General features: G+C 43.7%; 14 protein-coding genes across 25 annotated transcripts in view; 6 read left to right on the top strand and 8 right to left on the bottom strand.

Moving 5' to 3' along the window:
• The window catches only part of szt2 (SZT2 subunit of KICSTOR complex), a 93,186-nt gene extending 3,176 nt beyond the window's left edge, over positions 1-90,010 (bottom strand). The window contains exons 1-71 of one of the 6 annotated variants that reach the window (XM_015962238.3): positions 89,833-90,010; positions 85,962-86,087; positions 84,653-84,826; positions 83,562-83,732; positions 83,142-83,279; positions 82,736-82,886; positions 81,738-81,844; positions 76,420-76,630; positions 75,545-75,715; positions 75,241-75,472; positions 75,016-75,145; positions 73,400-73,545; positions 72,935-73,087; positions 72,475-72,589; positions 72,141-72,346; positions 71,780-72,016; positions 69,935-70,013; positions 69,761-69,849; positions 69,510-69,678; positions 69,273-69,390; positions 69,022-69,132; positions 68,018-68,221; positions 67,839-67,936; positions 65,906-66,044; positions 65,519-65,821; positions 65,213-65,417; positions 64,649-64,776; positions 59,555-59,822; positions 58,880-59,048; positions 58,528-58,620; positions 58,362-58,440; positions 56,873-57,163; positions 53,426-53,561; positions 51,254-51,358; positions 51,095-51,164; positions 50,559-50,744; positions 50,107-50,310; positions 48,035-48,254; positions 47,443-47,517; positions 46,897-47,038; positions 45,402-45,537; positions 44,643-44,763; positions 44,414-44,566; positions 43,748-43,850; positions 40,113-40,227; positions 39,667-39,754; positions 38,535-38,653; positions 38,252-38,416; positions 37,314-37,398; positions 35,594-35,764; positions 35,177-35,362; positions 34,681-34,880; positions 32,958-33,118; positions 31,505-31,602; positions 31,252-31,384; positions 29,765-29,895; positions 28,676-28,723; positions 28,035-28,156; positions 27,712-27,897; positions 12,995-13,250; positions 12,831-12,910; positions 11,903-12,028; positions 9,998-10,200; positions 9,227-9,323; positions 8,287-8,367; positions 7,858-7,932; positions 5,063-5,128; positions 1,412-1,625; positions 934-1,111; positions 718-840; positions 1-359 (exon numbers count right to left, since the gene is read on the bottom strand). The exon at positions 1-359 is cut by the window's left edge and continues 158 nt beyond it. In XM_015962238.3, coding sequence (XP_015817724.1) covers positions 1-359; positions 718-840; positions 934-1,111; positions 1,412-1,625; positions 5,063-5,128; positions 7,858-7,932; positions 8,287-8,367; positions 9,227-9,323; positions 9,998-10,200; positions 11,903-12,028; positions 12,831-12,910; positions 12,995-13,250; positions 27,712-27,897; positions 28,035-28,156; positions 28,676-28,723; positions 29,765-29,895; positions 31,252-31,384; positions 31,505-31,602; positions 32,958-33,118; positions 34,681-34,880; positions 35,177-35,362; positions 35,594-35,764; positions 37,314-37,398; positions 38,252-38,416; positions 38,535-38,653; positions 39,667-39,754; positions 40,113-40,227; positions 43,748-43,850; positions 44,414-44,566; positions 44,643-44,763; positions 45,402-45,537; positions 46,897-47,038; positions 47,443-47,517; positions 48,035-48,254; positions 50,107-50,310; positions 50,559-50,744; positions 51,095-51,164; positions 51,254-51,358; positions 53,426-53,561; positions 56,873-57,163; positions 58,362-58,440; positions 58,528-58,620; positions 58,880-59,048; positions 59,555-59,822; positions 64,649-64,776; positions 65,213-65,417; positions 65,519-65,821; positions 65,906-66,044; positions 67,839-67,936; positions 68,018-68,221; positions 69,022-69,132; positions 69,273-69,390; positions 69,510-69,678; positions 69,761-69,849; positions 69,935-70,013; positions 71,780-72,016; positions 72,141-72,346; positions 72,475-72,589; positions 72,935-73,087; positions 73,400-73,545; positions 75,016-75,145; positions 75,241-75,472; positions 75,545-75,715; positions 76,420-76,630; positions 81,738-81,844; positions 82,736-82,886; positions 83,142-83,279; positions 83,562-83,732; positions 84,653-84,826; positions 85,962-86,087; positions 89,833-89,856 — 10,552 coding nt within the window. In that variant the 5' untranslated portion in view covers positions 89,857-90,010. The remainder of the gene's footprint in view (positions 360-717; positions 841-933; positions 1,112-1,411; positions 1,626-5,062; positions 5,129-7,857; positions 7,933-8,286; positions 8,368-9,226; positions 9,324-9,997; positions 10,201-11,902; positions 12,029-12,830; positions 12,911-12,994; positions 13,251-27,711; positions 27,898-28,034; positions 28,157-28,675; positions 28,724-29,764; positions 29,896-31,251; positions 31,385-31,504; positions 31,603-32,957; positions 33,119-34,680; positions 34,881-35,176; positions 35,363-35,593; positions 35,765-37,313; positions 37,399-38,251; positions 38,417-38,534; positions 38,654-39,666; positions 39,755-40,112; positions 40,228-43,747; positions 43,851-44,413; positions 44,567-44,642; positions 44,764-45,401; positions 45,538-46,896; positions 47,039-47,442; positions 47,518-48,034; positions 48,255-50,106; positions 50,311-50,558; positions 50,745-51,094; positions 51,165-51,253; positions 51,359-53,425; positions 53,562-56,872; positions 57,164-58,361; positions 58,441-58,527; positions 58,621-58,879; positions 59,049-59,554; positions 59,823-64,648; positions 64,777-65,212; positions 65,418-65,518; positions 65,822-65,905; positions 66,045-67,838; positions 67,937-68,017; positions 68,222-69,021; positions 69,133-69,272; positions 69,391-69,509; positions 69,679-69,760; positions 69,850-69,934; positions 70,014-71,779; positions 72,017-72,140; positions 72,347-72,474; positions 72,590-72,934; positions 73,088-73,399; positions 73,546-75,015; positions 75,146-75,240; positions 75,473-75,544; positions 75,716-76,419; positions 76,631-81,737; positions 81,845-82,735; positions 82,887-83,141; positions 83,280-83,561; positions 83,733-84,652; positions 84,827-85,961; positions 86,088-89,832) is intronic. The other 5 variants (XM_015962240.3, XM_015962239.3, XM_070545844.1 and 2 more) reach the window with 5 other exon arrangements.
• Positions 90,011-92,381: 2,371 nt separating this feature from the next.
• Positions 92,382-95,669, top strand: ddx10 (DEAD (Asp-Glu-Ala-Asp) box polypeptide 10). Its single transcript, XM_015962237.3, has 2 exons — positions 92,382-93,811; positions 94,424-95,669. The coding sequence occupies exons 1-2, from the start codon at positions 92,477-92,479 to the stop codon at positions 95,567-95,569; spliced, it is 2,481 nt and encodes an 826-aa protein (XP_015817723.3). The 5' UTR covers positions 92,382-92,476; the 3' UTR covers positions 95,570-95,669.
• Positions 95,670-99,564: 3,895 nt separating this feature from the next.
• On the top strand, positions 99,565-131,849 carry taf4b (TAF4B RNA polymerase II, TATA box binding protein (TBP)-associated factor). Of its 4 annotated transcripts, none has more exons than XM_054749563.2 (17): positions 99,565-99,667; positions 100,104-100,529; positions 101,630-101,751; positions 101,871-101,972; positions 104,852-104,869; positions 105,910-106,038; positions 106,435-106,557; positions 107,114-107,203; positions 108,415-108,564; positions 115,060-115,177; positions 117,727-117,811; positions 117,913-118,073; positions 118,598-118,728; positions 119,424-119,549; positions 122,730-122,786; positions 124,984-125,091; positions 131,432-131,849. In XM_054749563.2, the coding sequence occupies exons 2-17, from the start codon at positions 100,112-100,114 to the stop codon at positions 131,555-131,557; spliced, it is 2,064 nt and encodes a 687-aa protein (XP_054605538.1). In that variant the 5' UTR covers positions 99,565-99,667; positions 100,104-100,111; the 3' UTR covers positions 131,558-131,849. The 4 variants fall into 4 exon arrangements, 3 of the variants coding, with proteins under 3 accessions (XP_054605538.1, XP_054605537.1, XP_054605540.1); XM_054749562.2 differs by having other exon boundaries at positions 115,057-115,177; XM_054749565.2 differs by lacking the exon at positions 104,852-104,869 and having other exon boundaries at positions 115,057-115,177.
• Positions 131,850-137,637: 5,788 nt separating this feature from the next.
• On the bottom strand, positions 137,638-144,036 carry LOC107387327 (uncharacterized). Of its 2 annotated transcripts, none has more exons than XM_015962235.3 (5): positions 142,431-144,036; positions 142,010-142,182; positions 140,514-140,658; positions 140,126-140,416; positions 137,638-137,934 (listed from the first exon to the last, which is right to left on the bottom strand). In XM_015962235.3, the coding sequence occupies exons 1-5, from the start codon at positions 143,844-143,846 to the stop codon at positions 137,785-137,787; spliced, it is 2,175 nt and encodes a 724-aa protein (XP_015817721.1). In that variant the 5' UTR covers positions 143,847-144,036; the 3' UTR covers positions 137,638-137,784. The 2 variants fall into 2 exon arrangements, with proteins under 2 accessions (XP_015817721.1, XP_070401944.1); XM_070545843.1 differs by lacking the exon at positions 137,638-137,934 and adding an exon at positions 139,013-139,093.
• A 1,263-nt stretch (positions 144,037-145,299) lies between these two features.
• lrrc40 (leucine rich repeat containing 40) lies at positions 145,300-157,813 on the bottom strand. The gene is made up of 15 exons (XM_015962231.3): positions 157,551-157,813; positions 156,399-156,577; positions 156,004-156,077; positions 155,775-155,904; positions 154,934-155,057; positions 153,815-153,954; positions 153,554-153,726; positions 153,245-153,335; positions 151,566-151,611; positions 149,453-149,555; positions 148,718-148,825; positions 148,536-148,643; positions 148,297-148,374; positions 146,675-146,860; positions 145,300-145,611 (listed from the first exon to the last, which is right to left on the bottom strand). Exons 1-15 carry the CDS (start codon positions 157,693-157,695, stop codon positions 145,506-145,508), a joined length of 1,791 nt encoding a protein of 596 aa, XP_015817717.1. The 5' UTR covers positions 157,696-157,813; the 3' UTR covers positions 145,300-145,505.
• Positions 157,814-158,920: 1,107 nt separating this feature from the next.
• pde6d (phosphodiesterase 6D, cGMP-specific, rod, delta) lies at positions 158,921-165,675 on the bottom strand. The gene is made up of 5 exons (XM_015962232.3): positions 165,420-165,675; positions 163,819-163,907; positions 162,941-163,066; positions 161,146-161,251; positions 158,921-159,867 (listed from the first exon to the last, which is right to left on the bottom strand). The coding sequence occupies exons 1-5, from the start codon at positions 165,467-165,469 to the stop codon at positions 159,786-159,788; spliced, it is 453 nt and encodes a 150-aa protein (XP_015817718.1). The 5' UTR covers positions 165,470-165,675; the 3' UTR covers positions 158,921-159,785.
• Positions 165,676-167,714: 2,039 nt separating this feature from the next.
• On the bottom strand, positions 167,715-171,963 carry rpl36 (ribosomal protein L36). Of its 2 annotated transcripts, none has more exons than XM_015962233.2 (4): positions 171,880-171,963; positions 170,860-170,954; positions 170,588-170,722; positions 167,715-167,835 (listed from the first exon to the last, which is right to left on the bottom strand). In XM_015962233.2, the coding sequence occupies exons 2-4, from the start codon at positions 170,950-170,952 to the stop codon at positions 167,746-167,748; spliced, it is 318 nt and encodes a 105-aa protein (XP_015817719.2). In that variant the 5' UTR covers positions 170,953-170,954; positions 171,880-171,963; the 3' UTR covers positions 167,715-167,745. The 2 variants fall into 2 exon arrangements, with proteins under 2 accessions (XP_015817719.2, XP_054605542.1); XM_054749567.2 differs by having other exon boundaries at positions 171,876-171,957.
• Positions 171,964-181,278: 9,315 nt separating this feature from the next.
• lmnb2 (lamin B2) lies at positions 181,279-198,674 on the top strand. The gene is made up of 13 exons (XM_015962229.3): positions 181,279-181,658; positions 185,981-186,117; positions 189,454-189,610; positions 189,843-189,968; positions 190,272-190,370; positions 192,757-192,828; positions 192,905-193,030; positions 193,436-193,656; positions 195,534-195,783; positions 197,342-197,449; positions 197,925-198,044; positions 198,124-198,204; positions 198,309-198,674. Exons 1-13 carry the CDS (start codon positions 181,440-181,442, stop codon positions 198,342-198,344), a joined length of 1,752 nt encoding a protein of 583 aa, XP_015817715.1. The 5' UTR covers positions 181,279-181,439; the 3' UTR covers positions 198,345-198,674.
• A 1,329-nt stretch (positions 198,675-200,003) lies between these two features.
• commd2 (COMM domain containing 2) lies at positions 200,004-204,669 on the top strand. The gene is made up of 6 exons (XM_015962230.3): positions 200,004-200,161; positions 203,280-203,357; positions 203,591-203,673; positions 203,790-203,864; positions 203,935-204,033; positions 204,238-204,669. The coding sequence occupies exons 1-6, from the start codon at positions 200,092-200,094 to the stop codon at positions 204,433-204,435; spliced, it is 603 nt and encodes a 200-aa protein (XP_015817716.1). The 5' UTR covers positions 200,004-200,091; the 3' UTR covers positions 204,436-204,669.
• Positions 204,670-205,301: 632 nt separating this feature from the next.
• On the bottom strand, positions 205,302-206,484 carry ndufa11 (NADH:ubiquinone oxidoreductase subunit A11). The gene is made up of 4 exons (XM_015962228.2): positions 206,352-206,484; positions 205,975-206,067; positions 205,706-205,828; positions 205,302-205,490 (listed from the first exon to the last, which is right to left on the bottom strand). The coding sequence occupies exons 1-4, from the start codon at positions 206,428-206,430 to the stop codon at positions 205,378-205,380; spliced, it is 408 nt and encodes a 135-aa protein (XP_015817714.1). The 5' UTR covers positions 206,431-206,484; the 3' UTR covers positions 205,302-205,377.
• Positions 206,485-208,597: 2,113 nt separating this feature from the next.
• mrpl55 (mitochondrial ribosomal protein L55) lies at positions 208,598-210,288 on the bottom strand. Its single transcript, XM_015962226.3, has 3 exons — positions 210,131-210,288; positions 209,827-210,031; positions 208,598-209,263 (listed from the first exon to the last, which is right to left on the bottom strand). The coding sequence occupies exons 1-3, from the start codon at positions 210,181-210,183 to the stop codon at positions 209,114-209,116; spliced, it is 408 nt and encodes a 135-aa protein (XP_015817712.1). The 5' UTR covers positions 210,184-210,288; the 3' UTR covers positions 208,598-209,113.
• Positions 210,289-222,756: 12,468 nt separating this feature from the next.
• ctns (cystinosin, lysosomal cystine transporter) lies at positions 222,757-237,442 on the top strand. The gene is made up of 11 exons (XM_015962223.3): positions 222,757-222,841; positions 224,187-224,276; positions 224,594-224,672; positions 227,832-227,922; positions 228,486-228,589; positions 230,409-230,540; positions 232,849-232,948; positions 233,422-233,541; positions 233,662-233,832; positions 236,416-236,533; positions 236,728-237,442. Exons 2-11 carry the CDS (start codon positions 224,201-224,203, stop codon positions 236,874-236,876), a joined length of 1,140 nt encoding a protein of 379 aa, XP_015817709.1. The 5' UTR covers positions 222,757-222,841; positions 224,187-224,200; the 3' UTR covers positions 236,877-237,442.
• Positions 237,443-237,698: 256 nt separating this feature from the next.
• On the top strand, positions 237,699-245,279 carry pacrg (PARK2 co-regulated). Of its 2 annotated transcripts, XM_015962225.3 has the most exons (6): positions 237,699-237,836; positions 237,931-238,137; positions 239,958-240,095; positions 240,881-241,052; positions 242,002-242,151; positions 245,028-245,279. In XM_015962225.3, the coding sequence occupies exons 2-6, from the start codon at positions 238,069-238,071 to the stop codon at positions 245,174-245,176; spliced, it is 678 nt and encodes a 225-aa protein (XP_015817711.1). In that variant the 5' UTR covers positions 237,699-237,836; positions 237,931-238,068; the 3' UTR covers positions 245,177-245,279. The 2 variants fall into 2 exon arrangements, with proteins under 2 accessions (XP_015817711.1, XP_054605536.1); XM_054749561.2 differs by lacking the exon at positions 237,699-237,836 and having other exon boundaries at positions 237,924-238,137.
• Positions 245,280-247,550: 2,271 nt separating this feature from the next.
• trappc8 (trafficking protein particle complex subunit 8) lies at positions 247,551-281,408 on the bottom strand. The gene is made up of 29 exons (XM_015962220.3): positions 281,117-281,408; positions 279,346-279,555; positions 279,159-279,248; positions 278,759-278,933; positions 278,405-278,558; positions 277,565-277,652; positions 277,183-277,442; positions 276,991-277,100; positions 276,751-276,901; positions 274,355-274,455; positions 273,250-273,355; positions 272,928-273,059; positions 272,598-272,822; positions 272,131-272,236; positions 266,691-266,885; positions 265,802-265,977; positions 265,633-265,707; positions 265,236-265,341; positions 259,367-259,524; positions 258,781-259,214; positions 256,070-256,226; positions 255,908-256,004; positions 254,947-255,015; positions 253,444-253,502; positions 252,601-252,804; positions 252,050-252,151; positions 250,478-250,617; positions 248,099-248,188; positions 247,551-247,915 (listed from the first exon to the last, which is right to left on the bottom strand). Exons 1-29 carry the CDS (start codon positions 281,271-281,273, stop codon positions 247,636-247,638), a joined length of 4,407 nt encoding a protein of 1,468 aa, XP_015817706.1. The 5' UTR covers positions 281,274-281,408; the 3' UTR covers positions 247,551-247,635.
• Between the last annotated feature and the right edge of the window lie 1,355 nt (positions 281,409-282,763).

Here is a 282,763-nt window from a genome sequence, read left to right as displayed (position 1 = left end):
TGGCCTGCTCCACGCTGGTCTGGATCTGCCTACGAGCTGATGCCACTTCGTTGTTGAGAAGAGGGAACAAAGGTGACGCGTACATCAGTCCCTGAGCCCCCGGTCGACCTCCTGCCAGAGGGTAAAACTCATTGCCGTCACTTGGGGCTGAGGCAGCAGGAGCTTCAGAGGAGGTTTCCTCCCAGAGGTCCTGGTCATTCCCACCAGAACCAGCATCCTCTGCTTGATCTGAAGGCAGCCTCTCGCCAGGCTCACAGAGATCGCGGTAGATTGGAGGAAGCTTTTTGAAGCGCCGCATGTCAGCGGTGAGGCGGGGAAACAACTCCCTCTGACTGGTCATGATAACGTAGAACCTCAGCCTAAACAGAAACAGAGAAGCTGTTTACTCCAAAAGCCGGTCACCATCCCTGTGATGTGATCTGGAAAGACACTGAAGACATCTGCACTCAACCAACCACAGTAGAGTTACTGAAACATGCAGGGGGTCTGGTAACAGCTCAGAGTCCCAGGTGTTCAGCTGGTCTCCAGACTCCCCACATTCCAGTCTGCTGGTACCAGTAACTAGAACCCAGAGCCCGCAGACTCCCAGTCTGTGCAATGACCCCAGGCCATCAGAGAATTTTATTGAATCTGAGCAAATTGAACTGAATCCGGTTTCGTGTTACTGGGCTTCAGTGTGAATCCGGACCAGATTCAGTTACAGCTGTCTGAGCTCACCTCAGCAGATGCCTCTCTCCGTCCGACTGCTCCTCGAAGGGGGCGGCATTATGACACACCACCAGGGACACGTCAAAGTCATCATGGTGATGAAGACCCTCCAGGTCCTTGTAGGAGCCAGAACTGCATGTGAAGCAGGAAAAGGAAAGAGAAGGTTGGGGAGAAGCCACTTAAGTGGAGACCAGAAATGTTTTAAGGGCTGAGGTGGCATTTCACCTGTTCCACAGTGCCACCAGGGCATACTCGTGCAGGTCTGGCGTCCCTTTCTTAGTGTCAGTGGGGACTGCACCCTTGGACATCCGTAGAGGCTTCATTCCGTAGGTGCCTGCATGGTCCGTGATGTAGTTGTAGAGCTGGTGAGCCGTTATCATCCCCGTGGAAATGGAAAAGCTCCCTGAAGGAAAAACAATCCCAGATGTTCACCGTAACCACTCGAAAGCATACTTGACCCAAATAATCTACCAATCAGTGTCTTTTAGTAAGAGACCTTTCTAAGACAGCAAGAACTACATTTCCGTTCGCACCTTTAAATCCACCTTTGCCTGACATTGTGATCAGTGACTCACCTTGTTTACAAAAAACTCATTTTACTCCCAGTGAGTTTGTGACAAGCATCAGAACAGCTACGTAGGTTTATATGAGCTTGGAGGAATCTACCCTTCACTGCTGATTTCAAAGTCATTTCCAGTGTCACCTTGAAAGACGTGATTATGTCCAAACTTGGGAATGTCTGGGTGATGGGAGATGAAGTCGTCCAGGAATTCAGTGAGCTGGTAGCCCTGCCGCAGTGTCATGTGACAGCCCACCAGGTACTGATGAACCACTCGTAGGTGGAAGTCGTAGCTGAAGGAGTGGACGTGCATCAGGTCTCGTACCTTATCACACTCCTCGGTGAAAAGCATGGAGAGCTACAACAGAGGGTGGACAAGGCCGTTAGCAGCTGCCAATGTGGGATTCTGTTTGTTACTCAGATCTCTCGGTCAAACAGAAGGTGGCGTTCTGTGGTGGTGCATAAAAAAAAACGGATTTTCATCAGATGTTATTTTCTGTTTTATTGTTAACCCTGTTGTTCTGCTGAGAGAGATCTTTATTAGACTTCACCTACGAAACAATCCAGACATATAACACCTCGTTTTTTGAAAACAACTTTAGTGTCTGACCAACAGGTTTCAGCTTCTGGCCTTCATCAGGGCAGCAGCAGCAGCAGACGAGTCAGAAACACACCAAACAATCACAGATCTTCACACACCAGATCTCCAGGAAATAAACATTTAAGATAAAATTATTTTCTGACAAAACCAACAGTTTTTGGGCTTGATTTGTTTTTAATTTGAACATATTTCGTATGTTTTTAGGTTTTGCTCTTTTCTTCCAACATTTTGACAATCTTTGAGGTCCGATGTTTAAAACTTATCAAAGCTCTTCAGGTGTACCAACATTCCCTCTGATTCTAGATGTGTTTCATATTTGTTGTATTTAAAGGTGTGGAGCACTCGTTTAATCAATACATTTGCGGTGGTCTCTAGTTGGAATGAATACCTCGTAAGTCGTACTTACAACAGGGAGAAGTCAGCTGGAGGAGAAAGTAGCTTCAGACGACAGGTTTTGGTTTTGGTGTCTTATTTCCTGATGTTTGGACATCTCACCTCAGATCGGATAACAGCAATGAGACTCTTCAACTGGTTTGCAATGTGGATGTTTTATCTCCACAAATAACACAAGTCGGGAGGAGCTCCTGCCATGTGGTGAAGTTGCTAAGGCTAACAGTTAGCTTCTACTAGCAGAGACTTCTCTACCGTCCACTGGATGCTAAAACGACAACAGCCTTCCGAGTCATGTCAAGCTTGACGTAGATCTGTCAGGATTTTCTAATCCTAGAGTTTTACGTCTGTTTTCTATCAGAAGCTAATGCAGGAGATTGGTGTAGGAGACTATTTTTATGTTCAGCTTGCATTAAAAACTCAAAGTGACTCATTACAATCAGAAATAATCATTTTAAAAATGGGTTTTCAGTGAACCACACCTTTAAACTCTGGCTGTCTGATGCTTCATGATGACTGATGAAAGCCAGAGACTAAACCACATTGATCATCTACTCATGTTCTTCTGAACAACAGTTTCTGGATGTCTGTTTGGATATGTCACCAAATCCAAAGTTTGGCCCAGATGCCATTTGCAGCCCCCAGCAGACTGCTGATGTAGCTAGACATTTTTATGATTACTTTTTATGCTTATTCTATTCTACACTAGAACGTTTTGCTATAGATAGTCTGTATGTTTAAATGCAACAGGACTGTGACTCACTATTGTAGAGATAAACTAGTGAAGGCTACCAAAGGAACATCGGTTTTGACCAACATATGTTTACGTAAGTTCTGAAATTCCTCTCTTTGCTGCTGCTGGTGGTGATGATCTGGTTCTGGTGGAGTCCACTGCTGGGACTCATCCCCACAGTGAGTGGTGTTAGTAATTAGTTTGAACTCAGTCCATCAGAACACTGGCTTAACAAGCAGGAGAGTTCAGCAGAACCAAGTGAGTTGAACCAAAGATCTCCAATAACAGAATGAGGAAAAGATCCAGTCTTGCTGGAACCAGGGGAGGGTTTTGGTTTGATGGAACAAACCTTGAAATGTGCATTAGTGACTAAATAACACAGAAACCTGCTGGGTTGGACATAAATAGCTTCTTTCCACACATCTGATCCATCAGAATCAGTAAACGTTTTTTCCAAATTTATTGAAAAACAATAGTAGAAGAAAACAGCTGGAATAAAAGGGCTGCAGCAAAATGTTGCTTTGTGATGCTCCTCAAAACTCGGTGAAAGCAAACTTTTACTCCTATAACTGAAATACCAGCTTAAAGGAGCTCCACCAGCAGAGCTCATGTTCTCTGAGCTGTGGGACTGTCCTGGAAGCTGTGCTCTGTGGAAGTCGCATTATTCTAATCGAAGACAAAACTGATTAAAACAAACCAGGAAGAGTTTCCATATATACAAGGAGATGGCTGAAGTTCTAAACGCCACGGCGGTCTGGATCACCATCAATCCTAATAAGGTTTCTGTGCGATTCCCAGAACTGATTCCAGCTCATAAGCAATCTTTATAATAGGGCTGCACAATATTAGGAAAACCTACGATATTCGATAACAGTGATTAATATTGCGATGACGATATTACTCAAGATAAATAAAAACTTAACTCAGGAACAAAAATAATCAAAAACAAAGAAATAAAAAAAAAATCATAAACATGAGAAAAGCTAAATATGTGAGGAAAGGGAAAAGAAAATGAACAAGAAAAGGCCATCAGTGGATCCCGGGAAAAGCAGAATCAGCAGAACTAAGCTAACTCAGGTCTTTGCTAACCATCAAAATTAGGTGCCATCCGCCTCGGGGGCGGGACTCTGACCTATGAGAACCCACCCACTTGGCCAAATGGGTGAAGAGCTCTGTTTGATGTGTTAAAAAAACATCATGCTTCCGTTTAACTGACAGCATGCATCATGTGTAGCAAACATTTGAGCTGACCATTCATTACGATATTTATCTGATCTTTACAATATGCATATTGTGCATGCTGATATCGCGATAACGATATATTTACGATATATTGTGCAGCCCTACTTTATAACCATGTTAAAAAATATTATTTCAAGTGTCAGCAGCATAGTTTTGTTTTTAGATGATTAAATGACCTTAGGATGCTTCATAGTGTTCGGTTTATCTTATAACAGGTTCACCCACATGACTTCATGTAAAACCCGATCAAGCTTCATCTTCATAAAAAGAAAAAAAAAACTGAAGAGAAAACCAACAACAATCCACATAAAAACCTTTTAGAGAAGACAGAGCAACATTACATAAAATACACTGAAATGAAGTAAACAGGAGTCATTTCTGATTGGTGGAGAAGTTGCAGGAGGATCTGAAACCTAAAGGATTACTGGGACTGATCGAAAAGGTCGGCCTGGTCCCAAAAACACCTGCTGCTCTTCAGAATAACAGACGCCAAACAAAACAAGTATCAGCAGATTTTGAGACAATCAGCAGACAGAACAGCAAAGCTGGAAGACCCACAGCAGCCACACCAACAAGCACAGAAAAAGAGGAAGCACAGAAGAGTTCAAAGGTCAACATATCACTAACTGCTCCGCAGAAAAGAGATCCCACCCCCCCACCCCGACAGTCCTGCAGCTCACACACGCTTCAATTAAAGATTTCCACTCATTTCCAGACAGATGAGACAGAAGGACAGATCAGGACTGGCGGCAGCAAGCAAACTGATGGCAAGGAGGGGCGGAGCCTGATTGGAGTGAGACGCCCCTCCTATAGGGTGGCAGGGACATACCGCACAATCAGATACTGCTGTGGCATCTGGAAACGGCTTGCAACGAAGTTTGGTGATGAGGCTGCCCTGATGGAGAGAGGACATAAAGTGGGACTAGGCACACACACAGAGAAAACACACAGATGGACAGAGAGGAGGACACAATGTCCAGAGGAACCTGATCCAGACGGTGATCCAGACGGGTCAGAAGCCCGTCAGCTGGACGCTGAATGACTTCATCATCTGTTAAGTTTAAAACTGAATTCAAGCTCTAATCACGATATGACAACATCTACCACTCTTATGGCTAGTTAATTCTAAAACATAAGCCACAACATTAAGGCCACCCATCAACGTCACAGTGGGTTACTGAAGGTGTCTTCTGATGTTTCAAGGTTGTCCGATACGTCTTACAGACCAATAACTGGAGCTAAACTCTGGTCCTGAGAACCCTGAAGTATTTCTTGAACCAGCTCTAAGCGATATTTGTAGGCCTTGTTAGACCCGAGGCTCGAGGCACGCGTGTCTTCTGAAGTTGGTGTGTCCGGAGTTTCACCAAACTACAGGTACAGCTCCAGCTCCAGGTGAATCAGAGACCTGAACCGGTAAAGAAACAAGGTCTCAACGAGCAGCAGTGATGAAAAGCAGAAGATGGCAGCCTTCATCAGCAAAAATATATCCACCATCCTCATACCTGAGAAGAAGAGCACCACCTGGTAGAGATGATCATCAAACCAACAGCACCAGGTCAGAAACAGTTTGTGTTTAAAGCCAGCCTCAGATACAGGGGATAGGTGGAACATAGCGAGATCTAAACTAGGTCTATGTCTTCAGTTTTCCGAGTGGCTGCTTACTTTAATCCATCATCCTCAATAGGACTAGTTGTTACTATCTTGAATATTTCTGTACCATGACTGTTAGTTTGAAGCAGCTACCAGGATGTGATGACCATCATTAGGACATTGACAGGTTATCTTCAGTACTTGGTGGCTCTCCCTGGTCCATTAATGAAGTGAGCTCAAAATTCCACAATCAGCTTCATTCCTCAGCATCATGTACTTCAGCCATTTAACAGCCTCTGCTGAGACAGGCCTGCCCCGGGTCAATTGATCCTGGGTAAATGCTGGACGTCTTAGCAGCCCAGGTAGTGTTTTTCCTTTTCCGCCACAGAGTGGCTGTTCCTTTCAGATGACTCAAATTTCCTCAAGTAGCTTTGTTATTGAGCTAACTACACAACTCCTGACTACATAAATGCTACCTCAACTGAGCCCAACTTCCCAGTCCAGCCTTAGTTCTTTGCTTCAGCTGCTAAGTTGGTGTATCGCAGCCTCTTGCACGCCTCATCGACTACATCCTCCCAAAGGACTTTCAGCTTGATGACAAATGTGTGATATCCAGATTTGAACCAGAGGACCAGATCTGGTCACAGGGTGGAAAATTAGCTTTTGTCCTAGGACCACTTGCATCTCCCAATATTTGGTGCCCTTTATTAGGCCTGAATCGGGAGATGATCTTGGTTTTTCTCCTGCTCGTGTGAAGGAAGGGGGTATTGATAGATAGATACCCTCTTTCCCTCCAGATCAGCTGGTAGGCATTTCAGCAGCTGACTGTGTCACCAGGTGTACCTCCCTTAAGTTAAGTTGATCTTCCAGTTGGCCAAGATATGTTCGAGGCTTCATTAAGTAGGCTGTCTCAGAGCATCAGCAGATACAGATGTTTCTGTAAAATCACCTGGCCCAGATTGTTAATCAGAACTACAGAACTACAGAACTACAGAGCTACAGAGCTAGAGTGTCCAGATTTACAATTCTCCCTCTCAGTTTACCAAACCTTAAAGATGATCCGCTAATAGATTCAATCACAATCTTCCCTTTTCGCAAAGGTCACACAAATTCTGTTTCGATTCAACTTCAATCTAAAGACGGCAGAACATAAAAGTCAAGCACATGTTGTTCAAAAGGGTTTCCAATGGAGTGATGACATCACCAAGACACGCTAACGTCTGATACGTAATGACTGATCCAGGTAAAACTACAGTTTTATCAATGGTGTTAGTGGACATGTAACATGCAGCATCTTCATGTTTCTACATGAAACACTCATAACAGTTGAATCTTTCTCAAATCAAAGCAAAAAGTATAAAGTACCAAGGTTTTAAACAGTAGTGAGAGCATTGTTGAGTGAGCTAACACAGAAAGTACCCCTTTCAGACCTTTCTGAAGGTCTTTGCTGGCCAGAACCACTTGGCCTGGAGATGTTTTGGTCACATCCATGAATACATTCCAACTCTTCCAGACCAGGTGGTAAATGGCCTGTATTTAGACAACACCTTCAAGGGTTCTACAACCCCCCCTAAGGTGCTTTAAAACACACCAATCATTCACACACCTATTCACATCCAGTGGTCCACATCTGAAGGACAAGGAACATTCTGTGAAGACAAGCTTGTCCCGGTTTGTGAGAAAGAAGACACATAGTAGGTACAATGGAGTAGTCACAAACAGAATGGCTTCAGTCTACCTGCACCAGCACTCTGTGGTATTTCCAGAGTGTGCACTGTGAGAACTCAGAATACTGCTGAACGGATAGATAACTCTGTCGCTGCAGAGTTTCACCGTGCCTGCTGTTCGGTTTGGTCTATCAGCTTCTGTCTTCCTCCAGTAGAGGAACTTAGGGATGTTACTCACTTGGTTTAGGTTACACCTCATAAAGAATACACTCTACACGTGACCTTTGACACATGCCTATCTGAGGCCAGAGCAATGGTAACCCAGAGAGAGCGCAGCTCCAGTCTACAGACACAGTTGGACTTTTACCTGCGAGTTAACGCTCTGGCCCATTGGAATGCGGGAGCACTCCAGTGCATACTGCTTCACACAGAAGTAACAGCCCTGACAAGAGTAGAGAAAGCAAAGAGTTCAGAAAACCTGGACTGGACTAGACTGGGTTCAGCCATAAACACACAGAAAAACACCGGTTGCAAGTTTAGCTAATATTAGCAAGTTGCCACGAATTTACAGCAATACAATAAGAGTTCAACGTTGGTTTAAATTTGCAATTAATCAGATGTTAATCACAGTTGTTTTTGCCTTGGTGGTTTTGTGGTGAACCTCCAGCAGAAATAAATGGTTGCCTTGGTTCTTGAAGCTACTGAGGCCAGCATAGAAATTGCCCATTACACATTTTAAATCTAAAACCCGATGATGACACACAGGAAGTTATACAGGAAGTCAAGGTAATGTTACCTGAAAGGCCAGTTCCATCAGCACGATCCCCCCTGGCAGCGCCCTCTGGAGGTGATAGGCGCTGGTGCCAGGTGACATAGCCTGCAAAAACACAACATAGTTACATTCCACAGCAGGATTCATTATTCTGTTGGATAGTTGTGGGCAAAAAAATTAGAATGAAAACAACATTTACTATCAGAACAGTTATTAAAAATTCACTGAGGTGGAAAACTGTTGGGTAATTTTTACTTCTCCACAACCCTGGAACCTGAAATGAACACACATCACGAAAGGGAGACATTTTACACTGAATTAGCCAAATGAGGGGGAGACCACCAATGACACTAACCCTCTCCAGAGCTAGATGCCATGCGACTCCCACTTTCTTCAGAGTTTCCAGTGGCTTTAATCAGCAAAGGATGGAGAAGGCGGGGCCTTCTCGGGTTACAGAGGTACAGAGACCCATCACCCCCCCACACAAAGGAAGATTCACAGACCAAGCAAAATGAACATTTAATAAAAATACCTAACAAAAACTTTGCGAGGTTATTTGGTCATTCTCCAAACTTTTGGCCAAATGTGTGGATTTCAACATTCTAAAATAAAACAGCTGGTCTTAATATTAAAATTAAAACATAAAAGTAATAAGTTAAAGTGTATTTATTAGAAATAACAAGGTGGAAAATATTTTTATTAGGGGCACCAAAATCACTCGGCCCAAAATTAAAAAGGTGGTCCTTGCCCAGGGCTGCCTATTATCTGACCAAAGACCACAAAAATTTGCCAATTTTTTAAGTCACATGTAAAAATATTCACAGAGGAAAACACATTTTCCCCAAATATCTTGTATAAGAATCAGCATACGAGCCTGTCTGAGTTTTCTAGTGTGTGTGTGTGTGTGTGTGTGTGTGCGCGTGAGAAGAACACAGAGTTTGGAGTTCCTCAGATGAGAACCGACCTTAGGGCTGTCCTCACTCTTCTGCTTCACATAAGAAAATGACATCCTTCCTTCCAGGGACATAGAGTTCAGCATGGCCGCACGGGCCCGAGCAATGCTGCATGGAGAAGGGGGGAGGGGTCAGGGGGGTTGGACTATGAACCAGTAAAGATCTAATTAAATGAAATATGGCTGAGCTTTCATTGAGAGTGAGTTACAGACTGGAGAGGAATTCATCACAATAAACAGCAAATTATGTTATCAAAATGACAAATTAGTGTTTCTGTAGAGCTGAGAAATGTTTCCTGTAAAACATGAAGCTTGCTTTCATGCTGATGGCTGATGGTGATAAAAATCTGATGTGGAGATCTGGAGGTTTCTAGGTGTATTTTGACCTATGATGGAGCTACCAAGACTTAGCAGGTCATACTGTTCCAGGCAAGATTAAAAGGTGTCCACATGCCAAATTATTTTATAATTGGATGTATTTGAGGCTTGCTGTGCTGGCTGTTAAACAGAGTCTATAAAAGCATAGCAATCAATACCCCAAATTGGATTTTCTTTAGAAAACCTGTTCAGATCTGCGTCCAAAAAGAATCCTGGAGGGCTGACATTTCTAAGACCTTTTTTTTAGATGCAAGACATTGCACAGATATATTGAGTGATGTTTCTTTTCCTTTTTCCTAGTTATCTACCATTATAGGACATATCCTACTTTGTCGTGGTGCAGGGAGAAAGAACATTATAACCTTGGTGTCTGACTACAGTCAAAGATGTAATGTGACAACAAACCTGCGAGCTGGAGATGGAGGCCGGACCTGGACCAGAATGAAGCCCATGCTCTGCAGGTACTGGACATACTGCTGGAGGAAGTTGCTGGAAATCTCAAGCAGCCAGGGTTCTTCTTTGAGCCGGCTGGGAAGCATCTCACTGGAATCGGTGCTGTAGCTTCGGTCTCGGCCCGATGCTGTGGAGTCACTGGAGCGGTGCCTTTTCTACCAACAATATATCACAGCTTCAGAAACATTTTATCCAACAAAACCATAAAACTTTTACACTAAAACAGACTCTAGATACATTTACTGGTGCTGGTAAGTTACAGATTTAATGATATTTGTTTGTTATGTTACCATCAGTTGGGACATGGATTTCACACGACAAGACAACAACAACACGGATAGATCATAACTAACCCTGACCTTGATCTGACAAATGAAAACACAAGTAAACTCCAGAGAGTTTTAGATGAGGTGTATTATTTAGCATATTCATGTTTAGGTGCTGTTGTTTATCAATTCCTGCTAAAATACATAATTTTATCTTTATGGTTCAGATGAATCTATGATAGAATGGCTTACTTGTATAAACAATAAAACTAAATCATAAGATAAGCATGAACTGAAACAATTGGACCAAAGCACAGCAAGACGCCTGCTGACTGGCACCAGGAAACAGGAATACATAACCTCAGTCCTGGCCTCTTTGCGTTGGATTCCTGTTTATTTCAGGATCCATTTGAAAAATGTACTGTTTGTTTTTAAATCCTTTGACAGTATGGCTCCCTCCTAAATCTCCAAGCTTCTGACTGCCCATGTTCCCATCAGAACCATGTGTTCTAGCTGCCAGACCTTCTCTAACCGTGCCTAGATCTCGACCCGTGGTGACAGGGCCTTCTCTGTGGTCAGAACTAAATTACGAAATAGCCTTCCCTTGCATATACGCACTGCTCATAACCTTGAGCTTTTTAAAGCTCTGCTGATGATACATCTTTTTTATTTGGCTTTTAATGTGAGTTGACTCAGACATATAAGTTTTCCTTTAGACAGGTTTTAGTTTATTAGTTTTTACTATTTTTCTCTGTCTCTTGATTATATTTTAATGATTGTTTTAATTCAATTCAATTCAGGTTTATTCATATAGCACCAAATCACACCAAAAGTCGTCTCAAGGCACTTCACACAGTAAACATTCCAATACAGGTCAGTTCATTAAGCCAATCAGTAAAAGGTTTCCTATATAAGGAACCCAACAACTTGCATCGTCACTGACTAGTGTCAGTGACTTTACAGCAATCGTCATACTGAGCAAGCATGTAGCGACAGTGGAGCGGAAAACTTCCGTTTAACAGGAAGAAACCTCCAGAGGATCCTGGCTCAGTATAAGCAGCCTTCCTCCACGACTCACTGGAGAAGACAGAGCAGACACACACATCCACACATGCAACATGTATACCAAATAGTGTTTCTATGGTTACATTGTGATTTCTTAGTAAATATTCTATTTAGTGAGAGATAAACTTTATTGTATTTATCCTAGTGAATCTATAATTTATTCAACAGGTAAACTAGTAATAGCACATTCAGTGTCAAAGAAAGTAAAGTGTTATTATCAGGAGAGTAAGCTTCTAATGCTTCTAATCTTATCAGTATTCCGAAGGTGGAAGAAGGAAATCCTACAAACCTGTTTAATGTGGGATTTGAATGACATGTTCTGGTCAAAGATAACACCAAGGTTCCTTACTTTTATTGGTTGTTTGTGTTTTGTTCTACAGCACTTTGGGGCAGTGTTAAATGTAAAAATGTGCTATAGAAATAAACTTAACATGAAGAATGAAAGTTTCTAAGTATCAGGATACAAAAAACATTGTTGCAATAATATTTAATTAGAGTTTATCATGCAGTCGAGATGGAAACATACCTTTAGCTGAGGTAGAGCTGTGGCTTCTTCTTGGATCTGCTTTCGGAAGGTGGGGTCAAATAGAAGAGGGGTGGCACAGTAGTGGACAAGTCTTGAAGACTGCTTCAGAATCCCCAAATCTGTCCCCTGTAGAAATGTTCAATGATTACTATAACAAAACATCACATGGACTTTACAGACAGGAATCTGGACTAAAAGCTTCACATGTATCAAGGTCAAAGCAAGGTCTAATACCAAGGATCTGACATGGAGACAATGGGCCAAACTACGCCTTTAGAACGAGCCCCTTTAAAACAGACCCCTTAGAAACTAAACCCCTTTATAAGTGGCCTGTGTTAGCGTCTTTCTTCAGATTTGAATCAGGAACAAACCAAACGCAGAGATAAGAGTTGAGGCTTCATCATGTCCGATGGAAATGTGAACTTGTGCAAATTTACTTTATTTTGGGCAATGGTGGCAGAGGAGTTAATGCCCGCCTATTAACTGGAGGGTTGCAGGCTCAAGCCCCACTCAGACTGTTGCAGTCGTGTCCTTGGGCAAGAAACTTGCACCCTCTTGCCTGCTGGTGGTGGTCGGAGGGACCGGTGGCAGCAGTGCTCAGCAGCCTCGCCTCTGTCATTTCGCCCCAGGACAGCTCACCACCACCAGTGTGTGTAAGTGTGTGTGAATGGATGAATGACTGTATAAATACAGGCAACTAACCATTTAATTTGAAACTAAATAGAAAAACAAGTCATTTTTTTATTTTTTTACAGATTAGTGATCTGATGTTTGGAAAAAAGACACGAAGAAAGATTTGAGAGGAAACACATGAACATACTGTGTGAAGGGCAACATGAACTGGGACCTCCATGAACTAAGCTGTAATCCCCTTCAAAAGATGCCCTCCCATCCAAGAATCTTTCTGAACAGGATCTGGGATACTTACTGAAATGGGCATGTTGGACTGTGCTGACCTCTGCTGCCAAGTCACAAACAAATTTTCAATTTTCATCTGTTTTTCCATTTCTGTCAGAACAAACAAAAAGGTGTTATTGTACCTTCAATAGGATCTAGTTGGGTTCACTGAACAGAAATCAGGGCTAGAGTTACCTCTACGCTCAGCAGCTTTGATCTCCAGGAGCTGCCCACCATGACGGGCCACCACATCTCCTTCCATCAAGGGTCGTATGGTGCAAACGTCCCTAAGGGCCTCATCAAAAGGGAGCAGCTCAGAAGGGAAGTGGAGTGGAGCAAGAGTTCTAGCAGAGCTTCCCAGCCTTCCCTGCTCCTTACTGGGCAAAGGAGGAACAGCACTACGCAGCAACGCATCAGGCTCCATGGAAGGACTGAGAAACGGGTTGGGATCCTGGAATGGACAATTCAGGAAGCATGCATGAACTGACTGACAACCAACCACTCACTTAGACTCACTAATAACCTGACTATATAAGACAGACATCATTAAGACTTTGTAAATAAACCTGGCCCAGAATCAGGATAAACATGAATGTGACACTGAAAAGTGAAGCCTTCGATAAACATTCTAAAGGGTTTCAAACGCAAGTATTGTACACCGTCTGTTCATCATTATGACATGAAGTCACAAATTTATTTACATCTTCCACCAGGTAAAAATCAACCCGTTTGGTCATAAAAGTCACCCTCCTACCAGCCTTACTCCACCCACAATTCCTGTTGCACCAAAAGGAGGCGATGCCCAGCTGACCGAGAAGGCAGCGCTGCGGCAGTGGCTGGTTGGAAAATAAATCTTCCTCTAAAACAAAATGGTAGCTCATTGAGTTTGGTCCAGATTCATCTGAACAAACCACAAGACATCTGGATCAAACTAGAGATGTTAAGCCAAAAATTTGCCATAATCCCCTGCAGTGTTCTCCTGTTTGTGTTTAACATGTTTTAATGTGTGTTCCAGTTACAGGTGTACAACTGGCACCTGTCTGATTCACAGCTTGGACATGTTGCATGACCTACTATATTGCCAACACCATCCTGCTGGTTGGTCTTAAACAACTCCTGGTTGGGAAAATGTGACCAAACTAATGACCGGCATTAGAAGGAGGAGCCAAGATGTTGTGACTGCATATGGATCCAAAATGTAAAATAAAACAGGTGTAAATATATTTTTTTCTCAATATTTGTGAAAATTGAATCAACACGTCCACCAAGAAACTTGGAACAAGAGTAGGAAGGAGGTGGGGTATGTTGTTAATTTCACAGATTGAATGTATTACAAAGTATAGTAACCACAGTTGCTAAAAAAAGATAATATTCGAGGAAAATCTTTATGCTGATGACACTGTGCTATATTGCACTGTGCTCACCCCTGAGGTTGCAGTGGCAGTTAGCTTTAAACACTGATGAAAATGTTTATGTGCTTTGGTGGGTGCTTTATCCTAAAAGACTTCCAAATGTCCCAAGAATACCCCAGTACTGGTAGTACTTGGTAAGTTATTCCACCGTAATGAAACGACACAGGAAAAAGAGTTTGGATTGTCCTGAGCGTGGTGTAGGCACTGCTAGCTGACAATCTTAAATGACTGGAGAAACTGAATAATGACATAAGCCTTTGCAAGAGCAGTTGGGAGCAGTTCCCTTCAGAACATTGTAGACTAACAAGGTGACTTGAAAATTATGCAGGCAGCTAATGGAGCTCAATGAACAGAGGGAAGACGTGTGCTCTGTTAGGCTGATTGAAGACCAGACGCACTGCTGCCTTCAGGAACATCTGCTCAAGTTTCAAAGTCAAGACTGTAGTCAAGTCGGGAAATGACCATAGACTGCACCAGGTGCAGAGTATACTCCATAAAGTATTAAAAAAAAAACAGATGTAACTTTACTTTTATAAACACTCTATGAAGAGTATTTTTCTTCGGGGCAGCTACAGCTCAAGAGGGAACATCGTTTGTCCACTGATCGGAACGTCCCAGGCCCTGCTAGGCCACTTGTAGAATTATCCATGGGCAAGATACTGAACCCTGAAAATGCCTTCTGTTGGTGTCATCAAATGGAAACCCACTGTTCCTCATGGATGGGTCAAATCGGAGTCCTGGTCTTCTCCAAGTCTTGGTCTTCCTGATCCCTGGTTATGCTGGGACACTAACCATGATGGTTTAGTGTTGGGGTGTTTCTAGAACTGAACTTACAGACTGATAACATCATTCTCTGTATTCTCTGTTTGTTGATTTAAACTCAAGGGTTAGTCAAACTGTTGTTTATCTATATTTCTGAACAGTTCACGACTAGCATGTCAACACCCCCTTGATCCAACACAACTGACCTTAAACAAATGGTTAAACCAAACCAATATATTATTCAACATTAGTGTTGGTGTCTGCTGTTGAGAGGCATGTTTGGACCCATTTGTTCAGTGGAGCAGCTCAGGACCCAGATGACCCAGTGTGACAAAGCTGACTACACAATGCCCACAGGCTACAGGGTCAAACTGTGCACTGGTGCCCCCTCTGCTTCACATCAGGACCGTGACAGATGAAGTTCTGTTCAGGCAAATTTTCTGCTACTCTGATTCTGCCTTCTGTCAGAACTCATTAGAAATAAAGGGATGAAGAGTGGGGCCATTGGAGAGAAAACTTTACTTTTCGTCTTTTCTTGTCTTAGAACTTGTAACTATTGTCTCCAAAGGGGGAAGCTAAAAGGGTGTTGGCTGTCTATTTATTTATTAGGAAATGCTCTAATAAACTCTGTCAGTTAGCTGCAGTGCATGCTGGGAGTTCCTGTGGTCAGAAGGGGTTGGCTAGCAGGCAAGATCTACCACTCTCACTGAATTATTTAATAATTAGCTTCAGACACTGCTCACCAACATAAATTTCACAGAAAGTTCACTCTTTCAGCTCCAGAAGCTCATTTAGCGACAGACTGATTCCACCATGACGCTCCACACAGGATGCCTTTCTGCCTGTAACCATCAGACAAACATCTCCACCCTGCAGAGCTCGTGTGAAACTATTTCACTAGAATTTTTAATCACTTGTGTCTTACTGTATATTTTAGGCCCTTTTGATGTGTACTTTCAAATCAAAGCACAGAAAGTAAACCATTTACCCAATGGGGATTAATATAGTATATCTGAATCTTCACTTTTAGTCACTATGAGCTGATTATAGTAAGTGACTATAGTGTCTATAGTGAGATTATTTCATATATTTAAAAAAAATGTTCTCGTCTCGTCTTCCTCCGCTTATCCGGGTCCGGGTCGCGGGGGCAGCATCCCAACTAGGGAGCTCCAGGCCGTCCTCTCCCCGGCCTTGTCCACCAGCTCCTCCGGCAGGACCCCAAGGCGTTCCCGGACCAGATTGGAGATGTAACCTCTCCAACGTGTCCTGGGTCGACCCGGGGGCCTTCTGCCAGCAGGACATGCCCGAAACACCTCCCCGGGGAGGCGTCCAGGAGGCATCCTGACCAGATGCCCAAACCACCTCAACTGGCTCCTTTCGATCCGGAGGAGCAGCGGTTCTACTCCGAGTCCCTCCCGAATGTCCGAGCTCCTCACCCTATCTCTAAGGCTGAGCCCGGCCACCCTACGGAGGAAACTCATTTCGGCCGCTTGTATCCGCGATCTCGTTCTTTCGGTCATTACCCAAAGCTCATGACCATAGGTGAGGATTGGGACGTAGATCGACCGGTAAATCGAGAGCCTGGCTTTCTGGCTCAGCTCCCTCTTCCCCACGACAGATCGGCTCAGCGTCCGCATCACTGCAGACGCCGAACCAATCCGCCTGTTGATCTCCCGATCCCTCCTACCCTCACTCGTGAACAAGACCCCGAGATACTTAAACTCCTCCACTTGAGGTAGGACCTCTCCCCCGACCCGGAGGTGGCAAGCCACCCTTTTCCGGTCGAGAATCATGGTCTCAGATTTGGAGGTGCTGATCCTCATCCCAGCCGCTTCACATTCGGCCGCGAACCTACCCAGCAAGAGCTGAAGGTCAGAGCTGGATGAAGCTAGGAGGACCACATCATCCGCAAAAAGCAGAGACGAGATTCTCCTGCCACCAAACTCGACACACTCCACACCACGGCTGCGTCTAGAAATTCTGTCCATAAAAGTGATGAACAGAACCGGTGACAAAGGGCAGCCCTGGCGGAGACCAACCCTCACTGGGAACAGGTCCGACTTACTACCGGCTATGCGGACCAAACTCACGCTCCTCTGGTAAAGGGACTGAATGGCCCTTAACAGAAAGCCACCCACCCCATACTCCTGGAGCGTCCCCCACAGGGTGCCCCTGGGGACACGGTCATAAGCCTTCTCCAAATCCACAAAGCACATGTGGATTGGTTGGGCAAACTCCCATGCCCCCTCCATCACCCTTGCAAGGGTATAGAGGTGGTATAGAGCTGGTTTTCAAATTAATTATCATCTTTATGTTAGGTGTTTCTCTGTTCATAACCTTTATGGACAGGATTTCTGGAGCAGCCAAGGTGTTGAGGGCATCCGTTTTGGTGGCCTGAGGATCGGGTCTCTGCTTTTAGCAGACGATGTGGTCCTGTTGGCTTTATCAGAACGTGATCATCAGCTTTTGCTGAAGTGGTTCGCAGCTGAGAGTGAAGTAGCTGGGATGAGAATCAGCTCCTCTAAATCTGAGACCATGGCCTTGATTCGGAAAAGGGTAGAATGCCTTCTCCGGGTAAAGGATGTGGTACTGCCCCAAGTGCAGGAGTTTAAGTATCTCAGGGTCTTGTTCACGAGTGAGGAAAGACTGGAGCGTGAGATCGATAGGCGGATTGGTGCTGCATCTGCAGTGATGTGGGTATTGTACTGCTCTGTCATGGTGAAGAGAGAGCTGAGTCAGAAGGCAGAGCTCTCAATTTAACGGTCGGTCTACGTTCCTACCCTCACCTATGGTCAAGAGCTTTGGGTAGTGACCGAAAGAACGAGACCGTGGAAACAAGCGGCCAAAATTAGTTTTCTCCGCAGAGTGGCTGGGCTCTCCTTTAGAGATAGGGTGAGAAGCTCAGTCATCTGGGAGGGGCTCGGAGTAGATTCGCTGCTCCTCCACATCGAGAGGAGCCCGTTGAGATGGTTCTGGCATCTGGTCAGGATGCCTCCTGGACACCTCCCTTGTGAGGTTTTCCGGGCATGCCCAACTGGGAGGAGGCCTAAAGGTAGACCCAGGAGACGTTGGAGGGACTATGTCTCTCACCTGGCCAGGGAACGCCTTGGGATTCCCCCATAAGAGCTGGCCCAAGTGGCTGAGGAGAGGGATGTCTGGGCCTCTCTACTTAGGCTACTGCCCCCGCGACCTGACTCCGGATAAGCAGGGGGGGGGGGGGGGGGGGGGGATGGATATCATCTTTAAGCCATATTGTGGTAACCAAAATAGTGGCATGTAAAATAAACAAGACCAACTCGGATTCTGGACTGCACAGCTGTGTTGGTGATGATGCTACTTGTACAAAATACAGAAGTGCAACCTAACCCATTTCTGTTTTAAGGCACACTTATTTGTTTTAGGGGCTTGATCCCTTATTTGTGTAGAAATACAGCTTTTAATTTATTCTACTTTGAGATCCAGAGTTCCTTACAGCTGTCTGTTGGTTTGGCGCACCACCACCCTAAATGAAACTAGTAACTACGGTCTGCAGAGGCAACATTATTAGCAAGTGTCCCTACATTAATGAATGTAGAGATATTATTTCAATTATCAGAACCAACAACTCAGAAACAGTCCAACCAGCCTGAGTCCTCAGGAGACAACAGCTGTATGGAGTCTGCCTCAGGAACAACTAGTATCTGTGACAGGGACAGTCCAGATGTTGTCCTTCTAGGCTGGTTCTCCCTGAACGAACAACCCATTCTCTCTCAGCTCCCCCACACGGACAGATCCAAACCAAAAACATTAATTAATAAATAAATGAAAGGCTTTTGGAGTACAGGTGAGCTTTTAAAAAGTGACTCAAAACACATAAATGTTGCTACCATGTTAACTTCAGATGTTCCGTTTGAATCTTTTGAATTCTTTTATTTTCTGTACACATGAAATGATTTGAACAGTCTTACTAGAGATCCCTCTTCAAGCAGTTCTCAAAGAGTGTATTTATGAGGTGGCTTGCATTATCTGGTACCTTGAGCATGTTCACACTGCCTTGGTCATCATCACACTTATATAAGGTTCTAGGGTTGGTAAACATTCGTAAAATGTTTTCAGTTGTGGCTTTCCTAACTAATTCAACTCTTTGAGGCAGAAACTTCAAATGGTTTCTTCTATCAGCTCTCTAGGTGAGACAGATACTTGCATATATACAGGTCCTTCTCAAAAAATTAGCATATTGTGATGAAGTTCATTATTTTCTGTAATGTACTGATAAACATTAGACTTTCATATATATTAGATTCATTACACACAACTGAAGTAGTTCAAGCCTTTTATTGTTTCTAATATTGATGATTTTGGCATACGGCTCATGAAAACCCAAAATTCCTATCTCAAAAAATTAGCATATCACGAAAAGGTTCTCTAAACGAGCTATTAACATAATCATCTGAATCAACTAATTAACTCTAAACACCTGCAAAAGATTCCTGAGGCTTTTATAAACTCCCAGCCTGGTTCATTACTCAAAACCGCAATCATGGGTAAGACTGCCGACCTGTCTGCTGTCCAGAAGCCCATCATTGACACCCTCAAGCAAGAGGGTAAGACACAGAAAGAAATTTCTTAACAAATAGGCTGTTCCCAGAGTGCTGTATCAAGGCACCTCAGTGGGAAGTCTGTGGGAAGGAAAAAGTGTGGCAGAAAACGCTGCACAATGAGAAGAGGTGACCGGACACTGAGGAAGATTGTGGAGAAGGACCGATTCCAGACCTTGGGGGACCTGCGGAAGCAGTGGACTGAATCTGGAGTAGAAACATCCAGAGCCAACGTGTACAGGCGTGTGCAGGAAATGGGTTGCAGGTGCCGCATTCCCCAGGTCAACCCACTTTTGAACCAGCGCCTGACCTGGGCTACAGAGAAGCAGCACTGGACTGTTGCTCAGTGGTCCAAAGCACTTTTTTCGGATGAAAGCAAATTTTGCATGTCATTCGGAAATCAAGGTGCCAGAGTCTGGAGGAAGACTGGGCAGAGAGAAATGCCAAAATGCCTGAAGTCCAGTGTCAAGTACCCACAGTCAGTGATGGTCTGGGGTGCCATGTCAGCTGCTGGTGTTGGTCCACTGGGTTTTATCAAGGGCAGGGTCAATGCAGTTAGCCATCAGGAGATTTTGGAGCACATCATGCTTCCTTCTGCTGAAAAGCTTTATGGAGATGAAGATTTCATTTTTCAGCACAACCTGGTGCCTGCTCACAGTGCCAACACCACTGGTAAATGGTTTACTGACCATGGTATTACTGTGCTCAGTTGGCCTGCCAACTCTCCTGACCTGAACCCCGTAGAGAATCTGTGGGATATTGTGAAGAGAAAGTTGAGAACCGCAAGACCCAACACTCTGGATGAGCTTAAGGCCACTATCGAAGCATCCTGGGCCTCCATAACACCTCAGCAGTGCCACAGGCTGATTGCCTCCATGCCACGCCGCATTGAAGCAGTCATTTCTGCAAAAAGATTCCCGACCAAGTGTTGAGTGCATAACTGAACATAATTATTTGAAGGTTGACTTTTTTTGTATTAAAAACACTTTTCTTTCATTGGTCGGATGAAATATGCTAATTTTTCAAGATAGGAATTTTGGATTTTCATGAGCTGTACGCCAAAATCATCAATATTAGAAACAATTAAAGGCTTGAACTACTTCAGTTGTGTGTAATGAACCTAATATATATGAAAGTCTAATGTTTATCAGTACATTACAGACAATAATGAACTTCATCATAATATGCACATTTTTTGAGAAGGACCTGAATTTACCACCAGAAAGACATTCAGGTATACGGTAACCTAAAAGTACAATAAATAAAAACACATTAAATAAGGCAAAAGTCTAAATAAACAGGAGGTACTTCATGAAAAACTTTGTTGCTGTGCTATGAGAATCATATAGCAGTCCAGTTCATGAGCTTCTTCCCTTGGCCAAGGTGTTAGCCTGCTGGCAGTGGGAACAAAAGATCTACTAGGGGCAACGGTGATACAGGAGTAAAGTGTTCACCCTGTAATTGTAAGGTTACAGGTTCGAGCCCCGCTCAGTCTGTCGCTGTCGTCGTGTCCTTGGACAAGACACTTAACCCCCTTGCCTGCTGGTGGTGTTCGGAGGGACAGAGCTTTTGTCCCCAGTGCTCGGCAGACTCGCCTCCGTCAGTGCGCCCCAGGGCAGCTGTAGCTACATCGTAGCTCATCCCCACCAGGGTGTGAATGTGCATGTGAATGGGTGAATGACTGGTTGTATTGTAAAGTGCCTTGGGGGGTTCCAGGACTCTAGAAGGCTCTATATCAAATACAGGCCATTTACCATTTATTTTTACCATCTCCTGAACCTCTCAGTCCTGCAACACAGTGAGATAAGCATCTCATTATAGCAGCTTCTCTGTCCCGTCAAGATGTTGTGAAGGGAGTGAATCCTATTATTCATAATGGCCAGCACTGTATGCTCATCTTTCACTCCACTGTGGTCCCCAGGGAATCCAAACTCCTGCCAAGCACAGAGCCAGCCTTCTTCACCAGCCTTGTCCAGCTGCCTCATGTTCCTATCAGTCATAATGCCCCCCCCCCCCCCCCACCCCCCCCCCACCCCCCCAGCAGACCATAGTGTAAAACAGAACACTGACTGACAGAACACATGCAGTATTCTGCAACATTCCTCGAGCTCTGCAGGACAGATCCAGTGCAAGTTTCATTTTAAAATAACCTCTGGCTCAATCACAATTACAGCTTGTGGAACCATGACAGCTAGTAGATAAAGACTTGGATTCTTAAACACAAGAAAAAATAAAAATTAAGTTTATTTAAGTCATAAAGAGCTTGACTGTGCTGTTTGCATGTTACAGTTACAAAACTAAACTATTACAAAGATACACTGTTATGATAATACAATGGTAGACAGGGTATCTGCAGGTTTAAGGGAGTCAAATTTAAGACTTTTTAAGACCTTTTTTAAGGCCACTTTGACCAAATTTAAGCTATTTTTAAAATTAAATTTAAGCTATAATTTCCAGCTATTGCCTGGAACCGGTGCTAACCACTTCGCGAACGTGGGATTAACCATCCAGTTACCATTAAACTTGCATTTCCCCATGGCGCAAGCTCCCACTAGCTTAACCAGCTAATGTGCTCATCTAAAGATAGCCCCCTTTCACAACCAACTGAATGTGTACGGTTTCGCTTACGCCAACATCATACACAAAAAATGCTGAACACTAACTAGAAATTCACGAAAAATTTGACAGAAATAATAGAATCTTGTTTTTTGGGTCTTTGGTAATTTAAGACCTTTGGAAACTGTATTTAAGGATTATTTGTCATTTTTAAGGATTTTTAAGGCCTTAAATTTGGAAAAGCTAATTTAAGACTTTTTAAGGACCCGCGGATACCCTGGGTAGAGGTCCTTTACTGAGAAATAATTTTATTTACTTTTTGAAAATGATCAGTCACTCAGAGTTCAACATGAAGGCTTAACGTGAAAATAGTCTCCTACACCTATCTCCTGCATTAGCTTCTGATAGAAAAAAGAACTCTAGGATTTGAAAACCCTGACAGATCTATGTCAAGCTGTAGCATCAACTCACCAATCTTGACTCGTGTTGGGGAAAGCTGTTAGTTTAGCGTCCAGGAAACAGCAGAGAATGTCATGACTAGTAGAAGCTAACTGTTAGCGTTAGCAACACCATCACACAATAGAAATAATTTGTTTCTAACTTATTTATTTAACTCCTCCAGGCTATTACTTGTGGAGATAAAACAATGACGTTGCAAAGCAAACAGAGTCAGCGGTAGAGTCACATTGCTGTTATCCAATCAGAGGAGAGATGTCGACATATCAGGAAATAAGACTTCAAAAGTCATTTGAAGCTCTATTCTGATCTGGAAATCTCCTACTTCCTGTCACAGGCGTGCGAGAACTTTTGTCCCCTGAATACGACTTACAAGGCATTCATTCCTACTAGAGATCAATGCAATTTTATTAAAAATATAAGTGAGTGAACTCACTGATGCGCCTGCAGCCTCTCAAGAGTTCCTGCTGCTCTAAACATTAAAATAATTATTTCATTTTCTGTTCCTCACTTCTGATTACCTTCAATGGTGTCTGTTTGTTGCAACCACCAGGTACAAAAACTAACTTTTGTTGTTTTGTTTTGTAACACCAGCCCAGAGATTGGTGTTGGGGTAACCCCTGCTATGAACCATATTTCCAGTAGTACAGAATTGAAAATGTTTGCTGAAAATTTTGTGCAATAATCAGATTTTTATTTTACTTCCACAAAATTCAAATTCTAAATTAGATATTACAGAAAACAGGGGTTGCCTGCCATCAAATTTAAAAGCCATCTCTCATCGTTCAGGCCATAATTTTTGAAGTCAGGCTGTCCAAATGATGGTGTGACGACACTGGCTAGTACTGTGCAGGGAAGTGTGGAAGTGCAGCGAGATCGATAATCGAATGGTCCAATAGTTTCTTTTAGTCTGAACCTAGACACATGCAAGGGAACCACTTTATTAAAGGTTTTCATTTTACTTTTTAATCTCCACAATATATTTATAGCTATACTATGTTAGAACATTGTTAAGAGGCATGAAAAATGTTTTAGGCTCATTTGTTTTCCAAATTTGCCATTTTAGCTTTAAAGAAAGGAAGTAGTTAGTACCTGATTATTGCACAAAATTTTCAGCAAACATGTTCATTTCTGTACTACTGGAAATATGGTTCATAGCAGGGGTTACCCCAACACCAATCTCTGGGCTGGTGTTCCAAAAAACAATCATAACAATTACTTAAAAGGTTTTACTTTTTTTTTTTTAAATAAGTTTCGAACGTGAAATGCACGGACGAGGATTTGGGCCACTGAAAAGAATAAAAAGAAAAGAAAGAGAATTCAGGTTTTTTTTCTTCAAAATTCTAACTTTATTAATCTTGAGATAAAAAAGTCAGAATTCTGAGATTAAAGTCAGAATTCTGAGATTAAAGTCAGAATTTTGAGAAAAAAAGGTCTAAATTCTCTTTCTTTACTTTTTTTTCTTTTCAGTGGCTCAAATCCTCTCTGTAGGACAGTTCCCTAAAAATGGCTTCTATACTTTTTTGAAGTATTATGACAAACACTCGTCTCTCTCGTCTTCCTCCGCTTATCCGGGTCCGGGTCGCGGGGGCAGCATCCCAACTAGGGAGCTCCAGGCCGTCCTCTCCCCGGCCTTGTCCACCAGCTCCTCCGGCAGGACCCCAAGGCGTTCCCGGACCAGATTGGAGATGTAACCTCTCCAACGTGTCCTGGGTCGACCCGGGGGCCTTCTGCCGGCAGGACATGCCCGAAACACCTCCCCGGGGAGGCGTCCAGGAGGCATCCTGACCAGATGCCCAAACCACCTCAACTGGCTCCTTTCGATCCGGAGGAGCAGCGGTTCTACTCCGAGTCCCTCCCGAATGTCCGAGCTCCTCACCCTATCTCTAAGGCTGAGCCCGGCCACCCTACGGAGGAAACTCATTTCGGCCGCTTGTATCCGCGATCTCGTTCTTTCGGTCATTACCCAAAGCTCATGACCATAGGTGAGGATTGGGACGTAGATCGACCGGTAAATCGAGAGCCTGGCTTTCTGGCTCAGCTCCCTCTTCCCCACGACAGATCGGCTCAGCGTCCGCATCACTGCAGACGCCGAACCAATCCGCCTGTCGATCTCCCGATCCCTCCTACCCTCACTCGTGAACAAGACCCCGAGATACTTAAACTCCTCCACTTGAGGTAGGACCTCTCCCCCGACCCGGAGGTGGCAAGCCACCCTTTTCCGGTCGAGAACCATGGTCTCAGATTTGGAGGTGCTGATCCTCATCCCAGCCGCTTCACATTCGGCCGCGAACCTACCCAGCAAGAGCTGAAGGTCAGAGCTGGATGAAGCTAGGAGGACCACATCATCCGCAAAAAGCAGAGACGAGATTCTCCTGCCACCAAACTCGACACACTCCACACCACGGCTGCGTCTAGAAATTCTGTCCATAAAAGTGATGAACAGAACCGGTGACAAAGGGCAGCCCTGGCGGAGTCCAACCCTCACTGGGAACAGGTCCGACTTACTACCGGCTATGCGGACCAAACTCACGCTCCTCTGGTAAAGGGACTGAATGGCCCTTAACAGAAAGCCACCCACCCCATACTCCTGGAGCGTCCCCCACAGGGTGCCCCTGGGGACACGGTCATAAGCCTTCTCCAAATCCACAAAGCACATGTGGATTGGTTGGGCAAACTCCCATGCCCCCTCCATCACCCTTGCAAGGGTATAGAGCTGGTCCACAGTTCCACGGCCAAGACGAAAACCACATTGCTCCTCCTCTATCTGAGATTCAACTATCGATCGGACCCTCCTCTCCAGTACCCTGGAGTAGACCTTTCCAGGGAGGCTGAGGAGTGTGATCCCCCTATAGTTGGAACACACCCTCAGGTCACCCTTCTTAAAGATGGGGACCACCACCCCAGTCTGCCACTCCCTAGGAACTGCCCCCGATGACCACGCAATGTTGCAGAGACGTGTCAACCATGACAGCCCTACAACATCCATAGCCTTGAGATACCCAGGACGAACCTCATCCGCCCCCGGGGCTCCACCGCTGTGTAGTTGTTTGACTACCTCAGCAACTTCTGCCCCCGAGATCGGACAGTCCATCCCCAGGCCTCCCAGCTCTGGTTCCTCCTCGGAATGCGCATTGGTGGGATTGAGGAGCTCCTCAAAGTATTCCTTCCACCGTCCGACTATAGCCTCAGTTGACGTCAGCAGCTCCCCATCCCCACTGTAAACAGTGTGAGCGAGTTGCTGCCTTCCTCTCCTGAGGCGCCGGACAGTTTGCCAGAACCTCTTTGGAGCCGATCGATAGTCTTTCTCCATGGCCTCACCAAACTCCTCCCACGCCCGAGATTTTGCCTTGGCAACTGCCACTGCTGCACCCCGCTTGGCTATCCGGTACCTGTCTGCTGCCTCCGGAGACCCACAGACCAGCCACGCCCTGTAGGCCTCCTTCTTCAGCCTGACGGCTCCCCGAACCTCTGGTGTCCACCAGCGGGTACGGGGGTTGCCACCACGACTGGCACCGGCCACCTTACGACCACAGCTAGCAACAGCCGCCTCGACAATCGCAGAGTGGAACAAGGCCCACTCGGACTCAATGTCCCCCACTGCTCTCGGGACGTGGTCAAAGCTCTGCCGGAGGTGGGAGTTGAAGACCGTCTTGACAGGTTCTTCTGCCAGGCGTTCCCAGCAGACCCTCACTATGCGTTTGGGTCTGCCAGGTCTACGCGGCATGTTCCCTTGCCATCTGATCCAACTCACCACCAGGTGGTGATCAGTTGACAGCTCCGCCCCTCTCTTCACTCGGGTGTCCAAAACATACGGCCGCAGGTCAGATGATACGACTACAAAATCTATCATCGACCTGTGACCTAGGCTGCCCTGGTACCAAGTGTACCGGTGGGCATCCTTATGTTCGAACATGGTGTTCGTTATGGCCAAACTGCGGCTTGCACAGAAGTCCAATAACAAAACACCGCTCGAGTTCTGATCAGGTGGGCCGTTCCTCCCAATCACACCCCTCCAGGTCAAGCTGTCATTGCCCACGTGAGCATTGAAGTCCCCCAGCAGGACAATGGAGTCCCCTGATGGAGCACTATCTAGCACTCGTCCCAGGGACTCCAAAAAGGGTGGGTACTCTGAACTGATATTTGGCCCATAAGCACAAACAACAGTCAGGACCCGTTCCCCGACCCGAAGGCGCAAGGAAGCTACCCTCTTGTCCCCCGGGGTAAACCCCAACACACAGGCAGAGAGTCTCGGGGCTAACAAAAAGCCAACCCCAGCCCTCCGCCTCTCACCCGGAGCAACTCCAGCAAAGTAGAGTGTCCAACCCCTCTCCAGGTCTCGGGTTCCAGAGCCAATGCTATGTGTCGAGGTGAGTCCGACTATATCTAGCCGGTACCGCTCAACCTCTGCCACAAGCTCCGGCTCCTTCCCCGCCAGCGAGGTGACGTTCCATGTCCCAAAAACTAGTTTTCTTGTCCGGGGATTGGACCGCCAAGGCTCCCGCCTTGGTCTGCCACCCGATTCACATTGCACCGGACCCTTCATGTTCCTCCTGCGGGTGGTGGGTCCACAGTTGGACGAGCCCATGTATCCGGTTCGGGCTGGGCCCGGCCGGGCCCCATGGGCGAAAGCCCGGCCACCAGGCGCTCGCTCACGGGCCCCAACCCCAGGCCTGGCTCCAGGGTGGGACCCCGGTAACCCTCCGGGCCGGGTACTCCGACTCTTCGTTTTAACCGCCATGAAAGATCCTTCGAACCGTTCTTTGTCTCACCCTTCACCTAAGACCAATTTGTCATGGGAGACCCTACCAGGGGCACTAAGTGCCCCAGACAACATAGCTCCTAGGATCATTAGGGCACTCAAACTCCTCCACCACGATAAGGTGACGGTTCAAGGACAAACACCCCCCAGAATTCAGTACAAATGGGGCAAGGTGGAGAAACGAGGGCCCGGGCGGGATTTTTTTATTTATTTATTTTTTGGGAGTAAAATTGTGAGACTCTTCCTGACAGTTCTGTGTGAGATGCCACGGCAGACCTTCTCACCTCTGATGAACTTCATACTGCTGACCATGTCAACACTAGGTTCTAATTATTTTAAACAGACTACTGCTGTCGATGTGATCTGCAGCTGCATTGGTTTCTTTACCTGCTTGGAGTCTATGTCATGAAGAGGAGCATCAGAGAAGCAGTGGTGGTGGAAGAGGCCCATCTTCTGGTTGAACAGGCAGAATACAACATGAGCCCGTGCATTCTGCCACTTAATGAGCCGAACCAGGTCGCGGTTCAGAGCAGCGCCCAGGTCCACAGACCAATTATAACTGTACAGGGTCACCTAAAGGAAGGATGAGCATTGTAGCACATTTGTAAATCCACATCTAGATTGTTAATGATTACTCTCAAAAGGCACATAAATAAAAACATCTGAATTCTGACCTGAACGCTATTTAGAGGAAAGGGGAACCCTCTCACCTTTTTGTCCAGGATGCTGAGGAAGAGGAACCTCTGGCGGGGAGCTAGTCCAGTCGCAGCTTGACACGGACTTGCAGGATCACTCTGCTCCAGAGCTTCGAAGCGCTGGAATCCTTTATGAGCTGCGGTCAGGAGAGAGTCAGCTGTGATCTGATTTAACACCGACTCAAAACCAAACTTTAGGACTACAGTCAGAATCACTTCATTTTTGATTTTCACTGCTCCTTTTAAGATCAAAACCTTGTCTGAGAGGTTTAACCAAATACACACAGACAGATACAAAGATGTCAAACAGATCAGCTTTATTCTTTGAACAAGAATACCTAAATTAGAACAAGGCAACAAAAAATACAGCTCATTAAGGAACACGGGCATCAAAGACTGGTTCAACGCCATTTTTGAATGAATGAACATCTGGGTTTGCATCATTTAAATTAAACTCGGTCCTTTATGTCTTTTTTATTAATGTGTGGACTCCATGTTGGGCGACAGATGCAGTCTGACAAAATAGCCTTTTCATTTAAGAACTATCCGAACCTTCCGGAAAAAGCTCTTCATGCAAGCATTTCACTGAAAGTAATCATAAAAATTCTGCATAGGAAAAAACATTTGAAACATGTTGAGCTCAGAGGGAAACTTACGTGTGAACCTATTTAGCACTGGGGAGTTTTCTTCATCTGAACTGTCTTCTGTAGGCAAACAGAGATGGGACAAACAGCAAGGCAGCATGGACAGTGAGACACAGCAAGACATGATGAGACATGATTCGATACGGTGAGACACAGTTTGGCACAAATGTAATAGGATGAGATGTGGTGAGACAGCCAGACATGGTTAGACACAGTAAGGTACAGTGAGACACACATAAGACATGGTGAGACAAGATCAGATACAGTGAGGCAAGGTGAGAAACAGTGAGACAGGAAATCATAGAAGCAAAACAGCAGGTTTTAGCCAGCATGCACATAGAAACAGCATCAGAAAGCAGACCTTCTTCTCTCCCCCTCAACTTCACGTTAGGATGATAACATTTGGCAGGCTGTTCTGTTAGCTCTTTTGACTAAAGTTAAAGTCCCATTAGTTGTCACACACACACACTAGTGTGTGACAAAATGTGTTCTCTGCTTTTGACCCATCCCCTAGGGGAGCAGAGAGCGTGCTTGAGAACCATTTGGTGGTTTAACAACACCCACCCCCCCGGATTCCATTTTTAAAGTCTTTGGTAGGACCCGACCATAGATTTGAACCCACATTCTCCAATAGGCCACTGAGCTTGACCAAATTACAAAAATAATTAAATATTTATTATTCTGTTGTTATTGTTGCATCAAATCTGAGGCTATTTTCCTGAGTTAGGAGTTGAAGTCAGCCACTGCTGCAGATAATGGAGAACCAACTATAACACCAAATAGGACTAAAAACCAGAAGGATCAACCTCAGCCCATTTTGTACATGAATATCCAGCAGAATGTTCGTGGGGTGGGGGATGACTGATCACTGCATTTCTGTGTATATAAGGAGATGATGGTTCCACTAGGAAATCATTGAGAACAGAACCAGTAAATGGGTCAAGCATTTTAAACACAAACTGTGACCTCATCTACTGTTCTTCTGCTACCACGGTGATCTAGCTGTCCTCAGAAAGGAACTGCTTTAATATATAGAAAACACTCCAGTGCACTTGGTGAAGGTGGAAGTAACCTGGCAGAACAAGCCTGTTCAGGAGTTACCTTGCTCTGTGCAGTAGTGCCACTGATGGAAGTTTCGGCCAATGAGAATGAAGCTCTGTGTAGTATCTGGAGGCTGGCTGAAGCTCTGGACCAGAGGAAACGGAACAAAAACATCTCCAGAAGGGGGGCAGCTGTGAAACCCAGAGATTAATTATTGAGGTATGCACCAGAGGTCATGCTAGCCATTTTTGTTGTCCGTCATTTTGACTGACAGGGTTTAAAACAAGACGGTCATGATCTATTTTTTTCCCAGTCACTTTCATTTCTGAAATAATAAACATTCAATACCATTTTATTTTCATTCATTCCTTATTTATATTTTATCCAAAGAAGCAGAGCAGAGTGCCCCAGTGAGATATTGACATTACAAATAATCAACTTCACTTAAAGTAGGAACATTTCACCTGCTGCGGCCCAAACGTACACCTTCCTTCTGCTCTGCGTAAACTGTCCACCTGTTTGTGCGTAATCAAGTGTCTAAGAGGGCTTGCTCAAGCAGCGCTAGTTTTGTGGTTCTCGACTTTTGCCTCAGACAGACTTATGGCTGTTTAAAGGTTCTGGATGATGAATCCACGCTCTGCTGCCACGCAAAAAATAACATGAGCCACTGTCAGCCAAAGTTTAAAATCAGGGAAAATTTCTCTAAATACCCAGAAGTTGGCAAGATTCTTTAAAAGAAGGGTTTCCAGAGCTGGAAAACGTGTTAGCAGTTGTTTTTATAACAGGTGTTCCAACTAATCTCGTAGATCACAACATGCCCTATAGGTTAAAAAATAAATAAAAAAATAAAATTGTAAGTTGCTTTGGGTAAAAGCGTCTGCTAAGCACATAAACATAAACATAACATATGTGCTACTTTGGGGAAATGTGCAGACCGACTACTACGTCACAGGCTGTTTACCTGGACAGATGCGCTACCTCTGGAAGTTGCTATATTACTGCTTGTTATATGTTTACCTGACAGTTAGCTTGTGAGTGGCTTGTAGAATATCGTTTTTATACTGTAAATAATTTCTCACATTGTTTCATGACAAAAACTGGCTTTTTCATGAATAAATCACAACAAACACTGTACATTTTCGCTAATAATTATACTACAGTTCTGTATTTTTGAGTAATATCACCCTAATAAGCATGTTTCTATACTGTAAACAAGAGCAAAACTGTCGTAACATGCTGCGGTAGGAATATTCGATGAGGAAGCACGGATAGTCAGAATACCGGCCTTTGGGAAGGAGCTGTTCTTTTATCTTGACGTCCCCTTATGGAAAATAAACCCAATTAATTAACCTTCATTTCTTGTGTTGTCTTCCCTCCTTCCAACAAACTCACAATATCTGGGGAGTGAAACTGTGCACATGGTCTCTTCTAATGCAGCATCAGTAGTTACTCTTAGGCTAATTTTCCTTTAACCTAGGACAGTCTGTGATTCTCAGTAGAAAGTGTCAGCTCAGACAAAAACTCAACCAGAACCTGCACAAACTCACCTAGTTTTCTCAAAGACCTTGACTGTTGTATCTCCAGCCAGAGAACTGACCAAAGTGACAATCTCTGTCAAGATAGAAGGCAGCAGGAAATGGGATGTGATCTCTGTTGTGCACTTCTGAATGGAGGGGCAGTCTGCTCCCAGGAAGTCCGGTCGCATGGTTCCAGAATGGGGAACAAAGAGGGAAGTCAGCTTGGAAAACATGATGGTCCACGATGCCTCGCAACATGTTAATATCTCGGGAAGGAACTGACCCAGTTTAGCCATGAAGGTGATCCACAGCTCACAGGTCTTCTGATAGACGGGGTGCAACGTTCCTGCATCACCCTCCTCCAGCTGAGACACCCGCCTCCTGGACCCCCCACACACATACATATGAGTATTTACACAGGAATCACACATACTACCCATCAATAAAGTATCAGCATCACACACTCGATATTCTCAGTTCCACACCAGCTTCTTGTCTGTTGTACACGTGTTTACAGTTACCAGTCTGTTGGATATGCTTAGTGGGCATGCTGGGAAGACCCAAATTTGTTTAGATTTTAAATGATGATAATTTTTTTAATCAAAATCTACATAAGGTGTCTCTAAATAATAAAAAAGCGAGTCTAAGTAGAAGAGAATATGATATCCCCTATGTGGATAAAGGGTCTCCGGAGGTTAATGTGAAAATGTTTTTGTTCAAAACCAAAGACATGATCGGCATCCAGATGTTGGTTTAGATGAGTAAATAAAACATGAGCACAGTGAAGCAGGAAATGCCTTTAACAGCACAAATGTTGCTTAAATAGAAGATTAGTTACAACTAAAAACAGGAGAAACAGATGGAGCAATGAGAAGAAAGCCTGGGTTTACATAAGCTGCTTTAGACCATCTCAGCTCTGAGCTGCAGCCGGTCTAAACAACATAATGAGAAACCATGTACTGCTCCTATGGCTGAATAATGCACAGTAGTTTACAACAGGAACTTTACAAAGGGAGCTTCAGATCAATCCATCTGTCCCAGTTGACCCTGAGCTGAGTAATTCCTGCTGTGTGGAAAGGAATCATTTGTATTTCAGTAGGTTGATCCTTAATCCATAAATTAGCTGGTTTTCCTGATTTAATTCGAACTACCAACTGCCGTTAAAGCTCCATTATATCACAGGTGTTTATGTTGACAAGATCAATTTTATTCAGGTGATGTATAAGTTATATGTGATGATGAAACCAGCATTGTAAAACGATTACCAAGAGTAATTCATTCTAATGAACAGCAGGTTGGGAACTGATAAGGTGGTATGGTATGGGATGCTAATTAATTTAACTGCCTGCCCCAATGTTAACTCATCCAGTGGCTCCAAACATCATCCAGTCTTCAGAGGGTGGGTCATTACGAGTCACATTCACAGACTTCCTGAGCTTGACTTGTGATGCAAAGCCCTTTGAGTGGTTTTAAGAAAACAAAAACGCTCCATTTTTTCTTCATGGCAGGCTAGTGTTAAGAACACAAACTTTAGGCATTTTAGACCAAAACAATGATGAATGAATCCCCGCAATGCAAAAGGGGCTGATTTACTGACTAACCTTTGACTTATTTGTTTGTTATTAGCTGGAAAAAAAATACCTAGCGCTTCATACTGTTCGACGTCGAAGGACAGGATAGCTACATGCTGGTGTGGTGGCTAATGGGTAAAGTAGGGTGTTGGTTTGATCCCCCACCTTTGAATCTGGTCCAGATCCACAGCCTTGTCTTGGCTCCACTGCTGCTTTACGTTCTCAGTCTTGTGCCTTCGTCGTGTAGCTTGCCCCTCCTCTCCCTTCTCCTGAACAATGTCATCAGTGGTCTTGGGGCTACTAAGGTCCCCTGAATCAGGCTTACTCTGGAGGAAACATAACCATTCATGTACTGCAACAAATACCTAAGTTGGTTTACCTATAAAATAAATAATATTAATAAACAACAAAGGACAACTCAATCTTAAGAGTATCCAGCTTAGATAATTACTGGAGACCCTGTGGCCAGGTTTTGACCCATGGAGCTCAGCCCAAATGAGATAGGTAGGCTCATCCACCTATGCACCACCTAACTTCAGGAGGAGCACAAAGGACTGTGGATTTTGTAGAAGAACAAGGTGGGAGCTTTGGGGGTCTGATCCATGGAAACAAAAACTGGCAATCCAGACATGCAACCTCACTTAACTGGCAGAGAATGAGGTTGAGCAGAAGTGACTAGTTGTAACAAAAATGAAAAGGGGACAGTATGTTATCTGCCCCTTTTAACTAAAATAACATTTATACAACTGTATAATTGTTTGAAAGCATTCAAACTGTAGTGATCCTGTTTCTCTTTATAGTTAGTTAGTTAGTTAGTTAGTTAGTTAGTTATTCTGCTTCCGTACATTGTTTGGCATTTAACTATTTCCACAGTTCTTCAGCTATTTACACAATTTTGGTATCAAAACATTCAGCTCGTTCAGCTTATGCCGACAAAGACTTCTGGTATTAAAATATTTTATACTTTTTGAGATATTTAGCTTTTTCAGCGATTTTTGGTCCCATTGAAATGAATGGGATAGCTCAATTTTCAGCTAAATCCTATCACCTTTTTGAACTCTTACTCTTATAGGTTAACTTTAACCTAGAGACTTCAATCAAGTTTCAACAATCTCACAAGACTATCAGCTATTACTGGTTAAAAAATCTTTTTGATATCTATTACAGTTTTTCTAAAATCACAGGTAGAATTTGAGGTACGGCTTGAGATTTTCAGAAAAAAAATCACAAAAATTATAATGGGGAAAGATAGGAGCGGTGACCCTCCCTTGTTCCATTTCTGGCACTGTCCCGAGAGAACCGTAGGACAGATTGAAATGAGACGCACGCTGGTTTACAGCTTACGAATATACCTTTGTTTTGAGCTATAATTCATGAATGTACTCCAAACATTGTGGTCGTACGGTTTATTTCTTTGAGAATATTCAAATTTTAAAAAATGCTTCCCACCACTCTATACTGAAAATTTCGCGCACCAACTTTTGACCTTCACATTTTCTGGAAACAACTCTTTCCAACACCCAGACCGTTTGGACTACCGAAACAAATCATATCTCAAAAAGTAGGAATTTTTGTCAGCTTTTCAGAATGGGTTTCATTTTGTCCTTAAGTGTTACATTTCTTTCTCTTCCTGAAGAGACCCCATGGTCAGCCTAGGTCTATGGAGGGATTATATCCCTAGGCTGACCTGGGAATGCCTTGGGATCCCACTAGAAGAGCAAACGAAAGTGGTCTTAAGTCTGAGCTTCCATGCTAGGGTCCTTGTCCCAATGACCAGGATAAGCAGATGAAGACGAGTATAAGGAGTATCACAAGTAACTAGACATTATTATTCTTGGCAATTTTATTCTAAGAAAAACGGCAGCTCTACTGAAAGTTTTGAACTGACCAGTATATCCCAGAAGCTCCGGCGTGTGCTCTTGTTGGTGGGTGTGGTGGATTCGGGGGTGATTGTCCCCGTCACAGGGGTAGCACCTACAGTCTGGATTGGGATGATCGGAGACGGGCTGCTTTTGAAGACACGGGAACCACTGCGCTGCCTCTGACTGTCTTTACCTTCCTTCCCCTCAGAGAAGAAAATCCCCTGTCCTAAACACATGGGTCAGAATTAGATCAAGTCAACGGGAAGTTTCAGCACTGTAAGTGTCTTATCATCAAGCAGCTAAAAAGAGGTCAAACAGTTTTCACTGTTTATGAAATTAATGAGAAACTAATACAGAATTATCTAGCTGAAGCAGCACAAGCATTCTTCAGTTCTTTAATTTACATCAACATTGTCTTTCTGTATTTTTGATCAGTTTTTATTTAAAGTTGGTGATTAGAGTGAAAACAAAGACCTGTCAGTGTGTCAGATCTTTTGGGGGGGTGAACTTATCCGATCTAACCTTTGGACTCTTCCATCTGAGTTTTACTTGCTGAGACCCCAACACACAGAGGATGCGGAAGGACTCTGGTCTCCATGACAACATCACAGATTGCATGGCGCAGTGCCCCCTGTAGTTTATGACTGAGCTGTAAGGGGCTGATGTTGCCTTGTTCCCAGATGTCGAAGCGTACGTACAGCTGTGGCGCTGTTAGGATGAGAACAACAGAGTCAAAACTCGGTGGCTTCTAGAAAAATACACTTTAAGATTTTCAGAGCTGAGCAAAAAAAAAAACCACTTCAAATTTTTACAGGAGGAAAAATACACTTTTTTGGATTTCAGGGCTTCCGTTGCATCATGCTGTGATCTGTGTTCTCATGTTGTTTTTGATTGTTCTCATAAATACATTTGACTTTGACTGTGCAGTATAAGTTGTACCTGAACCTTGGCTCATACTCATGGTCTCCATTTTAACCACGCGTGTCAGCTCCTCAAAGTGTTCTGGGTGGAGTGGGGGGCTGCAGTTCTCTAGGCCAGAACACTCCTGAGCTGCAACCTGAACAGGCCGACCTTGAACATCCACAAAGGAAAGGGCAATGCAGGCGATCCCTGTAAGAGAGCAGGAAAAACATCAGCAGGTATCAGGGATCAGGTTTCAACAGAGTTCAGCCTCAAAAAGAAAAAGGTCCTTCAGACATCAGATTTCATTTCTTCAGACTTCCTAAGTAGACCGATTATGAACCGATACTGCAGACTTCGGTTCCTCTGAGCAGGTTAGTGAGATAGGATTGCCTCAGTGATCACTGAAATTGGTAAGAGTTTGTTCACTTCAGGTCAGTGCTTGGACTCCCCTTGAGCCTCTTCTGGGAGACCTCCACTAAGTTGCGTGCACATCTTTAAGGAGTTTAAGGTCATGGCAACAGGGGTTGAATGAACTAGTCGACTAGTCGACTTCACTGCTCTGTAGAGACTTTTAATGCCTGTCATCGACTAGTCGCTGTCACGTGATAATGACAAGATGCGGTCCTCGGAAAAGACGGCAGGTGACGAGCCCCTGCGCGTCTGGATCGAGGCGGAGGCGACGCGCTGTGCCAGAGCGTCGGTACTGACACCCGCCGTAAAACGGACATTTAACCAAATTGTGACCTTTTCCCTCTCGCAATTTAACCTTCCCCTCACCCCCATCCTAATCTTAACCAGCTTGCGCATGCAAAGCTCTGATTGTTGACGCGCTCCAGACATCTGCGTCCTGAGCACGGCCACAGTAACATTATCAAATCAGGTGTCACCACTCAAAAACAAATGTAACGCGATTGTTCATGTCGGCTTATTTACTTTTATGTTTTCTGTCTTTAATTTTTGCCTGATGCGCCCCGCTGCTGTGGAGCGGGGCGCATCATCTCTTTTGTCCTCCGGTGACGCACTGCGGCCGGCAAGCAGCGAGCACTCCGCTGTTTTTGCGGTCGGTAGATCTTTTAGAACTGCAGTTCAAAGGTAACTCATAAGGTGAATATATATGAACCCAGGTAGCAGTTTTTCTTTAGGACTGAGAGGAGATGCAGGGAGATAATAAACAGGCAGGACAGAAAAATAGTCAAATAAAAACAATTTAGTTTTTGTACCTGGTGGTTGCAACAAACAGACACCATTGAAGGTAATCAGAAGTGAGGAACAGAAAATGAAATAATTGTTTTAATGTTTAGAGCAGCAGGAACTCCGAGAGGCTGCAGGCGCATCAGTGAGTTTGTGGCCGCTGCGCAGGGGGAGGGGGGAGAGGGCTGAAGCAGAAACTACCGTTGTTAAAAGAAATGTGTTTAACTTTGAAAATGTGGGCACAATTTTAATTGTCAAAAACTCCAGTGAACCAACCAGTCCTTTTACCTCATCACTTCACATAAGGACAGTTCCAGAAAAATCTAGAGCTGGTTATTATAGAAGGATTAGACATAGTTGAGCTCCAACTCAACAGGTTACTCTAGGGTGAAACCATGTTCCAATCTGGGTCATTCACCCTTTAGTTCTGCTAGGCTGTGGGTCAACTGATCCCTTATTTTAATGTTTCATTAGCCACCTTCTTCACTCTGAAGGTATTCCATTAGCCTAAATAACAATTTTTTCATCATCTTTCCCACATCCAGTATTCCAGTCCTGCTGTTACCTTTGCCTCCTGTACCCTGGCCTCCAGGTTTATTGTAGAGGTAGATATCCCCATCAGCCAGCTCATAGTCTAGATGAAAGTAGTGCTGCAGACAGAAAGAACAAAGTGAGTTCCTAAAACACTAACCACCATGTTTCAGCATTAATGATATTACATTTCTTTGATCCAGGTCAAAGAAAGTTCCTGTGATGTTGGAATTTACACCTATCAATGAACAAAGCATCTGTAGATTACAAGGAATGAAGGGAATGATAAATGAGTTGCCTCATGACTGGAGGATTGTGGGATCGATTCCAGCTCCTACCAGGGGTATTCTGTTATTGTGTCCTTGGAGAAGACACTTACCTGTGTTAGTCAGATGGGCTGATGGCGCAAATGTACTATAGCTGCAGGGCAGCTGCAGCCACATAGTAGCTTACCATCACTAGTAGTGTGTGAATGTGAGTGCCTGAATAATGGAAATCGCATTGACTGCCTAGAAAAGCATCATATATATTCAATCCTTAATATTATGAATGGATACAGAGGTGCACCTGAAAGGTTGAGACACAAGTTTATTTAAAGGAGTGGACTGGTGAATCCCACTACAGCTGGTGTGCTCTAGAGGTCGTGGGTGTACTTAGGGCCGGTGTCAGCAACACCCCCCCCCACCCACACACACACACACAACATCAAAAGACAGAGCAGGCTGCAGTAACGTCTTTCTTGCCCCCCGCTCGCAGAACTGACTTCATGAGAGATTTCCACCAGTGGCAGAACACACGGATCAGCTGATCTAAAGCTCCACCAGTCGGAAAATAATAAAAAAAACCTTGTTTCTTGTGATAATTTATTACAATGTATAATTTATTTTGCTCGGGGGGAATTAATTGGTTGCAAATACTCCGAATAAACGGATCAGGTTTAGAGGCATGATGTGAAATAAGACGTAACTGTACCTTGAAGTGATGTGCTGTGTTGCTGTCTGTGTACTTGGGAATGTGTAGGAAGATGAGAAGGTTCTGTCTGAGGTAGTGGGCCACTGCAGGCAGCCAAGACACACAGTAAGGTGGGAGGCTGTAAATCATCAACTCTGTAGCTGGAGATCCTGATGGCTGGATGAACTAACGAGACATTTACCCAGAGAGAACACAGCGTATTTAGGAGTCCCAAAGCGAGTTAGCACAAGAACATGTAGCAGGAGAAAATGACCGTCTGCAGAAGAATGAAAGAGCAGTTTACCTCCACATCGGCTGGCGTCAGCTTGCAGTTCCTCACGAGCATCACTGTGATGATGTCCAACGTAGTCTCATCCAGGCGTTTCCGTAGCAACTTCACCAGCTCATCTGTGATCTCTGGACCTGGAAAAATGAATGGAAGTGAGCTTCATCTCTACAAATGCTCCTAAATCTGAAGGAAAACCGAGAGCCTCAAGCTGAACTGCAGGAGTCTCTGTAAGAGCAGGATGAAACTTGTGGGGCAAGAGTTCTTTCAATTCAATTCAAGTTTATTTATATAGCGCCAAATCGCGACAAGAGTCGTCTCAAGGCACTTCACATAATAAACATTCCAATTCAGGTCAGTTCATTAAGCCAATCAGAAATAATGTTTCCTATATAAGGAACCCAGCAAATTGCATCAAGTCACTGACTAGTGTCAGTAACTTTACAGCAATCCTCATACTAAGCAAGCATAAAGCGACAGTGGAGAGGAAAACTCCCTTTTAACAGGAAGAAACCTCCAGAGAATCCTGGCTCAGTATAAGCAGCCATCCTCCACGACTCACTGGGGATCGAGAAGACAGAGCAGGCGCACACACACACACACACACACACACACACACACACACACACACACACACACACACACACACACACACACACACACACACACACACACACACACACACACACACAGGACAAAGTAATGTGTCTATAGTTATATTGAGATTTCTTAGTAAATATTCTATTTGGCGAGAGATAAACTTTATTGTATTTATCCTAGTGGATCTATAATTAAACGGATAAACTAGTAGTAGCACATCCAACGTCAAGGAAAGCAAAAAGTTATCAGCTGTACAGAAATAATTTAAGGCATTTGTCAAAAGAACCATCATGCACTGCATCCTAAGCTGACTGTGCATGCTATGTAAAGTGACTGATCAGTTTGGCTAACATGAACATTTCCATCCATATGTGTGTTGAGTTACACCAGCAGCTCAGATCCAGACATCCTGTTCTCCACCAGGGACTATTAGTCTGACACAACCAATATGACTGAATGACACGCAGAAAATAAAGATTTAAGAATAATTGTTAAAACTGTTGCATCCATCTCTGTTTGTAACATTAGTTTTATTGTTCCCAGCTCCTACCTGCATTGCCCACTCCATGCACCAACAGCAGGATGTGCTTGTCTACTTGTCCAATCGGTCGAGAGCCCTCCAAAGAACACCTGGAGCCCTGAAAAACGATTCAACAAAACAATATGGTGAAAACATTCCAACTGAGAAACAAACAAACAAATTTAAAAAATGAGTGCTTCTATTGTCTCAGTCTGAGAACTTATGTTAAATTAACATGAAATAATCTTTTTCTGGCAGAAGAACCAGTCTACTCCAGAACCATTTGGAGTTTTTGACGTGGGTCAAAACCAGCGGTTCCAAACCTTTCATGGCCCTCAAGGTGGAATGGACGGGATGGTTATCATTTATTATCTAAAATCCAAATGTTATAATCTATAAAGCTGGATGTGTCTACAAGCAGGATGGTAATGTGATCGGTATTAAATCAAAAGAACATTATGCGTATGTTTGCTTACCGTAAGGTCTTCAGAATATGAAGGCTCCTGACTCCTGATGAGCCCAATGGAACGGGTCGTGTGGTTGTTTCCTTCCACATCTGAATACTTCCCTGTCAGGGAGGTCTCACACAGTCTATAAAACCCAATCAGAAGGTAGGAGGATTAGCACCTACAGCCAAAGAGTAATCAGGTTAATAATGCCGATTAGGGGTTTATGGCATTTTTACATCTGGCCCAGCCCGGTCTGGTCTTGCTTGGGTCGGCAATCACAAACAGTTTTCGTTTACTCCATGATGTCTGTGGGTCACACCATTTTCTCTTTGATCCACGATAAAACAATAACGTACTGATTTCCCACATAATTCTACATACTTAAAGGTTGAATATGGAATACTGACAATGGCGAATACTCTGGTGAACTCTGGTGGTCAGAGGTGGTATTGCAACAACAGGACTAATTTTCCAGCCGCTGGGATGTTGGTTCACTGCTGAAGCGTTCCAGGCCCATGTTCAGAGACAAATCATACAGGATAAGGACTCATTTCTAGTAATATTTACCGTTAGAACATCTTCTGGGCTCAGAATCAGCTGCTTGACTTGTCAAGACTGCCATTTTACACAGTCTCAACCTTGCCTTGCTGAGAGGACTTTTTAGCGCAACTAGTGGCTGGTAGGTATAAACTTAAACACAGTGTTGTGCTCGACAGAATAAAAATGTGAATATTTATCTTTTTAAATGTAGTTTTAAAAGGAGAAACTGTACATTCATTCTGCTCACCTCTGAACGCTCCGTGGAGGTATTATTTTTTTAATATAGCTTTTTATTAAAATGTTCTATATTCTAACTTTAATTATAATGTTGAATGTTATTGAAAAGCTAATGTGTGTCACCAACATTTTAATATTAAATATGTCAATTTAACCCTTAAACATCAATTGTTTCATATCTATACAGGGATTTATTGGTTTATAAGAGCTCTTGCTTTTTAATAATTTTAACAAGATTTGGATTTTCCTCAAAAAGCTGCTTTATTGAATCGTGAACATGTTTTCTGCCCTCTGGTGGAAGCTTAAGTTGTATTAAGTCTTATTGTTGTAAAAGTAAATTCAAATTCAATTCAAAGATACTTTATTAATCCCAGGGGGAAATTAGAGTTTTCCTGTATTAATAAGATTATTGCTGTATTAATATTTGTCAAAAAAAACTTCACATTTTAAAAATAAATAAATATCATTTTTCTGATTATTTCATGTGTCAGGCTTTAAAGAACTAACTGTCTCTTTAGGCTGATAATATCATTGCACAAGGCTGCAGATTTCTCTCTCAGGGTCTGAATGGAAGTTAGACTAGGAGAGAAAGAGAACCATGATTAACATGGTTAGTTCTCTTTCATATAACGGTGAATTATCAGGTAAATCTGTAGCTGCTGTGCGCTGAGCGCTAAAGCCTAGCACTGCCAATAATGTTATTATAATGAACTCATTTCATTAGCAAACTTATCTAAGTGACTAACGCCGGGGACACACCGGCCGCGGAAGCACCGAGAAGCGAATCGCTCACGAAATTCGGCCGCTGATCGCCGCTCCTCAGTTCAGATCAGACGCGCCCCAGTCGAGGCGCGCCTCGGCTCAGCTGTAGTTTTTCTTTTAAACACTTGGTGTCCTCCATTTCCTCTCTGCCTTTTCTCAGCTCTTTTCCTCTACGTTTGAGTGTTTGTACGTGTGTGTGTGTGTGTGTGTGTGTGTGTGTGTGTGTGTGTGTGTGTGTGTGTGTGTGTGTGTGTGTGTGTGTGAGAACCTAGGGTATGAACCAGTTGTTTCTGCCAGTTGAATCTCTTGGACCCCGCTCCAATTCTGCAGCTGTATCCTAGCAGTTTCTTCCAAAATGGGTACGTAAATAATCGTGTTTTTCAGGGGTCGTACAGCTCCTTGTGTTTCTCAGCTTCCATAATTAATTTAAAGTCATCCATCTTAACTGCTTGCCTCAGACTTTCTGCCTCTCTGTCCTGTTTGCTCCGGTGAAAAGACACCCAAAACCACACACCCCTTCACGTGGTCACACACGCACACAAGTTCGATGTGTGTGTGTGTTCGTGTGGTTTTTCTGCAGTGTCTGATTACGAACACATTTGACTATTGCGGAATTTTATTTTGAAATGCTTTATTTTGTTAAATTTACCGGCCTGCCTCCTATGTCTAGGTTTGACTTCCTGCCAGAATTGACGCGATTCACTCGCGAAAAAATAGAGCAGACGCCGAAATGATGGCTGCACGGCGCGGGCTGGAGCGCCAGCGTGCGCCGGCGCAAGGTGATTCGCGGCGCTTCGGCGGCCCATGTGGTCTATAGAATAGCTTAACAAGGACGCCGAATGAAGGCGGTCCCATTTTCGCAGCGCTTCCGTGGCCGGTGTGTCCCCGGCGTTACACGTTTCTTTGGAAAATAGGTCCTTATGTCCTGAACCGTCTTCTTTTTAGCCTCCATCCTCATGTAAACCACTTTTGTGAGACTCATTTTGATTCATACAGTCAGAGAGGATGTGGTGTACAGCGCTTTCATTGTGACGACCGGAAGTGTGTGGGTTGGTTGTGGGGGAACTTGACTGATGAAATGTGAAGTGACGGTGGCGTTAATAAAAGAGCCTCTCGAGTTCATGGCTGTTGTCCTCTCTTCCTGTGCAGCTTTTATACAGCTAGCGTCATCCTCTCAGGACCCTCGATTGCCCCAAACACAGGAGTCTTGCATATGACTGGAACGTTTTCCTTCAACCTTTGACGCTGCTAACAACTGGCGTAATTTAGTCTCATGTGAGTCTCACCTGACAGCATGCACAGCCAGTCACACTAGCCATATGCGTTATGGGGGAAGGACTCAAGGAGAGAACGTCATTTAACCCTTTCTGCACCTCTAGGGTAACAAGACATTGAATGGTTTGTTGTTTTTTAGCGGAGGCGGTCAAATTATTAGTGAGGACTATTTGTTCATTGCTCGATATTGGTGGGGACTCGTCACCTCCGTCCATGCCAACGCTACACCCTTGGTTCACACAGCCTTCTCAGGAACATGGATGTCTCCGAGCATATGGGCGGGGAAAAAGACACGTGGAGAAGTCCATGGAGTTAGTAAACTAAAGGGGTTGTGAGCAGTGTTGCTTTTGGATATTCTGACATAAAGCATGCAGCTTCCTACGCTCTCACTGAGCGGCGGTGCTACACAGCAGTCGGTCCTCGTGCTTCTGCAGCTGGAGCAGTGGTTCCAAGCTGCAGTCAGAGAAGATGTTCACTCCACTGCATCTAGAATAATGATGAATAGCGCACGTGGGAAGCTGCTGCTGGCCAGTTCTACCAACCAGAGACTCCCACTAGTAGGTAGGCGTGAACTTCAGCTGACCAATCAGTTGGTGGTGGATGTGTTGGGTTGACTGAGCACAAAGCTGACCGTTGAAAAAAACGATCAGCTGAACACAGATTCCTCAGATGTGAACCCAATTACCAAAGCAGAGCTAGACCAGGCTGACCCAGGTGTGAAAGCGCCATTCGAGAAGGACTTGGGTCGGTTATCTCTGCTTCATGTTGAAAGGGTGGGATGCTGATGCAGGATGGAATATAAATTTATGGTTTCTGAAGGTAAATGAATGGCATGAAACCAAGTTCACCTGAGGTAGAAGACCGATTTGGTCGTCCGTTCTTGGTAAACAAACATGTTCTTCCTGTTGACCACGGAGAAAGAATTCAGCACGGATCGAAGAGCCTGGATAGCTGAAGGGAAGGAGGACACGGAAGTTATTCAATCCAACGTGTTTGGGAAACACGGAGCAAGTCCGTAAACAAATTTAAAAACATACAAAAGAAGTTTAAAATGAAAACAGGCAGTAAGTGCGGTGAGGTTAAAACAGGAGTGACGTGTTCCCTCCTGCGTGTGCCTGTTAAAAGCCGACACTCGGTGGGCTAAAACTTGACAAGACAAAGTGATTAAATACATAACAGATGGACCTAATTAGCTTCAGAAATGACCAAGATATGAAAACTTAACACAATTACACAATGAGCTGCTCAGTGAGAGACCCGCTAACCAGGCCCGCAGCAGGAAGCACCAGCTCTGAGGCGGAGCTCAGCTCGCAAACTTACATTTTAGTTTGCATGAACGTTTTCAACAGGAAGGTCAGGTCACTCAGTCCTATAAGAAAAGTTCTAGTTCTGTTTAGAAGCTGCTGCATCAAACAGCTCAGACTCACATGTATGAATACCGACCTAATAATATAAAAGGGAGACAAGGTTAGGTGAAACTTTGTTACGACGACATGACAAACTCTGAAACTCACCCCGGGACACGCCCATGTTGGGTCCCATTTTGAGGCGTGGATGAATGTGGATGATGGTGCTCCACACTACATCGCATGCAAAATGTCCTGGAATGAACTGCATGGTGGCTGCCAGGTAGTCTCTGGCCTGGTAGCTCTCCTCTGTGTTGTAATCTAAGTGGTGAATGAAGACAGATGATGTCAGCTGTTGCCGTTGACGCTGAGAAGACGTTGTGATGTGTTCACTTACCTTCAGTGGTGCTCAGCTTCTGCTTATACAGTGACTCGTTTTTCCAGATGTCCTCCTCACTCTCAGCCACCAGCAGCTTGTTACACATGTGTCTGTCGTGCAGGTCCTGCAGCAGCATGCGCTAAAACACACACATCCCACAATAAACAGCCAACAGGAGCCTTCTGACAAGAAGGATCTCAAGTACCGTATGTTACGTTTATGGGTTCTTCTGTGTAAAAATCCTTATCGTGATCGGTGGGGTCATCTGAACTGTCAACTCTATAATAAACTGGTGAAGGTTCTCGGTCATCCAGGTCATGGTAATGCTAAAGGGGTCAAATGAAGGCAACTGGACTTCTTCGGTTACTTGGAGATGTTTCTCTTCTCATCCGGGGAGTTTTGTCAACTCTGACTAGAATATGGGAGGGTCAGCTATAAGCTTGACAGCTCCACAGACAAATGTAGCTTTGGATCAGGTGTTTCTACCCGACTCAGGGAAATCTGATGTCCCGTTTATCTACAAGTCTGCTCAATTTACTACTCAAAAAGTTAGCTTAGTTTCAGTCACAGCACTCTATCTGAACCTCTGTGAGACGTCGAAAGAATCCTCACAAAAGCAGCAAAAGCAAAGTAAAACCTATAAGATTAATTTAAAACATATTAAACTCAAGTGGAAAGTTTTATGGTAGTTTTCCTGCTTGTCCTGATAGAATGATACGTTCTAAAATGAAGCAGAGAGAGAGCTAAAGCCCACACTGACCCCATCACGAACAGTACCTGGTTGACGATTCTGCAGATCTCTCCGATCTTCCTGACCATCCACTTGTGCAGCTGGAGAGATTCGGGAAGCTCCTGCTCTTCCTCTTTCTTCTCTAACTCATCTCCTGTAACTTCTCTTCCTTCTGTAAAGCATCTGCAAACAAAGGTGGTCCAAGGAAACCCGCTCCGATTAGGAGAGAACCGACTACACAGGAGCATCTAAATCAGACCATTTCCACGTCTACTGCCTCACTGATGATGGATTTGAGGAGGAAACCTTTAATCTGTTATTTTCTGTTTTGCTCCTCAGCTGACTTGTTGTGAGCTGGAACTTTGTAAAAATGAATGAATGAATGAATGAATGAATGAAGGAAGGAGGGAGGGAGGGAGGGAGGGAGGGAGGGAGGGAGGGAGGGAGGGAGGGAGGAAGGAAGGAAGGAAGGAAGGAAGGAAGGAAGGAAGGAGGGAGGGAGGGAGGGAAGGAAGGAAGGAAGGAAGGAAGGAAGGAAGGAAGGAAGGAAGGAAGGAGGGAGGGAGGGAAGGAAGGAAGGAAGGAGGGAAGGAGGGAGGAAGGAAGGAAGGAAGGAGGGAGGGAAGGAGGGAGGAAGGAAGGAAGGAGGGAGGGAGGGAGGGAGGGAGGGAGGGAGGGAGGGATGGGAGGGAGGGAGGGAGGGAGGGAAGGAAGGAAGGAAGGAAGGAAGGAAGGAAGGAAGGAAGGAAGGAAGGAAGGAGGGAGGGAGGGAAGGAAGGAAGGAAGGAAGGAAGGAAGGAGGGAGGGAGGGAAGGAAGGAAGTAAGGAGGGAGGGAGGGAGGGAGGGAGGGAGGGAGGGAGGGAGGGAGGGAGGAAGGAAGGAAGGAAGGAGGGAAGGAGGGAAGGAGGGAGGAAGGAAGGAAGGAAGGAAGGAAGGAAGGAGGGAAGGAAGGAAGGAAGGAAGGAAGGAAGGAAGGAGGGAGGGAAGGAAGGAAGTAAGGAGGGAGGGAGGGAGGGAGGGAGGGAGGGAGGAAGGAAGGAAGGAAGGAAGGAAGGAAGGAGGGAAGGAGGGGAGGAAGGAAGGAAGGAAGGAAGGAAGGAGGGAGGGAGGGAAGGAAGGAAGGAAGGAAGGAAGGAAGGAAGGAAGGAGGGAGGGAGGGAGGGAGGGAGGGAGGGAAGGAAGGAAGGAAGGAAGGAAGGAGGGAGGGAGGGAAGGAAGGAAGTAAGGAGGGAGGGAGGGAGGGAGGGAGGGAGGGAAGGAAGGAAGGAAGGAGGGAGGGAGGGAAGGAAGGAAGTAAGGAAGTAAGGAGGGAGGGAGGGAGGGAGGGAGGGAGGGAGGGAGGGAGGGAGGAGGGAGGGAGGGAAGGAAGGAAAGAAGGAAGGAAGGAAGGAAGGAAGGAAGGAAGGAAGAAACTGGCCTAGACAAAATCACAAAGACGTACTATAAATGAAAGTACTCATCAGCTGTTTCTGATTATCTGCAGAAGGTAAGTGGAAGAGAAGAGAAACATTTTAGAGACAAAGACAAAACCAAGTTCTGACCTGGAATGGGAGTAGACCTTCACTTTGTCCTGGTAGATCCTCACAATCAGCCAGAAGTCTGGCATCAGAGAAGGCTGACCCTCCTGCTCGTCCAGGATGGGGCTCTCACACTCCGAGTCGCTGCTGCTGCCGCCGTCGTAGCCTTCAGAGATAGAGCATTTTGGGACATGGATGACTGGGATAAATCTGCAGAAGGTTCTGAAGCTCGGATCTGTAAGGAAAACCCGTTTCCTGAGGCAACATTAAATAACTATTAGTTAATTGATGTCGAGAAAGGGGTGGGATTAAAGAAGCTGATGCTTCATCCTACTCCCATTTTGAACATGTGTATAAAAAATTAAAATAAACCAGAAGGAGAAGTTACTTTTGTGTGTATTACTATACATATGTACGCATGTTCAAAATAAAAGACAAAGACAATGCTGTTCATCACCTGATAACCTTCTCAGCCATCGTGGAGGCATTAAAACATGAAGCTATCACAGCAGCTGGTGTTGGTCAGCATGTGGACCTCAGCAGAAGGTTCTGTTAGGCAGCAGAACTTACCTTGCATGTCTGAGTCCATGCTGCCCTGGCTGGAAACCACACTCTGGACGCGGCTGGGTCTGAGCCTGCTGCTGCCTGAGGAAAAGAGAAAGTTTCTTTGTGATTTTAGTCATGATTTAACTTTAGAATAGACTTCATTGATCCCACAGTGGGGAAATTCACTTGCTACAGCAGCACAGACACTTGGAGAAAAGGAGGATGAAAAATAATTTGAAATAATCCAAGAAGGATAGAGAAAACTCTGACTCCAACAGTGGCCCCGTGGCCCATCCTGGGTCATGTGAGGAGAAGAACACAGCTTTGTGTTTGAGCTGGTCCAGGTTCTCCCAGCAGGTCTGAAACCATGTTCCATGTTTACTTAGATATTATCTAGAGTTTTGTATTCTAATTATAAACTCCTAGAGTTTTGTATTCTAATTATAAACTCAAGACATGACTTTTAATGTTTCTCCAGCTGGTAAGAATTAATTCTTTACTTTGTAAAAGATACATTGTTAACTAGAATAATCTTTGTTTTTAATGTTCTCCTCTCAGATCTTCAGCCACGGGTCATCTTCAGCAGCGGGTGCTCCAGACTGTGTGCAGGACTCACTGTGAGAGGTGGACTGCACCGACTCAGCCAGGCTGACGCTAGAAGCCATGTGGGGGGGTGAGCTGGGTTCTGCGCAGCTTTGCGTCTGAAGCTGGAGGGGGCTGGGGTGACATCTGTCCCCGCCGGTGCTGACAGCGTCATCTGCTTCAGGCCTCTGGACCTCCACCGGCTTGTCACCAGAAACATCAGCAGTGAGACGAATGGACTTCCTGTCATCACTCTGCAGACGGAGTGAGCTCGAGTCAAAACCTCTCGTCTCATCTAAAACGTTTCTGTGACTAAATAAGTGCACAACATCCAACATGTAAACCAAATAAATGATAAAAATATATATATATAGAAATTAGAAAATAAATGAAAACAAGTAAATCTGGGAGGAGTTTGTTTGATTTTCTAATTCCTAAATTGTTTTTGGTTTTAAAATTTGTTTTTATTCAAATAAAGACTTTGTTCCTTGAAGTATGTGAAAATTTACTCAGATTTTCTTTGCCTTCTGTGTTCCAGACTAGTTTCTGTCTGTCAGCGTGGTCCCTCAGGCTGAACTGCATCTAAAGGAGAACTCTTGGTTTATTCACCAGAAACAATCGGAGGTTTACTGCCTGGCCTTCCTCTTCCAGTGTTGAGATCAGAACCTTGTTAGTTTGCATCGTGATCAAGAACTGAGAGGATGATATGAACCTGATCGCACCCTGAAGATGATGAAGAAGAAGAAGAAGAAGAAGATATAATTTCTATAGCGCCACTCAAGATAAAATTCACGAGGCGCTTCACAAAAACAAAAAATGTAAAACATTATTCAGAAAATGATTAAAAATATTTTTAAAATGAGTAAAAAATAGACAATTGTGATTATAAAATGTTAAGAAAGAGAGAGAGTGAACAGGAAAGAGGGAAATCAGTGAATCCTGAGGAAGGTGGAATAGGTGGGGAGAGCAGAACAAGGAGAGGGTGATGAAGGTCACACCAAAGCCAGCTTGAACAAGTGAGTCTTCAGCTGCTTTTTAAAGGAGACCACTGAGTCCACTGATATCAGGCTCAGGGGGAGAGAGTTCCAGAGTCTGGGGGCCACAGCAGCAAATGATATGTCACCTTTGACCTTTAGCCTGGTGCGTTGCACAACCAGTAGGCTTTGATCACTGGACCTCAGGGACCTGCTGGGGGTGTAGGGACTAAGAAGATCACCAATGTAAGATGGTGCTTGTCCATGTAAGGCCCTATAGACCAGAACCAGGATCTTGAAATGAGCCCTGAAGTTGACTGGCAGCCAGTGAAGCTGGAGGAGAAGCGGGGTGATGTGGGTGTGTTTGGAGGACTTGGTTAGAAGCCGAGCACAGGCATTCTGAACCACCTGTAGACGGTCCAGGGAGGTTCTGCTCAGACACGTGAAAAAAGATTTACAGTTGTCTAAGAGTGAGGAGATGAAGGTGTGGAGAACTGTCTCAAGTTCAGAGCGGGACAGAATGGGACTCAGCTTAGCAATGTTCCTGAGATGGAAGAAGGAAGATCGAACAAGAGAACTGACATGAGAATCCAGGGTGAGAGCTGGGTCAAAGGTCACGCCAAGATTCCTGACGGAAGGTTTGGTGTGAGAAGTAAGCTGACCAAGAGAGTCTCTGACTTTGGGAACCAGCTTGTCTGGGGCACAGATGAGGATCTCAGTCTTATCTTCATTCAGCTGTAGAAAGCTCCCAGCCATCCAGGTTTTGATAGAGTCTAAGCAGGTGTGTAACAGCTGCAGCTTAGACATCTCATGGGGCTTAAAGGAGATGTACAGTTGGATGTCATCTGCATAAAGATGGTAGGAGATTCACCCTGCAGGTGCAGTATTGTGTAATAAAGTCTTCCACAAGTTAGAACTCATTCATAACCTAGGTCTTGTCAATATAAAATATTACTTGCTGGTGAACACGGGCCTGAATACTTCAGGTAGTTTTAATGTCCACCATGAAACCACTTCTAAAGAAGTCAAGTAAAGAAAGTAGTAGTAAGGTGATTAGAGCAGCTGAGTTCTTTAACTTTAGACTTTATGTTAATATCCTCCATGACGACGCCTCCCATTGGTCTGCCCGTACCTCTACTTGGCTCTCCAGCACCATGACCTCCCTGGGATCCCTAGCACTGTAAGGGTGGGGGAGCTGTTGGGGGTCTGCAGGGCTCTCTGACAGCCTCTGGGCAGCCTGGATCCTCCGAGGGTGAAGCCTGCTCAGGGACATGTAGTAGAAGTTGTCCTGCTCCGCATTTAAACTGTAGCCAGAAAACGATATCCTGCGAAACTCCTGAAAATAAATAAATAAATACTATGATGAAACACATTTGTTCATGTATTTTTATGCATCTGAGCTCTAATATCATCTACATGCTCTGTGATATATATCAGCCAACATGAACTGGAACTCTACAGGCAGACCTCTCCAGGTGTTCTCACCAGGATCTGACTTAACCAGGGCACTGACCGTCGGTGAGCTCAGAACATCTGGTTGAAATTCAAATACAACACGCTTTATTACCGACTGTGTGTTCTTGCCTCTTTGAATTTCTCCAGAGACAGTTCAGGCCCGAAGACAAACTGAAGAGGGACGTCTTCACAGTGACAGTGCGGCCGACTGTTAGAGCAGAAGACATGTTCTGCTACTTTGTGCAGCGTGGCTGAGCTGATGACCCGAGAGTGACGCAGAGCAGAAACAATCTCGTCCTCCAGCAGCCAGCGGATCTGGATCGCAACAAGAAAAGCTCAGCACTGCGTCAAAGCAAGTCAAAAAGTTGGTGCTGCTGAAACCTTCACCCCCAACTTAAGTCTGCAAGCAACTTCCTAAGAGCCTAATGCTACTGGGGGACTCTAGAGAAAAAACAACAAAAACAAGGCTAAAAATATTGTCTGTGCACAATAAACTAAGGATAAAACATGTAAAATTACAAAACTACTATTTTTAAATACACTCTTTATAAACTTCCATTAGCTGATGATCACACCCACACTCACTTCTAGAGACAATCTGCTTCTAGCACTATTTAATGGCCAATGTGTTCCTCTCCAGACTCTGTATACGTGGTTTGGCTCACCTCATCTATGGTGGCTAAAATGGCGAATTTGTGGGGAAGTGGCAGTTTGGATAACGGATCACCAGCAACACTGAGGAAGAACGGAGACCATCTCAAATACAGGTGTGCACAGCAATGGTCCTTTGTTACACAGCAAAGCTGAGCGGTGAACAAACCCACCCAATGGAGCCTGCTGCTTTCAGACTATCCAGCTCCTCGTCAGAGTGGTAGGAGGAGGGCTGTGCCGGTGAGCGATTCAGAGACACGCTGCTCTCTGAGGTGTACCTTCACACAAACACATCACAGGTACTGTTAACTTGGAAACATGCCCTGAACCCACATTTAAGAGGCAGTGGTTCCGGGTCAAATACAGACTGTGTCATGGTCTGTGTCTGCATCTCCCCTCATGTGTCTCCTTGTGTCCTCCATTCGTTCTCTAGGTGCTCCTTGTGTCCTAGCGCCCTCGTGTGTCATGTCTGCGTCTTCCTCATGTGTCTTCTGGTTTTCCCCATTTGCCCCTAGATCTCCAGCCCTCTCGGTTTCTCAAGCCATTTCCTTTAGTTACAGCCTTTCATGATTTAGTATGTTTTTTCCATCAGTGTTTATTATTTTTCTCCCCCCTCCCTTTGAATTGTAGTTATGTTTCCTGCTCTTTTGTATTAGGTTTTATTCTTAGGTTAAGTTAGTTTCTCCTCTGATTAGTCACTGCCTTCACCTGGTCCTCCTCCCACACCCCACACACCTGCAGCTCATCTCCCTCTCATCCTCCCTGTGTATTTAAGCCCTGTCTTGTCTCAGTATCTTGTCGGTCCATTGTTTGTATTCTGTCTGCGTTTGTTCGTGCTCTTTATTCCATTCCATTCCATTTATTTGATAAAGCACATTTAAAAACAGCATGTGAGCTGACCAAAGTGCTGTACAGGGGTAAAAACATATAGGGTTAAAAGAATATGAGCTTTTTGTCTCGTCCCCAGACTTTGTGCTCTAGGTGAGCTTCTGTTTCAAAGTCTTTGGTCTTCGTGCTCTTTGAGAGCTTTGGGTGTCCTGTGCTCCAGGACTTTGGACTTTAGGCTCGTTGCCTTGGATTTATTTTTGTTCATTCTCTAATAAAAGGATTTTTTCCTTATATCTACTCCTGCCTCGTGTCCTCCTTGGTATCTGCATATATGGGTCCTAAACCTCCCCGAAACGTGACAGACTGGCCTACTGCAGCTAGTATATGAGGAATGGTTTATTTATTGACATCAGACTAGGCTTAAACACCTGATGAAATTCCCATTTTTCCATATAGGATGAGAAGTGGCATCAGCCAGTGTTACACATAGCATGCTGATCCAAAGGCAGAAGGCCAAGCGTAGGGTATTAAAGATGATGTATACAGACGCTACAGCTACTCTGTGAATGGCCATACTTGTGGATTTTTTTAAGGGGTCAGGCCTGTGTTTTTTTATTGGTAAATAAATAATAAATAAATAATAGCATGTGAATATTACAGTGGAGAAGTGCTGGATCCCAGGATAAAAGGTTTTTCATTAATCCACTGCAACTGTCGGGAGTCTTTATGGTAATTTTCTAAAGTCAAAGAGTTCCAGAATACGTTTGCACTTGTGGCAACTTCAGAAATATGGTTGAATGATGATAAAGAACTGCAGGATGAACTAGCGGGTTATGAAACGTGTTGGCATGTGTTGCCATGTTTGTCATTTTGGGTCTTAAATGTAAAGTTGTTAACAATTTGACTGATTGATCATTTGATGTAATGTTTAACCATTAAAATCCATGTGGCAAGATCTAAAAACATATCAGTTGCACTGATCATACACCTGAATCCTGTTTAGACCAGTTTAACAAATACATTTCTGTAATATTAGAAAAACACAAAGAGAAGGTGACCTTTTATGTGGTGATTTTAACATTGATCTATTGAAGGCAGATGACCATAAGACTGCAGAATTTATTGATATTATGTTTAGTTTGGGTTCTGCCGGTTGATTGTGAAGCCCAGCAGAATAATGAAGGATAGAGCCACTTTGGTCAACAATATCTTTGTCAGTAGGATAGAGGGGAAGATATAGTGGACTATATGCTGGTCATCCAGGTCATGGTAATCGAAAGGGTTCAAATGAAGGCAACTGGACTTCTTTGGTTTCTTGAAGACGTTTCGCTTCTCATCCGACGAGCTTTGTCAGTTTTGACTGGAATATGGGAGAGTCGCGTTTATAAGCTGTAGATGTCGGTTGTTATTTAACGAGCAAATAATGGGCAGTTTCTCTAAAAGACAGCAGGCTGAAGTAGATACGTCTATTTTGGTGGTAAAACTGCAGAGTTGTGGTCTTTTATACGTTCACTCACCTGTTGTGATGAAAATCGGTCATGACTTCGATGTCCAATGGTAGAGTCAGAACAAAAACATCCAGGGTGACTGAGAGCTCACTCAGATCGACAGACGATAGGACATTAGAATTCTCCAGGCAGGAAATAATCTCCCCTGCAAGCACAGCAATGGAATGAGGGCAGCAACAAACGACACCTATGTGTCTCACTAAGAGAGCGCCCTAAACCTTTTCAGAAGGTCCTTTCTCACACCCACCAGGCAGGATTGGTTAGAAACAAGCCTGTGAGTGCCAAGGAGGCTGGGGGAGGGGGGGGGGGGTGTCCCAGTTTTTATGGGGAAAAGTCCAGCCCTGCACAGACAGTCTATTCAATCATTTTTCCTGTTATGAGCATACGTTTTCATTCCTTTCCCCAGCTAGCTGTAGCTTAGCTCAACTGTCCAGAGATAGGGTGCAGACTTTGTAGCCTCGCCCTTTGATCTAGGCTTCCAGTTTCTTCCACGGGACATCTCTCATACTAGTTTGTCTCCAAAGTGTGAGCTCCCAACTGTAAAGAGAAGCTTCACAGCTTGGTTCAGGCTGGACCCCTCTTCTCCCCATTTTATGAGACCTCTCTATGTGAATCCCCAATTAAGGGTTTTCTTTATAAATCTCTTGTACGTCTGGTGATTATTGGAACATTTTGACTTTGAAGGAAAGATTTTCTGCATGTGCGACCAACAAAAGCTGTTGTGTTACTTTACTAGACACAGGCAGGAATACTTGACAACCCTAACAGCCCTCTGTATGTTACCTCAGTAGCAATATTCCCACTGTGCCAGCTACTGAGGGACAAACTAAAACACATCCTTACCCTCCTAATTACATAGGTTCAAGCGGGAATAAAGATTCGAGTTGAGATACTCGCCAACTGTTTGTGATACATCTCTGTCTCAAACACAGTCTGACACCCTACACCTTAAAGCTTCTATAGCAAATTTGGGATAATAATAACACGGTTCGGACCAAAAGCAACTACTGGACCTAGGGACATCCCGTTACGATATTGATATCGGTCCAAAAACACTATCTGATTATATCGGACTGCATCAAAAATCTCCGATATTAGCAGTACGTTCCGCTTTAAATTCCATTCCATCAGCGCCCAGATCCAGCATGCAAAATCCACATGATCAGAGCATTGTGTGCTAGCAAAGTAGCAAGGAACAACGTCGGCAATGTGGCTGTTCAGCGGCATTGAAGTCACGGACAACAAAAGATGTTTAGACCTACAAAACAGTGACTGGTGTTAAGAACTATCTCATTTCTTCTGGCAATGCAAGTGTCTGGTTCCGGCAGAAGCATTTCCGGGAAGATTCCCAAGGGGAGGGGTTAGTGTTCCATGACTGTGTTTGGGTTCAAAGCCTAGCTTGTTCTGTAGATTCGCTATAGCAGCTTTAATGGAACACCGGCCAATCCACATCCACGGTGTCATGGTCGAAAGGGTCAGCAGCTTCAAGTTCCTTGGAGTCAACATCACTGAGGACTTCTCCTGGACCCTCCATACAGACGCTGTTATCAAGAAAGCTTGCCAGCGGCTTTACTTCCTCAGGAGGCTAAGGAAGTTTGGCATGAACACGAGTATCATCTCAAAGTTCTACAGGTGTGCTTTTGAGAGCTTGCTGTCGAGCTGCATCACAGTTTGGTATGGAAGCTGCTCTGCCAGCAGCCGTAAATCACTACAGAGGGTGGTGAAAGCAGCAGAGCACATCACTGGCACAAGGCTTCCTGCCATTCGGGACATTTATCTCCAGCGATGACTCCGGAAAGCACACAGCATCATCAAGGACCACAGCCACCCAGCGCATCAGCTGTTCTCCTCGTTACCATCTGGCAGGCGTTACAGGAGTCTGCCTGCTCGGACTACGAGACTTAAAAACAGTTTCTACCACCAAGCCATACGACACCTCAACCATTACACTTAAACACACACTTAAACACACACAACACAGGATACAGATGTTACCCTGCAGCTCCACAAGTAAAATTTAACCTGCACTGGTTACTTCATTTTAATGTTACTACTCACTTTTTTTTATATATATTTATATTTAGTCATCTATACTTACGTATCTATTTAGTAAGCTTTTAGCATGACTCTCTAATATTTTGCTTTTACTGTATTATACCTTGTTCTTTTTTCTATTGTATTATGCTGCTGAGAGGCCGCTGCTCATCAAACACATTTCATTGCAATGTTGACCCTGTGCTAACTTGCATATGACAAATAAACTAAACTAAACTAAACTAATGGTTTCTGTGGCAACCGACAAATAGACAGGGGACCGATGCTTGTCATGAGATGGAACCTGGACAAAGCTGGGACACAACACTCAATGTTATTGACTCTTTGCTGTTGGGAGAAAACAGACTACAGGCTTACGGTCAGTTCACCGGGTTATCACAGGACAGAAAAGATTTAGATGCGTGGGCGGTGCCAGCTTGAGATCACTAAAGCAAGACAGGCTCCTGCCCCAATCTTTTCAGCCAAGCAAAACCGTAACAACCCCAACTCCTGAACACACTCCCAACCTCCACCCCAAAAGACAGAGTGGCCGCAGCTCAGCGCTCAGGTCCATCAGGACTGTCAGAAACTTTAAAGCAGCTAATAAATAATTTACATCTTAGTCCCCAGTCTCACATCTGTAATATCCTCTAATAAGGCCAAAGCTGTTGTTATTTAAAGGGATGTTCTGATCCACTTTGCTCATGCTTTAATATCTACTGTATTTAAGCTACTATGGAGAATCTGCAAACAAGCTAGGTTTTTAATGCAAACATGGTCGTGAAACACTCACCCCTCCCCTCGGGTATCTTCCTTGAAACACTTCTGCCAGAACCAGAAACCCTCGATGCCGGAGGAAAGAAGTCCAAAATATATTTATAGCTATTTTATGTTAGGACGTTGTTAAGAGCCATGAAAAAATGTTTTAAGCTAATTTGATTTTCAAATTTGCTCTTGCAGCTTTAAAGTTAAAGTCCCATTAGTTGTCACACACACAGGTGTGTGTGCGCAATTTGTTCTCCGCATTTGACCCATCCCCTGGGGGAGCGGTGAGCTGCAGACAAGCCGCGCTCGGGAAATATTTGGTGGTTTAACCCCCCAATCCAACGCCTTAATGCTGAGTGTCAAGTAGGGAGGCATTGGGTCCCATTTTTTCAAAGTCTTTGGTATGACCCGACCAGGAATCGAACCCCTGATCTCCCAGTCTCAGGGCGGACACGCTACCACTAGGCCACTGAGACTGTAATGGTTTAATGGTTCTTCGTGTGATTCAGTGTGAAAATGAACACATATTTACCTTAATAATGACCTGGTGAATATTCCGTGTCCGGACTTCTAAAATCCTTTACTAGCCAACACGCCATAACCACAGACTTAAACAATAAGTTTCTCTTTAGAGATCTAGTTAAATGCTCTCCTCACCGAGACAGGTAGGCAGTGTCTGGATGGGCATGGAGCCGTGGCTGCTCTTCATGTTAACGGAACATGTGACATGAACAAACAGTGGGGGCATGTCCAGCTGGGGCGCCTCAGGCTCCAGCAGCGAGTCCCCATCCAAGATGCTGAAGGAATCCTGGTCCTGGTTTACCGTGTTGGAGTCTGACAGGGAGCGGTCTTCACCCTCCCCATGAGAGTTGATGTCTTGATGCTCCACGTACTCCACCACAAGGTCTGTGTCGCTCTCCGACATGATGCAGCAGCCGGACATGTGCTCTGGACAAAAGGGAGACATACCATCCTATCAGCTTCTAAAAGCACCACAGCTTAATCAGACAAGTTTTCATATTCTTCTCTCAGGTTTTACCAGAGCTCCAGCACGGTTTCCAAATCATTGATCACGTGCCACTTCTGCTAGATCTCATCACATTTGTAAAAGAAACAACTCGTGGTAGGCGTTAACTGACTACTACTTTCTTCTACAATCTGCTCTTTAACTGTACTATTTTCTGCAATTTCAGCTGTTAACTTTATTTTCTCTCTAAGTGTTTTTCTCCCCAGAAGAAGCTACAACGATGTTCTGCTGAGCTGTGGTGGCCTCATGGAGGGGGCCATCGTCTAGCACACTGCTGCTAACCACTTAAACTTTCTCCCTCTCCTGATAATAACTTTTTGCTTTCCTTGACGTTGGATGTGCTACTGCTAGTTTATCCATTTAATTATAGATTCACTAGGATAAATACAATAAAGTTTATCTCTCGCCAAATAGAATATTTACTAAGAAATCACAATATAACTATAGACACATTACTTGTCTTTGTGTGTGTGCGTGCGTGTGTGCGTGCGTGCGTGCGTGTGTGTGTGTGTGTGTGTGTGTGTGTCTGCTCTGTCTTCTCGATCCCCAGTGAGTCGTGGAGGATGGCTGCTTATACTGAGCCAGGTTTCTCTGGAGGTTTCTTCCTGTTAAAAGGGAGTTTTCCTCTCCACTGTCGCTATATGCTTGCTTAGTATGAGGACTGCTGTATAGTCACTGACACTAGTCAGTGACTTGATGCTATTTGCTGGGTTCCTTATATAGCAAACATTATTTCTGATTGGCTTAATGAACTGACCTGAATTGGAATGTTTATTATGTGAGGTGCCTTGAGACGACTCTTGTTGTGATTTGGCGCTATATAAATAAACTTGAATTGAATTGAACTGAATGTTGTAGCTGCAAAGGATTGTGGAGCAGTGTTTTCTTTATTTTTGCTCGATGTGCATCAGTAAAACAAAGCATTTGATTTAACTTTGTGAAATTTTACGTTAAATTAGATAAAAAATCCTGAGGGACCACCATAGATGGGTCTTTTCGTCTCCTTCTCTCTTTGGTTTTAGACCGAAACCTCTGGCCTCCTCCCAGTTAAAAAACGCAAACTATCCTCAGAATAAAAACTTGGACCCAGTCTAACTGGTTAGGACTGATCTTCCTCACCATCTTCAGTCGCAGGCTCAGCCTCTGACAGCAGCTCTTCACTGGGTCTTCTCTCCGTTTCTTCATCCTCTGAGTCCACCTAAGTCCAAAATCACAACACAAAGGGCATAGACAAAGCAGTCGCAAACAAAAACACAAAAATATGGGATCCATCAAAATGACTCGCCTCTTTCTTGGATGATGCGGGACAATAGAAGAAGTAGTGAGGATTGGAAGGGACACATTTGAAGTACTGGGACAGGATGTCCATGAACTTTTCCTGTTTGAATAAAAGATGAAAATATACTTTAGCTGTCAGAGAAACTGATGGTAAACAATGAGACAAACACTGAAGAATACACCGACAACAGTTCAAGTTTCAGGACACGACAGGATAACGTCAGAACAGACTCGGCAATCTGACCAGAGCAGTGGACAACACCAGAGACAGAACTCACAGGACAAGTCCTACATCTATGAAAGTGCTTCTTGTGGTCCCAGATCAACACAGATGGATCATGTATAAGGAGAGTCAGTACCTGAATGATAGTGTGCACATCTGGATGCACTGCACACCTGGGCTGCGTCTGCAGTAGGCTCAGAGGGAACTCTGGTGTTCTGGACTCATTCACGTCCGGTGGAGACGTGGGAGCAGAGACCATCCCTCTAGATTCTGCTTCACAGGCATCTTCCACTTCCACACTACTGCTAAAACAACACAAACATTAATAATAATAACAATAACAACAATGGTGTCTCAATAATACGTCACTCAGAGGAACAGATCTAATGTCAGAGGCAGCAGAACCACTCAGACTGGACCTAAAGGACAGCAGGATCAGTGAAGTACAGTTAGATCATCAGGACCAGGCTAAGCTGGACCACAGCACCATCTAGAGAACACTTCCTGTTACTACTGAGCTAAAGACTACACTCCTCACACCCTCCAGACTGAGTCCTCCTTCCAGATTCTACGACCCTGAATAGAAAAAAAGTAAACCAGCCAGACCCAAAAACCCACAGACTTGATGTACAGACCAGAAAACAGCAGGAACAGCCTAACTGAAGCCATAAAATCTATTCTGTTGATCAAAGCTCTAAGAGAAATCCGAACCTGTCCCAGAAGGTCAGTGCGGTACTAGAATCTGTACGTGCCTCACACCATCAATGCTTCTGCGTTTGCATCTCTGGTCTTTATTTTTGATGGACCTCACCTGGATGAGGAGGCTACTGCTGCCCTGCCTTCTGCCTGATCCTGATCAGCTTCTCCAATAACAAAGGTAGCAGGGCTTCTTAAAGGTTTGAGACTTGGCCTTGGCCCAGGAGTCATCCTACTCGTCCTGAAGGTCCTTATGTGTCCACAGAGGGCCTGAAGGAAGGCAGTGATGTCAATCTCCTGCAGCGACTCTTCACAGTAGTCCATTGCCATCAGGACATCCTGAGAGCTGATGCAGTAGGACTGCTGCAGGCTTCGGTACACACCTGAAGAGCACAGAGTCCAGCATCAACACATGTCCAACCACTGCGTTCAGTTTAACTGGAACATAACTCCTTTCGAGCTTGGATTTGTCTTCATCATGTGTGTTAAAGCGGCAATAACAAATCTACAGGGCAAGCTAGCTTTTAAACACAAACATGGTCCCAGAACACTCAGCCCTCCTGTCAGCTATCATTCCCAGGCCACATTCGCCTGATAGTGGAAACGAGGTAGAAAAAGGCGACTGGTTTTTAACACTACGTCCAAGCATCTTCTGTCGTCCGTGACTTTGATGTTTTTCTTTTTGAGAATCTGGTAGTTTGTCCTAAAGTTAAAGAGTCAGCAGCCGGCTGTTTCTCCTTTTCTGATATTGAGCAGAGAACCTCTCACACACCAGTGGTGTTCTGTTGCTAAATATGCAATGTGTGGAGGACCTAGAGAAGTGTGGAAGTGTGATAAGCCGTGTTCGAGATGAGCCAGTTCTGCGCAGATTCGATCACCGGTGATCGGCGAACAGTGCATGCCGGTTAGATTTGTGTCCGACTTGACGCCGACTTGCTCGGACGTCATGCATACGTAGGCAACGATAACCTCGTGAGATCAAGGCGGCCGCAGACTTTGGAGCAAGGCGCTGCAGTTGCCCTCCACCGGCTGTAAAACCTAGAGGATGACGGGAAACGCCTGGCTCTCACCTGATCTAAGATCTGATTGGTTCATATTTTGATCCAAACATCCGGTGGTAGAACATGAAATGTTAGTTGGTCGCATGGTTTTTATATATTGTCTGGTTTCATTTAAAAAGCACTGAAAGGAAGGTTTTGCATTAGAAAATTTCGACTTATGTATATGAAATTTAGCTAATAATATCAATAAATTAATCAAATAAAATTCAAACCAAACAACATTCTCAAAATTTGAAAGCTGTCAAAACCATAAACTTATGTTCCATGTTCAATATCATGTGATTCTCTGTTAAACTGTTGTTTTCCCACAGAACCCCGCTGACATTGTGCTTGCTATTTCTTTGTAGTTGTATTATGTGCTTTGTCAATAAAGCGTATTCAAGGAGAAAAAAAATGATAGTTGGTCACATGTATTCTGTAAATCATGTAACGTTGATGATGACAACTATATAGGCCATAAAGAGAAATGTGTTTTGTGTTCTTTTGTCACGTTTCCTATGAACACACTAAACCTACAGCTGATAACCTTTACTTATTATTACAGCCAGGTCTCCATATACAATATATGATATCCACAAACACGTGAGGATGTGTTTCAGCTGCTAACAGGCACCAGAATTAAAATAAATAATTAAACAAGTATGAACTCTAACGGGGTATCTTCAGCCATCGTGACCCCCGAGCTACACATGTAGGGAAATCTGTCCGACTTAAACGCCGGCTTTCAGCCACTCCCCCTGCTGCTTCCGTCTGCTCTCGTCTGTTTTCCAGGCGAGGCGCAGCTCAACTCGAACACGGCCATAGTTTGACGGGACCGAAAACCGGATGGTCGAATAGTTGCTTTCGGTCCGAGCCGCGTTATAGGGCAGTGTTTCCCAGCCCTGGTCCTCGAGGCACAGTGTCCTGCATGTTTTCCATGTTGCCTTTGTAAACACCAGTGTTTCCCTGCTGCCACACCCCTGACTTAAATGAATGAGTAATTAACAGGCATATGCAGCACTTTATGTCCTCCTGAGGAGCCAATGCAATTCAGGTGTGTACTGAAGCAGAGACATGGACAACATGCAGGTCAGTGTGCCCTGAGGACCAGGGTTGGGAAACACTGTTATAGGGAGCCTACGTCTCCTCCCTTTCTGGTCGGCTCATGGGCCCCCGGATGAAAGAAAAAATGAGTATAAGTCAATGGAGCTAAAAGAGCTATTTTCAAATACGCTTTGCCTTAAGCCCTGGATAGCACATATATTATACTTCTATTTAGATGAAAAGTAATGAAGTGTGTTTCGACCATGCCTGTCATGTACTTTGAGGTCTATCAGCTTGTAAAAGTCTGTAATTAGCAAGACTACAAATCAGACATCAGCACGTTGCATGTATGATGTCACCACATAATCTCCTCTCCACTAGCGTAGCTGCTACTTGCCAAATGACCATATTTATGGTGGTTCTTTCCTCCTTAACGGGACTTTACGGAGTTTTGAATTTTATGCTTGCGATTGCCCCTTCAAGCCAAAAGCGTAACGGCAGCTTCAATAGTAGGCTCGTGCACGAGGCGCGCATGCTGTACGTGCACACTCCTTAACGAAAATAACAGCTGAGACAGTCCCGTGTGTGTGTGTGTATGTGTATGTGTATGTGTGTGTGTGTGTGTGTGTGTGTGTGTGTGTGTGTGTGTGTGTGTGTGTGTGTGTGTGTGTGTGTGTGTGTGTGTGTGTGTGTGTGTGTGTGTGTGTGTGTGTGGTGTGTGTGTGTGTGTGTGTGTGTCCCGGAGGACAGAGGACAGGAGAACGTGCAGCTAATTAATTAAATAACTTGGTTCTGTATCTTTCTCTTCAGCACAGCCGACAAAGGTTTAAGATGGGTCAGTCCTCCTGCATGCTCAGATCATTCCCTTCCCCTGCTTGAAAAATTGTTCCAAAATGAAAGTTGAACCCACATCTTTTTTATCTGTGAATTCAAAGCCGTTCGGCGAGTCTCAAATAAAAATTTGGGCATCTTACCCCCAAATTCCACTACCTCCGCTCCGCTCCGCTCCGACACGAACGCCGGAGCAAAATCGATCGGCAGTGCGGCGCAGTGCGCCGCTCTCTGTTCCGGCGTCCGGCAAAAATAGAATCGATCCTATTTTTGCAGGATGCCGGAGCACCTCCGCAGTAAATGGACAGAAATCACAACCGCCCAACAGGAAAAGGAGCAAGCACAACTTCCGTTTTTCACAACAAATCGATAAACAAAAGGCGTTTTTTGTTTCATATGCACAGGTTTAACAACTTTTAACAACTATCAATGGCGGCTGAAGTTTAAATGCACAAAAATAAGCCATAAATACAGTTTCCACTATCAAAGTAGTCACACTTTGTTGATCCAAACACTGCTGATCTCTCAACACAAATGATGGGCAGATTAAACAGCTCATTTCGATGCTTCTCCCACACAACGGGTGTTTGGATCTAACTTCCGCGTTTATTGCTCGGACTGTATCGCAAGATCTCGAAAATCCTGCGCATGCTTGTTTGCCCACCTCAGGTTTCCGCACCGGAGCGGAGCCGTTGTAGAGCGGGTAGCAGTAAAAATTGAGTTCGGAAGCAAGCGGCTGCGGAAGGCGGGGGCGGAGCGGAGCGGAGGTAGTGGAATTTGGGGGTTACTGTAAAAATATACCATTAATGTAAAAATGAAACTAATTCCCATCCAGAATCGAACCCGGGTTCTCTGCATGAAAATCCATTGTCTTACTAGGCGAGCTAAAGCAACAATGACGTCCCTTGTAGTTGTAACATTTATACCATTGATGATAACTGAAACAACGTTCAAAGAACGGTTCGGAGGGCTATGCCTGAGCGTGAACGCGCATGAAGCAGCCTGCTCGACCCGAGCATCTCTCTTTTTCTGTGATTTTACAGAAAAACAGGCAATCACAGTAAAAATGCCAGGGCTCATTCTACAGGACCAGGGCATTGCAGGAGAATGTCTGAAGAAGAAATTTATTATTTCTACATGTTTTTGCTGTCAAACTTCCATAATGCCCCTTTAAGGAAGGATTTGAAGTTTGTTAACAGCCATTTTCCCTCTGTTTTTCTCCGTGTCTGGTTCGATGATGTCACTTTGGTGAAGCGCATTCGTAGTCCTGGACGTATTTTCACACAAAACATAAAATAATGTTTCCCCCATTTGAAAATAGCATTTTCTTGGTATCAAAAAGCTTCTTTAAAATTCACAGACATCATATGTGAAATCCATGGCACAAACAAGCGGAATTAGAAAATAGCGTTTTTAGGCCCATTGGCTTGAATTCATTTTTTAGTTGTCCCCGGGACCCGTGGTCCAGAAGTAGATGGGCGTGACTTAGGCTCCCTATTAGCGTAGGTTTTTATACAAATGCAATTAGATACTAGATATTATATTAGATATATAATCCTCTGACCAAGGCCTGCTCGCTGTCCCTCGTTCTAGGTGTCGTACTCGTGGGGACTGGGCTTTCTCAGTCCTAGCACCGTCTCTCTGGAACCAGTTGCCACCCTCAGTTAGGCTGTCCCCATCTCTGCCAGCCTTTAAGAGTCACCTAAAAACACACCTTCTCCGCTTGGCGTTTCCTGAATATGTTTGATTCGGCCCTCTTTTACGTTGAATTTCTTTCACAGTTTTCATTGGTTCACTCTATCCCTTGTTTTACCCATCTGTCCTGTACTAGAGTGTTTCACCTTTTTTGTATTTAGTAATTTAATTTGCTTTTATTTTTGATTTATTCACTATATTTGTACTTCTACTGTACCATGTTCAGCGCCTTGGGCTTCCTGACAGGGTTGCGGAAGGCGCTTTATAAATAAAGCTTTGATTGATTGATTGATTGACTGATTGATATTAATTTTTTCTTTTTTTCTCACTTCCACAATACATGTATAGCTATACCACAGCTAGAATTTTGTTAAGAGGTATAAAAAAAAATAATGTTTTAAGCTAGCTTGTTTTGCAGATTTGTCATTGTAGCTTTAAACCTCTGGTGGAGAAGCCTTCGTCACATGTAGCTAGGCTGTTGAGACACCTCATTGTGATATCACACCGTGTGTTTACCTAAACTATGACCAGTTTAGGTTTCCTCAACTGAAACATGCTGCAGTCACAAGATTCCCATCTGAAACAACCTGAGGAGTTACCTTTAACAAAGCTTTGGTGATAGTGTTCCTGCAGCAGGCTGCAGTAGTTAGCCAGCTCTTTATGTTTGTGAGGCTGAGCCAGGAGCTCCGTCCAGGGAGATGGACTGCTGCGGTCCTGAGACAGAGATCTGATGAGGATAAACGCAAACAAGCATGGATTAAGATCAGATCAGCAGAAACATCCATGCTGATTTAAAGAAACTAAGTGTCTAAAGATAAAAAGTCCACAAGTCGTGTTATCCAGAAACAGCAAAGTCTTGCTGAAAACTTGTTTTGTTTTTGATGAACTTCAGAACAAACGCTTTGATTCAAAAGTTATTTTTTAATACCGAGAGAAACTGTTGAGAAACGGAGAGGGGGGAGATCCAGATTACGGGACATCAGATGAACCTGGAGCTGCTTGTTAAATAAAATCCTCCAGGTGTCATCTTTTCATTATGAAACAACACAAGACATCTTCAGAAGATGTACTGTGACTCAGTGAAACATGGAACTGGACCACAAGCAGAAGCAGCCATGATCTGGCTGGTCTGATGGTGTTCTGCATGAAGGTGAGCACCTTACCTGAAGAAGACGTCTTTGGGCTGGTGGATGGAGTTGGGCTGCACTAGCTTCTCCTTAAGTTGCTCCAGGGAGCAGTTGTAGATGTAAACTGGGCATTTTAAAGAGTTGCTGTTGGTGCTGTGCTGTGAAACCTGCCTGCTGAAGCTGATGTGCACATCCACCTTCTGTGGTTCTGAAAACTGGACTCCCTCTTTTCCTCCAAGACCTGGAAAAGTGAGAATAAGAGTTACATTCCCCAGACAATGCCTCAAGTTGGTGCTGCTCCTCTTTGATAGCAAACCACACTACTGTGGCTTTTAAACCCACCTGAGCTTGGTGTGCCAAATTCTTTGTCTGACAGTCTGCCAACCAAACTGTCAGGGTCTAAACTCAAAGACTCAACAGACTCGGTGTGGATCTCAGAAGCCTGTGAGGGGGGAGGTGACTTGATTGGGAAGAGTCCGCTGCTGGATGTCCTGTGGCCGGACTCAGACCTGTCTAGACCACTGGTGGAGCTCGACAAGGAGTCTGCCTGAGACTTGTTGCTGGGAGTCAGGGTATCATCCTCCTGTGCACTGAAGGTTCTCTGAGGCTCAGTCTCATCTACTGATCCCATCAACATCAGAACATCTGCAAAATCAGAATAAAACCCACATCTTATTCCTCAGAGCATCTGCTTCTGCCTGAGAGCAGAAGGACAAACTTCAGCTGTACCTGCAAAGGAAGCAGGAAGAAAGGTGAGGAGCAGCTGCTGGGAGCTGATGTACTTGGTGTAACACCTCCACTGTGGTGTAGAGAAGCTCCTCCCCAACAGCGAGGGCTCTTCATCTACAAGGTCCGCATTACTGAAGCTCTGTCAGACACCAGGAGGAAATTAGTTACAGGTCAGCATGAGGGGTTTAAAAGTCCCAAAGCACATTTGTTCTACAAGAAAACCCTCTGTTTATCAAAAAGGAGACATGAACAAGAGACAAAATAATCTTTTACCTCAGACGTTTGATTAATAGGACAAAACAAAGCCTGAACAGTGTCCAAGAATAAGGTTTAACAACTGGAAACCATTCTTTGAGCTTCTAGAAAGCATATGAAACTCTGTTGGGGCTCACAATGACCCAGGAGCCCTGGAACCCGAGCAAACAAAACCCCATGAATTAGTCCTACAACGAAAAGGCACAAAAGTCGAGTGGGTGGGGAAAACCCACTAGACCAGGACAGGAATGTTAACTAACTATTTGTAGTGTGTGTGTGTAGTGTGTGTGCGTGTGTGTGTGCGTGTGTGTGTGTGTGTGCGTGTGTGCGTGCGTGTGTGTGTGTGTGTGTGTTTGTGTGTGTGTGTGTGTGTGTGTGTGTGTGTGTGTGTGTGCGTGCGTGTGTGCGTGCGTGTGTGCGTGTGTGTGTGTGTGTGTGTGTGTGTAACTCACTATGGGAACATTTTTTCATGTTTAACCTATAACATGGGGACACGTGAAATCGTGGGGACATATGGCTGATCCCCTAAATGAAATAAATAAATAAATAAAATAACTTGGTTTTACTGGTATTGACCCTTTGCACGTGACGTCATGCAACTCAAGTGACCACCCCCTTCGCCATGATGGACGGCAAAAAGGCCGTTTACACCCGTGGAAACTCAACTGAAGGTAGTCAAAACAAGCCAGTTTGTAGCCTTTTATCGCTTTTATTTAGTTGATTTAACAGTAAAATGGTTTTAGCTTGCTGCGTGGTCGGCTGCACTAACAGACAAGGACGTAAACTCAACTCGTTTTGTTTTTTTTAATAACTTTGATGGAGACTGAGGACGGAGATGAACTGCAGCGGACTAGCAGGCCTCAGATTTGCAGCGAACATGTTTTTACCGGGTAAGATTAACGTTTATTTATTTCACGAGGAAGACGGGGACAGGGATAAATGATGTGCTTATACTAGTTATTGATAATCTTGATGGACGGGTATTTCACCACGGAGGCTGCGTGCCGTCCACTGTAGTGTAAAGCGAGACATTTATTAACAATATTAAAGCTCCGATGTATGATTACGTGTGTTAAAATTCAGTTTTTTATTTATATGAGCGTTGGCGTTCAGAAATCTTCTCATTCCGGTGAGAGAGCAGCAGCTGAACCCGGGAACACCACCAGCTTTTTAAAAATCAGCTTTGGTGTAAAGTGAAACGCTGTTTACAACATAAACTTATAAATCCAGCGGGGTGAATTTAGGCAAAGTCAGCAACGTGTTTACATCGGTGAAGAGCTGCAGAGAGAACGTAAGCTAACGTTGGTAAGCTAGTTAACACACCGCTCTCTGTGAGCCCCCGCTAGCTGCGCTACTTCTTCTGATAACTGAACTGGGCATGAACTAGTGGAAGGAATGCTGGAGGAGTTTTGTTTTTCTTTTGATCGCAAAAACAATGTCAGGCTCTACTTTTCCCTTTGTTTAGTACTCGTGTCGCTCACTGTTTACATGCTTTTGCCGTCCAGCATGGTGGACCCACGTGATTAGGTGACGTCGGTGCAAAGGGTCAATAGTGTAAAATAACGTTTAGTTAGGATTGACGTTAGGAGTAGACCAGTATTGGTTAGGGTCAGCTCAGACAAGAAAAGGCCCTGTGACATGACATCCTGCTGAGTGGGTTGTTCTCAACTCGGATCACCTGTAAAGTGCTTGTAGATCCCATCACCTCCTTACTGCTGCTGGTGGTGTGAAATGATGTCACAGTATCCTGTCTGTCTGGAGCTTTAATACTTTCCTCTGAAATACGAACAAAAGAAAAAGAACTAGATTATGAGACATTAGAGGATGTGTGCCGCCGCTATAGATGACCCATCTGACCTTTAATAACAGATAAAGAGAACGGAGCCACGTGCCCATCTCGCTCTCGCTCCAAGATGTGATGCATGAAGGCAACATGGTCACTGGCTGCTAGTGGGACCTCTCTGTCGCTCAGCTCCTGCTCCAGGCTGCTGTGGAAGAGGCTGAGCAGGAGCTCGTTGGGCAGATTTGAGGAGCTAGGGGCCTCTTCCTCGCTCTCTACACCTAAAGAAAACAGGAAACCTCAGATTTGTCTAAAATTTCCTTCAGGTTTAGAACACATAGCACCTATTTGATGCTGGGTACAACAGACCTGAGTAAAAACAGGGATATTCTGGAAACTAAGTAAGTAAAAGTTTATTTATAGAGCGCCTTTCACAGATATAAATCACAAAGCGCTGTACAACATGATAAAGATCAGGGCAAATACCTCTAACCAATAAAAACTTCAGAAAAACAATAGCAGTGATAAAGTAGAAAATAAAATCATGAGTATAAACAAAGTGAAGGTGTGAACCCGAACAAAGCCATCTTTTAGAACATTTAGGGAGGGAACGCCTGGATGAAAAGGTGAGTTTTTAGATGATTTTTAAAGACCTCTACAGTGTTAGAGAGACGGAGATTTGAAGGCAGACTGTTCCAAAGTCTGGGTGCAATAGTCTGAAAGGCCCTGTCCCCTTTGGTTTTCAGTCTGGTTCGAGGAACAGCCAGGAGGTTTTCAGATGTGGATCTAAGGTTCCGAGAGGTGGTGTGTGGGGATAAAAGCTCAGATAGGTAGCTTGGAGCCTGGTTGTTGAGAGCTCTATAAGTCAGGACTAAAACTTTAAACTGAATTCTATATTCTACCGGGAGCCAGTGGAGGGACTGTAAAACCGGAGTGATGTGAGCTCGTCTGCTGGATTTGGTTAGGAGTCTGGCTGCTGCATTTTGGATGGCTTGAAGGCGTGAGAGGGAGGTTTTGCTGAGACCAGTAAAAAGAGCGTTACAGTAGTCTAAGCGTGATGACACAAAGGCATGAAAGGTACCTGCACTGAATGTGAAGAAGAAGAGTTCAACCTGCTGACAGTTAGGGAGGAGCTGGATGAGATCAAATTGGAAAGGAACCATCTGGATGTTGTCCTCAGAGGCCAGGACTTCTACCAACATAAACAGGAAGTCCAACCATCAATTCAGAAATCAAAAACTAAAAAAATCACTTCCTGAAATGTGGTGGCTTTTACGTTTATGCAGTAATTCACTTTGACGCCTTTTACTAATGTTAACTAACATTTATTACCCTGCAAATCCTTGAATCCAACAGGCAGCGCGCAAACCTGGTTCTTATTCTGACACAGCTGGCTCAAATACTCAAACGTCATCATGGTGGACATACACGCTAGATCTGTTGGGAAGATCTACAACAAGGCAGCAGGTCACATTTGGTTATTACAGTCCCAAAACAGACACAACAGCAAACAGCACTCTGTTTCATGCCGGGTGTGTTGTGTAGCTACAGGAGAGAACGTGTACACACCGCTTGTGGGACCTCCTGGTACTTGAGGCCCTGGAAGTGTCGCTGCTGATCCATGCAGTTCATCACGATGCCGCTCTGTGGCTCCACCCAGCACTCCGTCACCAGGTTCAGTTCTGTGTCCACATCCACAGCCTCCACCTCTGTGTCGTTGTCATCATCGGTGGAGAAGCTGCCATGACATTCTGTCAGACGCCTCTGCTCCATCACAACCCCTCGCACGTCATTAGACCAAGGTGTTGAGCCAGTCCTACCTGTCCTTGCTGGTGGTTGAGTGGGGTGGAAACAGGATGTACTGGACAAGGCAGGAGTGACTCTCTCGGCCAGTGTCTTCTGACATGCTCTGATCAGACAAAAGAGCCAAAATCATGTCAACTAAGGGCAGATGTTACAACTGTGGGAGTCAAAAGTGTCCAGTTGTTGTTCACCTTCATTGGCAGCTCAATCACCATGTTCATGATACCCTCTCCACTGGCAGCAAAATGAAAACCTTCTGAAACACGAATCCTACAAAGATATTAAAACACATCTACAAATGACTGTTTCCACTGCAACAGATCACACAGCTGGAACATCTGGAAGCATCCCAGAGCTGAATGGCACCAAAGCAGCTTTTCTTCATAAGTCTTATAAAAACTAGGGATGCACCGATGGATCTGCATTTGATCGTAATCGGCCGATAGCGCCCCTATCGGTTTTGATCGGAATTTTCAAAATAGATCAAAGCAGACCGATCAGGTAGGGTTGTCACGGTAACCGGTGTAGCGGTAAACCCCGGTAAAAAAAAAGTTGACAATAATGATAACCGTCTTGTTTTTTAAAAAAACTGTATTATCTTGGTGGGATTACTGTGGCTGCGGTGTAGGCGCGGTGACCCTTACCAGCCACCGTATCATCGGCTGAAGTTGCCGGCGGCACATGCGCGCTTTGTTGTTTACAACCAAAACTTTCTTGAAGATAAAGCTGAAATAATGGTCAAAGGAGGAGACGGCAGCGCTCAGGAGGACATTTTTTATCCCTCAAAGAAGACAAAGTGGGAAGTACGGGCATCTTTTAGATATTTGAAGAATGCCGAGGGAGTTTATAGAAGACGGTATCCTGTTTGCAGCACGTGCAGAAAAAGTGTCTGTGACAGGCAGCAACGCTTCAAATCTCAGGACACATCTGCGTGACCATCACCCACAACTCTACAGTCAACGCAAGGCAAGCTAACGTTAGCGTTTTAGCTAAAATGCGTGATCCGAGGATTTGGGTTGAGGGAGAACGCAACGAGTCGCTATATAAAGCAGCCACAGCGCCGCTACCTGCATATAAACCGTGTCGCGGAAACCCCCATGAAATGACGCTATGCATTACGGGGCTCCCAGGGGCAGATAAGAGTTGGTCTCTCTCCGAGAATAATTATGAATTTAACAATCATTACTGCCTGATGACATTTTCCCACATCTGCAAAGCTCACTGGAAGGACACAAACCGAGGACAATATTTTCCTGATATAGGGTTTATTACTCAAGTAAGGGTAAAAAAGTATCTGATTAGAAGGCTACTTAAGTACTGAGTATCATCTGAGCTAATATTTTTAAAATGATGACATCAAACAGACATAAAATAAGAAGTTATGGGCAAATATTGGTATTTTAAAGACTAAAGGGGAAAAATGTAAACAAACAAACAACATAATTACAAAATAACACATTTTAGGCAAAATTTAGACACAAACCGAGGACAATATTTCCTGACATACAGGGTTTAATTAATTGTGTGAAAATGTAGCACGTTTAAAAAAAATACCGCGATAATACCGAAAACCGTGGTAATTTTGGTCACAATAACCGTGAGATTAAATTTTCACACCGTGACAACCTTAATACAGACCATTTTAGATTAGGTTACATTTCCTTTATTCCCAGATTATGTAGTTTGTACCACTCATTATAATGTTGTAGAAAATTTCTGGCCAATCCACGTGATCGGTATCGGTGATCGGTATCAGCATTCTTTGATATCGGTATCGGTGATCGGCAGCAAAAAACCTGATCGGTGCATCCCTAATAAAAACATGCTAGTAATTTTCAACAAAGACATCTTTCTAGGCTCAAATTGTTAATTTCCAGCTATTTTTAGGGGTTTTGCCCCTATTACAAGTGGGCCTTCGTGTCAAGATTAGAACCGCCTAAATGCATGACTGCAGAGGTGTTAAAGAGAGACTGTAATGGTAAGATGTCCAGATTAAGGCATGTTTCTGTGTCAAATTTAAAACTCAGCAAACTCACTCAGACAGCATTGACAGGATGTGGGCGACCGCCTGCATGGTTACCGCCGGTCCGTGACCACTCTGCACGGCCCACACCCACCGCCGGTGGAGAAAGTAACGGGAGAGCGAAGCCAGGGTGGAGGAGGCTGTGCGGTTGGCTGCCATGCTGAGAGGCACGGCACTATTGGAAGGCACTGGAAAGTTCTCCATGTTGAAAATGAAGGGAGTCCTAAAGTCCAAAGGCAGCTTCTCATACCTGTAACACATATTGGGATCATTTAGCCTCTTTGTCAAGCTGACAGAAAATAGTGCAAGCTAAGATCTAACTGGTTAATAATCGGCTGTTTGATTAGATAATAATTAGGTGTTGGTGTTTTGACCTGATTAGCAGCTTTTCCAGAGGCTTGTTAAGCACCACAACACAGGGTCTGTCTGACAGGGCAGGCTTGGCAGCAGTGGTAGGGGGACACTTAGATGGAGATGCGTTACCAACAATCTTCCTCTTGGTTTTTGGTGTGGCTTCTTTGTTTTGAACACGATGAGGAAAGCGGAGCTTGAGGATCTGCTGTCGGAGTTCATCCACAATCTGATGGATAAAAATCTTTGGTGAGCTAAACTCGGAACTTGATTTGCCAACAAACCGTGAGGGAGACGCTTTCACCCCTCTCCAATGTGGTTTGGACAAGACCTGTTGCATGCACTGGTTTTCAGTACCTTGTTTCTGACATTGGCTGGTGTTCCGATAGGAAAGCCCAGACGCAGAACCATGCAGGGGGTCTTGGAGATGACACGAACCAGGTAGAAGGAGGTGGGAGTCTGGTCAGATGAACTGTGGAGTCGCATGAATTCAGTTTTAGATTCCTAAGCTGTTTGTTTCAGTAGATCAGGTGTAAGATCTTGTTTCACAGATTAGTTTTAACACTACTTGCATTGTCTTAATTCAACAAAAACTCATTAAACTACAGAAAATCTCCATGAAGGTGTGTCTGGGAGATCAACGATACAGACTGTTTTAACTAGAAATACTGGGGGGAAAAAAACCCAAAGAGCCATAGCCAGGACTCAAAGATCAGAAAAAATGACCTACTGGTTCAGAAACTCAGTACCAAAACCTTCAATCACATTTTGCATGTAAACAGGAAACAGAGAGAAATAAAGGTGAAAGTCGTCCCACCTGTAAATGAGTTTTACGTAGGAGTAACCCTCCACCAACACAAAGCTGCTGCAGTCCTTCAGCAGGGATGTCAGAGCGGAGTGGGAGATGCGACACTGAATGGTGCTGTAACGGCCATTATTTCCAGCTGTGTGCAGATGTTTGGGGATAGGTCTGCAGAGATGAGACCACATCATGAGTAAGTAGAGTAAACAAGTCTGCTTGATGGATACAAACAGAATTTTAAACACTATAACCAACAGAGAATAAAGTTGGTTTTAACATGCACTTTTTATCTTAGATTTGACCAAAACAACTGGAGCTCCATAATTTTTCAACACTAGAAGGGCTCCCTTTAAACTCTGGATAAAACAAGGTGGTTTGCATGCCTTCACGGAATGATGTGACTTTTTCATTTCCTCTGCCACCGTTGGACCTAATCACAGTATGGCTGATGCACACCTCAAACAAACATGAGGGACTCACAAATCATGCTCCAAGATGATAGTGATGCGATGCATGTGTAGCCATCGCTGCCAGAAGTTGGTATCCATGGAGAGGATGGGCTTCCAGTACAAAGCAAACTGGGACTGAGAGGAATCCTTGGACCCACTGTGCTGCAGAGACAGAACCTAAAACAGAACCAGATCATTCTGTTAGAGAGGAAAGGCTGAGTGGGTCCAGCTGAAACAGGTGAGGCAGAGTGGTATTGACCTGCCTCACACCAGGACCAGGTTTTAGAAAAGACTGGCTTTTAATAAACTCTAGCTCCACAGGTTCTACTAAATGCAACTGTGTGTGTGTGTGTGTGTGTGTGTGTGTGTGTGTGTGTGTGTGTGTGTGTGTGTGTGTGTGTGTGTGTGTGTGTGTGTGTGTGTGTGTGTGTGTGTGTGTGTGTGTGTGTGTGTGTGTGTGTACTTGTCTTTATGGGTTTGTGTGGACCAACCCCTGACGGGAGACCAACATTGTGTGGACATTCACCATTGTGTGGACATTTACCCGGTCCACACAACCAAAATCCTAGAGGAAGCTTCCTTTGTCCCACCTAGAGTTAAACATAATTTCTGCACCATTCTGGCTATAGTGGAAGTCAGGGTCCACACAAACAACTCAGAAAACGTAGTACACACAAACCCATAAAAACGTGTGTGTGTGTGTGTGTGTGTGTGTGTGTGTGTGTGTGTGTGTGTGTGTGTGTGTGTGTGTGTGTGTGTTTGTTGGGGGGGGGTCTATGTACACGTGTCTTAAATCCGTCATCCGTCATGCTACCATTTCATCGGCTGTTGCCAGCCTCCCCATCTTACACCAGGTCCAAAGTCTGCTGACAGTTGTGCACATTTTCCCATCAAGTTTTTCTTTATAAATCACAGAGACTGTGTAGAAGAAGACTTACGCAATTTACTGACCCCATTTTGTGAATAAGCAAGCTTTCAAAATGAGGCCCTTGCTGTGTATTGTAGCAAGGAAACAACTAAAACGTGCTGGATAGTGGTCCTCTTCCTGTAAACTATCTCACAGCATGTTTTCGGGTACAGTGATCCCTCGTTTATCGCGGTAGATGCGTTCCAGACCTGGCCGCGATAGGTGAAAATCCGCAAAGTAGGGACACCATATTTACAGTACAGCACATTCTCTTTTTGTGGGTAAAACTCAAGAAAGAAATGTTTTACTTGGTTTTTTTATAGTTTTATTACAAAAAGTGCATTTTATGATGAAACTGATGAAAAAAAATCAGGAATTTCTTGATATTTCGCATAGAAAAACGCCGCGAATCAGTGAAAAATACCGCGAATCTGCGGATTTCCCTTGAATAAGGCTCCAAAGAAAAAATCCGCGAAGTCATGAATCCGCGGTAAAAGAACCGCGAAGTAGCGAGGGATCACTATATTACCACATCCGTTTGCTCAGACCTTCATGTTTCTGATGTGTGATGTTTACAACTTGCATGTGAACATTCATAGAACCACGGGATGTGGTTATGATAAATGACCCGCAGTTGTGTAGCACCTTTCAGAGTCAGAGGACTCCAAAGCACTTTACCCTACAGTGTATCATTCATCCATTCATCCACACACTGGTTCTGATTGAAGACGCAACCGTACCGGGGTGGTTGAGCCTGGAGGTATGTAGAACAGGGGCACTCCATTTTTGGTGCTTTCTGGAATCATGTAGTTCTCAGGAATAGAGTTAAAGGACTGCAGATGTACCAACATCTGATCGGTCTGGTTGATGCTGGAAAACAACGTACAGCACATGTAAATGCGTTACAGCCCAGCAGGCATGGAAGATGAACTGTTGTCTCTGGAGAACCAGAGAAGACCCGGTACCTCTGAAGTGTGTTCCAGAAGCGGCGGATGACAGAGGTTCGGTATGGACTGGTGATGGGCTTCCTTTGGGTGCAGCTGATATCGTGCAGGATGTCGTAGCTGCCCTCCATCGTCACCTCTACCCTGGTGGTTCTGTTAGAGGCACCCAGAGGCCAGGAGGCGGCTGCTAGGTACTCTATATGCATGTTATGTTTCCACAACAGAACCAACTTTACCTCCAGCTGGGTCCCACCTAAGAAAAGCAATGGGCCAGTTACCACTCTGTTCCATTAGGTTTCACTCAGGTCCAGGTCAGTGGTTTTACCTTTGGTGAGGCTGATGTCCCTGATGGTGTAGCCCTCTCTGAGGCGAACTGACACCACGCTGATCAGATGAGCATGAACCTCTTTTTCTGTGTGCTTCTTCCTCCTCATGACCAGGGCGGGATTGCCGCTGGCCGACACCAGGTGCTCATTGAACAGTTTGTCCTGAGAAACTACAAAACTATCAAGTGTTTACTACGATTCACCAGAGCCGTTACAGACGTACATTTTTATTCCTCCAAATATTGTCAGAGTACTAGCTCAGAAAACCAAAACCATCAGTGCTGGTAAATCACTGGCAAGAACTTTTAAGTTTTAGTATGTTGTCCACTAGGGATGTGTATTCGTGAAATTCTGGTGATTCGATACGTATCATGATACGGGGAGACGATACGATATATCACGATATATTGCGATACATTCAGCTATATTAACAATTTTTTAGACTGAATTTATTGTACAAAAATTCAACACACAGTCGAAACTGATACTTAACATGTTTAACATGAGGATCTGAACCATGACAGAGGGATTTACATGTCAGTGGTGGAAACAAAACCCATTGCACACTGCTGCCAACTAATGTTCGGCTTTGAATTGCACCAAAAGAAAAGAAAATATACAAATGTTTGAATGCAAATTCTTCCAAAAATTCGATTCATAGCTTTTAAATATTGATATAATATTGCGTGAAAAAATATCACTATATATTGTCATATCGATATTTTCTTACATCCCTATTGTCCACCAGTCGGAAGATCTTGAGCAGGTTTAATGAGACTCAACTCTCCAGTAGCGCCACCACTTGCATCAGTACCATTCAGACAGAAACAATTGAATAGGAAGAATGAGATGAGAATATGAAAAGTTGACTCACCACAGAAGTACTCAGAGTTCAGAGACTCAGGGGTCTTCAGGAAGGAGTAGGTTAAAAATGCCTTGTGGTAAGAATTAATCTCCTGACTGTTCTGGTCCACGTCTGGACAACTGGACAAGTAGGAACCAAAGGTGGCTAATGATATGAACTTCATCAGCTCCACATTTGGGATGTAGCCAAAGCTGCAGTCGTACGAGTACGCCCCACCAACCTGGAATGAGACAGCAAGCGTTCTGAATCAGGAGGACTGAAGTCCAAGAAGATCTAGGACCAGATGTGGGGCAGAGCGTTTGGTTCTCGGTCCTGGTGGTTTAGCTGGTCCAGCTTCCTGTTTGAGTACAGGACTCTCACAAATGTGAAACTAACAAACCTGGGTTGATATTTTAATAGATTTCAACTGTTTTGTTTTATTTGTTGATATATTTATCATTAAACACACAGAGGGGCATAAAAAGTGTTTAGTCAAAATGATTAGAGTGGTGAGCAGAAATCCAAGAGCTACATGGGGGGCCTAGTGAATGACCTGCAGAGAGCTGGGACCAAAGTAACAAAGGGTACCATCAGTAACACATTCGCCACCAGAGACTCAAATCCTGCAGTGCCAGACGTGCCCCCCTGCTTAAGCCAGTGCATGTGCAGGCCCATCTGAAGTTTGCTACAGAGCATATGGATGATCCAGAAGAGGACTAGGACAATGTCATATGGTCAGATGAAACCAAAATAGAACTTTTTAGTAAAAACTCTACTCAAGTCTGAAGGATAAAGAATGCCGAGTTGCATATAAAGAACAACATACCAACTGTAAAGCACGGGGGAGGAAACATCATGACTTGGGGCTGTTTTTTCTGCTAAGGGACCAGGACGACTGATCCGTGTAAAGGGAAGAATGAATGGGGCCATGGATTCTCAGACTTAGAGTGAAAACCTCCTTCCACCAGCAAGGACATTGAGAATGAAACATGGCTGGGTCTTTCAGCATGACCATGATCCCAAACACACCGCCCAGGTAACCTTTTCAGTGGCCTAGTGGTATGAATGCCCACCCTGAGACTGGGAGATCATGGGCTCAAATCCACAGTCGGGTCATACCAAAGACTTTAAAAAAAGTAGCCAATGTCTCCTTGCTTGACACATTAAGGGACTGGATTGGGGGACAAATTACCAAATAGTTCCCGACCACGGACATGTCCGCGTGGGGATGGATTCAATGCAGAGATGTAATTTTACCAGTGTGTGATGACTAATGAGACTTTATAGCCTGGCAAGTCAGACTAAATAAATATGTTATTTAACTTTGCACTCCTCCTTGAACCGTCACCTTATCGTGGTGGAGGAGTTTGAGTGCCCTAATGATCCTAGGAGCTATGTTGTCTGGGGCACTTAGTGCCCCTGGTAGGGTCTCCCATGACAAATTGGTCTTAGGTGAAGGGTGAGACAAAGAACGGTTCGAAGGATCTTTCATGGCGGTGAAAACGAAGAGTCGGAGTACCCGGCCCGGAGGGTTACCGGGGTCCCACCCTGGAGCCAGGCCTGGGGTTGGGGCCCGTGAGCGAGCGCCTGGTGGCCGGGCTTTCGCCCATGGGGCCCGGCCGGGCCCAGCCCGAACCGGATACATGGGCTCGTCCAACTGTGGACCCACCACCCGCAGGAGGAACATGAAGGGTCCGGTGCAATGTGAATCGGGTGGCAGACCAAGGCGGGAGCCTTGGCGGTCCAATCCCCGGACAAGAAAACTAGTTTTTGGGACATGGAACGTCACCTCGCTGGCGGGGAAGGAGCCGGAGCTTGTGGCAGAGGTTGAGCGGTACCGGCTAGATATAGTCGGACTCACCTCGACACATTGCATTGGCTCTGGAACCCGAGACCTGGAGAGGGGTTGGACACTCTACTTTGCTGGAGTTGCTCCGGGTGAGAGGCGGAGGGCTGGGGTTGGCTTTTTGTTAGCCCCGAGACTCTCTGCCTGTGTGTTGGGGTTTACCCCGGGGGACAAGAGGGTAGCTTCCTTGTGCCTTCGGGTCGGGGAACGGGTCCTGACTGTTGTTTGTGCTTATGGGCCAAATATCAGTTCAGAGTACCCACCCTTTTTGGAGTCCCTGGGACGAGTGCTAGATAGTGCTCCATCAGGGGACTCCATTGTCCTGCTGGGGGACTTCAATGCTCACGTGGGCAATGACAGCTTGACCTGGAGGGGTGTGATTGGGAGGAACGGCCCACCTGATCAGAACTCGAGCGGTGTTTTGTTATTGGACTTCTGTGCAAGCCGCAGTTTGGCCATAACGAACACCATGTTCGAACATAAGGATGCCCACCGGTACACTTGGTACCAGGGCAGCCTAGGTCACAGGTCGATGATAGATTTTGTAGTCGTATCATCTGACCTGCGGCCGTATGTTTTGGACACCCGAGTGAAGAGAGGGGCGGAGCTGTCAACTGATCACCACCTGGTGGTGAGTTGGATCAGATGGCAAGGGAACATGCCGCGTAGACCTGGCAGACCCAAACGCATAGTGAGGGTCTGCTGGGAACGCCTGGCAGAAGAACCTGTCAAGACGGTCTTCAACTCCCACCTCCGGCAGAGCTTTGACCACGTCCCGAGAGCAGTGGGGGACATTGAGTCCGAGTGGGCCTTGTTCCACTCTGCGATTGTCGAGGCGGCTGTTGCTAGCTGTGGTCGTAAGGTGGCCGGTGCCAGTCGTGGTGGCAACCCCCGTACCCGCTGGTGGACACCAGAGGTTCGGGGAGCCGTCAGGCTGAAGAAGGAGGCCTACAGGGCGTGGCTGGTCTGTGGGTCTCCGGAGGCAGCAGACAGGTACCGGATAGCCAAGCGGGGTGCAGCAGTGGCAGTTGCCGAGGCAAAATCTCGGGCGTGGGAGGAGTTTGGTGAGGCCATGGAGAAAGACTAGCGATCGGCTCCAAAGAGGTTCTGGCAAACCGTCCGGCGCCTCAGGAGAGGAAGGCAGCAACTCGCTCACACTGTTTACAGTGGGGAGGGGGAGCTGCTGACGTCAACTGAGGCTATAGTCGGACGGTGGAAGGAATACTTTGAGGAGCTCCTCAATCCCACCAATGCGCATTCCGAGGAGGAACCAGAGCTGGGAGGCCTGGGGATGGACTGTCCGATCTCGGGGGCAGAAGTTGCTGAGGTAGTCAAACAACTACACAGCGGCGGAGCCCCGGGGGCGGATGAGGTTCGTCCTGGGTATCTCAAGGCTATGGATGTTGTAGGGCTGTCATGGTTGACACGTCTCTACAACATTGCGTGGTCATCGGGGGCAGTTCCTAGGGAGTGGCAGACCGGGGTGGTGGTCCCCATCTTTAAGAAGGGTGACCTGAGGGTGTGTTCCAACTATAGGGGGATCACACTCCTCAGCCTCCCTGGAAAGGTCTACGCCAAGGTACTGGAGAGGAGGGTCCGATCGATAGTTGAATCTCAGATAGAGGAGGAGCAATGTGGTTTTCGTCCTGGCCGTGGAACTGTGGACCAGCTCTATACCCTTGCAAGGGTGATGGAGGGGGCATGGGAGTTTGCCCAACCAATCCACATATGCTTTGTGGATTTGGAGAAGGCTTATGACCGTGTCCCCAGGGGCACCCTGTGGGGGACGCTCCAGGAGTATGGGGTGGGTGGCTTTCTGTTGAGGGCCATTCAGTCCCTTTACCAGAGGAGCGTGAGTTTGGTCCGCATAGCCGGTAGTAAGTCGGACCTGTTCCCAGTGAGGGTTGGACTCCGCCAGGGCTGCCCTTTGTCACCGGTTCTGTTCATCACTTTTATGGACAGAATTTCTAGACGCAGCCGTGGTGTGGAGTGTGTCGAGTTTGGTGGCAGGAGAATCTCGTCTCTGCTTTTTGCGGATGATGTGGTCCTCCTAGCTTCATCCAGCTCTGACCTTCAGCTCTTGCTGGGTAGGTTCGCGGCCGAATGTGAAGCGGCTGGGATGAGGATCAGCACCTCCAAATCTGAGACCATGGTTCTCGACCGGAAAAGGGTGGCTTGCCACCTCCGGGTCGGGGGAGAGGTCCTACCTCAAGTGGAGGAGTTTAAGTATCTCGGGGTCTTGTTCACGAGTGAGGGTAGGAGGGATCGGGAGATCGACAGGCGGATTGGTTCGGCGTCTGCAGTGATGCGGACGCTGAGCCGATCTGTCGTGGGGAAGAGGGAGCTGAGCCAGAAAGCCAGGCTCTCGATTTACCGGTCGATCTACGTCCCAATCCTCACCTATGGTCATGAGCTTTGGGTAATGACCGAAAGAACGAGATCGCGGATACAAGCGGCCGAAATGAGTTTCCTCCGTAGGGTGGCCGGGCTCAGCCTTAGAGATAGGGTGAGGAGCTCGGACATTCGGGAGGGACTCGGAGTAGAACCGCTGCTCCTCCGGATCGAAAGGAGCCAGTTGAGGTGGTTTGGGCATCTGGTCAGGATGCCTCCTGGACGCCTCCCCGGGGAGGTGTTTCGGGCATGTCCTGCCGGCAGAAGGCCCCCGGGTCGACCCAGGACACGTTGGAGAAGTTACATCTCCAATCTGGTCCGGGAACGCCTTGGGGTCCTGCCGGAGGAGCTGGTGGACAAGGCCGGGGAGAGGACGGCCTGGAGCTCCCTAGTTGGGATGCTGCCCCCGCGACCCGGACCCGGATAAGCGGAGGAAGACGACGACGACAACTTTGCAAAGCAAGAATTTGGTCTAGTTCACTAGGCTAGGGACTTTAACTTTACCAAAGGAGTGGCTTCATACGAAGCATTTCAATATCCTGGAGTGGCCTAGCCCGTCTCCAGTTCTCAACCCTATAAAAAAAATCTTTGAAGGGAGTTAAAAGTCTGCGTTGTCCAACGACAGCCCAAAAACATCACCGGTCTAGAGGAGAACTTCATGGAGGAATGGGCCAAAATATCAGCAGCAATGTGTGAAAGTCTTGTGAAGACTTACAGAAAATGTTTGACCTCTGTCATTGCCAACAAAGGGTATATAACAAAGTACTGAGATGGACTTTTGTTATTTGACCAAATACTTATTTTACCCCATAATATGCAAATGTGATTTTCTGGAGTTTTCCCCCCTAATTTGATCTCTAATAGTTGAGATGAACATTACAGGCCTCATCTCAAGTGGAAGAACTTGCACAGTTGGAGGCTGACTAAATACTTTTTTGCCCCGCTGTATTTATCCCTGCTATTATGTATTTATGTCATGTACATTTACACTATTAACAGAGGATCTGGGAAAACACTGAGTTTGGGTTTTATTTGTAAAAAAACTGAGCTGAGTTCTAACCCCTGACCTTACATAACATGAACACTGAACAGGAAATGTTACCATGGTTACCTGCACAAAGGAACATGCAATAGTTCCACTCCTGAGCTGGTTCAGCAGCGTTTCACACACGGCCACATCAGGAACACTCGTCACACCGTCTGTGATGATAATGATGCCTAAAACAAACACAGGTTCAGGGGTCAACTCTGTCCAACCAGGGACAGCCAGCCCAACGTCTTCATCAGAGGCTGGCTGTCGCCCTGCTTGCTGCAGGATCAGCCGGGGGACACCGGCCGCCAAAGCGCCGGGAAGCGAAGCGCTCACGAAATTCGGCGGCTGCTCGCTGCTCCTCAGTTCAGACCAGACGCTTGTTTCTCCGCTCTGGTCGAGGCGCGCCTCGTAGTTTTTCTTTTAACCACTTGGTGTCCTCCATTTCCTCTCTGCCTTTTCTCTGCTCTTTTCCTCTACACCCCCCTCCCCCTTGCTGTTTGTGTGCGTTTGTCCGCATGTGTGTGAACCTATGGTGTGAACCAGTTCTTAATAGCTGGCCTACGACTTTCTGCCTCTCTGTCCTGTTTGCTCCGGTTGAAAGACACCCAAAACCACACCCCCTTCACACACACACACACACACACACACACACACGTTCGCTGTGTGTGTGTGTGTGGTTTTTCTGCAGTGTCTGATTACGAACATATTTGACTATCGCGGAATTGTATTTTGAAATGCTTTATTTTGTTAAATTTACCGGCCTGCCTCTTATGTCTAGGTTTGACTTCCTGCTAGAACTGACGCAGTCCACCCGCGGCTCGCGAAAAAAATAGAGCAGACGCCGAAACGATCGCTGCACGGCGCGGGCTGGAGCGCCGAATGAAGGCGGCCCCAATTTCGCGGCGCTTCTGCGGCCGGTGTGTCCCCGGCGTTAAGAGTTTGTTAGACACTGAGAGTTCAAACAAGAATAGCTGGTTTTTGCAGCACAGGGGATGCTTGTTATGAAGATGTTTAGAAGAATTCTCATTTCCAAAGGAGACAAATAGCATTGGTTTGGAGACTTAAGGAGAGCTCACCTGCGCTGGAATTTGGGGGCAGCAGCTGTAAGGCCAGAATTCCCTGTCGTACCATGCTGACCAGACCCATATCTGGGGTCACCACGGACATGCTCTGCTTCCTTAGAGTCTGGCCTTCCAAGTTCTCTCTCTGCTGCGCTGGTTCTGGGGACTACGAACACAGAAATGCATCTCAGAGACATCCCAGTGCACAATACCTCAAAATAATCAGCAGTGTGTGGGGAATTCACACTCATTAGGTCTGCAATGAAAACCAGCTGTTGACTTGCATTGCTTGGCTCTTTTAGAACACAGAAATCCTGAGCTTTCATTGTGTTTTAAAAGAATAAAGCAATGCAAGTTGACAAAATACACAGAATGAACGTACAGACAATGTTGAACTATTAAGCTGCAGAGATGAACTCACCTCATGAGGACTGACCTGGTCCTGTTGCTGGTGAAGGACTTCTGCAGTGCTGCTCTCCAGCGCTCTGAGCTGCTGGTAGATCTGATTCAGGAACTCGTTGAGGTCGATTCTATCAAGCTGACATCCTTGCACTAAAACCTGCCCAGAATAATCATCAAACACTAAATCAGTATAAAAGAAACATTGTGCAGGTGTGCCGAAACGGGCTTCAGAAGAACGTCATCACCGCCTGAGTGAAAGGTGGACATGCTGTTAGCTCTATTTGCTGGAAGACCACTGGATAACTGAGTTCCATAGATGTTCTCTAAGGTTGGTTCCTTTGGGCTGCAGCAGTTCACATGTGAACACGCTCATGTTTAATCAGGAAGGACTTCTACACTCGGCTCGGGGTGAAGAACATAATGCAGAATGGCATGTGACCTGATGTGAGGTGAGGCCGATAATGGACGAATACACCAAGATGGTGATGAAGATCTTGGGTTTGAAGAGCTGATCTGTTCCAGGGACTCTGAAGGGTTGAGCCAGACCAGCCAGACATCGGGACAGCGCATGAAACACCTCATCAAAGATCATCTCTCCTGTGCTGTCGTCCTGCGGGACAGAAAACATCCAGCCATAGAAATCCCCACACAAACACCCTTTATCAGAGTTTATAATAAACTTATGACGACATGTGATCTGTTGGTTTGCACTGTGTGTGTGCACGGGGAGGGGGGGACTCTCAGCCCCAAATTCAGCGTGCTCCAACTGTGATTCTTATACCGCAACATGGCAGAACCTAACTTTTCTGTAAGAGTAGAAGCCAGAGCCACCTGGTCGGTCTTCATCTGGTCTATGGCAGTGGTTCCCAACCTTTTTCCCAAGGGACCCCGTTTTTTACCAGTAAAATTTTTGACGATCCCCTCCCATTCTCTCTTCCAGTACAAACATTATTAAGAAATGATAAAATTGTTCAAGCACATTTTAATATGCTTTGATTCAATAGATAACAGTAATAGTAGGCTCCAGTACAGAACAAAGTTATTAACAAAACCAAACAGAGCATAATGTGCTTGACAGTTTGTTTTACTTTTCTGAACACATTGTTTCTTGTAAACACTGATAATTCAATCATTCCTTTCAATAAACGTTTGACACATAAAAAATACACTGAGCAAAATGTACTTAAATGTGTATATTACTGTTTATACTAGATTATTTACTGTAAAGGCTGTGATTAATCAACCAGTCTTATCTTTAATGAACTTTTGACACTTGAAAATAAAACAGCGAGCTGAGCAAAATGTTCTTAAAAGTGTGTTACTCTTTCTGTACTAATTATTTCCTGTCTTAATATCAGTAAACTTTTCACTCATGAAAAAAATGTGAGCAAAATGTAGGCTATAAACAAGTAATAATTTAAGTTTTAACCCCTTAAAGTGGAGAGGTCCTGGCGACCCACTGAGAGGCTTTGGCGCCCCCTTGTGGGGGTCGGGACCCCCAGGTTAGGAACCGCTGGTCTATGGTCTTACCACAATTCCTGTGGAGGGGCTGAGGTCCAGCTCGATGATGAAGCGGTACCTGCGAGCCAGAAAGGTAGCCCGGGTAGATGGCATTAGAACACACGGGTGTGTGCTGGGGGGGCTCTCTGGCTGCCATCCTTTAGGTAAGGCACTCAGCAGATCCAGCTCGTTTCCCGAGCTCAGCTGGAGGAGAGGCGTAAAAGGCAGCATCGTGAAACATGGTCAGCATTTACCGAGTCTCAACTTGTTAATACCAGTTATTTATTGTTTTTATTCTGTTGAACAACATTGCAGAAAAGGACAATTTTACTGTGCTTCAAGCTCGTTCAATTGATTTATAAGAAATCACACATTTCCCACACTGCTGGTGACGGTAGCCAACATGAAACCATCTCAGTGGCCTAGTGGTAAGAGCGTCTGCCCTGGGACTGGGAGATCGAGGTTCAAATCCCTGTCGGGTCATATCAAAGACTTTAAAAGTGGGACCCAATGCCTCCCTGCTTGACACTCAGCTTTAAGGGCTTGGATTGAGGGTTTAACCACCAAATAGTCCCAGAGCGCACAGCTGCAGCTCACCTCTCCCCATGGAGTGGGTCAAATGAGGAGATGTCATATTTTAACAATGTACCGTTCGATATATTTTGTGATTATTTCTTTTATTTCTTGTGTAAACTTGTGTGTCTTGTATTGGAGTCATGATGGAACCTGTTTACGTATTTTTTAAGCGGATTCAGTGTAACTGGGCGGGTGGGGATGGGGCTGTGGTTTGGTTGTTTTGTCTGGTGAAAATTGTAAATGTTCAAAAAAAGTGTATGCCTTCAATCTGAAAAAAAAGAAAAAGAAAAACAAAGGAAGAACATTTCCCAAAACAAAAGTTGCTACTTAGCACTGCCACAGCCAAAGGCCCGCGTGGTGAGTGGTGTTTTCTAGAAGTATCATCAGTTAGGATGTTTTCAAGCAGAGTTTAAAACTTTAAGCGTTTCACAAAACAAAACAGACATTGCAGATGGGAGTTAAACCCAAATAACCATTTTAGCGGTACTGTTAACTCACTATGGATGTGTAATGGTGACACGAGGTATCTGAACCATAACAGAGGGATTTACAGTTCAGTGTTGAAAAAAAAAACCATCGAACACTGCTGCCAACTAGCAGCCGTGTTAAAATTGCACCAAAAGAAAAGAAAATCCACAAATGTTTGCATGTAAAATCTTCCAAAAATTAGATACACGACTTTTGATTATAGATGTAATATCACATGAAAAAATGTTCACGATATATTACCACATCGATATTTTCTTACATCCCTATAACTCACCACTTCAGGCATCGAGGCTGGCCAGATCACATGGTTGAGTTTACCGAGGAACCACGCCAGGCGCACATTTCTAGAGATCCGGTAGTCCTCCTTCATGAGCAGGTAGATCTGGTCCGCCTCCTCTACCTTAGAGTAAAAACAGAGCAGGAAATACTTCTGCTGTAAACAAATGTGATATTATATTACCCCACCCCTCTCCCTCTGGTGGTACACAGAGGAATTTCTAATGCTATACAAGCTAAAAGGATGAGATAACTCAAACAATCTGTGTCTTGTTTATTTTGACTCATGCTAATCCAAAGGGATTCGAATGAAGGCAACTGGACTTCTTTTGACCCCCTACGATGACCTGGATTACTGAGAGCCTTCACCAGCATTTGATCCATGATCATAATAAGACTTTACCACACTAGCATAGGGAGAACAGGCTAACCCCATGCAGACAGGATTCTAACCAGCAATGATCTTGCTGCAAGGCAGCGCTGCAATAAAACTGGATCTTTATGTGAAATCAGCCACACATGAGGAACAAGTAGGTTCTACGTTTAAGAACCCTTGATTTATTAGGTTTTGTTAAAGTTAAGTGAAATTAAACTGCCTTAGTAACATGTTAACTCTACACAGCGAGCTACACAAAAGATTAGGTTTGAGGATTCAGCGGCAGCTTTGCCTCTGTCAGTGTGCACACCCTGGACTGTTTATTTTCTAAAATTCTTATTGAAAGTTTGTTTAAGATAAGAAACACAAAACAAAATCAATAAGGTGTCTCATTTGAGCACTAAAAAAATCCAATAAAGATTTCACAATCACAAAACATTCCAACAATTTTGCTTTGAGACTCTAGAACAATCTAGTCCAGGTCTGAAAAGCCTAGAGATGATCCAGATGATTTAGAAATCCATGAAAACCTCAGAATTTAACTGCATTCTAGCTAACTACAGACCTATCTCTAAGAGTCCATTTATCTCAAATATACGTGAAAAGGTTGTGTATACACAGCTCCTTAATTTTACGACTGATAAAGATTTTATGGAAACATTTCAGTCGAGGTTTAGGCCACGGCAAAACACTGTAAGCACTCTTCTGATGGTTCTAAACAGCATCTTTTTACATCGTGATGCGGGCAATGCTGCCGTCCTACTTTTACTGAATCTGCCACAATCGATCACAAAATCTTATTGGATCAGTTGCAGCACTGGGTTGAGATTACAAGCTTGGCCATCCAGTGGATGCAATCACACCTTCATAATACAAGCTTGTGTTTGGACGGGGGAAACCCTGAATGCCTGGGAGAACCTTAAATGGGGGGCTCATCGTTGGCCTTGCTCACTTCTGGTGCCAGCCCCTAGCGGATGAGAGTGGAACTGCAACTTTTGTCACCTCAGTTGGATTCACAGCTTTCAAAAAAAAAATTACTACCCCTTAGATTAGAAAGCTCGTCATTCTTGACTTCTAATTTACAACACATGCAAACATATAAAACACATCCTTGTGTGTGTGTGTGTGTGTGTGTGTGTGTGTGTGTGTGTGTGTGTGTGTGTGTGTGTGTGTGTGTGTGTGTGTGTGTGTGTGTGTATATATATATATATATATACACACACACACACACACACACACACACACACACACACACACACACACACAAGGATATGTTGATGTACGCTCAACAAAAATATAAATGCAACACCTTTGTTTCTGCTCCGATTTTTCATGAGATGGACTCAAAGATCTAAAATTCATTCCAGATACACAATATTACAATTTCTCTCAAACATTGTTCACAAATCAGTCTAAATGTGTGATAATGAGCACCTGTGCTTTGCTGAGATAATCCATCCCACCTCACAGGTGTGCCACATCAAGATCCTGATCTGACATCATGAGTAGTGCACAGGTGTACCTTATACTGCCCACAATAAAAGGCCACCCTGAAATGTGCAGTTTTTTGCTTTATTGGGGGTCTGAGAACTCAGAACCGGTCAGAATCTGGTGTGACCACCATTTGCCTCATGCAGTGCAACACATCTTCTTCGCATAGAGTTTATCAGATTGTCAATTGTGGTCTGTGGAATGTTGGTCCACTCCTCTTCAATGGCTGCGTGAAGTTGTTGGATATTAGTGGGAACTGGTACACGCTGTCATATACGCCGGTCAAGCACATCCCAAACATGCTCAACAGGTGACATGTCCGGTGAGTATGCTGGCTATGCAAGAACTGGGACATTTTCAGCTACCAAGAATTGTGTACAGATCCTTGCAACATGGGGCCGTGCATTATCTTGCTGAAACATGAGGTGATGTTAATGGATGTACGGCACAACAATGGGCCTCAGGATCTCATCACGGTATCTCTGTGCATTCAAAATGCCATCAATAAAATGCACCTGTGTTCTTCATCCATAACAGATGCCTGCCCATACCATAACCCCACCACCACCATGGGCCACTCGATCCACAACATTGACATCAGCAAAGCGCTCACCCACACGACGTCACACACTCTGTCTGCCATCTGCCCTGAACAATGTAAACCGAGATTCATCCGTGAAGAGAACACCTCTCCAACGTGCCAGACGCCATCGAATGCGAGCATTTTCCCACTCAAGTCTGTTACGGCGACGAGCTGGAGTCAGGTCAAGACCCCGATGAGGATGACGAGCATGCAGTTGAGCTTCCTTGAGACAGTTCCTGACAGTTTGTGCAGAAATTGCTTGGTTATGCAAACCAATTGTTTCAGCAGCTGTCTGAGTGGCTGGTCTCAGACGATCTTGGAGGTGAACCTGCTGGATGTGGAGGTCCTGGGCTGGTGTGGTTACATGTCATCTGCGGTTGTGAGGCCGGTTGGATGTACTGCCGCCTTTGGAGACAGCTTATGGTGGAGAAATGAACATTCAATGCACGAACAACCGATCTGGTTGACATTCCTGCTGTCAGCATGCCAATTGCACGCTCCCTCAGTGCTTGTGGCATCTGTGACATTTTGCTGTGAGACAAAACTGCACATTCCAGGGTGGCCTTTTATTGTGGGCAGTATAAGGTACACCTGTGCACTACTCATGATGTGTGATTAGCATCTTGATGTGGCACACCGGTGAGGTGGGATGGATTATCTCAGCAAAGCAGAAGTGCTCATTATCACAAATTTAGACTGATTTGTGAACAATGTTTGAGAGAAATGGTAATATTGTGTATCTGGAATGAATTTTAGATCTTTAAGTCCATCTCATGAAAAATCGGAGCAGAAACAAAGGTGTTGAGTTTATATTTTTGTTGTGTGTGTGTGTGTGTGTGTGTGTGTTTACACAGATGTATGTACTGTATGTGTGCTTGTGTGTACAAATATAAAATTGGCATGTACCTAGGCATATGTTCACGTGTAAATGTATCTTCCTATTTAGAATATAGCACTACATTGTGGAACAGTACTGGAAAACTTTTATTTAAAACATTTTTCATAAGAAAAAGTGCTATACAGTTAAAGGAAGAACAATAAAGTCATGTATAGCTAAATTTATGATAAAAATGTGTATAAGAATATGTTTACAGAAAATTGCACTAAGGGCTAGATAACCACCACCATCTCTTGTTCAGCTAAGAGTTGGTGCTAGGTTCGGCACCGGTTCAGAACCACAAAACTGGTGCTTTGGCTGTTGAAAACCAAGGAACCGTTCAGGCGCTGGCACAGAACCAACTCTGGAACCAGCTTGGTTGAAAAACCTCACCAGTGTCCCACTGAGCTGCAGTTGGTGCTAAATGCTCCAGAAAGTATGTGACCCTCCAGCACGGGGTTCACATTAAACCGGAGTTGTTCATTTCTGCATAGAACATGGTGAAAAAGTAATTTCCTGTTTTATCTAGTCATGAATGTTACCTCATTTTCCAGTCTGTCTGCCATAGCCTCGGCATGGAGTCGGCGGGGGGTCAGCTGGTCTACGGACGGAGCTGATTATTTTCTTTAATTTGAGTTTTTTAAAAAAACACCCTTTTTAACACTTGTTTACAATCTGCTCGCACGGTGTATCACCATGATCCGCTCCTCTGAGTTTCCGGTAGAACGTTTCAAAATAAAACGACGCCGACTAGAACCGTCTTTTCCTCATTTTCAGAGTAGGACTGTGCATTTTCAAGATATTTCGAATTACTTCGTCAGCAAACTTTGTCAGACATTAACATTTTGAGAAATGTTTTGTAGGTTTACAACAAGGTGTACTGGTACGCTTTTTTCTCACAACCGGTGATTAAAAACTTTAGCTATTTTTGTAGTTATATATATTTTTCTTTTCTTTTTTCTTTTTTACAAAACTCTCAATGTAAGCGTATGAATTGGTGTATGAATGAATGGATGGATGGATGATACACTGTAGTGTAAAGCGCTTTGGCGTCCCCTGACTATGAAAGGCGCGGGTCATTTATCATTTTGGTTGATGTAAGGTTTTATTTGTACTTTATTTTGACACCAAAATTAAGACGTTTCCGGCAACCGTCCCCTTTCATTCCGGAAGTGGTGCCGCCTCCCAATTTAATCCGTTAGAAACGGTTTATAAAATATTGATAAATGTGGTGAAAAGCCCGATGAATGTTTGAGGAACTTCTAAACACAAACATTTTTGCAGTTTTTTCAAGACGGAGAAAGTCTTCAAGCCGCTAGTTTAAGAAACCATTGAAAGAAGAATGTGGAACTGAAACTAAATCAGGAGGGAACAAACAACAGAACCATTATAAATTTGAATTGAATTGAACTGAAGTCAAATCATTTGCTCATTTCAACCCGAAAAATACTAATTTAAGCCATCACCACCAACAACAATGCAACTACAAAATGGGAAATAAAAAGAGACATTTTCTAGATTTCAGCATCATTTTTTGCAGTTAGTTGAAAAGTATACCTTAAGCTCATTTAACATTGATGAATGTAGGCCTAACTGTTTAGTTGTTTCCCATTTTTGAAGATAGTATTTCCTCACTAAAGTGCAACAATATTCACTAAACACTGGTGTCAAAAGACTGAATATTTTCCACGTTGATGCTTATGAAAAACCCGCATTCACAATCTCAGTTAGGATTTTGTGAAAAGGTTCCATATGTGTCACACTCGTCGTCGTCTTCCTCCGCTTATCCGGTTCCGGGTTGAGGGGGCAGCATCCCAGTTAGGGAGCTCCAGACCGTCCTCTCCCCGGCCACCTCCACCAGCTCCTCCGGCAGGACCCCAAGGCGTTCCCGGACCAGATTGGAGATGTAACCTCTCCAACGTGTCCTGGGTCGACCCGGGGGCCTCCTGCCGGCAGGACATGCCCGAAACACCTCCCCAGGGAGGCGTCCAGGAGGCATCCTGACCAGATGCCCAAACCACCCCAACTGACTGCTTTCGATCCGGAGGAGCAGCGGTTCCACTCCGAGTCCCTCTCGAATGTCCAAGCTCCTCACCCTATCTCTAAGGCTGAGCCCGGCCACCCTACGGAGGAAACTCATTTTGGCCGCTTGTATCCGCGATCTCGTTCTTTCGGTCATTACCCAAAGCTCATGACCATAGGTGAGGATTGGAACGTAGATCGACTGGTAAATCGAGAGCCTGGCTTTCTGGCTCAGCTCCCTCTTCACCACGACAGATCGGCTCAGCGTCCGCATGACTGCAGACGCTGAACTAATCCGCCTGTCGATCCCCCGATCCCTTCTACCCTCACTCGTGAACAAGACCCCGAGATACTTAAACTCCTCTTCTTGAGGTAGTACCTCTCTCCCGACCCCGAGAGTTGGCAAGCCACCCTTTTCCGGTCGAGAACCATGGTCTCAGATTTGGAGGTGCTGATCCTCATCCCAGCCGCTTCACACTCGGCTGTGAACCTACCCAGCAAGAGCTGAAGGTCAGAGCTGGATGAAGCTGGAGCACATCATCCGCAAAAAGCAGAGACGAGATTCTCCTGCCACCAAACTCGACACACTCCACACCACGGCTGCGCCTAGAAATTCTGTCCATAAAGGTAATGAACAGAACCGGTGACAAGGGGCAGCCCTGGCGGAGTCCAACCCTCACTGGGAAAAGGTCCGACTTACTACCGGCTATGCGGACCAAACTCACGCTCCTCTGGTAAAGGGACTGAATGGTCCTTAACAGAAAGCCACCCACCCCATACTCCTGGAGCGTCCCCCACAGGGTGCCCCTGGGGACACGGTCATAAGCCTTCTCCAAATCCACAAAACACATGTGGATTGGTTGGGCAAACTCCCACTGTGTCACACTCTAATCAGCTAATGAATGAAGCCTTTAGATGGTCTCTCAGTCTAAATTGGATTATCAGGGCGTTTTCACATCTAGAGAACTGACTTTTTGAAATGATTGGTTTCACGTTGAACTTGTTGCGTTTCAAGATGATTTCAATTGGTTTTTAAATAAAGTTTGATTTAAAAAAATACGTCGCAGTGTGACGACGTCATGTAATGCGCGACGCACAGCTGCTTCCTAGCACACGCTGAAAACGCAGCCTGTATCGCAAATACGTCTTGTACTGTTTAAAGTAATGGAGGGGAAAGGATTGAGCTCTGGTGGGAGAAAGGCAGGAAGAAGCGTGGATCCTGTGAAAGGTTTCGCGAGGTGGAAGAAGAAGTACATGAAGACAAAAACCCGAGTGAAGCAGCACAAAGCGCAGACCAAGAAGCCGGCGTGGTGCGTGGAGCGGGACGACATTAACCGGCTGGTGGACAGGTATGAAAATATCAACATCAAAGACGTTCTCAAGTTCTCGGACTTCCCCATCTCGAAGAAAACCTTGCTGGGTCTGCAAGAGGCTCAGTTCCGACAGCCCACCGAGATTCAGAAGCAGACCATCGGCCTCGCTCTGAGGGGGAGAGACGTCCTCGGTGCGGCCAAGACGGGCTCTGGGAAGACGTTAGCCTTCCTCATCCCAGTGCTGGAGTGTCTGTACCGCAATCAATGGAGCTCCGTGGATGGCCTCGGGGCCCTCATTATATCGCCTACACGGGAGCTGGCCTATCAGACCTTTGAAGTCCTCCGAAAAGTGGGAAAGAACCACGAGTTCTCTGCTGGGCTCGTCATTGGTGGCAAAGACCTCCAGAGCGAATCAGAGAGGATCTCCCGCACCAACATCGTGATCTGCACCCCGGGACGCTTGCTCCAGCACCTGGACCAGACTGCCTCCTTCCATGCCAGTAACCTGCTCATGCTGGTTTTGGACGAGGCAGACCGCATCCTGGACATGGGCTTTGCAGACACACTCAACGCCATAGTGGAGAACCTCCCTAGGACCAGACAGACCCTGCTGTTCTCCGCCACGCAGACAAAGTCTGTGAAAGACTTGGCTCGGCTCAGCCTGAAGGATCCGGAGTACGTCTGGGTTCACGAGAGGTCAAAGTTCAGCACGCCAGCCACGCTGGAGCAGAGCTACATGGTGTGTGAGCTTCACCAGAAGGTCAACATGCTGTTCTCTTTCATCAGAAGCCACCTTAAAAAAAAGGTTATGGTGTTCTTTTCCTGTTGCAAAGAGGTCCAGTACCTGTTCCGGGTCTTCTGTCGCCTCAGACCCGGGACACCCATCTTAGCCCTGCATGGGAAACAGCCCCAGATGAAGCGGGTGGAGGTCTACAATGACTTCCTCAGGAAGCAGAGCGCCGTGCTCTTTGCCACAGACATAGCCGCTAGAGGCCTGGACTTCCCAGCAGTCCACTGGGTTCTGCAGTTTGACTGTCCTGAGGACTCGGACACCTACATCCACAGAGTGGGCCGGACCGCCCGATACAAGGAGGGGGGTCAGGCCCTGCTGCTGCTGCTGCCTTCTGAGGAGACGGCCATGCTGAAACAGCTTCAGAAGAAGAAGGTTCCCATCAGCAAGATCCAGGTCTCTCTCTCTCTCTCACACACACACACACACACACATAGTGTGGAAGCAGTTTACATCTAACAAAGCATCTTTATTTTCTACTGCTTGTATATTGCAGCATATTAATGTGCGGTAAACGCAGATGTATAATGGTGTGTAACATTGTACAGGTGATCCCTCGTTTATCGCGGTAGATGCGTTCCAGACCTGGCCGCGATAGGTGAAATTCCGCGAAGTAGGGACACCATATTTACAGTATTTATTTAACAGGTACGTATGCAGTATTCCGACGTTTAAAACCCTCCCTTTACATAGTACTGTATTTTTACTTGTGTTTTTTATAGTTTTGTTACAAAAAGTGCATTTTATGATGAAATTGATGGAAAAAAATAGGAATTTCTTGATATTTCGCATAGAAAAATACCGCGAATCTGTGAAAAATGCAGCAAATCGGCGAATTTCCCTTGAATAAGGCTCCAAAGAAAAAATCCGAAGTCGTGAATCCGCGATAAACGAACCGCGAAGTAGCGAGGGATCACTGTATTTTATTATATCAGCAGAAAATGCTCCATATTTTCTCGAGAACAACTGAAGAAAAACATTGAGCATGTTTGTTTTGATCTGTCTCAGGTGAACCCAGATAAAGTGCAGAACGTCCAGCAAAAGCTGGAAGCCTTTCTGGCCCAGGAGAAGGAGCAGAAGGAGCGGGCCCAGAGATGTTTCGTTTCCTACCTGCGCTCAGTCTACCTGATGAAGAACAAAGAGGTGTTTGATGTTTTTAAACTCCAGCTACAGGAGTACGCTGTGTCCTTGGGCCTCGCCGTGGCTCCCAGGGTGCGCTTCCTGCTTAAATCCCAGGCTCAAAAGGCAGAGAGAGAAGGCCAAGAAGAAGGGCCGCAGTCTGAGGAAGAAGAGGAGCTTAGGAGCTTTAAGAGTCAGCTGAAGGGGGACACGTCTCAGGAGGACAGTGACAGCTCAGAGGTCGGTGAAGATGAGGTTCAGAGCTCTACAGCACTCTTAGGTGCAAATGACAACAGTGATGATGATGATGATGAGCTGCGTGACTTGGACCTGCTGACAGTCAAAAGAAAGGATGTCTTTAATCTGACTGGAGACCAGCAGAGTGCAGAGGAAGCCTTTGAGGCCTCCAAGAAAAACACAGGGAAGGAAACAAAATACAGTGATGCCAAGAAGGCCCTCAAGAGAAACTTTAAAGTCAACACCAAAGTGACTTTTGGTGATGAAGGACAGGCTGTGCAGTTGTGGCCTCCGGTGCAGAGAGCAGTGACTGATGTAGGCCAGGAGGAAGAGGACGAGGATTCAGGGATTAATGTGGAAAAAGCAAAAGAGAGGCTGAAACGTGAGGACCAGGAGTTTGATAAGCAGGAGTACAGCCGCAAGGTGAAGGCCAAACACCGGGAGCAGAGACTGAAGGCCAGGGCCGCCCGCCAAGAGTCAAAGAAGCATCGAGATGAGTCTGATTCTGAAAACGAAGTCCTGGCTTACTTGGCCAATCACAGCGACGACGAGTTCGACCCCGCCACGCTACCAGACCCTGATAAGCTGCTGTCATCTGATCAGGAAGAGGAGGAGCAGATGAAGTCTGCCAAACGACGACACAATCCAGCAGACAGAGAAGATGGAGAGAAGGAGCTCACATTGAAGAAAAGGAAGAAAGAGAAGGAACTGGAGGAAGAGCATGCTGCTCTGGATACTGGACTCTCTCTGGCTGAGGATGAGGAGCTGGTGTTGCATTTGCTGGGAGGGCGAAGATGAAGAGTACTGTCCACTTCTGGAAAAAATGTGTTTGTGTTGTTCCTCAATGGAAAACTTAGACATGAAAAACAGAAGGGGGGGGGGGGGGGGCACTTCAACCGACCTGCTAACTCTGCAAAGCACATCGGGATTTGTAGTCTTTTTGGCAAATGCACTGGCAGGCCAGTTTAAACGTGTATTTGATCTCAAGGGCCAAATACAAGTTGACCGTAGGCCAGAATATCTCTCTCTCTCTCTCTCTCTCTCTCGCTCTCTCTCTCTCGCTCTCTCTCTCTCTCTCTCTCTCTCTCTCTCTCTCTCTCTCTCTCTCTCTCTCTCTCTCTCTCTCGCTCTCTCTCTCTCTCTCGCTCTCTCTCTCTCTCTCGCTCTCTCTCTCTCTCTCTCTCTCTCTCTCTCTCTCTCTCTCTCTCTCTCTCTCTCTCTCTCTCTCTCTCTCTCTCTCTCTCTCTCTCTCTCTCTCTCTCTCTCTCTCTCTCTCTCTCTCTCTCTCTCTCTCTCTCTCTCTCTCTCTCTCTCTCTCTCTCTCTCTCTCTCTCTCTCTCTCTCTCTCACACACACACACACACACACACACACACCTGTCAGCTATAAAGCAGCCCTTTTGCCTGTTTATGCTGGACAGTTCATGTTGACACAATGGGAGAGGTCAAATGTTTTTATAATAAAATGAAAAGACTGGATTTAAATGGCGCTTGTCGGGGTGACACAATCCTAAACTTGGCTTTGAATGAAAGGGAGGTTTTGGGGGTTTTCTGGAGCAAAAATCAGTTAATATTTCAGGGAATACAAAATTCTTTTGTCATATTGTCTTCATTCTTATGCTGGATTTTCCATCTGCTTCATCTCTGTGCTTCCTCTGAGCTACTAATGTGTAGATCTTTTACAGGCAGACTCTAAGCTGCTTTTTCCTCTGATTGTGGAACCAGATTAGAGTTAACTGATCCACCATAATCTGTGCTGGGATTAGACTTTCTAATGTCTTTCATTAACTCATAACTCAAGTGTTCTAATCCTTTATTAGTGTTGAACATTTCCTTTAGCCCACCCTATTTCCCCGGGGTGTTATCTGAAAGCGTCTCTGTTCTTTTCTTTGACGCTTGGGCGTCGCTTGTCTGCTTATACATTTGTTCCTCTAACGATTGAGTTTATTAATCAGATGGACTGAAAATGAAACATTATCTTTATGTGAATAAAATCATTTATGGTCAAAGACGTTATCAGTTTTCATTTAAAGACATGATCCCACTGGGGGCTCTATCCCGCTCACAGAAACACTGCAGTCCCAAGCAAGTCAAACGTCAGACTTTGTTTCATAACTTCCTGTTCTGAGTGATCAAGGGGGATGTAGTTTAGTTCTAAACTGCATTTGTGCACCAACTCTTCAAGTGGGTGACTGATTTGAAAAAGTATTCACAGAATCTAATTTTGTAAAGCAAATCTGCAAACATGTTAAACAGAATATGAGAAAGATGTAGCACATTTTTATTATTTAAAATTTAGTTGTCTGATTTAATAGCTGTTGTGTTGATCTTACACAAGAGCCTGCCTGAACTTTACCATCAACGTTCTGCCGAAGCCAAATGTAACAGCCCCCTGGTCGCTGCTGCAGAACCGATCCTGCACTGGAGTTTCTGGCTGATAAGTTTATCACTTTCATTCAGATCAATAAACCAGTGCTTTAGAAAATAACGTATCTGATTATGACATTTAGGACGTAAGTTCTGAGTAATGAACGAACATTTATTTCACTTTAATGAAGAGGTTCACCAGATAACCTAGGTATCTGATGTGCACATCACAGTGAGTTTGGGAGGATTCTGTTCATTTTCTCCTTCTAAAGGTATACTTAACAAAAAAATAACTAAAACATTTATTTTGAAAAACGCTGTAAAAGTGCAACGTAGCATTTTTGGTGTGGAAACATAGATATACAACTTAAATAAAACCAGGGTCACCAAGGCTCTGGAGCTGGAGGAAAAACAGCTGCAGGTCCCACCCAGGTCTTCTTTAGAATCTTCTTAGGTCAAGATGCTTCTTAAAGGAGGTGCAGTTAGTTTGTTTACATAGTTATAATTTATTTTCCTCTTTGAAATTTGAAACATAAATGTTTTTAGTTTTGTTCACTCTTGTCTTACATTGTGTATGTGCCGGTATTCTGACGTTTCTTGTGTATGTTGAGGCTGGTTGCATAATCCCATTGCTGCTCACATCTTGTGGAAAAACATTTTAGAATCTGAGTGCAGTTCCAGATTTGGGCTTCTGCCTGTCTGTGTGTGTGTCCTTGTGAGGGTTTATAGGGCAAAAACCTAATTGTTAAACAGAGTTCTATAGACAGTTTTTTTTAAACTGGTGATTATGTTCATAATTGTTCAATTTACCGGACTCAATTACACAGCAAAATGTATCAACAAATATTTTTTTCTATAAAGATCATTTCAGAAGTATATCAATCAATCAATCAAAGCTTTATTTATAAAGCGCCTTCTGTCAGGGAGCCCAAGGTGCTGTACACAGTACATAAGAAATGTAAATTTCAATGAAAAAGTAGATAATAAAAGCAATTAAAATAGTGCAAAGAGGGTTAGAACACTGAAGTAGAAACAAATAGATAAAACAAGGGATAAAGTGAGCAAAAAAAAAAACAGAAAATAAAATAAACATAAAAGAGGGCTGACCTCAAACATGGTCAGGGAATGCCAAGCGGAAGAAGTGGGTTTTCAGGCGACTCCTAAAAACCGGCAGAGATGGGGATAGCCTAACTGAGGGTGGCAACTGGTTCCAAAGTGACAGAGCCAGGACTGAGAAAGCCCGGTCCCCACGTGTCCAACACCTAGAACGGGGGACAGCGAGCAGGCCTTGGTCAGAAGAGCGTAGAGCGCGTGATGAAGAAGGTCTGTTCAGGTACGTGGCTAGATGGGGGGGGGGGGGGTGCACCGGGGGCACCCTAACCACCCTGGAAGACATTGAAAACAAAAACCAAGAGTTTAAAACAAGAATTATAAAAGACCGGAAGCCAGTGCAGCGAGGCCAGAACCGGACTGATGTGGTCCCATTTCCTGGTCCGAGTCAGAAACCTGGCAGCGGTGCACTACCTGTAGGCGACACAGTGATGACTGACACAGCCTTGCATGTAGAGAGTTGCAGTAATCAAGCCTAGGAATTACAAAAGCATGGAGTACCTGCTCCAGGTGGGCTCTCGACAGCATAGGCTTAATTTTTGAAAGGCGTATCAGATGAAACAAACAGGACAGGATCACAGAGTTGATATGAGCATCAAATTTAAGTCCAGAGTCAATTTTCACCCTCAAACTAGTGACAACTGGTTTTGAGTAGGGAGAAAGAGGGCCGAGGTCAACATAATGACCCACAGCCCTGCTGTTGGGGTGAAAAACAATTAGCTCTGTCTTTCCCTCATTCTAATGCAGATAGTTGGCCATCAGCCAAGACTTCACTTCATTGAGACAGAACACAAAGCACTGGATAGAGAGACCTTTCTCTTGACACAATGGAGAGTAAATCTGGCAATTGCCAGCATAAAGGTGGAACACTAAGCCATGTTTACAAAAGATTGACCCCAGAGGAAGCAGAAAAATGGCAAACAAAAGTGGACCAAGGATCGATCCCTGTGGGACCCCCCAGCGGAGCCCCTCCCTAGAAGATAAGACATCCCCCAATTTAACACAGAATGTCCTATTGTGGAGATATGATCTGTGATATAACATATGATCCATGGCTGATCTAATGGATCACAACTGCAAACCCCTAGAAAACATACATGACCAAACTTTCAGATCCAATTACCACAGGCAAAAAGCACCAGCACACGATCTGATAAACCATCCTTCAGAAAACATTTCAATTTATGTATTATAAAGCACCTTCCTGCCACTAATCAAGGTGCTGTACACAATGCAGAAATTTCTCCCGACCTCACTGCTCAGCGTTCATCCATTCCTTTTTGCCATATTTGGATTTAACCACTGGGAAAACTGTCTCTCTCATTCCCGTGCGCCTGAACGCCTCACGGTGCTAGTACGCTCTTTGAGTTAGCACTGAACTTCTCTGACGGTGTCGAAGGCGTATCCAGTTGAAATCCAGGTAAAAATACTACAGATTTGGTAAATAAACGGCGAAGTCCAAAAAACTAGCAAGAAATGTTCGGGCAATGTATATTTTTAATGTCTTGTTAATTAATAATATGTTTAAGCTGAAACCAACTCCGTGTTGCTAGCTAGTTAGCTATCTGTGTGAACATTTTTTTTTTTTTACTTTACTTTACCAAAGCTTGTAACACAATACATTTAAAATGTTTCGGTAAACTGTACGCAAATAAACCTCTTTAAGATGAAGTGAAAATTTGAAGCTTTGGGTTGGAATCGAAAACTAGCAAAGCTAATGGGTTTTTAACCAAACTGGACATCCGGGTTCAGGGGTTTCCATTAGTTTCTCATCTGAATACAATTATATTTGAGGACAAAAACTGCCAATTTTCACCAACCTGTTTTAACTTATATCAACATTTTGTTTGTCTCAGAAAATATTATGGCCACTAATAAAGTTGCCCCAGGTTCCGATGACTCTTGTGGGGCTGCTAAGAATCAAGACACTTCTATCCAAGTCCGGTTTCTACAGGTTCCACTCAAAGGTGGGCCCATCACCACCCAACACACTGCCCCAAAAGGCGAACGTGTCAGTCCTCCACAGGAAGTCATGTCCATGGGCCAGGGGTCCCAACCAGCATCTTGCCCTGGTAATGCCCTGGTCGCCACTCGCACCACCCCTTCTTCTGTGATGGTGGTGTCAAAACCCTCAACACAAGGAGGGGTGAGACTTTCCAATCCCACCCCAGGGAGGACAGTGACAATAACTGTACCCAGATCAGCCGCTTCACAACTAGTTGCCCCTGCACAACCTCGTGCCTCAGCACCACAGCTACCAACCAATGTTCAAATACCAGCAGGTGAGCTGATGACATGAAGTGTACTCTCATTATCTGTATGTTTGTCCTCTTTTGGAACTGCATGTGTAAATGGTAATGGTAAATGACCTGTATTTGATATAGTGCCTTCTAGAGTCCTAGAACCCCTCAAGGCGCTTTACAACACAATCAGTCATTCATCCATTCACACACACATTCACACACTGGTGGGGATGAGCTACAATGTAGCCACAGCTGCCCTGGGGCGCGCTGACAGAGGCGAGGCTGCCGAGCACAGGCGCCACCGGTCCCTCCGACCACCACCAGCAGGCAACGTGGGTTAAGTGTCTTGCCCAAGGACACAGCGACAGACTGAGCGGGGCTCAAACCTGCAACCTTCCGGTTATGGGGCGAGCACTTAACTCCTGTGCCACCGTCGCCCTGTGTCACAGTTTACATGTCTGCAGAGAGCTCCCACGGTGGACCTTTACCCGTTAACAGTTCAGAAAACCAAATGAAAATGAAGATGCATCTCTCTGTCTTCCATTCTCAAATTCATTGCTATTATCGAGTACAATCAGAGGAGTCTCAATTCAGACTTCATCAGGCCTATTAATAATGGGCTGTAAGTGTGTGAGTGACTTATCTCTGTAGTTAGGTGCACATCCTGTTTAAAGCACTACACAGATGTCTGTATCAAACACACTGAGCTATTTGAGGGTTGTTTGTATTTAGACAGTAGCTGTTTCAGTTAAATTAGTTTAGTTGAGTATTTCCCCTATGGCTGGTAAAAATCTAATATTTTCTGTCAACACATAAAAATTTTCTTTGTTTTGAAAACTATCTTAGATTTATTGATTCAGTTTCTTCTCTTGAAATTAAGAAGACATAACTGACTCACCTTGGTCATTCTTACATCACGTGCAGTCAGACTCACTGTGAGGCTGTAGCTGACAGAAAAGAGTGAAAACCAACATTATTTGGTCTTATTAGTTCTATAGCAAGTAGGTGTTTATTTCAGCAGTAATATTCTCCTGTAAGTTTCCACAACTCCCAATATACACAAGTTCTGTCTCTTGTAATGGAAAGTTACCCATCTTTCTAATAGTACTTATTGATGTTTGATCTCCTGCTTGTGTTAGGTATGATGCTGATCAGCAGTGACAGTGGTCAGCTAATGCTGGTTTCTCAGCAAGCAATAATGCAGGCTCAACAGGGGGCAAGAATTGTGAGCAGTCAAGCACCCAGAGTCACGACCCAACAGGTGTGTCCACTGCTTCTCTTTGCTTCTTAGATTTCTGTTTCTAAATGGAAAGAATAAATTCTAATGTTTTACTGATTTTTGTTGTTGTTGTTGCTCTGGCTGCCATGTTTATAATGCAGATATCTACAGCTGTGGGAAGCAAAAGTAATGAGAAAGTAACAATGATCAGGAGGGCAGCCCCATCCACCTTCCACACTGCACCACTTCAGGAGACAGCTTTGGTAAAGTTATCACTCACTCACTCACTCACTCACTCACTCACTCACTCACTCACTCACTCACTCACTCACTCCCTGGATTGCATCGTTTCCATTCTACCTGTGGGCATAAGCATGTCATACTGCTGTGGAAAATATACTTTAAAAAAAAAACTTTAATGTTGGTGTTGTGTTCAGATATCACACGTCTGCTTACAGTCACTGTATTATTTAAATACCAAGAAAGTTTTGTGTTTATTATTAAAAGCTCAAGCCGGTTGAATTGAATCCGACAGATATTCACAGAATAGAATAGACGTCATTGATCCCACAATGGGCAAATTCACTTGTTACAGCAGCACCAACACTTAAGGGAATAAATTGAAGAAAAATAATTACAAAGGAACATGTATATACACATAGACAGTAACATAGTATTCAATCACTAAAATCCATGAATATCAATGAAAAACATGGGTTCTAGAACTGTGTAGCCTACTGTAAGGGGCACAGACATACTAAGTAAATCTGGTACTGCTCAAGTTTTGAACACATAGGACTGCTCGATTGTGGCAAAAATGATAATCATGATTATTTTGACTGATATTGAGATCTTGATTATTTAAGATGATTTTTAAATTATTGTTGATTGTCAATCAATCAATCAAATTTTATTTGTAGAGCACCTTCCACAACGTTATCGGAAGCCCAAGGTGCTGAACAGCATCATCACAAGAAAAACATTCCCAGTACATGGGCATACAAGCAAGATAAAAACATAAAACCATAAAATATCAAGCAAACAATATTACAAAGAAAGAGAGATAACGGAATAACACTAATCGATCAAAAACAAATGGTGGACAAAATAAAATCAAGCATCTGGGTTAAAAAGAAGAAGAATTAAAACCATAATGTCAAGCCAATTCAAAGAACCCTAGCGCTAAAACGCAATCAAATAAAAATGAGTCTTTAAACGAGACTTAAAGACTTGAAGGGATGGTGCCTGCCTAATGCTCAGTGGCAATTCGTTCCACAGAGTTGGAGCCAAAACAGAAAAAGCACGACAACTCCTCGATCGATATTTCGACCAGGGGACCACCAGAAGTTCCTGCTTGGCTGAGCGAAGAGACCGAGATGGAGCATACCTCTGCAAAATTGCAGTAATGTACGAGGGGGCACTGCCCTGGAGGGCCTTATAAATGAGAGTTAAGATTTTAAACTTAGCTCGATATTGCACCGGGAGCCAGTGCAGAGCAGCCAGCACTGGGGTAATGTGCTCTCGACATCTAGTACCTGTCAGGAACCTAGCCACAAAGTTCTGCACAAACTGGAGCCGTGCAACTGTGCACTGGGCCAGACCAGCATACAGAGCGTTGCAGTAGTCCAGCCGGGACAGGACAAAAGCATGCAACACAGACTCCAGATGAGCTCTGGACAGCAGAGGCCTGATCCTGGATAATTCTTTCAGGTTAAAGAAACAGGACCTCACCACTGTATTTACATGAGTGTCAAGATTAAGGGATGAGTCGATTTTAATCCCCAAATTACTGACCATTTCCTTTTCATAGGGGTCAATGGGCCAAGGTCAATATCAGCACCAGAGCCATTTCTTCTGCCAGGACTAAGTATTATGACTTCCGTTTTGCTCTCATTTAGGTGCAAAAAATTAGAAGCCATCCAACATTTTATGTCTTTCAAACAATCCAGTAAAGAAGAAACAGATCTATCCTCCCCACGTCGAAGAGGGAGATAGATTGTGTTTATGTATTTATTCATTCAGTCATCAAATTGCACAGGGCACAATCAGGACTAAATAAATAAGAAAAAGAAACAAGATGGTCACAAAAACAATTCCTGATTTCTAGTGTTAAAAGGTCAATACACTTGCTCATAGTTTATGACCCAAGGGCTATAGGCTGAGGTTCAACTTATTTAATCCTACCCAATACAGACCCAAATATCCAACCAATATCTTGCAAATACTGACAGAAAGAAACACATATGGTGCTGCAGGGAAGTGTTCCAGCAACGTGTCGCTCAGAGAGATAAATTATTATTTATCAACATGAGAAACGTATTTCTAACTTATTTCTTAACTATTTATTTGCAGGTCCCATCAGTTAATGTAATAATTGTCTCAGGCAAAGCGATCAGAGGTGTGCTGCAACCCCCCCCCCCCTCCCAACCTGGTCTCACAGCAATCAAGGGAACGCTGCGTGTGTTTGGTGCACCGTGCACTTACATTTTGCTGTTTTATAGTGGCTCAGGAGCCTGCAAGTACATTTCGTGTCACTCACTTGGGCTAATACAGGAGGAAGCCGGCTCTGAGAGCCGTTTCTTTCGCGACCAACACATGATTCCCTTTCCTAATGTTCAGAGCGCAGACTGAGTGTTTTGCTAACCTGCAGGAAATGTCGACGACAGTTATCCAGAAAGTAGTTGAGGGTTACCAGAAACATTTCTAGGTTGTTTTCTATGTATCTTTAGGATTTAAAAGGTCAAGAAGGGGGGCCTGGATAGCTTTTAGAAATAGTGACAAAGTCGCTAAATTGACAACATTTTGGGAGGAGCGTTTCATTTGCAACTCGGAGCAGTGCAAGTGGGAGGAGCAAATAATCTGCTCGTTTTGTTTTTAAAGTTGTTCAAAACTCAAATCGTAGTTGTGATTAAAATTCAATTATTGAGCAGCTCTACGTACTGAGTATTGCATAGATGTTATTTTGTCTCCTTTGTGTCGAACAAATCGGGTTTTGTCCATCAGAGAGGAGTGTGTAGGGACCATCAATAAAGTGCAACACCTTTCTACTGAAACTTTATATGAGTTAATTCTGACTTATCCTCTAAATTTCCTGACCAGGATATTTGTGACTCATCAGCTTTTCCTTTTATTTTTGGTGCAGGTGCTAAAGACTGGGCAGGTATGTACAGCTGAGTGAGAGAACCACATGAAACTCTGGCCAGCCTGAGAGCATTTAGTCTTTAACAGTCTTAAACTTTCTGTGTTTCTGTGGACATTTTCCACTCAATCAGCCTGAAGGTAGGTGAGTTCTTCATACGCTGAGATGTTCTCAGTCCTTTTATACTGGGAATTAAACAACTCTTGACTCCTTTAAAGGTGTGGGACACTCATTTAATCGATACATTTGCAGCCGTCTTTAGTAGAATTTATTGCCTTGTAAGTTGCACTCTGAGGAAACAAAGCTCCGGTGCACCATTATCAGGAACTAGCAGAATGCAATATCACAGCTGAGCTTCAAAAGGCAGGATTTTGAGTCTTATTTCCTGATATTTGGACATCTCACCTCAGATTGGATAACAGCAAAGTGACTCTACCACTGACCGTTTGCTCTGCAACGTTGTTTTACCTCCTCAAATAACACAAGCATGAAGGAGTTCTGCTGTGTTGTGGAGTTGTTATGGTGTAACAGTTAGCTTTTATTAGCCCAGACGTTCTCTGCTGTTTTCTGGACACTAAAATGACAACAACCTTTCCCTTCGCGAGTCAAGATGGGTGAGTCCATGAATGTTAAGTGACAGTGTGACATACATCTGTCAGGATTTTCAATTACTAGAGTTTCACCATCTATTTTCTATCAGAAGCTAAAGCAGGATATAGGTGGAGACTATTTTTCATGTTCAGCCTGCATGAAAAACTCAGAGTGTCCCATTATAATCAGAAATAATCATTAATAATGTTTTTTTAATGTTCAACACCTTTAATAAGGTGTAAATGTTAAGTGACTTATTTCATCTGGCAGCAGAGCTGGTTCAGAAAGACATGAGATTACACATGTAAATCCGAGTGCACAGACCAATGCTGTTTATGATTTTTTGCCGTTATGTGGAATTTGGGTTCAGTCAGGAACACATCAGCCTTTTGTGCAAAGATCTGTTTCCACAAATGAACATGAATGATTGCTAAAGAATTCCTGTGACTCAAAGTTTACATTGTGTTTAGGTGATTGGTGTTGCTACTAAACCAGCTGTAGTCCTGGGTCACGGCACCATGTCTGAACGAGGAACGCGTCCTCACACTCAGTCAGCATCAACGGACACTAAAAAGGAGCCACAGATCACTTTCAATAAGGTGAGAGTCACCATTTCCAGTTCGAGCTGTTCTTGTAAAACCAGTCTCTTCTGCTTTTACAAGTAGAAATAATATATACTGTTTTTGGTTAAAAAAATGAATGACTCGATGACAAAAAGTAATCGTTTCTTTCAGTAGATGTGATGAAAACTTTTATCTGCTCCTGCATTTGCTTTTAGAGCTGTGGCATTACCCACTAGACTGATTTATTTTAATATTTCTACAGATAGAGGTTCTTCTTAGGCAATTGCATTAATACTCTGCCAGCTAACACAAATGTTACCAGGAAGCTAGAAAATTAGTAATTGGTTTTCTTTCTTTCTTTCTTTCTTTCTTTCTTTCTTTCTTTCTTTCTTTCTTTCTTTCTTTCTTTCTTTCTTTCTTTCTTATCAACAGGAGAGCATGGAAAGTGTGAAAAAGTGTAAGAATTTTTTGGTTACGCTGATCAAGCTAGCTTCTAGTGACTCAAGATCTCCCAACATGGCTGACAACGTGCGAGGACTGGTGAAGAATCTGCTGGTACTTCTATCCAACCATCACACACACACATCAGTTAAATGATCTTCAAATATCTAGGCTACACCCACAGTTATGAAGCAAAATCTGTTTAAAGCCTAGTAAGGATGACAATAACAGACATGTTTTGTTGTTTAAAATGTTGTAAAAAAGAATAACTACAGCCAAAACAGGGTTTCCCCCAGCGCTTTATAAGCCAGGCTGTCCTCACCCACCTGCCAAGCTAAGCATCATGCCCCGCCCCCCTCTCTGACCCTACCGTGTCCGCTGACACGAACGGTGCAACAAAACTAGAGCCCTCCATCAGCTGATGGTGGTGAGAAACAGCAGCGGAATGTGTGTTTACCCCCCCCCCCCCCCCCCAACACCACCTCCCCGGACGGCCGAAGCCGCCAGGCTTAACTCATTTTCTTGGGGAAACCCTGCAAAACTTATTTGAGATCATCAAGTGGAAATGGAGTCTGCTGCCAGTTTTCAAAATTGTATTTATATTTTTGGGATACTGTCAGTTTGCATTATTATATCACTCACGAGTTATTTATTTTGTCTTCACCTGCAGGATGGAAAGATTGAAGCTGAAGAGTTCACAGAACGGCTCTATGATGAACTGAAGTCAACTCCACAACCCTGTCTTGTACCTTTTCTGAAGGTAAAGTTAAAACAACACTGTTTTCCTTGTCCAACTCTGAGAAATGCACGGCCCACGTACATGTTAATGTGTCGTGTATGGGGGTCACTTTGATTGTCTCTTTGCTGGCTGGGAAGGAGCTGAACCATGTGTATGAGGTCAGTTGGTGTTAAATGGATATAATTGTGCTCACATTTATGAACTAGTGCTTGGGCTCTGGAGGTAAAATCCTGAAGAGGGTCTGTACAGTCTTCAACACCAAAGTGCCTCAGGAGGAGGAGTGTAGGGAATTTGTGAGGGTATTCACACGCCAGCGACATATTGGTTATAAAGCTCTCACTGGTGAACCAGAAACTTTCCTCACAGCATCTTCAAGCTGAAAGAAGCTGTTGCTTGGGCTCCAAATAGCAGTCCAGACCACCTGTTTTTATTGTGTGGGGGTGTCTGGATGGCGTCCTTGAAGTTGTGCCATCTCTGGTATTTTATTGTTTCTTTCAACAGGCAATATCTGACTCTGGGGCGTCTTTACTGCATACCAGGGGAGTTTGTGAACAAGGTGTCAGAATGGGCATCGTTCAGGTTGCAGGTAGATGCACATTGGCGTTAACAGAAGTCACTAGGCTGAAGGAGGAGGCCTTTAGGGATTGGCTGTCTCAAAGGACACATAAAGCAGCTAATGGGTACTACACCAGTACCCATTCAGGTTTGCAGCTTCTGTGATAGCAGGAACAAAATATTGAATGTGAGTGAAATTCAGAGTGGCCACAGGGAAGGACTATTGGTTGGCATGATGTGAATTTTGGCAAACTGTTCTTGGACTCAGAGGGAAAGCAGGAACCACTGTTGGGTTTGGGTGGGAAAGACCTAACCTGGTCAAGTGGCTGAAGAAGCACTTTTTAAGAATGTCATTAATCCAGTCATGCGATTGGTCACTGAGAAGGGTCTGGTCTGGAAACTACTTGGCATCATCAATCATCATCAATCAATCATCCGATAGAAGCTGGAGGATGTCTGTGTTCAGAGGGAGGTTTAGGTGTTCCTCCTGGACCTGTTCTTGTGGTTCTAAAATATGACATCAAAGTCATATTGTTTATCAAAGGCCATTGTTTATCTGTTGACTTGTTTTCTTTACATGCAGGATATTCTTTCCTTTTCAACTTTAGATTTTTCAAATACTTCTGTGATGAGCGATGGAAACGTTAAACTCATGATTTGTTTTTTATTGCCTACAGAAAAGTCTTCCAGCAGTGCGTTTGTTTACTGCAGACCCCCAGCTATTCATCCAGCAGGCTTCATCTTCAGTCTGCAAGTCAAGAACTGTCTCCTCCAATTCAAAGCTGCTGATGCCTAATGCAGGAGACACTATCAAGACCAGTCAACAGGTAAATTAGTTAACTAGACATACAACGAAGAGGGCTCTAGATCTGCAGCATGTCTGCAACTAAAAAGGAGGACATCTCATAACTCTGTGTGGCTGGAGCATTATCTATAGGTCAGTGTGACTGGAGCATAGAGACCATGAAAGCAGGCTGTGTGAAGACTTCACCTACAGCTCCTCCTCTACCTGGGTTTTGAGACACCCCTCCCCCATATGTGTTCTACTTACCCGATAAGGTGTTTCGTCATCAAATCATATGAATAAGTAATATACCATTTTTATTTGTATTTGTATTGTATGCAAGTTTAAAGATGAAGTGAGTTATTTCAAAAATTAAGCATACATCAAAACGTGTATCCAGGACCACCTTCTTGGTGTCAAATCTATTCAGACCAGAGCCGGATTAAATAAATGGACTACACTAGGCAGGCTGCATTTTAGCCCCCCCCCCCCCCCCCCCCCCAATCGATGTTATGTAATGAATTGAAATCTGAAACTTACAAAATTTACTTATAAAAGTTCATTCACATTTTACATAGCCTAGTTTTTGGTTACAAATTGGTTGTTTGTATGCCAAAATAAGTCATGTGTTGTAGGCTGTTGCCTCTGCTGAATCAGAAATTCTGTCAATTTTCTGAGTGTGAACTTATTGTTTTGCTATTTGAACATTAATAAAATTATTTGACAAATAATTAATAAAACCAGTAACACTTACCAAGGAAACCATTTAGCATTATCTACTCCGGGATAATCTTCAGCCTTCCAGCATCACATACCTCAATCACAGCAGAAACACGTCTAAAGAAATGTTCCTTGGTTAAGCTTCAGTCTCCAGATTTCCTCTGTGATGCCGAAGAATATCCAATATTTTGAGAGGGATAGTTTAGTGCAAAGTACTCATCAGTTTGGTACCACTTTGCAGGATCAGATGGGTAGCTAGTTGTTAATACCCTGTCTGGGTCTAGAGGCTCCTGTAAGACTATATTGGGCTCACTTCTGGCTGGCTGCTGTTCTTCCAGTTTGTCCTTCTGTGAAGGCGCTGATGTTGACGGCGTTGGCGCTACATCGTCTTCCGCCGCATCTTCCACTGCGTCTTCGGGTTGTGTCTCCTCCGGGTCTGACTTGGGCCCGGCCTCTGGCTCTGCTGACTCGAGCAGGTTCACAGCTGTCGGACGGCTGCCCAAGCAGCCCGACAGAAACTTCTGTAAAGCCCCCCCCCCCCCGGCGTCTCTTCTTTAGTTCCTCTTCATTTTTTTTACGTTTTGCCACACCCGAAAGCATCGTGAAAGTTAGCCTATTCAAAAACACCTGCTAGCTTTGTTGTGTCCCGCTCTGACTCTGACCGCTTCTCTGACGTCCTTAATTGGGTGGCGCCTTAACCCTCTGGGGTCCAGGGGAGTTTTCCTTTGTTTTTCCAAAATAAAAACCATAACCACTGCCTTATGCGGTATCAATCTTTTCAGCACAACCTGGACTTTATGAATTTATACTTATTTTTTATATTTGGACATAAAGGGGTTGCATATTAGACCTTAAATCACTCAAAAACATAAAATCTGAATAGGAAAAAAGTTGTTTATTTTACTGTGAAACCAACAAACATTTATGACGAATGTTTTTTATCATTTAGAATGGTAATCTAGACTGTACATTTATAAAAAATATGACTAAATATAGCAAATAACTAATTTAAAAAAATTATCAGCTCTCTGGGATCCAGAGTGTAAATCACCGTTTTTGACTCATTTTGGGTTTTCTTTTGTATTTTCTAATAAAAACAATAAATATTGCCTTATGGGGTATCATTTTTTCAGGACAACCTGGACTATCTGATCCATGCTTTCGTTCTTTTTTAAACACAGAAACAGTTTTGTTTACCTGTTTGTAGCTACGGTTTCGCCGACAGCTGCCGGCTTCTTCAGGCTGACGCTGATGGTGGCGCGTCAAAGACACAGCAAGAACACACCTAAGCTGGACTATCTGAATTTATACTTATTTTATTAATTTGGCAATAATATACATGGATTTTGGAGTGGGGAGTGGCTCTGTCTCACGCCGAGATCTGACAGCTGTGCGGCGCCGCCCACTCCTCTTGTTGGATCTCCGAGGAGCTGCATCTCTGCCTTCATCCTCTATCCCATCATGACCCAACTCTTCTATGAGGAAGGATGGATCTGCCACATCGTCATCAACATCCTCGCTGTTTGCCTCAGTCTCCGGCTGCGAGTCTCCGTCCACTTCCTCTGCTTCCAGTTCAAAAAACAGCCGTACTATCTGACCTGCCTGGTGGACATTTATCCTTCTCATCATCCTTTATATAAGCCTAATAAAAGCCTGCTAAACTGCAGAGACAATATATCTGTCCGGATCGCTTCAAAATACAAAGTTTACCGTCAATATCTGTCTAATTGTTTGTTGTTACTCCGTTCGCGCCACTTTCCCTGCGAAGCGGCTCCTTTTTGCGCACGTCTCGTTACCCGTGCAGCCTTCCTTTCTCTCTCTCAGTTACATAACGATGCTTTTTATCAGTTGAATATGTGAGACGTCCACCAACAGCAAAAGGATCTCGTGTTTTTGTGGGTTTTTTATGTTCACAAGCACATTCCCGCTCACAGATTACTAAACCGCTGTTTTGACAAGTTATCAGATTGTCTAAAAATAGGTCATTTTTTAGTTTAGTCTAACTCCGCTTTTACGTTGCCTGTTAACAAAATTTAAAAACTGGGGTGTAGTTTATAATCTCCTTTTTAAAGCTGAATTGAAACCGAAACTCAGGGAGGCGGAGTCTTGCTGCTACAACGTCCCAAATAAGACCTGTTCAAAAGACGCGGATACTTGTCCGTGGACCCCAGAGGTTTAATGTGACTTAGCCAATGAAACGGTCTATGGTTAAGATAAACATTGTCACTATTTTTAGTTAATTGATAAATTATTGAAACAAATTGTAGATAGGAGTCCTAGCTACAAATTCTATCATAGGACATTTGTACATTTAATTTTTAATTAATTTATTTATAATTTTGTTCCTCTGTCTGGGCCCCATCCAGCCAATCAGGCCCTAGGCACGTGCCTACTTTGCCTTAGCGTTAATCCGGCTCTGATTCAGACACTACTAGAGTCATCCCATTTAACCATGTTTGTAAGATCTACTCTAGCTTAATTATAACAAAACACAAAGTGAACAGCCTAAAAAATGTGAGGATAGAAAGGAGAAGAATCCACTGCAATTGTGGGTAAGATGATGAAAAAGAACCCTTTCACCAATGTAGCAATTAAAACATTAATTATGATCAAAAGATGTGATTATTCCATATAAATATGTCTGAGAGTTGAAGTAGCTCTGAAAAGAGCTGTTGTGTCTGTAATCACTTGCAGCGTCGCAGAAAGGTTTTGATTTATGGTCAAAGGAGTTTTTTTCATAAAAATGCTTCTTTCCCGATTTGGCTGAATCGGGGGTCAGCTGGAAACTGAGTTAATCGGGAAGTAAATCCTGTTTTAATAAACTCATTATTATTTCTGGCTTATTCTGGCAAATCGGAATGTGCCGTGTCTGGAAGGCTTAACCAAAACATTCATCAGAAAGCCATGCCCTCCTCAGATACGAAGATGTTTTTAACACTGTGAATGAGAACGTCTTAAAATCCTTATGTAATGTGTAAGAGTGTAAACAATGATTAACTTGCTAAAAATTTATTACTAAACAAATTAAACTAGACTAACTTTAAACACTAAATGTATGGTGTAACTAAGGTGAATGAGACGGAGAATGGTGTGACGTGGAATGTTGCTCAGAACCAGCAAATCCGAAGAAACGATTAGTTCTGATGGTAACTGAAGGTGATGTCTTCGCGTTAAGCTTTGGTTAGGAGGCTCATAAACACATTCAACGCCATTTGCCGTTCTACATACCCTGAGCGGAAGTCCCCGTCTAGATCAGGAGGTGTAAAGGTCCAGCTTGACCTTTATGGAGCCGGAGCCCGTAGTAACAGCCACGGCAGCCGACCACCCGTCTCGAGATACTTCCGGGTCACGACAATTTTGTTGGCGTCTGGTGAGACCCAAACCTGGGTCGTGATGGTTCAGCTTTTATTCTGAAAGGAACCGTTGCAGCAGTTGGAACGGCAACAGATTTTATCCAGCTTGTCGTTTGTTCTTTCGGCTGAAGAGGAAAGTTATGGATTGGCCACTCCCGACAACTTCTCTAGAACGCTTTGAACTGGCGTTAGAGATGATGTGGGCATAGTTTTATATAGGGCTGCACGATAATAGAAAAACCTGCGATATGCGATAACAGTGATTAATATTGCGATGACGATATTACTTGCGATAAATAAAAACTTAACTCAGGAACAAAAATAATCCAAAACAATTAATTAAAATAATCATAAAAATGAGAAAAGCTAAAGATGTGAGGAAAGGGAAAAAGAAAATGAACAACAAAAGGAAATCAGTGGATCGCGGGAAAAGCAGAATCAGCAGAAAGAGCAGAACAAAGCTAACTCAGGTGTTTGCTAACCAACAAAATTAAGTGCCGTCTGCCACAGGGGGCGGGCATCTGACCTATGAGAACCCACCCGATTGGCCAAATGGGTGAAGAGCTCCATTTGATTTGTTAAAAAAACATCATGCTTCTGTTTGATTGACAGAATGCCTTATGTGTAGCAAACATTTGAGCTCACCATTCATTACGATATTTATCTGTTCTTTGCGATATGCATATTGAGCATGCTGATATTGCGATAACAATATATTTACGATATATTGTGCAGCTCTAGTTTTATACTTTGGATGTTTTGGTTTATGGTCGAATGAAAAGTTGACAGATTTTACCAAACACCATCAAAACCACGTCTCCGTCAGATCTGGCAGATTCTGATTGGATCAGTGAAAGCAACGTGTTATGTCTTTTAACGCTACGTGAGATCAGTCCTAGTGGAAACATTTAAAGTCAGATTACTTTTATATTATGTAGGATTATAATAAAGTAATTAATATTTAGATTTCACAAATTGGTCACATCTTATTTATTGACTAACACTTGGTTGGATTAGCTTTATTAAAATAGAGTTCTTTGATTAATTAAAAGAAAATAGTTCATTCTTCATTCTTCTGTTGAGCTGAAAAGAAGCAGGTTAGAAGCAAATACATGAGACCTTGAGACCATATCTCATGCAGACTAGTTCTGTGCAGAGTAGAGGGGAAACAGTCATTTCATTCTGTTACAGCAAGAACAATATTCATTTCAAATTCATTGATTTAAGCACAGGTTATTCAAACATTTCATTTAAACATCTTGTTCATTCATCACATATGATTAATTAACTTATAACTATAACATTGTGGAGTCTTCACTTATTCAGAGTGAAGAATGTTGACGTCTGGCTTTCACAGTGAGTGCAGGAACCTTGGGGGAGAATGTTTATTTGAATGTTTTGTCTTCATGGAATGTCAACACACGCTGAGCAGAACCTTCTGGATTTAGAAGGCCACATAGAAAGTGGATTTATTTCTGTAGATGAAAGGTTATTATGTTGATTAATATATAGGTGAAAATTGACCCTTTTGGACGTTAAACCAAACTGTTGGATACAAGCCCATAGAACAAAGGAAACGACGACTTTCACTTGGCATTTTGTTTTTATACTTCTTATTATTGATAATTTTTCTCATGAGCATGACCTTGAGTTAAAAACATTGACTACAATCACATTAGGCACTGATAACAAAGGGTCTTAACAGATGTAGTTTGGAGCAATGATGGTTTGTAAATGGTTTCATTTGTGAGGAGTTTGTATAAGAGAAAGCACAAAGGATCAAGAGGAGAGAGTGAATCCCAGAGCATCCAACTGTCAGAACTGGCGTTTGATGCAGGAGATGATTGACATTTACAATAAAAATAAACCTCTGTGGTGCATGTTTTTTGTTCTGATGGACCACAGCCTCCTCCCAGAGACTCAAACAATAAATGTTCAGGATGGGAAGAGTCGGCCACAATTTATTTTGCTCGTTTCAAGTTTCTGAAAGTTTACAGGTTCTGTAGGAAGGGCAGGTTGCAGTTTATTGACAGCAGCATCTTTTTAGACAAGGGAGCCTCTGTTATACTCCTACTCAAGGTCATGAAAGATGATGGAAGATGATGGTTCTCAGGAAGACGGTTATCTACCGGAGTCCCGCTGAGAAAGATCGGAGCAGGTAGGCCTCAGTTCTCGCGGAGATCCAAAATCATCTCCACTGGTTTGACAGTTCTGGGTAGTTCATTCTGCACCAGGTCATCAGGTTGTGGATCTGTAGGCTGACTCATCCCCGCTTGATACAAGCCCGACCAGGGCGGTGTCCTCAGCAAACTTCAGCAGTGTAACAGATTTTTTTAAGACTCTCCCTAAGTCACATCTATGAGCCAATAGCTGTGAGAATACTCCTATCTAGTGTGCTGTTTCTCTGTTGTTTTAATTGCTGATCTTTTTTTAATCAGTGGTGTTTAATGATTACTGTCCAGCAGGCTAAAGGACTGGCTCTGAGACTTGGATTAATGGCTGCCCAGTCCAGAAATTGCATATCTACTAAAACTGGGCCCACCACGAAACCTGCAGTGGTTCAGTTGGGAAAACAAATGCCAGGTAACAGCTGCTAAAATTAGGCTTTAGAACTTACTTATTCTGTTTGAAAGTTTATTAACCCTTTGATGCATAATGGTCACTACAGTGGACAGGTACTCAAAATAGTTATTTATTTGTTTTTGCTATTAAGCACAGCTGTTGAAGACTTTATTGCATGTGAGCCCCTCCATTTGGACTTCAGTAAGCCAAGCCAACATATTTCATGCTCAGAATGCACGCTGTCCACTGAGGTGGACATGTAATAAATTATTTGTAAATTATAAAATTTTACGAAAAATATTAGTTGAAATTTGTTTCATTCACACCTAAAGACGAATGAAAAAAAATTGTAAAAAAAATCATGGTTGAAGATTTCATAATTCATGCATCAAAGGGTTAATATTTAAAGTTTCTGCATTCATATGAACATATTCTACATTCTGGAGTGACTTTTTGTTAAATGATTTTTGTAAATCGCATGTTGGGTTATTAGTCGGGGTGCAATGGATCATCACGGATATCTCTACGGTTCGGCATGCACATGGTCTGTGGATTGGTAATGTGAAGGCGCATGAAAGGAGCTTGCAAAACCATCTGTCGCATATATGGGAGCATTTTGGCTTCCATGTAAAATACAATGATGATACAAACTACTAAAATGGACACACGGACGCGCCTGTCTCCAGTCTGACGTGTGTAGCACCGCGCACACGTACCTCCGGTCGCTATTAAAGGAGGAAGGGAGGTAGTGCGCACAAAATGCCCGGGACAGTTATTACATTAATGTAATGGGACCTGAAATATTGGTGGGGACAAATCTGTGAAAGAGGAGAGTAGGGAAAAACAGAGCTTTAGAAAGTTGAAATGAGTGAAAGCAGGGCCATATTTTTGTCTTTGAGTAAGGCATGCAGTGGCTGGCCTCTGGCAAGCCGTTTTAACATTTAATCAGCAATTGGACATCTCTGTAATTCCTATTTTATGTAACACTTTCATTGATCCTAATACTAATTGTATTTTTATTAGTCAAAAATGCAAATGACATCAACAGCAATGTTACTTGTAGAAATTATAATTAAGAAGAAGAAGAAAATATCATTTCTATAGCGCCTCTCAAGATAAAAATCACGAGGCGCTTCACAAAAGCAAAAAATGTAAAAATAAAAAAAGCATTTAGAAAATGTTTAAAAATATATTTAAAATGAGCAAAAATAGGCAATTGTGATTTAAAAAAGAAATGTTAAGAGAGGGAGAGAGAGTGAATAGGAAAGAGGGAAATCAGTGGATCCTGTGGAAGGTGGAATAGGTGGGGAGAGCATAAGGATATAATAACTGCAGAAACGGAGAAATCTCAGAATCCCGAAAGACCCAAGGTGGCCTTTTTAACATTTATTAGGCAGACTGGACATGTATTCCAGATAACTATAATTCTGTTGTTCCTGGTAGTAATTAACATTCCAGATATCCATAACAGTGTTCTTACTGAATGAACACTTAATATATCTGAAATGTTCATTCTAGAATCATAACATCTTTGACGTCATGGATATTATAGAGCGTGACTGTGTTCTAGACAATCAATAGAGAGCAAAGTTATTTGTCTTTTTGTTTTCTTTCTGCTGATCCAAAAAAGGACAAGATCCACAACACAAAACTGTAATGTGATCTGAACCGTGAGTCCTTTGATCCGTTGCACTACAAGTTAATAGTAAAGTTTCTTCAATGTAGAACCCCCAACTTCTGTTGATCTACTTAAAGTGACAGTGTGTAGTTTCCTTGGCCATAGGGGGCAGTACATACCTAAACGATTGCAAGCAAGCATTACTTTTGTGTTGGAGTAAGACCTTAGCAATGGATGGCCATTAGGGTCAAAAATCCCTGGGAGCATAACCTCCAGTAAAATAACAAGAACATCAGATTCTCTTTCTTCAGTTGTAACGAGTGAAGAGATAACAATGATTATTTATGGTAAAAGTTTTGTTAACATTTTTCACAAATCAGTAAATGCATTTTGTCCTTATAGTCTTCCGTAGAAGGAAACATGGCATCCAATATGGCTTCGCCCAGAGACTTAAATCCGCTCCCATGTATTTTAGAACAGATTTCTATAGTTATGAAACTGCCAATATTTTTCTTGAACTGGGCATCTTTTAATTAATGTAAAACAACATTTTGATGGATATTTCCAGAGATTAATGGTAAAAAACTACACATTGTCACTTTAAATGAACACAGTCTAGGCTGCCCGACTTTATTTTGGTTACATTTTTTAATACAAAATAAGTTATGTTTGCTGTAGTTGGCCTATTTTTGTTTTGAGATAATGCCAGAGTGACCATGTAGTGAATATGTCACAACATTCTGTTAGTTCTGCCATAGGAGCACAAAATCAGAATGTTGTTTGCAGGTCAGGTATGGAAAAATCTCGTTACATCAAATAATGTTTTAAAAGAGTGATTTATTATTTTTGATTGAAATAATTAGAAGGTAAATCTATGAACTGAGTCACTCCATTTTCTGACCGGCTGTCATATCATTTCTTCCACTGATCTTTGTATGTTTGCGTTTTATAGGAACATTTTCAACGCCTCAGTCTGTCGTTCTGGATCCAACTCAGTCTACTAAACGTGCATTCAAAGAAACTCCAGGATGTTACAAGTGAGACATGTAGTCCACATATTTAACCTCAGATGTGATGCTGTTGCAGTCATTAACCATGTGGTTAGTGGTAAGGTAACATGGTATATTTTTTTTTCCAGAGAAGATGATGATATTAATGATGTAGCCTCCATGGCTGGAGTCAACCTCAGAGAGGAGAACGCTCAGATCTTGACCACAACAGTAGGGTCTGTGGTGCAGTCATGCCACGATCAGCTATTCCTTTCACCATCCTCACTACTCAGCCAAATTCTGCATACAGGTGCTTCAGTGACACACGGTTTCATTTAACATCATTTATATAGCCCGGGGGGGATCATTCCGCTGCCGTTGTCGCCAGCGACTGCAGAGAAGGGTCGTGGTGGATGCTTGGCCTGCCAGGCTTATAAGCACTGGGGGAAATCCTGCATTTAAACTGAATTTTTGTTGCGCATGATTTTTAAACATGGTACACTTCACCTGACTTGATAAAGCTCAGATGATCCAGCCTCCTACCTCATCGGTGCTCTTTAGTTGAAAGCAAAGACATGCAAACAATATTGTGGGTTCCTAATTTGAGCTGTTTAGCCTCAACTCATGTTGCACTTTTTTTATTGTCTACTGGCATGATAATCATGACCTCAGGGATTTTGAAAGCAAAAGAATGAAACCCTTGTGTGAGAATGCTGGTTTGCCTGTAAATCACTACAGCGGTAAAATGGGTCTGAAGATGTATAAACTTAAGTATTGCTGTCATTTTTTTTTTCATCTGCCACCATTTTTATTTCATTTTGTGTCTTCTGGTAGGACAGGCAGTGGGAGTGACCGATGTTGGTCCAGAGGTCGTTGCTTTGGTATCTCATGCTGCTCGGGAGTATCTGTGTGGGCTAGTAGAGAAGCTCACTGTTATAGCAGAACACCGCAAGGCAGGACTCAAGGTAAAGCCTTCAGACTACAACATAATACATGATTATAATGATTCTGTAAAATAATTTAAAGTCAAATTAGTTCTGTAAGTCTTTCCAAAATGTGTGTTGTCAGCAGTCTAAGAATAACCTAGTGCACAAACCTCATCATGTTACTTGAGTTTGTAGATCAGTGACATTTAAAGTCGCTTTCCGGAGTTTTCTATTTTCGGAAATAATGTATGGTTTTTCAGAAATCCGTAAAAGTGATTATCTTATCATGTACTGTGATATAAGTAATACGTCTTTTTTTGTTGTTGTTTTTTCTAAGCACGCCCCCGCCCCGCAAAGCTCCATGCAATAGGAAACTGAGCGCTGACCAATAGCGTTGGACTACCGCTTAGATGATTCAAAGTTAAGGAATAGCTCGGCTGATGCGGAGTTGATGAACTTTTCACGGACAAGAAAGTCTTTAAAATAAAACTTAATCCAAACAGACTTTTTGTGTGATATTCTTGTCAGCCACTAGATGGTGCCATTGGATAATACTCTGGAAAGAGACTTTAAGGAGCTCTTGCAGCATCAATTATTACACCTGACTCTGTTTCAGACTGTTTACCAGATGCTGATTTGACCAAAACAAATGTCATCAGTGATCATGAGTCTCATTAACTCCACAGGAACCTCAAGATACTTTAACCTGAAATGTTTGTTTTATTTGGCAACAGCAGGATGAGTGGCACACCAACCACAGTGATGTTCGCTCTCAGCTTCGCTTTCTGGAGGAAGTTGAGAGATTGAAGAAGAAAAGGAAAGATGAAGAGGAGAGAGAGAAATTGCTACGTATGGCCAGAGTGAGTATGAGCTGTGGTTTAGAGTAAAAAAAAATACACATAAAGTTTCCCAAAGAGATGATTCTACAACAGGTTTGAACTAGAAAACGTTAGTTGCATCTTGATCGTTATAATTTAGTTTTCAGAAAAATCATGGGTTAAATATTTTAACCCATGGCTCCTAATTGGGTGCTAGCAGAGGTGAAAAGTGTAATGAAAAGATCTTCCATGGTAAATGTACAGTATGACAACAATGAACACAATTGCAGTTATGATCATCGATACAAAAATGACGTATGTATGGATTCAATTCAATTCAAAAATACTTTACTAATCCCAGAGGGAAATTGATTGCTGTAGTAGCTCAGAATAATAATAATAACCAAGTCGTCAAAGAGTTATTGTATATTACAATGGCTGTTGGCAGGAAGGATCTCCAGTAGCGGTCAGTGTTGCAGCCAAACTGAAGAAGCCTCTGACTGAAGAAGAAGAAGAAGAAAATATCATTTCCATAGCACCTCTCCAGATAAAAATCACGAGGCACTTCACAAAAACAAAAAATGTAAAAATATAAAAAAGCATTTAGAAAATTCCATCGTCTGCGGCTGCAGAATTCCTCGGGCTGACGCCGGGGACACACTGGCCGCGGAAGTGCTGCGAAGCGCCGCGAAAATGGGACCGCCTTCATTCGACGCCCTTGTTAAGCTATTCTATAGACCACATGGGCCGCCGAAGCACCGCGAATCGTCTCGCACCGGCGCTCCAGCCCGCGCCGTGCAGCGATCGTTTCGGCGTCTGCTCTATTTTTCCGCGAGTGAATCGCGTCAACTCTGGCAGGAAGTCAAACCTAGACATAAGAGGCAGGCCGGTAAATTTAACAAAATAAAGCATTTCAAAGTAAAATTCCGCAATAGTCAAATGTGTTCGTAATCAGACACTGCAGAAAAACCACACAAACACACACACACACACACACACATACACATCGATCTTGTGTGCGTGTGTGACCACGTGAAGGGGTATGTGGTTTTGGGTGTCTTTTCACCGGAGCAAACAGGACAGAGAGGCAGAAAGTCTGAGGCAAGCAGTTAAGATGGATGACTTTAAATTAATTATGGAAGTTGAGAAACACAAGGAGCTGTACGACCCCCGAAAAACACGGTTATTTACGTACCCATGTCGGAAGAAACTGCTAGGATACAGCTGCAGAATTGGAGCGGGTTCCAAGAGATTCAACTGGCAGAAACAACGAGAGGGTGCTCGCTGCAGAACCACAAAGGCGGAGCTGCACCATAAGGTGGAGCTGCACCAGGGTCAGCCCCGCCCATTCACGCAAACTCAGCCTAGCCCACTGACTTCCGTTTTTGTTTTCCAACTTCATCGCAAACTAACCTGACCCACATGAATTATGGCTGTTACTACTTTACAAATGTTAATGCTATGTTCTATGCTCCAATTAAACAAGATAAATATAACTTGCTACATGACAAAGCCTGAATACATCTTGAAATGAAACGATTTCTCTTAGCAGATATCTGCCCACAGCCGCTCTAACAATGATGTGGTGCAACAGCATGGGTGATTGTCATATGTGCTCTGGTAGTCCAGTGGTAAGATCATCTGAAGCAAATTTTGCTTCCCCCTCAGCAGATGCTGGTTCGATTCTCGGTGGGGTCGGCATCAATCTATTTAGCCAGCTGAAACATTGAATTTGTTTATATTTTAGTTGTAATGTTTATTTTCAGCAAAATATTTATGTCTCTAAAAGTTCTTTGAATTTGGTCGTTCCTAAACAGCATTTTAGTTGAAACTCTGCTCACAAATGGACTCACAATGGCTAAATAAACGAATAAATAAATAAACACATTAGTCATTATATTGTAAACGGTATACCAGTAAATTGTTGTAAACAGTACTGGCAAGTGTAGCTAGAAATTAAGAAAAGGGGTTGTAATCTACCTAAGATTTCTGCCACTGGGAGTCGAACCTGCGCAAAACTACATGCAAACCTGCCTCCATAGCCTCTACCCCACCACATCTGATATGAAGTAAGTGGCGTTACATGTAATTGTCCTATCCAGTGTGTCTTTGGAGATGGGATGTATGGTTTATTGGCGGTGTCACAGTAGAAGTCATTTCAGAAATAATTTGTCAGAAAATTCACAGAATATCCAGATTTGAGAACCAAGACCAGACCCACTTCAGGGGAGGAGACCAAATTGAAGCTGAGATGGGAGGAAAATGCATGAATGAGGCCAAAAATGGCTTTGGCGTGTTTCTTATGAGGAAATGACAATATAACATGATAAAAAGTTCCAAAAGTTAGATTTTTAATTATATGGAACCTTTACAAAAACTGTTCAGTTAACTTCTCACCTCCGTCCTCAATCTTGTATTTTTTAGCTATAAAACCCTCTTTGGTTCCAGAATGCTATCAAGTCTGACAACTGGAAGGAATTGTACTGACTCTGATGGAATGGACGGGGCTGACTCTGGAATGGGCGGGGCTGACCCTGGAATGGGCGGGGCTGACCCTGGTGCAGCTCCACCTTCTGGTGCAGCTCCACCTTTGTGGTTCTGCAGCGAGCACCACTTGGAAACAACTGGTTCATACCATAGGTTCACACACACACACACACACACACACACACACACACACACACACGTACAAACACTCAAACGTAGAGGAAAAGAGCTGAGAAAAGGCAGAGAGGGAGGACACCACGTGGTTAAAAGAAAAACTACAGCTGAGCCGAGGCGCACCTCGACTGGAGCGCGTCTGATCTGAACTGCTTCCGCGGCAGTGTGTCCCCGGCGTGACGCTGATGGTGTTGCGTCACTTCCTTGTCCGTTTATCTGCGGGCAGCAGAGGACATTGTCACCCTCTGCTGCCCGCTCTCCCTTCTCCGACGATGCAGTCCCATGCGCGGTCCAACGTGTAAACTCCGTCGTCTCTGTTCATGGTCCCGCATCCACGTCTCCTTATCTCGATTGCTTCTTTAATCCATCTTTTGTATTTTTGTTGTTCGGTGTTTATGATCCTTGTGCTGTCCCAGTCCATTATATGATTTTCTTGTATAATCATTGTATATATATGTATATATATAAATTTCATGTGACAACAGTTCACAAGGTAGGCATACATTTTCCTTCATCCCCCAGAGTGCGAGGTTTTATTGCTTTGTGTGTTTCTGATCACAGAGTCGCTCACACTCTGAGGATCCACAGCTTCAACAACTCAAGCAAAGGGCCAAAGAGGTGTGTATGCATTCTACTGTGTTATTCTTCATACTGTTACAGGAGAAACAATTCTACTCTACCAACATCCTCATTCATTTAATCTGTTTTATCTGTTAAACATCATGTGAATTTTACTTTGGTCCTAAAATGTCCTCATCCATCCATCCATCCATCCATCCATTCATTCATTCATTCATTTCCAGTTTGTTTATTTATAGAGCCAATTTCCAGTTTATTTATAGAGCCAGTTTATTTACATAGCGCCAAATCACGACAAGAGTCGTCTCAAGGCACTTCACATAATAAAAATTCCAATTCAGGTCAGTTCATTAAGCCAGTCAGAAATAATGTTTCCTATATAAGGAACCCAGCAAATTGCATCAAGTCACTGACTAGTGTCAGTGACTATACAGCAATCCTCATACCAAGCAAGCATAAAGCGACAGTGGAGAGGAAAACTCCCTTTTAACAGGAAGAAACCTCCAGAGAATCCTGGCTCAGTATAAGCAGCCATCCTCCACGACTCACTGGAGATTGAGAAGACAGACTAGACACACACACGCACGCACGCACGCACGCACGCACACACACACACACACACACACACGGACAACTAATGTGTCTATAGTTATATTGTGATGTCTTAGTAAATATTCTATTTGGTGAGAGATAAACTTTATTGTATTTATCCTAGTGGATCTATAATTAAATGGATAAACTAGTAGTAGCACATCAAAAGTCAAGGAAACCAAAAAGTTATTATCAGGAGAGAGAGAATGTTTAAGTGGTTAGCAGCAGTGTGTTAGTCGGTGGCCCCCTCCATGAGGCCACCACAGCTCAGCAGAACGTCATTGTAGTTTCTTCTGGGGAGAAAAACACAGAGAAAATAAAGTTAACAGCTGAAATTGCACAAAATAATACAGTTAAAGAGCAGACTGTGGAAGAAAGCAGTAGAGTGTGGAAAGTGGTCAGTGTATCCTCCAGCAGTCTAAGCCTATAGCAGCATAACTACAGAGATAACTCTGGGTAATCTATCCTATTTAGATGTAGGCATGTTGGAGGCAGGGCAAGGGGGAGTCGTCTCTACCGACTGTACACTCCACCTCCCTCTACTCCCCCACTTGTCCAGATTTAGGCTAACATCAGATTTTAACCATAGGCCCTATCAAATAAAAATCCATCCATCCATCCATCCATCCATTCATTCATTCATTCATTCATTCATTCATTTTTAGCTGCTTATATTCATTTTTAGCTGCTTATTCAGGGTCGTGGTGGCAGTAGCCTAAGCTGGAAGGCCCAGGCTTCCGCTGCCCAGCCATTTGGGCCAGCACCTCTGGGGAAATCCTAAGGCATTCCCTGGCCAGCAGGGAGACATAGTCCCTCCAGCATGTCCTGGGTCTTCCTTTAGGTCTTCTCCCAGTTGCACGGGCCCAGAAAACCTCACCACGGAGGTGTCCAGGACGCATCCTAACTAGATGCCCGAGCCACCTCAACTAGCTCCTCTCGATGGAGGAGCAGCAAGTCTATTCCGAGCCCCTCACGGATGACTGACCTTCTCACCCTATCTCTAAGGGAGAGCCCAGCCACCCTGTGGAGAAAACTCATTTCGGCCGCTTGTATCCGCAATCTCGTTCTTTTGGTCACTACCCAAAGCTTGTGACCATAGGTGAGGGTTGGAACATAGATTGACCTGTAAATACATTTTGGCTTGACCCTTGAACCTGCAATCTAAAATATTTGTTTCTCCCTAAACTCCTTGGTTCTTTCCTGTTATTTGAAGAGCAGTAAATGTATTTCATTGCAAACATAAACACAAAATGTAAGTGTGAGTACAGATGTGTGAAATCTCAATGCTCCGATTAGAAGTCTATCTCGGCAGCAGTAGCTCAGGAGGTAGAGCTGGTTTCCTCATGATCGGAGGGTCATGGGCTCGATTCAAGCTCCCGCCAGGGGTATTCTGCTGTTGCGTCCTTGGACAAGACACTTCGCCTAACTTGCCTGTGTTGGTGGTGGTCAGAGGGGCCGACGGTGCCAAATGGCAGCCTCGCCTCTCTCAGGCCGCTCCAGGGCGGCTGTGGCTACAAAGTAGCTTACCATCACTGACAGTGTGTGAATATGAGAGTGTGTGAAAGCGTCTTTGAGTGTGCTAAACAAGCGCTATATAAGTTCGATGATGATGATGATGATGATTATTATCTGGTCATGTTTATAGCTTCAACAGATTGAGGAAGCTCAGCTGCAACAAAAAGAAGCAAATCTTACAGCTCTGGCTGCCATTGGGCCTCGCAAGAGGAGAGCCATGGATCAGGCAGAAAGTCAGGTAAGGCAGTGTTTGCAAAAACATGTCAGGCAGTTTGACGTTACCAACGTTTTTTAACATCATCCAACAAAAAACTTAAAATAATCAGACATATCGGCCAGTGTGCATCCTCTGTTAAGGGTGTGGGACACATTTAATCAATACATTTGCAGTGGTCTAGTATGAATGAATGCATTGCAAGTTGTGGTGTCTCAGATGCGCTTGTTTGAGGAATTAGCAGAATGAAACATCAGAGGAGAGCTTAACACAGCAGGATTTGGAGTCTTATTTCCTGATTTTTGGACATCTCGCCTCTTACTGGATAACAGCATAGCGACTCTACCACTGACTTTGTTTGCTTTGCAACTTTGATGTTTTATTTCTACAAATAACACAAGCCTGGATGAGTTCTGCTGTGTGGTGGAGCTGCTAATGCTAATGGTTAGTTTCCACCAGCCGAGACATTCTCTGCTGTTTCCTGATTGTTAAACCAGCAACAGCCTTCCTCGTTGTTAGTCAAGATGAGCGAGTCCATGTATGTTAAGTAACAGTGTGACATACATCCAGTGTGCGATTTGTGAAAAAAGCAGAGGGGGGGGGGGGGGGGGTAATTTTTTCACTTTTTATTTATGAAAATTACAACATACTTTTGTATGCTGATTGCAGAGTATTTTGTACATAGGTGTCCCCTCATGAAACTGACAGAGAAAAAAAACATTTAAAAGGAGAGATATGTTGACATCTTTTTTCATCGTTGTGCGCGTGCACGAGTGGCTGGTTGGCAAAAACAGACGCAACAGGGCCTGCTATCAATGTGCGAGTACACTTCCAAGAAAGTTTACGTACAAAATCCCAGATATATAAACACTTTGCCATTCAAAGACGGGGAGGTTTAGAGAGCAGTAGGGATGTCCCGATCCGATCACATGATCGGAAATCGGCTCCTTCTTCACCACAACAGACCAGTTCAGCGTCTGCATCACGGCAGACGCTGCCCCAATCTGCCTGTCGATCTCCCGCTCCCTCCTTCCTTATATTTGATTGATTAAATATCCTGTCCTGTCTTTAATGCATTTTGAACACTGACCACAGCGAAATCCTCGGATGCATCCATGCTGCTCAGTACCAGACCTGTACTGATGTCACTAGAAAGAACCATCAGCTGGCAAAGATGCTGTTGAACATTTGAGCGTGCAGAACTTGCAAAACTATGTGACTCAATTTAAGAAACAAAGTGGAGTCAAGCTGCTGTTATTTATTTGTTGTTGATGTTAGTATAGAAACTAAATATATATGCAGGGCTTTAGGCCCAGGACAGAGTTTTATACCTCAGACCCATCGACATATAAATACTGGACAATTCATTTCCATAGGCTCCAATAACACGTTTTTGAGGCCAAATGGGAGGTGGCCACCACCGCCATTTTGACCGTGTCACAGGTTCTGTCAAGCCCAGACAATTCCACAAAAGGGAAGAGAGGAGGAGCTGAGGGTGGGGCTGTAAGGCTGGGATCAACTGACGACACCCGGTCGAACTAGCTACCATCTAACCTGAAGCTAACCCAAAGCTAATGCGGAGGTGGGAGCTAAGCTAACGGAGGTAGCAACCTAGCTACAACCGGAGTTAACTGTGCACAACACCAGAGCTTCTGAGTCAGAGATACGCCGGGCTGACCGCTGGGTAAAACTGGGTGGAACACAGAGGTCTCGGAGAGCTCCACAAGCCGGCAGCCGCACAGCAGACAAGTGCTGCTGCGATCTGAGATACGCAGAGCTGCCGCTGGGGAGAACCGGGTGGAAAGGTTTCCATCCCAGAGCTCCACAAGCCGTCAGCCCGCGCAGCAGACAGAAGCCGCGATCAGACAGAGATGCGGGGAGGGGAGAACAGGGTGGAAAACATCTGTCTCCTAAGAGCTCCACAAGCCGATAGTGGGAACCCAGCTCCACCAACATGTTATATTTCAACCCATTTTCTAAAGTGCATTATTATGTTAAATGCACTGGGTTTTACCCTATTACATTTAAATTTCATGGTTAAACAGTACATGTTAAAATCTAAGCTCAGCTCGGCAGTGACCTAAAATACATAAATATAATTTTACTTACAGAAATAAATGAAGTGGAGACTCCTTGGACGCTCTATTAGTGCAATTAATGCCACAGCAAGTCATTTTGTCCAACAATTGCACAAAAAATATCCAAAAAAGAATACACAAACACAGAGACTCAAAATCCCGGAGCAGTTTCCAAGCCAGACCGAGGCTCTACTGAGGCCTTTCCACGGAGCTAGCTCTGTGGTCACGTGGGTCTGATGCTCATTAATTATACAGAATTTTAGGCTTTTAATACACTTAAACAGAAGAGTGAGAAAAAAATTCACCCCCTCAGAGTTGTCATGAGTGTAAACTAGATCATTTAAACCAAAAACATGTTTTGGTACCAGGCTGTAAACATGTTTATTTCTGCTGTGAAATTGGTATTTTTAACATGGGAGTCAATGAGGATTTGCTCGCTTCTGACACCAGCCCCCAGTGGATGAGGGTGGAACTGCAATTTTTGGTACTTCCGGGTTGGGCTTAATTTTAGAGCCACATTGTGAAGACTTGCTCAGACCAAACCACATCCAGACCTGTTATTAATAATATTGTGTATTATTTACACCAATCAGAACATTCAGTAATGTTCACAGACATTCAAACCTTATAAATGAAATAAAATCAATATTAAAATAAAAAATGATTTGTATTGTTTCTTCATTAAAAAATTTGTTATCTGTGAACACTTACAGCTGAAGCAGACATCTGCTGATTTCTAACAGAGCTCAGCTGTGGGAGAAGATATTCAGGCTTATTTAATTTTATTTTGCATCACCTGTTGGTTTAGTGCATTCACTTAATATTAATTATAAAATTATAAGTAACGGGTCACTCTGGGCATAGAACGTGTTTCTAGCAGTGTGGCAGCACTCGTCTAGTTGTGGTCAGTTCTTTGTTGTATGCTGCTTGTAAGGGAATCCTCTGTGTGTAGATGGACTAGTATGTTTTCTTCAGTAATGTGTGATAAAGCTTGTCATTTTCTTTTTTATATTCAAAATAATTTAATTCCTGAGGAATATGAAAAGTTAGTGCTCTTCTGATCTTCAAGCTCAGTGGCCTAGTGGTAGAGTGTCCGCCCTGATTGGGAGACCAGAGTTTGATTCCTGGTCGGGTCATACCAAAGACTTAGAAAAATGGGACCCAATGCCTCCCTGCTTGACACTCAGCATTAAGAGTTGGATTGGGGGGTTAAACCACCAAATAGTCCCGAGCGCGGTTGTGTCTGCAGCTCTCCGCTCCCCCAGGGGATGGGTCAAATGCGGGCAACAAATTTACACTGATGTGTGTGTGACAACTGATGGGACTTTAACTTTTTTAACTTTTCAACACACACCACACATTACAGGCTGGAAACTTAGGCCATATTGGGTCATGGTGGTGGACCTGGTGGCGCCAAACCTTCCCGCCATACCGTCTGACCGTGGTGGGGCAGGCAGTGCTTCATTCTTGGATACGGAAAGCAGGAGCATAGCCATGCAGCTGTTTGTCCTCCACTTCAAGGCTCTCCAGATTAGAAGCATCAGCAGGGCTGTTGTTACCGGTGTAGTCATAGTCTCAGGTGGAATTGTCGGATTCCCACACCTCATCAAAAAAGTCAATGGCTTTGTCCAGTGTGTAACTGTTGGCGACTAGAAATGCATCTTCAGCACCAGTAGCAAAAAATGTCACCTGACTCCGCTTCTCAGCTTTGGGTATAGTGGCACAAAATGGGCAGGTGGACTGAGTAGTCAAGGCAAGGCCCATAAGTTGAAGACTGAGATAGCCCTCACAGGAGGCTGTAATAGAGACCAGGGGTTCCATTCATTATGATTTATGTTCTGTTATTTCTGATTGAGTTACAGACAAAAGGTTTTGTTATTGAAGTTATTTATTTTATGTTGGACATTTGTAACAGATTCTTTAGAAGCAGAGGGACTGGCCACCCTTCCTGTGTAAAGAGGAAATGTTTGTTAAATGTCAATTTGTGTTTAAGTTGATCTCCAAAGTTTCACTCACCTTTCTGGTATTGTCTCCTCAGCAGGGCGGGGCAGCAAAGGGAAGTTTGTGTCCCAGGTGCCGCTTTTAAGCTGCTGGAGCATACCACTTAAATAAGGAGGTGTGATTCTTGGAAGAGTTATGCGAAACCTAGTTTCTGTTGTTTGATTTAACTTGGATTTATTTAGTATGATTTGTATTTATGTAAATAATGTTTGGTACCATTTATTTTGGTGGTTGGGTTCTGTAAATATTATTTAGTCATTATTTCTTTGATTACCCCTCTTGTTGGTTTCTTCCAATCAGTCACTTAGTTATAAAAGGCAGTGAGTGTTGGTGTTAGGCAGATGTTGGTGTTGGTGACAACATGTTGCAATAAAGCCACCTCAACCTGATTTATTTGTTTGCCTCTCCTTCAAACCACGTGCCATTGCCGGTCAAAACTGAGAGGCTAATATAAATAATCCGGCAATATGGGCAGTGTGTCACTGGACATCTTAAAGGTATACTTCTTTGGTCATTAGTGAACAGGTATAGCTCTTTAGTGCTTTCTGCTGAAGAAATAACGGGATTCGAACACCGAACTATCCCCCTTTTTATATGGAGCCTGGAGAGACCCATCCAGTAGGTGGACAGGGAGTAAAGTTCTTCAGTGCTGTCATGGTTTTTTTTCTTAATGAATATATTTGTCTCCCATACAAGAGGAACTCTCAGGAGACCAGGAGATGATATAAATACAAAAAAATTTTATTTGTCAGAAAATAGTAGAGGCTGGCAGGTTCCGGAACCAGAGATTGGACCACTGGAAGAAATAATACAGGGGGTGACGAACAGGACGAGGAGGAATATAGAATTATAGTTGAAAGTTCTTACTGGGAGTAGATTGTAGTAGAACGTGGGAGTGGTGAGCCAGCACCGGGACTGTGCACCCATGAGGAGTTTCCAGTAGGAGCTGTGACTGGAGCAGCTTGGAAGTGAGTACAGGTAACTGAAATATGAAATGGCTTATGACGTAACGTTGAAGGGTGGGCAGGAGACACGGGAGGAGGACAGGAAGAGATCCAAAAGCCATGGAGTATTCAGCCATGGTTCTGGAGGGTGGAGAGAAAACTGAGCTGGGTTCAAGATTCCTGCAGGAATAAAACACGGGTCAGGAACAGGCAAGGTTTGGTTCTCAGGAACTTAGAACAGGGTCAAGTGGCTGGATGTTGCCTCCAAGGCAAACAATCTGGCGGCGAGCGGCTGGTTCCCTGCCTTCTTTATTCCTCCCGTCTGTTTGTGTGATTGGCTGCAGGTGAGCAAGGTGACTCTGCTGCAGAGATAATGAGCTGGGAGGAGTCTCCCTGAGCATCTCCATAGCTCTCAAACAAGCCTGTGAAGAAAAATCATACACCAACTACAACCCCAGATTCTGACAAGTGCCGATGCACGGAGAAACGCCCTAGTGAGAGCCCTAAAGGGCAAAGCCCAAGTAGGCACACAAACACACTCGTCTTGCACAGTTCTACCCCCCTGAAACAGAAGCAACTGAGAAGGCTTCAATTCCTACTAGACCACATCAAATATATTGAAAAAATGAATGAGTGATACCATTAAAATCGGCGTGTTTAGATGCACATCTAAGTCAACCTAGGTCTGTTTACACCAATAAACTGGGAGCCTTTACCTTCTTTAAATGTACGGTAGAAAACCAAACACTCAAATGAAGTGTGTTCCATTCTGCTACGGTAGGTAGCGAGCGATATGTGCCATTTTGGCATTCTTCCCATTAGCCTATAGCATTACAAATAGTAAACGCTGGTAGGAGCGAAGCAGATGGAGGTAAAACCGGATATACACAAGAGCTGAAGGAGTGGACAGCGACACCTCTGCAGCCCAGTTCACGTGGTGTGTGCTGTACTGTTTGATGGTATTACACACGTTACATTGTGATGATATCAGAAAACTGCTTCTGCTGTGACTTCTGTTCATTTCCGGAAGGGAAGTGTCCAATTGGTATTAGCTCGGCTGAGCTATTTATGTGCAGAGGAAGTCTGGTTCCAACCGCATTATCTGGGTACTTCAGCTTGATTAGAACCAGTTAGCTTTCAGCCAGACTAATTTGTTTGCATGTCTTTCAAAAACATCAGTCTATTTAGGGGATAGGTTATTTTACTGCATATAAACGCACTGACTGTTGTTCAAATAGGAGATACTTTAGTTCAAGTTTCCAGTACTAACTGAATAAATGATGACCCTGTCACTACAGATGGTGACTTTTGTATTTGTGGTACTAACTCTTTGTCTCTTAGGTTACTCTGCTGCCCAGACCAGTTGTTCAGAGAGTGACTCGGATAACTTTAAGAGATCTGCTCTTGTGTATGGAGCAGGAGCCTTTTCTACGACACTCTCTAACCCACTATAAAGCTATGCTTTGATTTGTCTGAACAGTTAGAGGCTGATTTCTCTTTATTTACAATACACAGTCTGGGTATGTTTAGTGTATGGTTTGGGGGTAAAATTACCTCATTGTATGGTCCAAAAGTTGTCCCAGAAACAAGGTTCATACTTGTTGCTACAGTTTGGGTTTAGTTTATTTAGGAAGAAACGAAAGGTTGCTATTAATGAACTTGAGTTGTTTTTCTGTTTACTTGTTTTTTTTTGTTGTAAACTAAGTTAAAAATGTTCTTCTATAAGTTAAATTTGTTTGTTTCAATATTAAATTTAAATGAGAAAAATATTTTGTATTTGTGAAGTTTCTCGTAATTCCCACGACTGAGGCTAAACAGTTTTCTACATTTCACCATTTTTTGTGAAAAACTATTTTATGTGTGAAAGATGTTATGCAACAAACTTTCCTTATAACACATCCCACATTTGACCAAAACAACCATAATTACACAATTTCTCAGCACAAGATTATTTTCGTTTCAAACTCTGGTTTGAAAAGCAGTTGGTGATATAAAATCCTTAACCCTCTCCGGCTCAAAATAAGTTTTGATAAAAGGACGAACAACTAAGTCCTTCAGGGGTACTTCTGAGTTAAAAAATGCACATGAAATACATATGTGGTGTAATCAGGTAGGTAGATTTTAAAGGTGCAAATCTGCAACGGCTGCCTCCAGTGGGTTAAAGGTATAATTTTTTGCATTAATTTCTACTTTTAAGGATTTTGAGTTCCACTCTTTATTTTACAAAAGGATGTCTACTTAACCTGTTCCATAACACTTCTAAAAAAATTACCATAGGGTTCTTAACCCCTTCTTTCTACGTGAAAGCATCGTGATACAGCAGGAAATTGAACTACATGGCAATTAGCCGCTATTATAGTGAATTCCTTTTCACTGACAGCAAAATGTGACGTTTTGGTTGCGTCCCAGAAGCAAGGGGATGGCATAATTACGGTTCACATCTATTTTTGATGTGCTACGCTTCCAAAACGTGTCAAATTCCGCAGTTTAGATTGCACTGACAGGATATCAAGCACAAAAGCAATGTAATACACATCTGGAAACATTCAAAATAAAAGGTAAGTGCAAGTCAACAGACTTGATTTCCTGTTAAAACCCTTGTAGCCGATGTAAACAGAACAGAAAATAAACCACAGATCTTTTTTGGTACACATAGCTGTCTTTCTCCTTACCTTTTATTCTGTGGACTTTTGAAGTCATGCGTGGTGTTGCAATTCTCCTGTGATTTCGTGACATCACGGGATCAGTCATGTGACACACTTTAGCTCTCGTTTCGTGCGCGGCGTAGTGCAAGAGTTAAGTGCCAAGAGACAAACCATGAACACCCAAGAAGCACCATGTAGACCACCATACCATACCATACCAGTTTTATTTATATAGCACATTTAAACACGGCATGAGAGCTGACCAAAGTGCTGAACAAAAACACACAATAAAAACAATCAAAAATAAAAACTAAAACCATTAAAGTCGAGTAATCCAACTCGAAAAGAAAAGGAGAAAGAGAATAAGTTAGACTGAATTAAAAGCCAACGAATAAAAGTGAGTTTTTAAACGAGACTTAAAAAGGGAAAGAGAGGAAGAGAGTCTGATCAGGAGGGGCAAGTGGTTCCAGAGCTTCGGTGCACAAACTGAAAAGGCGCGCTCCCTGCAGGATTTACAGCGAGAGCTAGAGACATGTAGGAGGTGCTGGTCGGCTGATCTGAGGGATCTTGTAGGGATATAAGGGTGAATGAGCTCAGACAAGTAGCCAGGTGCTAAGTTATTGAGGGATTTAAACACAAAAACCAGGATCTTAAACTCTATCCGGAGATGGATGGGGAGCCAATGAAGACTTGCTAAAACCGGTGTGATGTGTTCTCGCTGCCTGGTGCCAGTCAAGAATAGAATAGTCGAGACGGGAAGTAATAAATGCATGGAAAACTGAATGGAGATGACGGCTTTTTAAAATGGGCTCAACTTTAGAGACGCCTCAGGTGGTAATAATAGGTCTTAACTACCTGGTTGACATGAATGTCCATTTTTAGTTTAGCATCCATCACAACCCCTAAGTTTGTGACACAACAAACTGTTGGAGCTGGCGAACATGGAACTGCCATCTGCAACGCTGGGAGGAAACAAGCTCCATCAGGATGTTCTTTTATTCTTCCTAACCTGCAGACTGTTGGGCCTGGTGGGTTGTCCTGATAGTGGGGCAGCTTGGTTACCAGACCTCTGTGGCCAAACTGGTCAAGGTGCTGAGCCAGAAGGAACTGGTTAGGATGCTTGAGGCTTTGGGTGCTTCAGGATGCAGAACTGAGGTGGAGCTCGAGCGGCTGCCTGAGGAAAAGGCGGACAAGCTGGCGGAGCAGAAAACGGCTTTCAGAGAAGGCAAAGTTGGAGTGCTTCATCCTCCTTTTTCTTTGCCTCACACTGTTGTTGCATTGAAGCCAATACTCTCGGGTACAATCACCATGTCCAGAATGTCCTTATTCTCTATCAGAGAAGTCGGTGAGGTTCAGTCATCGAACACGTTCCTGAAGCACCATCATGCCCATAAATTTGCACTGGGCCTGGACTACGCAGTGTTCCACATGCAGGCAGATGTCGGTCAGCACGGTGATATCCCTCCACACGTCCGGGTTGAGCTTCGTGGTTTTGTCCTCAGTGAACTCAGCTTGGAACTCTGAGAACATGGATGAGACTTTCAAAGCTCAAACCAAGAGGGCAGCGGCCTTGTACGCCCTCTTGTTTTGCACCGACTGGAGGTGGTCCACCTTTGAAGGGAGAGTAGGTGGTTTGGAGGTCATTGGCGAGAGCCGTGGGTGCAGGTTGGCTGCTGCCATTGGTGGCATGTGAAGCATTCCATTTTTTTCCATAACCTCCAAATCCATCGAGGAGGCTCCTTGGACAGGAGACCTGGAGCTGAAAGGGTGTTGGACCTAGAGTGCTTTAACGTCTTCAAGAAACTCTGGGAAAACAGGCAGGAAAGGTTTTCCGCCGCAATCGTGGTCCAGGGGATGTTGAGCCTGGTTGCAACACATCAGCAGACTGACTAAATGTCTAGATGAGCGGCGGGAGAAACTGCTCCATCCTTGGGAGAGGGCAGGAAGCTAGGCAAGAGTGCCTGAGCGAGAGGGAGAAAAATGTCCTCCCTCTGAAATAAGGAGTTCTGAGGTGTCCTTGTTGTCTCTGTAGTCCAACTTCAGCACTTTCTTGACAGGGTGGTTCAGAGCGGCTAGTTTGAGCTGGGAGCGCCAGCTTAGTTTGGCACAATGTTCTGGTTCCTGGAGGGCCTGTTCATCGGCGTCCGTGGACAGCAGCCCGGGAGCCGGCAGTCTTGGGTCTCTCCACAACAAACTAGCTTGGCGCACTAGCCGACGATTAAGGCAGTTCAACGTGAAGCAAGCAAAGCTTTTGCATGAGTCAGGGACTTCCACTGCTTGCCGAGCTTGTTCCGGCCCGAGCTGACCTGTTGTGGGTCTTTTCTCGACATTTTGTTCCTGCAGGTGCAGGGGCAAGCTCCCGTTTCTTTGACCCCTCTAGTGGGAGGAGTGGTTTCCATGTGGGCTAACGAGTGTGTTAGCTGAAAGAGAGAACAACAGCTCACTGTGCCCCAAACGTATAGTAAAAAAAAAAGTAAGAGAAAGTAAGTCAGCGTCGAGCGAGAGAGTAAAAGGGTAGCTGGCTCCATCTGTGAAAAGTTCAGCTAACTTACCTGGGAGATAAGGTACCACTAAAGTGAGAAGAGGTGGTTGAATGACATGTGCGTTGGGACCCTTGCTATCGATATTAGTATGTGATGTGAGCGTCACGGTCACTGGCGAATCAGGATTAGCATACAGAGAAAAGTGCTTCTGAGGAATCCGCGAAGGGGCGTATTTCCATAGTGAGACATCAAAACAAATGTTAAGAGAACTCAAAGTCAACAGTGCCTTCTAGTAAAAAAAATAAAAATAAAGTACAAGTGATGTAAGAGAGAGAAGTCATTCGCTTATTAACGGCTGCATACACTGAGCTGTACCAAGAGATGTTGACTGATTCGGAACAAAAATTTCCCTACAATTTTGGTGCTGTATGCCCACAACCATATAATTGAGCCAATTGCAATATCTAATGCTGGCAGTCAAGAGACATTTTATTTAAATTATTTGTTAAATTAAGAAATAACCTCACGATAATTTCACATCACTGTAGACTATTTGCTCAACACTACTGCATTGTTGTGCAGTTGGTAGCTCTGTTACCTCGCAGCAAGGTCTAAAGCCCAGGTCTCTGTGTGTTATTTGGCTCTCGCATACGATATCTTCATGTTGTTCTGTGAGGACTCTAGAGAGATGTCGTGCTGTACAGTGCAGGATCTCGGTGAGCCAAACTGCATGACATTTTGCTCTAGCAGGACAAGCTATCCTATTTGTATTAAGAGCTTTTTGGGAGCATACTTTTCTGAAAAGCACGTCACTAAAAGCTGATAGACACCCAACAATAAAGATGAGAGTTAAAAAAAGGCAGGGTTAACACTCCCTGGTTGTATTTTCATTGGTCAATTAGAGACCAGAGTCTAGGTTTTCTAATGCTGCTTGAAGAATGTTGGAAGCTAAATTTGGTCGTGAGAGTGCTCAACAAGCTGTCACTGGACTGTTGCACTGGGCGACTACAGACCTGCAGTTCACCCTCACATTTAATGTTTTTTGTCTTGTTTTTTTTTATGATGGATTTGTCTAGGATGGCTGAAAACAGTGTGGCCCGGGCCTTACGTTAAATACCCAGCTGTGCCCTTGCTGTGTGGAATTGGCATGTTCTTACCAAGCAAGTATGGGTGTTCTTTGAGTACTCAGGTTTTCTCCCACAGGCCTAAAACATGTATGTGAATTTTATTTTTTAATTTCTTTTGTGAAATGAAAGGAGACTAATCCAAAAAAAGGCCTTGGCAAAATCTCATTGCTTCAGTCTCTTAATAATTTGACCTCACATTTTTCTTAAAGTAATACTCAGTCAGGGACAGCTAAACCCTCTCCAGTTGGCTTACAGGTTTGGATGATGCACTTTATCTGACTGTAGCTCAAAAATCCTGGTTTTGGCTGAAAGGAATGCTGCTCAAACTCTACAAAAACTCATTGCATCATGGTTGGAGTTGGAGAACCAATAAATTACTATGGATTTTATGTAATACTATCATGAACTGAACTAGGAAGACCCGTGAAGACGCCAAACACAGTAAAAATATATTTAAAAAAAAGTCTTTATTTGAAGCAAGAGTTACCAGAGTTGGGCGAGGCTGGAGATAGTCGGAGAGGAGGGGAGAGTCAAAACCAGATCGGACATGCAGATGCGGGGAACAGGCAAGAGGTGAGGCTGAGGACAGGCGAAAGTCGTGGAGGCAGGCAGAGTTCAGGCAGGGGTCAGGAGAAAAACGAGGTCCGGAGGGAGAGATCAGGCAGGGTGAATTGCTGGAGAATTTACTGGCACCAAGTCTTCAATAATCTGGCATTGAATGACTGCATGGCTGGTTCTTTTGTAGCAGGGGAAAACAGATGTGAGTGATGAGCTGAGGAGTCAGAAGCAGGTGAAGTGGATGAAGCTGATTGTGGTGGTCAGGGAAACAGGGCTTGGCTGGGGCTTGACCAGGTGTGCTGCATGAAGGCAGAGGAGGGTGAAGGATTGGGAGTCATGACAAATTCAAGTGCTTTTCTCTGCTGCTGATCAAAAGTCTGGTGGTAGAACATATAAAAAAATGTGTGATCACTGATATAGGCAACAAACTTGTTGATGCAATCTAAAAGCATTTGTATTTTGTCAAAAGCTTTGATATTTTCTAGTTGACAAAACGTTATGAGACAATTTTATTGAGTCTGTGTCTTATTGAGTCTGACTTGGTATCTAGAGGAGCCTGATCAGACTCCAGAGTGTTGTTTGGGGTTGATGTAAGTACCAGACATCTGAGGGTTTTAAGTAAGACTGAATTCATTCTGAGGGAAACCCTCAGCTCTCATCTGGTTATAGAATCAGGAAAAACAGATTAAAAAAATGTATTTGTGCAGCTGTTGGTTCATTTAACAAAACTGTTGCTTTCAAGTTTAGGTGGGTGGGACATTCTTGTCTTTCTGTTTCTTCTTGCTTCTGGATGTTCTTTTGTACCCATCCCTTCTTCCACCCCGTTACATCTTGGGGTCCCGGTTGACCTGTTTGTAACACGTTCAAGTGAGAATTTCAGTTCAGTCCTGGATTTCCTGTTTAAGCGCAGGGGGGTGCCGACTGCCTTGAACATTCCTTCGTAGAATGTATTCACTGAACTGGGAAGAGTCCACTCCACCTCCACTTGAACCGATGATCCAGAACCCTCTTTGCTGTAACCGCTCCAGAACCTGCAGTCAAACACAAACCATACAAAAGCTTGAAGATTCTCAGATCTGACTCAAACTATAGGCCCCGCCTCTTCTGCTGGTAATAGCTGAACCTGCAAAATTATGCCTATAACCAGGTGAGAAAGCAGGGCTTTCAGCCAGTCATGTAGGTGGGGCTTCTGTTCTTTCCTCAGCAAGTGGAATGCATGTTAGAACAAAACAAACTTGTATTTTTCTCAAATGTTAAATGACATGCATGGCCTTCGAGTTCCACAACCCCCTAAGGTGCTTTACAACACATTGGTCATTCACCCATTCACACACTGGTGGTGATGTTGGACATTGTAGCCATGGCATGCTTACAAAAGTGAAGCTCCTGTACACAGGTTCCAGCAGTCCCTCAGACCACCACTAGTGAGTGATGCTAGTGAACCTCCACCCCACCATAGTTTAGAAGTTTAAGGCCTAGTCCACACGTAGTCGGGTTTTTTTTTAAACGGATATCCGCCCCTCCAAAAACTTGCATCCACACCACCTCGTTTAAAAAAAAACTGTCCACACGTACCCGGATAAATACGTTGTTAAGGACATGCCAGACCTGTAGGCGGCAGTACTTCCCCCGTTCTTAACCTCGTCCTTCGTCTGTGGTCTTCCGCAAGGAGCAGTAATTCTGCTTGCAAAAACAAACAAGCAAAAAGCGCTTGGACCATTGATAAAGCGAGCGCAGCTCTGAGGGCATCCATGCTGTCGGCTAGTGTAAACACAGGTAACACACGTGATGTCAGAATTTCTTTTGTCGCGGAAAGTGACGTTGCGGACCTTAAAACTCCGGTTTTGTCTGTCCACACGCAGACGCCCAAAACGTAGAAAACGCGGATCTTCACTTTGGCCGGAGTTTTAAAAAAGATCAGTTTTCGTGTGGAAAAAACTCAGTTTTAATGTGGATGACAGGCCAAAACGTAGAAAAATATCTACGTTTTGGCAGATCCCCGGCTACATGTGGACAGGGCCTAAGTGCCCCAATGATCCTAGGTGTTATGTTGTCTTGGGCACTTTGGCCCCTGGGATTTGAAAGGCAAGACCAGGAGTAGTTCGGATTACCTTTCATGGAAGTGACAACAGCATCCCCACGTACAAAGCCTGGATTTGCTCTTCCTCCCAAGGGCTGTTTCTGTCACTCCTGCAATATTTGTGTTCATCACTGCTACCATCCAGACCCAATAATTACTCATTAAAACATATTTTAAATATACTTAGTGGGCGACAATAGCAGAGGAGTTAAGTGCCCGCCCTCTAACCGTAGGGTTGCAGTTTTGAGCCCTGCTCAATCTGTCACAATGGTTGTGTCTTTGGGCAAGGCACTTAACCCATCATAAGGGAGGGATGAGTGGATCTGTCAAGTCCGTGGATCCTCCCACATGCGCTGGATGTTGCGCTTTTGTGTGCATCCTAAATGTTGGACGAATGTCAACCCATAAAGACGGCTTCAAGTGAAAAGCCAAAACTGTCAAGACGGGTAAAGAAAAATCCACCTTTCTTACAACAATCCTTGCCATCTAGAAGAAAATTTTGCAATACAACTAGAAAAACAGGCATCATGAATTTTAATAATTGAGCCTTGTTTTACAAGGGGAACCAGATCAGACTTGTTTGGGTGTGATAGAAGTACCAGACACCGGAGGGTTTTAAGTAGGTTGTTGTAAGGCACAGTTGGAAGTTCGCTGTTGCCAGTCTCAGAGGTGACCATCTGACCCACTAGGTCAGGGTGTCAGGATGAAGAAAGAGGTCTACATGAGACGGGCAATTGCTGAAGGATATAGTCTAGCAGTCAAAGGCATACTTTTGGAGCTAAAGCCAGGAAAGGATGAAACGTGCTGCTGAGATAGTCAAACATCTACATTATGGTGGAGTCCTGGGTGTTAAAATGTAGGACTGTTTTGGCTGACATGCTTCTGCAACTTTACATGGACATCAGGGGTTGTGCTTGTGAAATTGCAGACCAGGTTGGTGATTTCCATTTCAAAGGACCAGACTTTGGACTAGGTTTTTCCCCTTGCTAAGGTGCTGGCTCTTCTTGTCCCTACCACCAAATATGTCCGTTATCATAGGAAGATAACATAAATAGAAAGGAGACAATTGGGCAAAAATGCAGATACATGAGCTTAGCACCAACCACACTAGTGGAACACAGAGAGCTGAGTGTTTTTCGTACCTGAACAGAGCTGAAGTGGCAGCTTCTACTGAGCGGAAAGCGAGTGACGTACGAGGATTCCTGCTTCCACGTGGAGAAATCCTCTCTCAGCTCAGGAAAAACCTCCTCTAGGACAACCCTCTGGGAGCTCACGCTTATCTTCTCTCCAAGCTCTGGAGCTACATGAAGCACGACACACTCGCACTGTGGACATGTTTCCTGATGCTGCTGCTCGTTCCTCTTGCGCTGCAGCTCTGCCTGCAGAGGAGCGAGCTGGAAGAAGGTGGCTTCCTCATACAGCAGAGCGTATTCCTGCACAGCACAAATTCAAACAATAGAATAACTGGTCTCACGCTGACGCAGCGAGACACGTGGACCTATCTGGTCGGAGCTGTGAACACAAACTTACTGTGAAGTCGTCAGGGATGAGCAGTTTGGAGGTTCGGAGAAAGTTCAGCACGTGGCGGAACATGAGGCCATCTCGATCGATGAAATAGTGCTGCTTTAGACTGTCCAACACGACGGGTTCTGATCCATCAAACAGGCGTCCAATTCTGTCCCAAAAATGAGAGACAAAGTGAGATTATCTATGGACAAACGAGATGTTTGAGGCCAATTGGATGCTGTTTAATTAAGATAATCCAGACCGTTAAATTCTCTCGCCTTTCACATTCTACTCTCTCTAAAACCTTCAGTTGCACTACATACATTTGGATGACAACACTTCCTAGTTGGTTCTCTGGGTTTAATTTATGGCGTTCCATAAAAAAATGTATGGATGGGGATGAGGATTATGATCGTGACGACAAAGAAGAGAGTATTGATGATGGTGTTAAATCATGTAGTATAAGGTGAAGATGATAATAATGAGAATGATGATAAAGATGACGAGGATAATGGAGATAAAGAAGATGATGACTGATGAAAATATTGACATTTACAAAACATCCAACCCTAAATGCTCCCGTGTGAGTGTGTGTGAGGGGGAGCTAATGAGCGAGAGGGTGAGTGAGGAAATGCATTGTATAGTCTAGGGCAGGGGTGTCCAAACCTGGTCCTGGAGGGCCGGTAACCAGCAGGTTTTGTGGTTTTTCTGCTTCAACACGCTTGATTAGCTGGTTGAATCGCCTGTGCAGCAGCTCATCAGGCTCTGCAGAAGCCTGTTAATCACCTGCTGATTGAAATCAGGTGTGTTGAAGCAGGTTAAAACGAAAACGTGCTGGATACCGGCCCTCGAGGACCAGGATTGGACACCCCTGGTCTATGGGACCAGGTTTATAGCGCCAGAGCCGCCAGGTCTAGACCTGTTCTAGGTGTTAATGGAAAATACGTTTACTTGTCTGAACACTGGGTAGAAAGGAAAATACAGAAGTAGATAGATTTACTTTAAAGAGCAAGTCACCCCCTACAAGAAACTTAGTTCACTCCCTCTTCATGTTTAAAAAAAATGCAACAAATGATGTTGCCTAGCAGACCGAGAGGGCGGAGCCACTAACAAATACACACACACAGGCTCACAACGGCATTGTGACATAATGTACCAGTTTACATCATAGCATACGTCTTAGCCAATAGCTGTGGCAGATTTAAATTCAACTGCAGTGCAGAGTTTTTACCTGACAACGGCACGACACTGACAGTTTTAGGCAGAAAATTTAAATTTGAACTAAAATGCAATAAAGTGCAAAACTATTGACTACACGTGTCTGCAGCACGATTAGACACGCATTTTTATAGTTTATCAGGGGGAAAAAAAGCTGATTTGGGGGTGACTTGCTCTTTAAAAAATATAAAGAATCCACAGAAAATAAGTTTCATTTGTTTCTTAGTGTTGTGAATGTATGTTCAGGGTCTTACAGGGTTAATAACTGAATTATAAAGTTTAGCTCTGTGTGGAACACTCACCTGGACTCTGGGTATTTTGTGAGAGTGGCCAGGCTGCTGGTGTACATGTGACCTCCTACATCAATGTGGACTGGTGCATTTGTTTTGTTGAGCTGGGCAGGTGCGGGGAGCCCAGAGGAGCCCCCTTCAGACACAGAAGCCAGCTGCTGACACCCTGTGCTGCCACTGCTGTCCTAAAACACACACGATCACATTCAGTCCGCAGAAGTTGAAGTGCTTCTCTGTGTGTTACCAGCATTCTGCAACACCTCCAGGACTAAAATAGTTTAGATCAAAGTGTGTTGAAGAATCAGAACAGATCCATCCAATAGGATAGGTTAAAAAAAACAACAGCTTAAAATGTGTTTTGCTGTGTTCCGTTTCAGAACACCAGCGCCCCTGAGCGTTTGGAGTGGAACAGGTCCAGGTGCATGGACCTTACCTGTGAGGGAGCCGGTACCGGGCTCCGGACAGGCTCCGCGCCCAGCTCTGGGCGGAGGCGCGCCTTTTTGGCGTGGGGTGCTCCGGGCTCCTCATCGGCGCTGAGTCTTGTTGGCACCGGGTCCATTCCGGTCCCGTCAGTGACTCGGTGCTTGTGGAGGCGGGACTGCGAGTGACCGTTGGCCGTTTCTGCGGCGGCAGGAAGCGCGGTGGCCCGCGTGCAGCCTACGATGCTGTTAAGCGTTGCTATGGAAACGGCGCCGATGCAGTGGTTCGTATAAGTCTTGGAGAGTTTGGCTGCGCGCGACAACATCTGCATCCTCGTGCCCAGGAGGTTCTTCCCGATGGCTTTGTTCTCGAACCATGTGACGTCGCTCGCGCAGCAGTGGTCCCGCGGCCGCTGGAAGAACGCTCTGCAGAGCGGGTTCCGTTTGGACACGAACCGGACAAAGCTGACGTACGGACACTGATCCGTGCCTGTCTCGTACATCCGCGGCAGAGTGTCCTCGTCTGCCTCGGGACGCCTCCGAGTCCAGGCGGCGGAGCGGGACTTGTGGTATGGACCCAGAGCCTTAAAGTACACAAACTTTCTTCCTTCTTCATCCGCGGCCAGACCGAAGGAGTCCTCCTCTAGCTCCCGCTGGTTCTCCCGGCCCCTGGTGCAGAAGTACATGCAAGTCTCGAACCAGACCTTGTTCAGCAGTCCGAATGGGGTCTCGGTGTTGAACACGGGGGACTCGTAGAGTTTTCGAAGGTCTGAACGTGTGATGGCTTGTTTCTGGACCACGGGACCCGCTCCGTGCTCCTCCAGCCTCCGGATGACCGCGGCCAGGGTCAGGTTGGCGCTGCGCAGCTCGGGGTCCTTGGTGAGGTCCAGGGTTCGGCAGTAAGGTGGCTCGTTCAGATACCGGTTCAGGGAGCTCCTGATGCTGATCAGGGAGGACTTGCTGTACACCTGTCCGCTTTTAGAGCGCGCCTCCGCGTAAAAAGAGCGCAGCACAGCGCAGAGCGCGTGCTTGTCCAGAGTTTCAAATTCTGGACTTTGGGCTTTGTCACTGAGGAACTCTCTGAAAATCCTCACCGCATACCGGGTCGCCAGTCGGGTGTTTTCGCTGAGCCTGTTCGGTTCTGACTGATAGAGGTCTTCACTGGACTCCTGTCCCCGGTCCAGATTCCGCATCAGGACCGCCTGAGTGCCCCCTGGTGTGCGTCCTGGCTCTGGATCCTCATCATCTCTGGTGGTGCCCTCGTCCTCCCCCTCCTCTGAGATCTGGACCTCCTGGTGCTCATCATCATCATCCTCCTCTTTGACCCTCTCGGGGTCCCGGTCCGTGTTCTTGCTGACAGACATCTTCGCCATATTGCGGTCCATAAAGCGCTCGATTCGGTATCGCGCATGCGCCATATCGGACCGCATCGCTGAAAGCCTTTTGTGTTTAAGTGACCTTCATCCGTGCGCGCTTCGGGGAGCGCGCAAAATTTGTGTGCGCGCTCCCCGCTGCAGTATTGGACTGAATATGAGCCCAGCAGCATGACTGGGCTGCAGACAAACCCGGAGCCGGATTCACTTCCATGGAATGGAGCTGCTTCGTTTTCCACCTGCTCTAACTAGTTGTAACGTCCAGAAAAGGTCCATTTTGATCCATATATTGACTTACATAATGACTGGTCGTCTACAGAAGTAATTCCACTATCTAGGTGGATTTTCTATTCTATCTTCTAACACCCAGAAGAGTCTGCAGTGCTTGTTGACATTCCATAAAGTCAAGATTGTCAACCTAGGTCTCCAAACAAAGGCTGTCCTCTTATCTCAGACTGCTGGATTCCACACTCAGAACAAAAAGTGAACTTTTACAACTCATAAGTTAAATAATCATATGGTTGAATGAACCAATGTCAGAAAACCACACCTTCGAGATACAAGATTTGATCCAGGACATGCTTGAGGGTTTTGGGACTGTCGGGTTGCGGTCCCACTGGACTGGAGGAACTGTTGAATTTTGGTTTTTATCAACATCCATCAATCATTTGAACATTCTTGGGGATCTAGCGCCTAACTTTGGGAGTTAGAGGGGACAACTCAAATGTGTAATAGGTTTTGTCATTTATTTTAGGTTAAATTAATAATAGATTTATCACAAATAGTTAGGGCCTTTACTTCATGTAATTTAATCGTTTTAGTTTATGCGTTATGTCACACCCTAGTCATCAAATCAACTCAAAACACCTGCAAAGGTCCCATTCTGGGTCGGTAGGATTCACAGTCATGAGGTGGACCGATGACTGGACACACATCTAGAAGACCAGGGTATCTGCAGGTTTAAGGGAGTCAATTTTAAGACTTTTTAAGACCTTTTTTAAGGCCACTTTGACCAAATTTAAGCTATTTTTAAAATTAAATTTAAGCTATAATTTCCAGCTATTGTCTGGAACCGATGCGAACCATGTGGTGAACGTGGGATTAACCATCCAGTTACCATTAAACTTGCACTTCCCCATGGCGCAAACTCCCACTAGCTTAACCAGCTAATGTGCTCATCTAAAGATAGCCCCCTTTCACAACCAACTGAATGTGTACGGTTCCGCTTACGCCAACATCGTACACAAAAAATGCTGAACACCAACTAGGAATTCACGAAAATTTGACAGAAATAAAAGAATCTTGTTTATTGGGTCTTTGGTAATTTAAGACCTTTGGGATTATTTTTCATTTTTAAGGCCTTAAATTTGGAAAAGCTAATTTAAGACTTTTTAAGGACCCGCGGATACCCTGAAGACAGTCATGGACACCCTCATAAGGAGGAGGTTGAAATGGTGATCTCTTTCTGCTGCAACACTGGACCTGTAGCTCAGAAACAAAAACGCGGGGCCGGATGTTGTAAACAACTTTGTTAGGAAAAGCACCTTTCCAAGTAGTTTTTGGTCAGACAAGGGCATCAACTTTAATACCAATATTTCACTGAACACAAACACTATTCTTCTACAGTCCACATGGAGGTGAAATTCTTCATTGTTCAGCAGCTGTACAGTGATATTCTTGTTGGTCGTGTTGGTGAAACCCCAGCCGAGTTCAGAGTCAGGCGGGTATGCGGCTGCGCAGGTACTCCAATACTGCATCAGTTCCTTTGGACACAATGGCTGCTCTGGGAGTGCGGAACGGGTTCCCCTCCAGACTCAGGCACCTGTAGATGAACACACACACAACCTCTGCAGCCAGAAACGTTCAACATAAAAACATTCACGTTTTTTCTAAGTGTTAGTTTACAGCAGGGGGGTGATCCCCGACAGGAGGTGTTAAAATGTGAAGGAGGGGGTAACACAAGAAACATGATAGTGGGTTTAAAATTGGTTTAGTTGTTATAAAAGGTTCTAAAAACAAGAGTGGAAACAGATGGCGAGCATTATTAAAATGATGCAAAACTAAAAATTCACTATAAAGTTAACAGTTAAGACAACTTATCAACTATATAAAAACACCTGGTTATAACTTTCTTAAAAGTTTTGCCAAAACTGAAGGTGTTTTAAACAACAATAACAACAACTTGACATCAGTCATGGAGAGGAGGGAACAAGGAGTGGACGGTAGAGAGGGGGGACGGGTGCAGGGAGGGTGTTAAGTTTAGAAGATGCTCTCTGAAGAGCAGGGTCTTCAGGAGTTTCTTGAAAATTGAAAAGGAAGCCGCTGTTCTGGTAGTGCTTGGAATATAAGTATATGGTATATGTAGGCATGAAGAGACATGTTACTGTAGGTATGAGTGGATGTAGGTGTGTCTGTTTCCCTTATTTTATTTTATTTTTTCTGGGAGAGGGCTGAGTTGGGGGTGGGGTGGGAGTGTGACTTGTTTAAGTGTTGGGGGGGGGGGGGAAAGAAAAACATAACTTTGCCTATGTGATGTATATTTTTTACGTTGGACATTTTATAAAGTTTAAAAAAATAAAATTTCAGCATCATGAGATCTGATCGATCATTACATTTATTTTTAATTCAATAAACGTCTCTAAAGAAGAACCGGTTTCAGCTTGTCAGACTCATCTGATCTCTCTCAGAAAGAGCGGTGAAAGCCAGACTTCCCTCTGAATGAGACTGAACAAAAGGACTTCCACACATCAGGAGGTTTCTGGCTCTCACATTTAAAGGATCCTGGTTGGCTCAGAAATATCATGATGTCCTGTTTCGTCTCTGGTCTAAAACCAAACCTAGTTTCCAGCACCAGTAACTATGGCAACAGGCCCCGTTCTGCTTACCTGAGGCTGGTGCACAAGCCCAGCTCAGGAGGGATGTTCAGCAGGTCGTTGTTTGATAGATCTAACGTTGTCAGACAAGCCAGTTTCATCAGACGTCCTGGATCCACCACACACACCTGGTTGTTTCCTAGCAACACTGTCTCAAGAGAGAGGACCTCATATAGGACTTCAGGAAATGACTTGAGTCTGTTGTGAGACAGAAGAGTGAACAATTGAGTCCGGACAATGAGTGTGCTGTAAGTGTGCAGAGTTCAGCGCATTACCAAGCCTCCAGTCCATCTAATCGACCAACCAGGAAAAAGCCAAATATAAACAAGAACAAAATCTGCAGTTAGTCAAACTGGTTAATAAAAGTTTACCATAAAAATCAGCTGAGATTCTAAATGATGTCTAAACAACACATTAACTGATATTTCTCTTCATATCAGTTCTGGTTTTCCTGAGTACTCTATATTTCTCTCTTTCACCGCCTGTTTTCTTTAGCTGATGTAGACGAGTAACTTCAGCTGCCGTGTTGTTAGGACAGAACTCGTTATGGCTGCTTATTGGTGTATTAAACATGATGTTTAACTCAATCACTGCCATTGACGACTAAAGTCGTCATTTGCATTTTTTTACTGTGTGAGCATCGGAACGAGCCCCCGCGCTGAGAGAACAAACATCTCAGCCCTGAAGCCGATCTTCATCCGCATACGTCACAGATCACATGATCAGGAAGCAACACATCCATGTGTTTGGAGATCATTTTGGGCCGTTCCTGTAAAAAAAGTGAGGCGCGAACCGGAAAAGCGTCTGCCGATCACAATTCGACAACGGATTGTGAAAGAACAGATAATGCTCGAAACACGCGGATTCTTCCTGATGTAAGAGGTGAGTCATCTCATTGTTTAGGTTGTTTTGGCATCGACATCATCCTAGCGCGCAACGTTCTGTGACTCTTAAAAAAACAGTAAAAACGGTGAGAAATGCTGGCAGCGAAGGCCGTTAGCGATCAGGAAACGGCTGGCAGTGAATGAGTTAAGAAAAAAAAACTGATACGCAGTTCACAAACGTATATATGTGTTCATGTCTATGCGCAGTTGGCACAGAAAATAGCACCCCCTTCAGTTCCGGAAAGCCATTACACTTTTCCCATATATGCAGGGTATCTGCAGGTCCTTAAAAAGTCTTAAATTTGGCTCCCTTAAGCCTGCAGATACCCTGTATATGGTATGGCTGTGGCCTATGCCCACTCCCTGCCCTGTGCTACAAGCTGCAGCCAAGACCTTCTCCTTCTGCCATTTCCTGGTTGAGCAAAATGTCCAACAATACCTCCGTTTTTCAGCTGAGTTGTGTTTCTGTGGAGCATACAGGTTACCTTAAACCAGGGCACATTTTAGTTTTAACTCTGCTTCAGCACACCTGATTTTAATCAGCAGGTGATTAACAGGCTTCTGCTGAGCCTGATGAGTTGCTGCACAGGTGACTCAACCACTGAATCTAGTGTGTTGGACCAGAGAAACCACTAAAACATGCTGGATACCGACCCTCGGGGACCGAACTTGAATAGCCTAACCCTTTTACCGTTAACTGATCACCTCATGCTATTTAGTCATGCGTGAAAAACCAGAACAGGAACTCACCTGTTGTAACTCAGAATGATGGAACGTAGCTTAGTGAGGTTCTTCATTTCAGATGGTAAATCACTCAGCTGGTTATTCCTGAAACAGAATGTAAACGCTATTTTTAAGCCCAAAGATGGAACTATATTGTTATGTCTGGAATTATTTGCATGAGCTAAGTGAACACTGCTTTATCGGTCAATCAGTAGAGATCGAACTACAGTCCAAACCATGCTTCCAAAAATACGTGTGTGATGCACCTGAGGTCGATGTGTGTGAGCTGCAGTAACTTGCAGATGTCAGAACAGTCAGTCAGCTTGTTGAAGCCCAGATTGAGGTCTGACACTGAGGCCTGGAGCTCCATCAGTCTGTAGAGGAATCAGTTTAAATCGAGTTTAGCCTCTGCAGTCTGGCCCGTGCTGATGACTGCAGGTGTGTTTACCTGGGAGGTGTGGCCTTGAGCTGGTTCTTGCTGAAGTTGATGGTGGTAATGCCTTGATCTGATGCAGCATCGAACAGCTCATCTGGTATGCTGTCTGCATGTTTGTCACTGAAAACACACACACACACACACACACACACACACCCACCAGGGTTAGGGCAGTTATCTGGAGGCCTAAAGAGCCTGGTTGGTCAGTGGGGGAGCAGCAAATGGGTAGGGGGTTATTTTTAGGAGTTCCTCAATCCCACCAGCACATCTAATGAAACAGAGACTGAGGATGGATTGATGGTAACTCTTAAGTCATCAATGTAGTCAAACATCTACACAGTGGCAGAGTCTCAACTCCCAAGGGAAGATAGTTTCATCCTGGGAATGTCACGACTATGGATGTAGGACCATTTCTGTGGTCACTGGAGGCAGAGTCCAGGAGTGGTGGTTCTCATTTTTAAGAAAAGGGACCACAGAAGACCAGACTCCCGAATTCTAATTTGATGAAATAACTCAAGAAGATAAACCACAACTCTACCAAATGTTCTGTTGATGAGGACATCAATTTAAATTGTGTCAGTAGACTGGCTTCAAACACATTTACCAAACAACCTAATCCAACTGTTGTTGTTCCTAAACAAGCACACGCTGTGTGTGTGTGTGTGTGTGTGTGTGTGTGTGTGTGTGTGTGTGTGTGTGTGTGTGTGTGTGTGTGTGTGTGTGTGTGTGTGTGACTACGATGCTAACCTGTACTCCAGTGTCCTCAGAGTTTTGATGTTATGGACATTGACTCTCGCCATGGAGGGTAACGTCATAGCTGTTTGACTTTCATCTGCCTTCTCAGGGTCCTCTACATATAATATGGATAAAAATCAAACACACATGCATGCGCACGCACACACACACACACTCACACAAAATAATATTATAATTATATTATAAAATAAAATTATAATAATAGTCTCTTCATTGAGAAGACCCAGTATTTAGGAGACTGTGTGGCATCAGACAATTAAAACAATGATGAGGATCAATACATTTCCAGTGGTCTCTGGCAGGAAGCCATACTCGGGGTAATGCCTGGAGGTGTTTTCCTGTGTGGTGGAGTTGCTAATGCTAACAGTTAGATTTTACGAGTCAGGACGTTCGCTGCGGTTTCCTGGACGCTAAACATACAACAGCGTTCCCCATTGTGAGTCAAGATGGGTGAGTTCCTGAATGAAAGTGACAGCGTGACGTAGATCTGTCAGGTTTTTCTAATCCTAGAGTTTCACCATCTGTTTTCTATCAGAAGCTAATTCAGGAGATAGGGGTAGGAGACTATTTTCATGTTAAGCCTGCACGAAAAACTCAGTGACAGATTATAATCAGAAATGTTCAATATAATGAATTCATTATTTATTTATTTATTTATTGCTGTAACTAAATTCTGGGAAGGAGAACGTGACCGGGAGATATGATGTCTTGGCCCTGCTGTTGTGTCTCCATTCAAATGACTTCGCACAGACTTCAGCATATCAAGACTGCTTCGGCAGTGAGTGATGTCACTGATCAGCGCCAAAAAGTATCCAAACTAACATGAACTCATTCACTGCCAGCCGTTATCTGAACAGAAAGACCCTGACTGCCTGTGTTTTGAGTATTTTTACTGTTTTTTGAAAAATTCACAGAATATTGTGCTCTATGATCACTTAAACACCAAAATTACCAAAAGAAAGAGTAGACTTCCTTCTTACATCAGGAAAAATCTGTATGTTTCTAGATTTTCCCGTTCTTTCGCAATCTGTTGTCGAAGTGTGAGCTGCAGAAGCTTTGCTGGTTTGCGCCTCGCCTTAGACATAGAGACGTCCCAAACTGATCTCTTAATTCATGGATTGTCTGCTTCTTGATCATGTGACATGTGACATACATGGGTGAAAATAAACTTTAGAGGTGTGATGTTTACTTTCAAGGTGTGCAAGCTCATTCAATCCGTTAAAAAACACAACTGACGACTTTAGTTGTCAATGGCAGTGAGCAGTTGCATTTAAAATTACAACTTTATTCATCAATGGCAATGAAAGTTAATAACATTGAAAGTGTTATTCTGTTGAGGTATATCATATTATACCGGTAATCAATTTGGAGCACGAGAGCAGCTATGTGATGTAAAATGTGGCGTTCAATTACCAGAAGAAGCTCCGCTTTTTATGGAGCTCTGAGATGACGAAACCCCATGAATGAAGTTGTGGGGGATTTAGCCATGGCTGGAGTTGTGCTGGTTATCTGTGGAGCTCTGAGGGAAACCACAGAAACACTGCAGCTCTTTAAACAGATGCTGCTTCACTTTTGAGCTGCTCTACCGTGTTTTTATCGCCAAAAGCACCCAATAACCTCTGTTAGCTTTGGGTTTGCTCCGGTAGTTCGTAGCTCACCCTATTGGCTCCCAGCTCCGTATAGCTTTGGGGTTAGCGTGTAGCTAATCTCCCACTGATCTCAAACCGCTGTGGAGGAGTAGAGCGGAGCGTGGGCGAATGTACACGGTCTGGGTGGGCTCTGATCGCTGTGGTCTGAAGCTGTGCTTGTATTTTAACAGTCAATGCAGGTTCTAGCTCCGTGTTAGCTTCGGGGGTTAGGTCAGTTAGCTCCAAGGTACATTGGTTCGGAGGTTTTGGGAGTCAATTATTTGCTCCCACTGACCAAAACCAGAACTAGGACCAGAGACCACCTCTTAATGCCCTTTCACCAAAGACAAGAGCTGAGCTAAAATGTGTGTTGTGCTTTGTAAGGTAACGTAGCAGTGCAGACTAGCTGCTGCTGCACAGACGTGTGCTGCTTTTATTCAGAGGGTTTATTTACAGTCAACAAAATTAGATTTTACCTTTAATTCTTCCTCTGAGATACTTGAGAAGTTCACTGGTTCCTTTCTGTGGTGAAGACAAACAGCATGTTAGAGCTCCCTGCTCCGATCAAATGTTAACAAATATTAGTAAATTAATTTAATGAGAATTAATGGAAAACATGAGACCTACAGAAGTCTGCGTACTGGACCACATCCCAGAATTAAGACTGCCACATGCAATTATTTCAATAGTCGACGATTCAACAGTTTTTTGGGGTGATTAGTTGACTAATCGTGTCATGCGCAAAGTACAGCTTATTTCGCCAGAATGCAGCTGCTCTAATTTACCCATCATTAGCTTCGAGTTTGAAGTGTGATCTGTAATGTTCCTACAAATAAAGACAAGATGATAGCTCATCAAACAACAGGGGTCTCGTGTTCGTCACCATCAAGTTCAACATTGCCTCGGTCAGGACGTTTGGTTTGCGAGGCGTGCGTGTTAGCTTTGTAACAAACTCCTCAGTTAAAGAGGAGTACTTTTTTAACACTGCAACGTAGCGGGATGCCAGCTCGCTTCTGGTGATGTGCCGGTTGAACTGGATGGTGCATGTGCCTCGAGCACAAAGCAGCAGTCGTGCTGCAGCAGACAGGATAAAAAAATGTATTGTCGACATCATCGTGATGAATCAACTAATCGTGGCAGCACGATCCAGAATGCAACACAAACCGGGCTGCGGGAGGGCGTTTAGCTGAAACCAATAGTTTATACACATGACAGCCATGTTGGATCGAGGTCCAATCTTGTTCACAATTTCAACAGTCAGCTCTGGAGTTTGTCTGGAACCGACAGAAGCCCAGAGGAAAAGCAAAAAAATAGACTAAAAATGTTGTTTATCAAATTCAAGTGGACCATGCTCCTGAAAGTTAAATAGTTTAAATAAACTTGAGCCGTAAACGCCTGAGAAGACAACCTACTGATAAAACAAACCTAAGTGATTCTTCACATCAGTCATTCTTACTATTAACTTACAAATGCAGTCATCAAGAGGGCCCTGATTGGCCAAAGCTGTTCTAGACCAGGTTAGGCTTGTAGCATCAGTTACCATGGTGACAGACCCGGGTAGGAGAACCAGCCGTAGACTCATCACGTTTTCCTCGTTCTTCACGGGCCGTGATGCTCTTGGATGAAAACATCTGCCTCTTTAGCTCCTGATCAGCTGATGACAGCTTCATCACACCGCGCTGCTTAACACGTATTTTATTATCAGTAACAGAAACGACGTTTTGATAAAAGAAGACGGTAATTAATTAGTTTGCTCGTTACTGAAAGAAATATTGTTTTTATTAACGCGGTTATTTTAAACGGCGTTATTCCCATCACTGCTCTGTTGTGTCTACAGCAGGCAGCGACTGAGACCGTGAGGGTCTCCTTCCACCCGGCTAATCATCATCGTGTTTGTAAGTGCGTTACCGACACCTCTCTCCCTGGCTGCAGCTGATGTGTGGCGGTCAGAAAGCCTCACGCTGTTGCTCAACGTTCGACAAGCACATAGTAACGCACAACCTTCCGTCCCCAGTAACGGTAACGGTGTTGCGACGGTGGGAAAAGCAATTAATTAGATTCCTCCGGTACCTAAAAATAACGCAGTTAGTAACGGCGTTTAAGCATAACGGCGTTACTCCTCCCAGTGCTCCACACAGGTCCGTGTTCCACTCACAGTAAGGAGGTCTCTCCTTATTCCTCTCAGAGGGTTTCCCTCCAGGAGTAACACCTTCATGTTGGGCAGCAGGCTGAGTGACGCCGGAAGACTGAAACAGAAACATCCGTATTCAGCTCATTACATCTTTGCAGCGATATTCAACTAATGAAAAACAAACCACAAACTAGACTCAAAAACTATGTAGTAATGTTAAAAATGGACAATTATTAACAACAGTCCCTCTCTCTGACCTACTTTTAGAAGCAATGAAAGATGAGACCGTGCTAGTGGTGTGTTTACTGGTGATTTGTATGTCTGAAGACCTACGTGCTGATGTCATTGTTAGTCAGGTCCAGGCGGGTCAGCTCGGGCAGCACAGGGATCTGCTCCGGAAGCGTTCTGATCTTGTTGTCTCTCAGTTCTAGATGAGATATGGATGTGAAGCTGGCCAGCTGCTCTGTGTCCAACAGCTCAATTAGGTTGTTCCCTACATACAACTCCTACACACACACACACACACACACACACCATCTCAGAGAGGACAGAATGGTTGCCACCATTCACACCAGAAGGGAGAACTAGGCATACTTTCAGTGCTGGAGCATGAAGTTGAGGCAGCCGGCTCAGCTTGTTGTGTCTGAGGTACAGCTGCTCCAGAGACAGCATCCCCGATAGGCTGGCAGGAATGTCAAAAAGCTGATTGCTGCTACAGTCCAGGACTTTAACTTCTGCCGCACAAGGATAGAAAACAGCTATGACGTCACATTTTCATACAATATCAAGCAAACAACTTAAACTGCTGAAAGACTGATCAGTGTTGCAGGAATTAAAAAACACTGCTTCAAAGTTCATTTCATAAACATGTAAAAGCTTCTCCACCCACGGTGGTGTCTGTCTGGAGTTTAAACTTAAGAGTGGACTATCACCCCAAAATTCCACTACCTCCGCTCCGCTCCGGCACGAACTCCGCAGCAAAATCGGTCCCGTCGTAGTCAATCAGAGCTGTTCCACTACTGCGGCCGTGCGGCGCAGTGCGCAGCCCGCCGTTCCGCCATTCGGCAAAAATAGGATCGATTCTATTTTTGCCGGACGCCGGAGCACCTCCGCAGTCAATGGACAGAAATCACAACCGCCCAACAGGAAAGGAAGCAAGCACAAATTCCGTTATTTCATAAGAAATCGATAAACAAAAGGCGTTTTTTGTTTCATATGCACAGGTTTAACAACTTTTAACAACCATCAATGGCAGCTGAACTTTAAATGCACAAAAATAAGCCATAAATACAGTTTCCACTATCAAAGTAGTCGCCCTTTGTTGATCCAAACACTGCTGATCTCTCAACACAAATGATGATGCTTCTCCCACACAGCGGGTGTTTGGACCTAACTTCCGCGTTTATTGCTCGGACTGTATCGCAAGATCTCGAAAATGTCCTGTTCGCGCACCTCAGGTCTCCGCACCGGAGCGGAGCCGTTGTAGAGCGGGTACCAGTAAAAATTGAGTTCGGAAGCGAGCGGCTGCGGAAGGCGGGGGCGGAACGGAGCGGAGGTAGTGGAATTTTGGGGTGAGTCACCCTAGAAATAGAAACGCATCATCTTAAGCCGCATCATTTCATCATCTGGGATTGAAAATCCATCTAAATGTTCAGTAAAGTGGGAGACTGAGCAGAGGTGAGGACATGCTTCTACGTGCAGCCTTGCTCTTACTTCTGAGGTGAGACACGCCCTCGGGTAGGGAGGTGAGCTTGTTGTGGTGCAGGCTCACTTTCTGCAGATTTGTCAGACAGCTCAGACTGGAGGGCAGCTCCTTCAGACGATTGTTGGACAGATCCTTCAAGCAATCACAAAACACAGGACACCTCTGTCAGCCAATCACAGCACAGGTAGAATGGCCACCTGAAGGAGGATGACTTGATGACTAAAAATGATTTTAAATAAAAATGGTCCGACTTGGCAACAAGACCAAATGTAATTATATGTACAATTATTTATATATAGCTTTAGTAAATCTGCAGTTTCTGGCATTATTACTCTTAGTATTGTAATTACCTCTTATCCATTTATGTTCGAGTGATTTTTGTGATAAAAATGATTAAATCAGCTTTCAGAAACACATCCTACTACAGAGAAACATGTTTTTCAATCAACATATTAATTAATAAAATGTTTTAAATATATATTCTTTATATAGAGAGGTATAAATGTAACTCTGTATGTGAAAATTACAATTTAAAAGGTCATAATTCCAAATTAATTTATAGTATAGCCGTGACATCAAGTAGCTTCTGGTGCAAATCACAAGGTGTCATGGCGTACTGGGGGAGTACAGACACAGCTGGGAGAACCCGGATGAACACAGCTGAACTCTCCAAGTTCACTAGTACTTGTAGTTTACAAGTACTAGTGAACTTGATGTAGAGAAAAGGCCAATGTCACAATGTTACCCATAATGCTTAGCATCTTTGTAGAAAACCACAGTGTGTCTCTGAACAGGTGGTTTGAGTGGGTCCACTAAGATCTACAGCTCTGTGATTGGTGCTTCAGTTACCAGCTCTGTGAGGTTCTCCAGCTGTCCCAGTTCCTCTGGCAGGTCCTCCAGCAGGTTCTGCTGCAGTGAGAGGCTGCAGAGGTTCTTCAGGGTGAACAGCTCCCGTGGCAGTGATGACAGCTGGTTATGGCTGACCCAAAACACACCGTTAAAAAGATGTTTTTATGCATTTTTCCTCTAAGACTGGAACTAAATTACTCAACAGTGAAAAAAACGTGCTTGTGTGTACCTGAGTCGAAGCTGCTGCAGCCCCTTAAGTTCTCCAAGTGTACTGGGTAAACTGCTCAGCTGGTTGTCGTGGAGCTGCCAGAAATAAACACTTTTAACTTCTCTCTCTCTCTCTCTCTTTATATATATATATATATATATATATATATATATATATATATATATATATATATATATATATATACAGTATATATATACAGTATATATATACAGTATATATATATATATATATATATATATATATATATATATATATATATAAGAACAAATAAAACTGACACAAACTATTTACTGACACTAACAAGTAATTTGATTTCAGCCATTGAAAGAAATGCACTAAAGTTGAAAAATCATAAAAGTTTCTAGTATTTTTTAAACAAATCGAAGGGTTCTTACATCCAGTGTAGTGAGTCCAGACAACAGGCGTACATCATCAGACAGCTGAGTCAGCAGATTGGAGGACAGCAACAGTTTAGTGAGGTCAGTCTGCTCCCACCAGCGATCCGATCCACCGAAGGACACATCCTGCGCCTCCTCTGGCGTGTCCATGTTTAGACGATAGACATTCTGAGGGACTGAGACAAAATTCCCTAGCATTTACCCACCACTCTGGTCTTTACTTCAAAGGAATTCTTTAATGTCCAACAAAGTCCAGTTTCTTAGTCTGTTTAGCTCACCTGGTTTCATACACAGTCCCACCATGCTTATGTGTAAAAGCACACCCAGCTAAGTTGAGCTTGTTTGTAGTTTTATCCCTGTAGAGGTGATCTTCAGAGAAGCAACCTAGTGTCAGATGAACTTTGACCTCCATTTGACCGTATTTGTAAACTGCAGGCTTGAGAAACGTTGTCCTGTTGATCCAGTGATGTTTAATTCTGCAGGACTTGATGGCCTGTGGTTTTATTCTGAATTTCTTATTTAGTATAAACAATTTATTAAAACCTAGTTCTTAAAGAAAAATCTATACACTGAAATTGTTTAGTGGGAAATAGTTATGACTATGATAAAATAGAATATTTTGGTCTAATTAATGGAATAACTAATAATCATTATGCTGAGAGCAGCTGTCTGAAGCAATGTGATCTAATCTGATGTGCACAGTTTATAGAGCATCTTTCTTTTATGTCCTTAAATACACCTTCAGGTCTCCACAGAGTGATGGCTGAAAACTGCCCTGTACGGGAAAAATTTCTTCTGCATTTATTTGGGATCTTCCACCCAGACTGAAAACATGCACATCAGGCTGTATGTCGTCTGTCCCTGTGATGGACTGGAGACCTGTCCAGGGTGCCCCGCGTCTCTCACCATGTCTGCTGGATATTTTATTTACTCCATTTACATAAAGAAGATTTTCACAGACTTCAGGGAGGAGCAGCGTTGGCTCCTTTTCCACCCCACGCAAAGTTTTCTAGATCCGTCCCTGGTGCACGAGCTGCTTTTATCTTGTCTAGCAGTGTTGGATCATGTCATAAATATGTTTTTGACTGTCAACAGAGAATAAATATCTGTGTAACCTGAATTAATTATGATTAATGTGTTCACAGTTACCTTCTGTTAACCGTCGACCGGACAGGTTGAGCTGACCGCTTTTCCTGGCGGCTTTCAGCAGACCGAGAGGAACTGTTGGCTCGGGCTTCGTCGTCCGAAAGCCCGCAAGACTGTCCACTTTATCCGCCTGTTTCAGTCTGGACATGGTCCACTCCTAAATATGACTGATGTCTAATGCCAGGGAGATAAAAGCGTTAACACACACCCAACTTATTTCATTTAATCGAGGGAAAGTTCACTTCCGTTCTGAATCCTTCAAAATAAAAGCCAGCGCTGAAAAACATCCGGGTTCTCCCAGCAGCGGCGCGTTTAGGCCTCTTGTGTGCTTCTGCCTTCTGCACCGACCAGAAAAACATCATTCTCCGACTATTGTCTTTTATTCGGAGAATATTTTCTGCTCTTAGATTAAGACTTACACGTATAAAACAATCCTAGTAATTTGGTTTTGCAATTAGATATTTTGGAATACATTTAATGTTTTTTTTGCACTTTGATATAAACACTACTAGGTATTAATGAGCATATAACGAATGGAGAGAAAATATTCAACACAATACCAGTGATGGTTAAACATCAGATTTTTAACTCCCAATCTCCAGCCAAACCTTGATTTCACATAAATAAGTTAACTAAAAAGATAAATGTGTATTACATGTTCACTGTACATACTGTCACTTTAAGATTATTATTCTTGCAAATATAGGGATTTTTAAGTTTGGCCTACAAATCAGTAATTTTTGCATATTTATAACTTTCATTAAAAGCTCACTTGATGCAGTGCTGGATGATTAAGTTATTTTCTAAAAGTATTTTTCATATTTGTCATACAAAATAATTTGTATTGACAAAATAATCCCCCTAAAGATGAGATTTTTTCCTTTTAAATCCCCATTTCTCCAAGTTTGTTTCAACATACTTCTTGAGTAGAGGGCTCTGTACATTTTAACTTACATGTATCTATTGACATTGTGCTGGATCAATCACTTTTGTCACTGACTTGTGTCAAGGGCTGTACTTTACCTTCAAGTGTAATTAAAACTGCACAGCTGGTTAAAACTACACAACATCTGCATAGGAAACATGAAAACACAGCATGCACCAAAACACCAACCCATATTTCATTGATCCCAGAGCAAAACCTTCCTGACCTATGACCCAACAGGAGTGTTCCAGGTCCAACTCCAGGTTCTTCAGGTCATGTGACCCCAGGGCAGGTTACAGTGAGGACTAGAGCTGTTCACAATCAGAATGTCCAAGGCAGTTTTCTACATATCAGAAACTTTCTGGCACTATTGTCACTACGAATAGCTTCGTAAGATTATAACATAAGTATATTTAAAAGCAACAAAATGAAAACAGCAAACACCTCCTGGTATTAAAACATTGTAATTTAATTCACAATGCCTGCCATATTTAAACACAAGTCTAGTTTGTACAGTTAGGTCAACAGCTAAGAAAAACATCAAATACAGCGGGGTGGATGGGAAGTCAGAATGTGCAAAGCAAAGCTGTAGTAAGGACCTTAAACAGTCACTAATGTTGAGCTGGAATTACACAGAAATAGGCGAACTACAGAAAAAGTTGCATATTTTCCAAGTTTCCAATTATAGAACGTTCACTTTTGACATTAAGGCTGCTAGCACACAGGAAGTGGTTGGTGCTGTCCTCGCTGTAGGAGCCCAGAATGCGGGGTGGGGGGCTAGTCCTTTAACCTCTGAAATGGGACACAGCTATGGAATTTGTAACAGTGCACTTGTAACAGTAAAATGGTTTGAACTAGTGCAGACACACTTAACTAGATGTGAAGAGATTTATAAAGTTCCTAAGTATTGACCTTTCACCTTTCATGTGGCATGGCTTCCCTGATGCTCTCTGTTCCTGAGTTAATGTAGCCTTGGGCAGAACACAACAATGAAGCTAAAACATGGTAAAAATCACAAGTCATGTGATTCCTGTGTTTGAGTCTCGATTTGAAATCAGTGGAAAAGTCACGCTGAGAGAGATCCACCTTCCTCCGAGTAGACATTGTTCTCCAAATCAACACAAACAGGGGAACATCCAGAGTACGGAGCTCACATCACTGAGTGTGGCACGGGGGCAGGTTCTGACCCAAACCTGCTGATTCCAGGACAGTAAGAAAGAGTGGACTGCTGCAAACTGTGGCTAACCTCTGGATTTTATTTATACAACGGGCAGGATATCAGCCAACTGGAAGGTAGAAGGACAGGCCAGGGGTCAGACGTAGAAAAGCCGCACTCTGGAAGTACTTACATGGAGGTCATTATCGTAGAACTTTGTCTCTATGATGACATTACCACTGCAACACAAGAACAGGTGTGAACTTTACTGGATGAAGCTGCTTTAACAATAACTCTTCCCGTGTCTGTACTAGAATTTAAACTGATCTGCAAATGTGTCCCTCCTCTTGTAATAAGGCTGCAAGACCTGAGAAATTATTAGAAATAAGTGAAATTAAACTAATTTAAATGGCTGCCATAACTAATGTTAAAAATGGCAATACACTAAGATATTGTGACAATTCGTTTTATAAAACTGAACTGATACTTTAAAGCACGGTATAAATTTTTATTGAGAATGTACAAGTAAACATTTCCTGTATTTCTCTAATGTGGTGCAGTTCCTTCTCTGACTGCTAGGTGGCAGCAGTGTTACTGCCTTCATTCTGTTGTGGCTGTGTCTTGGAAGCATCTGGCTTGAGTTTTCCAGTTAAATTCTGTCTGAAAAATGCAAATATCATCTGGCTTTTAATATCCCAATACACGTGAATCTGATAAAATGAGAATATGGTGCAAAAGTTAATTTATTTCAGTAATCCAGCCTAGACTGAGTGACCATCTAAAGGCTCAGGAACCATTTGCAGGTGTTCTGGATTCATTAGCTGATTAGGGCGTGACACTTTCAGTCTAGAATATTGAACCTTTTCACAATAATCTAATTGTCTGAGATTGTGAATGTGGGGATTTCATCAGCTGTAAGCCATAATCACCACAATTATAACAAATAAATGTCTGTCATTTTTGAGTTTCACCTTTTAAGTTGAATTACTGACATAAATGGACTTATGCACCATATTTTCATTTTATATTGTAAATTGTGTTGAATCGCCAGATAAACTTTACATATTAAATATGCATTAAAGTTCTCTCTGTAGCATCGTGTCATCAAGCAAAAGAGCAGAGTTAGGAATTTAAATGGCTATAGCTTCCATCCCCGCTCCTCCTCCCCTGAGCTCCCCCGAACTGAACACCAGATAACTGCCTTTTTCTGATAAAGTTGATCATAAACACAAAGCGTTTGATCTCCTGCTCATAATTAAGGGTTATAGACAAAAACGTCCACATGAACTCTATATACACATAAATGACTAAACATTTGCTAAAGAAACAGGATGGGGAAATGGCATGTTCATGTGTTTCACTTTACGTCTGATAATGATTCTGGACAAAAACCTTCATGCATCAATGTGAGAGAGCTGGGGGACCTGGACAGGTCACCAGTCCATCTCAGGGACACAGACACACAAAATCACGAGTGAATCCAAAAAAAAAAGAAGAAAAGGTTTGTGCAGACTCACGATAAAACATTGGCTGGCATCATCTGGGACTCCGGAGCAGCTTCTATCAGGGACTGCCACGTGTTGGTGGAGTTTGGGATTACAAACCCAAACTCAAAGAACCATTCTGCACAGAGACAGACAGACACGCCCTTCAGCTCTGCTTCCACAATAAACCTTCCATGACATTTTTATGATAGAAGTTAGTTATACTTACTGTGAAACTGTTTAATAATCACAGGGTAGGTTTCATTAGAACTGGCTCGTGTCTAATGAGGTGTCTGCTAAACTTTTATTTGGACACGGAAGGAGCCCCTTCTGCTTGAAAATCAGCCTTCTCTGTTTTGAAAGGGGGGAGCCAGCAGAAGTAAAGCCCCCGTCTGGTTTTAGAAAACACCTCACTAGGTGCGTTTCCACTGTGGGAACTTCAGAGTACATTTACAGGAGCTTCCTGACATGTGTGTGTCTCCACTTGATTGGTTCTGGGCCATTTCTGAGCCAGTTGCTCCTGGAATCTGCTCTGAAACCGCCTGGATCTACAGAACCTGGTCTCAATCAGCAGATGTAAACACATCTAAAACATCTCAAATGCAAAAATCTCTAGATAAAAATGTTTTAACTGATTAGCGTCTATGCCAAGTCTGGCTTTAATTCTTCACCATCGGTAGCTGAAACTGCGTGGTGTGTAATGTCCACAGGGCTTTGAGCTACAGACCACTGTGGCCAGGAAACATTTGTGAGGAGACGTGAAATCTCCAGACTCGAAATGAAAGTGTGACTAAAGTGAATGTGTTGTGATGGGAGAGCCATGTTTTCTCCAGGGCGTTCCAGTAACCGTAGCTCCTTGGGAACAGTTCTCCAGACACACGAGCAGAGACACGAGAACCTCCTCGTTCCCTGAGCGGACTCTTTACGTGATCTTGTTTGTTCTTTCTACGATATTTTACATTTTAGCACATCCGTGTGTTCCTGTTTACCTGCTGGTTTCATCAGAAGGGATATATGTGTCTATATTTGTTATCGTGGCTCTTTTGATGGTCTCACTGGTTGCTTATGTATTACTGGTTCTACATCAGGAGAGTCAAACTGATGAACAGGGGATCAAATCTAAAACCCTGACCACTTCTACAGCGGATCTTGGGCTTTTTTAAAGTAAGAAATTATAGATTCTCATCCGTCACAAATCTCATGTAAAAAAATCAAAAAACAAGAAAATTGGCCACCTTCTCTAAATTTATAATTTAGACATCAGAACAGTGACCATTTACTGTTTTTTTCCTCTTTGCACAGTTCCCCTTAACAATGTTTACTGATTATTTCTGATCAAATTAATCAGAGGCCATCAAAACGGTTTAAAAAACACTCAACATAAATACAAAATTATCCAAATCAGATATTCATTCATAAAATGACAGAAATGTAGATTAAAAACTGAAGCAAACACTCTGCAGCTGTGAAAAACACCAGAACCACCCAACACCATTTCTTAGCTCAGGCTCGTCTCTGGGGTCAGGAGGTGTGTGGAGGTAAACCCATGAGATGTTAGGATCAGCACCGAAACACGCTCCCATCAGCTTTTTCATCGTCATCGAACTAATTTACTTCATTTAAAGAGCTTTTCGTTCCAAATGTTCCCAACAAAGCCCTGAGCTGTCGGTATGCAGGTCTACTACAGGTGTGCTCTTCTCTTGTGGAACATGTTTCCAGTGTCCATCCACTGGGCAGACCCCCCCCCCCCCCCCATCTACTTTTAGGACTAGATGTCAGGCTTTTTTAAAATAAAGATTGTATTGAAAGAGTGTGTTTCACACATTACCTTCTAGACACTGGCCTTTGAAGAAAACTTTCTGTTCCAACCGAAACTTCTGCAGCTGCTCAGCAGAAGAGAAGTTCAGCTCTCTGGACACCGCTTTGCATTTCAGGATCTTCTTTGGGACACGAGCTGAGACAGGAGAGGAGACATCACGGTTAGGTCAACACGTCCAAACTACTGGATATTATCAACCATCAGATTTGTTTTGGAGCCCACAGGACAGGGTGAAACCCATCACTACTGAATATTTACTTTTTATTAACCCTCTCGAGCTTAAAATAAGTTTTGATAAAAGGAAAAACTGCTCATGAAATACGTATGTGGAGTAACCAGGTAGGTAGGTTTTAACGTTGCAAATCTGCAACGCCTGCCTCCTGAGGGTTGAAATGATCTAGAACAGCTGTGAATAGAGTCTAATAATATAATTATTGATTTGTTAAACTTGGAAATAGAGGGAAAAAAATTCAGCTGCAGAAAAAAAAGGAGGGCAAAAACAAATCCTAACTTTTATCATTAGAGATAGTGTCCCTTTTTGGTAATTCTTTTGAACGTTGATTGGTTAAATGGGTGTTAAATAAGGCACTGGTTGTGTGGGAGATTAGTTGAATTTGCTTTTTGGGCGTAGAAATGTAGAGGTAGTCAGAAACTCAAAGTATTTGCCAGATTATTTTCTTAATCACCTCTTTACCCTTTGTTTAACATGTTTCTCCTTTAAAATCAAAGATAAGCGAGCTGAGAGATCTGAGGAATGTGAAGCGGTTATGTGAATTTTGTTTTGTCACACTTTGTGCCAATTTGTTTTTACTCCCATATGGAGTCTCAAATAAAAGTAATGAGCGTGTCATTTACCCATCTACTGTATAATGTATGCTGCGATTTACCTTCATGTTCGACTCCAGGTACAGACAGGTCCTCTGTTCCCTGCCACAGCACCTTACCCGTCTCTGCATCCCGAAGGTTCATCCAATTTCTGCCAGCACGATGTTAAGTAAAAACAGGCAAACACGGCAAAGAGAAATGGAACCAGACCCTTTCTGCACCCACCCTGATTGTTCCTGGGCAAAATTCAACATTGAACCAGAAAAAAAACATTTAATCCAGTTTCTCAGAAAAGGTCCAACAACAAACAGCAACAGTCTGCAAAATTCTCTGGGAACAAATGGGAAATATTTAAATCTCGCTGAAATTATGAGCTTCCTGGCATCTTACAGTTGTTCGTGCCTTTGCAGTTCTGGGGTCCTCGGCTTTGGAACCACAAGAAATCAAACAGTCCACATCGCTGCCCACCTTTAAAGCAAGGCATAAGCTGCATTTGAGATCTGTTTCTTCGTTGTTTTTATTTACATTTTAATGTTTTCGATCACTATTTAAATTGTTTTAACCTCTTTTTTTTAATTGTTTTTTTATGTTTTCATCTCTGTATTTTATTATAGAGCTGTTTTATTGTGCTGCTTCTTTGCACTATGTTCAGCACCTTGGACCCCCTTCATTGGGGGTGGGAAGAGGCTTTATAAATAAAATGATTGATTGAAACACCATCCAACCTAGAAACTCCCTCTAAACTCAGACGACTCAGAACATGGGCAGTGTCTGGATATCTATAAGCATTTGAGTAAAATCACAGATTGAAAAAAGTAACAGCTGCAGCTCATGGCATCACTTACGGACATCCCAGCTTCCTCAAGTAAACTATTCCTCCTGCTTCGTGCAAACAAAATATATTAAAATTAATGCATTTTTTTATTTTCTTTTGATGAGATTGACGATTTTCTCTAGAATCCGACCAGATGGCAGAGGTGCTGATGGGGTTCACCGGTAAAGTTGAACATGCCACAGAAATCACCTCTTACAATATTTGTTGTCATCACGTAAAACATTATAAAAGTCATCACCACACCACACAGCTGTCATGATGAACTCACGTTTGGTGCTACAGTGAACAGAGTGCTGACTTTATGAAATATTTTCCTCCCTCAAAATCAAGACGGTGCTCGTGGCCAAAACTTTGGCTCCAATTAAAGGTGGAGTTGAATGTTCCACTCTGCGGCAGAACCACTTAAAAGTTTCTAGTTTGATTCAAGGACTTTTAAAAGGTACAGCCAAAAGAAACGGTTGCTAGCAAAGGTCCTGTTCAGGTTGGGTAGCAGCACACACAGGGGGCCAGCTGCAGCACCAATCCACCTGAAGTCCTCACGCAAAGCTGCTTACATATGGAGCTAACGGAACTAGCAGCTTCCACGACACGCTCAGACAACATGTTTGATCGGTAACAGCCCCATAAAACCGAATTTAATCAGTCACACCAACAGGCAGCAACTTACAGGTTGTTAGCACGTCGGAAATTTTGCCATTTAACGGTTAGTTAGCATGAACAGCTAGCTGTTTTAGAATCTTAGGAGCCGACTTCTAACTGCAGCAGTAGTTATAACAACACATCAAGCTTAACCGTGAAAAACATTACCATCACCCAGTGGAAGGATACAGTTTAAAGCCCTTCAAAATCTCCTTGGCCCTTTCCTCACTCCGAGACATCTCGGGACAGTTTCCGTTTATTACCGATTATCCAGAATGTGGGGGGGAAATGACGCCGTTAACTTTATCGTAGCAGGCCAACCGGACAGTCGAAATTCGCCAGGAATAGAGCAGGCAATACGAAATTAATCCAGAACAGTTAGACTACAGGATAAATCCGATTCCAATAATGCAATCAGCTAAACATACCCGCCCACGGACAGACAGCTCTCACAGCCACTCAGTGGGAACGAGAACTACTACGAACCAATCACAGCGCGTGAAAGAAAAGTAGGCGGGACGGAAACGGATAGAGCGTTTCGCCGTTAAAACCAAACACCAGTTTCCTCCGTAAGCGATTCCGTACTCTCACCTTATTCCAAAAATGCATCCTTTAACAATTAAGAACTGTTCTTTTGTGGACAGGAACTGCAATAATAAAATCCTTAGATGTTGGCTCACTGACGCCCTCTTTCCCTTACCTCTTAGAAGACGGGAATTAGTGCGTCAATTTAGTAATTCTGATGTTAAAAACATTAGATGCAACTATCCCAAATTCCCAATCCCTCCTAAAGCCAAGGAAGTTCATTTTAAAACTATAAACAGTATTTATCCTTGCAAAGATTTCTTGCAGTCTAAATTTAATATTGGAGAGAACAATTGTGCCTTTAGCACTTCTAATATAGACACTGAGATACATTTATTTTTCACATGCATCTTTACCAAAATTTTCTGGGATAGTTTTCACTCGTGGTTAACGCATAATAATTTCATTATACGCTCCTTATCTTTTTCTGACATCAAGAATGGTATTAGTTTGGAAAATAAAATGCAGCAATTCACTGTCAATAATTTGATTATTTTCGCCAAATTCTTTATACACAAATGTAAATTTGGCAACATCAAACCGATCTTTATTGTTTTTTTTTTTAAAGAACTTGCATCCTTTATGGATTCTCTTAAATTATGTAGTTCCAAGAAAGCCATTTGGCTCTATAACAATTTGGTAAATGTTTCCTTTACCCCTAAAAATGTTGATGTAATATATATACACACACACACACACACACACATATATATTTATATATATATATATATAGTTATGATTTCTGCAGGTTGATATTGAGCTAGGTTAATATTATTGTTTCTGTTTGTACACCTGCTTTATTTTGTCATGCTCAGAATTCAACTGTAAATATTGATTCTTATGTAAGCCTGTAAGCTTTATTGGTTAAATAAAACTTGTTTAAAAACGTAAGCGATTCCGCCATATTGGCAGGGTAAACTTGTCAAAAGTACAAACCAACACAAGCCTTCCATGCAGCATGCTTCAATAGGATGGGTTCCAGTCAGTTGGAACAGGATCTTTAATTACCTTTATGCTCTGGGCTTTAACCACATTCAACTAACATTTTATTTTGTTATTTTAAGCTCTTTTAACTAGCACTGTAACTGGTTTTGATTGCTAACAGGTTGCTGCTGCTGAATGACTTTATATGAACATAAGTTTTTAGATAATAAAATCATATTTTAAATGCAATTAAAAGATTAAACAGGCCAAGCCATTCAGGGTCAGAAATGAACTTTAAGGATGTATTTTTGAAGTGTTGAAAAAACATTTTGCAGGTTGCTTATCTGGATTGCATCCGTTAGCTTCAGATTTGTTAGCTTTTTTTAACCTGAATGCTTTGATCTTAGATTTGACTTGTAAGATGGCCCCAAGCATTTTTAAGGCTACAGGCTTTCAGTTTGATTTTATTTTAATAAAACTGTCTTCCAATTGAATAGTTGTAATGACTGTAGGTCTAAAGACTAGTTTACATTAATCTGTAACAGTGTACTTCAAAGTAGTAACAGCACAGCTTCAGGAATGCTAGCGTCACAAGAGGTCCCTCAATAACTATGCACATTCCAGCTGGATATTCAGCAGCATCAAAGCCAGGACTACCTAACAGTTTTCACCTTTACCCAGTAGCTGTTAGTATACTAAACACCACCTATCTTTCTCAAGCGTAGCCAAGGCCCATCATACCCCTACCAAGAACAATATGACTTCAGGCTGAGTTTTGTGCAGTAAGATTTCAGCCTTTCATTAATTGAATATCACATAAGACTGTGTACACACACCTTAGATTTACTTTTTGAACTCCACACAGGCTGCTTCCAAAAGTTACCTATACCAACAATTTTTATTAAAAAATAAAATGAAATTCTTACGATAATCAAAATACACATTTGCATAATAAGAAAGTAGCCAGAAGCTTGATTAGTTTAACAAACATTTATTGAGTCAGACTTTAGTCCTTCTTGGCAGCAGCCTTTCTCATGGCAGCCAGAACGTTGCTCAACTCCTCTCTCTTTCTCTTGGCCCGGATGTGAGTGCCAATCTGAAAGAAACAGATTCATTTCAGAGGGGTGTACCTCATTCATCTCTTGCAGTTTTCAATTTATTTTCTTATTTCCTGTAAATATTTATTTTATTACTCAGTATTTTTTATAGGTAGCAAATCAAATTCAGTATTTTTACTAGAGCATTTTCAACACATATTTTATTCACTGTACAACTGTTTATTGTTCTTGTGAATCTAAATATTACATCAAAACTTCTCCACCAAAGAACAATAAAATAATTCTCTATTCTATTCAGTTAAGTGTCTCACCAAGGTCAGATCAACGCTAATGTATCTTTTTAAACTCTACTACAGAATCAACACCAGTTCCTTGTGAACCACTCTGAAAGGACTGTCGCTCAGGCTGCAGCTATCCACCATGCAATGACTAGCTTCATGTATGATAAAACACACCACAATGAATTTAGTGAAACAATTACAGCTTGGGGACCACAATACGTGGAGAGATGCATCTCACAGGCTGCTTTTGTCCAGTGACCCTGACCCACTTTAACTTTTGTCTCAGAGCTCAGTCACAAGAGTCATGTTTCACAAACCATCTGAGACATTTCCTGCACAAATTCACTGATGGAGCAAAGTGTTCCAGAAAGGAAACACCCCAACATTCATAACAGCTGTGATTAGGGTTTGGAGGAATTCTGGTTTGTAGTCTATGATGGTGGATTTTATTTCCAGGAGTGAACTCAACTTTAATTTGTTATTTTAAAACGTCTAAACTGCAAGTGTTTTACTAAAGGGTTGAATGATTTGATAAATGATTTGTTTGGGCATCAGGAGCTCAACAGGTTGAGCCGGTTATCCAGTAATTAGGGATGCACCGATGGATCGGCATTTGATCCCAATGGGCCGATAGCGCCCCTATCGGTTTTGATCGGAGTTTTCAAAAAGATCAAAGCAGACCAATCAGGTAGGGTTGTCACGGTAACCGGTGTAGCTGTAAACCCCGGTAAAAAAAAGTTGACAATAAAAATAACCGTCTTGTTTTAAAAAAAAACTATTATCTCAGTGGATTACCGTGGCTGCGGTGTAGGCGCGGTGACCCTTACCAGCCACCGTATCATCTGCTGAAGTTTCCGGCGGCACATGCACGCTTTGTTGTTTACAACCAAAACTTTCTTGAAGCTAAAGCTGAAATAATGGCCAAAGGAGGAGACGGCAGCGCTCAGGACATTTATTATCCCTCAAAGAAGACAAAGTGGGAAGTACGGGCATCTTTTGGATATTTGAAGAATGTCGAGGGACAGTTGATAGAAGACGGCTATCCTGTTTGCAGCACGTGCAGAAAAAGTGTCTGTGAAAGGCAGCAACGCTTCAAATCTCATGACACATCTGCGTGACCATCACCCACAACTCTACAGTCAACGCAAGGCAAGCTAACGTTAGCCTTTTAGCTAAAATGCGTGATCCGAGGATTTGGGTTGAGGGAGAACGCAACGAGTCGCTATAAAATGCAGCCGCAGCGCCGCTACCTGCATATAAACCGTGTCGCGGACACCCCCATGTTGAAATGACGCTATGCATTACGGGGCTCCCAGGGGCAGATAAAGAGTTGGTCTCTCTCCGAGAATAATTATTAATTTAACAATCATTACTGCCTGATGACATTTTCCCAAATCTGCAAAGCTCACTGGAAGGACACAAACCGAGGACAATATTTTCCTGATATAGGGTTTATTACTCAAGTAAGGGTAAAAAAGTATCTGATTAGAAGGCTACTTGAGTACTGAGTATCATCTGATCTAATATTTTTAAAATGATGACATCAAACAGACATAAAATAAGAAGTTATGGGCAAATATTGGTATTTTAAAGACTAAAGGGGAAAAATGTAAACAAATAAACAACATAATTACAAAATAACACATTTTAGGCAAAATTTAGACACAAACTGAGGACAATATTTCCTGACATACAGGGTTTATTTAATTGTGTGAAAATGTAGCACGTTTAAAAAAAATACCTCGATAAAACCGTGGTAATTTTGGTCACAATAACCGTGAGGTTAAATTTTCACACCGTGACAACCCTAATACAGACCATTTTAGATCAAGTTACATTTCCTTTATTCCCAGATTATGTAGTTTGTAGCACTCATTATAATGTTGTAGAAAATTTCTGGACAATCCACGCGATCGGTATCGGTGATCAGCATTCTTTGATATCGGTATCGGTGATCGGCAGCAAAAAACCTGATCGGTGCATCCCTAGTGTAAAGCGCTTTGGAGTCCTTACTCTGAGAGGCGCTATACAAGTGCGGGTCATTTATCATTCATTTAAACTGAAATATTGTTTGTGAACTTAAAGAGCAAGTCACCCCCTACTAGATTCTTACTCAACTCCCACTTCCTGTTTAAAAAACGCAACAAATGCTGTTGCCTAGCAGACCGAGAGGGTGGAGCCACTAACATATACAGACACACACAGGCTTACAACGTCATTGTGACGTCATAATGTACCAGCTAACGTTGTAGGGTACCTCTTGGCCCTATGGCAGATTTTAATTCAAATGCAGTGCAGTTTTTACCTGACAACGGCACAACACTGACAGTTTTAGGCAGAAAATTCAAATTTGAACTAAAATGCACTCAAGTGCTAAACTATTGACAACACGTGTCTGCAGCACGATTAGACATGCATTTATATAGTTTATCAGGAAAAAAAAATTGATTTGGGGGTGACTTGCTCTTTAACATGAGAAATCCTAACCAGCTGAAGATGAGATACTCACCCTCTTCTTGATAAACTTGAGGGCTCTCTTGTCCTTGGACACCTTGAGCAGCTCCATGGCTCGCCTCTCATATGGAGCAAAACCGCACACTTCACGGATCATGTCACGAACAAACTTGCTGTGTTTGGTCAGCCGCTGGACAGAGACATAAGTGTATCATCTCAACGCACGGCGGAAAATGTTAGATCTCATGACAATTTAAATAACTTGGAGGACAACAAAGTACAAGCATATGGGTACAAAAAAGAAAGAAAGATGAATTATATATTTACCCCCCTCCGACGACTGTGCTTTGGAGCGGTCACATTTTTGGTGACTGGATGACCTTTGTTAAGGCCAACGGCCATTGGGTAGCGGATAGCCATATCTGAAGAAACACATGTAATCAACATCAGTACTGTACAGGACCTACACACACAAAACCAATATTAAACAGTAGCGTAGGCCTACTGTGACATGCGTGATTGTGACACACCTTCAAACATTAAGTTTGAGAACAGTAAAACTGGAACACTGACGTCACCAGTTTTGTACAGGATTCTAACCCGAGTTATCACCATGTTTTTTTATCCTGAAACATGAAGACAGGGACACCAGTCCTGCTCCTAACTCGTATCCAACTAGTCCATTTGGGTAAGAAACCACATGATCTAGCCATAATTCAGAGTAATATATTGGACCATTCTCTTCCTGGTGGAAGATGATTTTCACCTCCATCAGCCTGGACAGGTCTCCTGTTTATCACAGGAGCCACAGCCAAGACTGCGCATGCTCACTCTTTAGGTGCAGTTTCCAAGCATGCTTGTTTTGGACCGAAGGTCTGTAAAAAGGTGTGTTGAAAAGAAACATAGTACACTACACATACTACTGTGTCATTTACAGCTGGTCTTCGGTCGTGACTACGTGCTACCCTGCAGGATGGCTCAGTGAACTACGTCCAGCGTCAAATTCAGAGACCGGTTCCGACCGCTTGGAGTCAATACACGACGGTAAAACAATAGTTTGAACTCCGCGACAAAACACCAGTGGTCTAGTTTGTATTAAGCTGTTTGGACGCTTTTGGGAGTAAGACTTTCTTCGTGTGAATGGTGAGAACTACGTCCAGGACAACGAACATCGAAAACCGATATTTAAGGATTTTTATGACTGACTTTGCAACAATACCAGCCGGAGAGATAACGTAGAGTGCGTACACCTGTTTGACCTAAACATCTGCGGTAAAACCATGCGGATGGTAAAGATTTAAAGTGGATTTCGACTTAAACAATATATGATTTAGAGGGACTACCTACTGGTGATGATGGCGGTCAATCCGGAAAGGCGGTTGCACGAAAGGGGCGGGGTTAGAAAGGATTGACCCGGAAATGAATTGTGAAGAATAATGACAGCGTCCCCTCGTGGCTATAGGGAGCCTAACATCGAGCTCAGATTCAACTTGACAGATGGGAGTACTCGATGGGAGTCTTGGTGCTTGAGGGCCCATTCACAGCAGCTTGATGAGTTCAAGAGGCGTAGGTGTACAGACGAGGGCTGCATTCCATCCATCTATTTTCTAAACTACGCACCTGTGAACACATACATTTATACCATAGATGCACCGCCATGGAATGGGTTAGGGCCCTTGAAACACCGGCTGCCATTGCAGATGGGGCCCCCAGTGCATTCATTTCTGAGGAAGGTGCTTTTTCACAAAATCAGACAAGGTATGGCATGATAATTTAAATATAAATAAACAAAATAATTTTAAATATAAAATATAGTCAGGTAGACTAGAAAAGTCACTAGTAATCAGTCCCGCATTTTCGTTACTTTTCACGTGTCCCGCAAGTTGAGACTCATGTCCTGCATTATTGACAGTTTCCCGGTTCGAGTTTCAATCTTATAAAATAAACAGTGGAAAAATCTGCCTGTTGCTGTCAATCAAACGGAGGTGGGACTTTAACGCAGATCTGGAGCGTGTGTATGTCGATGGTGTGGACGCACCCGAACCACCAAAACAAGCGTGAGTGAGCATGGAGGAAAAAATGCTGTAAAGTCGTGAATTAAACATGTTCAGAGATACTCAACAGTCTGTTGTTTCTGAGTCGTGTTTTCATGTCTCGGTGTCTCGGTCTGATATGAAGAGGTCAAAAGCAGGTTTTCCAGTAATTAGACAGGTCCATGATAAACACAATAGAGGTTCTAACACAGACAAGGTGCAGCGGTTTCATACATGCTGAGCCCCTTAAAGCACTGTGAAGAAATAATGATAGAATAAATGCAAGCTTTGATCACTTATTCTCCGACATTTGAGGCAAAAAATAACTCTAAGAAACTATTATTAGATTAGATCTGAATTTTTTAGAGATTAGAATCTGATGTTTATTTCTCTCACCTAAAATTAGAAGCGATGTGTTGTCATGTTAAAAAAACGTTTGTTTCTGAATTATGAAAAAAATAGCAAATAAAGCATGGATATTTTTTCAATGAGATGCTGATTTTAGTGGAAAATAGATTAAAAACAAACAAATAGATCTAACAAATATTACTGGTAATTTTAATGTCATTCTGTTGTGGAAAACATTCAGTGAAAACTCTGAAAAGCTGCTTAAACCTGCATTTTTTATTATTATTATCGGCCATCTATACTATTAAAATGATCAGAGCCACTACAGAAGGCCCAAAGAGCCTGAGTTATGTTGTGGTAACTTGAGAGGAACTGTGAAATAGAAAAGCTGTTGCTGTATGCTTCTTCATGTTGAATTCAAATATAATATATACAAGAAATATATGATGATAATAAGAATAATAATTTTATGTATATGTAACAGTGGTGTTAGGGCTAAAAGGCAGAATTTTTATTTTTTTTTCTCATTACATTGGAACTTCACGTTGTCCCACATTGAATAGTCTCTGTCCCACATTTGGCAAGTTGGGATCTGGCCACCCCTTGATGTACTACGAAAACACTGAGTGTTTTAAAATCCCAAAGTCAGTAAACTACGATGTTAACCTTAAAAACAATACATAAACCAAAAAGATCACATAGATCTTCTAAAACACACAATAAGGGGTTTATTTATCTTTTTTTTTTATTATTATTATTTTTTTCCTTTGTCCTGTCTGGCTGTGAAGCAAACAGAATTGATGTCTGAATGCTGGAGACAAGCCTTACAGATTTACTCTCAGGTGGAGCATCAAAGCATCTGCTTTTAATGTCAAGCCTGATACATAAAACTTTATTGTTATTGTTTTTGAATGCTTTGTAATTACGACCAGACACGGAGTCAGAGGTGAAAGAGAAAGGAAAAGACAAGGGGGGGGGGGGGGGGTCCCCACAAAAATAAACAACAATGAACAAGAGTCTGCTTCTAGACCTGCAGAAAGAGAAAGAAGAGAAAAAATAAATAAATAAAAGATGGGACACACAACAATACAACAAGAGCAAGCTATCACTGCGTCAACTTGAAGAAATATACAATCAACATTGTTTAACTAAACAATCACACGATAATAAATCATAGTGTATTTAGTGGCAACGACAGCCTTAAGACATGTGTTGAACGTGCCCAAGCCCATACTTATGAGAGCACCATGTGAGCACCTGTGTGTGTACACGTGTTTGTTTATGTAAGGTTTCTCTATAAAAGCATCCAATAGAGAGTGTGAGGGGCCACAGATCTGCTCCCCAAAGATGTGTAGGAGACGGAGGGAGCTCCAAGTCCCAGAGAGCCAGGCGCTGCCCCAGAACACAGGAACACCAAGGAGACTGCAACCAGAAAGGCCCCTGCCCCCCTCGAGAGGCGAAGAGGATTGCCCCGGGGGGCCACAACCAGCAGCCGGCAGAGTCCCGGGAGATATCAGCGGCAAGCCCACAGGCCCGCCCGCAGCCTCCCACCCCCTAGCCGGCCAAGCCTGGGACCCAGCAACCCAGGGCCCAAAGCAGCAGCATTGCAGAGCCTCACGGAGTCTGAGGGCACCAACCTAGCCCCACCCCAGCAGAATATCTATGCCCATCCCTGCATTTGCACAACTTCCAGAATATATTAGACATAGGACATCCAGGTAAGGTTGGGTCCTCCCCTTCCTGGACCTCCCCCTCCCCTGTGATGGGACAGCAGAGGAGCCAAGGTCTACCTGAGGCCCCTGATCCCGGGCCAGGCTCTGCTGCATGTTCCTGCCTTCTTCCCGGCAGCATACATGTCAGGACCCGACCCACAAGGCCCCGCCCAGATCCCTACACGGGGCCGGCCACCCCCACACCCCAAGCCCCCAGACCCCACCCAGACCTGCCCAGGGGCAATGCAGCTGCCAGACAGCGACCCATGGCCGCCGCCAAGACCTCCAAGGGGCCCCACTCACAACCGCCAGTAGTCCACCCCCGGAGGCAACCCAAACACCTCCAGAGGGGGGCAACAGCCCCCCAGATGCTCCCACCATGCCGTCAGAGAGGTGCTGATACTAATACTTTTGAAGCCTTCATGTTTTCTTATGCTTGAGCTAATAAATGGTAAGTCTGAAAGCTCTATCGTATCGCAAAGTGTCTGCTCTATATCTAACCAGGACTCATCTAGTGGGTTATCTTGCAACCATCTTGGCGAATATTGCAGCCTGTTGGCTAAGAAATAATAATAAAAGTTGGGTAAATCCAGTCCTCCTCTGTCGTTGGTCTTCTGAAGCGATTTTAAGCTAATTCGTGGAGGTTTATCCTGCCAAAGGAATTTAGTAATTGAGGAGTCCAGAGATCTAAACCAGTCAGCTGGTGGTTTGTTTGGGATCATTGAAAATAAGTAATTTATTCTGGGTAAGACCATCATTTTAATTGTAGCAACCCTCCCCATGAGTGATATCGGTAAGGATTTTCATCTTGCAAGATCATCTTCCACTTTCTTTAAAAGTGGGATGTAGTTTAGTTTGATTAGATTTGCCAAATTGGGAGAGACATTAATTCCCAGGTATGCGATATTCCCTGACTCCAATTGTGTATTAAGCAAATTGACAAAAGAGAAATTAATTGGTAGAAATGTGGATTTTAATCAGTTTATAGAGTAATGTGAAACTCTTGAAAAAGAGTTTATCAGTTCTACTGAATGGGAGAGAGAGGACTGAGTATTCTGGAAGGACTGAGAATTCTGGAGAAAGAGTAAAACATCATCTGCATAAAGACTGATCTTATGTTCTGTTTTCTTCCACTTTATCCCTTTATTATCTGTTGTTTGCCTACATGCTGCAGCTAGTGGTTTGATAAAGATAGCAAACAGTGGGGAGGGGGGGGGTCCCTGCCTGGTCCCCCCCCTGAAGACAGAAGCTAGCTGATATTTAGTCATTCATCCTGACACGTGCTGTTGGTGAATTGTATAATGTTTGTAGCCAGTTTCTGAAGAAGTTCCCAAAACCAAATTTATGTAAAGTTGCAAATAAGAACTTCCAGTTAACTCTATCAAAAGCCTTTTCTGCATCTAGAGATAATATACTAGCTTCTATGTTTCTACTGTAAGAGAAATCTATCAAATTAAGTAATCTGCGTGAGTTTGTGGATGACTGTCTACCCTTAATGAAACCAATTTGGTCAGGGTGTATTATGAAGGGGGTTACCTTCTCTAATCTTTTTGCCAGGGCTTTACAAATTATTTTGAGATCAACATTAATAAGAGAAATTGGGCGATAACTGGTAGGAAATGCAGGGTCTTTGCCTGGTTTTAACAAGAGACTAATATTGGCTGAATTTATGTTTGGCTGTAATCTGCTGCTCTGTTCGATTTCCCTCACCATTCTGAAAGATGTTGGAGCCAGAATGATCCAGAATTCTTTGTAGAACTCTGCTGGAAACCCGTGTGGACCTGGATCCTTCCTATTAGGGATGGATTTAAGGGCTTCCTGGTGCTCAGCTGATGTTAGTGGCGAGTCCAGGACTGTAGCTTGGCTGTCTGATAATTTAGGAAGTGTTATCCTGTCAAGGAACTCATTGATCTCGTTATCTGATGGGTTTACCTGTGGTGAGTACAAAGTTTGGTAAAAGTCTCTGAAAGTGTTGTTTATTCTTTCAGGGTCATAAACTATATTCCCGGTTGGGTCTTTAACAGCAGATATGGTAGTTTTCTCTTTATTTTTAACTGGCTAGCTAAAAATTTACCTGATTTATTGCTATGTTCAAAGTTTTCTATTCGTAGTCTTTGTGCTAAAAATTGTCATTTTGTCAATAATTCCAAGAAGTTCTAATTTTGCTGTACGTAATTTGCTCAGTGACTCTTCTTCTGTGGATGCCTCTAAAGACTTAATGATTTCTTCTAACTCCTGAATACGTTTGTATTCTGTTTTTTTCTTATGTGATGAGAAAGAGATTATTTTACCTCTCATCACTGCCTTTCCTGCCTCCCAGAGAACAGATGCTGATGTTCCAGGCAGGTCATTATGTTCTAAATATAAAGCCCCCTCCTTTTTAAAAAAAATTCTATAAAACTTTCATCTTTAAGCACTGATGTATTAAACCTCCAGTTTTTGCTTGGTGGGATTGTCTTCTTGTTTACCAGAGTTAAAGAAACCGGAGCATGGTCGCTGACTGCTATGGGATGTATCTCAGTGTCTGAAATGTCAGCCAACAATGAGCTGCTGACTAAAATAATCCAAATGTGAATGAGAGTGATGGACGTGTGAGAAAAAAGTATACTCTCTACGGTTAGGATGAAGAGATTGCCATGCATCACAAAGCCCATAATTATTCATGTACTGTTTAACTATATTAGTGGATTGCCAATTGCGCTGAATCCCAACTGTACTGAGCCTGTCTGTTAAAGTGTCCATCCAAAAATTAAAATCACCTCCCAAGTATAAGTGGACAGTCCAAGTGTTCGGAGAGTACAGAGAAAAAAATACGAAAGAATGGAGGGTCATCAATATTGGGACAGTATATGCTGACGATAAATAAGCTTTTGGTCTGTATAGATATTTTTAACATTATAAATCTACCCCCTGGATCTGAAATTATGTTCAATTCTGTGAAATTGATGTTTTTGTGTATTGAAATAGCTACACCTCTTTGCCTAGAGTTATAGCATGCAGAGAACATGCTGGGAAACTCAGGTGTTTGAAGTTCATCTGCAGATGTGGCAGATCTATGAGTCTCTTGTAATAATATTATGTCTGCTTGCACTCTTTTTAACTGATCAAAATTTTTTAATCTCTTCTCTCTGGAGCCAGCTCCATGTACGTTCCATGAGGCAAACCTTAATGCACCCATAGATGTGTGTGTGAGTAGCTATAATATGATGCCTTCATGTGTATGAGATAAAATAAGTAATTAAACGCATGCATTAATCTTATAGTAAATAATAGAGAGTAAATAATAAGGGTATTATTATAATCATTATTATTATTTGCAACATTAACAAAATAATAGTAGCAAAAAAATTAGTTTTTTAACAATATTAATATAAAGATATTAATGCTGATGATGATAAATAATAAATAATAAAATAATAATAATAATAATAATAATAATAATAATAATAATAATAATAATAAGACAAGCCCAACAGTGTTTTGATGAGTGTTTTGGCAATGAAATGCCTTAGGCTTCTTATCTGTGTGACTGTGCGTATGGAGTCTATACGTGTGTGTGTGTGTGTGTGTGTGTGTGTGTGTGTGTGTGTGTGTGTGTGTGTGTGTGTGTGTGTGTGTGTGTGTGTGCGCGTGCGTACGTTGTGTGTGTTGCTGCAGTGTGGAAAGAAAAAAAAGAAGAAGCTAATTGTGCCATGCAGATGTAAAGATCCAGAAGCAGATAAAAAAGGCAAAAAAATGGAATTATAAAGGTTAAATAAGAAAATGCAAAAAGAAGAAAGAAAATAAAGTGTTGTGGGTGTGAGGTGGTGAGGGAACAGGTGAACAAAAAGGGGTTTAAAACAAAGCGCAATGCCTGGAGAACAGCAGCCCTTAGACTGCTGCCTCCCAGGCTGCTGAAGGCACGGCCTTTTTATCCCAAGTGTGGGTTTCAGATAGCCTGGCAAGCCAGACTAAATAAATGTATTGTTCATTTTTTATCTTTGCAAACTTTGCAAAGCAAGAATTTGGTCTAGTTCACTAGGCTAGGTCTCAGGGGGATTCGTCTCAGCTGTGCTCCTCATCAGCCTGGAGGAGAGGAGGAGGAGGAGGGGTGGTGTCTGGCTGATCACTGGGGCTGTGTGATCCTGGCTCCTGCACTTGAAGAGGCCAGGCTGATGGTTAGGGTTGCCAATCGTCCCTTGAAAAACGGAATCGTCCCGTATTTAGAAACACAAGTGCACGTCCCGTATTGAACTCAAAAGGGACGCACTTTGTCCCGTAATATAGTATGGATCAAAATTAGTCTGTAGTCTATTACCGGAATTAACGCTTTGTTTGAAAGCCAGCCCTTCGCCTGCTCTGTGACCAATGAACTGGCCGCATGCTTACATACGAATATGACGATACAGATTACCGCTTATTTCATTGGTCGAGGAACGGTCGCTTGGGGAGAAGATACCGGAAGAAAACAGACGACAGCAAACAGCACGGCCAACCGGGAAACTAACGCCGACACTGCTGTACAAGTCTCGGACGACAGTACCCCTCCGAGAAAGAAGAAAAAAGGCTTCAAAAATACAGGGAGGAATGGGAAAAGGAAAATTCCTGGCTGGAAAAACTGCGCGATAACACCTATAAAGCGCACTGCACCATGTACCGGCGCAGTTTTTCCAAAGGGCATGGTGGACTCACTGACCTCAAGCAACATGCGTCTAGTAGTAGCCACATGAAAAACATAAAGGACGTGAAATTACGGGGAACCCTCGATCAGTTTGTCGTCCACAAGGCCACGGCAGAAGCAGATATGGTAAGTAAACATTGCTTTTTTAAACCCTCTGGTTAAAGTGAAGGTATTTATATGAAGAAAAAAAACCCACTGTGTTGGGGCTTGTTTACTATTATTTTTATTATTTTTGTTGTCTGTTTCTGTTTTGTCATTAGTTTTTCTATTTTTTTTAACTTGGGTGTTTAGTTTCGATGTAGCCTTGTCTTGGTTTATATGTTGTTTGGATAATTTTAAACTAAAAGGATGGATAAATACATAATAAATAAAGTGAACTATTGTATTGTATAAAAGCTATACAATGTAATAAATATACAATAAATGTTTTCCATTTATTTACCACTGTAAGTGTTCTATGTGGTGCTTATAACCCAGGTTTACTTCTTATCTCCATTGGCAGGTTAAACATCTCTATGGATGAGCTTTATGACGAGTGTGTCACTGCAACCAGCCTTCTGGAGCCCCTCACCAAAGGACCTCAGGAGAAGGAAAAGTGGCAGTCCAAGGGAACAGCAGAGAAGTGTATAGAAATTCTTCAGGCAGCTGACCTCTCCAACATCCAGCCTGTTGTATCGTTTGTACTCAGCATCCCATCTTCCACTGGATTGGCAGAGAGGATTTTCTCTCTCATGAAGAATAAGTGGACTGATGTGCGGAACAAATGTTCTACTGAAATAATTAGATGTGAGCTCATTGTCACTCTAAATTGTGACATGTTTTGCTCAGAGTTTTACTCTGCAGTACTGAAAGACAACTCCTAAATGCAGCAAGATCTCAAAAGAAATACAAATGGAGAAAATAGTCTGTTTTCACATAATGTAGCATTGAGCTTTTGAGTTCATGAGTTTGGACTTTTTTTTTTTACTTCAACCGTAGGCTACAGTCAAGGCCTTTGAGGCACAAATATGTTTACAGCTTCTCCACAGACTTTCTGTTTGCACTTTTCTAATTGCACTCAATGTGCAGTTACAGCGTTGCTCTTTCTGTTGTTTTCTATTAATTTATACAATTTTAAGTTAAGCAGAACAGAGTTGTTTTAAAGAGAGTTATTTATATTCTAAAAAGTAAAGCATAACAGGCTACCGTTTAAGAAAGAGACCTACTTTTTTTTTTGTCATTTTGCACAAAAAGTTGAGCATAACAGTTTTCTGTTTAAGAAAAATACCTTTGTTACTTATAATAATTTTGTAATTTCACGCCATAAATAAATGGCTAAATGATCATTTGTTTCCCATGTTTTCATATCACAAAGAATATGCATCTTCTTAAACCAACTTCAAGTCAAATAGTAAAAAAAAAAATCCTTTCACACCCACACACAAAAAAGAGCAAAAAATCACCACGCTGGGAAGGGTGGCCTGGAGCGGCCGGCCCTGCCCGCGAGGTGTCCCTTATTTATTTTTCAGGGAGTTGGCAACCCTACTGATGGTCATAACACTTGTACTTACTACATACTGAGGTTTTATCCAGCAGAGTGAAGCCTTTTTTCAGAGTGAGGACAGTTTTGTGGTCCTCACTTTTTAAAAATGTCTACCAGTTGGTTTTAGAGGTATGGTGTGAATTAAGTTTTTGTAAAGGTTAGGGTTAGGAATAGATCAGGATTTGTTGTTAGGCATCATACAGTCACAAAATGAATGGAAGTCAGTGGATGGTCCTCTCCAAACGTGTGTGTGTCCTAACCTGGAAATATTTTCCATACTAAACACTCCTAGAAACGTTCATTAAAATTAATCATTTATCAACTAACTAACTAACTAACTAACTAACTAACTAACTAACTAACTTTCATTTGACTCAGTTGTAAATTTGTTTATTTTCAACAAACACTCATTTTCCCAGCAACGCTTGCGAGACCGGAAGCGTCCTGTACTTTTGGCGCGGTTGTCAGCCATCTTGGATCCGCTGCACACGAAAGCCGTTACTGTTCTAGCCATCATTGATTGTTTTTCTCGCGTAGCAGAAAGCCCTCGTTGAGTCCAACTTTAAACAGTCCAATAGTACTTTGTTTTGTGTAGCTGGTGAAGAAAACTCAGGGTAATTTACCGATTCGTCATGGCGACTGCGAACGTTACTCCAAGCCGAGAAGCGGGCCGGCCAGCGGCCTCAACCCCCTTGTCCCCGACCCGGATATCTCGCCTGCAGGAGAAACAAGATTTGCAGCATCTGAACGACAGACTGGCCGTTTATATCGACCGTGTCCGAGCCTTGGAGCTGGAAAACGACCGACTGATGGTAAAAGTGTCTGAGAAGGAGGAGGTGACTACCAGAGAGGTGGGTGGAAATAGTTTAGACGAGTGTTGTCGGCCATGTGTGTGGTTAAGCCCAGCTTCGCTATCACACAGAGACGTTACTTTAATTACTCCGAGCATTAAAACGCTGCACTGGTTCTACTTTTCACTTGTTTTCAATATAAGATCATGAAATTACAAATCCTTACAATTTCTCCCACGTTTGTGTAATGATCAGCCCGGAGGTTTCATCAGAAGTTACAGGAGTTAAGGCGTTCAACCTCCTAATCCGATTAAAAAAAAATACTAGCAAATATTTTGTCCTCAACATTTTAAAGTTTCGTCTGATCGTGATTTTTTCGCTTGAACCTAATATTATTTTATATCGTCTCGTGTGCTGGCTGAAGCGTTACACCCTACAACAATTATTCCGAAGAGATAAAAACAAAGACATCAGAGAGCTCCACAAGTGTTTTGTTTTCAGACTATGTTCCATATTTAATGGTTCAGCTAAAGGCAGCTGTCTTTTTAGTAAAAGACCAGATCTGGTACCTAGTTTAACCACTGAATACTACTATATTAGACTTTTAAAATAAACAAAAAACAAACATTTTATACAGCAACTATCACACACACAAAAGCAGTGGTCCTAAAGTGGAACCTTTTTGAATTCCATTTTTGAATTATTTACACATTTTCTCAGTTTTTAAAAATGAAGTGAACCATTCCAAAGCTGTGTTAAAAATGTAACAAATTTTATGTGAATGTCTGAGGATTTGTTGGATTTATTTAAGAACTCAGTCCAGTGTTTCCCCTAGGAATTTTTCCAGCTGTTGTGTGTGTGTGTGTGTGTGTGTGTGGGGGGGGGGGGGATTATGACTCTCACCTTTATGTTAATATTGTTTTATTTGATGCACTCCACTTTGAACTGCACCAATCCAGCAACTGCTGCATTGTAATAACTAGTATTAAAGGTGAATACACCAATATTTGCACAAGAATCATTTTTGTTTTAAACTCTCAGTGACACACTTTGCAGGGGGGGATTTGGCATTTAATTTTTCTTGGTATCTGGAAAAACATCTCCTTCTGCCCCCCTTTATTTGACTTTTTGCCCCCTTTATTTTGGTCCAAGATCATTACTGGGCTGGCCCTATTAAAAACATTCTACACCCCTGCTTAGTAGACTTAATGAAGTATTTTTAAGCCAGTATAAAAATGACCGAAACACAAATTTACATATTTGGCATTATTGACCAATATCTTTGATTTAATTTATTTGTTAAGAACATCAAGATGCATTACAGTGAACATTATAATAAAGTAAATTTTTCTAGTGCAGAGAGGAGACAACCCATTAAAGCACTGATTTGATCTCATTTCAGAGAAAAATAGAACAGGTCAGATGCATCTAATAAACAAAATTACTAACAAACTCGGGAATCTGTTGCTTTGCTTCATTGTTCTGGTGCTGAAAATATCACTAATGCGGATCAAAGGAGATACACAGATGAATGCACCTCTTATTTATTATTTGGAAATTAGTGGGTGTGGTTAAATCAATACATTATTTTAAATCTGAAATTAATATGGAATGATCAGAAGTTGCTATGTGTATTGTTTATTTGAAAACTATTTACAGAGCAGCCTCAGAATTGAGATTAAATATTTTTGATCACAATAGTAAAGAAACTATTACAGAACAAGTTTTTCAGTAAAATCAGAACATTATTATTTAAGTGCATGAATTAATGCATCTGAACTCGTGCAGTAGGAACTATGAAATATGAAATACTAGAACCATTTTAATTTGATTAAACTGATTTTTCCTAACGTTGTTGGCATTTTTCCCACACACAGTTAAACAAAACAATGTTGATTGAGGTGTGTGTGAGAGAGAGGGAGAGAGATTTAAAATGATAAAAAAAATAAACCCGAGCGGAGGCAGTGACCGACTCAGCACGAGCCGTTTTCAGCTCTGTCTCTTCAAATGCACCACGTACGTTACAAAAAAGTAACTTATTCAACCGAAAAAGAGGCGAGCTGAAGAAAACCTAGGGAGTACTGAAGAAACGTGATTAACAGTGAAGCAAGCGCAGAGATCTGTTACTGTGTGTGTGTGTGTGTGTGTGTGTGCGCGTGCGTGTGGATGGGCCAGACGGACTGAGCTCCCAGTTGCAGTTTTGTGTGTAGGGAGAGGCGGGCGCACTTACAGGTGCTGGCCAGTAAATTAGAATATCATCAAAAGGTTGAAAATATTTCAGTAATTCCATTCAAAACGTGAAACTTGTACATTATATTCATGCAATGCACACAGACCAATGTATTTCCAATGTTCATTACATTTAAATTTGATATTCATAAGTGACAACTAATGAAAACTCCAAATTTGGTATCTCAAAAAATTAGAATATTCTGAAAAGGCTGAATATAGAAGACACCTGCTGCCACTCTAATCAGCTGATTTACTCAAAACACCTGCAAAGGCCTTTAAAAGGTCCCTCAGTCTTGTTTTGAAGGCACCACAATCATGGGGAAGACTTCTGACTTAACAGCTGTCCAAAAGACAATCATTGACACCTTGCACAAGGAGGGCAAGACACAAAAGGTGATTGCTAAAGAAGCTGGCTGTTCGCAGAGCTCTGTGTCCAAGCACATTAACAGACAGGCGAAGGGACGGAAAAAATGTGGTAGAAAAAAGTGTACAAGCTCTAGGGATAACCGCACCCTGCAGAGAATTGTGACGACAAACCCATTCAAAAATGTGGGGGAGATCCACAAAGAGTGGACTGCAGCTGGAGTCAGCGCTTCAAGAACCACCACGAGGAGACTCATGAAAGACATGGGATTCAGGTGTCGCATTCCGTGTGTCAAGCCACTCTTGAACAAGAAACAGCGCAAGAAGCGTCTCGCCTGGGCCAAGGACAAAAAGGACTGGACTGATGCTGAGTGGTCCAAAGTTATGTTTTCTGATGAAAGCAAGTTCTGCATTTCCTTTGGAAATCAAGGACCCAGAGTCTGGAGGAAGAGCGGAGAAGCACAGAATCCACGTTGCATGAGGTCCAGTGTAAAGTTTCCACCGTCAGTGATGGTGTGGGGTGCCATGTCATCTGCCGGTGTTGGCCCACTCTGTTTCCTGAGGTCCAGGGTCAATGCAGCCGTCTACCAGGAAGTTTTAGAGCACTTCATGCTTCCTGCTGCTGACCAACTTTATGGGGATGCAGACTTCACCTTTCAACAGGACCTGGCACCTGCACACAGTGCCAAAACCACCAGCACCTGGTTCAAGGACCATGGTATCCCTGTCCTTGATTGGCCAGCAAACTCGCCTGACCTTAACCCCATAGAAAATCTATGGGGTATTGTGAAGCGGAGGATGCAATACGCTAGACCCAACAATGCAGAGGAGCTGAAGACGACTATCAGAGCAACCTGGGCTCTCATAACACCTGAGCAGTGCCACAGACTGATCGAGTCCATGCCACGCCGCATTACTGCAGTTATTGAGGCAAAAGGAGCCCCGACTAAGTATTGAGTGCTATACATGCACATTCTTTTCATGTTCATTCTTTTCAGTTGGCCAACATTAGAGAAACAAACATTTTTTCATTGGCCTTTAGAATATTCTAATTTTCTGAGATACCAGATTTGATGTTTTCATTGGTTGTCACCTATAAATATCAAAATTAAACGTAATAAACATCGGAAATACATTGGTCTGTGTGCATTGCATGAATATAATGTACAAGTTTCACGTTTTGAATGGAATTACTGAAATATTTTCAACCTTTTGATGATATTCTAATTTACTGGCCAGCACCTGTATGTGACTGGCCAGTCACAGAGCATGAAGACAGTCAGTTACCTTAATGAGGATTTTCCTTCAGCACGATTACAGATATTTACGAGTTTTACTCGTTTCACGCTCGTATTCGTCAAAAATGCTTTATCCATACCGGATACTCGTCTGAAACGAGTATCTTGCTCATCCCTAGCTGTAACCACCCTGCCCTGCCTCCTCCTCCTTGTTGCCTGCCGACTGTGATCACAAGCAAAAACAGAGTAGTTCCCGCTGCTTCTTCGGGAAACGGCGCAAAAAAAAAAAATCAAACTTAGGATCTTGTAGGCGTGGCACTGGGATTTCAGCCGTGGCGGGCCGCCATGGCTACACCTATGTAAGGGAAACACTGCAGTCCAACAATCAGTAGTGCTTTCTTAATAAAAATCAGATTGACTCAGCTGTTCTGTTAATGACAACTGAAGAGAGCTGATTTTTCTCTCATCTCAAGGAATTCAGTGCAGCATGTTGGAAATGTTTTCATCTTGTCATTTATTCATTTCTGGTGTGTGTTTGCATCTCTTTAGGTCACTGGGTTAAAAGCTCTTTATGAGGCAGAGTTAGCCGATGCTCGACGTGTTCTGGATGAAACTGCTAAAGAGAGAGCCAGACTGCAGATCGCACTTGGGAAGGCTCAGTCTGAGCTAGAGGAGGCTACTCGCAGGTAATACAGTTTAATACATTAAACAGGTTGTGCAGTTTTAATCTGTTGTGTTTACATGAGACATGACTTCAAGTGAAGCGAAGCCCCAAACAGATCCACCATTGTTTTATTTATTGAAAAGGAGCAAAACCAAGTCCACCGGATGAGGTTCATTAGATGTATTGATTCATCATCAGCTGTTCAATAAAATCAGGCGTTGATTCAGTCTGCTGCTCTGGGGCAAATGGGAGCAAGGACATCAGCTGTGACAACAGAAAAAACACTCATTGCTGATCAACAGTCTAGAAAGTTCTAGAGTTCCAGATTAGGGTTGTCACGGTAACCGGTGTAGCGGTAAAACCCGGTAAAAAAGTTGACAATAATAATAGCCGTCTTGTTTTTTTAAAACTATATTATCTCGGTGGATTACCGTGGCTTCGGTGTAGGCGCGGTGACCCTTACCAGCCACCGTATCATCTGCTGAAGTTGCCGGCGGCACATGCGTGCTTTGTTGTTTACAACCAAAACGTTCTTGAAGCTAAAGCTGAAATAATGGCTAAAGGAGGAGACGGCAGCGTTCAGGACATTTATTATCCCTCAAAGAAGACAAAGTGGGAAGTACGGGCATTTTTGGGATATTTGAAGAATGCCGAGGGACAGTTGATAGAAGACGGCGATCCTGTTTGCAGCACGTGCAGAAAAAGTGTCTGTGAAAGGCAGCAACGCTTCAAATCTCATGACACATCTGCGTGACCATCACCCACAACTCTACAGTCAACGCAAGGCAAGCTAACGTTAGCGTTTTAGCTAAAATGCGTGATCCGAGGATTTGGGTTGAGGGAGAATGCAACGGGTCGCTATATAAAGCAGCCGCAGCGCCGCTACCTGCATATAAACCGATTTTCCTGATATGCAGGGTTTATTTTGAAAATGTAACACGTTTAAAAAAAATACCGCGATAATACCGAAAACCATGATAATTTTGGTCACAATAACTGTGAGGTTAAATTTTCACACCGTGACAACCCTATTCCAGATTCACTGTTTCCACTGATGATTTTTCCAACTCATTTGAGATGAGAGAACAAGAAAGCTGATTCCAGCACATTGGTGGGGGGATGATGGTTTGGGCTGGTTCTGCAGCTTCGGGACTGAAGCTCAGACCAAAGCAGGACATGAATCCAAATGTTAACAGAGCGACAACAGAACATACTGCAGTGGTCCAGTATAGAGAACTGAGCAGCACTGAATGTTTGCAAGCCTCAAAGTTAGACAGACAGACAAGCAGACCTCCTGCAGAACCTCATGAGAGACCTGACTGTGTCTGATGACCTGGTTCTGATGAGCTTTTGGGTGGAATCATTTTTCTGCTTTTTCCATGTCATCTTTGTTTAATAAACCTCTAAACATGGCTTGCTTCTGGATTAGACACGCAAACTGCCTGCAGTATTTCGAAAGCGGACCCTTTGAGACTCTCTACTATTCTTCTTTTTTTCTTTATCTGAACACTCACACTCTTCACTCATATACTTGGCTTGCTCAAGCCAAACATCTAAACACTCTTCACCTGGTGGGGTGGGAGTGACTCCTGAAAAGCTTCTCAAACACCTGTATGCATTATTTTCTGAATTCTTTGGCGCTCCATGCAACACATCCCCTACCGCACGAATGATGGACTCAGTGTTTGCATCCACGGAGGTAGGTGGACCATATAACTTCCTGAGGTCACTTATGGTTTTCCCTCCTCTTGTAGGAATTTAACCAACTTGTCAGAAAAACAACTTCAAGAGCAAGTCACCACCAAATCAACTTTTTTCCCAGATAAACTAAATAAACGAGTGTCTAATTGTGCTGCAGACATGTGTAGTCAATCGTTTTGCACTTTAGTGCATCTTAGTTAAAATTTAAAATTTCTGCCTAAAACTGTCAGTGTTAAGCCGTTGTCAGGTAAAAACTCTGCTCTGTATTTGAATTTAAATCTGCCACCGCTATTGGCTAAGAGGTATACTATGATGTAAACTGGTACATTATGATGTCACAATGCTGTGGTGAGTCTGTGTGTGTGTATTTGTTAGTGGCTCCGCCCTCTCGGTCTGCTAGGCAACAGCATTTGTTGCATTTTTTAAACATGAAGTTAGAGTGGAGTTAGACTCTGGAAGGGGGTGACTTGCTCTTTCAGTTAGCATCTGGAGGAGCTATCGCTGTTTTCCATGTATCTCCTTGGGGTGAAATTATTTCTGGGGGAACCTTGGACAGCTCAACCTGTTCACGACACTCACATAATACAGTGATGGTCTGTTGCTCATCATCAAACATGCGTCCTCTCACTCTTACTCGGCCAAGTGCTTTAATGCCCCCTAGGGTTTCTTCAATGCTTGCCACATCTGCATCTTCTGAGATTCCGCAAATCATCAACGCTTTGGATCGATTGCATCCTTCTCCTCTACACCAACTACTTAACTCTGGCTGTGTCAAGCTATTCATGACTACTTTAATTTCTTTGACTGTTATTTATCAAATCTAGGACCCAAAATAACAATTTATACAATTTGATGTGTTCTCTTTTCTAAAGCCTTGGGATGGTGCATCTTTCATTTAGTGCACGCTGTTACTTTAATATTTGACTAACTCTTGAAAATCCCAGCGGTGCCTCCAATTTGTGTGACACCCGTGCCAGGTAGCTAGACAGACCATCTTTAGTTTGGTTAGGATATAGTACTCTGGACGGGGTCCTGGGAACGTTTAATGCTGGCTTACCATACACAAGAGCACAACAAAATAATCACAAGGATTGGTTGTAACATTCCACGTTGCATCCACGTACATTTTAACCAAACTTATGTAACATTCAAGGAGCATAGTAAAATTGATGACTTCTTTTTCTACCTAGTTTTTATTCAATATAAGCAGTTTTTTATTCTCGTTTTAAATGACCAATAGTGTCTGTTTAATGAACTAATTTATGTTTTTAACCTCTCAAATGTATTCACATTTTTATTTATTAATTTAGATGTTATTATTCTCTTATTTTAAAATACCTGAGCTTCTATTAAACAGCCCATCTCAACTGGGCTACACTAGTAACCAACTATTTACATTCATGATGGAAGTAAAAAACGTGGCAACTACCGTCAGATTGATCGTTGTCTAATTTAACTGCACACCTTTACTCAGAACCAGACTAAGTTTGGGACTGAGAACGTTCTGTGCTTCAACCTGCTGTTCAAATCTGGAATCAACCTTAATGTCTGCCAGAGAAATGGCTCTTAATATGAGGGGTTTCTGCTCGGAGAAGTTGTTGTTGGTTTTTTTATCTCTTCTAATATAATCCGGATTTTTTTGTTTTTGCTTCCCCAGTGCCAAGAAGAAGGACACTGATCTTGCTGCAGCTCTGTCTAGGGCCATTGGTCTGGAGGGTCAGCTGAATAAGAGTGAAGCAGCTCTTTCTACAGCTCAGAGTCAGAATGCAGCTCTGACTTCTGAGCTGGCTGATCTAAAGAGCCAGCTAGCTAAGGTGGGTATTGCTTGCTTTTCCATTCACAAACATAAAAAAAGACGGTGGAAATGAGTAGAAAGACAAACATGAAAAAAGTTTTCTGGTGCATCGGTGAGGTTTGGTTCAGTGTTGCTCATCTGTTTTGTACAGAAGGAACGTTTACCCCTGCCTCACTAACCTACTGCTGACTCTAGATTATTTGCTCTCTGGGTCAGATGTCTATGTTTGTGTCTTGTTAAACTGAATACAGGCAGAAGATGGCCATGGTGTTGCTAAGCGACAGCTGGAAGCGGAGACTCTCATGCGTGTGGACTTGGAAAATCGATGTCAGTCACTTAGTGAGGAGCTAGAGTTTAGAAAGACCATGTTTGAAGAGGTGAGTTTGTATCTGGTGCAATGTGTTTGAGCTGATGTCCATCAACCTGCATCAGGTCACATGATCAAGCATCAGCCTAAACAACAGGCTTGTGTTGTCTTTTAGGGTCAGTTATGTCAGAGGTTTGCTGTGTTTTCATTTGAATACAGCTTCCATTCTTGGGAATTCAGCAGAGATGAGTCAGAGATAGAACAACATGTTCAGTTTTTGAACTTTAACGCCATCACCCTGGATATGATGATGGTAATGAAAATGATGATGACTCTAACTCATGTCATCTATTTCACTCTGCTTGTTGTTCAGGAGATGCGTGAGTCTCAGCATCGAAAGGAACAGAGAATAGTGGAAGTAGATTCTGGAATTCGTTCAGACTACGAATTCAAACTGGCTCAAGCCTTACAGGTGAGTTCAGGTTTGTTTACAGGTCAATCAAAACAAACAGGCCTTCTGGATGTTGTACCAACGCATCCCTACTATAATTAGAATTTCATTACAGAGTTGTTGTTAAAGTCAAAATTTAGATACCAGAGATGGACTGAACCAGTGTTTCCCCTACATAGGCTCAGGTGTGGCGCTGCGCCATGCCTGAAGTTCCAGCACCATACCTATGAGATTCCCCTCCACACACACACACACACACACAGATGCACGGGAAGTGGTCTGCGCGCACTACAGCTGGAAATATTTCTGGGGCAAACACTGAGCACAAACTGAAAATAATCTTCCATCTTTCTAACATGTAAACTTAGTAGGAAGGCTGGGCGTTCATTATTGAAGTTTCTGACTATTCGATACCGTTTCCCCATGTCGATAAACTAGATAAATAAATAAAAAAATGAAAAAATGTGTGTAGGTTGGCCACAGTTCATGTCACTTTAAGAAGCTGGACCGCCTTGAGTCATGTGACAAGGTGACTCAATGTAATCTAATACATGTGACAGCCCCATCTAGGGCAGTCATCCCCAAAGACGGGGTCCCGACCCACAGTCGGGTCGTAAAACATTTTTTATGGGTCGCCAAATAAATTTCTGAACAACGCTATTTATTTTTTTTTTACCAAGACTCATACATGCAGTTCAGCATTCAGCCACAAGAGGAAGCACATCACTTTTTTTTTTTTTTACTGTGGTTACCCGGTGTATTCATAGAACAAGTCTATATTGAAACTTCGTTGCCACTTGCCACGGATGAGAAATGGATGCTTGGTTAATGAAAAAGAAAGACACGGACAAAAACCAAACTACATCACATGAACGCCAGTCTAGAGACTAAAGAACAATGCAAAATAAAAGCTGCAACGCTATTCAAATAAGCATCATCCAAATGGGACGTCAATGATGGTGAACGAAGCCAAAACAAAGATGAATGCCCAGAATTTCCATCCGCCAACGGCCAACAATATGAGGAGAGCAGGAAACACAGAGTCGGAGAACCAGGAGAAGAACCAGCAGCTAAGAAAACACCATGTCATTATCTGTTTCCAAATGTGTTAAAACACATAGAAGAAAATGATGTCACTGACACACAAGTAAAGCATCTTACTGAACTCATTGTAACACACACTGTAGCTCTTAATAATAGTTTTGATCGCTATTTTCCAAAAGAGAGATTTGATAAGTTGAATGGCAAAAAGTGGATTCAAAATCCCTTCGCTTATGAAAATCCAGAATCTCTGCTTGAGTTAGGATTGACTCCTGGAGAAGAAACAGATGTTACAACTGAGCGGTGATCCTTTGCTAAAGAAAGACTTGAATCTGAGTATCCTCCCTTAAGTAAGGCCAGCTTTCAGCTTCTCATTCCCTTCACAACAACATACAAATATGAAGCAGGGTTCTTAGTTCTAACAACAATAAAGACAAAATTCAGAAGTAGACTGAATGCTGCACCAGATATGAGAGTTGCATTTAGACTGGAATGCAATACTGAAAAACAAGCAAGCCCGTCCATAACATTAGCAAGGCAAAAAAAAAAACAACATTTTGGTAAAAGCCATATTTATGACTTTCTTCACTAAGCATATGCGAAAAATGTTTTCTATTCTTAAAACAATTTTTGGATATTTGCGTGTTCTGAATGTTTTATCTAAAAGTTTTGTGCAATACTCCGTGTAATGTCCAAAGATAAAAACATCCGTATTCTGTTTTGTTTTTCAGATTGTTTCTTAATACATTAAAAATGTACATAATGTTTCAAATCCAGTTTTTCATTTTTATGTTCAAATTTGAGACTTTTTTAAGTTAAAAAAAGAAGAAATGCGTAGGATTTTGTTAAAAGAACAGTTGCATTTACAATGAGTAAATACATTTTTTTGTTAAATGGGGTCATGATGTTTTGTCTTTTTCAAAATGCGGGTCATCTGAAAAAAAGATTGGGAACCACTGATCTAGAGGACAACTTTTGTTTTTGCGCATACGTGTAGTTATCTATTTATCGTTATCGAGGTGAACTGGCCCAGCCCCACTCAGTAGTGAGTTATGCTAACGTCTAAATCCCCTTCCCTCAATCCTGGTTTTCCACTTCTCTACATGGATAATCTGGTGATCTACAAGTAAGATACTTTGTTAGGGATTATTAATCATTTTTACACAGATAAAGGTTGATTTATTGCACATTTTAAAGCAGTCGATGAGTACACAACCTCTCAAACATCCCTTAAAACAGTAATAAATGGAGGTTTATGAACATTCAAGTGGTCCAGCTTTAGCTGAGAGGAGAGGTTCTGAGTTTTCTAACACCTCCTGGGACTTGAGGAGAACTAGGTGTAATCAGGTCTCTGTGGTCTCGCCAGGACCTAAGGAAGCAACACGATGAACAGGTCTCCGTCTACAAGGAGGAACTGGAGCAAACGTTTCAGGCCAAGGTAAGTGACTAATCCTTCCCTGTGCTGAAGCGATATCAACAGTTTTCACTCTTAATCTGTCTCTATCTTCTTATAGTTGGACAATGCCAAAGTGTCCTCTGAGATGAACGACAAGGCTGTGGGTGCAGCGAGGGAGGAGGTGCAGGAGTCCCGTATGAGAATAGAGAGCCTTGGTTTTCAACTAAGTGCTCTCCAAAAGCAGGTGCTGCTCAAGACCACACCATCACTCACTCACACGTTGTCCACTGCCGTTACTGGCACACATTTGGACGTTTTCAATAAGATCTACCTTTTAGTTACTGAATAAATATTTGATTCTGATAAAGAACTGTAATTATCGGTGATCTGCTTGTTTGCTTCAGATAAAAACTGCATCAAATAACCATCGTCTGTGTGCAGTATGGCAACATGTTGTAAAAGCAGAATGCTTTTATGGTTCTGGTCCGGTCAGGTCCACTTGGTTATGGTGTTACTGGTTTAAACTGCTCTATTAGTCTGAGCCTAACGTGTGTTGTGGGTCTTGGCTGCTGTTAGATTGTGTGAGAACAGGACTAAGGCTTAATGGTCTGTGGGTCCCTGGTTCTAATGATCAGTCTTCTGTTTTTAGTTGGCTTCCTCAGAAGATCGCATCAGAGAGCTGGAGGAGACTTTGTCAGCAGAACGAGATGCGCACCGCCGTTCCGTCGAAGGGAAGGAGTTAGAAATGGCTGAGCTGAGAGACCGAATGAACGCTCAGCTCAGTGAATACCAGGAGCTTCTGGATGTGAAACTCGCTCTAGATATGGAAATCAATGCATATCGGAAGCTGCTGGAAGGAGAGGAACACAGGTACGTGCTTAGTCATCTTTACTGATGCAGCAGCTCTAAAGCTCCCATGTTATTATTTAGAACTCATTTTCCCCAAAAACATAAAAAGACAACATGCATGGACATGGACAAGTGTTTGCTAAATACATGAATATAAACATAATTACTCATTAAAACCCGTAGTTCGATGAGAAATAAATTTTTGGGACCTCTAGGAAACGAGATGAGACCAGATTAGAGTCAGATTGAACATCTACATCAGTGGTTCCTAACCTGGGGTTCCCGACGCCCACAAGGGGGCGCCAAAGCCTCTCAGTGGGTCGCCAGGACCTCTCCACTTTAAGGGGTTAAAACTTCATTTATTACTTGTTTATAGCCTACATTTTGCTCACATTTTTTTCATGAGTGAAAAGTTTACTGACATTAAGACAGGAAATAATTAGTACAGAAAAATTAACACACTTTTAAGAACATTTTGCTCACTCACTGTTTTATTTTCAAGTGTCAAAAGTTCATTAAAGATAGGACTGGTTGATTAATCACAGCCTTTACAGTAAATAATCTAGTATAAACAGTAATATACACATTTAAGTACATTTTGCTCAGTGTATTTTTTATGCGTCAAACGTTTATTGAAAGGAATGATTGATTTATCAGTGTTTACAAGAAACAATGTGTTCAGAAAAGTAATACAAACTGTCAAGCACATTATGCTCTGTTTGGTTTTGTTAATGACTTTGTTCTGTACTGGAGCCTACTATTACTGTTATCTATTGAATCAAAGCATATTAAAATGTGCTTGAACAATTTTATCATTTCTTAATAATGTTTGTACTGGAAGAGAGAATGGGAGGGGGGTCGTCAAAAATTTTACTGGTAAAAAATGGAGTCCCTTGGGAAAAAGGTTGGGAACCACTGATCTACATTACCTGTTCATGTAGGATTTAAAGCTCAGCCTGTGTTGTTGACAGAGTGCTTTCCTTCACATTCCTTCTGACTAGGGTTGTCACGGTAACCGGTGTAGCGGTACACCCCGGTAAAAAAGTTGACAATAATAACTGTCTTGTTTTCAAAAAAAAAAAATTATCTCGGTGGATTACCGTGGCTGCGGTGTAGGCGCGGTGACCCTAACCAGCCACCGTATCATATGCTGAAGTTGCCGGCGGCACATGCGCGCTTTGTTGTTTACAACCAAAACTTTCTTGAAGCTAAAGCTGAAATAATGGCTAAAGGAGGAGACGGCAGTGCTCAGGACATTTATTATCCCTCAAAGAAGACAAAATGGGAAGTACGGGCATCTTTTGGATATTTGAAGAATGCCGAGGGACAGCTGATAGAAGACGGCGATCCTGTTTGCAGCACGTGCAGAAAAAGTGTCTGTGAAAGGCAGCAACGCTTCAAATCTCATGACACATCTGCGTGACCATCACCCACAACTCTACAGTCAACGCAAGGCAAGCTAACGTTAGCGTTTTAGCTAAAATCCGAGGATTTGGGTTGAGGGAGAATGCAACGAGTCGCTATATAAAATGCAGCCGCAGCGCCGCTACCTGCATATAAACCGTGTCGCGGACACCCCCATGTTGAAATGACGCTATGCATTACGGGGCTCCCAGGGGCAGATAAGAGTTGGTCTCTCTCCGAGAATAATTATGAATTTAACAATGATTACTGCCTGATGACATTTTCCCACATCTGCAAAGCTCACTGGAAGGACACAAACCGAGGACAATATTTTCCTGATATACAGGGTTTAAGTATTTGTCTAAAAATGTAACACGTTTAAAAAAAAAATACCGCCATAATACCGAAAATCGTGATAATTTTGGTCACAATAACCGTGAGGTTAAATTTTCACACCGTGACAACCCTACTCATGACTGATGTGCTTTTTCCAGGCTGAAACTGTCCCCTAGTCCCTCGTCTCGAGTGACTGTCTCCAGGACGACAGGATCTTCCTCCTCTCGCACCTCCAAGAGGAAGAGAGCCGAGGCTGAGGTCCAGGCTCAGGCCCAGGAAGTGTCCCAGATGGGAAGAGGAGAGGAGCAGCTGATGGTTTCGGAGGAGAGCACAGCTAGTGGAGCCATCACCATCTCCCCAACGGACATGGATGGGAATGCAGTCACACTGAACAACGATAGCGAGCAGGTCTGGAGCCGAGCCCGCAGACCAGCAGCACAGTTTACGTTTCAAGAGGGTTGTCACTGAGCAGGTTTAATTCAGCTTTTGATGTCCAGTGTTGTTCTGTTGTATCGTACTATTAGGGATGGGTACCGAATTCGGTACTTTTTAAGGTACCGACCGAATTCCATAGTACCGACCGAACACCGATTCACGTCATTTCAAACGGTGCCTCGTTTCGGTACCCGTCCTTCATAACGAGAACTTGCCAAGAAAGATGCGCATGTGCAAGAGCGTTATGTCGTCGCTCACTGCGAGCCAGTTGTAAACAGAGCAGCATGGTAGAAAGAACGCACGCTAAATCTTGGGTCCACTTCACTAAATGTGATGGGTAACTGGGTGATGATGAAACCAGCGACAACGATCTAAGTGAGACAACCTCATCGTAATCTGCTCCGGTAGGTAAATAAAATGTTTAAGATAACGTTAGCTTGATATGTTAGCTTCCGTTTCGCTAATGGTGCGTTCACTTTCTCCTCGGAACTCCGAATTTCCGACTAGAATATGAACGTGCTCTAAAGTTTGGCTTCACTTTACTAAATGTGACGGGTAACTGGGTGAAGATGAAACCAGCGACAACGATCTAAGTGTGAGCCATCATCGTTTTAATCTGCTCCAGCAGTTAAATAAACTGTTCAAGATAACGTTAGCTTGGTATGTTAGCTTCCATTGCTACCATTGTTATCAGCTAATGGTGCGTTCGCTTTCTCCTCGGAAATTCTAACTTCCCAGTAGGAAAAATCAAATGAAAAACGACGGCAAAAGGAATGAAGATACACAGTAAATTTAGTTCACAGTAAAGATGTTTGCTTCAGTTTAATTATCAGCTTATAAAACTACAAGGACGATGTTAATACAAACAGTTTAATGTTATTTATCGTGATATTTATCAAATATTGTTATATATTGAGAAAAAAATATATTTAATTATAAAAGAGAATTAAAATAATAAACACTCAAAAGTATCGAAAATTGGTACCGTTAAGTACCGGTATCGATTCCTAGGTACCGGGAATTAGCACCGGATCGATTCAAATGTCAAAGGTACCCATCCCTACAACAATGTTGACGTGAAGACTTGATAAGGGACAAACCTGTTTAAACTGGGCTGAGTCTGGTGACTGTGGAGTCCCAGTTGTACCAGTCACGTTAGAAGATGACTAACATCACAACTGATTGTGGTGGTGGTTGGATGGACCAGTGGTGCCTTTGTACGGCAGAGTCACTTCTGTCAGTGCGCCCAGGGCAGCTGTGGCTACAGTGTCACCTCCAGGGTGTGAATGACTGTGTTGTAAAGCACCTTGGGGGGTTCCAGAACTATAGAAGGCGCTATATCAAATACAGTTAATTTACCATTTATTAGGCTCTTGTATGCATTTAATGTTCAGATTCAGCTCAGCACAACAATACACACACACACACACACATGCTCTCTCTTTCATCCACCCTGGAGGAATGACCAGATTTGGTGGTGTAGAGGTGATGGTTCTGACCTCTGCTGCTGGTGTTTTCTTTCATCCTGCAGGACCAGCCTTTGGGCAGCTGGAGGATAAAGAGACAAGTTGACGACGAGGATGAGATCATCTACAAGTTCTCTCCAAAATATGTTCTGAAGTCTGGGCGGTCTGTCACGGTGAGGGCCCTCCTCTCTGCACGATGGTTAAATTTGTTTGGTCATAATCGGCCATCTTTAAAAGCAGTCAGTAAGTCAGCTTGTTTGTCACGCAGCAGGACCAGACCCACAGCTCCAAAGCTGATGCTGGGTTTCTGTTCTCCAGTACAGTGTCTGTAGTTTCTGCTAGAGAACCAGTTTGTAAGCGGGCTCCTCTGACCTGCTGGAATTCAGGTTTGATTTCTTGATCCTCGGTTTGTGTTGGGATGGTGCAGATGAAGGATCATCACTGGTACACACACCTTTTACTATGGGCCCTATAGTTCCTATTTCAGGACATTTTATTCACTGGTGTCTGAGAACCCGATTGGAACGTTTCCAATCGGACTATCCTGGATCAGGTAGTGGCCTAGATTGTTTGTTTTGTAACCTGCTCTGTTGGCACTAATTGAAATCACCTTTAAACTCTGTGCTGTTTTCCGAATGTGGTTCTCAGGTGTGGTCTGCTGATGCTGGTGTCACCCATAGTCCACCTTCTGATCTGCTGTGGAAAAGCCAGGCTTCCTGGGGAACAGGAAGTGTCATCATTACCTCTGTGACTAACGCCGATGGCGAGGTAACCCGCAGCCTTTTCTTCACCTGATAATAGATGTCGTAGATGTTCTGTTCTGACCCGTTAGCTGCCTGTTCTACAGGAGGTGGCCCGGAGGAGTGTGACTAGGACTCAAGTGGAGATAGAAAATGGGGAGGAGGACGAAGAGGAAGTGGTACAGAGGGTGACTATGATTTTCCTGGTTTGATCCAAGTGATCAATGCTTTTTACAGCGTCTACACTAAATAATCAATACAACACTAAAACGTGTGTGTGTGTGTTCCACAGGGTAAAGTGTCTTCCAGAGAGTGCAGCATCATGTGAAGCTTCTACCAACTTCTCTATCATCTGGTTCTGTTTGCTTTGATCCGCTCCTGTCCGACTCATCCTTTTATCTTTCCAGACCAGACTAGATATTGTGGAATAATTGGGACGTTTTTCCTTGAATGAATTTCCTACAGTACCATCATGTGGTATTGCTTATATTATTATTGTTTCGTTTTTTTTTATACATATTCTGTTGATTTACATACATTTTTCAAATTTCATGTTGATTTTAGCACATTTCTTTGCAGTTGTTTATTTTTGAATGGAAAGTCATTTTTTAGTCACTAGAGGTTGAACTTGGTCACACAGAAGACGACATCTGGGAACAGCCAGAGTCTCATTTCTTTATTTTTCTTTATTACTTCCAGCATATAGGAGGGTTGGAGTTTAGTACCTCGTGCCATTTAGTGCTATAGTCATGTTTTAAAGATGTATCTTGGTTTTATGTGTGAGGGTTTTACTTCTGACATAGCTACTGGTTTGGAACCAGTAATGAGGGTTTGATTGGTCCCTGCTGCCCTCCACTGGTCTGTAGCTGTACTGCGACATGACACAATGTCGCAGCTCTGTCTACAGAAAACCAGTGTTTTAAGTAAACTAAAGTGAAATCTTAATCTGGTTTAACAGAACCAGAGCTCAGACACTACTTTAGTCTAAGCATGTTTCTTCTCAGAGGTCATGGGTCAGTGGCAGGACTCAAAACCAGAAGCATTTCTGGTACATTGCTCTGTCTAGTTCCTCGTGGACCTGTCATTACTTTGAATAATGTTCCCACCCCAAAGATAAATGACAGGAAGAAGTCTTAAACAGCGACTAGTGAACAATCCTTTAAACTCAATAATCCACCTGGACCAGCTGCGGTATAGATGTGAGACACATTTGAACTTCCTGTTAGAAGGAATGGCATGGACTGATCCAGGTTAATTCTTTAGTAGTTTGTAGTGTCTCCAACTGTGGCCCTCCAGGTCCACCATCCAGCATGTTTTAGCTGTTTCCCTGCTCCAGCGCTTATGATTCAGTGGTGGAGTCACCTGTTTAACAGGTCATGAAGCTCTACAGGAGTCTCTAATGCTATTAAACATGCTGGAAGGGGGCCCTGGAAGACTGGGGTTGGACACCTGGTTTAGGTGACCAGCACTTGTGGGTGGGGTGGGGTTGTTTCCTTTCACGATGACCTGTTCATCTGATTTTTATACATGCAATAAAGTTTTACATTTAATTTCTGATACCACTTGTTTTTGTACAATCATCAAAAGTAACACTGAAAGGTTTGTGAGCTGCTGTCCTCAACACACACAAGTGATGTCCCAATGTGAGTGCTCAGGGGTGTGTGGAACTGGAAGTCCTACCTCCACACCTGGCAGGACCTGTGTTCTGTTACTGGCTCTAGATCATTTCTGTCGTTCATCACCAAAACTGTCTTATTCAGCTTTAGTCCAGAGATCTTGGGGATGTTCTTTTTACCTTTCTCTCGAATAATTACTCATAAAACGAACATCAACCCCGCCCTCGGGTTTAGTTAGATGAGTACATCACGAGGTTAGATGTTATGGAGATGACGTGGAAAATGCTGATCAGAGTGAGGGTAGTGGATGTAGGAGAGGGGGAGATGATCCGCTGTGGAGCATAGACCCTGACAGGAAGCAGGTACAGCAGGGACCGGAAGAGGGCGCCAAAGGCCACAACAGACGGAACCACTGAAGAAGGAAAGGTTTGTACGTGTTGGGTTCGTGAACTTGTGTTCATGATGCTGCTGGTTCTGTCTGAAGATCACAAAGAACACCTCTCCTTCCTCCCAACAGTTGAAACTTCCGGTGAGTAAACGGTTGCTCTTCCCGTCCTATTCGGTTCCGTTTTCCATCAGCAGTCACGAAACCGAATCAGCAGTGCTGCACCGAACCAGACCGGTGGCTTCCAGTGACCGGACATGACTTTGGCTTTTCATGTTTCTGGACTCACCTCTACCAGAGACGGTCTGGGTTCCAGAAGCCGATTCTGATAGTTTTCTATATAGATCACGTGACAGCTCAGCTGATTTAAAGCGGCTGTGTCGACTCTCCCAGTTGCCTCCTCCAGTAGGACCAGTCCAGAGACGTACCAGCGCATCTAAAACAGGAGTGGGGAACCCTTGTCCTTGAGGGCCGGTATCCTGCAAGTCTTCACTCCAACGCTTTGATTAAGTGGTTGATTCCCATCTCCACGTCCATCTGCTGCACCTAAAGGATCTTCTGACATCATATAACTCCGCAGACGCGAGGGTTTCCTATTTTTCCAACCTGGTGTCCCCCATGGTGCTGTTTAACACCATCAGCAGCATCGTCTCTCCTGCCACTCCTACAGCCTCCATTCACTCTGTTGCAGACTGTGAGAACTGTCTGTCTTTCTTTGTGGACAAAGTCAATAAGGTTAGATCTAGCATCTCTCCTTCAGCCTTATCGCTGCCTCTCCCAACTCCAACCAGGCCCATCATCCTAGATAGCTTTGCTCCTGTTTCTTTGCCTGAGCTAACCAAACTAGTTAACTCTATGAAGACCTCTGCATGCCCCCTCAACTTTTCAGTCCATCGGTCCCAGCGTGCTCTCTATAATTAATGCTTCTCTGGTTTCTGGTCAGGTCCCTGCTTACTTTTAAGAACGCTGCAATCCACCCACTTCTTAAAAAACCGAGTCTGGACCCCTCTCTCCATAGCAGCTTCAGACCCATCTCTAAACTTCCGTTCATCTCCAAGATCTTGGAAAAGGTTGTGGCTAAACAACTCACAGCTGCTCTTGATGAACATAACATCTATGATTGCTTCCAGTCAGGTTTTCGTAGAGCTCATTCTACTGAAACAGCTCTTCTTAGGGTCTCTACTGACCTTCTGACTCACAGTGATGCAGGGGACTGTTCTGTTCTGGTCCTGCTGGACCTGACTGCAGCCTTTGACACTGTTGACCATCACCTGCTACTGGAGAGGCTGAGAGACTGGGTAGGCCTATCAGGATCTGCTCTGGAGTGGTTCTCCTCTTATCTCTCTGAGCGCTCCTTTTCTGTGGCCGTCTCCAAGTTTAGGTCCTCCACCAACTCCCTTACCCATGGTGTCCCACAAGGTTCTGTGCTGGGGCCTCTGCTCTTCCTCCTCTATCTGCTTCCTCTTCAGCACATCCTGAGCTCCTTCAAAGGAATCTCCTACCATCTTTACACAGATGACATCCAACTGTACATCTCCTTTAAGCCCCATGAGATGTCTAAGCTGCAGCTGTTACACACCTGCTTAGACTCTATCAAAACCTGGATGGCTGGGAGATTTCTACAGCTGAATGAAGATAAGACTGAGATCCTCATCTGTGCCCCAGACTAGCTGGTTCCCAAAGTCAGAGACTCTCTTGGTCAGCATGCTTCCCACACCAAACCTTCTGTCAGGAATCTTGGCGTGACCTTTGACCCAGCTCTCACCCTGGATTCTCATGTCAGTTTTCTTGTTCGCTCTTCCTTCTTCCATCTCAGGAACATTGCTAAGCTGAGTCCCATTCTGTCCCGCTCTGAACTTGAGACAGTTCTCCACACCTTCATCTCCTCACGCTTAGACTACTGTAACTCTCTTTTCACGTGTCTGAGCAGAACCTCCCTGGAACGTCTACAGGTGGTTCAGAACGCCTGTGCTCGGCTTCTGACCAAGTCCTCCAAACACAACTACATCACCCCGCTTCTCCTCCAGCTTCACTGGCTGCCAGTCAACTCCAGGGTTCATTTCAAGATCCTGGTTCTGGTCTATAGGACCTTACATGGACAAGCACCATCATACATTGGTGACCTTCTCAGTCCCTACACCCCCAGCAGGTCCCTGAGGTCCAGTGATCAAAGCCTACTGGTTGTGCAGCACCAGGCTAAAGACCAAAGGTGACAGATCATTTGCTGCTGTGGCCTCCAGACTCTGGAACTGTCTCCTCCTGGGCCTGAGATCAGTGGACTCAATGGTCTCCTTTAAAAGGCAGCTGAACTCATCTGTTCAAGCTGGCTTTGTGTGACTTTCATCACCCTCTCCTTGTTCTGCACTTTCTACCTATTTCTTTTATTACTTAACCTTATCATTATTATTTTTTTATGTTGTATATTATTTATATATATATGTATGTGTGTATGTGTGTGTATGTATGTAAATATATGTATATATATGTATATAGATATATGTGTGTATATAAACATACGTATATATATATATATATATATATATATATATATATATATATATATATACGTATATATATATATATATATATATATATATACGTATATATATATATATATATATATATATATATACATACGTATATATATATATATATATATATATATATATATATATACGTATATATATATATATATATATATATATATATATATATACGTATATATATATATATATATATATATATATATATATATATATATATATGTATGTATATATATGTATATATGTATGTATATATGTATGTATATATATGTATGTATATATATATATATATATGTATGTATATATATGTATATATGTATGTATATATGTATGTATATATATGTATGTATATATGTATGTATATATATGTATGTATATATATATGTATATATGTATGTATATATATGTATGTATATGTATGTATATATATGTATGTATATATATGTATGTATATATATGTATAAATGTATATATAATATGTATATATGTATATATATGTATATATAATATGTATATATATACATATATATGTATATATATATGTATATGTATATATATACACATAAAAAGGGAAGCTCGGTGCTGATGGTGAGTGTATTTTATTAAACATCGGTTGAGGACCAGGTGCTTCCAGGTGAAACACAAGCATCTATTAACTATTCAGACCAGCTCCTTATCGTATGGACCAACTTTACAGACCTGTGTGTTTTCCTCCTCAGTGGTTAAAGAGTTTGGTCGCATTGCTCTGGAGTTCTTACGGAGAGGGACCAGTGCAAAGATCTATGAAGCAGCAGCCAGTAAGAACCTTCTAGTTCTCAGCTGTTGGTGAGTGAGTGAGTGAGTGAGTGAGTGAGTGAGTGAGTGAGTGAAACACCAGCAACGACAGACCGACCGACCTCTGGTATGTAGGTGTTCATTAAATTGAGAGATCCATCAGACCTCCACTCTAGAGCTGTGTGGTCATGTCCATGTGCTCCTTATTTACTCTTTAGTCAGAACAGTAAGTTCAAAGGTTGCTGCTTTTTTTCAGGGAAGCTGTGCGTTTCCATGGAAACTGTCCAAAAAGGAGTGGAAGGTCTGGTGTTCCTGCTTACAGAGAGCTCCAAACACCTGGTGAGAGAACTTCGACTAACTCCACACGTCAGGACCAGGTTCTACATGTACAACGTGTGGTTCTGGTGTTCAGTGGCAACTGTTCTCCTAAACCACCCTACTCTGTGTTCCTGCAGCTCTCTGAAGTGGACTTCCTGGACTCTGTGTTGGTTCTGGGGTTCAGTGAGGAGCTGAATCAGTTCCTGTTGCAGGTGAGTGTTGGATGTTTGGATGATTTAACAGAACGTCTTGTTGACAGTTGCTGTACCTCTGGTGTTCCAGCTCTACCAGCAGCACCACAGTCAGATTCGCAGCATCCTGAACCAGCTGGTCCACAGTCAGCCGGCCTACCATAACCTGGAATGGAGACTGGATGTTCAGGTGAGGTTCAGGGATTCTAGTCTGTGGTTCTGTTTGAAGATAAGTAATCTTAAACGGTCTTTCAAAAACAGTCCAGATTAACCAGTTATCATGATCAGTCAGACCCAGAGAGACCGCCGTGATGAGCAGCACCTGGTCTCTGAGAAACGGGTCCGAAGATGAGGCTGCAAAACTCTCTAAATCCGACTTTCATTGTTGTTCCAGTTGGCAAGTCGTTCAGTTCGTCAACAGGTTGTTCCCACGGTAACGACTCGACTTCAGCTGACGTCAGGAAGTGAGCTGAGCAGCAGAGTGCTGCAGATCGATCCCAGCACCCTCCTCCACATCATCTCCAGTCTGGAAGCAGCTCTAGCTGCAGTGAAAACCGGCCACGCTCGGCGAATCTTACGCAACATTAAATGATCCTTCCTGAGCTGGGCTCTGGACCACAAGTCCTTTGGTGGACGATCTGACAACGTCTCCGGGGAGACACTTCATGCAGTTCCTCTGCAGCTTTCAGGAAAGAGTTTCTGATTTGATACTGATGGTAGCAAAGGATCGACTTCTGATTAAACTAATTGCTTATTACCTTCTGAATGGGCCAAACCGGATTGTGTGTGCCAAAGTTGTTAATAAAAAAAGTGTGTTTGTACAACAGTTTAGGTTAAATATTTTTTTCCATAACAAATGAGGTCAGAACTTAAATCCAACTGCAGTAGCTCAACAGGTTGAGCGGGTTGTTCAGTAATCGGAAGGTTGCAGGTTCGATCCCGACAGACAATTTTGCTGCTGTGTCCTTGGGCAAGACACTTAACCCCCCCCTGCCTGCTGGTGGTGGTCAGAGGAACCGGTGGCGCCTGTGCTCGGCAGCCTCGCCTCTGTCAGTGCGCCCCCAGGGCAGCTGTGGCTACATCGTAGCTCATCACCATCAGTGTGTGAATGGATGAATGATACACTGTAGTGTAAAGCGCTTTGGAGTCCTTACTCTGAGAGGCGCTATACAAGTGCGGGTCATTTATCATTTAACTACAGTGCAGGAAAGAGCCGAGTCAGCAGCTGTTCCTCAGAATCTTTGGATTGCTGATATTAAACCAGCACATTAGACATTTTCATACCCTTTCTTCAGGCCTGTCCCTTCAAGAGTCTCCACAGCAAATCATCTGTCTCCATTTAATCCTACCTTCTACCCTCACCCCAACTAAATCCATGCCCTTTTTGACCACATCCATAAATCCCTGTTTCTAATCTAGTTTTCTTCAAATACTGACACGGAATAAAACAAACATGAGTTTCTTTTTACTGGAACTTTATTACATAATATATTTTTACAGAAACAATTTCAGTTAGTCTGAAGTGGTCTTCATCCTAAAGTCTGGGAGGACCAAAGAGTCTCCATCCTTCCATTTTACCAACTTTGGTGAAAAAGGCCAAGGTACCCAGACCAAGACAGGCTGTAGTCCCCGTCATGGCGTTGTGAGCTACAGTAACAAAATAAAATTATATTAGAGAATGAAATTGAGTGTAGCTATTGTAATAATTTTAGTTCTAATTAATTCACAGATCAAAACAAAACAGCCACTTTTCATCAAATTAGAAGTGTCTGTTGTTAAAGATCCATCCTGAAACGAAGAGAGTGGTGCCCCTATCGTGTTGCTGTGTTTCAATGAGATGTTAAAAGTAAACACACACTTACTTTTGGCTCCAAGAATGACCCCTGAGGCGCAGCCCCCAATAAAATAATTTAGAGGGTCATCGGGAGCTTCTCGGGCCTGAGCAATGAGACATGTTGTCATTCCAAAGACAGCTCCCATGGTGGCTGGTTGGAGGAGAGGACAGACACGGATTCAATTACCATACCAGAAACCAAAGACTAGAACAAGACTAGGACAGATACTAGTCCGAGACAGGTTCTCTCTAAAACTAAATGTTCTGGAGCAGCTTCCTGTCTGTTATCCAGCTTACCCATGGTGACAGTAGCGCTGGTGGTCCGCTGCAGGGCTGCTAAGGCAGTCTCAGGCGGGTACACTATGAGGTGATAGGCTGATCCGACCAGACCTGAAACAAAACCAAAACATCAACTTTCACTGTGGACCTCTGCTGGTTCCCTCTAGTTCTTGAAGAACTGATTTAGTCTACAGCAGGAATGGTTCTGGTCCTACAGTCTGTTTATATAAACGGTTTATGGGTTTTGTGTAGGTTCTGTTTTTGTGCAGAACCCCGTGTATGTAGAGAGAATTAGCTTCAGAGCTAAGCTAGCGGACAAGATCCACTCAGATCTCGCACAACAGCTGGTCTCGTTTAAAGCTCTTTCTCTATAAAGTTTTAACTCCATCATTTACCCAGAGCTGTGCCAAGTTTGGCGCTGATCCATGTTTTCTGAATGCAGTCGGTACCCTCTGGAACATCCCAGTACCCCATCTCCAAACCAAACTCTAAGCAAGGTCAGCACGAAAAATCTCGCGAGAGAACTCATTTATTCTTAAGAACATGTTGGCGCGTTACCGCCATCTGTCGGTGCGGAGTGTAACAACATGATCGTGTTTACAGTTTGTCCAACAAAAGTCAAGTAGTCAAAATTCTTTATTCCGGACTCTGTCCAATTCACAGAAGTAGAAAACATTGTATAGATAAGATAACATGAAATGAGCACAATAAAGCTCAAGAGACATATAATCACGAATAACAGAAACAAGAGACAATAATTATGGAAGCCCATTCAGATAAAAAAAATTATTATCTCATAATTACGACTTAGCTATCTAATTATTATGACTTAGTATCTCATAATTATGACGGGGCGATGGTGGCACAGGAGTTAAGTGCTCGCCCCGTAATCGGAAGGTTGCAGGTTTCGAGTCCTGCTCAGTCTGTCGCTGTCGTTGTGTCCTTGGGCAAGACACTTAACCCACGTTGCCTGCTGGTGGTGGTCAGAGGGACCAGTGGCGCCAGTGCTCGGCAGCCTCGCCTCTGTCAGTGTGCCCCAGGGCAGCTGTGGCTACATTGTAGCTCATCCCCACCAGTGTGTGAATGTGTGTGTGAATGGGTGAATGACTGATTATGTTGTAAAGCGCCTTGGGGGGTTCCAGGACTCTAGAAGGCGCTATATCAAATACAGGCCATTTACTTTGCTATATCATTATAATGAGATACTATCTCATTATTCTGACTTAGCTATCTCATAATTCTCAAATTCTGACTTAGCTATCTCATAATTCTCAAATTCTGACTTAGCTATCTCATAATTCTCAAATTATGACTTAGCTATCTCATAATAATGAGATACTATCTCATTATTATGAGATAGCTAAGTCATAATTATGAGATAATAATTTTTTTTATCTGAGTGGCGGGAACAGTAGTGTGAAAAAAAGATAAACTATTGTAAGTCCCTAATTTAAAAAGGAAAAAATGTTATACCAGTGTTTCCACATCTTTGACTGGTAGCGTATTGCACTGACAGGTACTGGTTAGATTTAAAATAATCACATTTTGAGAATTGTGCAGCCTACAAATACATTTATAAAAACATTTCTTCAGACAGCTTTTAGGGTGCTCACCCTCGCATTTACAAAAGTCTCACTTGCACTCGTCCATCTAGGCTTCCTCAATATCAAACACAGAGCATCCTTATAGGCAGCCTGCGCAAACATTTCTTATAGTCCATAGGTGGGCCGTGTACAGCGGTGTAAATAAAAAGCAAACATTCTTAATAAAAAAAGACATTTATCTTATAACATAAACACCCAGACAGGTTTAACGTTGATCATTCCTTTTCTTTTGGACGTAACACTTATTCTCAACTTTCTGCACTTTTTAGATGAAAAATTAGGTTTTAAGTAAAGAATACTAATCAGATGGTGTAATCTACAAAATCTGAGTCTATATGGATGCTTCACGTTTTTCTCTGTTTAACAGCAGGTTTAGAATTTCACATCTCCTTTTTAACCCACTCAAAATTCTGACTACATTTTCAACTTGTAAATTAAGATTTTTTTCCATTCCTGCTTCACAGCAGAGTACTAATGTTCACACGTGATACAAGACAAATGAAGTTCCAGCTTTTTGTATATTTATAATTAGTTTTCTAACAGGTAGAGAGAGCAAACTTTGGGACGTATAAATAGGCACACATTTGTACTAAAGATAACCTAAAAGTTTTATTTTTATCACTTCCCCCAAATAAAAAAATATTCTTATCTCTTAATGACTTAAGTTTTTTTTTTCTGTTTTAGGACTGATCACCAGTCTCCAGAATGTGGCCGGTGTTCCACCCTATGATTTTATGTGGCTCACAACTACAACCCAAGAAAGTTTCAATTTAGTCTTTCACCTGGCTTTTGACGCAGGTATTTTTTTTATGTTAAAGGGGAAGTACAATGCAAAGTATTTTGCCATTTTTACAGGTTTTTGGCTTTTCTGGAATTTCTAGAAAAACAGATCTAAAACTAAAACATCTCACTGACTTATTAAAAAGCAGACTTGTGGGAACCATTCAGAAAACTTTAACATGGCTGAAGCGTGGCCCAGATCTCATTTCTTGTTGCTGATGAAGACCAAGGAACCAGAAAAACATCAACCCACCAAATCCAGGGAGCTAGAAGTTTTCTCTTTAATGAAGAAAACATATCAGACCCTTAAATGTCTTGTATCTACAAAGATTAACAGATCTTTTTTTAGGTGAGACTCTTAATAAACTTCCCGTGTTCCATACAGATTTAAATGCGTGGTTCTTTAGTCAAAATATTTTTATTTAAACCATGATAATGGTTTTGTGACAACAATATGCATCATCTCTTCTCCTGCTGTAGCAACAGAACATGTGAATGATATTTATGACCGCATTTGTCCAATAAAAATAACAAAAGAAAATAATGCACACAGTTATTAGTTTAGGGTCTTATTCATCCATAAATGAAATGAGTGAAAACATGAAGGAGAACATCAATTTGGCATCGCTGAACTTCGGAGCCAGATGTTCTAGGATGTTCCTCTGTGGTAGAACATTTTTTCATCATAAATGGAACAGAAACTCAAAAGATCCAACAACTTCTGTACATTTTTCTAAAGTCAGAGTGAGCGTGCTGCAGGCAGCAGCCTGCTATTATTTCTTGTCCCAGAGGTGACGGTATGCGTCCAGTTGGAACTCATCATCGTAGGCCTCTGCTGTTTGCTTCTTCACTTTCTTCACGTCCCTCTTCTTCTGTCGAGCACGACGCTCCTCCTCAGTAAGGGTTGACAGATCTACTGGCATCTTAAAAAAGAAGAAGTAAAAAAACAAGTCAGGTTTAAAACAACAAGTCAGTATTCTTCTATCTAAACAATGAGCTGATGGAGAGCTTGCAGACAGAACCGGTCCATTCAACTAACTTTAACTTCTACTGGAATATCCCACGGTGGTTCTGTTTACACTTCACCTCTGAGTAGGTCATTTTATTCAGCATAAGGAACACATCCGTCAACAGTCACACACTAATAACACACACCAGGACCATGTGGGTTTCACCTATAACCCATCAGTCCAGTTCCGACCAGGCTGTAACCTCTGTCCTAAATAAAAGGACTGGACACTCCAGGATGGACATAAGACAGTGTCACTCACACACTTTAATCTGTGACTCCAGACTGTCCTGGACATGAATCACAGTTCAGAGGAACTGTATGGGAATCATTTTTTATGCGCATTAATAGAGTTTTTAAGTGTCTGACAGTGATTTTACAGAACCAAACAGCACCCTGACGTTCTGCTTGTTGATTAGCTAACAGTTCAGAAGTCTGTTGCCATAGTAACAAACACAAAACACAGCTAAATCTGACCTGAAGGATCCTCCTGGGCTCTCCGTATCGGATGTGGACGGTAGAACCATCAGACTGAACCAGAACCACAGGGTACAGCCTCTCGTACTTTAGCCGACCACAGCGAACGACCTGGGTCCTGTTGGAGTTCTGAAGTACCGCGTGGGAGTGGAGGGAACAGACCCGGACCTCTGACCCGAAAGCACCCGAAGAGGACAACAAAAACCTACAGGGAGAACGATACGCACGCGCACACCTGCAGTCAGATTCATTCCTGATTCGAACACACACGAACAGTCTCTGGGCGAACGGAGCCGTTCCTTACCGTGATATGAAACCGGGAGGAAAATAAAGTTTGTTCAGTAACAAGTGAGCCATTTCTGTTCAACGGGTTAACAGAGCTCTTATCCGTTTATCGATCTCCGCTACCCAGGTCACGGGACGCTTCCGCGTTTACTTCTTCTGTGGTTTTGTGAGGCCAGCTCACCGGTGCTTTTGCGCCACCTACCGGACTCACTTTTTGATAGCAGCAAAGCCTTAGAAATAGACTGAATAGGAAAATGTTCATTCATTCATCTTCTGAACCCGCTTTGTCCACGCAGGTTCGCTTGTGTGTGTGTGTGTGTGTGTGTGTGTGTGTGTGTGTGTGTGTGTGTGTGGGGTGGGGGTGGGGGGGTGGGGGGGGGGGGTGGCTGGTGCCCATCTCCAGCAGTCAACGGGCAAGTAGGCGGGGTACACCCTGGACAGAGAGCCAGTCCATCGTTCTTATTTGAATATTTTATGAATGGGCAAAAGGATTTGGACGATGATATTACTTAACAGCAACATAAAAATTACCTTAGTTTAGTTTACTTCATTATAATATTCATTCAGAGTCCTCTATATTTTGTAAGGTTTTTTTATTAGGCCCGAGCAGCGAAAGCGCTGCGAAGGCCTCTTGTTTTTGCTCTGATTATTATTAGGCCCGAGCAGCGAAAGCGCTGCGAAGGCCTCTTGTTTTTGCTCTGATTATTATTATTTTTTGTTATTCCGTGCCCCCTTTGAACAGCTTTTTGGGGACCTTAACATACCCCAAAACTCACAATATTTTGCACACTTGTCAGGCCTGGTGAAAAATTTGATATTTTAAAGGTACCAAAAAAATCGCAAAGAAAATGGCTGAACAGCGCCCCCTACAAAGTGAAAAAAACCCCTCTCCATAAAGCTTAGTTTATCGTACAGTTATGAAATTTGGTACACTTGTAGTACTCAACAGTCCGCACAGAAAAGTCTCTTGCAACCATGGTCAATATCAAACAGGAAGTCGGCCATTTTGGGTTGAAATGGCGATTTTTTGCCGTTTTTGCCGTTTTTAGGGTCCGTTTCTGATTGGATTGCTCGATCATTTTTCGCACGATCGTCTCAAAAATTGTGTAAAATTGCTCAGAAGGGATGGGCGAACAAAATGAGATAAGGATTCTGAGTTTTCGTATATGTTGAAGGGGCGGAGCCAGGCCTCGAAGTTTGACTACTCGCCAAAAATATTTAAATTGCTATAACTTCATAACTGAATGGAATAGAGTTACCAAACTTTCTGTGGTCATTCGTCATCCACCCACAAAGTAAATTGAATGGTCGGATGATGACATCACACAAGCCCCGCCCCCTCAGGACCAAAAAGATCAAGTTTTACTGTGAAAGGTCCCAAATTGCCCCATTTCACTTAATCACCACAAATTTGTAGCTGGTAACTCAAGACAAGTGGGGGTTGCTTGGCGTCACTTTATGGGAGTTTTCGGCAGAGGGCGGGGCTGTGGCGGCGCGGCGAATTCAGGCGTACCGCCTTGGCCTTACGTTTGCCTCCCATTTCGTCATTTCCAAAGATATCGTCACGAAACTTCTTGTGAGTGATCCTAGTCCGGCCCCCCAAAAGATCTGATGTGAACATCTGGTGGGCGTGGCCTATTTTCTGAAATAGCGCCCCCTAGGACCATTAAAACTGTCAGCCCCAAGCCATGCTTTGACTGAGGATTACGAAATTTGGTACACTAATGTGGTGTCTCAGGACCTACAAAAAAGTCTCTTGAAGCCAAGTGCAAAGTCGCACAGGAAGTCGGCCATTTTGGTCCAAGTACGCGATTTAGTGGTTTTCGCACACGTTGTTTGGAGAGTGATGCTCCGTCGCCCTTTTCACCAATCTCCTTCAAACTTCTGCTATATATTCTTAAGACATAGGGGAAAAAATTCAACCGTCGGATTTTTCAAAAGTTGAAAGGTGTGGGCGTGGCTAAGCCTCAAACTTTGACCTGCCGCCACGCCACTCTTTTTTTCACAGCTCCCTACTGGACTCCTTTTACCTAATCACCAGGATTCTGTGGGAAACAGCAGTAGACAACTTGAGGTTACTTGGTCTCCAGTACTGGCAGGTTTTGAAAAAAGGCGGGGCTTTGGGAGCATGGCGAAAATCGCCATCACGCCATGGAAATACGTTTGCCTCTCATTTCTTCAGTTATCGTGATATCGCTCCGACACTTCTGGTGAGTGATCCTAGTCTGACCCCCAAGAGAAATAGACAGCTGAAGTTTGTGGGCGTGGCCTATTCTCTTAAATAGCGCCCCCAAGGACCATTTAAACTAATAGCCCCAAGCCAAGCTTTGACTGAGGATTACGAAATTTGGTACACTAATGTGGTGTCTCAGTACCTACAAAAAAGTCTCTTGGAGCCAAGTGCAAAGTCGCACAGGAAGTCGGCCATTTTGGTCCACGTACGCGATTTAGTGGTTTTCGCACACGTTGTTTGGAGAGTGATGCTTCGTCGCCCTTTTCACCAATCTCCTTCAAACTTCTGCTATATACTCTTAAGACATAGGGGAAAAAATTCAACCGTCGGATTTTTCAAAAGTTGAAAGGTGTGGGCGTGCCTAAGCCTCAAACGTTGACCTGTCGCCACGCCACTCTTTTTTTCACAGCTCCCTACTGGACTCCTTTTACCCAATCACCAGGATTCTGTGGGAAACAGCAGTAGACAGCTTGAGGTTACTTAGTCTCCAGTACTGGCAGGTTTTGAAAAAAGGCGGGGCTTTGGGAGCATGGCGAAAATCGCCATCACGCCATGGAAATACGTTTGCCTCTCATTTCTTCAGTTATCGTGATATCGCTACGAAACTTCTGGTGAGTGATCCTAGTCTGACCCCCAAGAGAAATAGACAGCTGAAGTTTGTGGGCGTGGCCTATTCTCTTAAATAGCGCCCCCTAGGACCATTTAAACTAATAGCCCCAAGCCATGCTTTGACTGAGGATTACGAAATTTGGTACACTAATGTGGTGTCTCAGGACCTACAAAAAAGCCTCTTGGAGCCAAGCGCAAAGTCGCACAGGAAGTCGGCCATTTTGGTCCAAGTACGCGATTTAGTGGTTTTCGCACACGTTGTTTGGAGAGTGATGCTCCGTCGCCCTTTTCACCAATCACTTTCAAACTTCTGCTGTATACTCTTAAGACGTAGGGTAAAAAATTCAACCGTCGGATTTTTCAAAAGTTGAAAGGTGTGGGCGTGGCTAAGCCTCAAACTTTGACCTTTCGCCATTACTTTACTTGACTTAATAACTCCCATGAGCATGATCAGATCTTTTTCAAACTTTGTCTGTGTGATAATTGACCATATCTGTAAAAAATGACAATGTGGACAGCTGACATCACCTAAGCCCCGCCCCCTGACTACAGGAATTCTATTTTTTTATGCTGAAATGCCCATATTTGTCCCCTCTAATTTAGTCAACAAGTCACCAAGGTCATGCACTGTCTTCATGATGCTGTATTGACCATTCAGATCTGATAGCTTTCCAGAAAGGGAGGGGCTTTGATGCCTTGGTGAATTCTGGCGTAACGCCGTAACCTTACAAATCATTTTAATGGTGAGCTCAGAGGGGATGCTGAGTCAGGGTGAGGTGCGGACTAGGAGGCCATTCGCGGATTCTAGTGTCGGGGTGGTTGACGTTTCTGTTCTGCCAGACGTGCCTTGGTGCCCCGGGCTGCCGGTCAGGCCGGAGCGGCGCGGAGCTGCGAGGGCCGAACGACGCTGCTTGCAGCTTTAATTAGGCCCGAGCAGCGAAAGCGCTGCGAAGGCCTCTTGTTTTTGCTCTGATTATTATTAGGCCCGAGCAGCGAAAGCGCTGCGAAGGCCTCTTGTTTTTGCTCTGATTATTATTATTTTTTGTTATTCCGTGCCCCCTTTGAACAGCTTTTTGGGGACCTTAACATACCCCAAAACTCACAATATTTTGCACACTTGTCAGGCCTGGTGAAAAATTTGATATTTTAAAGGTCCCAAAAAAATCGCAAAGAAAATGGCTGAACAGCGCCCCCTACAAAGTGAAAAAAAACCCTCTCCATAAAGCTTAGTTTATCGTACAGTTATGAAATTTGGTACACTTGTAGTACTCAACAGTCCGCACAGAAAAGTCTCTTGCAACCATGGTCAATATCAAACAGGAAGTCGGCCATTTTGGGTTGAAATGGCGATTTTTTGCCGTTTTTGCCGTTTTTAGGGTCCGTTTCTGATTGGATTGCTCGATCATTTTTCGCACGATCGTCTCAAAAATTGTGTAAAATTGCTCAGAAGGGATGGGCGAACAAAATGAGATAAGGATTCTGAGTTTTCGTATATGTTGAAGGGGCGGAGCCAGGCCTCGAAGTTTGACTACTCGCCAAAAATATTTAAATTGCTATAACTTCATAACTGAATGGAATAGAGTTACCAAACTTTCTGTGGTCATTCGTCATCCACCCACAAAGTAAATTGAAAGGTCGGATGATGACATCACACAAGCCCCGCCCCCTCAGGACCAAAAAGATCAAGTTTTACTGTGAAAGGTCCCAAATTGCCCCATTTCACTTAATCACCACAAATTTGTAGCTGGTAACTCAAGACAAGTGGGGGTTGCTTGGCGTCACTTTATGGGAGTTTTCGGCAGAGGGCGGGGCTGTGGTGGCGCGGCGAATTCAGGCGTACCGCCTTGGCCTTACGTTTGCCTCCCATTTCGTCATTTCCAAAGATATCGTCACGAAACTTCTTGTGAGTGATCCTAGTCCGGCCCCCCAAAAGATCTGATGTGAACATCTGGTGGGCGTGGCCTATTTTCTGAAATAGCGCCCCCTAGGACCATTAAAACTATTAGCCCCAAGCCATGCTTTGACTGAGGATTACGAAATTTGGTACACTAATGTGGTGTCTCAGGACCTACAAAAAAGTCTCTTGGAGTCAAGTTCAAAGTCGCACAGGAAGTCGGCCATTTTGGATCAAGTACGCGATTTAGTGGTTTTCGCACACGTTGTTTGGAGAGTGATGCTCCGTCGCCCTTTTCACCAATCTCCTTCAAACTTCTGCTATATACCCTTAAGACATAGGGGAAAAAATTCAACCGTCGGATTTTTCAAAAGTTGAAAGGTGTGGGCGTGGCTAAGCCTCAAACTTTGACCTGTCGCCACGCTACTCTTTTTTTCACAGCTCCCTACTGGACTCCTTTTACCCAATCACCAGGATTCTGTGGCAAACAGCAGTAGACAAGTTGAGGTTACTTGGTCTCCAGTACTGGCAGGTTTTGAAAAAAGGCGGGGCTTTGGGACCATGGCGAAAATCGCCATCACGCCATGGAAATACGTTTGTCTCTCATTTCTTCAGTTATCGTGATATTGCTACGAAACTTCTGGTGAGTGATCCTAGTCTGAGCTCCAAGAGAAATAGACAGCTGAATTTTGTGGGCGTGGCCTATGTTTTGAAATAGCGCCCCCTAGGACCATTTAAACTATTAGCCCCAAGCCATGCTTTGACTGAGGATTACGAAATTTGGTACACTAATGTGGTGTCTCAGGACCTACAAAAAAGTCTCTTGGAGTCAAGTTCAAAGTCGCACAGGAAGTCGGCCATTTTGGATCAAGTACGCGATTTAGTGGTTTTCGCACATGTTGTTTGGAGAGTGATGCTCCGTCGCCCTTTTCACCAATCTCCTTCAAACTTCTGCTATATACCCTTAAGACATAGGGGAAAAAATTTAACCGTCGGATTTTTCAAAAGTTGAAAGGTGTGGGCGTGGCTAAGCCTCAAACTTTGACCTGTCGCCACGCTACTCTTTTTTTCACAGCTCCCTACTGGACTCCTTTTACCCAATCACCAGGATTCTGTGGCAAACAGCAGTAGACAAGTTGAGGTTACTTGGTCTCCAGTACTGGCAGGTTTTGAAAAAAGGCGGGGCTTTGGGACCATGGCGAAAATCGCCATCACGCCATGGAAATACGTTTGTCTCTCATTTCTTCAGTTATCGTGATATTGCTACGAAACTTCTGGTGAGTGATCCTAGTCTGAGCTCCAAGAGAAATAGACAGCTGAATTTTGTGGGCGTGGCCTATGTTTTGAAATAGCGCCCCCTAGGACCATTTAAACTATTAGCCCCAAGCCATGCTTTGACTGAGGATTACGAAATTTGGTACACTAATGTGGTGTCTCAGGACCTACAAAAAAGTCTCTTGGAGTCAAGTTCAAAGTCGCACAGGAAGTCGGCCATTTTGGATCAAGTACGCGATTTAGTGGTTTTCGCACACGTTGTTTGGAGAGTGATGCTCCGTCGCCCTTTTCACCAATCTCCTTCAAACTTCTGCTATATACCCTTAAGACATAGGGGAAAAAATTTAACCGTCGGATTTTTCAAAAGTTGAAAGGTGTGGGCGTGGCTAAGCCTCAAACTTTGACCTGTCGCCACGCTACTCTTTTTTTCACAGCTCCCTACTGGACTCCTTTTACCCAATCACCAGGATTCTGTGGCAAACAGCAGTAGACAAGTTGAGGTTACTTGGTCTCCAGTACTGGCAGGTTTTGAAAAAAGGCGGGGCTTTGGGACCATGGCGAAAATCGCCATCACGCCATGGAAATACGTTTGTCTCATTTCTTCAGTTATCGTGATATTGCTACGAAACTTCTGGTGAGTGATCCTAGTCTGAGCTCCAAGAGAAATAGACAGCTGAAGTTTGTGGGCGTGGCCTATATTCTTAAATAGCGCCCCCTAGAGCCATTAAAACTTTCAGCCCCAAGCCATGCTTTGACTGAGGATTACGAAATTTGGTACACTAATGTGGGGTCTCAGGACCTACAAAAAAGTCTCTTGGAGCCAAGCGTAAAGTCGCACAGGAAGTCGGCCATTTTGGTGCAAGTACGTGATTTAGTGGTTTTCGCACACATTGTTTGGAGAGTGATGCTCCGTCGCCCTTTTCACCAATCACCTTCAAACTTCTGCAATACACTCTTAAGACATAGGGGAAAAAATTCAACCGTCGGATTTTTCAAAAGTTGAAAGGTGTGGGCGTGGCTAAGCCTCAAACGTTGACCTTTCGCCATTACTTTACTTGACTTAATAACTCCCATGTGCATGATCAGATCTTTTTCGAACTTTGTCTGTGTGATCATTGACCATATCTGTAAACAATGACAATGTGGACAGCTGACATCACCTAAGCCCCGCCCCCTGACTACAGGAATTTATTTTTTATGCTGAAATGCCCATATTTGTCCCCTCTAATTTAGTCAACATGACCCTAAGGTCATGCACTGTCTTCATGATGCTGTAATGACCATTCAGATCTGATAGCTTTCCAGAAAGGGAGGGGCTTTGATGCCATGGCGAATTCTGGCGTAACGCCGTAATCTTAATATTCAATTTAATGGTGAGCTCAGAGGGGATGCTGAGTCAGGGTGAGGTGCAGACTAGGAGGCCATTCGCGGTTTCTGGTGTCGGGGTGGTTGACGTTTCTGTTCTGTCAGACGTGCACTGGTGCGACGGCAGACCGGAGCGGCGCGGAGCTGCGAGGGCCGAACGACGCTGCTTGCAGCTTTAATTATTTTTTGTTATTCCGTGCCCCCTTTGAACAGCTTTTTGGGGACCTTAACATACCCCAAAACTCACAATATTTTGCACACTTGTCAGGCCTGGTGAAAAATTTGATATTTTAAAGGTCCCAAAAAAATCGCAAAGAAAATGGCTGAACAGCGCCCCCTACAAAGTGAAAAAAAACCCTCTCCATAAAGCTTAGTTTATCGTACAGTTATGAAATTTGGTACACTTGTAGTACTCAACAGTCCGCACAGAAAAGTCTCTTGCAACCATGGTCAATATCAAACAGGAAGTCGGCCATTTTGGGTTGAAATGGCGATTTTTTGCCGTTTTTGCCGTTTTTAGGGTCCGTCTCTGATTGGATTGCTCGATCATTTTTCGCACGATCGTCTCAAAAATTGTGTAAAATTGCTCAGAAGGGATGGGCGAACAAAATGAGATAAGGATTCTGAGTTTTCGTATATGTTGAAGGGGCGGAGCCAGGCCTCAAAGTTTGACTACTCGCCAAAAAAATTTAAATTGCTATAACTTCATAATTGAATGGAATAGCGTTACCAAACTTTCTGTGGTCATTTGTCATCGACCCACAAAGTAAATTGAATGGTCGGTTGATGACATCACACAAGCCCCGCCCCCTCAGGACCAAAAAGGTCAAGTTTTACTGTGAAAGGTCCCAAATTGCCCCATTTCACTTAATCACCACAAATTTGGAGCTGGTAACTCAAGGCAAGTGGGGGTTGCTTGGCGTCACTTTATGGGAGTTTTCGGCAGAGGGCGGGGCTGTGGCGGCGCGGCGAAGTAAGGCGTACCGCCGTGGCCTTACGTTTGCCTCCCATTTCTTTATTTCTAAAGATGTCGTCACGAAACTTCTTGTGAGTGATCCTAGTCTGGCCCCCCAAAAAATCTGACGTGAACATCCGGTGGGCGTGGCCAATTTTCTGAAATAGCGCCCCCTAGGACCATTAAAACTGTCAGCCCCAAGCCATGCTTTGACTGAGGATTACGAAATTTGGTACACTAATGTGGTGTCTCAGGACCTACAAAAAAGTCTCTTGGAGCCAAGTGCAAAGTCGCACAGGAAGTCGGCCATTTTGGTCCAAGTGCGCGATTTAGTTGTTTTCGCACACGTTGTTTGGAGAGTGATGCTCCGTCGCCCTTTTCACCAATCTCCTTCAAACTTCTGCTATATACTCTTAAGACATAGGGGAAAAAATTCAACCGTCGGATTTTTCAAAAGTTGAAAGGTGTGGGCGTGGCTAAGCCTCAAACTTTGAACTGTCGCCACGCCACTCTTTTTTTCACAGCTCCCTACTGGACTCCTTTTACCCAAACACCAGGATTCTGTGGCAAACAGCAGTAGACAACTTGAGGTTACTTGGTCTCCAGTACTGGCAGGTTTTGAAAAAAGGCGGGGCTTTGGGAGCATGGCGAAAATCACCATCACGCCATGGAAATACGTTTGCCTCTCATTCCTTAAGTTATCGAGATATCACCTCGAAATTTGTTGTGAGTGATCCTAGTCTGACCCCCAATAGAAATGGACAGCTAAAATTTGTGGGCGTGGCCAATTTTCTGAAATAGCGCCCTCTAGGACCATTAAAACTGCCAGCCCCTAGCCATGCTTTGACTGAGGATTACGAAATTTGGTAAACTAATGTGGAGTCTCAGGACCTACAAAAAAGTCTCTTGGAGCCAAGTCCAAAGTCGCACAGGAAGTCGGCCATTTTGGTACAAGTACGCGATTTAGTTGTTTTGGTACACGTTGTTTGGAGAGTGATGCTCCGTTGCTTTTTTCACCAATCGCTTTCACACTTCTGCTATATACTCTTAAGACGTAGGGGAAAAAATTCAACCGTCGGATTTTTCAAAAGTTGAAAGGTGTGGGCGTGGCTAAGCCTCAAACTTTGACCTGTCGCCACGCCACTCTTTTTTCACAGCTCCCTACTGGACTCCTTTTACCCAATCAGCAGGAATCTCTGGCAAATAGCAGTAGACAACGTGAGGTCACTTGGTCTCCAGTACTGGCAGGTTTCAAAAAAAGGCGGGGCTTTGGGAGCATGGCGAAAATCGCCATCACGCCATGGAAATACGTTTGCCTCTCATTTCTTCAGTTATCGTGATATCACTACGAAACTTCTGGTGAGTGATCCTAGTCTGACCCCAAGAGAAATAGACAGCTGAAGTTTGTGGGCGTGGCCTATTTCCTTAAATAGCGCCCCCTAGGACCTTTTAAACTAATAGCCCCAAGCCATGCTTTGACTGAGGATTACGAAATTTGGTACACTAATGTGTTGTCTCAGGAAAAAAAGTCTCTTGGAGCCAAGTGCAAAATCGTACAGGAAGTCGGCCATTTTGGTCCAAGTACTCAATTTAGTGGTTTTCGCAGACATTGTTTGGAGTATTATGCCCCATCGTCCTTTTCACCAATTGCCTTCAAACTCCTGCTATATCCTCTTAAGACATAGGGGAAAAAATTCAACCGTCGGATTTTTCAAAAGTTGAAAGGTGTGGGCGTGGCTAACCCTCAAACTTTGACCTTTCGCCATTACATTTCTTGGCTTAATAACTCCCATGTGCATGATCTAATCTATATCAAACTTTGTCTGTGTGATCACTGACCACATCTGAAGACAATGCCAATGTGGACAGCTGACATCCCCTAAGTCCCGCCCTCTACTACAGGAAGTCTATTGTTTTATGGTGAAATGCCCATATTTGTCATGATCTGAAAGCTTTCCAGCGGCCCTAGATAAGTTTAACCTACAATAACTTCAAACAACGTGGTCAGAAAAGCATTACAGTTGGTCTGTGTCATCAGATCCACGAGAGTCGTAAAGGTAGAGTATGCCCTAGTTGTGAGACGTGTAATATAATGGTGTCCTCAGAGGGGATGCTGAGTCAGGGTGAGGTGCGGACGAGGTGATCGTTTGCGGTTTCTGGTGTCGGGGTGGTCGACGTTTCTGTTCCGTGGACGTGCCCTATTGCCCCGGGCTGCCGGCCAGGCCGGAGCGGCGCGGAGCTGCGAGGGCCGAACGACGCTGCTTGCAGCTTTAATTTCGTTTGTTTTCATTTAAGTTAATTGCAGACTTTAATAAGGTACAAAGACTAAATGTTATATTAAGTGATTGTTTTGTCAGTTAAAGAACTGACAATGAACTTACCATTATAAGTTAGAAAATTGCTATTTATTATGGAGAAGCATCAAAATCAATGTGCATCAGCAAAGATGAAACACAAGCATGTATCAGAAAAAGTAAGAAAACTATCTTTTATATAGCGCCTCTCAAGATTAATCAAGGCTCTTCACGAAAACTAAATATTTAACATATAAAAATGGTTTAAAAATATAACAAAATGTTTAAAATGACAAAAAAAGTGTCTAAAATATGTAAGGAAAGAGAGAGAGAGAGAAAATGAATAGGAAAGAGGGAAATCGGTGGATCCCAGGATAGACAGAATAGGTAGAAAGTGCCGAACAAGGAGAGGGTAGTGATGAAGGTCACACAAAAGCCAGCTTGAACAGATGAGTTCAGCTGCTTTTTAAAGGAGACAACTGAGTCCACTGATCTCAGGCTCAGGGGGAGAGAGTTCCAGAGTCTGGGGGCCACAGCAGCAAATGATCTGTCACCTTTGGTCTTTAGCCTGGTGCGTTGCACAACCAGTAGGCTTTGGTCACTGGACCTCAGGGACCTGCTGGGGGTGTAGGGACTAAGAAGATCACCAATGTAAGATGGTGCTTGTCCATGTAAGGCCCTATAGACCAGAACCAGGATCTTGAAATGAACCCTGAAGTTGACTGGCAGCCAGTGCAGCTGGAGGAGAAGCGGGGTGATGTGGGTGTGTTTGGAGGACTTGGTCAGAAGCCGAGCACAGGCATTCTGAACCACCTGTAGATGGTTCAGGGAGGTTCCGCTCAGACACGTGAAAAGAGAGTTACAGTAGTCTTAAGTGTGAGGAGATGAAGGTGTGGAGAACTGTCTCAAGTTCAGAGCGGGACAGAATGGGACTCAGCTTAGCAACGTTCCTGAGATGGAAGAAGGAAGAGCGAACAAGAGAACTGACATGAGAATCCAGGGTGAGAGCTGGGTCAAAGGTCACACCATGATTCCTGACAGAGGGTTTGCTTGTCCGGGGCACAGATGAGGATCTCAGTCTTATTGTGGCAAGGTGGAGAAACAAGGGCCCGGGCAGAATTTGATCCCCAGACTCCCAGGTGAGAGTCACGCGCGCTTATCAGTCAGCCAAAGTGACATCCCCTTGACCAAGTAGCCAGGGCACATGATCAATCGGGACACTGTGACAGGACACATACACTGCCACATCATCTTCATTCAGCTGTAGAAAGTCACCAGCCATCCAGATTTTGATGGAGTCTAAGCAGGTGTGTAACAGCTGCAGCTTAGACATCTCATGGGGCTTAAAGGAGATGTACAGTTGGATGTCATCTGCTTAAAGATGGTAGGAGATTCCTTTAAAGGAGCTCAGAATGTGCTGAAGAGGAAGCAGATAGAGGAGGAAGAGCAGAGGCACCAGCACAAAACCTTGTGGGACACCATGGGTGAGGGATGTGGTGGAGGACCGAAACTTGGAGACGGCCACAGAGAAGGAACGCTCAGACAGATAAGAGGAGAACCACTCCAGAGCAGATCCTGATAGGCCTACCCAGTCTCTCAGCCTCTCCAGTAGCAGGTGATGGTCAACAGTGTCAAAGGCTGCAGTCAGGTCCAGGACCAGAATTTGTCAGACAGTAGTCAAATGTAAATGAAAAATAAACAACTAGCAAAAGCACCTAGATAATAATATGACTAAATTATACGGTAGATAATTAAGATCTGAATGTTGTTGGAAGCTGGCTCTGTATAAAACATAAAAAATATTTTTTGTGTTCTGTTTTTCATCATTTTTTGTCTCTTGTGAAACACGTGCGCCATATTGTGCTCATTTCATGTTATCTTATCTATACAATGTTTTTCTACTTCTGTGAATTGGACAAAGAGTCCGGAATAAAGAATATTGAAAATTGACTTTTCTTGACAACTCAAACAGCTGCTGTACCCTCTTTGACCACTCGTGGCAGCAACGGTCAGAAGACTAAAACAGAGGAACTGCAGACCAGAAGAAGAAGCAGCAGAAACAGCAGAAGTTGTTGTGGAAGCATCGTGTGGAAGCAACGATCCCGGTAAATGAGTGTAACTTTTTAAATTCTCGGAGCTTTTTTATTAATTTTATCTTGCGTGTTTGTTAGAGCGACTCTGTAAACTTAACTAGTTTAAATTATTGTGTTTAAATGACAGGAAACAAAAACTAGCAGGTTTAGCTTTCCTCCTGGTAAACTTAAGTACAGACAACATGATTTTATAGCCTGTGTTCTCAGTCAGACCTACTAATCTAATCTAAACTAAACAGCGGGTTGAAGCAGTATCAGATTACTCACTAACTCACTCACAAAGTCAAAATTAGCTCAGTAATAGTAAAGTAAATCACCTAGAGCTGTCATATTGGATCTTGTCCTCCAGATTTAGTCCAGGTGTAATGCTAATGAATCTGATGTCATCAAAATTTAAAAATCAATCAGACCACCTCAGGCTCTGCTCTTGTATTTGTCCTTCTCATCATTGATCTCAGTCTGAGTCAGGAACATTTCTGTCCTCTCAGACTCTAGACCTCCTGTTTTCTCTTGTTTGTATGGTTATTGGCAGGCCTCACCACTTTAGTTCTGTTTAGGTCTTCTGCCCCTTTTCTGGTTTTTTCTTCTTCTGTCTTCTGTGTTTGTGGAGTTTCTCCACATTTAACAAAGATCCAATTTGGGTTCCTGCAGGTCTTTGTTTACGTCTGTCGTCCTGTCTCCTCCTGTGTTGGTGGGCATGCTCTCTAGCTGAGCTGACAGAGGAGTGAGTGGTCAGTGAATGTTTCCTGTAGACCTCAGTGTTAAATATCCATCCATTGTCTGAACCAGCTTTGTCCAGACAGGGGGGTGTCTGCTTACTAATGCATTACAAAATATGGTTAAGCAGTTGATAATACTTTTTAAAATAGTTTACTAATGCTTAATAATGCACTAAGTAATGTTTATAATGGACCCTTTCTTTATTGTAAAGTTCTACCATGCTTGTTAGAAAAAAACGTGTTCAGCTCCTTGAGTCCCGCAGCGAGAATGCTCTGATTAAATTAGCATTAAAACCAACTGGTCACCTGTGTGTACATTCAATAATTGATCTGCACAATCAGCCAGTCCTGTTTTACTGAGATGAGTGAACAGACTGTTCCAGTAATCTAATCCTGAAGAGATTAAAAAGCCTGAATTATCATCCCAGATTCACTCACTGAAACCTTTAATCTGAGTTGAGACTTTCATCTTGCTTGTACAGGACGGTTTGTTGTTCTCCCCCATCCTCTCTGGTGACCTAGATGTTCACTGAGTTCATGTGTTTGGTGAAAGCGTTGAACTTAGCCTTTCGCTCTGGTTTGACCATACTTGGTGAACTGTGAATGTCTGGTTTTTAGGTTTCTTTGTGTTATTTTAGGTTACCGTGCAGTGATGGCTGGTCTGGACTCAACCAAAACATGGCTCTCTGCTCAGCTGCTGGTCTTCTGGATGCTCTCCAACATCTCTGGTGACTCATTAGATCTGATGGCTTCCTCTGGCTGTGTTTAGTAAACGTAGGCCATTCTTAGGCCGAATGCTCTTGGAACATGTTTAATCATTGGGTTTAAGGTTAGACATTCAGTTAAACATCATCTGAGGGCTGAAACACTCCAGGTGGAGTATGAGACTTTAGGGCTGCAAAATCCTGAGGTTTCTGATTCACATCCACTGATTTGTTGAATCTACCTGTTATTTTCTGTTTTTGCTGCTGTAGCTCATTATTAGAAACTAGTCCTTTCCCTGGTTTCTGTAGAAGTGGTTTATTTTTCTTTAAATGCCCCCTAGAGTCCACCGTGTGTCTGAATGCTCCAGATGCTGTCATGCTGGAGGAGAACTCGAGAGCAAGTATCATCGTCACCTCCAGGTTAGGCTGCCACCACGTCTGGAGTCCACATGTCCTTATCCTCACTGTCCCTTTGTCCCGTTTTTTTCTCTGACACAACTTTTAATTACATTCATAGTAGGGCTAGGAATAAATCGAAAAATTATCGTTATCAAAATTTCTGACACTTATCGAGATATTTATTCCCATGTCAATAAGTTTGATAATAAAAACATTTAAAAATCTGTGTAGGTTGGCAACAGTCATGTTGCTTTAAGAAGCTGTACCACCTTGAGTCACTACCGGGCCGGCCCGGGCCGGGTAGCGTAGGTTGTTTACATATCTGGGTGGCCTGGTATTTTTCCGGGCCAACCAAGGCTCATTCTCAGCCCTCTTCTCGAGGGGGTCTGCTTCAGGCCGACCAGGGCCAACACACCCACTGCTGACAGCAAATTCACACCTTCCATTAGAGCAAGCCTCTGATTGGTGGGTAGAATCAGCCCACATGGGCTTAAGGCAAGGATGTGTGGAATCAACCGGGCCAGGCTGGGGCCGACTGGGGCTACCCGGCCCGGGCTGACCCGGTACAGATGGGAATGGCCCATAATGGCCATTCCCATCTGTACCTGGTCGGCCTGACCCGGATAGCATAGCTTGCTTACATATCTTGTGGGCCATTCCCATCTGTCCCTGGTTAGCCCAGACCGGTTGATTCCACACATCCTTGCTTAAGCCTGATTTATGCTTCTTCGTCTGCGTCAGTGCGGAGACACGCAACGCCATTATCCGTCCTTGCGTAGGGCACGCAAGTACGTACGGAGTCGAGCCCACTTTTTTAAACATCCGTCGAACGAGACGGATTACGCAAGCTTGTGATTGGTCAGGACGCCGCTGTTGTTTACAGCGCCGCCATTGCAAAGAGAGCCGAGTTTAACTAGCGGCAGACACGGAGAAGCTTGAAGAATACCTCGCGAAAAAACTCTAAAAACATGAACGTTTAATTCTCCCGTGACTGGAGGAGTGAAAAGATGCGCAGCAAGCGTTTTATTTGTGGACGGAAATAACAGGAAACGTGGGTTTAGAGGTGGGGAGCGCATGAAGCGGTGGGAGAATGAGAGACAAATATGTCCGTGTTAAAAGTCTCTTATATACACAAAAAACACAAAATAAACACACGATCTTGGACCGATACATGACAGGATACCAAAGAACAGCGCTATGCCCTCTGTTGTCCTGCCGGGCAATTGCTTTGCAACGCTCTCCAGGAGACGGAGAAGTAAAAGAGCAAAACGCTTCCGTCAATCCGTGCGTGTCTGTCCCTTGCGGAGCTGACGGAGAAGCGTAAACCAGGCTTTAGTTATGCAAGGAATGCAGTCAGAGACATTTTCAGTTTCTAGGTAATCAGCATGATAATGAATTGAGCATGCCTTAAGCCCATGTGGGCTGATTCTACCCACCAATCAGAGGCTTGCTCTAATGGAAGGTGTGAATTTGCTGACAGCAGTGGGTGTGTTGGCCCTGGTCGGCCTGAAGCAGACCACCTCAGAAAGAGGGCTGAAAAACAGTCTTGTTGCACCCTGAAAAAAGGCAGGCCACCGCTATCCGGGCCGGGACCACCAGGCACAGATAGGAATGGCCCATTGGTGGCCTGCCTTTTTTCAGGGTGCAACAAGACTGTTTTTCAGCCCTCTTCTCGAGGGGGTCTGCTTCAGGCCGACCAGGGCCAGCACACCCACCGCTGACAGCAAATTCACACCTTCCATTACAGCAAGCCTCTGATTGGTGGGTAGAATCAGCCCACATGGGCTTAAAGGTTGGTTTATGCTTGACGCGTCCGCGAGGTCCGCACGGCTCCACGCGGAAAAGTTGCGTAATTTTAACAACCACGCCCCTCCATCGCGCCTCCGCACGGCCCAGAATTTCCGGAACGCGCACCTCGGAAAATTTCTAACCACACGGATGGTCGGACGCGGAAAAACATGGTGGACCGGCAAGAACTAGTATGGCAGAGGGTCGTAAATACAGACATTTGTATGATTCAGCTCTCAGAGATCACCGTGATCAACGTGTTGTAAATAATTCTTGGAGAGAAATAGCTCGCACTGTCGGAAAAGACGAGAACGCTGTTAAAAATGCTGAAATGCCATGAACAGTAATTTCTACTTCTACTATGGTGTAGTGTTGGGTGCGTGCCGTAGAGCTCCATGCTGCCCCCTACAGTTTGGGAGATTATTGGCTCACCGCAGAGACGAGCCGCATGATCCATATACGCTGCGAGTTGTGAAGCGCGTTCCATCCGCGAGCCGCATCACCGCGCGGAAAGTGAATGCATCAAGCATAAACCAAGCTTAAGGCATGCTCAATTCATTATCATTCATTATCATGCGGATTACCTAGAAACTGAAAATGTCTCTGACTGCATTCCTTGCATACCTAAGCAAGGATGTGTGGAAACAACCGGGCCAGGCTGGGGCCGACTGGAGCTATCCGGGCCGGGCCGACCCGGTACAAATGGGAATGGCCCAATAAAAATGTGACTCAACAAAATACATGTGACAGCCCCATCTAGTGGACAACTTTTGTTTCTGCACATATCTGTAGTTATCGTCCATTTATCTTTATCGAGGTGAAATCCTCAATATATTGTGATATTGATTTTATGCCATATCGCTGAGCCCTAATTCATAGCTTTTTAAAAATTTGTGTCATAAAATAGTTCAAAAATTTGAAATAGGAACAAAGCTATGTTGAAAAATAGCCGACAGAGCAGCGGTGTCAGAATCACGACACGAAATAAAAAACTCTGGTCCACGTCGAGGCCAGTCTCGACGATTTTTTATACTAAACTGAAGATATGAATTGGATGGTTTCTCAGATGTATCTTGTCCAATTATTTTCTGTTGACCATTTGGATGTGAGTGAGCTGATGACTTCAGCAGAAACCTCTGTAGTACGATCCGCCTCATGCGTCCTTCAAAGAAAGTAATCCAAATTGTCTGATAAATTCCCTTTTATTACTGATCTGGTTTTAGCAAACAGAAATAATTTAGCCAATTGTCCAACGGACCTCGGATGGAAAAAGTTTTAATGTCAGACGGTGACTGAAATAAAGGTTTGTCTTATTATAGAACAAATGTATCATTCAGTGTCTCTTACACTGTGTGTGTGTGTGTGTGTGTGTGTGTGTGTGTGTGTCCTTAGTTCAGCTGGAAACCAGTCGACTGTGATTTACCTAAACATAACCTACAGCTCCAGGAGGAACTACTCTTCTGTAATAACTCTACCTGAACAGGTAACATGTGTATTTAGAAACTCGTTTGTACGTTCATTCTGTGTTTATCTCTGTTATCCAGTTGTTGTCAGAGATTGCCAGTGTTAGTGGCGTCACTTCCTTTTATCCTGTTTTAATTTCCAGGTAAAAAAAAACAATTTTTTTACTAAAACGTAAGAAAAGAACAAAAATGTATGTATTTAGAGTTTGTTTCCTGCAGCTTTGTGTTTTATAGACCAGAGTTTGGACTTCAAGCATCGACTGACACGTTTCCTTTTTCCTGTCATGTGATCTGCAGCTTGTTGTAACCAAACTAGGGTGTTAAATATGAACTCAAAGCAATAAAGGAAGTGAGAAGAGAATGACTGTGGCCGCCCTCGCTTTTGTTGTGATAGAAAACAAAAATATCTGGATCGAGTCAAAAGGGTTTCAGGAAAGATTAGATCTATGATTCAATATTATGATCCTGGTAAAACTGAAGTAGTGTCAGAACTAGGACACATTATGATCTGTAATTGCTGTTAACAAGAGGCATGGTGTTCTGCTAAAATCACACGTCTCCTCTGGTTTGGTGTCATGTTCAGGTGTTGCTTCCTGAGGAGGCTACTTCTGTCAGCTTCCCTGTGACATCCCATGAGGTTGGTCAGGTGACTACATACCTGCTCAGCAACAGCTCCAACCTGACCAGGTCAGTTCAGTGTTCTAAAACAAACTTGTGGACAAGCTGGGACTGTTCTCAACACTTGCCCTATAAAACACAACTTTTAGACAAAATTATGCTCTTTGTTTAAATAAATCTCGTTGTTAATTTTCTCTAACAAATAGGGATGTGCATTGGTGAAATTACGGCGAAACAAAAGTATCACGATATCGCGATGCATTCAGTCAGACGATATTAGCGATTTTTTAAGACTGAATTTATTCTAGGAAAATTCAATAAACAGTCCAAACTGATACGCAACATGTTAAACATGAGGTCTCTGAACCATAACAGAGGGATTTACATTTCAATGGTGGAAACAAAACCCATTGCACACGGCTGCAAGCTAGCAGTCAATCAATCAATCAATCAATCAATCAATCAATCAAAGCTTTATTTATAAACCGCCTTCCGCAACCCTGTCAATGTCTGAGTTGCATCAAAAGAAAAGAAAATACACAAAAGGTTGCATGTAAATTCTTCCATAAATTAGATACACGGCTTTTGAATATCAATATTATATTGTGGGAAAAAATATCACAATATATTACCATGTCGATGTTTTCTTACATCCCTACTGTCAAAGGAGTAGGGCCTCTTGACGGAGACAGGGATGGGTACCGAATTCGGTACTTTTTAAGGTACCGACCGAATTCCATAGAACCGACCGAGCACCGATTCACGTCATTTCAAACGGTGCCTCGTTTCGGTACCCGTCCTTCATAACGAGAACTTGCCAAGACAGCTGCGCATGCGCAAGAGCGTTATGTCGTCGCTCACTGCGAGCGAGTTGTAAACAGAGCAGCATGGTAGAAAGAACGCACGCTAACGCTTGGGTCCACTTCACTAAATGTGATGGGTAACTGGGTGATGATGAAACCAGCAACAACGATCTAAGTGAGACATCCTCATCTTAATCTGCTCCGGTAGGTAAATAAAATGTTTATGATAACGTTAGCTTGATATGTTAGCTTCCGTTTCGCTAATGGTGCGTTCGCTTTCTCCTCGGAACTCTGAATTTCCGACTAGAACATGAACGCGCTCTAAAGTTTGGCTTCACTTTACTAAATGCGACGGGAGATTGGGTGAAGATGAAACCAGTGACAACGATCTAAGTGTGAGGCATCATCGTTTTAATCTGCTCCAGCAGCTAAATAAACTGTTTAAGATAACGTTAGCTTGGTATGTTCGCTTCCGTTGCCACCGTTGTTATCAGCTAATGGTGCGTTCGCTTTCTCCTCGGAAATTCTAGCTTCCCAGTAGGAAAAATCAAATGAAAAAAGATGGCAAAAGGAATGAAGATACACAGTAAATTTAGTTCACAGTAAAGATGTTTGCTTCAGTTTAATTATCAGCTTATAAAACTACAAGGACGATGTTAAAATACAAACAGTTGAATGTTATTTATCGTGATATTTATCAAATATTGTTATATATTGAGAAAAATATATATTTAATTATAAAAGAGAATTGAAATAATAAACACTCAAAAGTATTGAAAATTGGTACCGTCAAGTACCGGTATCGATTCCTAGGTACCGGGAATTAGTACCGAATCGATTGAAACGTCAAAGGTACCCATCCCTATCAATGCCACATACTGTTCCAGTTCAGGCCTAGTATCGAAACCCATCTGCAGGTCTCCGTTAGCCACCCTAAACGCTAATAAAGTCACAGCTGCTTCACAGGATGGCAGCAAGTCTGTAAAATCACATTCAGTCTGAATGTTACTCTGATTTTACCGTTTCACCTGATTTAAAACTAGTGTTGTCTGTAAACCTGCAGTTCAGTTCAGTTTGTTTTCTAGATCCAGGATTCACTTTACAGTGATCCACAGCAGAGTCCTGTTGGTGGTCAGCGAGGCGATCGGCTGGATTTACTTTGTGGCCTGGTCTGTGTCGTTCTATCCACAAGCCTGGGAAAACTGGAGGAGAAAAAGGTAGTTTGCTGTGTCTGTCACCTGCATTTTCTGGATATGTGGAACAGAATAGGGAGTAAAATATTACAGGTCTGCTATAGAAACATTAAAATAAGAGTAGCAGGCAAAAATAAACCTTTAAAAGGCGTCAACACTGAGATATATTTTGATTTGTTGCAGTAGACTCAGCTAGTTTCCAGCTTAACTGGTTTAACTGGTATTATTTATTAATCCAACTCGGAAGTACCCAACATTTTTCAACTGATCAAATGAAGCTGCACACCTACATGGTGAAGTACGGTATGTGCTGGGTGCCATCAAAGTGCAAAAGCATAAAATGAACCAAGTGTTGTTTAAAGAGTCGCAGGTCTGACCCTGTTTCTGTGGTTTTAAATCAAAACATCAGTTCACCACCAAAAGCTGTTCTTGTGCAGGGTCACTGCCATGTTCAGTAGAAATACATAATCATGTATACTTTTTTTGGATGTTTTCATACTTAGAATTTGCTCCGATTCCACTCCAGTGCTTTCTCCAAAATCCCCACTGGTATGACTGGAAAAGCTTTGAGCGCTGTTGAAAAGTTCAGCGCCTGAACGAAGCAGCACTCAGCCGCGGTGCTGGTCACAGACCATTACGTACTGGCTGCATTCGGATGTATTTGATCCTTTTGGTGGAGTAAAGCACCATCAGACTTTTGTTATTCACAACATAATTATTACCTCACCCAGTGGGACGCCTGGTATTCGCTCTCCTGTTAGCTTTATCTGGACATCACGCTGGACTCCTGCTTCCCACCAATGAACAAACCCTCATGGTAATTTATAGAATTATGCAATACCGTGCAAAGGTTTTAGGCAAGTGTAGAAAAATGCTGTAAACAAAGATTTCTTTCAGAAATATAAAAAAATTGGTTCATTTTTACTAATTTACAAATTACAAAGGGAGTGACCCCAAACATCCAAAGTCATTAAAGAGCAAGTAAATAAACTTAAATAAACTTTTTTTGCTGATAAACTAAATAAACGAGTGTCTAATCGTGCTGCAGACATGTGTCGTCAATAATTTGGCACTTCAGTGCATCTTAGTTAAAATTTAAATATTCTGCCTAAAACTGGCAGTGTTGTGCCGTTGTCAGGTAAAAACTCGGCACTATATTTGAATTTAAATCTGCCACCGCTATTGGCTTAGAGGTATGCTATGATGTAAATTGGTACATTATGATGTCACAATGCTGTCGTGAGCCTGTGTGTGTGTGTATTTGTTAGCAGCTCCGCCTTCTCGGTCTGCCAGGCAACAGCATTTGTTGCATTTTTCAAACATGAAGTGAGAGTGGAGATAGACTCTGGTAGGGGGTGACTTGCTCTTTAAGAACTATCTTCAGCATAAAGAAGTAGAAGAAGTCCTGGGGGTGATGGCCTGGCCCCCACAGAGCCCTGATCGCTGCATCATGGAGCGTTTCTAGGATTACACGAAGAGACAGAAGGATGTGAGGAAGGCCACACCCACAAAACACGTGCGGTTAGCTCTCCAAAGATGTTTGGAGCAACCTCCCAGCCCAGTTCCTTCAACAACTGTGTGCAAATGTAGCTGAAATAAATTGGAAGGCAAAATGTGTTCACAGCAAACATTGATCTTATTTAGACTTCTCTTTTGTTCATTCTCAGATTTTTGTCGATTGCTGAAAATAAATCATTAACTCTAATTCTTGAAAGCACTCTTTGTTTACAGCATGCTTTCACATCTGCCTAAAACTGTTGCACGGTACAGTGATCCCTCGCTACTTTGCGGTTCGTTTATCGCGGATTCACGACTTCGCGGATTTTTTCTTTGGAGCCTTATTCAAGGGAAATTCGCCGATTTGCGGTATTTTTCACCGATTCGCGGCATTTTTCTATGCGAAATATCAAGAAATTCCTGTTTTTTTTCTCATCAATTTCATCATAAAATGCACTTTTTGTAATAAAACTATAAAAAAACCAAGTAAAAAAATTTTTTTCTTGAGTTTTATCCACAAAAAGAGAATGTGATCATACGATAATTCAATATAGTACTGTACTGTAAATATGGTGTCCCTACTTCGCGGATTTTCACCTATCGCGGCCAGGTCTGGAACGCATCTACCGCGATAAACGAGGGATCACCTGTAATGTCTGTAGATGAAGTAACCAACGATAACTCTGAATAGACTCAAGCAGGTATGTTAAGTAGAAGCTGATGCTATTTCTCTGATCAGATGTTTGTTGTCCATCCAGATAGGGAAGAGTTTCCCCCAGGGACATTACAACGCTTTTATTTTCCTCGTGTGGGTCTAAATGGCTTTTGTCTACAGTGTTGTAGGTCTCAACTTTGACTTCCTGGCTCTGAACCTGACAGGATTCATAGCTTACAGCGTCTTCAACGTCGGGCTGTTCTGGGTACCCTACATAAAGGTAACGTCATCCTCCGGTCACCGGTCACATCCAGAACATCCCCCAGCCATGTTCAGACTACTCAGAGCTGAAAACAGACCATAATATGAACATGACTCTCTCAGCAGCCAGTCATCCTGTTCTAATAAATCATCAGGCATGCATGAGTGATTGGGTTAGGGTAAAAGGTCCCGTTTCTCTCCCCTTTAGCAGGTAAAGTGCTTTCATGACTCACACACCTGAGACTACAGGAGCAGGTTTCTCTCATCAGACCAAACTCTGCAGAGGAGCACAACCCCTGATGGGTCTCTCTCTGTTTTAAACCCTCCTCTGTTATTTTTCTGCTCTCAGATGTATGTCTTTGTTGTCATGGTGCAGGAAGCGTGTGAGCGTTTTAGAATCTTTACCAAACCTGTAGATCAGGATCACGTCGTGTCTTCAGATCGTGACCGGATGTGTAAAAGTTTGTTCAGTCGGTGTCGCTTTGTTCACAGGAGTTGTTTCTGGAGAAGAACCCCAATGGAATCAACCCGGTCAGTGCCAGCGATGTCTTCTTCAGTCTTCATGCGCTCCTCTTCTGTGTCCTCTATGTCAGCCAAGCTGTTGGTTATGAGGTACCTAAACACCATCCTGCTCCTAGCAGGACCACCTGCACCTACAAGAGAGAGGAGCTTTGAAGTGATGAAGACCAGCTGGAACCTTCTAAAATCCACCTGTGCTTCTTTGTGTTCCAGAAGGGGGGTCAGAGAGTCTCTTGGACTGCCAGGTTCTTGTTGCTGATTGGCTGGACGTTTGCTGTGGTCAGCTTGTTTCTTGCTGTAGCCAAACAGATTACCTGGTTGGATTTCCTGTACTTCTTCTCCTACATTAAACTTGCAGTCACGCTGGTGAAATACGTACCACAGGTAAGCTGATCGAAGGGACTCGTGCAGAAACGCAAACATTGTTCAGAAACAAAGATGCTCTGGACGATTGTTGTCTGATGGGTAAACTGAGTTTATGGTTACTGTAGCAATGAGTGCTGCTCATCCATCTGGTGTAGAAAAACGGACCAGAGATCATTACTGTTCTCTCTAGTTTAAAGAGCAAGTCACCCCCTACAATAAACTTACTTCACTCCCACTTCATGTTTGAAAAATGCAACAAATGCTGTTGCTTGGCAGACCGAGAGGGCGGAGCCGCTAACAAATACGCACACACACAGGCTCACAATGGCATTATGACATCATAATATACCAGATGACATCATAGCATACCTCTTAGCCAATAGCGGTGGCAGATTTAAATTCAAATACAGTGCAGAATTTTTCCCTGATGACGGCACAACACTGACAGTTTTAGGCAGAATATTTGAATTTTAACCAAGATGCACTGAACTGCCAAATTATTGACTACACGTGTCTGTAGCAAAGACACTCCTTTATATAGTTTATCAGCAAAAAAATGTGATTTGGGGGTGACTTGCTCTTTAACAACACACGATTATTGTTAAATGTTAAAGTTAAAGTCCCAACAGTTGTCACACACACTGATGTGTGTGTGCGACATTTGTTCTCCGCATTTGACCCATCCCCGGGGGGGGGGGGGGGGGGGGGGTAGGGGGGGGGGTAGTGAGCTGCAGGCACAGCTGCGCTCGGGAACCATTTGGTGGTTTACCCCCCCCCCCCCCCCCCCCGATCCAAGCCTTTAATGCTGAGTGTCAAGCAGGGAGGCATTGGGTCCCATTTTTTTCCCACGCTCCTTCTCCACGTTAGCAGATGCAACTGAGCTTGTGTGTGTGATCATCGTTCTATGGCTCCAAGACATCGTGGACATCTGACCTAATAAAGCCTGATGCTTCTCCGTCTGCGTCAGTGCGGAGACATGCAACGCCATTATCTGACCTTGCGTAGGGCTCCGGCAGGCACGCAAGTACGTACGGAGTCGAGCCCACTTTTTTAAACATCCGTCGAACGAGACGGATTACGCAAGCTTGTGATTGGTCAGGATGCCGCTGTTGTTTACAGCGCCGCCATTGCAAAGAGAGCCGAGGATAACCAGCGGCAGACACGGAGAAGCTTGAAGAATACCTCGCGAAAAAACTAAAAATATGAACGTTCAATTCTCCCGTGACTGGAGGAGTGAAAAGATGCGCAGCAAGCGTTTTATTTGTGGACGGAAATGACAGGAAACGTGGGTTTAGAGGTGGGGAGCGCATGAAGTGGTGGGAGAATGAGAGACAAATATGTCCGTGTTAAAAGTCTCTTATATACACAAAAAACACAATATAAACACACTATCTTGGACCGATACATGACAGGATACCACAGAACAGCGCTACGCCCTCTGTTGTCCTGCCGGGGAATTGCTTTGCAACACTCCCCAGGAGACAGAGAAGTATGAGAGCAAAACGCTTCCGTCAGTCCGTGCGTGTCTGTCCCTTGCGGAGCTGACGGAGAAGCATAAACCAGGCGAAGAACTGTGGTGGCCATCTTGAATCTGGCTGATCCCAGTGGGTGGTCCATCTTGTGAAGCACGGGTTATGTAGCTAACCAACAGAGGGTTGTAGGTGTGATTACTGGTTGCAGCCTTCCTGCTTTTTGCAGTTAGCATGTGGAATTAAATTGTTTATTTATGAAACCCCTTCCCATCCCCATTCAAGCAGGCCCAAGGTGGTGTACTTAAGGCAGATACACATAAAAACAATATAAAAGAAAAATTATGATAAAATAAAAGCATAAAATAATGAGAAAAAAAGCAATAAAACTAAAGAGCCAGGAAGCCAAGAAGAAACACTAAAAATATGAATAAAACTAGAAAACTGATCTAAAATAAAGCTCTAGTCTAGTTTTTGAATGGGCAGAGACGTAGACTGTTTAATCTCTGATGGTTCCAGAGCCAAGGACCTATAACTGAAAGTGTAACTTATACCTGAAAAAACACGACCACCGCAAGTCTTTTGACTGAGGAACCACTAACAGGTCACTCTAAACTGAGCGTAGAGTCCTCGCAGGGATGTAACGAGTCACAAGTGAAGCTAAATACGGTGGCGCTGACTCTGACACAGAGAGTTAAAATAAAACGCCAGGATTTTGACCAGAATGCTGTATTTCACTGGTAAACCTTTGCACTTTTTTGCTGCCCCACCTAGATTTTATCTGCATGTATTTGTTGGTTTTTAAATGGTTTTATTTTTTTTAATGTTTATTTCTGCTGTGCAGCACTTTGCTTGGTCCTTGGGCCATGTGAAGGTGCTGTATAAATAAAGTTTAGTAGTAGTAGTAGTAGTAGTAGTAGTATTAGTAGTAAACCAGCCCATGTTGTTGCCAATCCTGTGTGACTTTTATTTGGGTTCCCTAGAGTCCCTTCCACAGGCCAAAATATGCATGTTAGGTTAGGTCTTTCTGGATAAAAGCATCTGTAGAATGTATAAACACACAGCAGTAAGAACATCTTTACCCACATTTGGGCCGAGAGTGACAAGTGTGTGTGTGTGTGTGTGTGTGTAGGCATACATGAACTACAGGAGACAGAGCACTGAGGGATGGAGTATTGGGAACGTCCTGTTGGACTTCACTGGTGGAGGCTTCAGTATTCTCCAGATGATCATCCAGTCCTATAATAACGGTAATGATGCTGAACGAGGTACAGCTTTTATCTTCCTTCAATCAAAATAAAACAACAGCCTTATGGCATTTCCCCCACACTCAAAGCTCAAAGCTGTTTTGTCTGACAGCTGTGCAAGCCTTTTGTGATTTCCTGTCACAACCATGTGGTCATTCTCTTCTCTTAACTGATGGTCGTATCTTGTGTCTCCTCAGATGAGTGGATGCTGGTGTTTGGTGATCCCACTAAGTTTGGTTTGGGCCTCTTCTCAGTGCTGTTTGACATCATCTTCATGATTCAGCACTACTGCCTGTACAGACGGGTGAGACGGTATGAAGCTGTTCCGGATCTACAGGATGACTGACACCAGCTCAAATCCACACACTGGAGCAGAACTGTTCAGCTCAAGCTGTCTCACTAAAGACTTGCCGTTGGTCATCTTTGACCCCCCCCCCCCAGAAGTGCCTGCAGGCCTGTGATCCTGATGCTGATACTTCAGTGATGTTGTTTCAGAACCATCTCAGGAAGATCAGCTTGGCTCTTTCTTACACTCTTTACTGAGAGCATATTTAACATAATTAACTTAATGACTTAAAGCACTTTTTAACACACACACACACACACACTTTAGAAATGTAATCACGTGTTTATTTTTTCATGATTTGATCTCAAATGTAACAGCTGTAACAATGTGTTGTTAGACCTGATTAAATATGCTGATTAATGAGTTAATTTAATAAGTAAACCAGCTTTAATTGTGCTTTTATTAATATTATTGATATAACAATAATAATAATAATAATAAAAAAATAACATAACAAATGTATAGAAACGGCAAGAAAATAATCTGCTTTCCAGATAATGCTAATTTGTAGTTATGTATCATAAAGATAATTTTGTTTGTTTTTTAATTAAACTCCTCCATGGTAATATGTCTCAAGGCTCTTTGGATCACTGAAATCAATATCAGACACCTGAAGCATTTTCCATGCCAGTCCTGTTAAATGAAAGACTGCAGAAGAAGCACTTTTCTTTTCTGAAAAACAATCTTAATCCTCCCTCTCCTCATAATTAAAACTTAATGACTGTTATTATCATCATCATCATGATTAATAATTATAATATTACCGTTGTATTAATGTTATTTGTAGGAATCCACTCTAGGGGTATATTTGCAGAGGGGTCAAACCTGGATAGGTAAATTGATGCTGCTCTCATGAAAACACAACAGACCTCTGTCCTGTTGTCCCAGACTCCCATCAGTCTGCAGACAGGACAGTCGGGACAGCAGAAGACGCCACAATAACTGGTGGGAATGCAACAGGTAAGTAAAAAGCGCGCTCTCTCTCCGTGCGTGTGTGTGTGTGTGTGTGTGTGTGTGTTTCATATCACTAATGTTTGAATTTTATTCACAACAGCTGTTGATGACCCACGACCCTTTGATTCTGTAGTGTTTCTATGATTTGGACGCATACGCGTCTCCATAGCAACCAGCGCGAGACAGTCCCGACTAACTAGCAGCGCAAACCTAGTTAAGCAGTCAGACGGTCGGTAAAATGCCAAAGAAGAGATCTGAGCTAAAGGCTGAAGCCTTCACCATTAAGGCCACCATGAAAGTAGCCGCGGTGAGTAACGTCATGGCACGTCTTTTTCTTCTGTTTACTTTTGAAAACGCTTAAGCTACAAACACGGAGCAGGGGCAACGGGCAGGCATTCAGATGTTTAACTTAATTTAACAAAAATGGTTGAACTTTGACTACGTTATATATAAATGAGGGTTGTGAAAAATTCTGGTACACTTCCTGTAAATTGGGAAGAAAATTAGCTTTTAACTGTCTGAACTAGATCATCATGCTTCATGTTTGGTTCCAGATTGCCTTCGTGCTTATTCATGCTTGTCCACGGTCTCTAGTGGACATAAATATTAAACAATTAAATTGTAGCACCCTACAGACAATCTAATGAATCCATTAGTTGTTTTCCATGTCTACCGTAAATCCTCTAATACAGGCCCGGGCCTGTATTTGACTCAAACTCATCAAGCTCCAGGCCTTTATTGGAAGGAGGACCAGAATTAGAGACAGGCCTCAATTTCTATTTGAGCAAAATGAACTAATGGTTCGCTGGAGTTTTTGACAATTAATGTTGAGCCCACATTTTCAAAGTTAAACCCATTTCTTTTAACAACGATGGTTTCTGCTTCAGCCCTCTCCCCCCTCCCCCTGCGCAGCTGCCACAAACTCACTGATGCGCCTTCAGCCTCTCCAAGTTCCTGCTGCTCTAAACATTAAAATAATTATTTCATTTTCTGTTCTTCACTTCTGATTACCTTCAATGGTGTCTGTTTGTTGCAACCACCTGGTACAAAAACTAACTTGTTTTTGTTTGACTATTTTTCTGTCCTGTCTGTTTATTATCTTCCTGCATCTCCTCTCAATCCTAAAGAAAAACTGCTACCTGGGTTCATATATATTCACCTTATGAGTTACATTTGAACTGCAGTTCTAAAAGATCTACCGACCGCAAAAACAGCGGAGTGCTCGCCGGCCACATCAGTTAGGTGCGTCACCGAGGACAAAACAGGTGATGCGCCCCGATCCACAGCAGCGAAACGCATCAGGCACAAATAAAAGAATAAAAGACAGAAAACATAAAAGGAAATGAGCTGACATGAACGATCGCGTGTTAAATTAGTTTTTGAGGTGGCGACACCTGATTTGATCTTGTTACTGTGGCCGTGCTCAGGACGCAGATGTCTGGAGCGCGTCAACAATCAGAGCTTTGCATGCGCAAGCTGGTTAAGATTAGGATGGGGGTGAGGGGAAGGTTAAATTGCAAGAGGGAAAACGTCACAATTTGGTTAAATGTCTGTTTTACGGCGGGTGTCAGTACCGACGCTCTGGCACAGCGCGTTGCCTCCCGACGCGCAGGAGCTTGTCACCTGCTGAGAGCAGGCTGCTGTCTTTTCAGTGGACTGCATCTTGCCGGTCATTATCACGTGACAGCGACTAGTCGATGACAGGCATAAAAAGTCACTATAGTGCGGTGAAGTCGACTAGTGACTAGTTCATACAACCCCTGCTACTGCACCCCAGAGTGTTCTGCAGCATAATCAGCACATTCTCTTTGAACTTGATATCAAATTTTCGCCTCCTCTTCGTCTCCGCACGGTTAAAGTTACCCTCGCGGTCTATCACTGGCAAATCAAAAGTGAGACGGATGACACAACCGCCCCCCGTACTTGCTTGTTACCACATTCCACCCGGCCACAATAAAAAACCGGCCATTATTCACCTCCGCCGACTCCGACACCGGCCAAAATATGATACCCGGCAGTTAATTAAATACAGGCTAATATTAGAGGATTTACGATATTTTAGTTTATTTCTCAGTTTTATTTATTTTTTCATAATTATTGTTCTCCATCGTGTTTTTCTTTTACCAGGTAGTGGGCCCTCCATCTGCAGGGGCTTTTAAAGAGCGACCTGCCAAACCCACCATGCTCCGCAAATACTACCATCGTGGAGACCTGCCGGTCGTGGTTAACCACATCGGCAATGGAGGCAGGGCCATTAAATGGAAGGTAGCGTGTTTGATACCTTCATCCATGTGTCTGTGCGGCTCAAACTGGTGGGGTGTTCCACAGCCTTAGTGCTGCTTCAGAGGAGTCCAAGCCAAACATATTAAAATAAGTTCTGGATGCTTCAAGTAACATATGGCCAGTTTAGTCTGGGTGTAAAGGTGAGGCAGATAAGAAAATCAAGGGGAACAAACTCAACTTCATGAGCAAACTGAAAGCTGATGGATAAGGTCAGGTTCAATTCACTGTAGCTTGCTCCATGCTGTAGGAGCAGCACTTTTCTCTTCCCTTAAGGATTGATGGGTGAAAAATGCCACAGGGGCGTAAGGAATACCAGTTAGTAGTTCTCTGAAGTGCGGTGCCAAATAGTGCTCAACTGTAGCTCAAAATAAAGATCAAGAAAACTGGATGAGGTGTGAAGGGATGAACACGGGGAAGTGCAGATTGAATGTGAACCAGTGCCCTCTAGAAGGAGCTGCTGTAGAAGGTTGGGCCAGAGCTGGAGGAGGTGGCATGAATGAAGAACTTACCAGGGCCTGATATCAAGGGTATTTACTAATGGATTAATGCAGACATCTCTACCAATCATGGATGTAGTTTTGACTTTAGAAGTGGGGGGACACAACTGGCGTGACCATAAAACTGAAGGTGTGTGCCGTAGGGTGCAGTGGCTGAAGCATTAAGTCATAAAACAAATAGAGAATATGTAATTAACATTTCTGATGAGGTCAATTTCTGATTTCAGTTCCTGCACAGGAGCTGTGTTGTGAATGTGTCCCTGTTCTCAGGTTGATATTTACTCACTGGACTACCACCACTACCTGCCGCTGTTCTTCGATGGCTTGTGCGAGACGACTTTTCCTTGTGAGCTTTTCGCCCGCCAGGGAATCTATGAATTGTTGAAAATTGGAGGCCCCAAAATCCTTCCTGTCATTCCTCAGCTCATCATACCCATCAGGAGTAAGTCTCAGGAGGTCCTGACCTACAGGCACGTTTAAGCCGTGCGTTTGTGGATATGTGTGGTTATTTCAAACACAGTTTAATAGCGTTGCTAGGAATAGCTGATAGTGGCATTTTTTTGTTGCAGATATCCGATGTACCGATACAGTCTAACTCTTAATTTCTGATATTGATATGTCAATATATTTGGGGTTCCCTCATAAAGACTAACAACAAACTAATTCCTTTTAAGTTACTCATATCACATATCACATACTTCAGTTTTAATCATTTGTACAAAATAGGACAACTACTTTAAGTTAGGCCAGTTGTGCCAAACAACCAAATATATGTAAAAAAAACTTTACCTCGGCTCTGACTTTTGACGTTTTGATTGGGAGGAGAAAGAGCTGAAGACTTTGGTGTGTAATATGTACGTGGTATGTAGAAGTCGTCTCATTAAAATAATAAAAATGGATTCCTTTTAATGCCCGCATCGGCCAGTAAACATCAGACACGCCCAAACTGTTGATGAAGCTTCAGAAACCACAGTAACCTGTTTGTCTTTAATTTAGGTAAATGTCTTATTATTTTCTGAACAAAATTATGTTAGTAAGAAAAATATCTTATGAACTGCAAGAAAGATTTTTATGCAACTTATAAAATCCTGACAGACTTTTGGCGTCAGCTCAAAACAAGGTGAACATCAGAGCTAATCAGCATTAGCCACGGCGAAAAGTACGTCAGTCAGGTAAAGTCCAGGTCAGTCCCAGGGCCCTCTGAATGTCTCATTACTGACACATCTGGAAAAGAACGACTGCCAGGATTCCTACGAACAAGAGGCTCCAGCTTTCCGTAGAACTATGGTACTTTTAAGTACAGAGATGAAACTTTGTTTTTTTTAACAAAGAGTATTGATCAAATCAAAGAGTATTGACTACTGAACTTTGTTCTTCATCTTGCTTTCCAGATGCCATGAACACGAGAAACCATCAAGTGATGTGCACAACCCTTAGAGCCATTCAGCAGCTGCTGCAGTCTGCGGACGGGGTGGGGGAGGCCATGGTGCCTTACCTCGGACGAATCCTGACTGTTTTTAACATCTTCAAGAATAAAAATGGTGAGTTCAGGTGAAGAGTTGAACATTCATACAAGGACAGATCTGAAATTTAGAGAGTCTGAAATTTAGGCTGGTTCCTTTATCCTGATAAATTTTTTACATGTGCAGCAATTAAAACATATTAATTATGACCAGTAAGATGTGATGATTTCATATAAAAATAAAATATCAATCTGATTGATCTTTGATTGTTTAATCAGAAGATTCTAGGGTTCTTTGCTTCTTCAGGGACCATAATCACACTTCATATTAATTCAGACAGTCAAGTAAAGAGTCAGGTACAGTTTAGTTTAGAAAATGAATTTAATTCTTTTCCCTAAACTAATAATTTATACATGACAAGATATGAATATTGAGATGTGGTGGATGTGAGGTGTTGTGATGGAAGCTAGATGTTGTAGCAACCGTTCTTTGTAGAGGAATTGTGAAATCTGGGTGTGTTTGTTTGTTATAAACTAGAGAGTTAGTTATTGATTAAAAAAACTCATCAGACATCAGTATGCAGGCTTACGATACCCTTGTGTGAGTTACTCCCGGCAGTCCGGAGGGTTGCGGTCAGAGTGGTGAGGTCACTGGACGTCGAAATCACAATACTCAAATCAAATCTAATCAAATCACCTTTATTGTCACGTCACATGTGCAGGTACACTAGTACAGTACGTGCAAGTGAAATTCTTGTGTGCGAGCTTCACAGCAACAGAATCATGCACAAAAAAAAAAAAAAAACGAACCCGACAAGATATATAATGTACAGAAGTTGGTATGTACAAACAGTGGCCTTCATATACTGTGTGGCGTGTGTAATGTTGAAGTTCCAGTAGTGAGGGTGAGGTGTCTATGTAGTGTTCAGCAGTCTGATGGCCTGATGAAAAAAGCTGTCTCTCAGTCTGCTGGTTCTGGACCGGATGCTGCAGAACCTCCTTCCTGATGGAAGTAGTCTGAACAGTTTATGGCTGGGGTGAGTTGAGTCCTTGATGATCCTCCCCGCTTTCCTCAGGCACCGCTTCCTGTAGATGTCTTGGAGGGAGGGAAGCTCACCTCCCATTATCCTTTCAGCACACCACACTACTCTCTGGAGAGCTTTGCGGTTGTAAGCGGTGCTGTTGCCATACCAGGTGGTGATGCATCCGGTGAGGATACTCTCAATGGCACAGCAATAGAAGGTCCTGAGGATGCGGCGGCTCATGCAAACTCAGATTAGTAGCTTCCTCTGAGTTCAGCTTCCTCAGCCATGAGATGCAATCCGGGGTCTGCAGGTTAGGTGTCCCAGGTGGATGTCTGAGAGTTGAAGTAGCTCTGAAAAGAGCTGTTGTGTCTGTAATCACTTGCAGCATCGCAGAAAGGTTTTGACTTAAGGTCAAAGGAGTTTGTTTCAAAAAAGGCTTCTTTCCCGATTTGGCCGAATCGGGGTCAGCAGGAAACTGAATTAATCGGGAAGTAAATCTTGTTTTATGAAACTACTTTGTTATGATTTCTGGCCAAGTTTGGCCAATCAGAATTTGACACGTTTCTGAGTATTTACCAACATCCCTCAGAAAGCCACGCCCTCCTCAGATACAAAAATGTTTTTAAACACTGTGAATGAGAATGATCAAAACCTTATGTGAGGTGCATTTTAACCGTAATGAGTATCTTATTGTAATGTGTATGAGTGTAAACAATGATTAACTTGTTAGATCAAACACAGTGATTTGTGATATAAATGGATCATTGTAAGAACAATATTCATTTTAAACCCATCATTGATTTAAGCACCAATTATTCAAATATTTGATTTAAACACCTTGCTCATTCAACACATGTGATTATTGTAAGCTTATGAGTTGTAAAAGTCATGGAGTCTTCCCTTATTCAGAGTGAAGAATGTTGACGTCTGGCTTTCATGCAGAGTGAAGGACCTTGGGAGAGAATGTTTGTCTGGATGTTTTGTTTTCTGTATGTAAACGCGTGCTGAGCAGAACCTTCTGGATTTAGAAGGCCGAACAGAAAGTGGATTTATTTCTGTAGACGAAAGGTTACGTTGGTCAATATACAGTATAGGTGGAAGTTGACCCTTTTGGATGTTCCACTTGTTATCATTTTGTTCAACTCAGTTTAGTTTAGTTCAAATTAGGAATGTCTTTTGCTCCTTATACTGATCCAGGTCATTCAAGTAGGACTTCAGTAAACTCCGATACCAAGTCTCAGTCAGTTACTTGTAATTTTATGTTTTTAAATATCTAAGAGGACAGACCTTCTGACTGTAGACCATCAAAGTTACCTCATGTGTGTGTAGAGGACCACAGAGCGGGAAGACAGTTCATCTCCACACATCAGAGTCTGTCTCTGCTAACGCTTCTAAAAATCATTGGTCTGTTGTAGAAATAAGTCACTTTACAGTGGATCAGAGGGTTCAGAAAGTTGGTGGCTTGATTCCAGATTCCCACGGAATGCTGAAGTGTCTTTGGGCAAGATACTGAAGCCTTATAGACACCGCCCCCTCAGGTCCATTGATCAGTGTAGCGTATTGGTTTATAGCTCTTTTATGAAAGATGAACCATTCTACATAATAATCTGGAATATTAATTTTAATAAATTAATAACCAAATTTATAGAGATAAGAAGACTCAAAGATTGTTTTCATCGATAAACCGACGATCATATCCGGTTGTCTGTGTTTCAGTTCAATGAAAAGACAAGTTTGAAGTTTAAGAGTTTTAATTCTTCAATTTAAACCTATATGGCAACCCATATTTCCTCACGTTACATCAGTGAAAGTGACCTAAAGCACCTTTGAGTGGTCAGAAAGACTAGAAAGTTCAGTTCATTTACAGCAAACACAAGCTGTTAATGTTAAAATAAATCATGTGCCGGATTGTTTTTTTCCTCTTGTTCAGAAAATTGTGGAGACGAGGTCGGCAGAGAAAAGACCATTGGGGACCTGATCAACGAGACTCTGCAGATGTTTGAAGCCTATGGAGGCCCAGAGACCTATAAAGTGATCAAATACATGGTCCCCACCTATGAGTCCTGCATGAACAAGTGAAGGATGGGTTCCTACAGACTTTGATTGTATTTCTCATATGTCTGATTACTTGGTTTGTTTAAATACCTTGAATTATAGCAGCTATTAAATATACCAACATGTAGAAGTTTTGTATTTTTTGTTCTTTAGTTTAAATCATAACAATGACTGGTTCTTTGTTTTTGCTTTAAAGTTCCTTGAAAACTTGGTCAATTTTAAAGTAAAACATTTTTTCCAGTTTCCTCCACGTTGCTTAACTCTGAACTGGAATGCTTGTTCATGTGTCCACCACAATGATATAAAACTATCCTTAACGCCTTAAACTCATTTACATCTTCCACAGAATCATAACCTGGCAGCAGCCAGAGCTCTGTGTGTAGCCCCGCCCAGTGTGGAGTCTAAACTTTTACCCCGAGTTTAAAACTCTTGCAGCACAAAGTTAACAAAAACATCCTGCTCATTTTGATAGGGTGTTCTGCCTGTCTGGAAAGCAGCAGCTCAGGAGGTGCAGTGAGTTGTCCAGTAGTCAGAAGGTTGTAGGTTCAGTCCCAGCTCCTGCTAGAGAATGCTGCTGTTGTGTCCTTGGGCAAGACATTTAACCCACCTGGCCTGCTGCTGGTGGTCGTACGGACTGGTAGTACCTGTGCTCGGCAGCTTTGCTGTTTGTCAGTGCTTCCCAGGGCAGCTGTGGCTACATCGTAGCTCATCCTCACCAGCGTGTGAATGACTGATTGTTGTGAAGTGCTTTGGGGGTTGTAGAACCCTAGAAAGCACTATACAAACGCAGGCCATTTACCACACCCTAATAGCACCTGGAGGTAATTCTTCACCAGACTAATGGTTGAACTATACTTAACCACACTCTTAATGCCGATCCAAAAATCGGCTAAAAGCGTCTTCGCCACACACGCACACACACACCCTAGTGAAACACAACCCTTCTCAGACGCTAACTGTCTTCATAATGTGTTTAAAATTATTTTATTTTTATTGATTCTATGTTTATATAGAAGGATCAGCACCTTTAGGCAAGCAGCCATTTTATCTCATTGTGCATATGACGTGTCCTGTTATTGTACAATGACAAATAAAGCTATTCAGAATAATTTAACGCAACAAACTCTACCCTTTTCATTTGACATCAACAAATCTTTTTTTAAATCACAAATCAAAATCCTTTAATCACTTTTTTAATCATTAGTAAACTGTCAATGTGTGACTCTGTTCTACAAATGAAACTAGATCTGTTTTTAAATCTTTTTACCTTAATTTCAAGTTATTTCATTATATTGTTCATAACTATTGTATTGGTAACCTTCCACTGGAGAGCAGACATCATCTGCTTTTGACTCGGATTAGAACCAAGCCTGTAGCCAGACCCTTCAGATTATGTTTATTTGAATGAATCAGCTGACCCTAATGAGGTCAGAACTTGGGCGACTCGTCGACATGAACAACCCGACTGATTACTGAGGGTTCAATACACTGAAACTATTGATTATTTGAACTGACAGATTTTAGAAATACAGAAATGCATCTGTCAGTTTGATCAGTTGCTGCAGTCATAATGTTGGTTAATTTGAGTTTTTATATATTTTTTTCTGGTTCCCTTTGAATCCAACAAAACAAGAGACTAAAGTCATTTGAGCCCAGCGTGACTCAAACATCCAAATCAGATTTGAGTGAATTACGAGTCTCTGGGTTCTGCTTCCGTTTTTATCCTAACCCCGGCTTTCCACCAGAGCCGTCGGCAGCCGTCAGCAGCGCGAGTCGGCTGCGTCTCAGGAGCAGCATGTCGCGGCCTTTACGCGCCGGTTCTATTTTCTACGCGCGACGCCTCTGAAACGGGTCAAGTTCGACATTTTTGGGAAAGGAAAGACAGGAAATCGGACGCGGAGATGGAGAGAAGCTCCCGAGATTTTCAGAATAAAGAACGTACTGCCTTCCGGTTGCTTTACTTTTAAAAAAGGTTACTAACTGTGCGGCCCCGTGAGAAGTTATCACCTAGCTAGCGGTCTCCTTTGTTTTTCAGGTCCGTATTGGCGATTATAAAACGGACAGAACATAAAACACAAACCATGTTGTAGATTTCTCCTGCTTGTTGTTGTGTTTACTGACGAAGTCACTCGTGTGACTTCGTGCTCGGTCGGTGACAGCTGCTCCCCTGCTGCTTCGCGTCTCGTGGGAAGGACCAAGCAGCAGTTTACGCGAGTAAGACGTGCTGCTGCAGTAACGTGCTGCTGACGGCTCCCGTGGAAACCCGGGGTTAGAACCCAACGGCAACAAAGTGATGCCAAGATGCTTTCTATTCAAATGAATAGTTCTGTCTGCACAGCAGCAGGAAGGAAGGCAACGCCGACTCCAATCAAACAGGAAAAATCACACAGAGACAGAAAAGGTTCACAGACTTTTTTTCCTTGATCCTGACAGAGCCGGGTCACGATCAGATCCACAACACCCAGGAAGCAAACGGCATCATGTTACAGTGACAGCTGTTCATCACTACTGTTCGACTTCTGGAGACGGGCGCTGTTGATGATGATGATGAGAGCTGGACTCGCTGTCTGCTGACTCGTCTCACACACAGAGTTCTGCTCCGTGGGTCTGGCTAAGACCCGCGGCGTATTCAGGTTGTAGACTCCGGCTCTAAAGAAGCAGGCTCTCAGAGTGAGGCTCACCACCTCCTGCTGACCCAGCTGCAGCTTGTACTGGGTCTGACCCACCCAGGAGAACGAACCGTGGACCTCCAGAGATTCTGAGCTGCAAAACACAAGAGGAGAACTAAAGACTCCGACCGGACCGGCCGAGGACCAGGCTCTGTTCACACGGCAGGTAAACCTGGCTCTGGTTCTCAGACGTTTCTAGTGTCTCTCTCCTTGTGTGTGTAGCAGAACTATCCAATTCCACTGAACGGAAACGAACGGTTCTGAATCAGACTCTTACCTCGTGCTGTTGTGTCTGAGGTCAATGATGACATCGACCAGTGCCACAGAGCAGTTGGACAGAGTCAGCGTTACTGGGACCAAGCAGAGACTGGAGACACAAAGAGAACTAGCTTTACATCTTATACCTTTATGACCTGTGACCTCATTACCACAAATACCAACAAAGATTTTAAAATACATTCAAGTGACTTTGACCACGATGTGTGGGGTTGTGGCTGAAAATGTTCTGAATGGACCTTTCAGGTTTTTTAAGGACAAAAGAGAAGACAGTGAGACCGATCTAAAAGCGTAACAACATTTATTAAAGAATTTTCAGACAAACTGGGTCATAAGCACGTAACTGGGTAAGCGGGGATCCTTCGCTCCACTCAAGAATGTCCCTGTTCTTGCTTCCTGTAGTCTGGGCCCTTCCCTTTCTCCTATTGGACGTTAAAATCATTTTATGCACCTAACTGGTCTTAAGGTCTCTCCCTCATGTGCATAACCTCAAAGACTCCCTAACCTTGTCCTCTGCTGATCTCTTGGGCTCAGAGCTGGGATTGTTGCCATGGCATCCAACCACAGTGTCAATCCTTCCTCAGATCCCTCACTAAAAAACTTTCTCCCTGCACATGGACTTCTGGGAGTTTCCATTTAGAGCTAGTGACTCAGTGAGATTTACTGTAACCTGCCAATGAAACAATTTTACAAACAAACGAGACTACTTAGTATTAACTTTGGTCTCAACGGTTTGAATTTGCTAGACAGGAAACAACAGAAGCAACACTTTAGTGTGGGCATGTGATGAAAAGGCTTTAGGAAGAATAACTTGTCTAAATGTCCAGATGAGAGAGAAAAGCCCTCCTTCTGGCCTCCGTCCAGAGAAATAAGACGTAAAGTCCTTCAGGACTAATGAGCTAACAGCTTGTGCGAGCTAACAGCTCATCTAAGCTAACAGATATGTGAGCTAATAGCTAGTCAAGGCGCTAGTGTGAGGTGACAGCTGGAGTAAGCTAACAGCTAGTCTGAGCTAAAGGGTGAAACAAGGGTGCTGTATGTCAGGATTTTTGTTCCTACTGGTGACAGATTGGGTCACGAGGAGAACTGTGGTGGGTAAAAGAACCGGAATCAGATGGAACTTCATGACCATACTGGAGGATCTAGACTATGCAGATGACATTGCCCTACTGTCCTCAATAATGGCACATCTTCAACACAAAACAACTAGGCTGGAGAAGAATGCAGCTAAAGTTGGACTGAGGCTGAATGCTGGAAAGTGTAGGATCATGAAGGTGAACAGTAAGAGGGAAGATAAGCTGAAAGTGGGAGAAAGAGAAGTGGAGGAGGTGGAGAGCTTCACATACCTGGGGGCAAGTGTCACTAAAGATGGTGGAGGCACAGCGGATATCAAGAGGAGGGTCGGATTGGCAAGTGTAAGGCACAAACAGCTTTCAAACATCTGGATGGCCAGTGACATCAGCAAAAAGACAAAGACTTCTCTGTTCAAAAGCCTCGTACTGTCAGTGTTACTATATGGGCGTGAGACATGGAAACTGACAAAGGGAGAAGAAAAGAAACTCGACGCCTTCCAAACGAAGTGCCTAAGGAGGATCTTTAAGATCCGGTGGCAACAGCATGTTTCCAACAAGACAGTGCTAGAGATGGCACAGACAGAGAGGATCAGCGATGAGGTGAAGAGGAGGAGATGGAACTGGATCGGCCATGTGCTGCGAAAGGAGGAGACGAGCGACTGCGCTGTGGCTCTAGGTTGGGCGCCTGAAGGTCGAAGGAAAAGAGGCCGACCTAAAACAACTTGGCGGCAAGTGGCCGAGGCAGAGAGAAACAGAGCAGGATGGTGTTCATGGAACTCAACAAGAAGTGCAGCTGGAAATCGATCCCTGTGGAAAAATGATGTCCTTGCCTTATGTGCCTCCTGGCACAGAGAAATGATGATGATGATAGTCTGAGCTAATGGCTAAGTTGTGTGAAATCAAAGTATGTAGCTGTATTGAGTTTAAACAGCTACAGTCTCCTGAACCTCTTATGGGTTCATGTGATGTGATTTCATAAATCTTTACACCACCCTCAATTTAACATCACACAGATGTTTTCAGAATTATGGCAATCTTCTAACTGAGCTTCATTTAGCTGCTGTTAATATGCTTGTAAACAATCACAGAATTTCATTTACAGAACATCACAATTGCTTTTATTGTATTCTATAGTGTAAAGTATGCATCAAAAGAAAATATTGGCCAACGCCCACCCCCTCAGCCCCAGTAGGGCTCTTCCACCACCTCCTCCACCACCCCCTGAGCCCGAGAACCAACACATTTCCTAAACAGTAGAAAGATATTCCAGCTGAAGATCTCAAATAACCTTCCAACAGGGTTCTCACCTGTCCTGGACAAAGTGATGTGTGAAGGTTTCTGGGTAGTGTAGGCTAGTTTTGATGAGCTGGGAGACTTCTGGAAAGGGCAGTACAACTGGAGGAGGCAACTCAGACTTAAACTTGAGCAGCACCATTTCCTGGGATTCCTACAAACACACAATCATACACAAACTCGGCTGGAAACAGGAAGCTGAATTTTCATTATGACATTTGTGTTGGAACATCAGTAGGAACAAACCGTTGAATCCATACACGAGCAGAAAAAGAACAAAAACCAGTCTGTAGTCGGACGTCCAGTTCTAAAGGTTAAACCAGGTCGTCCGCAAATGTACTGAACCTGGACCTTTTTAAGAAGACTTGTGTAGCTGTCAGGGGCTGCACGACATAATTTTTTTTAAAGTCGACTGTCAAGTAATGAAAATCGAGTCGACTTTGACTAGTCGTTGATGACGTCATACAACTGAAGCGACGTGGGGGGGGGTTCGCTGGAGTTTTTGACAATTAAAATTGCGCCCACATTTTCAAAGTTAAACACATTTCTTTTAACAACGGTAATTCCTGCTTCAGCCCTCTCCCCCCTCCCCCTGCGCAGCGGCCGCAAACTCACTGATGCGCCTGCAGCCTCTCGGAGTTCCTGCTGCTCTAAACATTAAAATAATTATTTCATTTTCTGTTCCTCACTTCTGATTACCTTCAGTGGTGTCTGTTTGTTGCAACCACCAGGTACAAAAACTAACTTGTTTTTATTTGACTATTTTTCTGTCCTGCCTGTTTATTATCTTCCTGCATCTCCTCTCAATCCTAAAGAAAAACTGCTACCTGGATTCATATATATTCACCTTATGAGTTACCTTTGAACTGCAGTTCTAAAAGATCTACCGACCGCAAAAACAGCGGAGTGCCGCTGCTCGCCGGCCGCATCAGTGAGGTAAAGTTATTGGAGGACAAAACAGGTGATGCGCCCCGCTCCACAGCAGCGAAACGCATCAGGCGCAAATAAAAGAATAAAAGACAGAAAACATAAAAGGAAATGAGCCGACATGAACGATCGCGTGTTAAATTAGTTTTTGAGGTGGCGACAACTAATTTGATGTTACTGTGGCCGTGCTCAGGACGCAGATGTCTGGAGCGCGTCAACAATCAGAGCTTTGCATGCGCAAGCTGGTTAAGGTTAGGATGGGCGTGAGAGGAATGTTAAATTGCAAGAGGGTAAACGTCACAATTTGGTTAAATGTCCGTTTTACGGCGGGCGTCAGTACCGACGCTCTGGCACAGCGCGTTGCCTCCAGACGCGCAGGGGCTCGTCACCTGCTATCTTTTCCGAGGACTGCATCTCGTCACTCATTATCACGTGACAGCGACTAGTCGCTGAAAGGCATAAAAAGTCACTACAGAGCAGTGAAGTCGACTAGTCGACTAGTTCATACAACCCCTAGTAGCTGTTTGAATAAACTGACCTGAAGTCAGTGAACTGATGAACCGTACTAATGTGATTTGAAGAAGATGAAACCTGATCCTCATTGGTGCATCATGCTGACTGAGCTCGAGGCAGATCAGATGTTACAGTGTTTGCCGTACCTCTTTAGGAACCAGAGAACTGGCCTCTTTACCAAACGAGTGCAGCGCCACATGGAGCTGCCCCTCAAGGATCAGCTGTTTGTTGTCTTCAATGACGTACGCCTGCGCACACGCACACACACACACGCACACACACACACACACAAAGGTACACAGACTGATTACTGCCAGACTGTAACAAGTAAACCCCTAAATCTAACCAATGTGAGGAACAGACGTTCAGAAAAAAACAAATCCTGATTCAAGCTGCTGTGTGAGGATCTCAATAAAAGTACAGATTAATTCAACACTAATGTTTCTTTGATGGTTTTTATGATTGTCACATTTCATCTGATGTGTTCAGCTCCTTGGGCGTCTGCTTCGCTCGTGGAAGGGGCTTTATAAATGAACAGATGAATTAAATAATCGTGTTCATGTGGTCACACGCCAGTCCTCTACACCACTTGATCCAAGACAGCTGGGATTTTATCCAAAGGTCCGACCATCTGCATCAGAGGGTTCTGATCACAGAGTAGAACCAGGAGCTAGAACCCAGCAAAGGGATTACGAACCTTCCAGATGACAATGATGTTGAGGTCCAGGTCATTACACTTCCTGGTGACGCTTGTGAGGTTGGTGCCGGAGCCGCTGGGGGGAGCAGAGTACAGACTCCTGCTGTTACCTGATGTCCTGGAATTAACATCAACCTGCTGGAGTGTTGATGTGTTGCAGCAGCGGAAGAAGAAATCTCCACAGGGTGTGGAAGAGCTGATGATCTGCACACAGACATGGGTCCAAGTTAGGGAGATTGGAGACCTACTGGGAGGAGCCTGAGCCTCCAGAGAGGTGGTTCATCTCTAAAGCCTGGCTGGAAAAACCTGATCTCAAAGAGAACAGGTTCTACGGTTCTGATGTTACTTTTGGGCCATTCCCATCTGTACCGGGTCGGCGCGGGCCGGGTAGCGTAGGTTGTTTACATATCTGGGTGGCCTGGTATTTTTCCGGGCCAACCAAGGCTCATTTTCAGCCCTTTTCTCGAGGGGGTCTGCTTCAGGCCGACCAGGGCCAACACACCCACTGCTGACAGCAAATTCACACCTTCCATTAGAGCAAGCCTCTGATTGGTGGGTAGAATCAGCCCACATGGGCTTAAGGCAAGGATGTGTGGACTCAACCGGGCCAGGCTGGGGCCGTCTGGGGCTACACGGCCCGGGCCGACCCGGTACAGATGGGAATGGCCCATTAGTGAAGCCGGGCAGGCATGTAGCTCAGTGCTCGTTCACATCAAAGTTACATTTCACTAAACAGTTGACACGTTTCCTGCCCAAAATCCATCCACAAAACACACACATGAAGTTAAAGGAGAGAAAAAAAACTCCTCTCAATTCAATAAATAGCAGCAAATTTTAATTTACCCGTTCATTTCCCAGGCTCAGATCTGCAAAGATGAGTTTATCAACGTTGTCCAAGTTAGCTAAAAGCAGAAGAGTCAAATATGTACCCGTTAAAAATACTCCAGCCCTCAACAGTGGTGTCACAATGAAGTACCTTCCTTTACAATGTTCATTATGTCCTCTTTTTTTATTCTAAACGAGGTTCTTTTCGTTTCGGACATGAAGGTGTTTCGAGTTACCTTGTCATGTTTCGACCGTTGGCTGCGGTCTTCCTCAGAAGTGTCACAGGTGTTTGTGGGACGCGTCTTTATCAGCTGTTCTTCTGGTGGGCGTGACCGACCCGGGTCACGCCCACCTCTGCTGGCCGGTCTCTGGAGAAGGGAATCCCAGGTGCGAGACAGCTGATAAACCCCCTCGTCTCTGTTCATGTTCCAATGTTCCCGTTTCCTTATTTCTATTGCCTCCCTGACCCAGCGGTTGTTCTCCGTGTTGATAATTTTTCCTTGACCCCGTCCATGATGTGGTTATTTTGTTTGCAATGATCTGAGGTGGCTGACTTGAGGGTTTGCTCCTCTGCTTTTTTCTTTGTTGTCCCTGTGAGTCTTTCTGTTGTTTCCTTCTTGCATTCCTTCTGGTGCTCTTTTCTTCTCATGTCATATGTTCTGCCGGTTTCCCCTAAGTATGTTTTATTGCACGACATGCAGAGTATTTCGTAGATTACATTGCATTTCTTGTCTGGTTCTGTTTAGTCCTTGGGGTGTACTAGTAGCTGTCTGAGTTTCATGTGAGGTTTGACGGTTGTGTCGATTTGTTGTTTTTTCATTGCCCTTTGTGTACGTTCTGCGGCTCCCCAGATATACGGAATTGTGATGGTGTCCGTGTCCGTGTGGTCTAGTCTTTGTCTTTGTTTTCTTTTTTTGGTCTCTCTGTTTTTTTAATTTACTTTGACTTGTTGTTTTCCTTTTTCTATGGCCCATTTTGGATACTGACAGAGGGTTAGTGCTTGTTTGATGTGTTCTTCTTCCTGTTTGTGGTCTGTTTCATCTGTAATGAAGCTGGTCCGTTCCTATAATGTTCTGACTACTGATAGTTTGTGTGCCGTGGGGTGTTCAGATGTCCATAGCAGATATTGGTCTGTCAAGTCAGCCATCTCAGATGATTGCAGATGAAATAACCACATCATGGACTGGGGTCAAGGAAAAATTATCAACACGGAGAACAACCGGTTCAAGCGCTGGGTCAGGGAGGCAATAGAAATAAGGAAACGGGAACATTGGAACATGAACAGAGACGAGGAGGCCTATCAGCTGTCTCGCACCTGGGATTCCCTTCTCTGAAGACCGGCCAGCGGAGGTGGGCGTGACCGACCAGGTGGATCTGACAGATCCGGGTCGGTCACGCCCACCAGAAGAACAGCTGACACTTCTGAAGAATACTGCAGACGACGGTCGAAACATGTAAAAGGTAACTCGAAACACCTTCATGTCCGAAGCGAAAAGAACCTTGCTTAATAAGATGAAGTACCTTGACGGGGTTTGCACCGTGTGGCCCTGAAACAGAGCTTAGCTCTTTCTCTGCTGCTCAGTTTACAGTCTGCAGGAGAAAAAAGCAAAGGCTTACTCATTATGTTGTTAGATGTTGGTAAAATTATCACCAGGTTCAAAAACAGAGTAACTAAACCTTCTCAGATTATCTAACCCCCAAATTCCACTACCTCCGCTCCACTCCGGTCCGCCCCCGCCTTCCGCAGCCGCTCGCTTCCGAACTCAATTTTTACTGGTACCCGCTCTACAACGGCTCCGCTCCGGTGCGGAGACCTGAGGTGAGCAAACAAGCATGCGTGGGATTTTCGAGATCTTGCGATACAGTCCGAGCAATAAACGCGGAATTTAGATCCAAACACCCGTTGTGTGGGAGAAGCATCGAAATGAGCTGTTTAATCTACCCATCATTTGTGTTGAGAGATCAGCAGTGTTTGGATCAACAAAGTGTGACTACTTTGATAGTAGAAACTGTATTTATGGCTTACTTTTGTGCATTTAAACTTCAGCCGCCATTGATAGTTGTTAAAAGTTGTTAAACCTGTGCATATGAAACAAAAAACGCCTTTTGTTTATCGATTTATTGTGAAAAACGGAAGCTGTGCTTGCTCCTTTTCCTGTTGGGTGGTTGTGATTTCTGTCCATTTACTGCGGAGGTGCTCCGGCGTCTGGCAAAAATAAGATCGATTCTATTTTTGCCGGACGCCGGAACAGAGGGCGGCGCACGGCGCCGCACTGCCGGAGCACAGCCGCAGTAGTGGAATTGCTCTGATTGACTAGAACGGGACCTATTTTGCTCCGGCGTTCGTGTCGGAGCGGAGCGGAGGTAGTGGAATTTGGGGGTAGACTCAATAGCAAATCAACATCATAGTACAATACAAATAAGAATACCTGCAGCTATGTCAGCATTAATCAGAAAGAGAAGAAGAAGAGCTCAGGCGTACCATTGTCCTTAGTGGGGGTGATGTACTTGTGGAGGCGCCAGTGATGACTGCTGCTGGACACCTGAACGATGTGGAACTCACGCACACCCCCTTCACTCTGAGAGACACCACAGTGAGACCAGTAAGCAGAACTAAATGGGTCCAGCAGGTGAACACACTCACCATGTTGACGTTCTCCACATCGATGAACACCAGCGTTCCCCTGCTGCCTTTGTCATCTACAGAGTGAGGAGGAGGAGCGGTGCTATGGAAAGCCGAGGCCTGAACATTCAGAGAACGGCTGGCACAGATGAACACTGTGTGGCGCAACACTCGATGACTTTATATGAGAAAAAACACACACGATTATTTCTGGTTCCAGGTTAGTGCTAATACAGGATCAGTGGTTTTACTGGTTCAATGCCTGCACCAGTATGGACACCATCTCATATTAAAACTCCTCAAAAAGATCGTAAGTACCAACGTTACAGCAGCTATTTCAAGTCTTTTAAGGATAGGAGAGGTTGACACTAGTGAATATTTAGCTAGAGCTCAGGATCCGGTTCCCTTAGTGACGGTTTAATTATCACATCCATAAAAGCCAGAGGTGCAAACCGGTGGGACTCAAAATAATTAGAATTTAGTGCAAAAGTTCATTAATGTCAGTAATTCAGCTTAAAAAGAGAAATTAATACATGATATAGACTCATTACATGCAAAGCCAGATATTCCAGCCTTTATTTGTTTTAATTGTGATGATTATGGCATACAGCTGATGAAAACCCCACATACAAAATCTCAGACAACTAGAATATTGTGTTAAGGTTCAATGATCGGACCAGTGACGACATGTTTAGCCACATGCTGTTATACCGCTGGTTGTCTAGGTGGTGTCCTGAAAACAACGTGGGCTACATTGATAATTGGGAAACTCTTTGGGGGAAAACCTGGTCTGATGCAAAGAGATGACATCCATCCCTCTTTGGATGGAGCAGCTCTTCTTTCTAGGAACATGGCCAGTTTTATTAGTCCTCCATGAGAACCCAGGGTCCAGACCAGGAAGCAGAGTCGTAGTTTAACACACCCCTCTGCAGCTTCTGTACTGTTACCCACCCGCTACCCCACTGAGACAGTTTCCTGCCCACGGCCAAAACCACACAGATTAAATATCAGGCTTAATAAAGCAAATCATGGAAATCTCATAAATATTAGAACAAATTCAACTGAGCAGAAAATTGCTATATATTGCTAAGATTAGATGCATCCTTTCCAGGAGTGATGCTGAAAAACTAGTTCATGCATTTATTACATCAAGACTGGATTACTGTAATTCATTACTCAGGAAGTCCACAGAATGTAGTTAAAAGTCTTCCGCTTGTTCAAAATGCTGCAGCTAGAGTTCTGATGAGAATTAAAGAGAGAGATCATATCTCTCCTGTCTTAGCTTCCCTACATTGGCTATCTGTTAAATTCAGAATAGATTTTAAGATCCTTCTTCTCACATATAAAGCTCTTAATAATCAAGCTCCATCATACCTCAGTAATCTGATTGTTCCATATGTTCCTAACCGAGCACTTCGCTCTCAGACTGCAGGTTTACTGGTGGTTCCCAGAGTATCTAAAATTAGGATGGGAGGCAGATCTTTTAGTTATCAGGCTTCTCTCCTGTGGAACCAGCTCCCAGCCTTAGTCCGTGAGGCAGACACCTTGTCTACTTTTAAGACTAGGCTTAAAACATTTTTATTTGATAGGGCCTATGGTTAAAATCTGATGTTAGTCTAGATCTGGACAAGTGGGGGAGTAGAGGGAGGTGGAGTGTACAGTCGGTAAAGACGGCTCTCCCTTGCCCTGCCTCCAACATGCCTCCATCTAAATAGGATAGATTATCCAGAGTTATCTCTGTAGTTATGCTGCTATAGGCTTAGACTGCTGGAGGATACACTGACCATTTTCCACACTCTACTACTTTCTTCTACAATCTGCTCTTTAACTGTATTATTTCCTGCAATTTCAGCTGTTAACTTTATTTTTTCTCTAAGTGTTTTTCTCCCCAGAAGAAGCAACAATGATGTTCTGCTGAGCTGTGGTAGCCTCATGGAGGGGGCCATCATCTAGCACACTGCTGCTAACCACTTAAACATTCTCCCTCTCCTGATAATAACACTTTACTTTCCTTGACATTGAATGTGCTACTACTAGTTTATCCGTTTAATTATAGATTCACTAGGATAAATACAATAAAGTTTATCTCTCACCAAATAGAATATTTACTAAGAAATCACAATGTAACCATAGAAACACTACTTGGTGTGTGTGTGTGTGTGTGTCTGCTCTGTCTTCTTGATCCCCAGTGAGTCGTGGAGGATGGCTGCTTATACTGAGCCAGGATCCTCTGGAGGTTTCTTCCTGTTAAAAGGGAGTTTTCCTCTTCGCTGTCGCTGCATGCTTGCTTAGTATGAGGATTGCTGTAAAGTCACTGACACTAGTCAGTGACTCAATGCAATTTGCTGGATTCCTTATATAGGAAACTTTTTTCTGATTGGCTTAATGAATTGACCTGAATTGGAATGTTTATTATGTGACGTGCCTTGAGACGACGCTTGTCGTGATTTGACGCTATATAAATAAACTTGAATTTAATTGAATATTCTAGACTCAAGTGTCACACTCCAATCAGCTAATAAATCCAGAACACCTGCAAAGGGTTCCTGAGCCTTTAGATCTAAACTGGATTACTGACATAAATGGACTTTTGCACCATATTCTAGTTTTTCCAGTTCCACCAGTATGTGACACATACGTGAGTGTGCCTTTTCTTTGTGAAATGAAGTGATCCTATGGACTAACGTTACTTAAATCGGTTGAAAACATAAGCATTGTGACATTTTTCATACCTGATCTTGGGTCCTTTCTCTATGCTCTCATAGTAGAAGAGGAAGTTGATTTCATGGACTCCCTCCTTGTCCGGCCCTCTGAGCCAAAGAGGCAGCTGAATGGACTCCCCAGGTTGTAGCATGCCCCCGTGCACCGGGATGTTCATCACCCCCGATGGCTGACTGAACTCCTCTGCTGAAACCAGCATCTCCGATGCAACTGAACCTTGCTGAAGGGTTGTCGCAAAGGTTTTATAGGCTGAGCAGTTTTCAGCTGAGACTGAAGAGGGGGGTGTGACAGGTGTTGTGGCTTGGCTGCCAAACGTGAAGAAGTCAGGGTGAGTGGACGCTACGCGCAGTCCACACAAAGCAACCGCGCTGACGTTACAAAACTCCACGTGGGCCTTCTTGATCTCACCACACAGCAGAGCAGTGGGAAACTGTAGGAAAAAGACCTGGGACAGAAGAAGCATGAAGACACAGGCTGGATGAGTAAGTGATGCTGCTGTAGCAGGTTCTGGTGGTTGTGGCTTAGCTCCATTCAGGTATAAAATTATAAATCACTTTGAACTCATCAGATTACATGAGCATATAGGGTCAGGACTACCTCCATTAAAGGCATTGGGGGCGTTATGATGGGTTCCAGACGTTGATCTGCCCCATATCGAACCTGCATCTTATCTTCTTTGGTCAGGTTTAGCCGTGGACCCCGGATCTTCAGGTCTTGTCTGCCACGAACGGTCATCTGACTCAGAGCCTGCTGGCCTTCAGACAAAAGGAAATCCACATTTTTGTGCTATAATCAAGTAATTCTGAAGGAAATGTCATCGATTAGTGTCTGACTGTTATAAACAGCGTTGGGAGTAACTCGTCACAAAGGAAACTAATTATTGCATTGGTTTTTGCTCAAACACAGTAACGTAAGATGTTGCAGAAAAAAGGGTTATATTTCACTCTGCACAAATGTCAGTGATGTCCATTACAATAAATATTTAAACAGGTGTTGTGCTGAGGAGAACCTGCTGAGATTGGCATGCCTCAGCACGGGAACGTGCATTGCTCAGCACTGAGGAAGTAAACGGTTAAAAATATGAGTGACAACACTACGTTTTCATATACTGGTGGTCTACCGTCCACCTGTTCCAAACAGTTCTTTACTTCAGGAGTTTAGTGACTTTCTATCCTCCAATGTGAAGCTGTTCAGACTGGTGATTGTTGGTGACTTTAACATCCACGTTGATGATCCCTCAGACCACTTTGCCATGAATTTCTCCAGCCTTATGGACTCCTTCAACCCAGCATGTTTCTGGCCCCACACACACCAGGGGGCACACTCTAGACCTTGTTTTTACCCTGAGTCTAAATGCTGACAGTGTTTGTCCTGAGGACGTTTATATTTCAGATAACCATTGTATTTTCTTTAACTTGTCAGTTTCTGCGTCCCCACCTCCTGCTCGCCATCTGGTTAGTTCTCGTTTTCTTATTGAGAGCACAGCTAGCAATTTTTCGGCTGCTTTTGATCCACCCTGTTCTTCTGATAACGACCCAGATTCATTAACTTCTCAGTTTAACGAGCACTGCCTCTCCATTCTGGACAACATCTGTCCTGTCAGAACCAGATCAGTTCCTGCAGTGAACCCTACTCCCTGGTTTAATGACAGCCTTCGCAGCCTGAAGCGCCAATGCAGAAAAATTGAGTGTTTGTGGAAGAAAACCCATCTCCACGTCCATCTGCTGCACCTAAAGGATCTTCTGACATCCTTTAACTCTGCAGTCAGAGATAACAGGATTTCCTATTTTTCCAACCTGGTGTTCCAGAGCAAAGGGAACCCCAAGGAGCTGTTTAACACCATCAGCAGCATCGTCTCTCCTGCCACTCCTACAGCCTCCATCCACTCTGTTGCAGACTGTGAGAACTTTCTGTCTTTCTTTGTGGACAAAGTCAATAAGGTTAGATCTAGCATCTCTCCTTCAGCCTTATCGCAGTCTCTCCCGACTCCAACCAGGCCCATCATCCTAGATAGCTTTGCTCCTGTTTCTTTGCCTGAGCTAACCAAACTAGTTAACGCTATGACGACCTTTGCATGCCCCCACGGCATCTTACCCTCATCTTTGTTTAAAAGTGCTTTTCAGTCCATCGGTCCCAGCGTGCTCTTTATAATTAATGCTTCTCTGGTTTCTGGTCAGGTCCCTGCTTACTTTAAGAACGCTGTAATCCACCCGCTTCTTAAAAAACCGAGTCTTGACCCCTCTCTCCTTAGCAGCTTCAGACCCATCTCTAAACTTCCGTTCATCTCCAAGATCTTGGCAAAGGTTGTGGCTAAACAACTCACAGCTGCTCTTGATGAACATAACATCTATGATAGCTTCCAGTCAGGTTTTCGTAGAGCTCATTCTACTGAAACAGCTCTTCTTAGGGTCTCTAATGACCTTCTGACTCACAGTGATGCAGGGGACTGTTCTGTTCTCGTCCTGCTGGACCTGACTGCAGCCTTTGACACTGTTGACCATCACCTGCTACTGGAGAGGCTGAGAGACTGGGTAGGCCTATCAGGAACTGCTCTGGAGTGGTTCTCCTCTTATCTCTCTGAGCGCTCCTTTTTTGTGGCCGTCTCCAAGTTTAGGTCCTCCACCACCTCTCTTACCCATGGTGTCCCACAAGGTTCTGTGCTGGGGCCTCTGCTCTTCTTCCTCTATCTGCTTCCTCTTCAGCACATCCTGAGCTCCTTCAAAGGAATCTCCTACCATCTTTACACAGATGACATCCAACTGTACATCTCCTTTAAGCCCCATGAGATGTCTAAGCTGCAGCTGTTACACACCTGCTTAGACTCTATTAAAACCTGGATGGCTGGGAGCTTTCTACAGCTGAATGAAGATAAGACTGAGATCCTCATCTGTGCCCCAGACAAGCTGGTTCCCAAAGTCAGAGACTCTCTTGGTCAGCTTGCTTCTCACACCAAACCCTCCGTCAGGAATCTTGGTGTGACCTTTGACCCAGCTCTCACCCTGGATTCTCATGTCAGTTCTCTTGTTCGCTCTTCCTTCTTCCATCTCAGGAACATTGCTAAGCTGAGTCCCATTCTGTCCCGCTCTGAACTTGAGACAGTTCTCCACACCTTCATCTCCTCATGCTTAGACTACTGTAACTCTCTTTTCACGTGTCTGAGCAGAACCTCCCTGAACCGTCTACAGGTGGTTCAGAATGCCTGTACTCGGCTTCTGACCAAGTCCTCCAAACACACCCACATCAACCCGCTTCTCCTCCAGCTTCATTGGCTGCCAGTCAACTTCAGGGTTCATTTCAAGATCCTGGTTCTGGTCTATAGGGCCTTACATGGACAAGCACCATCAAACATTGGTGATCTTCTTAGTCCCTACGGTCCAGTGATCAAAGCCTACTAGTTGTGCAGCACCAGGCTAAAGACCAAAGGTGACAGATCATTTGCTGCTGTGGCCCCCAGACTCTGGAACTCTCTCCCCCTGAGCCTGAGATCAGTGGACTCAGTGGTCTCCTTTAAAAAACAGCTGAAAACTCACTTGTTCAAGCTGGCTTTTGTATGACCTTCTTCACCACTCTCTCTTTATTCTGCCCTCCCTACCTATTCCACCTTCCTCAGGATCCACTGATTTCCCTCTTATCTATTCACTCTCTCTTCTTTACATTTTTTAATCACATTTGTCTATTTTTTGCTCATTTTAAATATATTTTTAACCATTTTCTAAATTATTTCTGATATTTTTACATTTTTTGTTTTTGTGAAGCGCCTCGTGATTTTTATCTCGAGAGGCGCTTTAGAAAAGATATTTTCTTCTTCTATATTCATAATATTAACACATTTCTCATCCCTATGCTTCCTGAAAGGGCTTTGTTTTGGAGCACATAAAGTAAATTACGGACACGTTTGATCTGAACAAGTTTGAAACAAACCTTTTAAAGTCAAAGGGTGTCAAGATTGATTTTTTTGCTCCCTGCTTTCCAATTATGGGTCATAATCCTGCTTTTTAACCAACAGAATAATAGCCCTGTGTCACGTCTCAGTGATTTTTAGGAGCATTTAAACGCTACTGTGGGTGCAGGTAGGACACAACCTAAGCCCTAGATGCAGTAACATCACTGTTGATGCTCAAGAGCAGAACTATAAATTCTGTGGGCTCTTGATAACACACAGCACTGCAGTTCTGTGGAAAACTAACATTACATTTAAGAAGGTGGACTTTTTTTGAGGAAGGGGAATTCAGTCATTTGAATATAAAATGTTAAGGTGCATTATGTAGAAATGAAGTAAAAATGACATTCTGGGGTAAAATTTGGTTACTGCAACCACTTGAAACAACTCTGGAGCTTCTCACATCTGCCATAGGGGATACCGCAGGGTTCAGTACCGGGACCCTTGCTGTTTTCAATTTATATTCTCCCATTGGGAGACATTTTACGAAAGTTTGGAATTGGATTCCATCTCTATGCCGACGACTGCCAATTGTACTTGCCTCTAGATGGCGCCGGTGATCACACTATAAAATTTTTTTTGGATTGTCTGGCAGAAATTAAGATATGGTTGGCAGAAAACTTCCTGTGTCTCAATGGGAAAAAAACAGAGGCACTGTTGTTTGGTTCAAGCGGACATGTTGATTTTTCAAACGTAGACTGCGGTGAACTGAACTCCTATCTGGGTGTTTCAGCAGTCAACCTTGGCGTGAAGATGGACAGTTCATTCTGCATGGATGCTCATGTGGGTACTGTAGTATCCTCTTCATTTTATCATTTAAGACGTTTGGCTAAAGCAAAGCCGTTTTTATCTAGACGTGACCTTGAGACTGTTGTTCATGCTTTTATTACCTCACGACTCGACTATTGTAATTCCGTTTTATTTGGTGTAAGTAAGGGTAATGTAAACCAGATGCAGCTTGTCCAGAATGCTGCAGCAAGATTCTTGGACAACAAAAGGAAGCATGAACACGTGACACCAATTTTGGCTGCTCTCCACTGGTTGCCTGTTGATTTTAGAATTCATTTTAAACTTATTTTAATGGTGTTTAAGGCTTTGAGTGGTGTGGCTCCAAACTATTTGACGGAGTTGCTGCAGCCATATGTTCCGGCCCGGTCACTCCGCTCTGAGAACCAGCTGCTACTTATGGCTCCTAAGGCTAGGTTAAAGTTGAGAGAGGACAGGGCGTTCTCTGTTGCGTGTCCGAAACTGTGGAACGCACTGCCCCTAACTATTAGGGGCTCTCCATCAGTAGCAGTTTTAAAAATGAGGCTGAAAACCTACTTTTATGATCTGGCTTTTAATTCTGTGGGTTAGCAATTGTTAATGTTTTATATTTTGTAATTCTTATTTGTGGTTTTAATTATGTCTGTAGCGCTATGTTTTATTGTTTTACTCTTTTGTTGTACAGCACCTTGGTGGCATGCCCATGACTGTAAGGTGCTTTATAAATAAAGGCTGAGTGAGTGAGTTTTTGCCGGCCGTCGTCAAATTACAGTAATTGGCGCTGCAGTATTAGCTCGCAGGAGACACGGCACCCCCACATTCACCGATGGCAAACAGTAGTTATGTCCCTCCTGGCAATTCCCGCAGCCAGTGGTGTATGAAATATGTTTCCTTCCAAAATGACTGAAACTTTAGACTCTTTTGGGATTTTCTCACTGTAAAATTCTCACTAAATGTTTACATACTGCATCTTTCAGTAAACATTTTAAAGACAATAAGTCTCAAACTTAAAGGTGCAGTATGTAAAAATTTAGTGAGAATTATGTATATTAGTCAGATTGTAAACTAAACAATACGTTTGGATAGCCAAATCCATATTTGCAGTTATTTTAATGAGAGCAACTTAAAGTAATGCAACAGTAGTGTAATGCCTTACATCTTAAATACAGTAATATTTAAATGTAACAAATTACTCTGAAAAGACAGTAATAAGTGTGTAATTACAACCTGGACCACCCTGCAGACACCAGGTCTTATATGATTGTTTAGCTGTTCAACAGCTGGTTGGGAATTAGGACTCCTTGTGTTGAGCTCCAAATGAACGTGGCCAGATGCATATTTAGAACCTAAAAAGAAACCTTGATGTCTACAAAACCTTTACATTTAGGTTGAACTCATCTGGTTCTAGCCTGAGCATCTTCATCTCCACAGCTGAACCCTGTCCAAGAGCTGTAGCTGGTGTAAAGGTGGAGTAGGTTAAAACCAACTCAGGTAAATGTGTTTAGAAGTAAGTAATTTTTACTGTTGTGCTTTTCCACTAAAAGTGTCAAATTAAAAAGCCAGACAGAACTGTGAGAAAAGCACAATTCAGCAAGCTCACTTTACTTTATCTTAGATCAGACTCTTATGGACCTTTTGTTTAACTTTCATTTTTGTGAAAGAAACAGATAGGAAAAGAACCAGGTATAATTCTAGAATATGCAGTCAGCATGTGAGGCTTTAACTCAAGCTGAAGAGGCAAAGATCTCATCAGCAGTTTACCTTCAGTATTTGAAGCTGTTTCTCCAGCGAATGAGGAGGTCAGGTCATAAACCACTCCTACGATGTTCAGCTGACCAGTCCTGTGTGGCAGCAACCTCAGTCTGGCCTGAGGACAAAACAAGACTTCAGTTCCTCTTCACACTCAGTTACTGTCAGGCTTGCATCGGCTCATTGAGGTAAGGCTAGATACAGGCGGTTTCCAAGGTGCGATGATTATAGAGCATTAATCTGTGATGGTTTTAAAAAACAAGTGAAAAGATCAAAAAGTGCCAACAGACACGGGATCTCTCGTGCCAGCAGTAGCCTGCTCGTTACCTATCCTGTAAAATGTCATTAACTCTTTCTGGATGTTTGGTCACAGGTCAATCGGAGTAAAGCTCAAACACTTCAGCCGTACCATTTTGGTCTCCTCTGATCCCATATGAAACTCCTTAATGATCTCAGCGGTGATGATGTCATCTTTCAGTGCCATCTACAAGACGGAGAGGAGACAATGATCTCAAATAAGGCGTTTAAAATCAGGTTGAGTATAAAACATCAGGATGGGCTACCCTGGGGATGCTCACCTGTGTGGCCGAGGCCTCCTCGTTAGTGATGGTCTCTCCTGTGATCTGCTCACCTGTCTGAGTTTTACCTGGTGAAGATGTTCCATCAGCAGTAAACTTCCAGAGCAGTGAGAGGTTAGACAGAGTCAGAGAAACCTTCAAAGGGTTTCTGAATGATAGCTCCACTATGATTGGTTCTGTAGAGGAGAGAGAGCACGCTCAGGTCACGCTGACTAAAGATCACACGTTATTCTCTAGAGATATCAATAAAACACAATTATTGAAAGAATATTGTTAATGCAGCAGTAAACACAGAGGAAGGCGTGAGGATTTGGTGTATGACACCTCTACAGCTCATTAATGAGAAAATCTTTATATTTGATCAATTATCTTTAGGGATGCACGATATATTGGCATCAATATCGGTATCGGCCGATGTTAGTCGTTTCTGAACATTTCACTAACGATAAGTAAAACTGGGTCGATTTTAACAAACAATATTTTTTCCATCTTATTTCTGTTTGTGTGTCTGTTTCAGAAGGTAAGGGGGGTGATGATGTGTAATTGTTTAGTCCTAAGATAGTGTTGGTAATCATCTCAGAAGCATAAATGTGTGTGGTGTGTGTGTATATAAAATACATTGCAAATTCCACTTTACAGAAATAAAGCAAAACATAAAAAATTCAGCTTACGTAATTTCTGTCTATACAAAATTAGCTGATTTCAGAAGCATAAATCAGTAAAGGCAAATATCGGTTATCGGCCATAACAGTGATATTAATACCTAATATTAATTCATATCGGTGCATCCTTAATTATCATCTACTAAAAGCCATCTACCTAACTTGTAGTTAGATGCTAACCAAAACTAGGTCTGAAGAACATCTTAAATATGTTGATGGTTTCTTACCCTCCACCACAGCGAGAGGGGGATGGAGGTTGTCCGTCTGACTGTTCAGACAGCTCTGAGAAGGCTGGAAGTTGTTTGGGACAATCCCACGATTGGCAGAAGACACAAGCTGCTCCTCTAGTTGACACCACATGGCTGACAAGTTCTGGTCATACTCCTGATCCAACGACACATGAGTGGCCGCCTGCTTCTCTCCTTAGAACAAACAGAAATAAGATGAGTGAGTAGATTCTATATAGAAGATAACAACCTCACATCGCTTTCTACATCATTTGTACTTACTGATGAATAATTTTATTCACAGATGCATCATTTATAATTTAATGGCCATATTATTAACCTCTCCCTGGGCTGCCACCTTACCGTGGTGGAGGGGTTTGAGTGTCTCAATGATCCTAGGAGCTAAGTTGTCTGAGGCTTTCTGCCTCTGGTAGGGTCAAACAGGTCCTAGGTGAGGGATCAGACAAAGAGCAGCCCGAAGACCTCTTATGATGAATGATATAAATGGAAACCGTGTTCCCTCGCCTGGATGTGGGTCACAGAGGCCCCCCTCTGGAGCAAGGCCTGGAGGTGGGGCACGTTGGCGAGCGCCTGGTGGCCGGACTTTCACCCATGGAGCCCGGCCGGGCACAGCCCGAAGAGGAAACGTGGGTCCCCCTTCCCATAGGGTCATACCTCGTGGGAGGGGCCAAAGGGGTCAGGTGCAGTGTGTGACGGGTGGGAGTCGAGGGCGGGGACCTTGGCGGTCTGATCCTTGGCTATAGAAGCTGGCTCTTGGCACATGGAATGTCACCTCTCTGGTGGGGAAGGAGCCTGAGTTGGTGTGTGAGGCTTAGAGGTTCCGACTAGATATAGTCGGACTCACCTCAACACATGACTCTGGCTCTAGAACCAGTTTCCTTGAGAGGGGCTGGACTTTCTACCACTCTGGAGTTGCTCCCACTGAAAGGCGCAGAGCAGGGGTGGGCGTACTAGTTGCCCCCCATCTTGGTGCCTGTACGTTGGGGTTTACCCCAGTGAATGAGAGGGTAGCCTCCCTCCGCCTACATGTGGGGGGACGGGTTCAGACTGTGATCTGTGCTTATGCACCAAACTACAGTTCAGACTACCCACTCTTTTTGGAGACCTTGGAGGGGGTGCTGGAAAGCGCTCCTTCCGGTGACTCCCTCATTCTGCTGGGGGACTTGACGCTCACGTGGGCAATGACAGTGAGACCTGGAGAGGTGTGGTTGGGAGGAACGCCCCCCCCTGATCTGAAATTGAGTGGTGTTTTGTTATTGGACATCGGTGCCAGTCATGGATTGTCCATAATGAACACCATGTTCAGACATAAAGGTGTCCATATGTGCTCTTGGCACCAGGATACCTTAGGCCGCAGCTCAATGATCGACTTTGTTGTTGTTTCATCTGACCTGGGGCTGCATGTCTTGGACACTCAGGTGAAGAGAAGGGCGGAGCTGTCAACTGACCACTACCTGGTGGTGAGTTGGCTCAGACGGTGGGGGAGGATGCCGGTCAGGCCAGGCAGGCCCAAACGTATCGTGAGGGTCTGCCGGGAACATCTGGCAGAGTCTCCTGTCAGAAGGAGCTTCAATTCCCACCTCCGACAGAACTTCCAAAATGTTCCGGGTGAGGCGGGGGAAATTGAGTCTGAATGGACCCTGTTCCATGCCTCCATTGTTGAGGCGGCCAACCGGAGCTGTGGTCGCAGGATCGTCGGTGCCTGTCGTGGTGGCAACCCCCGAACCCGCTGTTGGACAACGGCAGTTAGGGATGCTGTCAAGCTGAACAAAGAGTCCTATCAGGTCTTTTTGGCCTGTGGGACTCCAGAGGCAGCTGACGGGTACCGGCAGTTCAAGCGGAACGCGGCTCGGGTGGTCGCCAAGGCAAAAACCCGGGCATGGGAGGAGTTCGGTGAGACCATGGAGCAAGACTTCCTTATGGCTTTGAGGAGATTCTGGTCCACCATCCGGCGCCTCAAGGGGGGGGAAAGCAGTGCGCTACCAACATTATCTATAGTGGGGACGATGTGCTGCTGACCTTTACTCAGGACGTTGTGGATCGGTGGGCAGAATACTTCGAAGACCTCCTCAATCCCACCGACACGTCTTCCAGTGAGGAAGCAGAGCCTGGGGACTTTGGGTTGGCCTCTAAAATCTCTGGTGCTGAGGTCACTGAGGTGGTTAAAAAGCTCCTCTGTAGCAAGGTTCCAGGGGTGGATGAGATCCGCCCGGAGTTCCTTAAGGCTCTGGATGTTGTGGGGCTGTGTTGGCTGACGCAGCTCTGCAATATCACATGGACATCGGGGGCAGTCCCACTGGACTGGCAGACAGAGGTGGTGGTCCCTTTATTTAAAAAGGGGGACCACAGGGTGTGTTCCAACTATAGGGGGATCACACACCTGAGCCTTCCTGATAAGGTCTATTCAGGGGTTCTGGAGAGGAGGGTCCATTGGATTGTTGAACCTCAGATTCAGGAGGAGCAATGTGGTTTTCGTCCTGGCCGTGGAACACTGGACCAGCTCTATACCCTTAGGGGGATCCTGGAGGGTGCGTGGGATTTGCCCAACCAGTCTACATGTGTTTTATCGATTTGGAGAAGGCGTTTGACTGCGTCCCTCGGGGGGTCCTGTGGGGGTACTCCGGGAGTATGGGGTACCAGGCCCTCTTATACGGGCTTTTAGGGTCCCTGTATGACCGGTGTCAGAGCTTGGTCCGCATTGCCGGCAGTAAGTCGGGCTCGTTCCCAGTGAGAGTTGGACTCCGCCAAGGCTGCCCTTTGTCACCGATTCTGTTCATAACTTTTATGGGCAGGATTTCTAGGTGCAGCCAAGGTGTGGAAGGCATCCGTTTTGGTGGCCTGAGGATCAGGTCTCTGCTTTTTGTAGATGATGTGGTCCTGTTGGCTTCATCAGAACGTGATCTTCAGCTTTCGCTGGAGCGGTTTGCAGCCGAGTGTGAAGCAGCTGGGATGAGAATCAGCTTCTCTAAATCTGAGACCATGGTCTTGATTCGGAAATGGGTAGAACGCCTTCTCCGGGTCAGGGGTGCGGTCCTGCCCCAAGTGGAGGAGTTTAAGTATCTTGGGGTCTTGTTCACGAGTGAGGGAAAACTGGAGCGTGAGATCGATAGGCGGATTGGTGCTGCATCTGCAGTGATGCGGGCATTGTACCGGTCTGTCGTGGTGAAGAGAGAGCTGAGTGAGAAGGCGAAGCTCTCGATTTAGAAAGAAGAAGAAAATATCATTTCTATAGCGCCTCTCAAGATAAAAATCACGAGGCGCTTACTTACGATTTACTGGTCGATCTACGTTCCTGCCCTCACCTATGGTCATGAGCTTTGGGTAGTGACCGAAAGAACATAATCGTGGATACAAGCGGCCAAAATGAGTTTTCTCCAAAGAGTGGCTGGGCTCTCCCTTAGAGATAGGGTGAGAAGCTCGGTCATTCGGGAGGTGCTCGGAGTAGACCCGCTGCTCCTCCACATCAAGAGGAGCCAGTTGAGGTGGCTAGGGCTTCTGGTCAGGATGCCTCCTGGACGCCTCCCTGGTGAGGTTTTCTGGGCACGTCCAACCGGGAGATGACCTAAAGGTAGACCCAGGACACGTTGGAGGGACTATGTCACTCACCTGGCCAGGGAACGCCTTGGGATTCCCCCGGAGGAGCTGGCCCAAGTGGCTGGGGAGAGGGAAGTCTGGGCCTCTCGTCTTAGGCTACTGCCCCCGCCACCCGACTCCGGATAAGCGGATGAAAATGGATGGATGGATATTATTAACTTTGTAACGTGATGAATGAGCCATTTCTCCCCTCTAACAGCTGTCCTTGTGACACAGCGCCAGTGTGCATGAACAGCCGAGGTCATGCATTCACTTCTAATGTTTACATTCCAGCAAGAAGACAGAAGAAGGAAGAAGAACGCTTTTCTTTTAATTAAGCAAAGAACTCTATTTTAATAAAGCTAATTAAAACAACTGTTAGTCAATAATAACCATGTGACCGATCTGTGAAATCACAATGTTATGATTAATATGTTTAATGAGTAATATGACTTTGGTCTAACTGCACTAGACATCCTGATACACGTAATGTCAACACATGATAAATTGTTTACTCATCCAATCAGAACCTTCATTCTGAAGCGTGGCAGAGTTTCTGTGGTGTTTATTTAATCTGTCCACTGCGATTCGTCAAGAATCGTAAACAACCAAGATTAATAAAACAGAACAACGCCATTTTGTGTTCAGTACTCAGCCAGCTCTCAAGATCATCTGATGTCCATCATTGCTAAGTGAAGTAAGGACTGGCCATCTGTGCGTTTTACTTTTAAGCTGAGAACTGTCGAGCTGGAAAATCCTGTCGTTGTTATCAACAAAACAACGGTTCCTTCAGAATAAAAGCTGAACTCGCTGACCCAAGGGGGGGGGGGGGGGGTCTCTTTGACGCTGTGAAACACCTGCCGTTTTTACCTGGAGACTATCCATAGACTGGTTTGTCGTGCTGTCGATGCTGTTTCATCGGTTCCAGCAAGGGGGGGGGGGGGGGGGGGGTGTGACGCGCTGTGCCAGAGCGTCGGTACTGACACGCGCGCCTGATGCGATTCGCTGCTGTGGAGCGGGGCGCATCACCTTGTCCTCCGGTGGCGCACCGATCACTGATGCGGCCGGCAAGCAGCGAGCACTCCGCTGTTTTTGCGGTCGGTAGATCTTTTAGAACTGCAGTTCAAAGGTAACTCATGAGGTGAATATATATGAACCCAGGTAGCAGTTTTTCTTTAGGATTGAGAGGAGATGCAGGAAGATAATAAACAGACAGGACAGAAAAATAGTCAAATAAAAACAAGTTAGTTTTTGTACCTGCTGGTTGCAACAAACAGACACCATTGAAGGTAATCAGAAGTGAGGAAGAGAAAATGAAATAATTATTTTAATGTTTAGAGCAGCAGGAACTCCGAGAGGCTGCAGGCGCATCAGTGAGTTTGCGGCCGCAGCGCAGGGGGAGGGGGGAGATGGCTGAAGCAGAAACTACCGTTGTTAAAAAAAATGTTTTTAACTTTGAAAATGTGGGCGCAATTTTAATTGTCAAAAACTCCAGTGAACCATTAGTTCATTTTGCTCAAATAGAAATAGAGGCCTGCCTCTAATTCTGGTCCTCCTTCCAATAAAGGTCTGGAGCTTGAGTCAAATACAGGCCCGGGCCTGTATTAGAGGATTTACGGTAATTAATAATTAGATGATTATTCAACAGCAGCAGCCTTCTGGTTTAGAGTTCAGAGAGGACTAACAGCTTGTTCTAATGTAGCTGAAGCTGCCACTTCAGTTCAGCGTCTGTTAGTCTAGATGTCTCCATGTTCAGCTCCCAGCCCGGGTCACATGACTCGCACAGCAGCATGGACGTGAAGGAGACGAAGGACGGAATGAGAAAAGTGATGAATCTGTGCGCTACCTTCTGCGAGGCGTCGCTCGTGTCCAAAGAAGACCCTGGTAGTAGAGCTCTGGATGTAGGGCAGCGGCAGCTCAGGGAGGCATCCTTTCTTTTCTCCATTCACACTCTTAAAAAAAAAAACATGTTATTTAATTTCTTCCTATAAAATATAATGACAATATTCTAATTTCACTAAATCTACAGCTGGGACCAGCCCCATTCAGCATCCAGAGGTCAGGATTGGACCTGAGCAGATGTGAGACTGACGGTACTGATCCATATACACAGAGTAAACTGCCTGACTGACATTGTTGCTGATTTTTCCAGTTGGTCTGAGCTAAAGGGAATGATAGATCAGTTACGCTACTAGGCAATGATGTTAGTTGAACAACAGCAAACAGGATGTCAGATTAGGGATTATTAACTCTCCGATTATGTAATGTGCCGAAGCTTAGCTCACCAAACTAGGAGCAGTATTTAGGACTTACTTTGTACACGTAGAGGTACTCTCTGAGGAAGGCAGCCTGCTGTGTGGCCGTCTGTCGGCTGTCATTGATCAAGATTTGTCTGAAAGCCATCACAGCATCCTCTGATTGACCATGTGTGAAAGAGTGGCGGCCAATGGTGAAGTTGATATGATCTTCTGCCAAGGACCAGCCCCTGTCCTGGTACACCTGCATGGCTTGGCAGTAACAGCGCAGAGCGTGTCTCGTCTTTGGAGATAAACAGAAAGAGACAAGGTGAGACACGTCTGTGAACCAACAACAGAATCAATAAGGCAGAAGTAGTAGAGAACGTAGAACAGGTGCGAGGCTTACCTGTCTCGCTTTGCTGAAACGATGACCAGCCAGGATCATGTGGAAGGCAAACTTGCGCACCATTGGGTTACGCATGTTAATGAAACAGTGGGCTGCCTGCTCCAACAGCAGAGCGCTGCGTAGGTCAGAGTCCTGCAGGGGGAAAAACACACACCCACGCACGCACGCACGCACGCACGCGCACACACACACACACACACACACACGCGCGCACACACACTTGATTTCTCTGATTTTAATCACTGCTAAAACAGCTAAACGTCCACAACCAACATGCACTTTACTACAGCTGTAATCCCCAACAGAAACAATGTTTTCTCACCTCACTGGTCATCTTAATGAGAAGCGCTGCAGCCTCTGAGTATTTTCCCTGACTCTTCAGTATCTCAGAGCTCAATAGAGCACACCGCTCCGCCAGCACCATGTTCCTATTGGGGACACGAAACACTGATTTCACAGGTCAGTATGCAGCCCAGTGTGGGAGTTTGGACCAACAGAACAAACATTTTTTTAAAATCTTTAACAAGCTCTTCTGTGGTGTTACCTGTGACTCAGATGGCTTCTTCTATCGTAATATGGCTAAACTCACTTCTACTGCGTCATGTCCTGAGCTGGAGGTACTTGTTCATGCTTTTGGTTCAGTGTTTCCACTACTGCAATACGATTTTCTAGCCTAGTGAACTAGACCAAATGCTTGCTTTGCACAGTTTGGTCTAGAAACGCTCCACTGGAACCTCTGCAGCCCCTAGCAGCATTCTGGCTGGCCAATCACAGCTCTCTAGAGGGGTTTCAAACACAGAGAGCTGTGATTGGTCTATAATGGTGGGCCAATCATAGCACTCTATCTACTTTATGAACCAATCACTGCGCTTTATCTGCTTTGTGGGCCAGTCAGGACCCTCTATTCGTCTGGAGGGCGGGATGATGCAACAGAGTGGAACAAGATGGCGACAGCTCGTTTGGAATAGCTTTTACATCAATTTTGGATTATTTGGACTCTGGCTTTATTAGAATCAGGAGTAGATAGATGTATTTAAGTCCATTTAGAAAAAAATATGTATTTTCACCGAGAGCCATCAATGGAGCGATCAGAACCTGCTTTGTTGCAGAGCTTGCACGCTTTACTGAAGTAGCTGTTTGATGTAGAGAAATTCACTTCCTCTCATCCTGTTCTGCCCTGGCAGGTAAAGAATAAGATGAAAGGAGCACTGATCGAACCTGTTAGATGTGTATCTAAAGTATCTAAGCCCATTGGCTGAATCAGAATGGTTTGTTACCAGTACAACAACCCTAACACACTTTGTAAGTAGAAACTGTGCAACAGTAAACAGCAGGCAGACTGGTGTGTGTGTGTGTGTGTGTGTGTGTGTGTGTGTGTGTGTGTGTGTGTGTGTGTGTGTGTGTGTGTGTGTGTGACTTGCTCGTACCTGCAGACATCTCTGTAGGTTTGTATTGCTGTGTCCATGTAATGCGACGGGTACGGTCTGGGGGCTCCACTCTGCAGAAAGGCCGACACTGCAGCCATCTCCTACAGGACACATGACATGACAGATGTCAGAACAGAAACGCACAGAGGAAGAAGTCTCATCTAGTTTTACACACAAGAGGAAAAAAGAAGATTTTTCAATTCAGTTTATTTATACAGCGCCAAATCACAACAAGAGTCATCTCAAGGCACTTCACACTGTAAATATTCCAATACAGTTCAGTTCATTAAGACAAAATCAGTAAAACGTTTCCTATATAAGGAACCCAGCAGATTGCATCGAGTCAGTGACAGGCGTCAGTGTCTTTACAGCAATAAAGCATTTTTTTATTTAAAAAGACAGTTTTTGCTTTTAAATCTCTCATTTTTTTCCCATTTTCAGTTGCTTATCCAGGGCCGGGTCATGGGGCAGTAGCCTAAGCAGGGACGCCCAGACCAGACCCTCTCCCCAGCCACTTAAGCCAGCTCCTCCGGGCAATCCTAAGGCGTTCCCTGGCCAGCTGAGAGGCATAGTCTAGCAGGTCAGCTCATTTCAGCCGCTTGTATCCACGATCTCGTTCTTTCTGTCACTAGCCGAAGCTCGTGACCATAGATGAGGGTAGGAACGTAGATAGACCGGTAAATCATGAGATTTGCCTTCCGGCTCAGCTCTCCCTTCGCCACGACAGATCGGTACAACACCTGCATCACTCTCCATCTTTCCCTCACTCGTGAACAAGACCCAAGATACTTAAACTCCTACACTTGAGACAGGACCTCATCCCTGACCTGGAGAAGGCATTCTACCCTTTTCTGTCTCAAGACCATGGTCTCGGATTTAGAGGAGCTGATTCTCATCCCAGTTGCTTCACACTCGGGTGTTTTTAAATCTCACAGCTTTAGTAGACAAACGTGATACAGGTTTTGAACCTTTATATGGTGGCTTCTTTTAAAGGTGTGTGGTTCACTGAAAATGATTATTACTGATTATAATGGGTCACTCTGAGTTTTTTATGCATGAAAATAGTCTCCTACACCTATTTCCTGCATTAACTTCTGATAGAAAATAGGCGGTGAAACTTTAGGATCTGAAAAGCCTGACAGATCTACGTCAAGTGGCCACTTTACATTCGTGGACTCACCCATCTCGATTCACGATGAGGAAGGTTGTTGTCATTTTAGTGTCCAGGAAACAGCAGAGAATGGCAAGTAGAAGCTAACTGTTAGCATTAAGCCGGGCGTACACTGTGCGACTTTTTCACTCGTAGCACTCAGCTTCAGCTCAAACTGTACGACTTCCTCGCAGAGCAGATCTCACGAGTCATGTGCTCACACTGTACGTCTGGTAGCAACACGTCGGCCCTAAAAATATGCTAAAAATAGCAGTTTTTACTCAACACATCAGACTTTTTTGGCTTGTCTTGCCTGTTGTCCTTCGGGAGTGCTGCAGGAGGACACACAGGGATTTATGGAGGTTGGATGAGGAAAACGAAGTAAAGAAAGTAAATCTGTGTTTTGTGATCAGTTTAATTTGACATGAACACGACAAACACGCTTTCTTGACAATCTTTGTGAGTAAAAAAAACGTGTAGAAACAAAAACGAACAACGTGTGTTATTAGGGAAATAGCGGGCGAGCGGTGTTGATGCATGATGGCGCATGCGCCGTGAGCGGTTCTGATACTTTTTGGGTCGCAGCTGCTCGCAGCGCCGCTTCAACAGTGCGATACCCTCACGAGGGACGAGCGAAACATCAAACACGCCAGAAGTCCGTGCGAGCTCACTACTGCTGATCGGTAGCTGGTCACGTGGTGTTAATCGCCTCTCGTAACCCCCTGTACACTACACGACACTCAGCGCTAAACTCGCCCCGATCTTGTGGATTCTCGCACGAGTGGAAAATCGGCTCAAAAAAGTGAAAAAGTCGCACAGTGTACGCCCGGGTTTAGCAACTCTACCACACAGCAGAACTCCTCCAGGCTTTTGTTATTTGTGGAGATAAAACATCAGCGTTGTAGAGCAAACAGAGTCAGTGGTAGAGCCATGTTGCTGTTAGCCAATCCGAGATGAGCGGTCCAAATATCAGACAACAAGACTCCAAAACCTGCCGTCTGAGTCTCAACTCTGATCTGGCAACATAGTAGTTCCTGAAACAGGCGTACCAGGGCTCCCCCCCCCCCCCCCAAATAACAACTCACTAGGCATTCATTCCTACTAGAGACCAGTGCAAATGTATTGATTAAAAAAGTGAACCACACCTTTTATTGGTACTCTTAAACGAGCCATGAATGAGGTAATTTGTTTGGTTCATCTCTAGTGTGACACACAGCTTCAGCTTCACCGTGTGAGCAGTTCATACCAGTGCTCCTGCAGCATACAGCATGGCCTGGTCCAACAGGAAGTCCTTCTTGGCAGTGTGGTAGCAGCTGTAGGCTAGGTCGTAGTGCTGGACCAGGAAGCAAAGGTCTGCCATCTTCCTGATCTGCAGCTCCGGGGCTTCAGGAGGATATCTGACACCAAAGAGGAGAAAGATGACACCAACACTGCAGGTAAAGTGTCATGCACGGGGTCAAGAGAGAAATGGAAAGAAAGATCTTACAGAAGGTTGCTAGTAGTCTTAGGTTCGTTCTTCTCTGGAACTTTGCCTCCACCAAACCACTTTTTGGTAGCAGTGAACAAAGAGCGACTCAGGCCTTTTCTGGAAAGGAGCTGAGATGAACGGAGACACAAGCTGTGAGGGAGAGGATGGGTGGAAATGTTAGTGCATCAATAGGGACATCTTGAAGTGTACCTGGTCATTCAGCTGTCTGATGTTCTTCTCAACATGTGGGAGCAGACCTCTGAAAGCAAACTCTTGAACAAACTGTCTAACGTGGTCATGATCATTGAGGGTCAGACAGGCTCCATAGCTCCCTGATCCTAACGCTGGATGCTCCGAGTCCCTCGCTCCCGTCTTCAGGTCGACATGGACATCAGTCAGAGTCTGGAGGCTTGCTGAGCTGGTGTCTAACTGGAGAGGATGGACCTCCAGGCTACTGGACAGGCCAGGTCCTGGTCCACATACACACACAGAAGCACACTTTGATTAAAACAAATGAGTTTAGACTTTTCCATAGACGAGCTTTCGAATCAAAACAGAGGTATGTGAACACTGACAAGAGAAACCGACTGACCTGTCTCTGCCGAGTCGCTGCTGTCCACCTCAGTTGCACCAGCACTGGTCTCTGCAACATTAGCAGCTGGAACCAAATCAAACATCTCCTGCAATAGTGATCCTGGTGTTAAACCAGACCAGTACAGAAGAACCAGACTGAAGCATGAGCCAAGAGGAGTTTTAACCTCCAACCTGCTCGTGTTCAGACTAGATCGTTTTTCGGTTGCTAATACTGACACCGCTATTCAGAGGTCGTGGTCAGCTGACGGCCGAAATGTGCTGCCACTTTTCATGGCTGATATCTAGACGTTGTCCACCTTATTTGCATGCTAAAACGTCTCTAATAGCATCCGTGGATTCACAACATTTCTGAACCTAATCAGATCACTGAATTTAACCAACTGTTAAAATTAAAATCAGACATTTAACTAGTTAAAATAAATTGTTTTGTTGTTGTGGAAGAAAAGGAAAAAAAATGTTAATGTGAGAGGAACTAATTGTATGGTCAGATGTGTTTCTATGTATGTTTCTTTCTCAATAAACACATAAGAAAAAAAACAATTAACTGAGCAAGTATTAAATATTAAAAATGGATAAATAAAAAGAAATTTTAGTAGAAAATAATGTTTTTGAGCACTTCCTTTGTGCGGATGTAACTCAGGAACAATATATCGGTCTAGCTCAGACTCTTCAGTCACATTTTATTCTTCAGTTTCTCAGCAGGTGTGAATTGGTGCTAACTACAGATTCTCCAATAAATGTTTGTAATTTTTTGTCAAAGTAAAGTTGTGCTGCAGTAAAAGGACCCAAGTCAGCCCGACCGGGGGGGTGGGGGGGGGGGGGGGATGTGAATCCTCACCTGGTTCCGCTGACTATTTCTCAGCAGGTACTGACTCCATGGGTCTGGGATCTGTTCATCTTGCTCAGGAGAAACTGTGCGGGAGTTTATCTTCAACAAGTAACAGCCATGAGAACCGTACCTTTGTTTCATGTCTTCATAAACCAGCTCTGCTCTGAAATCAAACACAAAAACAAATGTTTTAGCCATCAACAAACAACAAAAGTTACAGTAAACAAACCACTAATGTTCCAGAAGGCAAACTTCCCGAGTATCAAACTAACTATGATTGGTTCCTGAAGCCCCGAAAGTTTGATGGATGCGTTTTATTTTACAGACGTAGTAAAAATGCTGAAACAGAGAGTAGCTCTGTACCTTTGTTCATCCCCCTCACTCATGTCATGCAGTAATACGTAGTACTTGAGGGTGTTTGGGATAAACCACTTGGGATTAGTATATTCTCCACTGTGCTGGATCCGATGCTGCTCCTGGGACAGCTTCAGGAACTGCTCCACAGGGACGGTCTCAGTGGAGGACACCACCAGCAGACCTGAGCCGGAACGTCAAGGACTCAACAGAGGTTTATCTGCTCCCACGAGAGGTAACAGAAACAGAAAACGCTAACGAAAAACACGTTCGGTAGGTCCAAAATCCAATCAGCTCTCACCAACAGCCAAAAGACTGAAGATTATAGACAACTTTTCTTTTTATGTATTAACGTAAATGAGTTTTTGCTTGTTACTGGAGCGAGTGGAGCCCCTTATCACAAAGATACAGGCGAGGTAGTGATTCAAGAACTCATGGTCAGAGGCTGGCATCGACTGCAGGAAATTATCTCTGTAGGCTTCAAACCAGGGCGTGGTCACTAGAAACACAACAACAGAGCAGCAAACACGCTCATTAAGATTAGACATACATGTACCAGACTCTGACACATCAGAGCCAGAACTCAGTATTATTACCACTTAGGTTCAGGCTGTAGTCTCCGGTCTTGACAGCAGAGGTCTGGGCCCCCTCCTGGGGCTGGAAGGACAACACCACCTCGCTGAGCAGTCGGTACTGAGCAGGGCTGACGGAGGCAGACGGTGTTTGAAGGCTCGTTACCAGGTTGTTCACGCAGACACGTAGGTTCTTCACAGTCTGGAGCTGGTTGTTAGGATCCCGGATGTGACCTAAAAAAACATGTTGACTTATCAGGATCATCTTAGTTGAGAATCCCTACAGGAGAGTTTAGAAATGATGAAATCATAACTAGGAGACGACTTTAGGTGATTTTGTCACACCACTACAGCTGGACGAGGACTTAATGGATTTGCGAGAACCTGTATGGACATGTATCCCATCTGACCACCTGTTCTAAACTAAACATGAACAGGACGTGAACTAAAACCCGATATGAACTTTTTAGTTTGTTAACTTGTTCAGTCTCTTAAGCAAAGACAAACAGAACTGACAGAACAGGCTCTACGAAAGCCCACAGAACATCAATGGAGAACCGATGTTATGGATTAATGTGCAACTGGGTTACCTGGCGACCCTTTTCCAGTAGAGTGCTAGCTACAGCATCCGATGTGAAATCTTAGCTGTGAAGGCAGAAATCCGCAGGTGGCAGCATCACTAATGTTGACTGTTAATGAGGTTGAAATACAAGATATGAAACCAAAATATGTCGATCCCCTGGTTCTCTCAGACTTTGTGTTAATGATGGTGTCTGAGATCACTGACTGGTTCAACATGTTGATTTACCCGCAGCTACAGAGCAAGTGAAAATACCAAAACCACACAGAAGTTAGACAATAACTGTTAAATGAAGATGCAATCCCTGCTGCTCTCCACTCAGCCATCAGACAGCTGGACTCCCAACGCCTCTGTGAAGCAAACACAACCATCCCCCTGCAGCAAGGGCTCTGTACCACCCTGTGAACCTCGGTGTTGGATTTTCTGACAAAATGACCCTGGACTGTTCAGGTTTGGAACAACACCTCCCAAGTACCCCCAGGATGTGTGCCAAGTCCCCTTCTCTTCACACCTCTGTCCCATGGCCAGACTGCACACCGACACAGCTCCAACCTCTTTTTTTAGGTTTGCAGATGAACTGATGCTAGGTCACATCACCAACTGATGAGACTGCCTACAGGAGTGAGCTGCCTCACCCGGAAGCGCTGCAGATTGTAGGTAACGCCCACCCACCCATCTCACAGCCTCTTCAGTCTGCTGCCATCAGGAAAGAGTCTGCGAAGCCTCCGGGCCAGAATTTACAGCCTTAACAACAGCTTCCTCTATCAGGCTCGACTTTCATCCAAGTCTGACCCTCACCACCCCTCTGCCCTTTGAGCAACAGGCTCTGGACCTGTCCAACTCAGCCAACTATGATTTCCAGGGTTTTCCAGTGTCTACCGATGGAAACATCTCGGACTCAAAGACACAAACAAGCCAGGGACCGCACCAGTCAGACTGTCCCGCAGCATTACTGTCATGCAGCTGCTTGATTTGTTGTTGTTATGGTTCTTTCTGCATAATGCAACGCAGGTCTATGAGTACTGATACTTACATTTAGTAATATGTAAACACCCGTACCAGATCGGTTGATCCACTATGCTAAGAGCTAATAACATCAGGGTCTAATCAGACCGAACCAGGCACTGACCAGACCAGGCAGCTGATCAGACACCGGGCTCCGACTGGACCGGGTAGGGTAGCTAGTCTGACTAGACCGATTCGAGTAGTTCTTACCTTCGGAGGTTAGTTTACAGAAAGGCCGGAGCAGTTCAGAGAAACTCAGGTTGTTCTTCCGAGACACCCTCTCCGCTTCATCGCTGCTTAAAACGGCTACCATCGGAACAAAAGAGTCCTGAATGAACTCCTGAACGGACTGGACACACTGGGCCATTCTGGACCAGCACCGGGACCACTCAGCCGAGCAAACTCAGATATTTGATGAAGACTTTCAGTTTCACTGTTTAGAATTCGTAGGTGGCAGCCATGTTGAAATTACAGACCTTCTTCCTGTCAGAGCTCGAGACACTTGTGGTGACGTCATTTCCGCTAACCGTTTTTTTTAACTTGTGAAGGGGACTGCGAGACCCTCAGAACACCCACATTGAATATGTGGTCATGATAATTAATGTCTGCATGTTTCCTGCACAACCTCACTTGCTGTAATGGAGACATATGTGAAGAACATCCGCTGGGCTGCCCAGCACATGATGCAAATGATGATGCCTAAAGTAATAAATTAAAGAAATGTCATGTATACTTTTCAAGTGTTTTTATTACACTGTCTGTTTTTGGAAAAAATGAAAAAAAAAAATGCAAACAAAAAAATCTTTGAAATGCCACAAAAAAGCAAAGATATGACAGTGGTTCAAAAGTTGTTCATCTTATCAAAAAATTCTCATTAAAATCCATCCCTGCAGGAGTTCACGAGCTGTTTTTACAAATTCAAATTCAAAGGCAGTAAATAACTAGAATAATACAGGTAAAATAGAAACATGAAATATCTGACAGTATGTCACTCCTGTGCAAACATGGCAAATAAAAATCAAATGGAAATAATTTTAAAATATCGCAATCACAAAACATCATGTTTTACAGTTTCTCAATCAGCTTTTCCATGCATGATTGGAAACCTTCCTGAGCAGACTTCAGCTGGGCCACAGTCTCTTCATGGCACAGCTGGCAGGCGTTCTCAGAAAGTTCGAGGAACTTCCAAACATTATCATCTCTTCCTTGTTTCCTACTCCTCAGTACAGCTAGAATGACCACACTGTTGAGATAGAAAACATGGGATGACATCATTGAAGCACAGCCATTGTCTGAGTGGTTTTTTAAAAGTACATTAAATAAACTATCAAAAAATCCAGCAACAAATGAGGGGTGTGTTGGCAGCTAAGCAGCCCACATTTCAAAGACTATACATATCCTTAATGGTTAAATTCACTTTGACCTAATCTTTAGACACATATTAACAGGAAAAATGTTTCAGAAGCGTGTTGATGTCTGTTGAATAAAAGCACTTAAAAATATGGACTGCCAAACAGCTAATTTGTCGTGTGCTTGCACGATTTGCTTTACATGAGACTCATTTTATTAAAAAAAAAAAATTTAGGAACATCATCTTGCCGTCAGCGTTACAGGTGTTACACCAAATTCTGCGACCCATCACAATTTGTGACCCCAGGGGGCAGTGTTGCATTTTGTTGCGTCTATACATCCTGAATTGGCATAAAAGAAGAAGATGCTACATTAAAACCATAAACTGAGACTACTTGGCACCATCGACATATATACTGGACAATTCATTTCCATAGGCTCCAATAACACGTTTTTGAGGCTAAATGGGAGGTGGCCACCACCGCCATTTTGACCGTGTCACAGGTT

The sequence above is a fragment of the Nothobranchius furzeri genome, chromosome 16, assembly GCF_043380555.1.
Source record: "Nothobranchius furzeri strain GRZ-AD chromosome 16, NfurGRZ-RIMD1, whole genome shotgun sequence".
Classification (NCBI taxonomy): domain Eukaryota; kingdom Metazoa; phylum Chordata; class Actinopteri; order Cyprinodontiformes; family Nothobranchiidae; genus Nothobranchius; species Nothobranchius furzeri.
Note: the sequence above shows the minus strand (reverse complement) of the source record. Positions and strands in the feature narration are given on the sequence as shown.

What these genes read in the sequence shown, in the direction of transcription:
- lmnb2 (XM_015962229.3), top strand. Translation starts at nt 181,440, where the DNA reads ATGGCGACTGCGAACGTTACTCCAAGCCGAGAAGCGGGCCGGCCAGCG. An exon ending in CTAGAGGAGGCTACTCGCAG is followed by an intron (nt 186,118 to 189,453) that starts GTAATACAGTTT and finishes TTGCTTCCCCAG; the next exon opens with TGCCAAGAAGAAGGACACTG. An exon ending in TAAAGAGCCAGCTAGCTAAG is followed by an intron (nt 189,611 to 189,842) that starts GTGGGTATTGCT and finishes AACTGAATACAG; the next exon opens with GCAGAAGATGGCCATGGTGT.
- ndufa11 (XM_015962228.2), bottom strand. Translation starts at nt 206,430, where the DNA reads ATGGGGTACTGGGATGTTCCAGAGGGTACCGACTGCATTCAGAAAACA. An exon ending in CAGCGCTACTGTCACCATGG is followed by an intron (nt 205,829 to 205,974) that starts GTAAGCTGGATA and finishes TCCTCCAACCAG; the next exon opens with CCACCATGGGAGCTGTCTTT. An exon ending in GGTCATTCTTGGAGCCAAAA is followed by an intron (nt 205,491 to 205,705) that starts GTAAGTGTGTGT and finishes TTGTTACTGTAG; the next exon opens with CTCACAACGCCATGACGGGG.
- ctns (XM_015962223.3), top strand. Translation starts at nt 224,201, where the DNA reads ATGGCTGGTCTGGACTCAACCAAAACATGGCTCTCTGCTCAGCTGCTG. An exon ending in TCTGGGTACCCTACATAAAG is followed by an intron (nt 232,949 to 233,421) that starts GTAACGTCATCC and finishes CTTTGTTCACAG; the next exon opens with GAGTTGTTTCTGGAGAAGAA. An exon ending in CATCCAGTCCTATAATAACG is followed by an intron (nt 236,534 to 236,727) that starts GTAATGATGCTG and finishes GTGTCTCCTCAG; the next exon opens with ATGAGTGGATGCTGGTGTTT.
- trappc8 (XM_015962220.3), bottom strand. Translation starts at nt 281,273, where the DNA reads ATGGCCCAGTGTGTCCAGTCCGTTCAGGAGTTCATTCAGGACTCTTTT. An exon ending in GAGAAAGGACCCAAGATCAG is followed by an intron (nt 256,227 to 258,780) that starts GTATGAAAAATG and finishes TCTCATATAAAG; the next exon opens with TCATCGAGTGTTGCGCCACA. An exon ending in ACATCATTGTCATCTGGAAG is followed by an intron (nt 252,152 to 252,600) that starts GTTCGTAATCCC and finishes GCGTGTGCGCAG; the next exon opens with GCGTACGTCATTGAAGACAA.
- mrpl55 (XM_015962226.3), bottom strand. Translation starts at nt 210,183, where the DNA reads ATGGCTCACTTGTTACTGAACAAACTTTATTTTCCTCCCGGTTTCATA. An exon ending in CCTCCCGGTTTCATATCACG is followed by an intron (nt 210,032 to 210,130) that starts GTAAGGAACGGC and finishes TTCTCCCTGTAG; the next exon opens with GTTTTTGTTGTCCTCTTCGG. An exon ending in AGCCCAGGAGGATCCTTCAG is followed by an intron (nt 209,264 to 209,826) that starts GTCAGATTTAGC and finishes TTCTTTTTTAAG; the next exon opens with ATGCCAGTAGATCTGTCAAC.
- ddx10 (XM_015962237.3), top strand. Translation starts at nt 92,477, where the DNA reads ATGGAGGGGAAAGGATTGAGCTCTGGTGGGAGAAAGGCAGGAAGAAGC. An exon ending in TTCCCATCAGCAAGATCCAG is followed by an intron (nt 93,812 to 94,423) that starts GTCTCTCTCTCT and finishes GATCTGTCTCAG; the next exon opens with GTGAACCCAGATAAAGTGCA.
- LOC107387327 (XM_015962235.3), bottom strand. Translation starts at nt 143,846, where the DNA reads ATGCGGTCCGATATGGCGCATGCGCGATACCGAATCGAGCGCTTTATG. An exon ending in TCATCCCTGACGACTTCACA is followed by an intron (nt 140,417 to 140,513) that starts GTAAGTTTGTGT and finishes TGTGCTGTGCAG; the next exon opens with GAATACGCTCTGCTGTATGA. An exon ending in GCCACTTCAGCTCTGTTCAG is followed by an intron (nt 137,935 to 140,125) that starts GTACGAAAAACA and finishes GTTTGACTGCAG; the next exon opens with GTTCTGGAGCGGTTACAGCA.
- lrrc40 (XM_015962231.3), bottom strand. Translation starts at nt 157,695, where the DNA reads ATGTCCAGACTGAAACAGGCGGATAAAGTGGACAGTCTTGCGGGCTTT. An exon ending in CTGAGGACACTGGAGTACAG is followed by an intron (nt 148,826 to 149,452) that starts GTTAGCATCGTA and finishes GTGTGTTTTCAG; the next exon opens with TGACAAACATGCAGACAGCA. An exon ending in GGCTTGTGCACCAGCCTCAG is followed by an intron (nt 145,612 to 146,674) that starts GTAAGCAGAACG and finishes GTTCATCTACAG; the next exon opens with GTGCCTGAGTCTGGAGGGGA.
- rpl36 (XM_015962233.2), bottom strand. Translation starts at nt 170,952, where the DNA reads ATGGCTATCCGCTACCCAATGGCCGTTGGCCTTAACAAAGGTCATCCA. An exon ending in AGCACAGTCGTCGGAGGGGG is followed by an intron (nt 170,723 to 170,859) that starts GTAAATATATAA and finishes GTCTCTGTCCAG; the next exon opens with CGGCTGACCAAACACAGCAA. An exon ending in TCAAGTTTATCAAGAAGAGG is followed by an intron (nt 167,836 to 170,587) that starts GTGAGTATCTCA and finishes TGTTTCTTTCAG; the next exon opens with ATTGGCACTCACATCCGGGC.
- taf4b (XM_054749562.2), top strand. Translation starts at nt 100,112, where the DNA reads ATGGCCACTAATAAAGTTGCCCCAGGTTCCGATGACTCTTGTGGGGCT. An exon ending in GACTGGTGAAGAATCTGCTG is followed by an intron (nt 106,558 to 107,113) that starts GTACTTCTATCC and finishes CTTCACCTGCAG; the next exon opens with GATGGAAAGATTGAAGCTGA. An exon ending in TGGATCAGGCAGAAAGTCAG is followed by an intron (nt 125,092 to 131,431) that starts GTAAGGCAGTGT and finishes TTTGTCTCTTAG; the next exon opens with GTTACTCTGCTGCCCAGACC.
- pacrg (XM_015962225.3), top strand. Translation starts at nt 238,069, where the DNA reads ATGCCAAAGAAGAGATCTGAGCTAAAGGCTGAAGCCTTCACCATTAAG. An exon ending in CCACCATGAAAGTAGCCGCG is followed by an intron (nt 238,138 to 239,957) that starts GTGAGTAACGTC and finishes TTCTTTTACCAG; the next exon opens with GTAGTGGGCCCTCCATCTGC. An exon ending in CATCTTCAAGAATAAAAATG is followed by an intron (nt 242,152 to 245,027) that starts GTGAGTTCAGGT and finishes CCTCTTGTTCAG; the next exon opens with AAAATTGTGGAGACGAGGTC.
- pde6d (XM_015962232.3), bottom strand. Translation starts at nt 165,469, where the DNA reads ATGTCTCGGAGTGAGGAAAGGGCCAAGGAGATTTTGAAGGGCTTTAAA. An exon ending in CAAAGGCCAGTGTCTAGAAG is followed by an intron (nt 161,252 to 162,940) that starts GTAATGTGTGAA and finishes GTCTCTGTGCAG; the next exon opens with AATGGTTCTTTGAGTTTGGG. An exon ending in ATGCCAGCCAATGTTTTATC is followed by an intron (nt 159,868 to 161,145) that starts GTGAGTCTGCAC and finishes CTTGTGTTGCAG; the next exon opens with TGGTAATGTCATCATAGAGA.
- commd2 (XM_015962230.3), top strand. Translation starts at nt 200,092, where the DNA reads ATGATGCTGCTGGTTCTGTCTGAAGATCACAAAGAACACCTCTCCTTC. An exon ending in TGAATCAGTTCCTGTTGCAG is followed by an intron (nt 203,865 to 203,934) that starts GTGAGTGTTGGA and finishes CTGGTGTTCCAG; the next exon opens with CTCTACCAGCAGCACCACAG. An exon ending in AATGGAGACTGGATGTTCAG is followed by an intron (nt 204,034 to 204,237) that starts GTGAGGTTCAGG and finishes TTGTTGTTCCAG; the next exon opens with TTGGCAAGTCGTTCAGTTCG.